This window comes from Sus scrofa, chromosome X (genome assembly GCF_054392235.1).
Source record: "Sus scrofa isolate SSC_HxYL_T2T_F1_AM1 chromosome X, Sscrofa_HxYL_maternal_Yorkshire_Landrace_v2.0, whole genome shotgun sequence".
In the NCBI taxonomy this organism is placed as follows: domain Eukaryota; kingdom Metazoa; phylum Chordata; class Mammalia; order Artiodactyla; family Suidae; genus Sus; species Sus scrofa.
Genome location: NC_139401.1, coordinates 27,469,704 through 27,758,061, shown reverse-complemented (window position 1 = coordinate 27,758,061; position 288,358 = coordinate 27,469,704). Strand labels below are relative to the sequence as shown.

Here is a 288,358-nt window from a genome sequence, read left to right as displayed (position 1 = left end):
TTTGAGGACACATAAGCTTTATCATTTTAAAAAATTCATTTTAAACTCGTGTCACTTGTCATTCAGTTTGGATGGTGGCCTTGGCTCATTATCAGACATAGATTAATAAAACTGCTGTTAGACTTGGGGAGCTATAGAAATAGTACAGCTTGTAACAGACAAGTGGCTTCTGCATTTCAGGGAAAATTAAAGCCAAATTGAACAGCTTTCACAGGTTTAGAATAAAAGGGTATATATCATTCCTGCAGGGTCTAAGTCCTGGGCTGGAAGGAGGATATACATAATACTTTATAGTTCAGTTATAATCCAGACATAGTTGATCATGCTTAGGCTAAATATACCTCTGCATATTTACTACTTACATGATTCAAAACCAGTCTGTTAACCTGCCTCAGCCTTTGTTTTCCCATGTGTGAAATGAGGATAGATTGCTCCAATCTCAGTGCTTATTGAGAGGATTACATATATACCTAAAAATAACCACTTTCATTCAGTTACTAAATGGATATTTGGGGAGTGCTTGATGGAGATTTAATAATAAGCAAAAATAAACATGGCCTCAGTCATCAAGGATAAGACTGTGAGATAGATGAGTAGGTAAATGTAAATTGACAGATGAGGGGATTAAGAAAATGTGGTATACACCTACAATGGAATATTATTCAGCCTTTAAAAGGATGGAAATTTTGTCATATGTGACAAATAGGGCATGCTTCCACGAATATGTTCTATCTATAATAGTCAAACTCATAGAACAGAGAGTAAAATGGTAATTTCCAGGGGCTGTGGGGAAGAAGGGCTAGGAAGTCACCATTCAATGGGTGTAAAGTTTCAGTTACACAAGATGAATAAGTTCTGGAGATTTCCTTACATCATAGTACCTATAGTTAATAGTATATTGTGTATGTCAAAATCATAAAATTGCATACATTAAATATGTGCAGTTCTTACATATCAATACACTTGTTAAAAAATAAAGAAAAGGCTAGATGAAGAAGTTTGCTAGAGGAGTTCCCGTCGTGGCGCAGTGGTTAACGAATCCGACTAGGAACCATGAGGTTGCGGGTTCGGTCCCTGCCCTTGCTCAGTGGGTTAACGATCCGGCGTTGCCATGAGCTGTGGTGTAGGTTGCAGACGTGGCTCGGATCCCATGTTGCTGTGGCTCTGGCGTAGGCCGGTGGCTACAGCTCCGATTCAACCCCTAGCCTGGGAACCTCCATATGCCGCGGGAGCGGCCCAAGAAATAGCAACAACAACAACAACAACAACAAAAAGACAAAAGACCAAAAAAAAAAAAAAAATTAAAAAAAAAAAAAAAAAAAAAGAAGTTTGCTAGATAGAATGAGGAAATAGAAGAAGGGAATTGTTAAGGACATCTAAGTATGTAATTGCAGGTGCTCACAGAGGCTGAGAGAGACATAGATTACTTCCATATTCATTAACAGCATTATCAGAATATAATACCATAAAATTCATCTATTTTAACTATACAACTGATTGAATTTTAGTGTATTCACAGAGTTGTGTAACCACCACCATAGTCTAATTTCAGAACATTTCTCTCCATCCTCAAAAGAAACTTTGTGTCCATTTACATTCACTCCCATCCTTACCCCCAGTTCCAGGCAACCACTGATATACTTTGTCTCTATAGATTCTAATCTTATGGATATTTCATATAAGTGGAATTATATACTGTATGGTCTTTGTGTCTGACTTTCACTTAGCATGTTTCTGAGGTTTATCAATGTTGTAGTATATATCAATACTTTACTCCTCTTTATCGCCAAATCGTATTCCATTGGATGGGTCTCCATTTTTAATATATCTTGGAAAATTTTTAAATGAAGAAATATTGAAAAGTGACTACAGAAACTTTAATTTAAATTCTTAATAGCAAATTAATATCTTAACATAGAAGGATGAAAATATATGCCCATGTGAATCAATGTAGTTTGTTTTCTCTCAGATGTCTAGATATGAAGCCCAACTCTCCCATCCCTGGCACATGAATACTATTATACTTGATTAGTTAGTTAACACTTAGTCCTTATTACTGGATGCCTGTAATGGGTATGAATGTTTTATAGAGTTCATATTATTTAATCTTCACAGCAACATTGTAGGGTAGGTTAAGTTAACTCTGAAATCAGACTGTCTCAGTCTCAGTGCACACCCCTAAACTGTGTGTGAGGCACTTGAGTACCAAAACTTCAGTATCTGCTATTAAAAGATGAAAGTAAAGTAGTTCCTGCTGTATTGTAGCAGCTTAAGGAGGTTAAGGATCCAGCATTGCCTTGCAGCGGCTTGGGTCAGTGCAGAAGAGTAGGTTCAATCCCCAGCCTGGCACAGTGGGTTAAGGATCCGCTAATGTCCCGCCTATGGCATAGGTCGCAGCTATGGCTCAGATTCAGTCCCTGGCCTGAGGACAACTATGTGCCACAAGTATGGCAAAGAGAGAGAGCAAGTGAGAGAGAGTGGGCAAGAATAAAAATAGGATAAAATAATGAATTTATTGCAAAGGTCAAATTACAAATACATAAGAATACTTGGCACATAGAACAATTTTAGTGCCAGCTGCTATTAATAGAACAGGAAATTGAAGCCAGAGGGTAACTTTTTCCTGGGTAACACTGCAAGTAAATACTGTGGCCAGGGTCCAAATATAAGCAACAAGACTCCAGACATTAACAACATCCTATATGATAGAAAAAACCTAGAGTCCATATCATGGACATAGATTTTGAGTCCATGACTTTTTCCTTAGTCTTGAAAATAAGCCTCTTTTAAAATATAGAATATACACAGTACAATGGATGATGAGTCTAAGGGCTTACTGCCAAAATAAATATAACCACATGTGCTTAAATTTGATGGAGCCCAGATTAACAATATTGGATTTTGGTTATAAAGATTATTTAAAGTTGCTATATACTAAGAAAACCTGAATCTGTGGAAATAAGGTACAGATTTTTACTTAAGAAGTAATAAATACTGAAATACCTAATGGCCCTGAATACTTCTGCGCTATATTTTTATCTACAGTTTTTTTTTTTATTTTCCCACTGTACAGAAAGGGGTCAGGTTATCCTTAGATGTATACATTGCAGTTGCAGTATTTTCCCCCACCCTTTCTTCTGTTGCAACATGAGTATCTAGACAAAGTTCTCAATGCTATTCAGCAGGATCTCCTTGTAAATCTATTCTAAGTTGTGTCTCATAAGCACAAGCTCCCGATCCCTCCCACTCCCTCCCCCTCCCATCAGGCAACCACAAGTCTCTTCTCCAAGTCCATGATTTTCTTTTCTGAGGAGATGTTCATTTGTGCTGGATATTAGATTCCAGTTATAAGTGATATCATATGGTATTTGCCTTTGTCCTTCTGGCTCATTTCACTCAGGATGAGATTCTCTAGTTCCACCCATGTTGCTGCAAATGGCATTATGTCATCCTTTTTTATGGCTGAGTAGTATTCCATTGTGTATATATACCACCTCTTCCAAATCCAATCATCTGTGGATGGACATTTGGGTTGTTTCCATGTCCTGGCTATTGTGAATAGTGCTGCAATGAACATGCGGGTGCATGTGTCTCTTTTAAGTAGAGTTTTGTCCGGATAGATGCCCAAGAGTGGGATTGTGGGGTCATGTGGAAGTTCTATGTATGGATTTCTAAGGTATCTCCAAACTGTTCTCCATAGTGGCTGTACCAGTTGACATTCCCACCAGCAGTGCAGGAGGGTTCCCTTTTCTCCACAGCCCCTCCAGCACTTGTTATTTGTGGATTTATTAATGATGGCCATTCTGACTGGTGTGAGGTGGTATCTCATGGTAGTTTTGATGTGCATTTCTCTTATAATCGGCGATGTTGACCATTTTTTCATGTGTTTGTTGGCCATCTGTATATCTTCTTTGGAGAAATGTCTATTCAGGTCTTTTGCCCATTTTTCCACTGATTGATTGGCTTTTTTGCTGTTGAGTTGTATAAGTTGCTTATATATTCTAGAGATTAAGCCCTTGTCAGTTGCATCATTTGAAACTATTTTCTCCCATTCTGTAAGTTGTCTTTTTGTTTTCTTTTGGGTTTCCTTTGCTGTGCGAAAGGTTTTCAGTTTGATTAGGTCCCATGGGTTTATTTTTGCTCTAATTTCTATTGCTTTGGGAGACTGACCTGAGAAAATATTCATGATGTTGTCAGAGTGTTTTGCCTATGTTTTCTTCTAGGAGTTTGATGGTGTCCTGTCGTATATTTAAGTCTTTCAGCCATTTGGAGTTTATTTTTGTGCATGGTGTGAGGGTGTGTTCTAGTTTCATTGCTTTGCATGCAGCTGTCCAGGTTTCCCAGCAATGCTTGCTGAATAGACTTTCCTTTTCCCATTTTATGTTCTTGCATCCCTTGTCAAAGATTAATTGACCCTAGGTGTCAGGGTTTATTTCTGGGTTCCCTATTCTGTTCCATTGGTCTGTCTGTCTGTTTTGATACCAGTACCACACTGTTTTGATGACTGTGGCTTTGTAGTATTTCTTGAGGTCTGGGAGAGTTATGCCTCCTGCTTGGGTTTTGTTTCTCAGGATTGCTTTGGTGATTCTGGGTCTTTTGTGGTTCCATATAAATGTTTGGATTGTTTGTTCTAGTTCTGTGAAAAATGTCATGGGTCATTTGATAGGGATTGCATTGAATCTGTAGATTGCTTTGGGTAGGATGGCCATTTTTACAATATTGATTTTCCCAATCCAGGAACATGGAATATCTTTCCATTTCTTTACATCTTCTTTGATTTCTTTGATTGGAGTTTTATAGTTCTCGGCATATAGGTCCTTTACCTCCTTGGTCAGGTGTATTCCGAGGTATTTGATTTTGTGAGGTGCAATTTTAAAAGGTATCGTATTTTTGTATTCCTTTTCCAATGTTTCATTGCTGGTATACAGAAATGCCACTGACTTCTGAATGTTAATCTTATATCCTGCCACTTTGCTGAATTTATTAATCAGTTCAAGGAGTTTTGGGGTTGAGTCCTTAGGGTTTTCTGTGTATGGTATCATGTCATCTACGTACAGTGACAGTTTGATCTCTTCTCTTCCTATATGGATGCCTTTTATTTCTTTTGTTTGTCTAATTGCTGTGGCTAGGACTTCCAAAACTATGTTGAAGAGCATTGGTGAGAGTGGGCATCCCTGTCTTGTTCCAGATTTGAGTGAGAAGGCCTTCAGTTTTTCCCCATTGAGGATTATATTTGCTGTGGGTTTATCATAAATGGCTTTGATTATGTTCAGGAATGTTCCTTCTATACCCACTTTGGTGAGGGTCTTGATCATGAATGGATGTTGAACTTTGTCAAATGCTTTTTCTGCATCTATTAAGATGATCATATGATTTTGACTTTTCTTTTGTCAATGTGGTGTATGATGTTGATTGATTTGCATATGTTGAACCATCCTTGTGAACCTGGGATGAACCCAACCTGGTCATGATGTATGATTTTTTTGGTATGTTGTTGGATTCGGTTGGCTAAGATTTTGTTGAGAATTTTTGCATCTATATTCATCAATGATATTGGGCGATAGTTTTCTTTTTTGGTGGTATCTCTGTCTGGTTTTGGAATGAGGGTGATGGTGGCCTCATAGAATATCTTTGGGAGTATTCCTTCTTCTTCAACCCTTTGAAAGAGTTTAAGGAGGATGGGCACCAGTTCCTCTTTATATGTTTGATAGAATTCGCCTGTGAAGCCACCTGGTCCTGGACTTTTATTTGTAGGGAGTGATTTTATGACCTCTTCAATTTCATTTCTAGTGATCGGTCTGTTCAGTTGGTCTGTTTCTGCTTGATTCAGTTTTGGCAGGCTGTAAGATTCTAGAAAATTGTCCATTTCTTCCAGATTGTCAAACTTGTTGGCATATAGTTGTTCATAGTATTCTCTTATGGTTTTTTGTATTTCTGCTGTATCCGTTGTGATTTCTCCTTTTTCATTTCTAATTTTGGTGATTTGGGTTCTTTCTCTCCTCTTTTTAGTGAGTCTGGCCAGGGGTTTGTCAATTTTGTTCACCTTTTCAAAGAACCAGCTCTTGGTTTTATTAATTTTCTCTATTGTTTTTTGAGCTCTATTTTATTGATTTCTTCTTTGATCTTTGTAATTTCCTTCCTTCTGCTGACTTTAGGTCTTGTTTGTTCTTCTTTTTCTAATTCGTTTAGGTGGATGGTTAAGTTGTCAATTTGGGATCTTTCTTCTTTTTTGAGAAAGGTCTGTATTGCTATAAATTTCCCTCTGAGCACTGCTTTCGCAGCCTCCCATAGATTTTGAGAGGTTGTGTCTTCATTATCATTTGTTTCAAGGTAGTTTTTAATTTCCTTCTTGATTTCCTCATTGACCCCTTGGTTTTTTAGTAGCATGTTGTTTAGTCTCCATGTAGTAGGTTTTTTCTCTTTCCTTTTCCCATGGTTGATTTCTAATTTCATGGCATTGTGGTCAGAGAAGATACTTGAGATAATTTCTATGCTCCTAAATTTATTGAGATTCGCTTTGTGTCCCAATATGTGGTCGATTCTTGAGAATGGTCCATGAGCATTTGAGAAGAATGTGTATTCTGATTTTTTTGGATGTAGTGTCCTGAAGATATCAATGAAGTCTAACTTTTCTATTGTTTCCTTTAGGATCTCTGATGCTTTATTGGTTTTCTGTCTAGAGGATCTGTCCATTGATGTGAGGGGGGTATTAAGGTCTCCTACTATGATTGTATTCTCATCAATATCTCCCTTTATGTCTGTTAATATTTGTTGTATGTATCTGGGTGCTCCTGTATTTGGGGCATATATGTTGACGATAGTAACATCCTCTCCTTGGATGGATCTCTTAATCATTAAATAGTGTCCTTCTTTGTGTTTCTTTATGTCTTTTGTTTTAAAGTCTATATTGTCTGATATGAGTGTTGAGACTCCTGCTTTACAGTCATGTCTATTGGTGTGAAATATTTTTCCCCACCCTTTCACTTTCAATGTATATGTATCTTTTGTCCTAAGGTGAGTTTCTTGTAGGCAGCATATTGAAGGTTTTTGCCTTTTTATCCACTCAGCCACTCTGTGTCTTTTGATTGGGGCATTCAGTCCATTGACATTTAAGGTGATAATTGATAGATGATTATTTATTGCCATTTTGAACCTCATGTTCCAGTTGATTCTATGGTTCTCCATTCTTCCTTTCTTTTCTTTTTTTTTTTTTGGTTGGATGGTCTCCTGTTATTATCTGCTTGAGTGTATTTTTTTTTTTATTTTTTGCAGATGCAATATTTGGTTTTGGCTTGTGGTTGCCCTGTTTTTTAAGTATGCTAACCCCTTCCTATGATTGTGTGTTTTAGCCTGATGGTCCTGTAAGTTCAAAAACTTCATTACTATATTAAAATTAAGAAGAGAGACATACATATAAACAAAAAGGGTTATTTACCTCCTGACATCCCTTGCCCACATTTTATGGTTTTGATGACTCTTTTTTATTTTTTTCTTTTTAATTTTATTTTGTTTGAAGCATGTTCATGATTAAATCTGTATGCTGGCTTGAGTGACTGCTCTCTGATTGTGGTTTCCTCAGTCCTAGTACTTCCTCTTCTTCTTCTTTTTTTTTTTTGTCGTCTTTTTTCCTCCCTTTCCTTCCTTTCTTTTTGGTTTAGAGAAGACCTTTCAGTATTTCTTTTAGCCTGGGTTTTGTGTTGCTGTATTCTTTTAGTTTTGTTTGTTGGAAAAAATTTTTATTTCCCCTTCTATTTTAAATGATATTCTTGCTGGATAGAGTATTCTAGGTTGCATATTTTTTCCTTTTAGCACTTTAAATATCTCTTGCCATTCCCTCCTGGCCTGTAGTGTTTCTGTAGAGAAATCAGCTGATATTCTTATGGGGGTTCCCTTGTAGGTAACATTCTGCTTTTCTCTTGCTGCCTTTAGGATCCTCTCTTTATCACTAACTTTTGCCATTTTTATTATGATGTGTCTTGGTGTGGGTCTGTTTGGGTTCAGTTTGTTTGGGGCCCTCTGTGCTTCTTGTATCTTGAGCCCAGTATCCTTTAGATTTGGGAAGTTTCCAGCGATAATTTCTTCAAATATATTTTCCATTCCCTTATCTTTTTCTACTCCTTCTGGAATTCCTATTATGCCTAGATTGGCCCGCTTTATATTATCCCATAGGTCTCTTATATTGCTTTCCAGTTTTTTGATTCGGTTTTCTGTCTGCTGACCTGATTGGGTGATTTCCATTATTCTATCTTCCATATCACTGATTCGTTCTTCTGCATTATTCATTCTGGTTTTTACTGCCCCTAGTTCAGTTTGCATCTCTGCAAATGAATGTCCTAGTTTTTCTTGGATCCTCCTTATATTTTCTAGTTCCTTTCTGAGGGTGTCTGCATTGCTGTTCATATCTTCTCTTAATTCCTTCAGTATTTTTCACTATTTCTCTTTTGAACTCCAGGTCTGTCAGACTGCAGAGATCTGTTTCATTGTTGACTGCTTTAGGTGAGTTCTCCTGTTGGTTTGACTGGGGGTGGTTTCTCAGCTTCTTCATCTTGCTTGTTGTTTTCTTTTTCCTGAGGGAGTTGTAGTCTCCGTGACCGGGCAGTGTTTGCCTTGTCACTGCCGTGGAATGTTTCCTGAGGGCTGGCGTTGTTGGTCAGTCTTTTTTGAGGTGGTGTGGCTTTTCTGGAGTGTTGATGGGGCTAACAGGGTCTCTCTGAAGCAAAAGAGGACTTCCTGAGGGCAGACAGGACTGGGAGGTCCACACCACGATGGTAGCAGATTTCACTTGGTCATGCAGAGCTTGCTCTGGTGTTTTTAGGCTGTGGGGTTCTTGCAGGGGGTTGGCGGTGTTGGGCAGCTGCTCTTCAGGGGTGCATCACCCCCTGGGGGCTGGAGCAGCTATCTAGGTCACTGAGAACCTAAGAGGCTCTTCCCTAGGGTAGCCCAACTCAGAAGGACGGCCTGAGAATGTAGGCGGATCTTTTCACAGTCTGGCCGAGATTGTTGCAGCTTTTCTGGGCTGCAGGCCTTTTCTTGGGGGCTGGTGGTGTTTGGTGCTGCTCTGTGGAAGTGTAGCCCCACCAAAGTGCAAGCAGGCCTGTGCAGGGACAGCCCCTGCGGTGGTAGGCTTCAGGCAATTGTTGAGGCCAGCCCTCCTGGATGGCAGGCAGCCCCAGGTCCGTGAGAGCGTAGGGCGTGGCGGGGGTGGGGGGAGGGGATGCACTGGGAAGCACAGTTTTCAGCTAGCTAGTGGGCCTGTAAGCTTGCTGTGGCGTGGGGGGTATTCTATGGGGACCCACCCCTTCTTTTCTCCCCTCCCCAGCCCGGGCGCAGACCAGGCTCTTCTCCCAGGTTCCCTCTGAGGCGGCTTTCCACTTCCCCGCCCCTGGAGTATTGCTCCCTTTCTCTGCGACAGCTTTGTTTTCTAGCCTCCCAGGCAGTCTCTGCCCCGTCAAATGGTTTAGAGACCTCCCAAGCAGTTTCTGCTCTGCCCCACCCCCCTAGCCCGGGGACTAATCTCTGGAGCCGAGGTCTCGGTGCCCAGCCCCCACCCAGACGTCCCCCGGCCCTTTCCCGGGGACTAACCTCTAGAGCCGAGGATTCGGTGTCCAGCCCCCACCCAGGCGTCTCAATTTTTGGTGACTGTGCCCGTAGTTCAGATGGTCCGTTGGGTTCTTGATCGGCTTTTCCGTACTCCAACTTACTGCTACACTCTTCTCTGCATCTGGAGATTCCTCCGGTTCGTTTGATCTTTCGCCTGGTAGGTGACTTTCCAGGGTGCGGGATCCCTTTCTCCTCCGCAGTTCCCATTCGGGAGCGCCCGTCCCGCTCGGATTCACCTTCTCTCACTCTCCTCTTTTCTCCCGTTCTTCCCAATAATGTCACGAATTTCTTGCCGTTATTGGAGTTTAGGTTCCTCTGCCAGCGATTGGTTGCTGTTCTGTGCGAGTCATTTATTCTGTAGATGTGCTTTGTTTGTTGTGTTTGTGGGAGAGGGCGAGCGTGTCCTCCTACTCCTCCGCCATCTTGTCCTCCTCCCTCCTATCTACAGTTTTAAGTGATTACATATATATAATATTATATATTAAAATATATACATTTTATTAAGGTAACATTGATTTGTAACACAACATGCTTTATGTGTACAACATTGTAATTCAACTTCTGTGTATATTACAGCATGCTCACCACCAAAATTTTAGTTTCCATCCATTACAATATAGTTGATCTTCTTTATTCATTTTGCCCTTTGCCTGCCTCTTCCTTCTGGTAACGCCAATGTGTCCTCTATATCTATGTGATTGCTTGTTTTTTTTTTGTTTGTTTGTTTCTTTACTTTTTTATTTCATTTATGGATAAAATCATATGGTATTTCTGTTTCTCTGACTTATTTCATTAGCATAATACTTCAAGTTCCCATGATAAAATGGGAAGATTTCATCTTGTTTATGGCTGAATAGTATTCCTGCTTATATATATTCCACGTCTTTATCTATTCACCTGTTAGTTGGCACTTAGATTGTTTCCTTATCCTAGTTAAGTAATGCTGCAGTGGACGGAGGGGTGCAGATATCTTTGCAAATTAGTGATTTATTAATTGCAAATATCTTTTATGACCATTGTAGTTTGCTTAAAAACCTACACAGTAATTTAGTATAATTATTATGAAATACCTTATGAATGAGCATATCTTCATTAATCTGTGTTTACCTGACAAAGGAAGACTTACTTCTATAACAGTAATCCCTGTTTTAAGGAAAAGTACTCTGGTATGTATAGATCAGTGAAGGAGTATTTAAATTGCTCTGCTCTATTGCTTTTCTTGCAAAGTAGATAATGTGATAATTTTAAAGATATTTCTAGTAATAATTTTAGTGGGGATGTTTGGCATGATGAGGCCAGTCACTGATTTATTTTTTAATTAATAAACTTTATTTTTTAAAGTAATTTTAAGTTCACAAAAAATTGAGTAGAAAGAGTTCTCATATACCCTCTATCCCTACTGATATATATTTTATTAGATAATTTTGTTTCTGAAACTGATAAAAATTGGTATATTCTAAATTATTGTTTTTAATAAATTTTATTATAATATAGTTGACTTATAATGTTGTGTTAGTTTCAGGTGTATGGCAAAGTGAATCAGCCATGTGTATAATATATATATATATATGTGTGTGTGTGTGTGTGTGTGTGTACTTTTTTTTCAGGTTCTTTCCCCATATAGGCTATCAGAGAACATTGGATAGATTTCCCCATGCTATATAGTAGGTCCTTGTTACCCATCAATTTTGTATATAGTAGTGTGTATATGCCAATCCTAACCTCCCAGTCCATCCCTCCTTCCAACATTTCGCCTTTGGTAACCATAAATTTGGTTTCAAAATCTTTGAGTCTGTTTCTGTTTTGTAAATAAATTCTTTTGTATCATTCTTACTAGATTACATATATTGGCTATCTCATATGATATTTGTATTTCTCTTCTGACTTAGGTCACTTAGTATGATAATTGCTAGTTCTTTTTTATGACACAGTAATATTCCGTTGTATATATGTACCACCTTTTCTTTACCCAGTCCTCTGTTAATGGAAATTTAGGTTGCTTGCATGTCTTGGCTATTGGAAATAGTGCTGCAATGAACACTGGGATGCATATATCCTTTCAAATTATAGTTTTCTCTGGATATATGCCCAGGAGTGGGATTGCTGGATCATATGGTAGTTCCATATTTAGTTTTTCAAAGAACCTCCACACTGCTCTCCACAGTGGTTGTACCAACCTATATTCCCACCAACAGTGTAGGAGGGCTCCCTTTTCTCCACATCCTCTCCAGAATTTAATGTTTGTAGACTTTTTTTGGGGGGGGCTGCACCCACAGCATATAGAAGTTCCCAAGCTAGGGGTTGAATTGGAGCTGCAGCTGCCAGCCACAGCCACAGCCACAGCCACAGCAACACAGGATCTGAGCCGCATCTGTGACCTACACAGCAGTTCATGGAGATGCCAGATCTCTGACCCACTGAGAGAGTCCAGGAATCAAATCCACATCCTCATGGATACTAGTCAGGTTCATTTCCACTGCAGCACAATGGGAACTCTTATTTATAGACTTTTTGATGATGGCTATTCTGACTGGTGTGAGGCCATACATCGCTGTAGTTTCAATTTGCATTTCTCTAATAATTTGTGATGTTGAACATCTTCTCATGTATTTTTTTTTTTTTTGCCATCTGTCTGTCTTCTTTGGAGAAAGGTCTATTTAGATCTACCTGTTTTTTATTAGGCTGCTTGTTTGTTTTTTATTTAAAGCAGTATGAGATGTTTGTATACTTTGAAGATAAATTCCTTGTTTGCTTCATTTGCAAATATTTTCTCCCATTCTGTGGGTTGTCTTTTTGTTCGTTGATGGTTTCTTTTGCTGTGCAAAAGCTTTTAAGTTTAATTATGTCCCATTTCAAAAAGTTTGTATTTATTTTCATTACTCTGGGAGGTGGATCCAAAAAGATATTGCTGCAATTTACATCAGAGTGTGTTCTGCCTATATTTTCCTCTAAGAGTTTTACAGTATCCATCCTTATATTTAGGTCTGCAATCCATTTTGAGTTTATTTTTGTGCATAGTATAAGAGAATGTTCTACTTTCTTTTACATGTAGCTTTCCAGTTTTCTTATTAATACATTGAAGAGGCTGTTTTTTCTCCACTGTATATTCTTGCCTCCTTTGTAGTAGATTAACTGACCATAGGTGCATGGTTTTATTTCTGGACTTTCTATGCTGTTCCACTGATCTATTTTTCTGCTTTTGTGCCAATCTCATATTGTTTTTATGATTGTAGCTTTGTAGTGTAGTATGAATTCAGGGAACATGATTCCTCCAGCTCATTTTTTTTTCCTCAAATTACTTTGTCTATTCAGCATTTTTTTTTTTTTTTTTTTTGGCCATTTCTAGGGCTGCACTTGTGGCATATGGAGGTTCCCAGGCTAGGGGTCGAATCGGAGCTGTAGCCACCAGCCTACTCCAGAGCCACAGCAATTCAGGATTCAAGCCATGTCTGCGATCTACACCACAGCTCCCAGCAATACCGGATCCTTAACCCACTGAGCAAGGCCAGGGATCGAACCTGCAACCTCGTGGTTCCTAGTCAGATTCGTTAACCACTGAGCCACAACAGGAACTCCTATTCAGCATCTTTTTTGCTTCCATACAAATTAAGAAAAAAATTTTCTAGTTCTGCAAAAAATGCATTTGGTAATTCATAAAAATTAGTATATTTGTTCTGTTATTTTTTAAATGTGTAATTACATCAGTTAACTTCTTGTAATTTTGCTATATCCCTATAAATTTATGAATTTTAATGTAAGCTTGATTATTTTTGGAACAACATTATTATTTTAGAATCCTGAATTGGTAATTCTTATATTCTTAGTCAACCACTTCTTCAGTTTACCCATTTCAGTTCAAAACCAGAATTAAACTATAGTGTGTCACATCTTTATATTGAAGTTAGAGTTTGGGTACATAGTTCACTGAAATGCTACCATCATAGTAAATAGAAGTTTCTTTGGATTTGTTTTTAATTTTCTAAAATTATCTAGACTTCACCTCTTGAAAAGGAAAGAGTGAAATTTATGACTTTTAGAAGAGAGAGTTTAATCTTTTATTTACTATGTAAAAATGCCCCCTTCCTTTGTATAGTAAGAAATACTAGAAACAAAAGAAAAAGTATTTTTAAAATTATTTTGGCTTTTGTACCATTTTTTCTTTTTGCTTGAAAAGATATTTTCTTTTAGGACTTTTTGACCAAACTGTCATGTACATTATGAGTGAAATGCACAAATCAATATTTAGATGCTTTGTCATAATTCAAGAAACAAATTCAGGACATGACAAATATATGTTCATCATGAGTAAACCAATATTTGCTAAAAATATGTTGTATCTATATGAAAAATTCCAGAACAATTTAAAGAAAGTTTTGGACATGGTTATTACATTAAGGTGGGGAACCAAAGAGAATGAATGTGTGCTAATATACTTGGCTTTTTATGGGGACAATATAGATACTCTCATGGTTTAAAATATCAATGGAGCTAAACAAATGTATGGATGTATCTTAATTTAAGGGCAAATAATATAAAGCCACAATATATTAAAATTTTGTCTTTTAATTTTTAGATTTAATACATTTGAAAGGTTGCTTTGATAAATATATATTGTCTTAGATGACATTGGCAACTGTATGACATTAAGTATAGTATTGTATTGTTATTTATATTAACTGTATCTGACTTATCTCACTTAGCTTAACACCCTCCAGGACCATCTGTGCTATTGCAAATAGCAGGATAACCTCCTTTCTCGTAGCTGAATACTCTTCCATTGTGTGTGTGTGTGTGTGTGTGTGTGTGTGTGTGTGTATCACATCTTCTTTATCCATTCATCCATTAGGTTGTTTCAGTATCTTGATTATTATGAATAATACTGTGGTAAACATAGAGTTCATATATATCTCCAAAATAGAATGCTAAAATTTCAAACCAAGAAAAGAAAGCTTGATCTAGCTAACTGAAAGCCAGAAAGAGAGTAAAAGTAAATGACAAAGAAGTTCAAAGAAAAAATATGAAATAAGGCAAATAAATGTCTTAGCAAATACAATGTAAATATAAATCCTTTAAAATCATTGACTCAAAGGTAGAATCTATAGAAAAAATATGTAATGCAAAAAGTCATGGAAAACTTGCACTTTTTTTAAATGGGAAAAGGTACATATCAATCAAAAGAGACTTGAGTAATCATTCCAGTTATGAACAAAATAGAATTAAAGCAAATACATCATGAGAGCCTAAGAAGTTTTATACTTCTAAGAGGAAAAAAATAACAGTAAGATATATTATCCTAAACATTATCTATGCCTTATACACAGCTTCAAAATATGTCAACATCTGAAATAAATTTTTTCATTAAAATATGAAATCATCAAATGGATCTGAAGATTGGTAACACATTTTTCTGAAAAAATAACATCAAGGAAATAGGAAATCAGCAGAGATTTTTGAAGGCTTGAATATTATATTTCGATTTTTGGGTATACATAAAACTCTTCCTGGTAATACCGGAAAATTTATAAAAAAATAGACCAAAGTTTAGAAAGCCTTAATGAAGTCCAAAGACTCAATGTGAATACTTCATTCCCTGATTACAGTTATTCTAACAAAACAAAAATTAGTAATGAAAAATTAGCTTAAATATACCATTTTGGGGAGAAACTACTTAAGTGTATTCCAAAAGTAATATTTTGAACAAAATGAAATTGTAAAAGAATATGAGAAACATTCAGAAGTGATGATTGAAATAGGAGAGGACAAGATGGCGGAGGAGTAGGGGGACACGCTCGCCCTCTCCCACAAACACAACAAAAAAAAGCACATCTACAGAAGAAATGACTCGCACAGAACAGCAACCAATCGCTGGCAGAGGAACCTAAACTCCAATAATGGCAAGAAGTTCGTGACATTATTGGGCAGAACGGGAGAAAAGAGGAGAGTGAGAGAAGGTGAATCCGAGCGGGACGGGCGCTCCCGAAAGGGAACTGCGGAGGAGAAAGAGATCCTGCACCCTGGAAAGTCTCCTACCGGGCGAAAGATCAAATGAACCGGAGGAATCCCCAGATGCAGAGAAGAGTGTAGCAGTAAGTCGGAGTACGGAAAAACGGATCAAGAACCCAACGGACCATCTGAACTACGGGCACAGTCACCAAAAATTGAGACGCCTGGGTGGGGGCTGGGCACCGAATCCTCGGCTCCAGAGGTTAGTCCCTGGGAAAGGGCCGGGGGACGCCTGGGTGGGGGCTGGGCACCGAGACCTCGCCTCTGAAGGTTGGTCCCCGAGAGGGGGCCGGGGGACGCCTGGGTGGGGGCTGGGCACCGAGACCTCGCCTCCGAAGGTTAGTCCCCAAGAAAGGGCCGGGGGACGCCTGGGTGGGGGCTGGGCACCGAGACCTCGGCTCCAGAGATTAGTCCCCGGGCTAGGGGGGCGGGGAAGAGCGGAAACTGCTTGGGAGGTCTCTAAACCATTTGACGGGCAGAGACTGCCTGGGAGACTAGAAAACAAAGCTGTCGCAGAGAAAGGGAGCAATACTCTAGGGGCGGGGAAGTGGAAAGCCGCCTCAGAGGGAACCTGGGAGAAGAGCCTGGTCTGCGCCCGTGCTGGGGAGCGGAGAAAAGAAGGGGTGGGTTCCCATAGAATACCCCCCACGCCACAGCAAGCTTACAGGCCCGCTAGCTAGCAGAAAGCTGTGCTTCCCAGTGCATTCCCTCCCCCCACCCCCGCCACCCCCTACGCTCTCGCGGAACCTGGGGCTGCCTGCCATCCAGGAGGGCTGGCCTCAACAATTGCCTGAAGCCTACCACCGCAGGGGCTCTCCCTGCACAGGCCTGCTTGCCCTTTGGAGGGGCTACACTTCCACAGAGCAGCACCAAACACCACCAGCCCCCTAGAAAAGGCCTGTAGCCCAGAAAAGCTAGAACAAGCCTAGCCAGGCCGTGAATAGATCGACCTAATTCTCCGACGGTTTTTCTGAGACGGGCTCCCCCGGGGAGGAGCCTCTTGGGTCTCCAAGGGCCTTGCTACCCGCCCAAGACCCCAGGGGGTGCTAAGACCTAGTGGACCAGCTGCATAGGACTGCCAGCTCCAGGCAGGACCCCCTGCAGCCCAGAAAAGCTGCAACAAGCCTGGCCGACTTAGGAAAAGATCTCCGACGGTCTTTCTGAGTCGGGCTGCCCTGGGGAGGAGCCTCTTGAGTCTCCAAGGGCCCTGCTACCCGCCCAAGACCCCAAGGGGTGCTGAGACCTAGTGGACCAGCTGCATAGGACTGCCAGCTCCAGGCAGGACCCCCTGCAGCCCAGAAAAGCTGCAACAAGCCTGGCCGAGTCGGGAAAAGATCTCAGACAGTCTTTCTGAGTCGGGCTGCCCTGGGGAGGAGCCTCTTGAGTCTCCAAGGGCCCTGCTACCCGCCCAAGACCCCAAGGGGTGCTGAGACCTAGTGGACCAGCTGCATAGGACTGCCAGCTCCAGGCAGGACCCCCTGCAGCCCAGAAAAGCTGCAACAAGCCTGGCCGAGTCGGGAAAAGATCTCAGACAGTCTTTCTGAGTCGGGCTGCCCTGGGGAGGAGCCTCTTGAGTCTCCAAGGGCCCTGCTACCTGCCCAAGACCCCAGGGGGTGCTGAGAACCAAGTGAAATCTGCTACCATCGTGGGGTGGACCTCCCAGTCCTGTCTGCCCTCAGGAAGTCCTCCTTTGCTTCAAAGAAACACTGTTAGTTCCATCAACACTCCAGAAAAGCCACACTGCCTCAAAAAAGATTGACCAACAACGACAGCCCTCAGGAAATATTCCACGGCAGTGACAAGGCAAACACTACCCGATAACGGAGAGTACAACTCCCTCAGGAGAAAGAAGACAACAAGCAAGATGAAGAAGCTGAGAAACCACCCCCAGTCAAACCAACAGGAGAACTCACCTAAAGCAGTCAACAATGAAACAGATCTCTGCAGTCTGACAGACCTAGAATTCAAAAGAGAAATACTGAAAATACTGAAGGAATTAAGAGAAGATATGAACAGTAATGCAGATACCCTCAGAAAGGAGCTAGAAAATATAAGGAGGAGCCAAGAAAAACTAGAACATTCATTTGCAGAGATGCAAACTGAACTAGGGGCAGTAAAAACCAGAATGAATAATTCAGAAGAACGAATCAGTGATGTGGAAGATAGAATAATGGAAATCACTCAATCTGGTCAACAGACAGAAAACCGAATCAAAAAACTGGAAAGCAATATAAGAGACCTATGGGATAATATAAAGCGGGCCAATCTAGGCATAATAGGAATTCCAGAAGGAGTAGAAAATATAAGGGAATGGAAAATATATTTGAAGAAATTATCGCTGGAAACTTCCCAAATCTAAAGGATACTGGGCTCAAGATACAAGAAGCACAGAGGGCCCCAAACAAACTGAACCCAAACAGACCCACACCAAGACACATCATAATAAAAATGGCAAAAGTTAGTGATAAAGAGAGGATCCTAAAGGCAGCAAGAGAAAAACAGAATGTTACCTACAAGGGAACCCCCATAAGAATATCAGCTGATTTCTCTACAGAAACACTACAGGCCAGGAGGGAATGGCAAGAGATATTTAAAGTGCTCAAGGGAAAAAATATGCAACCTAGAATACTTTATCCAGCAAGAATATCATTTAAAATAGAAGGGGAAATAAAAATTTTTCCCAACAAACAAAAACTTAAAGAATACAGCAACACAAAACCCAGGTTAAAGGAAATACTGAAAGGGCTTCTCTAAAGCAAAAAGAAAGGAAGGAAAGGGAAGAAAAAAGAAAAGAAAAAAAAAAAAAAAGAAGAAGAAGAAGAGGAAGAACTAGGACTGAGGAAACCGTAATCAGAGAGCAGTCACTCAAATAAGCCAGCATACAGATTTAATCATGAACATGCTTCAAACAAAATAAAATTAAAAAGAAAAAAATAAAAGAGTCATCAAAACCATAAAATGTGGGCAAGGGATGTTAGGAGGTAAATAATCCTTTTTGTTTGTATGTATGTCTCCTTAATTTTAATATAATAATGAAGTGTTTGAACTTACAGGACCATCAGGCTAAAACACACAATTATGGGAAGGAGTTAGCATACTTAAAAAACAGGGCAACCACAAGCCAAAACCAAATAATGCATTTGCAAACAATTAAAAAAAATATACACTCAAGCAGATAATAACAGGAGACCATCCAAACAAAAAAAAAAAAAAAAAAAGAAGAATGGAGAACCATAGAATCAACTGGAACACGAGGATCAAATGGCAATAAATAATCATCTATCAATTATCACCTTAAATGTCAATGGACTGAATGCCCCAATCAAAAGACACAGAGTGGCTGAGTGGATAAAAAGGCAAAAACCTTCAATATGCTGCCTACAAGAAACTCACCTTAGGACAAAAGATACATATACATTGAAAGTGAAAGGCTGGGGAAAAGTATTTCATGCCAATAGACATGACAGAAAAGCAGGAGTTGCAACGCTCATATCAGACAAAATAGACTTTAAAACAAAAGACATAAAGAAAGACAAAGAAGGACACTATTTAATGATTAAGGGATCCATTCAAGGAGAGGATGTTACTATCATCAACATATATGCCCCAAACATAGGAGCACCCAGATACATACAACAAATATTAACAGACATAAAGGGAGATATTGATGAGAATACAATCATAGTAGGAGACCTAAATACCCCCCTCACATCAATGGACAGATCCTCTAGACAGAAAACCAATAAAGCAACAGAGATCCTAAAGGAAACAATAGAAAAGTTAGACTTAATTGATATCTTCAGGACACTACATCCAAAAAAAGCAGAATACACATTCTTCTCAAATGCTCATGGAACATTCTCAAGAATCGACCACATATTGGGACACAAAGCGAATCTCAATAAATTTAGGAGCATAGAAATTATCTCAAGTATCTTCTCTGACCACAATGCCATGAAATTAGAAATCAACCATGGGAAAAGCAAAGAGAAAAAACCTACTCCATGGAGACTAAACAACATGCTACTAAAAAACCAATGGGTCAATGAGGAAATCAAGAAGGAAATTAAAAACTACCTTGAAACAAATGATAATGAAGACACAACCTCTCAAAATCTATGGGATGCTGCGAAAACAGTGCTCAGAGGGAAATTTATAGCAATCCAGGCCTTTCTCAAAAAAGAAGAAAGATCCCAAATTGACAACTTAACCATCCACCTAAATGAATTAGAAAAAGAAGAACAAAAAAGTCCTAAAGTCAGCAGAAGGAAGGAAATTATAAAGATCAAAGAAGAAATCAATAAAATAGAGACTCAAAAAACAATAGAGAAAATTAATAAAACCAAGAGCTGGTTCTTTGAAAAGGTGAACAAAATTGACAAACCCCTGGCCAGACTCACTAAAAAGAGGAGAGAAAGAACCCAAATCACCAAAATTAGAAATGAAAAAGGAGAAATCACAACGGATACAGCAGAAATACAAAAAACCATAAGAGAATACTATGAACAACTATATGGCAACAAGTTTGACAATCTGGAAGAAATGGACAATTTTCTAGAATCTTACAGCCTGCCAAAACTGAATCAAGCAGAAACAGACCAACTGAACAGACCGATCACTAGAAATGAAATTGAAGAGGTCATAAAATCACTCCCTACAAATAAAAGTCCAGGACCAGGTGGCTTCACAGGTGAATTCTATCAAACATATAAAGAGGAATTGGTGCCCATCCTCCTTAAACTCTTTCAAAAGGTTGAAGAAGAAGGAATACTCCCAAAGACATTCTATGAGGCCACCATCACCCTCATTCCAAAACCAGGCAGAGATACCACCAAAAAAGAAAACTATCGCCCAATATCATTGATGAATATAGATGCAAAACTTCTCAACAAAATCTTAGCCAACCGAATCCAACAACATATCAAAAAAATTATACACCATGACCAGGTTGGGTTCATCCCAGGTTCACAAGGATGGTTCAACATACGCAAATCAATCAACATCATACACCACATTAACAAAAAAAAAAGTCAAAAATCATATGATCATTTCAATAGATGCAGAAAAAGCATTTGACAAAGTTCAACATCCATTCATGATCAAGACCCTCGCCAAAGTGGGTATAGAGGGAACATTCCTGAATATAATCAAAGCCATTTATGATAAACCCACAGCAAATATAATCCTCAATGGGAAAAAACTGAAGGCCTTCTCACTCAAATCTGGAACAAGACAGGGATGCCCACTCTCACCAATGCTCTTCAACATAGTTTTGGAAGTCCTAGCCACACAATTAGACAAACAAAAGAAATAAAAGGCATCCATATAGGAAGAGAAGAGATCAAACTGTCACTGTACGTAGATGACATGATACCATACACAGAAAACCCTAAGGACTCAACCCCAAAACTCCTTGAACTGATTAATAAATTCAGCAAAGTGGCAGGATATAAGATTAACATTCAGACGTCAGTGGCATTTCTGTATACCAGCAATGAAACATTAGAAAAGGAATACAAAAATACGATACCTTTTAAAATTGCACCTCACAAAATCAAATACCTCGGAATACACCTGACCAAGGAGGTAAAGGACCTATATGCCGAGAACTATAAAACTTCAATCAAAGAAATCAAAGAAGATGTAAAGAAATGGAAAGATATTCCATGTTCCTGGATTGGGAAAATCAATATTGTAAAAATGGCCATCCTACCCAAAGCAATCTACAGATTCAATGCAATCCCTATCAAATGACCCAGGACATTTTTCACAGAACTAGAACAAACAATCCAAACATTTATATGGAACCACAAAAGACCCAGAATCACCAAAGCAATCCTGAGAAACAAAACCCAAGCAGGAGGCATAACTCTCCCAGACCTCAAGAAATACTACAAAGCCACAGTCATCAAAACAGTGTGGTACTGGTATCAAAACAGACAGACCAATGGAACAGAATAGGGAACCCAGAAATAAACCCTGACACCTAGGGTCAATTAATCTTTGACAAGGGAGGCAAGAACCTTAAATGGGAAAAAGAACGTCTATTCAGCAAGCATTGCTGGGAAACCTGGACAGCTGCATGCAAAGCAATGAAACTAGAACACACCCTCACACCATGCACAAAAATAAACTCCAAATGGCTGAAAGACTTAAATATACGACAGGACACCATCAAACTCCTAGAAGAAAACATAGGCAAAACACTCTGACAACATCATGAATATTTTCTCAGGTCAGTTTTCCAAAGCAATAGAAATAAGAGTAAAAATAAACCCATGGGACCTAATCAAACTGAAAACCTTTCGCACAGCAAAGGAAACCCAAAAGAAAACAAAAAGACAACTTACAGAATGGGAGAAAACAGTTTCAAATGATGCAACCGACAAGGGCTTAATCTCTAGAATATATAAACCACTTATACAACCCAACAGCAAAAAAGCCAATCAATCAATGGAAAAATGGGCAAAAGACCTGAATAGACATTTCTCCAAAGAAGATATACAGATGGCCAACAAACACATGAAAAAATGGTCAACATCGCTGATTATAAGAGAAATGCAAATCAAAACTACCATGGGATACCACCTCACACCAGTCAGAATGGCCATCATTAAGAAGTCCACAAATAACAAGTGCTGGAGGGGCTGTGGAGAAAAGGGAACCCTCCTGCACTCTTGGTGGGAATGTAAACTGGTACAGCCACTATGGAGAACAGTTTGGAGATACCTTAGACATCTATCCATAGAACTGGCATATGACCCCACAATCCCACTCTTGGGCATCTATCCGGACAAAACTCTACTTAAAAGAGACACATGCACCCGCATGTTCATTACAGCACTATTCACAATAGCCAGGACATGGAAACAACCCAAATGTCCATCCACAGATGATTGGATTTGGAAGAGGTGGTGTATATACACAATGGAATACTACTCAGCCATAAAAATGAATGACAGAATGCCATTTGCAGCAACATGGATGGAACTAGAGACTCTCATCCTGAGTGAAATGAGCCAGAAAGACAAATACCATATGATATCACTTATAACTGGAATCTAATATCCAGCACAAATGAACATCTCCTCAGAAAAGAAAATCATGGACTTGGAGAAAAGACTTGTGGCTGCCTGATGGGAAGGGGAGGGAGTGGGAGGGATCAGGAGCTTGTGCTTATGAGACACAACTTAGAATAGATTTACAAGGAGATCCTGCTGAATAGCATTGAGAACTTTGTCTAGATACTCATGTTGCAACAGAACAAAGGGTGGGGAAAAAATGTAATTGTAATGTATACATGTAAGGATAACTTGATCCCCTTGCTATACAGTGGGAAAATAAAAAAAAAATAATCAAAAAATAAAATAATGTAAAATAAAATATGACTCATTAATACAGAAAATAAATGTAATCAAATTGAAAAGATTACTAAAAATAGGCAGACTCTTTGTAATGTAGTCAACAGGGGATAAGAGAGAATATAAATAAAATGCATAATGAGAAAAATAAATAAGTTAGAAAGTATCCACATGTGTAAATATATGGTAATATAGCTGAAAGTATGGTTTGACTGTGTTATCTTAGAAAAATATAAAATGCCCAGTTGGTACAAGAAGAAATAAGAGAATTTAATTGGCCAGTAAGAATCAAAACAATAGAAATGGTTGTTAAACACTCTTCTCTCAAAAAACTGGCATTGTATTTTTACATGTGAGTTCTACCAATCTATTTGAAGATCAGTTTTTTCTCCTCCTGTCTCATGCACCAGAATACAAAAACTGGAGCACTTAGGCGCAGGTAACTTTATGAGGTTTAATGCAATCTTGATTCCAAAACCAGGTAAGAACTATTTCCCTTTTTCTTATATAGATAGTAATAACTCAGATAAAATATTAAATCTAATAGTATATTAAAATAACATAATCAAGTAAATTTATCCCAGAAATGCAAGAATGTCTGGACATCAGGAAATCTATTAATATTGTTTTCCACATTAGTAGATTAATGGAGGACTCATAAAATTATCTCAACCAATACAGAATAAATATTTTATGTAGTTCTTCATCAGTTGAAAATTGAAATGCCTATCAAGCCAAGAATATAAAGGAACTTCCTTATCTTGGTAAATTTGTATCCCAACACCCTAGAGCAAATATTATACTTAATGAAGTAACTTTAATTCATTCTCTTTTGCTTTGGTACAAAGCAAGAATGTCTCTCATCACTGCTACATTTTTATCTAGGACAGGAAGCCAATATTAAAGAAAAAAAAACAGATATAAGGACTGGAATATAGGACAATAAGACTGACATTATTGGTGGATGAAATGATGATTTACCTTAGAAGAACTGACAGACTCCAGACAGACTGTCAGAACTAGTAATTTTTAAAAGTTAAGCTGCTGTGTTGCTGATGACAAGATCATTCCACATAAATTATCAGAAATAGCTAATTAGGACATATAATAAAAGAACAACTTGCTATTAATAATATAGGAATTAGTTTTTAAAAGAACAAATAGATCTTTATAAAGAAACTTAAAAACTAATAAAGGACACAGAATTTTCCATGCTCTTGATTGAGATGACATATAATAAATAAAAACATCCATTCTCTTCAAATTCATAAATTCCATATACCATTCAAAATTAAAAGTATGTGATTTGAGGAATGTGATAAACTCGTTTTCTACTCTAAAAAGTGAATGGGTAAATGCAATTCCAGAAATAACTAGGTCAGTTTTTTAAAAGAGTAAGAATGGAGGACTAACCTACCAGATATCAAGACATAAAAGTCCCAGAAAAAATAGAGTGTGCTGTCAAGGCAAGAAAAGCTCAGCAAATGAAGTACCAAAGTGTGTTCAGAGACAAAGATGGGAATTTGCTGTAGGTGTGACACATACATCAGTGGGGAAAGTGGATTGTTTAATAGATGGCATTGGGCAAACCAGATGACTCTATTGAGTAAAATAAAACTGATTATCTCCTACCACATGGAAAGGTGGATTGTAACTAGAATAAAGGCCACAATTTGAATAGTAAAACAATAATAGAAGAAAAGATAGGTGGGCATGATTCAGAAGCAAGTAAGGATTCCTTAAAACTTCAGAAATACCACCTCTAAAACAAAAATTTTATGAATTTGATTATATATAATTAAGGATTTATATTTAGGAAAGAACCCTTGACAAACTTAACTCACATTTGAAAAAATGGAAAAAATATATTTGTAATATCTAAGTTCAAAATAGGTTTTATCTTTTATATAAAGTAATCTGCAAATAAAGAAGGAAAAGATAATGCTGGTTACAAAAAATAATGGACCAAAAATTTAAGCAATTTACTGAAGAGAACACCCCCAAAAGTAATAAGCATGTGATAATATTCTCTAAATTATGGTTAGTTACCAAAATAGAAATAAAAAAGAAACAGGATCACTCTACACCTATTAGACTGGCCCTAATTGGAAAGCTGGATTATGCCAAGTGCAGTCAGAGATTTGAGGACATAGAAATCCTCATCATTGCTTTTGAAACTATAGACCAGTGCAGCAATTCAGGAGAGCATCCCGCACTACTCAGTAAAATTAAATATATGCATACCTAAGCTCTAGCAATTTTGCAACTGCGTTTGTATTCCAGGGGAATTTTCATAAAAGTACATAAGGGTACATGTGTAGGATGTTTATTGAAGTGTTGACTGCATCTCTACCCCTGGAAGATTGTTCAGGTAAAATGTGGAATATGCACAATTTAAAATACTTTGAGCAGGTAGAAGCAACAGTTGAATGGACAAAGAGCAACTTGGGTAGATCTAAAATCATCAGTGGAGGTGAGTGACAAAGATTTATAAATAGAAAGAGAACTAACATTTACTACCTTTCCATGCATTAAATTAGTGTGTATGAAAGAGTGTATATTTTGCAAGAACATATATAAAGGTATAATTTAAATGGAGACCTGAGGCAAATGGAGAAAAGCAAGAGAAGGATATGGAGAAAAGTTGGTATTGTTCAAATATTCACTTAATGAATAAAGACAAAACTGCGTCCTTATATTGGATGATATATCATAAACTGAGTAAAATGATTAACTCAACTCCCTGTACTTGAGGTATCTCCCCCTTTGTTTCTGTTTCTCTCTGTGTCTCTCCCTATGTATCTATTGTAACTGTAATTGGCACTTTTTAGTATATGTGCTGCTGGAGTGAGCACTATAATTGGCACTTTTAAGCAACAACAGAAATAATCAGATTAGTTGTATGATTTGTATGATTTCAGCATTAGTAAAACAATCTGAGTCTCTTTTAAAGAGCAAGTAGAGTGCTACCTAAATTACTAAATTAATTACCATCTAAATTACTATTCCTGGGGTTTTTCCTGGCATCCTCCAGTGCCCTTTTCCTTAAGGATTCTGGAGAGACTTTTACATTATGACAGAAACAGAGCATGAACAAGCTTTGTTCTGACTGCAATGATATGAGACAGGATTCTTATACATAGTCCTTGTGCCAGCTGTCTGCCTATTTCCTCCTAGATCCATTCTCAGCCCTTCCTTCCTCTGTTTCTCAGGGGCCTTACCTTGGCAACGTACATTTCCCAGGCAACTTTGCTTCTGATTAGGTTTAACCGATGGGTAGCTGATGGGATACTGGATTTCAGGACTAGGGGAGAAAACAGACTATCTCTTTCCTCTTTAAGTGCTTAGAGTGGCAATTCCAGCAGAGCCTGCACATCTCCTGTTTAAGCTTCTGCTGGACATTTGCTTTCTCTGGTTCTGGCTCTACCTGGGCCCTTCCCTCCATGGTAGCTCCCTTCCTCAGGTTTCCAGTTCTTGCTTGGATAGCCTCTCAGACATCACCTATTCCAAGTTTCCAAGTTCTCTTCCAACCCTGTCTTCTGAGATTAATCGGTGAAAATAATTTCTTCTTTTTACTCCTCTAGCTTTAGAATTGGCAGGAGCTTCCTGTAGTTTTTATTCTCTGGTTGCCTCACCTTATCCTTTGGTCAACCTCTCTCATACCTCTGTGCCTATCTCCGTGTATTAAATTACCTCTACTGAAATACTTGTTTTCCTGCAGTTCCCACTGTGGCACAGTGGGTTAAGCATCTGATTGCAGTGGCTTTGGTTGCTACGGAGGTATGGGATCAATCCCCAACCCAGCACAGTAGGTTAAAGGGTCCCATGTTGCTGCATTTGTAGAATAGGTCACAGTTGCGGCTCAGAGCTTCCATATGCCATGAGTGCGGACACAAAAAAAAATTCAAAAGAAATATTTATTTTCCTAACTAGACTTTGATTGATAAAACCTGGCTGTAAGAGATTTTGTTATGGAGATTAAATGATATATAGTAATAATGATATTCATAATACAAATAATAAGAATGTTATATTGTTAGAGATCTATGCTTACTATGCGCCAAGTCATAGGCTGAGCACTTGGCATGCATCTCATTACTTTTTTCTATTACAACCCATTAAGAGCCCTATTTTTTAATTAAAATATAGTTGTTTTTTGGAGTTCCCATCGTGGCGCAGTGGTTAACGAATCCGACTAGGAACCATGAGGTTGTGGGTTTGGTCCCTGCCCTTGCTCAGTGGGTTAACGATCCGGTGTTGCCGTGAGCTGTGGTGTAGGTTGCAGACACGACTCAGATCCAGCGTTGCTGTGGCTCTGGCGTAGGCCAGTGGCTACAGCTCTGATTCGACCCCTAGGCTGGGAACCTCCATATGCTGCGGGAGCAGCCCAAAGAAATAGCAAAAAGACAAAAAATATATATATATATATATGTGTATATATAGTTGTTTTACAATGTTTCTTCAACTTCTCTTGTAGAGCAAAGTGAAGAGCCCTATTATATTGCCATTTTACTGGTGAGGAAACTGAAGTCCAAAGGATGACTTGTCCAATATCATGCAGATATCCAAGAATTCTTATTAATGCACCACATAAAGAATGTGGAACTTAGTGGCCACTTTCATGATTCCCAAAATTATCTGTGGCAATCAAAATGGAATCCCCAAATTGAGGTTCTTAAGGCAAACAGTGAAAGATGACACACCATGATTACCACTTTTAAGGGGTGCTACTTTTGCTCTTACCTTTTTTTTTCTACTTTGAAGGAAGTATGACCACTTTTAGAATAAAGCATGTAAAAATTTACTCAAAATAGATCATAGTCTTAAATATAAGATATAGAACTATAAAACTCTTAGAAGAAAACATAGGGGTAAATCTTCATGAGCTAGGATTAGGTAATAGTTTCTCAGACAGGATATCAAAAGCACAAATAACAAAAAAATAGGCAAATTAGACTATATTAAAATCAAAACCTTTGCTTCAAAGGATATCATCAAGGAAGTGAAAATCCACTGAATGGGATAAAATATTGGTAAACTACATATCTAATAAGGGTCAGGAATCTGAAATGTATAAACAACTCTTACAACTCATCAGAGATAGAAATAACCCAATTAAAAATGACAAAAGGGGAGTTCCCGTCATGGCGCAGTGGTTAACGAATCCGACAAGGAACCATGAGGTTGCGGGTTCGATCCCTGCCCTTGCTCAGTGGGTTGGTGATCCGGCGTTGCCGTGAGTTGTGGTGTAGGTCGCAGACGCGGCTCGGATCCTGTGTTGCTGTGCCTCTGGCGTAGGCCGGTGGCTACAGCTCCAATTGGACCCCTAGCCTGGGAACCTCCATATGCCACAGGAGCGGCCCTAGAAGTGGCAAAAAGACAAAAAAAAAAAAAATGACAAAAGGATTTCAGTAGATATTTGTCCAAAGAAGATGTACACATGGCCAATAAAAACATGAAAAGATGCTTAACATCCTTAGCTGTTAGGAAAACAAAAGTCAAAACCACAATGAGATTCCACTTTACCCCTATGTGATCACCATAAGAAAAAAGACAGTGACAAGATTTGTCGTGGATATATACAAATTGGCATCCTCATACATTGCTAGTGGGAATATAAATCGTGCCACTACTTCAGAAAATTTTTTGGCAGTTTCTTAAATAGTTAAACATAGAGTTATCATTTGACTCAGCAATATACCCTGGGTGTATACTCAGGAGAAGTGAAGACTTATGTCCACACCTAAACTTGTGCATAAAAGTTCATAGCAGCATTATCTAGAAGAGCCAAAAGTGGAAACAACCCAAAGTCCATCAGTTAATTAATGGATAAAAAAGTGTGATATATCCATATAGTAGAATATTATTTAGTTATAAAAAGGAATGAAGTAACAGTACATGTTACAGTATGGATGAATATTGAAGCTGTTATGCTTTAAGTAAAAGAACACAGCCGCAAGAGACCACATATTATAGGATCACATTTATATTAGATGTCCATAATAGACAAAATTTTGCATTTTTTAAATTGAATTATAGTAACTTTACAATTTTGTGTTAGTTTCAAGTGTAGAGCAAAGTGATTAAGTTGTACATACATATATATATATACTTTTTCAGATATTTTTCCATTATAGATTATTATACGATACTGAGTATAGTCTCCTGTGCTATACAGTAGGTCCTTATTTACCTGTTTTATATATAGCAGTATATATATGTCAATCCCCAAATCCTAACTTATCTCTCCACTGGCTACTTGCCCCCCCACACACACTATCCTTTTGGTAACCATAAATTTGTTTTCTATGTTAGTGAGTCTGTTTTGTAAATAAGTTCATTTCTGTCATTTTTTTTAAGACTCCACATATAAGTTCATATCATATGATACCTTTCTCTGTCTGACTTCACTTAATATGATCATCTCTAGGTCTATCCATGTTGCTGCAAATGGCACTATTTCATTCTTCTTAATGGCTGAGTAATATTCCAGTGTGTGTGTGTGTGTGTGTGTGTGTGTGTGTGTGTGTACACATCTCTTTATCCCACAATAGGTAAATTTATAGAGACAGGAAGTATATTAGCATTGCTTGCTTAAAGCTAAGATTAGGAAGGAAAGATTTGGATTGACTGCTTATGGGTACAAGATCATTTTTAGGGTTGAATTGCATGCTTTAAATGAATTGTATGGTATGTGACTTAAACTTCAATAAAGCTATTTAAAAATAGCTGTGCGAGTTAAATATAAAGCTGTTTCAGGATGTCAACCCACTGAGTCCACTTGTTCAGTAATGTCAGATTTAGAAGTTTTGACTTTGCAGGTGCCAGAAAAGTGACACAATATGAGATTTATTTGGAGATGTAAGTGGATAAATTTAAAGGGGGAAATTGGATAGTGGTTTTTTTATGCATCTAATGAAAACAAGAATGAGGTAGATGTTACATGAAATGGAAACAAACAGCTCTAAAATTATTAGGACAATGGAGATAGTAGCACTGAAAAAGCAAATGCTGGAAGGAGGATTTTTTAATTCATTTACTTGTTGGTTGATTCATTATTCTACATTCTAATTAGGTTTTCAAGAGTCCATGACAACAAATGATGAGGCTGTCTACTGTAGACTTGACTGGCTTAGATGGATTCAGATGACATTGTGGGAAGATATTTCTGGCAGATGAAATTGGGTTACATATGGCTGCCTCAATTTATTGATTCATCCAGCATTAATTTAGCTCATTTGGCTGGCCAGGTGGGTGGCCCTTTCCTATATTTACCACTCCTCTTGTTTTCTTTCTGACATTTCATGCTTCATTTAAGAAGATGGCTTCCTTAAATGGTTTTGATAAGCATATAGCTAAATTTGATTTCCAGGTATAACTTCCAAAAACTTCTGAAGGTCACTTTAGAGGAGCATTTAAGCTGTCCTAAGTCATTAATAATGAAGACTTCTTTATTTCCTCCAGAATGGGATTACTAGCTAAATCTCAATGAGTCTAACATTTTAAGCTTCAAATACCAAGTATTTTATACACAATCTGAAAGTTAGGGGAAAGGACTATAGCTCACAGGGCTCTGATTTTGCAAAAGGCTGTAATAATCTTCAAAGCATCATCAATAACCGAGGTTCTCTAGTAAAAGTACCAACATAAATCAAATTTTACAAATGCTTAATGAATGCACTCTTTTTGTTTTAACTATTTCTTCTTTGAGAAAACACAAGCTATAACAATGAAGAGTGATAGAATCAGTGTACCTGAATCTTGTTCAATGTTTATGAAAAAAAATGAGGGAAATCAGGTCCTTGAATTTTTAAACAAGTTAACTTCCTTAAAGTTGTAAGAAATGGTGCTGCACACTGTGATAAGTCCATAATTTGGAAAAAATGAAACATTTCATTGCAGAGATGGAATGACTGTACTGCATTTCTAACCTTGAGGACATGAATATGGATTAGGCACATCCATCAGGATAGATTCTAAGTTAGTATTTCTCAACTCAGTTGAACCTTACAATCTCTTAATAATAAATATTTTAATGCCTCATTTAATATCCTGAAATAAAATTTATAGATAATAGAACCTACTGACAAACATAAAATTTTAAAAGCACTATAATACTCAAATATAAAGGAGATCTAAATGGCAAGCACTTTCTTTACTTAAAAAAGGTATTTCAGTATATAAATGCTTAGTCATGACCATCCTAGAAGACCTAATGAAATAGTCAGATGCTCCCACCTCTCCATAGAATCACTGGATTTGTGATAGATGCAAATACTGACAGACATAGCTGGGCAGGGTGGGCTACCCATATACCATGAGCAGCACTGACGTCACTGTCATGATTTTCTGAAATAGTAAGCAGCTCTTGGTAACATTCTGAAGAGAACAAAGCACAACTATCTTCAGTCTAAATGGAAGCTGCATTTCTAGAAAATTCAGGCTATTTTAAAACTGTACAAACATGCTTTGTGTTTCTGTGTAAAATAGAATGAGGCTGTTTATCCTCAGAGGGGGTTTTTCATGTTCATGAACATTCATTGGGGACGTTGGAAAGTCATGGGGATGGACAGGATAGTTCTTTTCATTTGGGACAGTGGACTATTTCTGGCCCTCTACCTACTTTATTCTGGTAGCACTCCACCCCCATCACTCCTGGAGTCATTGATACCACCACACTTAGTAAATCAAACAACTATGTTGGCACGAGATCTCCTGGAGGCTTCTTGAGTTTATTGTTCATATCTATTTTTAAAATAACCTAGAGTTATGTGAATGAGTGATTTTTAGTTTGGGAGATCACTTGAATTGACTGAAGAGAGATATGTGAAGAGCATCATAAAACCATTCTGCTTTAAATGAAGTAAATTATCATTCATCAATGGGTATTTGCATTTCTTTAATTTTGTCCCTGGAATTCATAGTCAGCAATATGTAGAACCATGCAGTACTACTCTGAAAGATGGTATTCTTAGTGGGGTGTGCTAAAATCAATTTAGTCTTGAGAAGTTAAATGATTTTTGAAGAGTATCAGCCTGAGGCCATAAACCAGAATCTTCAATGATTTGTTTGGAAAGCAAAGTGTTTTTGTTTTTTTGGTTTGTTCATTTTGGTTTTAGTTTTTACTTGGTTGCCATCATTTAAAAGTTGTTGTATTTCAAACAAAAAAAAATCTTACATATTTTTAAAAACTTTTATGCTGTGGCCCACTGGACCCACAGCCACTGCCATTCATCAAAGAGGTACGCATTCTCTAGTTCACCATAGTTTTTACAATTTCCTTTTGAACTTCCAATATGGCAGGGCTTTTTTACCTTATATTTAACATAAGTAATAAATTCTTTGTAGAATTCTTTGAACCTAGAGACTAATGCAAAGAAAAAAGTGAGACTCTTACCCTTAGCTAACAGTTCTTAGCATTTTAGTGTATGTGCAGCCAATTTAACAAAAGAGCTCTTTGTGTTTTTTTGTATCTAAATTCAAGTGGAATCATAATTACAGAAAAATTTAAAGAAACAGAAAGATACAAGTCAAAATCAAACATTCCAGTACCCTCTACTACGTTAATCAGGATTCTCCAGAGAAACAGAAGCAATAGGATCTGTTTATCCATATCTATCTATTTATTTATCTTTCTGTCTAGAATGATTTTTAAGGAATTGGCTTATACAATTATAAGAGGTTGGCAAGTCCTAAATTCCAGATTTAGGCCAGCAGGCAAGAGGCCCAAAGAAGAGTTGATGTTGAAATTCAAGTCTAAAGGCACTCTGCTGGTAGCATTCCCTCTTCTTAGGGAGAGGTCAGTCCTTTTTCTATTAAGGCCTTCACCTGATTAGATGAGACTCACCCACACTGTGGTGGATATCTGCTTTATTCAACTCCACTGGTTTAAGTCTTTCAACCATTTTTAGTTTATTTTTGTGCATGGTGTAAGGGTGCGTTCTAGTTTAATTGCTTTGCATGCAGCCGTCCAGGTTTCCCAGCAATGCCTGCTGAATAGACTTTCTTTTTCCCATTTTATGCTCTTGCCTCCTTCGTCAAAGATTAATTGACCCTAGGTGTCAGGGTTTATTTCCGGGTTCTCTATTCTGTTCCAATGGTCTGTATGTCTGTTTTGGTACCAGTACCACACTGTTTTGATGACTGCGGCTTTGTAATATTGCCTGAAGTCTGGAAGAGTTATGCCTCCTGCTTGGTTTTTGTTTCTCAGGATTGCTTTGGCAATTCTGGATCTTTTATGGTTCCATATAAATTTTTGCGTTGTTTGTTCTAGTTCTGTGAAAAATGTCCTGGGTAATTTGATAGGGATTGCATTGAATCTGTAGATTGCTTTGGGTAGGATGGCCATTTTTACAATATTAATTTTCCCAATCCAGGAACATGGAATATCTTTCCATTTCTTTACATCTTCTTTGATTTCTTTGATTGAAGTTTTATAGTTCTCGGCATATAGGTCCTTTACCTCCTTGGTCAGGTGTATTCCGAGGTATTTGATTTTGTGAGGTGCAATTTTAAAAGGTATCGTATTTTTGTATTCCTTTTCTAATGTTTCATTGCTGGTATACAGAAATGCCACTGACTTCTGAATGTTAATCTTATATCCTGCCACTTTGCTGAATTTATTAATCAGTTCAAGGAGTTTTGGGGTTGAGTCCTTAGGGTTTTCTGTGTATGGTATCATGTCATCTGCACACAGTGAGAGTTTTACCTCTTCCTATATGGATGCCTTTTATTTCTTTTGTTTGTCTAATTGCTGTGGCTAGGACTTCCAAAATTATGTTGAAGAGCATTGGTGAGAGTTGTCATCCCTGTCTTGTTCCAGATTTTAGTGAGAAGGCTTTCAATTTTTCTCCATTGAATATTATATTTGCTGTGGGTTTGTCATAAATGGCTTTGATTATTTTAAGGAATTTTCCCTTTATACCCACTCAAAATGGCTGAAAGACTTAGATATAAGACTCCTGGAAAAGAACATAGGCAAAACATTCTCTGACATCAACCTCATGAATATTTTCTCAGGTCAGTCCCCCAAAGCAATAGAAATAAAAGCAAAAATAAACCAACGGGACCTAATCAAAATGACAAGCTTTTGCACAGCAAAGGAAATGAAAAAGAAAAGAAAAAGACAACTTACACAATGGGGGAAAATAGTTTCAAATGGATGCAATGGACAAGGGCTCAGTCTCTAAAATATACAAACAACTTATACAACTCAACAGCAAAAAAGCCAACAACCCAATGGGAAAATGGGCAAAGGACCTGAATAGACATTTCTCCAAAGAAGATATACAGATGGCCAACAAGCACATCAAATAATGCTCAACATCCCTGATTACTAGAGAAATGCAAATCAAAACTACCATGGGATACCACCTCACACCAGTCAGAATGGCCATCATTCAGAAGTCCACAAGTAACAAATGCTGGAGAGGGTGTGGAGAAAAGGGAACCCTTCTACACTGTTGGTAGGAATGTAAGCTGGTACAACCACTATAGAGACCAGTATGGAGGTACCTTAGAAAACCATACATAGAACTACCATATGACCCTGCAGTCCCACTCTTGGGCATATATCTGGACAAAACTTTCCTTAAAAAAGACACATGCACCCACATGTTCATTGCAGCTCTTTTCACAGTAGCCAAGACATGGAAACAACTGTCAACAGATGAACATCGACAGAGGATTGGATTAGGAAGATGTGGTATATATATACACAATGGAATACTACTTGGTCATCAAAAAGAACAAAATAATGCCATTTGCAGCAACATGGATGGAACTAGAGACTCTCATCCTGAGTGAAATAAGCTAGAAAGAGAAAGACAAATACCATATGATATCACTTATAACTGGAATCTAATATCCAGCACAAATGAACATCTCCTCAGAAAAGAAAATCATGGACTTGGAGAATACACTTGTGGTTGCTCAGGGGGAGGTGGAGGGAGTGGGAGGGATCAGAAGCTTGGAGTTAATGGATGCAAAGTATTGCTCTTGGAATGGATTTATAATAAGATCCTACTGTTCAGCACTGAGGACTATGTCTAGATATTTACATCGCAACATGACAATGGGAGGAAAAATTACGTATACATGTGTATGTAACTTGCTCCCCATGGTGTATAGTGGAAAAAATAAATAAATAAATAAAATAAAAAAAAAACAAAAACAAAATCTGCTGGTTTAGACGTTAATCTCATATAAAGCTACCTTCACAGGAACATTTAGAATAATGTTTGCTCAAATACGTAGGTAACATGGCCTAGCCAAATTGATGCATAGAATTAACCATCACTCCCACCCCATATTAGTAAACACCATGTGAGATGTCCATCCTATAGCTGGTATATGTGAAAGTGCTTTGGGATGCCCATAAGACAACATTTAATTTTGCCTTGGGTTTCAGTGTAATGAGTGAGAAGCTGATATTGTATTTGATGCTGAAGGATCTGTTAGAAACCAGGAAATAAGGAGGTTGTGGTTGATGAAAGTATTATAAAATGAATGAGGGGTAAGTAAGCAAGATTTACTAGCTGTGAAAATACGTAAGATGTAAGATGCTTAGAAACTATAATGGAACAAAAATAAGGGTGTACTGGTGTTGGGATTGAAATGGTCCTGGGGTTGAGGTCATCTTCTGATTGGTGTTTTAGAAAAAGCATTGGTAAAAACTTTCTCTTTTTTTTTTTCCTGCCGCTTTTTATTTTTTATCTTTTTGCCATTTCTTGGGCTGCTCCCGTAGCACATGGAGGTTCCCAGGCTAGGGGTCCAATTGGATCTGTAGTTGCCAGCCCACACCAGAGCCACAGCAACGTGGGATCTGAGCCTACACCACAGCTCAAGGCAACACCAGATCGTTAACCCACTGAGCAAGGGCAGGGATGGAACCCGCAACCTCATGGTTCCTTGTCGGATTCGTTAACCACTGCGCCACGACGGGAACTCCGGTAAAAACTTTTACAAACAGTAAAGTTTTATACTAAAATAAGAAATTACTATGTATTTGGTGTGTTTCAACAAAACTTGTCTGTTTTTAGATGTTTATTGTTTGCTTTAGTTGGTAGTCTTTTTCTTTTTTCCCCAGGGCTACACCTGCAGAATATGGAAGTTCCCAGGCTAGAGGTGGAATCGAAACTGTAGCTGCTGGCCTATACCACAGTCACAGGAATGCGGGATCTGAGCCATGTCTGTGACCTACACCACAGCTCATGGCAATGCCAGATCCTTAACCCACTGAGAGAGGCCAGGGATTGAACCCGCATCCTCATGGATACTAGTCAGGTTTGTTAACCTCTGAGCCACAGCAGGAACTCTAGTTGGTAGTCTTTTGATGGTCCTTATCAACCAATGGTTAAGATAATTATATCTCTTCTTCAAAGTGAGTAGAGTTAAGGTTTTTTGTACTGTCTAGCATATTGTAAAATGGAATATTTTCTCCAAGAGACAAGGCATGGAAGTATTTAAAATTTTCTGTATCTATAATCAGATTATTTGAGGAAGTAAATTCATAGTGAACAGATCCAAGAGTCACTTTAAGAAAAGATTTTCATCCCCAAGGGAGAATCAGTGAAGAAGATCCATTTATTTTTATTACATGTGATAAGTATAAGCATGTTGTTTATTAGTACTTTCTTTTCATATTATGATTGAATGATAATTTGACCAAATATTCTATATTTCTTTCTTTTTTTTTTTTTTTTGTCTTTTTAGGGCCACACCTGCATTCTAAGGCTAGGGGTCTAATAGGAACTGCATATGCCAGCCTACACCCCAGCCACAACACCATCTGATCCAAGCCACAACTGTGACCTATACCACAGCTCATAGCAACACCGGCTCCTTAACCCACTGTGCCAGGCCAGGGATCAACCTCATGTTTCCTAGTCAGATTTGTTTCCATTGAGCCATGATGGGAACTCCCTATACTTCTTTCAAAAAGTTATCTCTCAGAAACTGTCAGAACACAGGGCTTAAGTCAGTAGAGTAAAAAATCGGGGATTTTAAATTTTTATTATTTTAATATTAGACAAGGGTTTGGAGGGCTGGGAGCAAGAGTGTGTCTCTCTTAATCCGAGGGTCCATGCCTTCCTGGACACAGTATATCATGGATTTCTTTGAGGTCATATTCGGAGTTTTCAAGAATTTGAGACTTAAAATGAGGTAGAAGATGCCTCAAGATAAGTATATTGACAGAGTCTAAATTATCAGGGATCAGAGTCCAATACCTCATGGGCTTTCCAGGATATGCAGGGCTGACTAAGAAATGACCACTGAAGCTGGGAGTTAAAAGTTGACAAGAATGATAGCCAGAGGCATAATATATTGACTGGATATCATCAGACCCTACCTTTCTCATATTGGAAAAGCCAAGTCAACTTGTAAGATATAATATGGTTTTGGACTATAGATATTGCTTATGGAGATATAATCAACCAAAGCCAGATTTTTCACAAACTGAATATAGGAAATGTCATTGCCAATATTGTATTCATGTTTCTCAAATACTAATGCATGTCCAAATGCTTTAAAAATGAACAGATTGGCTCTTGACATCTAATGAATCCATGTATAATTTAATAGGGGGTTAAAGCATGCAAAATTGATTTCATAAAAACAGTGGTTTAGGGAGTTCCTGTTGTGGCTAAGTGGTATCAAACCTGACTAGTATCCATGAGGACACGTGTTCCATCCCTGGCCCCACTCAGTTGCCATGAGCCATGGTGTAGGTCACAGAAGTGGCTTGGCTCCTGCATTGCTGTGGCTATGGTGCTGCAGCTCTGATTTGACACCTCGCCTGGAAACTTCCACATGCCATGGGTATGGCCCTAAAAAACAAACAAAGAACAGTAGCTTAGGATATATTTTTTTTCTGACATATTTGAGAGTTGCAAAAATATTATCTCTTTACCTTAATAAGTTCCTTAAAACAAGGACGTTCTCTTACATTACCATGGTACAATTATTTAAATCAAGAAGTTAACCCTGATATAATACTAGCAGCTAATTCACAGATCTGGTTAAATTTTTGCCTAATGTCCCAACAATATCTTCTTCAGAAAAAAGAGAAATTCTCCCTGGTTCACTACCCAATCCAGAATCACAGGCATTAAGTTGTCATATTTCTTTAGTGTTCTTTAACCTGAAACAGTTGCTTAGATTTTTTTGCCTTTATGACTGTGACATTTTGGAAGAGTCCTGGGCAGTTCCTCTGTAGAATGCCTCTCAGTTTTAGTCTGATGTTTCCTCATGATTAGTTTCAGGTTATGCATTTTTGTCAGGAATACCACAGAGTGATTTTGTGTGATAGACATTTTAGAAGAAGCTATTATGAGATACACAGTGTTTGAGGTTTTCAAGAAATGTTGCCAGATGATAGCCCCTCCTTGTTTTTGAAGAAGTGATATAAGGATAAATAATATTATGAAAATGAATTTCTGCAACTTACTTGTCTTTTAGGTCTCTAAGTAGTTGGATGATTTTTCCTTTAAACATAGGAGGTTTTTTCCTCAGGTCATATTTTACAGCACAGAGTTTTCTATCTATAAGAGCATTGTGCTCACACTTTGAGAGAATTTAGGTCTACCTAACCCAACATGATGCTCAAGTGGGTAGATGTTCTTAAAATTCTTAATGTGTGTCACGTTCCTAAGAAAGTAACTTGATACAGATGAAAAAGAGAATAAAGTTTGAAGAATTGGAAGGATTTATGTTTCTGCATTGTGATCAAAGATAGGATGATCATAGCATTTCTCTGCACAAGTCATTTTAAGTACCTCTTTTACTTTGCAAAAGCAGTAGAATGCCGGAATTAAACCCATTAGCTTTGGAGACGGACTGCCTAGGGAGAATCTTGGGTTTCTGATATCCTATTGGGGAGATTTTGGATCTCAGTAATACAAGTTTGCCCGTCTGGAAGGAGGATCATAATAGTCTGAATTAATAGGGTTATAAACAATTAAATAAAATACGGTAAGCAAATTCCTTACCAAATTTCCTGCCATGCTGCCATCTGCAGCTGTGATCTAATGCTGAATGAATTACTTCAGATCCAGGCTTCTCAAGCTCTTATTTTGAAATGGAGATAATGATAGTACCTACTTTATAGAGTTCTTATGAGGATTAGTAATTGTATAATATATTGTTACTATCTTTCTTATGAATATCTTTGTTAATATTATTGATATAGTACCATCTTTCTTAGAAATGTTTTTCCAGCTGCTCAATGGAAAATGCAGTGCTTTTATGCCAATTTGTAAGAGGTTTTTTTTTTTTTTTTTTTGCCACCTGGTGACACATGGAGTCCTCAGGCCAGGAATCGAATCTGAGCTGGAGTTTCGATTTCTGCCACAGCTATGGCAACACCGGATGCTTAACTCACTGCACTGAGCCAGGGATCAAACCCATGTCCCTGCTGCTAGAGACACCATTGATCCTATTGTGCCATAGCAGGAACTCCCCAGTTTGTAAGTTTTAAGGTGCTCTTTAAAAGTGGAGAAAATACTGAGACCTATACTTCTAGGGGATATTTGCTTTTCTTCCAAACATAATTGCTGAAAAATTAGTTCTTCATTGAACATGAGTGTCTTACAGGTAACCTCAGGTGTGTTTCATTGTTTGGATTATGCACAGATATAGAAATGTAAATTTTATTATTAGTTACAGGCATACACATGGACACTGAAATATATATAATTTAATGTCTTAAATATGGTAGGATAGGAATCATTACTACTTTGGCAAAATATCAAGGTCGTGTGTTTGTTATGTTGACCTTAAGTCTTCAAGTAGTGCATCTAACCAGGATTTTTACCAGGCTTGGTTAATGTTCCAGAGCAGTGGCTACTTACTTCATCTTCTTAAACTGGAAACCAGAATGTTTACTTCCATTCTCCACTGGGAGAGATACTGCTCACATATCACATCCAAAGGATTGGTGCAATACATTTTTTTTTTACCATTCCATAGAAAAATCCAGTTCTTGTGAGCCTCCCTCCCTGTCTACCACAGTTTGCTCAAGTCTTGCCTTTGCCTGCACATCAGGGTCAAGTCCACTATGTAGGAAAATCATTGGGCCCTAGGGTTCTGTAGCATTTTTTGTGACATGGACCCATTTGTCAGCCTAAGTTTCATTTAATATTCATGTCTATCTTTCCCTTCAACACAGGAATCATTCTTCTTATAATATCTACACAAGTAGAACTCTTTAGAAGACATATTATTCCATTTTCTGGGCAGTTCACATTGCTGGGAACAGTCTTTTTTACACAGAAGATAGGTTGATGACTGTGTTATGAATTAGGTTTTTAACTTGGGCAACCCCTTTTTCAGTATCTTTTTTAGAAAACCAGGAGTATTTTCCTTATATAATTCACAGGGCAGTTTCAATCAAAAAATGATAAGGGAGTTCCCGTTGTGGCGCAGTGGTTAACGAATCCGACTAGGAACCATGAGGTTGCGGGTTCGGTCCCTGCCCTTGCTCAGTGGGTTAACGATCCGGCATTGCCGTGAGCTGTGGTGTAGGTTGCAGACGCGGCTTGGATCCTGCGTTGCTGTGGCTCTGGCGTAGGCCGGTGGCTACAGCTCCGATTCCACCCCTAGCCTGGGAACCTCCATATGCCGCGGGAGCGGCCCAAGAAATAGCAACAATAACAACAACAACAACAACAAAAAGACAAAAAAAAATGATAAGTAATAAAAATAATAAGAATAATAAATGATAAAACATATCTCAGGGAGTTCTTTCTGTGGCATAGCAGGTTACGAATCTGACTTCAGGGGCTTGGTTGCTGTGGTGGTATAGGTTCAATTCTCAGCCCCATTCAGTGGGTTTAAGTATCTGGCGTTGCTGCAGCTGAGGTTTGGACTCAGTCCCTGGCCCAGGAACTTCCATATGCCATGGGTGTGGCTATATACATATATATGTGTGTGTGTATATAAAATATAGCATTATGAGCTTTAAAACTAGAATAATTCATAAATAACTTTTCCCTAGTTATTGCTATTTCCACCTTATTTTCTACTTATTGTTATCAAATGTTTTACATAATTTATATAATTTGGTAGACCTAAAATATTTCTGAGATAGGCAGGGCAGGAATGACTTCCTCTGTGTATAAATAAGGAAATTGAGCCATGAGATGCTGAGTAACTTTTCAGGGCTCCCATAACTGTTACTTCCATAACAAAGACCTATCTCCTGACTCCTGGACCATTATTCTTCTCAGCACACTACCCTGTTGTTTTGTGTGACTTCAAACCTTATAGCATGCCAAGTCAGTTCCATGAGTCAATTAGGATATGTATTTCACTGTTGAGAACAGTCAGTTCTCTAGCTAGAAAATGACTTGGCCATAGTTAACTTGAGTTTCGCTTTTCCCAGGAGACTGCTGTGGACTTTTTGGTAGTTCTTTAGGATGGGCAGAGCACCTGGATACAAAATAATAGTTCTCGGATGTATCAAAATTGTAACAAGAACAATCAAGAACCTAAACAAAGATGGAATTTATAGAAATATATAGCTTTAAAACTGCACAATTCCTTAATTAGTCTCTATAGGATCATTTGAAATTCTTTTGTTTATTTGCTTTACCTCCTCTGTATTTCTATTTGCTTTAGCAGCTGCTAAAATGTATTTGAACAATTTATCCTGCATCGTTGAAGGTATATGATAATATCTTTTATCTGCCATCTGTTACCTAGCATTGAAACAGATTTTCTTCATCTCCCTCTAGATCTACCTACCAATGTAGAAATTTTAAAGTAAACATTCTTTTTAAAATGTTTAATGGAACTTTGAAGAAAGAATTGTTTTGTTTTTGGACCCACCAAAATTCCCATTGAGTTGTTGTGAGATCTTTATTTCATTCAGTAATTCATGAACTTCTGTAAAATACCTGCTTACCGATAATTATTTAAAACCCTAGAATTTCAGTTTTATAAGAGACTTGATAATTGTAACAGACATATTTTACACCACTCATGAATACCATCAAAAGTATTACCCATGAGTTGGCAAATAGTTTAACAATTTTCAGTGATGGAAAACTTACCAAAATCTAGACCTCTAATAATGCTCAAGAATTAAAAATTTTCTAGTCCCAATTCCTTATCACATATCTGAAGAAAATAAAAGTCCATAAAGGAAAAAGGTGGATAGTGAGTAGAATTCAGGCTTGAGTTATTAATTCACCCTATTTTTTTTTCAGGAGTTATGTCATTAGTAGTAGCCACTTATTAACTCAAAAGAATATTTTTAATTCTGAAATCTACTTTTTCTGATATCAATATAGTTGCTATGGCCTTTAAATTAGTGTTAGTGTGGCATATCTTTCCTCACTCTTTTACTTTTAACCTATATTTGTCTTCATATTCAAAGTGAGTTTCTTGGTTTGGTCTTCCTTTTTATGTTATTCATTAATTTTTACCTTTTTTGGGGGGTATTTAGACCACTTAAATTTAATGTGATTATCAATGTGGTTGGGTTAAATCTACCATCTGGCTACTTGTGTCTAATGAATACATCAGTTACTTCTTTTTTTCCCTCCTATTGTGCCTTTTTTTAAAAATGAGTATTTTTATGATTTAATTTTATTTCCTTTTTTGGCTAATTAGGTATAATTCTTCTTCTTGATTCATTGCTTTAGGGTTTAGAGAACACTTATTTAACTTAAGTGTCTTTAAGTTAACATTATACTATTTCTACTATGGTAAATGTAATGTAGAAACATTTATTTCCCGCATTTTAGCTGCTGTGCTGTGGTCATCATGCATTTTACTTTTATATATGCTTTAAACCACACATTGCATTATTATTATTATTTTTTTTATTTTAAACTAATAAATATTATTATTTTGATTTTAAATTGATAAATACATACACACACACTCACACACACACACACACACACATACATACAGATATTTGTCCACAGCATGAAACAGCTTGATGTAGGATCTCAGTTCCCAGACCAGGGATTCAGCATGGGCTGCAGTGGTAAAAACACCAAATCCTAGGGAAATCCCCTATTATATTTTTAAAGAGACTTAAAGATAACTTTAAAAGTCTCTGTATTTACCATTTCTAGTGCTCTTCATTCCTTTATGAAAACCCAGGTTTTCATCTACTACCATTTTCATCCTACTTGAATAATTTAATTTTTTCGTTGTTGTTTTTCCATAGGAGAGTTCTTCTAATATTTTTTTGTAACGCAAGTCTTGTTGAGGAATTGTTTCAGCTTTTTAAATATGAAAAAGTCTTTTTTTATCTTTGTCTTTGGAAGATATTTTCCTAGCTATATAATTCAAGGTATATAATTTTTTTAACCATTGCTTTAAAGATGCTGCTCCAGGTCCTCTCACTTACATTGAATGCAGTGCAGAGTCCACTGTAATTCTTATATGTGTTCCCCTGTATGTGTGTCTTATTGTCTCTGGCTCCTTTTAAGGTTTTTCTCTTTATCATTGGTTTTAAATAATTCAAATGTGATGTGCCATTGTTTATTTTTCTTCATGCTTTTCATGCTTATGGCTTGTTCAGCTTTATGGATTTTGGGTTTGAGTTTTACATCAAATTTAGAAAAATTTTGGTCATTGTTTCTTCAAATACTGTTTGTGTTCATACCACCCCTCCTTACTTTTTAGGATCCCAGTTACATATATATAAGACAACTTGATATTGTTCCACAGCTTAATGATATTCTGTTCATTTTTTTTCCAGCCTTTTTCTCCTTTTTATTTTGGATAGTTCCTATTGATGTCCTAATTTACTTATCTATTTTTTTATTTTCCCACTGTACAGCAAGGGGATCAAGTTATCCTTACATGTATACAACAAATACGTTTTTTTCCCCACCCTTTGTTCTGTTGCAACATGAGTATCTAGACAAAGTTCTCAATGCTATTCAGCAGGATCTCCTTATAAATCTATTCTAAGTTGTGTCTGATAAGCACAAGCTCCCGATCCCTCCCACTCCCTCCCCCTCCCATCAGGCAGCCACAAGTCTTTTCTCCAAGTCCATGATTTTCTTTTCTGAGGAGATGTTCATTTGTGCTGGATATTAGATTCCAGTTATAAGTGATATCATATGGTATTTGTCTTTCTGGCTCATTTCACTCAGGATGAGAGTCTCTAGTTCCATCCATGTTGCTGCAAATGGCATTCTGTCATTCATTTTTATGGCTGAGTAGTATTCCATTGTGTATATACACCACCTCTTCCAAATCCAATCATCTGTGGATGGACATTTGGGTTGTTTCCATGTCCTGGCTATTGTGAATAGTGCTGTAATGAACATGCGGGTGCATGTGTCTCTTTTAAGTAGAGTTTTGTCCGGATAGATGCCCAAGAGTGGGATTGTGGGGTCATATGCCAGTTCTATGGATAGATGTCTAAGGTATCTCCAAACTGTTCTCCATAGTGGCTGTACCAGTTGACATTCCCACCAAGAGTGCAGGAGGGTTCCCTTTTCTCCACAGCCCCTCCAGCACTTGTTATTTGTGGACTTCTTAATGATGGCCATTCTGACTGGTGTGAGGTGGTATCCCATGGTAGTTTTGATGTGCATTTCTCTTATAATCAGCGATGTTGAGCATTTTTTCATGTGTTTGTTGGCCATCTGTATATCTTCTTTGGAGAAATGTCTATTCAGGTCTTTTGCCCATTTTTCCATTGATTGATTGGCTTTTTTGCTGTTGGGTTGTATAAGTGGTTTATATATTCTAGAGATTAAGCCCTTGTCGGTTGCATCATTTGAAACTGTTTTCTCCCATTCTGTAAGTTGTCTTTTTGTTTTCTTTTGGGTTTCCTTTGCTGTGCAAAAGGTTTTCAGTTTGATTAGGTCCCATGGGTTTATTTTTACTCATTTCTATTGCTTTGGGGGACTGACCTGAGAAAATATTCATGATGTTGTCAGAGTGTTTTGCCTATGTTTTCTTCTAGGAGTTTGATGGTGTCCTGTCGTATATTTAAGTCTTTCAGCCATTTGGAGTTTATTTTTGTGCATGGTGTGAGGGTGTGTTCTAGTTTCATTGCTTTGCATGCAGCTGTCCAGGTTTCCCAGCAATGCTTGCTGAATAGACGTTCTTTTTCCCATTTAAGGTTCTTGCCTCCCTTGTCAAAGATTAATTGACCCTAGGTGTCAGGGTTTATTTCTGGGTTCCCTATTCTGTTCCATTGGTCTGTCTGTTTTGATACCAGTACCACACTGTTTTGATGACTGTGGCTTTGTAGTATTTCTTGAGGTCTGGGAGAGTTATGCCTCCTGCTTGGGTTTTGTTTCTCAGGATTGCTTTGGTGATTCTGGGTCTTTTGTGGTTCCATATAAATGTTTGGATTGTTTGTTCTAGTTCTGTGAAAAATGTCCTGGGTCATTTGATAGGGATTGCATTGAATCTGTAGATTGCTTTGGGTAGGATGGCCATTTTTACAATATTGATTTTCCCAATCCAGGAACATGGAATATCTTTCCATTTCTTTACATCTTCTTTGATTTCTTTGATTGGAGTTTTATAGTTCTCGGCATATAGGTCCTTTACCTCCTTGGTCAGGTGTATTCCGAGGTATTTGATTTTGTGAGGTGCAATTTTAAAAGGTATCGTATTTTTGTATTCCTTTTCTAATGTTTCATTGCTGGTATACAGAAATGCCACTGACGTCTGAATGTTAATCTTATATCCTGCCACTTTGCTGAATTTATTAATCAGTTCAAGGAGTTTTGGGGTTGAGTCCTTAGGGTTTTCTGTGTATGGTATCATGTCATCTACGTACAGTGACAGTTTGATCTCTTCTCTTCCTATATGGATGCCTTTTATTTCTTTTGTTTGTCTAATTGTGTGGCTAGGACTTCCAAAACTATGTTGAAGAGCATTGGTGAGAGTGGGCATCCCTGTCTTGTTCCAGATTTGAGTGAGAAGGCCTTCAGTTTTTTCCCATTGAGGATTATATTTGCTGTGGGTTTATCATAAATGGCTTTGATTATGTTCAGGAATGTTCCTTCTATACCCACTTTGGCGAGGGTCTTGATCATGAATGGATGTTGGACTTTGTCAAATGCTTTTTCTGCGTCTATTAAGATGATCATATGATTTTGACTTTTCTTTTGTCAATGTGGTGTATGATGTTGATTGATTTGCGTATGTTGAACCATCCTTGTGAACCTGGGATGAACCCAACCTGGTCATGATGTATGATTTTTTTGGTATGTTGTTGGATTCGGTTGGCTAAGATTTTGTTGAGAAGTTTTGCATCTATATTCATCAATGATATTGGGCGATAGTTTTCTTTTTTGGTGGTATCTCTGTCTGGTTTTGGAATGAGGGTGATGGTGGCCTCATAGAATATCTTTGGGAGTATTCCTTCTTCTTCAACCCTTTGAAAGAGTTTAAGGAGGATGGGCACCAATTCCTCTTTATATGTTTGATAGAATTCGCCTGTGAAGCCACCTGGTCCTGGACTTTTATTTGTAGGGAGTGATTTTATGACCTCTTCAATTTCATTTCTAGTGATCGGTTTGTTCAGTTGGTCTGTTTCTGCTTGATTCAGTTTTGGCAGGCTGTAAGATTCTAGAAAATTGTCCATTTCTTCCAGATTGTCAAACTTGTTGGCATATAGTTGTTCATAGTATTCTCTTATGGTTTTTTGTATTTCTGCTGTATCCGTTGTGATTTCTCCTTTTTCATTTCTAATTTTGGTGATTTGGGTTCTTTCTCTCCTCTTTTTAGTGAGTCTGGCCAGGGGTTTGTCAATTTTGTTCACCTTTTCAAAGAACCAGCTCTTGGTTTTATTAATTTTCTCTATTGTTTTTTGAGCTCTATTTTATTGATTTCTTCTTTGATCTTTGTAATTTCCTTCCTTCTGCTGACTTTAGGACTTTTTTGTTCTTCTTTTTCTAATTCGTTTAGGTGGATGGTTAAGTTGTCAATTTGGGATCTTTCTTCTTTTTTGAGAAAGGTCTGTATTGCTATAAATTTCCCTCTGAGCACTGCTTTCGCAGCATCCCATAGATTTTGAGAGGTTGTGTCTTCATTATCATTTGTTTCAAGGTAGTTTTTAATTTCCTTCTTGATTTCCTCATTGACCCATTGGTTTTTTAGTAGCATGTTGTTTAGTCTCCATGTAGTAGGTTTTTTTTTCTTTCCTTTTCCCATGGTTGATTTCTAATTTCATGGCATTGTGGTCAGAGAAGATACTTGAGATAATTTCTATGCTCCTAAATTTATTGAGATTCGCTTTGTGTCCCAATATGTGGTCGATTCTTGAGAATGGTCCATGAGCATTTGAGAAGAATGTGTATTCTGATTTTTTTGGATGTAGTGTCCTGAAGATATCAATGAAGTCTAACTTTTCTATTGTTTCCTTTAGGATCTCTGATGCTTTATTGGTTTTCTGTCTAGAGGATCTGTCCATTGATGTGAGGGGGGTATTAAGGTCTCCTACTATGATTGTATTCTCATCAATATCTCCCTTTATGTCTGTTAATATTTGTTGTATGTATCTGGGTGCTCCTGTATTTGGGGCATATATGTTGATGATAGTAACATCCTCTCCTTGGATGGATCCCTTAATCATTAAATAGTGTCCTTCTTTGTCTTTCTTTATATCTTTTGTTTTAAAGTCTATTTTGTCTGATATGAGCGTTGCGACTCCTGCTTTTCTGTCATGTCTATTGGTGTGAAATATTTTTCCCCACCCTTTCACTTTCAATCTATATGTATCTTTTGTCCTAAGGTGAGTTTCTTGTAGGCAGCATATTGAAGGTTTTTGCCTTTTTATCCACGTAGCCACTTTGTGTCTTTTGATTGGGGGCATTCAGTCCATTGACATTTAAGGTGATAATTGATAGATGATTATTTATTGCCATTTTGAACCTCATGTTCCAGTTGATTCTATGGTTCTCCATTCTTCCATTTTTTTTTTTTTTGGTTGGATGGTCTTCCCTGGTTATTATCTGCTTGAGTATTTTTTTTTTCATTTTTTGCAAATGCAATATTTGGTTTTGGCTTGTGGTTGCCCTGTTTTTTAAGTATGCTAACCCCTTCCCATAATTGCGTGTTTTAGCCTGATGGTCCTGTAAGTTCAAACACTTCATTGCTATATTAAAATTAAGAAGAGAAACATACAAACAAACAAAAAGGGTTATTTATTTCCTAACATCCCTTGCCCACATTTTATGATTTTGATGGCTCTTTTTTGTTTTTTTCTTTTTAATTTTATTTTGTTTGAAGCATGTTCATGATTAAATCTGTATGCTGGCTTGAGTGACTGCTCTCTGATTGTGGTTTCCTCAGTCCTAGTTCTTCCTCTTCTTCTTCTTTTTTTTTTTGTCTTCTTTTTTCTTCCCTTTCCTTCCTTTCTTTTTGGTTTAGAGAAGACCTTTCAATATTTCCTTTAACCTGGGTTTTGTGTTGCTGTATTCTTTAAGTTTTTGTTTGTTGGGAAAAATTTTTATTTCCCCTTCTATTTTAAATGATATTCTTGCTGGATAGAGTATTCTAGGTTGCATATTTTTTCCTTTTAGCACTTTAAATATCTCTTGCCATTCCCTCCTGGCCTGTAGTATTTCTGTAGAGAAATCAGCTGATATTCTTATGGGGGTTCCCTTGTAGATAACATTCTGTTTTTCTCTTGCTGCCTTTAGGATCCTCTCTTTATCACTAACTTTTGCCATTTTTATTATGATGTGTCTTGGTGTGGGTCTGTTTGGGTTCAGTTTGTTTGGGGCCCTCTGTGCTTCTTGTATCTTGAGCCCAGTATCCTTTAGATTTGGGAAGTTTCCAGCGATAATTTCTTCAAATATATTTTCCATTCCCTTATCTTTTTCTACTCCTTCTGGAATTCCTATTATGCCTAGATTGGCCCGCTTTATATTATCCCATAGGTCTCTTATATTGCTTTCCAGTTTTTTGATTCGGTTTTCTGTCTGCTGACCTGATTGGGTGATTTCCATTATTCTATCTTCCATATCACTGATTCGTTCTTCTGCATTATTCATTCTGGTTTTTACTGCCCCTAGTTCAGTTTGCATCTCTGCAAATGAATGTCCTAGTTTTTCTTGGATCCTCCTTATATTTTCTAGTTCCTTTCTGAGGGTGTCTGCATTGCTGTTCATATCTTCTCTTAATTCCTTCAGTATTTTTCACTATTTCTCTTTTGAACTCCAGGTCTGTCAGACTGCAGAGATCTGTTTCATTGTTGACTGCTTTAGGTGAGTTCTCCTGTTGGTTTGACTGGGGGTGGTTTCTCAGCTTCTTCATCTTGCTTGTTGTTTTCTTTTTCCTGAGGGAGTTGTAGTCTCCGTGACCGGGCAGTGTTTGCCTTGTCACTGCCGTGGAATGTTTCCTGAGGGCTGGCGTTGTTGGTCAGTCTTTTTTGAGGTGGTGTGGCTTTTCTGGAGTGTTGATGGGGCTAACAGGGTCTCTCTGAAGCAAAAGAGGACTTCCTGAGGGCAGACAGGACTGGGAGGTCCACACCACGATGGTAGCAGATTTCACTTGGTCATGCAGAGCTTGCTCTGGTGTTTTTAGGCTGTGGGGTTCTTGCAGGGGGTTGGCGGTGTTGGGTAGCTGTTCCTCAGGAGTGCAGCACCCCCTGAAGGCTGGAGCAGCTATCTGGGTCACTGAGAACCCAAGAGGCTCTTCCCTAGGGCAGCCCAACTCAGAAGGATGGCGTGAGAATGTAGGCAGATCTTTTCACAGTCTGGCCAATCTTGTTGTAGCTTTTCTGGGCTGCAGGGGGTCCTGAAGAGAGCTGGCAGTCCTATGCAGCTGATCGTGAGAGCTCAGCACCCCCTGATGGCTTGGGCGGCTAGCTTGGCCACTGAAAACCCAAGAGGCTCTTCCCCAGGGCAGCCCAACTCAGAAAGACCATCCGAGAATTAGGCAGATCTTTTCACAGCCTGGCCTGTTTTAGCTTTTCTGTGCTGCAGGCCTTTTCTCAGGGGCTGGTGGTGTTTGCTGCTGCTCTGCAGGGGTGTAGCCCCTCCAGAGTGCAAGCAGGCCTGTGCAGGGACAGCCCCTGCGGTGGTAGGCTTCAGGCAATTGTTGAGGCCAGCCCTCCCGGATGACAGGCAGCCCCAGGTCTGGCGAGTGCGTAGGGGGTGGTGGGGGTGGGGGGAGGGGATGCACTGGGAAGCACAGCTTTCAGCTAGCTAGCAGGCCTGTAAGCTTGCTGTGGTGTGGGGAGTATTCTATGGAGACCCAACCCTTCTTCTCTCCCCTCCCCAGCATGGGCGCAGACCAGGCTCTTCTCCCAGGTTCCTTCTTCCCCGCCCCTAGAGTATTGCTCCCTTCCTCTGCAACAGACTTGTGTTCTAGTCTCCCAGGCAGTCTCTGCCCCGTCAAACTTGACAGACGGGTTTCTAGACCTCCCAAGCAGTCTCCGCTCCGCCCCACCCCCCCAGCCCTTTCCTGGGGACTAACCTTCGGAGCTGAGGACTCGTTGCCCAGCCCCCACCCAGGCATCTCAATTTTTGGTGATTGTGTCTGTAGTTCAGATAGTCCATTCGGTTCTCGATCTGCTTTTCAGAACTCCAACTTACTGCTACACTCTTCTCTGCATCTGGATATTCCTCTGGTTCGTTTGATCTTTCCCCCCGAGTAGGTGACTTTCCAGGGTGTGGGATACCTTTCTCCTCCTCTGTTCCCTTTTGGGAGTGCCCATCCAGCTTGGATTCACCTTCTCTCACTCTCCTCTTTTCTCTTGTTTTACCTAGTAATGTCACGAATTTCTTGCCGTTATTGGAGTTTGGGTTCTTCTGCCAGCGATTGGTTGCTGTTCTGTGTGAGTCATTTATCCTGTAGATGTGCTTTTTTTGTTGTGTTTGTGGGAGAGGGTGAGTGTGTCCCCCTACTCTTCCACCATCTTGTCTCCTCTCTGATGTGTTTAAATACACTTTTTTTTTTCTGCAGTGGCTAATAGTATGTTAACATTATGCAACATACTTTTTTATGTCTCAGGCATTGTATTTTTAATTTCTGAGTTTGCCTCTGCTTAATATGTTCAATCTTTCTTCTACCTACTTGAACATATAGTTTTTAAGTCCTTATTTACTAATTCTAACATGTATGTAATTTCTGGATATCTTCCCATGTATTTTTTCCTTATTACGGGTCACATTTTTCTGCTTATTTTCAAGCCTTGTCATTTTGCTTAATTGAATGTCAGATATACCTAACATTACCTTGTTAGACCCTGGATATTCTTGAACTTTCTTCTGAGTTGCAGTTAAGTTACTTTGAAATACTTATTTTTTTAATTAAAAAAATTTTTTTTGTCTTTATAGGCCCACGCCTGCAGCATATGGAAGTTCCCAGGCTAGGTGTTGAATCAAAACTGCAGCTGCCAGCCTACACCACAGCCATAGCAACACCAGATCTAAACCATGTCTGCGACCTACAACTCAGCTCATGGCAATGCCAGATCCTTAACCTACTGAACAAGGCCAGGGATTGAACCTGCCTCCTCATGGATGCTAGTCGGATTTGTTACCACTAAGCCATGACAGGATATCCAAAATACATTTTTAAAATACATATTTTTGGAGTTCCCGTCGTGGCGCAGTGGTTAACGAATCTGACTAGGAACCATGAGGTTGCGGGTTCGGTCCCTGCCCTTGCTCAGTGGGTTAACGATCTGGCGTTGCCGTGAGCTGTGGTGTAGGTTGCAGACGCAGCTCGGATCCCGCGTTGCTGTGGCTCTGGCGTAGGCCGGTGGCTACAGCTCCGATTCGACTCCTAGCCTGGGAACCTCCATATGCCATGGGAGCGGCCCAAGAAATAGCAACAAACAACAACAACAAAAAAAAAGACAAAAGACAAAAAATAAATAAATAAAAATAAAAAATAAATAAAAATAAAATACATATTTTTATTAAAGTATAGTTGATTTACAATGTAGTGCCCATTTTCTTCTGTATAGCAAAGTGACCCAATCATACACACAGACACATTCTTACATTATCTTCCATTGTGGTCAATCCTGAGAGCTTGGATATAGTTCCCTGTGCTATACAGTAGGGTCTCATTGCTTATCCATTCTAAAAGTAATCATCTGCATCAACTAACCCCATTTGAAATACTTTGATCCTTCAAAGGTTTGGTTTTAAGCTTTGCTAGATAGGATCAGAGCAGCCCTTAATCTAGAGCTAAATTTTCTCCATTACTATAGCGATGTCATTCTGAGCCCTCTCTCCTATATCCTGTGACTTAGAAGTTTTCCCATTTTGATTGGTTGGACCATCAACTATTGGTTGTCCTGTGGGAGATATGGTGATGTTTCTTATTCTTTTGGGTGATACTTTAGAAAATCTATTAAGGGTCTGAACATTTGCTCTACTTGCATGCGAACAACTTAGCTGCCATGGTGTTATGAATGCTGCTAGGAGACAGAAAGTCCCTGAACAGAGTTCACTCATCCTCTGAGTCCTAATTCTCACAGGATAATATGAAGAGGACCAGGTGACTCCTGCATAAACAGTAGCTTACATTATAGAAAGGAAACCCTAACCTTAGTGAATCTAGATCTTTTTTACTGCACAGTAAAAAAGCAAGTTTGTTCTTTGCTTCCAAGGGAGACATTACATCTATCTTCAAAAAGAGTTAACTATAATAACATCCTTGAAAATGTAGGCTAGGTAGTTCCTGTTGTGGCTAAGTGGGTTAAGAACCCAATATAGTGTCTGCGATGATGTGGGTTCAATCCCTTCCCTCACACACTGGGTTAAGGATCTGGCATAGCCACATTTGTGGTGTAGGTCACAGATGGAAGCTTGGAGCTGGTGTTGCCATGGCTGTGGTATAGGCCTCAGCTGCAGCTCTGATCAACCCCTACCCTGACAACTTCCATATGCCACAGGTACAGCCGTAAAAAGAAAAAAAGAAAAGATATTCTAGAACAAAGGCAGTGAGTGATTCTGCTCATAAGACATGTAAAAATCAAAGAGACTATTTTGGACTGAATTAAGACCACCACCACCCCCAAATTAGTATGTTGAGGCCTTGATCCCCAAGGTAAATTTATTTAGAGATGGGGCCTTTGAAGAAGTAATAAAGATTAAATGAGGTCATAACGGTGGTGTCTAATTCAATAAATACTCATGTCCTTATAAGAATAGGAAGAGACAACAAGGATATATACTTGTAGCAAAAAGACCTTGGGAGGACACAGTGAGAAGGTCTAAACGTCAAGAGAGAGGCTTCAGAAGAAACCAATCCTGCTAGCACCTTGATCTTGGTCTTCCAGGTGCCAGAGCTGTGAGGAAATAAATATCTGTTGTTTAAGTCACCTAGTCGGTGATACTTTGTTATGGAACCCCCGGTGGACTAATACCAAGGCACATGGAGAATTGCCTCTGAGTAGTTTTCTCTGACATCTGGTAATTCCTTCACATTTATGCATTGATCTATACATAGATGAAGCCTTGGGGACCTTCTGTAAATCTCTGGAGTTCTCTCTTTGTGCTTTCCTCCCTGCTATACTGTTCTGAAAACTCTCGCTGCCTTGGTATACCCAGATTCTAGCTCCATCTCCTCAACTCAGGGTGACTTATAGGTTCTACCTGGGCCATCCCAAGCTGAATTGATGATTTGGAATGCCTTATCAGACTTACGAATGCACTTGAGATATCATGTTTTCATTTGGTAGTATTGGGATAAAATAAATAAGCCTTCCAAATAGAATATTGTCATGGTTAGAGGAAGAGTTATAAAGGCGGTTTGAACTCTCCAAAAGGAAGTTTACATACAAATATGAGATTTCTGCATCATCATTATCATCATCATCATCATTATTATTATTATTATTTGCTTTTTAGGGCTGTACCTGTGGCATATGGAGGTTCCCAGGCTAGGAGTCTAATCCAAGCTACAGCTGCTGGCCTGCACCACAGCCACAGCAATGCAGGATGCAAGCCACGTCTGCAACCTATACCACAGCTCAGGGCAACACCAGATCCTTAACCTACTGAGTAGTGAAGCCAGGGATTGAACCCGCAACCTCATGGTTCCTAGTCGGATTCATTTCTGCTGCACCACAACAAGAGCTCCCTATTTCTGCATTATTAACAAGGCCTGGGAAATTCAACCTACATTATACAGTGTAGTGAACTATCCCCCTTCCAAAAATCTATGAATATGACACCCCTCTTCTGCTACTGTGGGTGCTGAAGTAAAACTCCAGGGCACTGTTTATTTTCTTTCTTTTTAATTGTTGAGCACTTAATGCAACTCCATTTTTAATCTTTATATCTCTTCTTACAACCATGAAAATTTGAGCTTTTTTGTTTGTTTCTTTTGCTAAAAAGAAAAGAAAATCAGGCAGAAATGTTTGGGTTAACTAAAACATGTACTGGAAATTAAACACAGACAAAAATTGAGCCCTGTTACCTAGAACATTTTGCTTTATAACTTCAAAATGAATGGCAACATAGAATTAAATACTTCATTTGGTCCAGGCCACTTAATAAAATGTTGCAGAATCATATCAGTAGTGCTGAAGTACTTGAAAAATAATGGAGGGTGAAGAAGGGCAAAAGGCTGAAAAGACATTAGAGTGAGGTAACTTTGCCTTGGGGAGAGCAACTATTTAAAAACTACTTTTTAAAAAAGTCGCTCCTCTGCATCAAAGGAAGGATGTCATCTAAGAGAGTACATTGTGAACTGTTTTTAAATGCTTTTTAAAATCTGTAGCTAGAAAAATTTATTTAGAAGTCTTTTAGTAAAACAGCTTCTCTTCCCACACACTCACATTGGCAAAAGATATGCTAAGGAAGAAATTGATTTTTAAGGGACCTAGTTGCTTTTAAAATAAAACTTTTTACTTTCTTAAAGTCTTTATCTTGCAGAGAAGTTTTAAGTTTACAATAAAATGGGGGAAAAAGAGATTTCCCATATATTCCTTGATTATACACATATATAACCTCTCCCATTATCAACAGCACTCACCAGAATGGGACATTTTTTTTAAAACCAAGGATGGGCATACATTGATACATCATAATCACTCAAAGTCCATAATTTGCCTTAGGGTTCACTCTCGGTTTTGTATATTCTGAGTTTGGATGAATATAATGACATATATCCATTACTTAACATCATATGGAATATTTTCACTGCCCTAAAAAAAATCCTCTGTGCTCTTCACCTGCTCTCCACCCCCTGGCAAACACTGACATTGTTATTGTCTTAATAGTTTGGCCTTTCCCAGAATGCCATATAGTTGGAATCATACAGTATGTATTTTCTCAGATTGGCTTCTTTCATTTGGTAATATGAATATAACATTTCTCTATGTCCTTTCATAACTGGAAAGCTCACTTATTTTTAATACTGAAAAGATTCCATTATCTGGATGCATCTCAGCTTATTAATCCATTCAGCTACTGAAGGACACCTTGGCTGTTTCCAAGTTTTGGCAATTATGAATAATGCTCCTATTCATGTCCATGTGCAAATGTTTCTGTGGATGTAAGTTCTCAATTCCTTTGGTAAATACTAAGGAGTGCAACTGCTAGATCCTATGGTAAGAGGATGTTTGACTTTGTAAGAAACTGCCTAACTATCTTCCAAAATGGCTGAACCATTCTGCATTCCCACCAGCAATGTATGAGAGTTCCTTATGCTCCACATCCTTGCTAGAATTTGGCATTGTTTCAGATTTTGGCCATTCTAATAGGTACTTAATGACAGAAAACTCATTGTTTTATATTGTATTGCCCTCATGATGTACGATGTGGGAGCATTTTTTCATGTGTATATTTTCCATCTGTTTATCCTCTTTGGTGATGTGTCCATTAAAGTTTTTGTCCCATTTTTCACCTGAGTTGTTTCTTTTCTTATTGTTGAGTTATAAATGTTCTTTGTATATTTTGGATAATGATCCTTTATCAGATATGTCTTTTGAAATATTTTCTCCCAATCTGTGGCTTGTTTACCTCTTCTTTCGATGCTGTCTTTCATGGGGCATAATTTTTAAATTTTAATGAATTCCAGCTTATCAGTTATTTGTTCATGGATTACGTCTTTGGCGTTAATATCTAAAAAGGTATCTATATACCCAAGGTCATCTAGGTTTTCTCCTATATTATCTTCTAGGAGTTTAATACTTTTACATGTTGCATTTAAGTCTATGATCCATTTTGAGTTAATTATTGTGAAGTATGTAAGGTTTGTGTCTAGATTCTTTGTGTGTGTGTGGAGGGGGACTTGTGCATATCCAGTTGTTACAGAAACATTTGTTGAAGAGATTATCTTTGCTCCATTGTACTGCTTTTGCTCCTTTGCCATATATTTAAGTGGGTCTACCTCTGGGTTATCTATTCTATTCCACTGATCTGTTTGTCCATTCTTAGCACCAATACCACATTGTTTGGTTCCTGTGGCTTTATAGTAAGTCTTCATATCAAGTAACCCCAATCTTCCAACTTTATTCTTCTTCAATATTATATTGGCTTTTAAGGGGGTTGCTTATCCATATAAACTTTAGAATCAATTTGTCATTATCCATTAAAATAACTTGCTGGAATTTCGATTGATGTCACATTGAACCTATAGATAAAATCTGGAAAAACTAACATCTTGACAAATATGAGTCCTCCTATCTATGAACATGGAATAGATCTTCTTTTACTCTTTGATTTTATTTTCCAGGGTTTTGTGGTTTTCCTAATACAGATATTATACATATTTTTAAGATTTATACCTAAGTGTTTCATTTAGGGGGTACTAATAATAATCCTGGATAATCTCACTATTTAAACTAAACTGATTAACAACTTTAACTCTATCTACCACCTTAACTTCCTTTTGCCATGTAACATAACATTTTTGAAGTTTCTAGAGATGAGGACATGGACATTTTGGGGGGCCGTTAATCTGCCTAGTTTAGCACAGTACCTAACACATGTAAGGCTTTCAAATAATACTGGTTGGATGAATCAGTGAATGGGTGAATGACTGAATAAATAAGCATTAAGTGAAAGGTGTGGTAATGTTGGACAGACTTGGGATGATGTCCAGGAAATAGACCTATTTACCAGCCTCAAGTAAAAGCAAAGTAAACAAAACCCTGAATAAACTTAATAGACACAGTGTTTAAAGTTCAAGGTTGTCTTTGGGGACCCACAGGACCCAGTTTCTAAGAGGAACAGTGTCTAAAGCTAGACCAAAGATATGATCTTTTTCTTTCCACTAGGGGAGAAAAGGAATACAGCATAGTTCAGTGATTCTCAAAGTTTAGCATGATTTACAAATAGCTGAAAGGCTTAAAATATAGATATCTGGGCCTAATTCTGGAAGAATCTAGGTAATTTTGTCTGGAATGGTATAAGAATTTGTACTTTGAACAAGTTCTGAGGTGATGCTGATGCTGCCAGTCCAAGGCCATACTCTCAGAACAACTGGCATCATAGGAAGACACCATTTTTTTCTAAGGTCAGTCTTTGTGTTCAAATACCTGTCCAGTCACTTAATATTTGTGAAACTTGGCTGGCAAGTTATTTAGCTTCTCTTAACTTGAGTTTCTTTGGGTATAGAGTGAGAATAAATATTAGATAGGGTTATTTTAAAAGATCATGGACGTGAAAATTTACTACTTCATTACACCTGAAACTAATACAGTGTTGTAAGTCAACTACACTATATTAAAAAAAGACATAAAATATGTAAATTTCCTACTTCCTAAAAGATACTCAGCAAATATTGATACTCTCCATTTTTCCCTTGCAGTGAAATTACTACTGTTTTCAATAATGAGTGGAAGTGAGAACAGTGGAGTGGAGCAGTATTTAGTAGGGCAGGAGGAAGGCAAAGTTGCTAAGAGTAAAGACTTTGAATCGACACTGAGTAGAAGCTCAGCCTTATCTGCAGTTTAAGATCTTAACTGGCTTTATGCTAATGGTGCCAATTATAATAATTATTAAAATTACGTCTGATTTGGGATGGGTGATAAATGTTGATTTTAGAATTTTATTGAGAGAAAAACTGGGTGTTTCTGTTGAGAGATCTCTGGGGAAACATCTCCTTTTATAAAGTTTTCCCTTTTGGGGACCAGATAAATGTGATTTACTTTTATTTTGTAAATATAATATTTCAAAGATCATATGAAAGCCTTGAAATGCCCCAAAATCCTCATTACTGTGTCGTGTATTTCAAAATGTTGCAATTTGTATTGGTATAGTTTCTTCCAGTTGACAATCATCAGTGATTCAGTTTATAAGTATTATTGCTCAGTGAAATCATATTAGTAGTTATGCCCTCAAAGTGTGGATCCTGTCTTATTTTAAACTGAAGTTATTCTGAAAAAAAGTATCCTTTGTTCTAGCAAATTGAAATATGCTTGTGAAGTATCAAGCAATATATTGTACAGAATTCAAACTCGGCAACTTTTATTATACCAATTCCATGGTCCAATAAGCAATGAAAGTACTTCTAGAAAATTTCTTTCTGCTTCTTTTAGACTTTCTTGGCACCATACCAAGATCCTCTTTACCTGGCTATTGCTCCCATCCTTCAGCTGCTGAGTTTTGGCTGCTAACATTCATAGCTGTCCCCTCTCCGGAGAATGGGCTTCATATTGCCTGTGAAATAACCTGCCTCCCCTTCCCCCTTCCCCTTGCCCCCATAATACTCATGCCACTGCAGCCAATAATATACTGATATGGGCGTATAAAAGGCAGTACCTACTCTGTGGTACAATTCTCTGGTGCAATTGCTCCAGAATTCCCTGCAGGATCTGACTCAATCTAGACTCCAAGTTGGAACACTTTCTTGCTTGACTTTTTACCTGTCGTATCTGCTTCCTTTACTTCCTTTCTTCTGAGGGCACTTCCTCAATAAATCACTTGTTAAAGAATCCCCATCTTGAACAAGTTTCTGAAATGGTTTTAAGGAAACAAACTCAACACTCCTGAAAGCAGATATTAAATTATTTTGACTTAAATTTGGCTTTAAACTTCTAGTATTTTATTGCAAAACGGAAATGCTGAATTACCATGCATTTACTACTTACCTAGTATAAGGATAACAGTAAATTATAACTGATACATCACAATGTTTGGTGAAGGATTTGGAATCATTTGATCCGGCCATCATCAATTTACAAAATGGTCCAGACCTCTTTGATATGGATCCAAGAATGAAAAGGAGAATGAAGAAGGTAGAGAAACCAACTTCTGTCAGAGTGATGAGCGGCAAAGATGGTTGTTTATGCAGAGAAATAAAAGTATTGCCTGGTAATTCACCAGCCAGCAGCCAAGACACAGAATTTGGAATTCCCTAGGGTCTCCTAGTAGACAGAATCAAATACCTGAATGTCCACTTGATGATTTTTCATTAAAAATAAGTCATAGAGGAGGAAGCAGATACTCTACTGCAATGATCCATGGTTCAAATGTTTAAATATAACCTCCATATTGCTATGTCATTTTAGTGACTTCTCTTCTGCTACTGATTATGATCAATTTCTCAAAAATGGAGAAGAGGAAATTAATTTTCAATGTGTAAAGCTAGTGAAAAATTCATCTCCTTTCCACCCCAGCCTCTCAAATGGATTTGGTGGATTTTATTTTGAATGAGCCCTTTAAGTGTTAAGTCCAATGTTATTCTGCCAATATAAAGAAACACTCCTATCAGAAATAGCACAACACTACTCAGACTTTGAGTCTCCTTTCCAGTTTTGTTTTGTTTTGTTTTGTTTTTTTGCCATAAACATATACTGTGTTTGCAGCTTACCTTCTTCAGATGTTATTCATCAACCATCCCTCTCTGCTCTTGGCACTTTTGTTCTGTTCAGCTTTGGACTTAGGTGCTCCTGACTAGGCATTTCCTTAACTTGCTTTCCTCTTTTTCAGTAAAATCTTGTGACTAGTCACATTTTTTTCAGCCCATCTTGGCTAATAGTTCTTACTGGGCATAACCTTGCACCATAGACTCTTTCCTCCTTCTACATAAAAAAAGATCCAATTAATCAAAAAAAAGTTAAATGAAAAATTACATTAATGAAATTACCTATTGCATACTGTATCTGAAATTATCCATTACTAAATAACCTGATTTTTTCAGTATTGATAATTTGTTCTTAGAGGTTATTTTTTTTTACCAATTTTCTTGAAAGGGATAGTACAAATTCCTCTTCTGGGGAAAGTTCTAATTTTATAGACAGGGAATCTGAGGTCCAGAAATGTTAGTGTTTTGTATTCACACTCATCATTTGTAACTATGATTTATCAGTTTTTATTTTATTATTGTTATTATTTTGCTTTTTAGGGCTGCACCTGTGGCATATGGAAGTTCCCAGGCTAGGGGTCAAATTGGAGCTGCAGCTGCCAGCCTAGGCCACAGCCGTAGGTAGCCACAGCCACACAGGATCATCTGAGCTGCATCTGTGACCTACACCACAGTTCACAGCAATGCCAGATCCTTAATTCACTGAGTGGGGCCCGCATCAAACCTGCATCTTCAGGGATACTAGTCAGGTTCATTACTGCTCAGCCACAGTGGGAACTCCCTCATGCATCATTTTTTATAGTATTTGTATATTTTATAGTATTAATATCATATTGTGATTTATGTATTATTCCATTTATCTGTCTTACGGTTGATGTGCATTTGAATTGTTTTCAGGTTTTTCTCTAAAAACAATGTTTATGTGAGTATATAAACAGTTGATTAGTTAAGCAAGAGTTTCTCTAGGTTATTTACCTAAGAGTGGAACATGTGGAACATAGAATATGCGCATTTCTAATTGTACTTTATAAAGCCAATTTGTTTTCCAAAGTGGTTGTACTAAATCACATTCTTACCATAGAATATAATCATTCTAGTTACTTTACATACCCATATATCTTTGATATTTAAAATTTTTTTCCCAATATGTTAGAAATGAAATGGCATTTCATTGTGGCTTTAATTTGTATATTCTTGATTAGTAATGAGATTAATTATCTGATTATTTATATGTTTATTCATTACTTGGATTTCTTCTGCAAAGTCTCTATTCAAGTGTATTGCCCATTTTTTCTGTAGAATTATTTGTCTTATTGACATCATGACAAAAGAGGTAAAACATGAAAGAATGTGTTGAGTATGATTATATTTATGTAAAGATGAAAATCAAGCAGATTAATTTATATTGTCTATGCATGCCTACAGATATGTTTAAACTAGGAGTGAAAGAAAGGGGATTACTAACTCCCAAACCAGGATAGTATTGACATCTTATTGAAATCTAGAGAGAAGGAAATGATTAAGAAAGAACGGGAGTGGAGTTCCCGTCATGGCTCAGTGGTTAACAAACCCGACAATTATCCATGAGGACGTGGGTTTGAGCCCTGACCTCGCTCAGTGGGTTAAGGATCCAGCATTGCCATGAGCTGTGGTGCAGGCAGCAGACATGGCTTGGATCTGGCATTGCTGTGGCTGTGGTGTCAGCCAATGGCTACAGCTTCCATTCAACCCCTAGCTTGGGAACCTCCATATACCGTGGATGTGCCCCCCCCCACCACCAAAAAAAAGAATAGGAGTTTCCTGATGGTTCAGTGGGTTAACTAGTTGTCACTGCTGTGGCTCAGGTTGCTGCTGTGGTGTGGGTTCTATCCCTGATCCCGGAACTTCTGCATTCCATGGGCATGGCCAAAACCAACAAAAAAAGGAGGAACATGTAGGGGATTGCTGAAGTGCTGACAGTATTCTAGTGGTAACTAGAAGTTGATTACATGATTCTTTACTCCATTAATACTGCTTTGTGAATATGTGTATACTCTACTCTGAATATAAACTTGAAAATTGAAAAGGTTACACTTTTCATCTGCTTGCTACTATTGATTAGAAATGCAATTGATTTTAATATATTGACTTTTTTATTAAGCAACTTTAAAATTTTTTCTTATGTGTAATAAATCTGTAGGTGGTGATTTTTTTTGAAACATTGATTTTATCTGAGAAAAATGAAAACCTTGTTTCTCCCTTTCTAATCACTTGATTTATTTTTCTTTCATTATTCTGGCTTTTAACTTCAATATAATGTTAAATAGAAGTCACATTATGCCCCTGTAGTTAAAGGGAACATTCTTAATGTTTTATCATTATTTGTGATTTTTTAGTAGAATTTATGTAGTCATCTTCTATCAAATTAGGAAGTTCTCTTTTATTGCTCTTTTCAAAATCTTTTCAAAAGAACGGATATATATATATAACTGTTTCACTTTGCTGTACACCTGAAACTAATATAATGTAGGTCAACTATGCTCCAATAAAAATTTTTAAAAATTCATGTTAAATTTTATCAAACATGTTTTCCTCACTGAGCTCTTAATATCCAATATTATATTTTTAATTCTTCAAGTTTAATATGGATGGTTTAAAGATCTGTTTGCTCCTTTTTTTTTTTTTTTTGCCACACCCACAGCATGTGGAAATTCCCAGGCCAGGGATCATGCTATAGCAGTGACCTGAGCTGCTGCAGTGACAACACAGGGTCCTTAACCCACTGTGCCACCAGGTAACTCCTGCTCCTTTTTATATTTCCTTATTTTTCTCATATTAGTCACTTTTATTTTTTAAATCTATCATTATACTTATTTTTATTTTCTCTTTTGTAATAATTCAAATATATGGAATATCTGCATGTCTGACTCCACTGTCTGATGCTTTTGCTGGTTTTCACATGTGATACCTTATTTTGTGTTTTATAATTTTTGAATTTGACTTCATAATTCTGGAAACTTTACCTCTGGGGATCCTCTGAATCCTGTGTTTTAGGTGAGTTTATCCAGAGAGTATTTTCGTTTTCTTCTGCAGGCTACCAGAAAGTTTTACCATCAGCTCTGGACGCTTTAAATTATTGGCTAGAAAATTTCAGACTACTCTTGAAGTGGGAATTCAGGTTGTAAATGCATATAAGGCCTGGGATTTGACTACAAGTTTTCAAAGAAAATTTATTTTTCTTCCCCTGAATTCAGTGCCACAGTTCAATAAGACATTTTTCTTTGCATTATTCTGGAGGCAGGGAGAGAGGAAAGAGGCAGACTTGCTTCTGGTATATTCTTATTTTGAGGGTATAGTTCCTGGAGACCCCAGCTCTCAGTGTTGGGGAAAATACCTATAAAATCTAGTAGGAAATAGCTATTAGATACCTCAACTCGGCTGACTGCTGGACTTTGCCTATTCTCCTCAGTCTCAAGAGGGCCTAAAAACCAAAATTCAAGTTCACCTTTTTGTCAAATATTATCAAGTTGAAAGCCATCTCTCAATTTAACTTTCCCTCTGGGTTCCAGCTTACATTTATTTCATTGGCCTCTGAATGTTTCTTTACCCAATTTCAACTCTTAGATGCAGTTAAAATACTTTAAAATATCTTATCCAGAATTTTTGCTTTTTGTTTTGTTTTGTTTTTCCATTGAAAAGGTTGTTTGGGTTTTTTAGTCTGTTCAGATGCCAGAAGCATTAACTTAAACTTAAACATTAACTTAAACTTTAAGCATTAACTTAAACTTTAAGCATTAACTTAAACTTTCTGACCTCTCTTTCAACTTTTTGGTTGATGCTATGTTCACTGTTTTAAAGATTTGTGGTTGGTAAATGCTATATTTCTAAAAAGAAATAACTTGAGAGAGCAAGCAATATAATTGTCCACTTATGAAAGGTTTTTGGGCCACATGTTCACATAGTTTATGCATCAGCGTCCTTGTCTCAACTTGTTCCATTTAACACATAGGGGATTTTCAGTTAAATGGTAAATTCAGTTTAACTAGAACCCCACTTTCTAACCATTTCCTAGAATGCAATAATGATGGCTTGATAATTGTTGAAACTTTCTTTTAATAAGAAAAGCCTTCTAAAATAATGTCATAATTAATATGGTTTAAGATTAAACTTTTAACTATACAAACCTCTTTTAGAAATTAAATACTTCTTTTTCTGTTAAATATACATTATTTTCCTGACAAGAGGATGGTGTTAATTTCACGTGTATATTCTTAAATCATATTCTTTGTTATATGTAGTTATTACTTTTTTACAATTTTGTTTTTTTATATGAAGAATAGTTGATTTATAATACTGTATTTGTTTCATGTGTACAGCAAAGTGATTCAGTTAAATATGGTTTTTAAGATTACATTCAATTATAGGTTATTACAGGATATTGAATATAATTCCCTGTTCTATAAAGGAAATCCTTGTTGCTTATCTATTTTATGTATAGTATTTTGTATAGGTTAAATCCCACTCCTAATTTGTCCCTCTCCTGCTCCTTCTTTTCTTTGGTAACCATAATTTTGTTTTCTATGTCTGTGAGTCTGTTTATCTTTGGTATATAGATTCATTTTATTAATTTTTGGATTCTACATATGTAATATCATATGCTATTTGTCTGAATTACTTAGTATGATAATCTCTAGGTCCATCCACATTATTGCAGATTTCATTCTTTTATAGCTAATACTTCACTGTGTGTATATATACATATATGTATGTGCATGCATATATCATATCTTATCGCACATCTTAAGTTTGTTGATGGGCACTTGGGTGCTTCCATGTCTTGGCTGTTATAAACAGTGCTGCTCTGAACACTGGGGTGCATGTCCCTTTTGGAATTAGAGCTTTCATATTTTCCAGATATATGCCCATGAGTGGGATTGCTGGATCATATGGTAGCTTTGTGTTTAGTTTTTTAAGTTTTTAACTGGCTGCACCAACTTACATTCCTACCAATAGTATAGGTTGGTTCCCTTTTCTTCACACTCTCTCCGGCATTTATTATGTATAGGCTTTTTTTTTTTTTTTTTTTTTTGGTCTTTTCTATGGCCGCACCCATGGCATATGGAGATTCCCAGGCTAGAGATCAAATCAGAGCTGTAGCTGCTGGCCTATGCCAGAGCCACAGCAACGCGAGATCCAAGCTGCATCTGCGACCTATACCACAGCTCACGGCAACGCAGAATCCTTAATCCACTGAGCGAGGCCAGGGATTGAACCTGCAACCTCATGGATGCTGGTCAGGTTCGCTAACCACTGAGCCACGACAGGAACTCCTGTTTTTAGACTTTTTGATGATGGCCATTCTAATCAATGTGGGGTGATTCTTCATTTTATTTTTGATTTGCATTTCTCTAATAATTAGTGATGTTGAACATCTTTTTTTATGTGCCTATTGGTCATCTGTATGTAATCATTACTCTTGTGAAAATAATAACCTCATCAAATTAAGAGACTTTAATGAGTATATGTATATGAACATTTTTGCACATCAAAAAGGAATACAAGGTTAACAAATATATTTCAAGAAATCAAATGTTATATCATCTAAATTCTCGTAGCACTTTAAAAAAATCATAGGAGGATACAAGTTTATTTTTCTTTCTAAATGATGAGCTTATTGATGGAAGGAATTTTGACTTAGTCTCTCTAGAATTGAGCACCATGCCCTGCATATAGTAAACATTCAATCACAAATAATGTTTATTTAATTGGCAATATGAGAAATATTTTAAGAAAATGGCTTTCAATAAGTCTTATGTCATATAAACATTCATTTTCAAAAGGCTATTTAGACTAGAGATTTCTCATGTCTTTTTCTTTTTTTCTTCCATATATGGTATATGCTAAAGAATGTGTGTAACAGCTTTAAAATAATGGGCATTTGTGGAAAAAGGGAGATGTTATAAGGATTTTCCCATGTGTCAAATGGGGGAGTTTGATTGAACAAAATGTCTTCCCCAGATGTAAGGGTAAGGTTTGATAGTAAATGAAGTGTAGACTTCATTTCTACACTGTAGTGCTAACATGGTCACCTTTTACCCTAGAAGATGCATATCAGAAGGCATAAAGGCAAATGTATGCAAGTGTATGCAAAATTTGCAAACATGTGCAAATTTTATTTTCCAGTATTTGTCTAATCCACTTTTTTTCCAGTATTTGTCTAATCCACTTTTCAAGACAGAACCGAACAAGCCCTTACCGTTGTAACATACTTGGGTTGCTTTTCAAAGGTACAACCCATTGCTTTATCCTTTCTCTTACCATCAAAAGTTATTTGTCTTGAGCATTAACTGAGGCCATTTTCTCTAATTTCCAAGGTCACAACTGGATAGCCCAGTAAAATAATCCATGATACTGTGTTAATGCATTTATAGAGGAGGAATTATGGGCAGGCTCAATCTATTATGTTACTCTGAATTATTTAAATATAATGAAATACAGTAGCTTTGTAATTGTTTTGGCAGAAATAGTCTATTTTTAGAAATTTCAAGCTTGATTGCCATAAAGGTAGTACCTAAGACCTCATATTGGGCAGATGTTTGAGCTCAGCAGATTATAAACATGTTCACATTATAAGTTTCCATCAGGTTTATAGGTATGTGGAGGATGTTTAGGTGAGTGCCAGTTATAAATACAGTTAGTGTTTACATTGTTTATATAAAGCTGTAATTTCTTTAAATGTCTACTATCTAGATTAGTACTATGAACTATTTATTATTTATTTTAATAAATACTACCTGATTTAGAATTCATATTACTTGGATATTGTATAGTATAATATTTTGCTTGAGGAAATGAAAGAATAGTAGTCTCATTTAATCCTTCCATTACAAATATTTCTTCACTTAGAAGGCATATCATTTTAATATTTAGTTCAAATTCATGAATGTTGTCAAATGCCCTTCCATTCACTTTTTTTGATAGCTAAAATCACTGCTTTTTAATATTTTCTCCATTTTCTATAGTTACACATTAAAAGCAAGAAAGAAAAGCAAATGTTAAATATAAGGACACATTTTAAATATTCCTGAAGAGATAACATTTTATTGTCGGCGTAGATTGTGAAGTGAACAGATAGAAATCAAAATGTACTTGCAAGTGGTAGTCTTTTGAGACTTCTATTGATGTCCATATTACCCATAAGGAGTGCAGAGGTTATCTGTGTGAACTATTGTGTGGCTGTGGATCCAGGGATTTTACTCTTTTGCTATAAAACTCTCTTTAGACAGTGAATCAAGGGAGAATAAACTGAAAAACCTACATACAAGGGATTTTGAGTACTTATAAATAATTCACTCATCCCTTAGGGCATTTAAATGACTAAAAAATTTGCTGATCTATGGGCATATCATGCCTTTCTTTTTATGTCATTTTCTTGGTTTCTACTTGGTTTCATTTTCCTACTTTAACTTTGAAAATGAAGAAGATAAGAAATTAGTAGTTTAATATATGTTGTTTTCACAAACCATTGCTTGGTAACAAATAGAATTTTTGATGTATTTATAGAGCTAAATAACATAAGAACACAAATTACTCCAGCACAATTTGATTATAAACCATGCATTTTATGCATGTTTTACAATATAAGCAGAGTTTAAACATTAGGAAAATTTAGCCATATTTTTTATCAAAAATTCTTAGCTGTACCTCTTTCTTCTCTACTGTCCCTTGCATTTGGCTGCAATGAAAACACAGACATGACATGAAAGAAATTGATATCGCAAATTTGGGAAAATAAATAAGACTAGGGATGACAAATTGATAGCACAAATACAACTACCAACCTCTTCCTAACAGTAGCACTCATCACTGATTAAACAGACCACTTTTTTTTTTACCTTCTCCTCATGAAAATGTGGTACCCTTAAGCAGCACTCTTAAGAGATGCTTGCTGTCCAACAGAAGTTAAAAAAAAACAAAACTAACATCATTTTCCATCACTGATTGAAAAAAAAAATGTTCAGGAAATAAAGTTTCGGTATAATTAATTCCACATTATACACATATAATTGTATTAAGAGATGGATATTCAAAATGATGACTGAGGCAATGTACAGATTATTAATTAATTATTGAGTCTTGAAGATACGTCAAACATTGAACTGTACTCTGAATACACAAAGATAAAATAAGACCCTTGCTCTTAGTCTTTTCAAAATATCATGTAAATAAACAGCTTCAATATCAAATAACTAACCATAGAAATAATATAGAAAAGGCTATAAGAGCACACAGAAAAAGGGAAGCACTATCTGTTAATGCCTAGAGAACCTAAAGAAGACTTTTGCACTTCCCACTATGGTGCAGTGGGTTAGGGATCCAGCGTTGTCTCTGTGGTTGGTAACTTGGGTCACTGCTCAGGTCTAGGTTTGATCCCAAGCCCAGCACAGTGGTTTAAGGATCTGGCATTGCTACAGCTGTGGCGTAGTTTGCAGCTGTGACTTGGATTCGATCTCTGGCCTGGGAAATTCCATATGCCGTGGGTGGAGCCAAAAAGAAAAGAAAAAAGAAGAGTTTTACTGAGAAAGTAATAACCTTTGAATAGATCTTGAAAGATGAGTAGGAATATGGGGTGAGGAGAGAGGCAATAGCAAGACCACTCTAGGAAGAAATAATGATGGGGCAAAAGTAAGATGATGAGGTACCTCTTGATTAGAGAAATATGAGTCCTTTGATGAGGCTAGATGGAAGGAAAAGAGAAAAATTTGATGATTCCAAGTTATAAATGGCCTTTAATAACATTTTAAAGAGTTTGAGTTTTTTCCTTTAGGCAGTGAGGAAAAACTAAAGATTTTAAGCAAATGGAAGTATGCAGTAATTTATTTAACAGTATGAAAGATGAAATATAAAATAGAGATCTTTGTGGCAGAAATATCACAGTGATCTCCCAAATGGAATGATCATATCCTAGGGAACATTAAATGATCCATTGGAATATGAGAAGATAAACTTAGAATATTTACTTTTATTTTAAAATGAGAAAGAGAGTAAGTTTTACTCATTTAATATGCAGATCAACAGATACATTTAATCATTTATTATTTAAATACACTTATAATTGGGTTGTATACTCAAAACATTTTTCTTTACTGATATAGCTGTGCTTTTTTAAAGCTATTCTCCACCCTTACACTTCCTATCCTTTCTGACTTTCAGTTCCATTCAGCCAACAGAAAGTAATGACAGGAGACTGAAATGTGAGGAGAGAGAGAATTTGGGGAATTTATCCCCTTGGCCTCCACCTTGCTAATATGAAAGGTTTGGTTGTGATTGATCTGCTCTACTATGACAGTAGTTTTTTGCTGGGGAGAAGAAAAGAGGGTAGGAGATAAGAGAAGAAAAAACTGAGATGGAGGATGTGTTAAAGTTGTACAGCTCTCCAATTTGAGAACAATTTAGCCACATGAGTCATATATGTGACTGAGAAAGTGAATTTTAAATTTAATTTTGGTAAATTTATATTAAAACTTAAAACTGGTACTTGATTCACTTATTGGAAGACTTTGCTGGAAACTATTTTGGAATAACTTGGGTAAATTTTGTGAAATATACATACAGATCAAGTATTTCTGATGAATAGTGAACATCTAAATTGAGACCTGTAGTAAGAGAAAGGCCAAATTTTGAAATTTTATATGAGAAAAGGTAACCAATTTACATCCCCACCAACAGTGAAGGAGGATTCCCTTTTCTCCACACCTTCTCTAGCATTTGTTATTTGCAGATTTGTTAATGATAGCGCTTCTGATTTGTGTGAGGTAGTATCTCATTGTAGTTTTGATTTGCATTTCTCTAATAATTAGTGATGTTGAGCATCTTTTCATGTTCCTACGGGCCATCTGTATGTCTTCTTTGGAAAAATGTCTATTTAGGTCTTCTGCCCATTTTTTGATTGGCTTGTTTGTTTTGTTCTTGTTATGAGTTGTTTGTATATTTTGGAGATTAAGCTCTTGTTGGTTGCATTGTTTGAGAAGTTTTTCTCCCATGAGTTGTCTTTTTTTATGGTTTCCTTTGCTGTGAAATAGATTTTTAAGGGAATTTAAACTGGTACAAATACTATAGAAGACAGTATGGTGGTTCCTTAGAAAACTAAATATAGAACTACCGTATGATCCAGCAATCCCACTCCTGGGCATATATCCAGACAAAACTTTCATTCAAAAAGATACATGCACCCATATATCCATAGCAGCACTATTCACAATAGCCAAGACATGGAAACAACCTAAATGTTCACTGATAGATGAATGGATTAATATGTGGTACATATACTCAATGGAATACTACTCAGCCATAAAAAGAATGAAATAATGCCATTTGCAGCCACGTGGATGCAACTAGAGATTCTTATACTAATTGAAGTAAGTCAGAAAGACAAATACCATATGATATCACTTATATGTGGAATCTAAAATATGGCACAAATGAACCTATTCAAAAAATAAAAACAGACTCACAGACATAGGGAACAGACTTGTGGTTGCCAAGGGGAAGTGGAGGAAGTGGGATGGACTGGGAGTTTGTGTGAGCACATGTAAACTATTACATTTAGAATGGATAAACAGTGATACCCTACTGTTTAGCACAGGGAACTATATCTAATCTCTTGAGATAGAACATGATGGATGATAAAATGTGTATATATGTATGCCTGGGTCACTTAGTTGTATAGCAGAAATTGGCACAACATTGTAAATCAACTATACTTCAATAAAAAATAAACAAGGTAAAATAGCCCCTTAATAATTTTTATACTTATTTCTTGCTGAAATGACAATAGAATACATTAGGTTCAATGAAATGTATAATTAAAAATAATTTCACTTCTTTCTACATTTTTGTGGCTGTTAGAAAATTTTTAATTACATATGTACCTTACATTATATTTATATTGGATGTCGCTGGATTAAGGAGCTCCAATATATTCCCACTGAGGACAAAACAGAAAAATTTAAGTAAAAAAATCAGAGATGAATTTCTGGTCCAGACAAAATGGCAGAGATTCATTTACCCCTGTTATTTCTGCTAAGTGTAACTAAAAACAAAGGGGAAATACAAGAGACAACCAAAGGGGAACCCTGACATATGGGAAGAGGAAGTAACATTGGTTAGGGAATGGAGGAACAACATGTTGACCAGGTATCTTAGGACCCTTGACAGCATATGATGGCAACCAAGGTCCATCATTTCTTAACCCCCAATCTAGTAACAAAAGGTGGCTCCGGGAGGCTCATCCCTTCCACTTCTAATGGGGACATCACCAAAAATGCTAGGCAAGCCCAGAAGAACCTATATTTCCCAGCTCACAATAAGTGGCCAGTGGAAGAAATCTCATCTTTCTCTGCTGGGACTGATACCCTTCTGCCCACCACCAGCCATTGAGTAGGGGTGGGGAAGGCATAGAAACAAGAATCCCACCACAAAAACTACCTAGACAGGAATGCCTCATTGTCTCCACAGACCTGAGACTCCTCTCCTATCCTCAGAGGTAACACATACATATAGGACATCCTGATAAGAGTGGTCATGCTACAATAAGCAGCCTTAGTCAAAGAAGCAAACTATTCCAAAAAGTGGAAGAGAAGGAAATCCTTCCCAACTCACTTTATGATGGCAATATTACCATAATACCAAAACAAGCAAGAGACAATTTAAAAAAGAAAATTACAGACCAATATCTTTCAGAAATCTAAATGCAAAAATCCTAAATGAAATATTATGCAACAAAATATAACAAAGCGTAAAAAGAAATATATATCTTGACCAAGTGAAATTTATTCTAGGTATGGAAGACTGGCTCAATGCTTGAAAATCAATGCATTCCTCATAAAAATAGGCCACAAAGACAAGTTGTATGATCACACCGATTGAGGGAAAAAAACACCCTAAAACTTATCCTTGATAAAAACTCACAGTAAGTTGGGAATAGAGGGGAACTTCTTCAACCTGATAAGGAGTATCTGCAAAATCCTGTAGCTGACAATAAATTTAATGATGAAAGACTCAATGTTTTCCCTCTAATAATAGGTACCAGACAAGGATGTCTGCTCTCACCACTCTCATTCCACATAGTACTGGGAGTTCTATTCAGGGAAATAAGACAAGAAAAAGAAAAAGAAATAAAAGTTTACAGTTTAGGAAGAATAAAAACTGTCCCAGTTGACAGGTGTCATGATTCTTTACATAGGCAAAACTAAAGAATCCACAAAGAATCTCCTGGTATGAATAAATGAAATTAGGAAATGTCACAGGATACTAGATAAACACACAAAGAATGCATCATATATGTTAACAATCAATGTGAATATGAAAACTGAAAAACATACCATTTACAGTCACCCTAAGAACATGAAATATATAAGTATCAACCTAATAGAACACATACAGGAACTCTATATTGAAAATAACAAAATCCTTTTGAAAGGAATCAAAGAAGAGATAAATAAATGGAGAGGTTTACCATGTTTGTGGATTAGAAGGCTCAACATAAGAAAGATATTAATCCCCTGTGAACTGATCTATAGGTTTAATGCAATTCTTATCAAAAAAGCAAAATTCTTCTTGTACGTGTAACTGGGTCACCATGCTGTAGAGTAGAAAAAAAATAATGTATTGGGGAGATTAAAAAAAAAGGAAACAAACAGAAAAAGAAGTACAAAAAAAAATTTTGGAAACACAGCCATGCTTAACCTAAGATTTATATGGAAACAAGCTTTAGAACAGTTAAAACAATCTTGAAAAATAATAAAATGGGAGAAAATTTTCTGCTTGATATTATAGCTTGCTTATTTTTGACACGAATGCAAAAAGAATTTTAATGGAGGAAGGATAGCATTTTCAACGAATGATACTGGAGCAATTGGACACCTGTAGGCTAAATAGATAAATAACATTGATTCAGTCTCACATGTTATATAAAAATTAACTCAAATGGGTCAAATAGATGAATGTAAAACACAAAACTATTAAATTATTAGAAAATCAATGTGAAAATCTTATGGCTCTTGGGCTAGGCGGCAGGTTCTTTGATAGCAAAAGCACTATCAATAAAAGTAAATTGATAAATTGGCCGTTAGCAAAATTAAAACATTTTTTCCTGTGAAAGACTCTGTTAAAATAAAAATGTAAGCTATAAGATGGGAAGAAAATATGTAGTAACCACATAGCTAATAAAGAACTAGTATCTAGAATATATGAAGAACTCTCAACACTTAGTTAAAAATAGCCAGTTAGACACAGAAGAAGACATGGAGACATTTATCTGAAGAGGAAGACAATATACAAATGGCAAATAGTTGTTCAACATCATGTATCATTAAGGAAATGCAAATTAAAACTACATTATTTCACTACACACCTATCAGAATGGTTAAAGTGACAACAGCAAATATTGAAGAGTAAGCAGAGAAACTGGATCATTTATACATAGCTAATGGAAATGTTAAATGGCACAGTCACTCTAGAAAACAATTTGGTAATTTTCTCTTTCTTTTATCTTTTTTAAGGGCCTCACCCATGGCATATGGAGGTTCCCAGGCTAGGGGCTGAATCCAAGCTGTAGTCACTGGCCTATGCCCCAGCCACAGCAACACAGTGATCCAAGCCACTACACCACAGTGATCTGCAACCTACACCACAGTGATCTGCATCCTACACCACAGCTCACGACAATGCCAATCCTTAACCCACTGAGCGAGGCCAGGAATGGAACCTGCATCCTCATGGGTACTAGTAAGAGCCATGATGGGAACTCCCCAGTTTGGTAAATTAAACATGCAACAATAATTTGTCTCAGCAGTTGCACTGTGGGCATTTATCCCAGAGAAGTGAAAACTTACATTTACAAAAAATCCATACACAGGTGGCTATAGAAGCTTTATTTATAATAGCCAAAAACTTGAAATAACTTAGATATCCTTCAGTTAGTGAACAGATAGATTATAGTATGTCTATACTGTGGATTAACCTCCAGCAATTAAAAAGAACAAACCATCGATATACGAAAATTTTGCACAGATTTCCATGGAATTGGCTTAGTAATAAAAGTCAATAAAGGTTATATATTATAATAGTTAATTTATATAACATTCTTGAAATGATAAAATTATTGAAATGGAGAACAGACCAGCTGTTGCCAGTGGGTAGAGATGGGTGCAGATGTCAGGGAGGGAAGTATGTGTGGGAACACAAGGACAGCATAAGGGATCCCTGTGATGATGGAAATACTTTGTATCTTGATTGTACCAATGTTAATATCCTGTTAGTGATATTGTACTATAGATTTGCAAGATGTCATCATTGGGGGAAACTGGTACAGGGGACATCTCTATAGTCTCACAATTGCATGTGAATCTACAATTATCTCAAAATAAAACATTTAATTTAAAAAAAGCCAAAGAGGAAATTCCCATTGTTGTTCAGCAGTAATGAATCCGAATAGCATCCATGAGGATGTGGGTTTGATCCCTGGCTTCAATGCGTTAAGTATCCGGCATTGCTGTGAGCTGGGGTATAGGTTGCAAATGCAGCTCCAATCCTGTGTTGCTGTGGCTGTGACTGTAGGTCAGCAGCTGCAGCGCCAATTCAACCCCTAGCCTAGCCTGGGCCACGTGCTGCATGTGTGGCCTGAAAAAAAAAAAAAAAAAAAAAAAAGCCAAGGAATTATCCTGATGAAAATTTTGTCCTATAAAGATGATTTTAAAATCATAAAAAACATTCAAGGAAGGGAAAGGATTTTTTTTCCACAAAAAGATAGAAAACAAACCTGAAAGAGACTTCACATCTGCAAAATAATTTGTAAGAAATAATGGTGCTAGTAATAAATGCATTAAGCAAAATATAATTGTCATGGCTAATGTCAACATACCTCTCTGAGAATTGGATAAATCTTATAGAAAAAGGTAAATGGTGCTATTGAGGAATTAATATTTCAGTCAAATTCTTGATTTCAAATAAAAACAGGCACACACCCAGAGCCTTACATATATGTTAGTTGAGGTATGTACAATTTCTTTAAAAAATTATTTTTCTCAGAATCACTTAAAAATTCATCTTGTTATTTTCCTCAAGGGATATCTCAAATACATTTTAATAAATCAATAAAAATAATTATATAAAAGTTTACCAAAATTCTTATCAACTTCAAAGTGAAGACACATACTACTAGATAATTATTTTAAAATCAAAAGGGAACTTATTACCTATAAAACAATATAATAGAGAATACTTCATACCAAAATATATGGAAAACAGCAGGAGTTGTACTTACATGTTAAATGCCATTATTATGTTATTTTTACCCATTGATAAAAATGTGAATAGTATTTTTATTAGATATTGCATTCAATCTCTTAGGCCATTTGTGAATATTCTCAGTCACAACTGGTCCTGCTGTCTTTTGATTTGAGCAAGGAGAAGGAGGTTAAAAAAGGCTTTTTTTTTTCTGTGTTTGCAATTCTTAGTTCATGTACACTATGAAGATAGTCATAGCTTACATAGTAGAATTTTTTTTAAAAAAATTGTTAATTTATCTTTTTTTGTTGAGGTAACACTGGTTTGTAACATTATATAAGTTTCATGTGTACAACATCATATCTCTACTTCTATATATACTACCATTAAATGCTTCCTTATTAAAGAAGAATGCTCAGAAATAAAGAAATGTTAAGAAATTAAAAATCATATGAAATTAGAAAAACGGTATATAGTAAACACAGTATTGATGAAGGTTTTATCAGTGGTAAGGGAGAATTTTAAATGAAGAAATTTTATTAAATAAAAAAAAAAGTAGAAGAAAAGATAATTGTGGGAATGTCTGTTAGTTTTTCTCCAATGCCCATTGATTTTTTTTTCCTTTTTATGGCTGCACCTGCAACATATAGAAGTTCCCGCAGCCAGGGGTCAAATTGGAGCTGCAGCTGCGGCCTATGCCACAGCCTTGGAAACACTGGATAGAGCCACATCTGCGAGCCCTGCAGCTTATGGCAACACCAGATCCTTAACCCACTGAGTAAGGACGGGGATCAAACCTATTCCCAAGAGAACAAATTCCACTGTACCATAGACTTATTAAATCTCAAAACCTGAGCTCTTTGGGTGCTAATCATATCCTCTCCCTCAGATTCATTCATGGTATTTGTTTTCATGCATGTTTTATGACCTCAGGTTTTTAATTTTAAATGTTGGAGTATTAATACAACAACCAAAATGAAGTTCCCATTCAAAAAGAGAAAATAGGAAACACATGCTGATTTTTTGCCATTATCAAATACTGCAGGGCAGGGACTGCAAAAATTCCTTATCAGCAGTGCAGTGATTTTTTTAAAGCCCCTCTGGTTATGTCTTCTGAGAGGACTTTTGTTTGTTTGTTTGTTTGTTAATTTCCTTTTGTGGTGCCTGTCTTTGCCCCTTGGGAAGTTCTTTACTTTTCCATTATTTTCCATGGCCATATTTGAAGTACAATAACTAGTTTCATGCTTATGCAGTTTCAAAACCGTGGGTATTGCTTTATGGGTGAAACAGATTACAAGATTTTGCAGTCCTAACTTGTATTTTGTGTTTGGTTGAGGATGGGGCTTAATGGTAAAAAAATTTTACTTCAAAAATGTAATTGACTTCTGGCCTAGTTGCTGTAGGCCAGTTCCACACCTAGATGTGTATTTAAGCCTTAAGACTTTTATTTACTGGCCTCTAAGTCTTATTCAACCTCTGTCTCTTGATTTAGTAACAGCTGGCCATCGAATAGTTCTCTTGTCCTAAAGATCCCCTGTGCTCCACCTGTTCATCCTTTCTTTTCTAACAAATGGTGTTATCTTCCTAAAGGGATGATTTAAACTTCTTCTAGCAAGAAGGTAGATATGGGCACATTACCATGATCCAGTGGGTCTGAGATTATTTGAGGCTGTATTTCATACTTTGAGAGCATTACTGTTCCTTGTTGTTACTTCTAGAATGTAGAGAAGTCATCTAAAAGCCTGGGGTATTTGTTTACCCAGGTACTTCTGTTTTAGCAAAATAAATTCAAGTTTGTATCTTTACCACATAGAGTAGATAAACACCCCAGAACCTAATTAAGAAAAAAAAAGACAAAAAAAATATATATGTGTGTATGTGTGTGTGTGTGTACTTGAAATATATCAGCTGTACTGGAGAGAGAAAAATAATTACAGAAAAATGTTCTATGAAACTGACAAATTTGACAGTCAAAACATGGTGGCTTATTTTTTAGCAGAACATAAATTATCAAAATTTCTCAAGCCAATTGTCATGGAAGATATTGAAAAATTTATTAGAAATGTGTTGAGAGACCACTGGGCATCAGATCTGTTTAATACCTCCCTTTGACAAAACAGATTATCCAGATGTCATTTAAAAATTAAGGACCATAGTTTAGTTGGAAATACCCTGGCTATCTGAAGGGTAATTTTTATACAAAAAGCTAATAAAATAGTAGCAAAAATCATGATAGACTAGTTTCATTTACACATTTGAATGCAAGCATTTAAAATTTAGAAGATAATGGAAAGCTATTTTAGTAATTCTGCAGGAAAATATCTTAAAATTAAAACTTGATACCTAGAAAAATAAAATTTAAACAGAAAAATTTTAAAGTATTCGACATGGGGGGAGACATCAAGTTTACCACTTATAATAATTTTTCATTGAAAATATATTACCACAATGACCAAAAATAAAATTACTGGAATTTATCATGTAAAGAAACTGTATGGTGAATCATTATATGACTCACTAAAAGGTAAATGTAAACAGCCACCTTTTAATATAGAGATAATTATATTTTGTCATTTGGGGTTTTCTAAGAGTGAAGAAGCTATTTGTTTGCTTCCGCACTCTGAGAAAAGTTGATGATCTTAATTTAGAGATTCAGAAGCTCATGGTCTTGGCTTAACTCCAGTTAATCTGTCTTGTGAGCACTGATTCGGCAGTTGAAATAACTGTGGTATTTAAGTTCATAATAATTTGACCCTCAATATCAGGTGTTTCTCATGAAGTGTTTCCATTTATAGAATTCATTTTTCCCCCTGAATTGATGAAAGCCTGATCTATTTTAAAGTGTGTAGCCTCCAAATCCATCCTATTACTCAAAGATGTAAGTGTGTGATGGATCAGATTGTTAAAGACTACTGTTTTATAATTTAAAGTTGGTCGATGCAGTAGGCTGAATAATGGCTCCTAAAGATATCAAAGCTTAATCTTTGGAACCTGTAAATATGGAAGGAATTTTTGTATATGTGATTAAGTTATGCATGTTACAATGGGGTGAGTATCCTGGATTATCCAGGTGGAACCTAAGTGTAATCAAATGTACCCTTAGAAAGAAAAGCAAAGGGATTTGATTCAGAAAGCAGAATTGTGGCTATGGAGGCAGAGATTGGAGCAATGTAGGTGCAAGCCCAAAACTACCCAAGGAATTCTAGCAGCCATGAGAAGCTGGAGAGTCAAGGAATGGATTCTCCCCAGAGCCTCCAGAGATAGTGTGACCCCCATCTACACCTGGATTTCTTCCTAGTGACAGTGATTTCAGACTTCTATCCTCCAGAGCTCCAAAAGTATAAATTTCTGTTGTTTTAAGCCACCAGGTTTGTGGTAATTTATTATGGCAGCCATAGAAAATTAATACAGTTGATGTTATAAATTTTCATGCATACACACAAGAGCTCAGCAGGTGTACTTATTCTAGAAAATTGATGACAATTTCTGAAAATAAAAAAAAAAAAACAGAATAAAAGCATGTTTAGTACAGGTTGTTTTGTTGGAAATGGCAGTAAGCTTTTTAGGATTTATTTGTAATAAACATTATATATATGTGTGTGTGTATGTGTGTGTGTGTATATATATATATACATATATATGTATATATATATATATTTGTCTTTTTGCCATTTCTTGGGCTGCTCCTGCCACATATTGAGGTTCCCAGGCTAGGGATCGAATCAGAGCTGTAGCCACCAGCCTACACCAGAGCCACAGCAACGAGGGAAACGAGCCGCGTCTGCAACCTACACCACAGCTCACGGCAACACCAGATCCTTAACCCACTGAGCAAGGCCAGGGATCGAACCCACAACCTCATGGTTCCTAGTCGGATTCGTTAACCACTGCGCCATGATGGGAACTCCCACATTTTATATTTTTAAGGTGTGCAATGAACTTATGATATACATGGCAAAATGATTAAACAAATTAACAAATTAACAGATCGTCTCTTCACAGTTACCTTTTTTTTGGTGATTAGAGCACCTGAAATCTATTCTTAACAAAATTCCAGTTAGTACAATATTATATTTTATTAACTATAGTCATCATGCTATACATTAGATCTCTAGACTTATTTATCCTACATAACTACAACTTGGTACTCTTTGACCAACACCTCCTCAATTCCCCCTCATTCCCACCACTGGTAACGATCGTTCTACTCTCTACTTCTATGTATTTGATTTTTTTTTTTTTGATTCTACACATAAGTGAGGTCATACAGTTTTTTCCTTTCTATGTTTGGCTTATTTCACTTAGCACAAAGTCTTCCAAGTCCATTTATGTTGTTGCAAATGAAACACGCCCTTCTATTTAAAGGCCGAATAATATTCCTGTGTGTGTGTGTGTGTATATATATCTCACAATTTCTTTATTCATTCACCCATTGATGTACATAGTTTGTTTCCTTATCTTGGTTTGTCTATTGTGAATAATGCTGCAATGGTGAGTTGGAGAAACTGCAGTCCATTACTAATGACTCCTCCAACCTTGGGCATGAGGGAGAAAGGATGACAAGGAGCTAGTACTTGGCTGAAAGTAGCAGTAGGATTTTCTGTGGTTTGGAAGATATCACAGGCAGGAAAGAGAAGACAATAATGGATACAGAGGATGGATGGATCACTAAAGAATGGCAAACCTCATGCTTATCTTACTGGAGAGATTTTATACATTTTGTGTAAAGGCCCAATTTGCAATCTTATCTTTCAAAAATATAAAATACTGGGCCCTCTTTGTATATTAAAGTAACCCACATTACTATAGCTTGTCATTGTCAGTTTCGTGGTCTATGTCGGAGCAAATGTTCCCAAGTCTGCTATCTACATAGTCTTTAGCATATATACACTATTCTCTCATTACTGTTTCCTCTATTTATCATCATCACAATATTATTTCAGTGCATGTTTGTTTTGAAATGACTGAATTTTCATGATTATTTAGAATATATTGACAATTCTGTTATAAAATGTTACTATTATTTTTGTTGTTGTTTTAGAGTCCTATGGCTTTTTTTACCTTTTTTTTTCTGCTGTACACAATTGTGACACAGTTACACATACATATATACATTCTTTTTTTCTCACATTATCATGTTCCTTCATAAGTAACCAGACATAGTTCCCAGTGCTATACAGCAGGATCTCATTGCTAATCCCTTCTAAAGGCAAGAGTCTGCATCCATTAACCCCAAGCTCCCAGGCCATCCCACTCCCTCCCCTTATCCCTTGGCAACCACAAGTCTATTCTCCAAGTCCATGATTTCCTTTACTGTGGAAAGGTTCATTTGTGCCTTATATTAGATTCCAGATATAAGTGATATCATATCGTATTTGTCTTTCTCCTTCTGACTTACTTCACTCAGGATGAGAGGCTCTAGTTCCATCCATGTTTCTGCAAATGGCATTATGTTGTTCTTTTTGATGGCTGAGTAGTATTCCATTGTGTATATGAACCACATCTTCCTAATCCAATTGTCTGTCGATGGATATTTGGGTTGATTCCATCTCTTGGCTATTGTAAATAGTGCTGCAATGAACATGTGGGTGCATGTTTCTTTTGTAAGGAAAGTTTTGTCCAGATATATGCTCAGGAGTGGGGTTGTTGGGTCATATGGTAGTTCTATGTATGGTTTTCTAAGGTACCTCCATACTATTCTCCATAGGGGTTGTACCAGCTTACATTCCCACAAACAGTTTAGAAGGGTTCCCTTTTCTCCACACCCCCTCCAGCATTTGTTATTTGTGGACTTCTGAATGATGGCCATTCTGACGAGTGTGAGGTGGTATCTCATGGTAGTTTTGATTTGCATTTCTCTAATAATCAGGGATGTTGAGCACTATTTGATGTACTTGTTGGCCATCTATATATCTTCCTTGGAGAAATGTCTATTCAGATCCTTTGCCCATTTTTTCATTGGGTTGTTTGCTTTTTTGCTGTTGAGTTGTATAAATTGTTTGTATATTTTAGAGATTAAGCCCTTGTCCTTTGCATCGTTTGAAACTATTTTCTCCCATTATGTAAGTTGTCTTTTTGTTTTCTTTTTGATTTCCTTTGCTGTGCAAAAGCTTGTCAGTTTGATTCGGTCCCATTGGTTTATTTTTGCTCTTATTTCTGTTGCTTTGGGAGACTGACCTGAGAAAACATTTGTAAGGTTGATGTCAGAGAATGTTTTGCCTATGTTCTCTTCCAAGAGTTTGATGGTGTCTTGTCTTATATTTAAGTCTTTCAGCCATTTTGAGTTTATTTTGGTGCATGGTGTGAGGGTGTGTTCTAGTTTCACTGAATTGCAGGCAGCTGACTAGATTTCTCAGCACCTCTTGCTGAAAAGGCTGCCTTTTTCCCATCTTATGTTCTTTCCACCTTTGTCAAAGATTAATTGACCATAGGTGTCAGGGTTTCTTTCTGGCTTCTCTATTCTGTTCCATTGGTCTGTATGTCTGTTTTGATACCAGTACCACACTGTCTTGATGACTGTGGCTTTGTAATATTGCCTGAAGTCTGGGAGAGTTATGCCTCCTGCTTGGGTTTTGTTCCTCAGGATTTCTTTGGCAATTCTGGGTCTTTTGTGGTTCCATATACATTTTTGGATTGTTTGTTCTAGTTCTGTGAAAAATGTGATGGGTAATTTGATAGGGATTGCATTGAAAGTTTAGATTGCTTTGGGTAGGATGGCCATTGTTACAATATTAATTTTTTCCAACCCAGGAGCATGGAATAGCTTTCCATTTCTTTACATCTTCTTTGATTTATTTGATTAAAGTTTTATAGTTCTCAGCATATGTCTTTCACCTCCTTGGTCAGGTGTATTCCGAGGTATTTAATTTTGTGAGGTGCAATTTTAAAGGTATTGTATTTTTGTATTCCTTTTCTAATATTTCATTGCTGGTATACAGAAATGCCACTGATTTCTGAATGATAATCTTATATCCTGCTATTTTGCTGAATTTGTTAATCAGTTCAAGTAGTTTTTGGGTTGAGTCCTTAGGATCTTCTATATATAGTATCATGTCATCTGCATACAGTGACAGTTTTATCTCTTCTCTTCCTATATGGATGCCTTTTATTTCTTTTGTTTGTCTGATGGCTGTAGCTAGTGAGCATCCTTCTCTTGTTCCAGATTTTAGTGGGAAGGCTTTCAGCTTTTCTCCATTGAGTATTATATTTGCTGTGGGTTTGTCATAAATGGCTTTAATTATGTTAAGGTATGTTCCCTCTATACCCAATTCGGGCAGAGCGTTTAGCATGAAGGGATGTTGGACTTTGTCAAATGCTTTCTCTGTATCTTCGAGATGATCATGTGGTTTTTGACTTTTCTTTTGTTAATGTGGTGTATGATGTTGATTGATTTGCATGTGTTGAACCATCCTTGTGAACCTGGGATGGATCACACCTGGTTGTGATGTATGATCTTTTTTGTATGTTGTTTGATTTGATTAGCTAAAATTTTGTTGAGAATTTTTGCATCTGTATTCATCAAAGATATTGGCCTACAGTTTTCTTTTTTGGTGGTATCTTTGTCTGTTTTGGAATTTGGGTGATGGTGGCATCATAGAATGTCTTTGGGAGTGTTCCTTCTTCTTCAACCATTTGAAAAAATTTAAGGAGGATGTGTATAAATTCCTCTTTGTATGTTTGGTAGAATTCACCTGTGAAGCCATCTGGTCTTGGACTTGTATTTGTAGGGAATGTTTTTATGACATACTCAATTTCATTTCTAGTGCTTGGTCTGTTCAGTAGATCTCTTCTTCTTGATTCAGTTTTGGCAGGCTGTAGGTCTCTAGAAAGTTGTCCATTTCTTCTAGGTTGTCAATTTTGTTAGCATACAATTGTTGACAGTGTTCCCTCAATTTTTTTGCCTTTTTTATTGTATTTCTGTAGTATCCATTGTGACTTCTCCTTTTTCATTTCTAATTTTGTTTATTTGGATTTTTTCTCTCCTCTTCTTGGTGAGTCTAGCCAGGGGTTTGTCAATTTTGTTTACCTTTTCAAAGAACCAGCTCCCGGTTTTATTGATTTTTTTTATTGTTTTTTGAATCTATATTTTATTGATTTCCTCTTTGATCTTTATGATTTCCTTCCACTTATGACTTTAGGTTTTTTCTTCTTTTTCTAATTCATTTAGGTGGTGGGTTGAGTTGTCGATTTGAGATTCTTCTTCTTTTTTGAGGAAGGCCTGTATTGCTATGAATTTCCCTCTGAGTACTGCTTTTGTGGCATCCCATAGATTCAGAGTGGTTGTGTCTTCATTATCATTTGTCTTGAGGTATTTTTTAATTTCCTTCTTGATTTCCTCATTGAGCCATTGGTTTATTAGTAGCATGTTGTTTAGTCTCCATGTTATTAGATTTTTCTGATTTCTTTTCCTGTGTTGATTTCTAGTTTCATGACATTGTGGTCAGAGAAGATACTTGAAATAATTTCTACACTCTTAAATTTGTTTAGGTTAGCTTTGTGCCCCAGGATGTGATCAATTCTTGAGAATATTCCATGTGCACTTGAGAAGAATGTATATTCTGACTTTTTTGGATGTAATATCCTGAAGATGTCAATTAAGTCTACCTTTTCTATTTTGTCCTTTAGGATCTCTGTTGCCTTATTGATTTTCTGTCTAGAGGACCTGTCCATTGATGTGAATATAGTGTTAAAGTCTCCTACTATGATAGTATTCCCATCAATTTCTCTTTTATATATATTAGTATTTGTCATATGTATCTGGGTGCTCCTATATTAGGGGCATATATATTGAGGATTGTAATATCTTCTTCTTGAATGGATCCTTTAACCATTAAATAGTGTTCTTTGTCTTTCTTTATGGGCTTCATTTTAAAGTCAACTTTGTCTGATATGAGTATTGCTAGTCCTGCTTTCCTGTCTTGTCCATTGGCATGAAATGTCTTTTCCCATCCCCTCACTTTCAATCTATATGTATCCTTTGCTCTAAGGTGAGTCTCTTATAGACAGCAGATGGTAGGTTTTTGTTTTTTATTGATTCTGCCCCTCTGTATCTTTTGATTGGAGCATTCAGTCCATTGACATTTAAGGTGATTATTGATAGATATGTATTTATTGCCATTTTAAACCTTGTTTTCCAGTTGATCCTATGCTTCTCTTTTCTTCTTTTCTTTTTTTTGGTTGGATGGTTTCCATTTATTTTATGCTTGAGTACTTTTCAGTTTTTGTGAATGTAATGTTCGGTTTTGATGTGTGGTTACCCTGTTTGTTAAGTATGTTAACCCCTTCCTGTATCTATTTGCTTTAGCCTGATAGTCATATAGGCTCAAACACATCATTAAAATAAAATAATAATCTATAGTTTCTTACTTTCCTTCCCCACGTTGTATGATTTTGATGTCTTTTTTTTTTTCCCCAACATCTTCATGTTTAGATCTGTATGCTGGCTTATTTAAGCGATTGCTTTCCAAGTGTAGTTTTTTTAACTTATAGAAGCCCTTTCAGATTTCTTTTAGAATGGGTTTAGTATTGCTATACTCTTTTAGCTTTTGTTTGTTGGAGAAAATCTTTATTTCTCCTTCTATTTTAAATGACATTCTTGCTGGATAGAGTATTCTAGGTTGCAGATTTTTTTCCTTTCAGCAATTTAAATACATCTTGCCACATCCTTCTGGCTTGTAGTGTTTTCTGTAGCAAAATCAGCTGATAGCCTTATTGGGGTTCCCTTATAATTAACACTTTGCTTTTCTCTTGCTGCTTTTAGAATCCTCTCTTTGTGTTTAACTTTCACCATTTTTATTATACTATGTCTTGGTGTGGGCCTGTTTGGGTTCAACTTGTTTGGGGCCCTCTGTGCTTCCTGTATCTTGATATCAGTATCCTTTAGATTTGGAAAGTTTTCAGCCATAATTTCTTCAAATATATTTTCAATCCCCTTTTCTTTTTCGTCTCCTTCTGGAATTCCTATTATGCATAGATTGGCCCACTTTATATTATCCCATAGGTCTCTTATATTGCTTTAATGTTTTTACATTTTGTTTTCTGTCTGCTGTCCTGTTTGGGTGATTTCCATTATTCTATCTTAATCATGTTTCTCTTCACATTGTATAAATCTTTTGCTTCTTACTATTATTTTTGACTTTACAAAATGAAAATCTTCTACCAGTTTGTCTTTTCCCATGCTAGTTTTCCCTTTTTTACTGAATTAGTAGTAAGCATTTACTAAAAACTGGGGAAAAAATTTTGATTCAATATTTTAAACTTTCTGTTAATCTGACTGTTAATCTTCTGTTAATTTCCAGTCTTGACTGGATAATTTAGTGGGAGTTACAGGCTCTATCTAGCAACTCTTTGACACACTGAAATGTTAGCCAGGCATAACTTCTTTTGAACCAATGATCTTTTGGATACTTTTGATAGTCAGGACAACTACCAAATTAAATTTCCAGGTGTGAGAAAATAGATATTGCCTTAGAAAACTCATAGAATAGTAATGTCTTAGTTATCTATTGGTGTCTAACAAATGACCCCCAACTCATACTGTAAAACTTCACATGACTTTAAGACTTTAAAATGACATTTATTAGCTCCTCATTGCATGGGTAGGAATCTAGATGTGGTTTAGGTGGGTCTTTCAGCTCAGATTCGCACGGAACTGCAATCAAGGTGTTAGCTGGGGTTTTGGTTGTCTCAGGGTACAACAGGGGCATTAATTATCCACCTCCAAGCTGACTCACTGTTGTTGGCAGGATTCATTGCTTTCCTTTCAGGCTGTTGAGCTGAGGGCCTCAGTTCCTTGCTGGATTTTAGATGGAGGCTATCCTCAGTTCCTTGCTGCATAGGCCTTTCCATAGGATAGCTTATAACATGGCAGTCTGCTTTATCAAAGTGAGCAAGTGAAAATAAGAGAGTGCCAGCAAGACAGGAGTCACAGACTTGTAACCTAATCTTGAAAGTGACATCCCATCATTTCTTATGTATTCTGTTTGATAGAAGTGAATCACTATTTCATCCCACACTCAAGGGAAAGAGATTACATGGTGCATAAATATTAGGAGAACAGAGTTCACATTGTGGCTCAGCAGTACCAAACCTGACTAGTATCCATGAGGATGCAAGTTCAATCCCTGGCCTTTATCAGTGGGTTAAGGATCCAGCATTGCTGTGGTGTAGGTTGGTGAGCTACAGTGTAGGATTGCAGATGTGGCTCAGATACTGCATTGCTGTAGCTGTGGTGTAGGCCAGCAGCTGAGCTGTAGCTCTGATTTGACCCCTAGTCTGGGAATATCCATATGTCATGAGTGTGACCCTAAAAAAAAGCAGCAAAAATATATTAGGAGATGGGAGAGGGGCATTAGGCACGACTTTAGAAGTCAGACTAACATAGACACGTGCTTCCTCTTTTTCAGTTGAGTAACAGTGTAGGTGGGTCCATTTATTGGAATTTGATCTGAATTAAATTACTTTTTTTCTAAATGGTGCAGTTGCAATGTAGCTATTTGAAGATATATTTATAGATACTGCTCTGAATTACAGAGAGATGCACTTATATCATTGCCGTTTACATCAACACCACCACCGTCAACAAAAAGCAGTGATTGGACCTAGCTCTGTAATAATACTTCTATACCTCCTTTCCAATAAATCTATTTATTTAACTTTATTCTCATTTTACAGATTCTACTGGTGAATCATATTATACCAAACTTCATCTAACCCTTGATACAAACTAAAATATAATTTCAAGTGCATTTAAAACTGAGATTATAAATATTGTTTTTGATAATGTTCCTAAGGAGGTAGATACATATGCATCAGCATAACTAAGTCTATCTCGACATTATTTAAAAATGTAAAACATCACCATGTCCCTGAACCTCTTTTTTGCTTTATTTTTCTAGATAACACTTTGTACCATCTGACATGTAGAATGTTTGACTCATGGAGTTATTCAGTGACTGTTTCCCCTTATCGAATGTAAATTCCATGAAGAAAAATCTTTTTGAGTCTTTATGCTAGAGAAAAGTTGGGCATACAATAGGAACTAAAATACCTGACTAAATGAACTGATGAATATCCACACATGCCTTGACTCCTTTACATTAATTCCCAAGAAAATTCTTTCTAGGCTTCTGCCAGTTTTATACTAGCCTTTGAGAGCATGGTAGAAAATGCTACAGTTCAAAACAAATAATGTAATGTTCTTTCCAGGAATTTTAATGTTTCTTATTAAAGGATCATATGTCTCAGTTTCCCCACTTTCAACGTAAAAACTGAATTTTTCCCTTTGCAATTGTTTTAGCTGACTGCTAAACTTTCTAGAACAAAGCTAGATAGAAATATTAAAAAACACAAACAAAATAACATGTAACTATTTTTATAAAGCTTAAAGGAAAGATACTCTTAATATTCACACCTTTCCATGTTTTATATATATGTAAACTGAAATATAATTGATTTACGATATTGTGTTTGAAGTGTACAGTAAAGTGATTCAATTATATATATATATTTTCAGATTGTTTTAGGTTATTATAGGTTATAATAAGGTTATTATAGGTTATTTCAAGTTATTGAACATTGTTCCTTGTGCTATATAGTGAATCCTCATTGATTATCTTTTTTATATACGGTAGTATATATCTGTTAATCCCATACTCCTAATTTATCCCTTCCCCAATTCCCTTTCCCCTTTGGTAACCATATGTTTGTGAGTATGTTTCTGTTTTGTATATAGATCAATTTGTGTTATTTTTTAGATTCACATTTGAATGATACATAATATTTTTCTGTGTATATATTTTTAAAACAAATGTGTCATTCTGTGAATAGAAAGCAAAGAGCGATTGTTAGCAGCATAAAACAAATTACAAAATTAAAAGAGATCTGGATCATATGTACTTTGATTTTTAGTTTTTTGAGGAACCTCCATACTGTTTTCTATAATGATTTATGTAATATTATAAATCAATATGAATTAATAAAAAATTAAGAGAGATAACAAAGAATATATTCACAAAGAATATTTTCAGACTATTTACAAAGTTATTTTTCATTTAGGCACAAAGTACCCTTTGAAATTATTTCTCACTTTTGTCTCTTAATTTTTTTTAAAAATATGGAAGTATAATTGACATACAGCTTTATATTAGTTTCAAGTGTGCAGTATAATGATTTGATATATGTATATACTTATAGAAATTTTTTTCTTCTGACGAGAACTAAGATCTATTCTCTTAACAACTTTCAAATATGAAATACTATATTATTAACTGTAATCATCATACTATACATCTCCTTGACTTATTTATTTTATAACTAGAATTTGTATCTTTAGATGTTCTTTATCCATTTCACTTACCCCCCTCACCTCTGGCAGCCACCAATCTTCTGATCTTCTCTTCTGTGTATTTTTTAACTTGTTTTCTTTCTATTTTTTAGATTCTCCAGACAAGTGAGATCATATAGTATTTGCTTTTCTGACTTATTTCACTTAGCATAATACACTCACGGTCCATCCATGTTGTCACAAATGGCAAGATTTCATTATTTTTATAGGTAAATATTATCCCATTGTGTATATAAATGGATATACACAATGGATACATCTTTATCCATTCATCAGTGGACACTTAAGTTGTTTGCATACCTTGGCTACTGTAAATAATGCAGCTATGAATATGGGAGTGCAGATACCTTCAAGTTAGTGGTTTTGATTTCTTCAGTTAAATACCAAGAAGTGAAATTGCTGGATCATATGGTAATTTTATCTTTAGTTTTTGAGGAACCCCTATTCTGTTTTCCATAGTGGTTGCACATATTTACATTCCCACCAAGTGGTCTAGGGTTTCCTTTTCTCTATGTCCTCGCCAACACTTGTTATCTCTTGCTTGTCTATTTTTGTTAATACCCCTTCTAATGAGGTGATATCTCACTGTGGTTAATATCTGCATTTCTCAGGAGTTCCCATCGTGGCTCAGTGGTTAACTAATCTGACTAGGAACCATGAGATTGCAGGTTCAATCCCTGGCCTTGCTTAGTGGGTTAAGGACCCGGCATTGCTGTGAGCTATGGCGTAGGTCGCAGAGGTGGTACGGACCTGGTGTTGCTGTGGCTCTGGTGTAGGCCAGCAGCTACAGCTCCAATGAGACCCCTAACCTGGGAACCTTCACATGCTGTGGGTGTGGTCCTAGAAAAGACAAAAAAAAAATCTACATTTCTCTAATTAGTGATGTTGAGCATTTTTTCATGTACCTTTTGGGCATCTGTACATCACTTTTGGAAAAATTTATTGCCTTACTTACCCTGGCTGTAGACTGCCTTCCCATTGACTTTACTGGACAAAGGAATAATGTATTTTCACACACAATTACTTTCTTTAATCCTAAATTAAATCTTTTATTTAAAGAGTAAAAAGAAAAATATTAGAAAACATCTTTGATATCAATCTAAATAATCACTAATGGGCTGACTCCTGTTTCTACTTCTCATTTATTCATATATTTTAAAAATATGGCTTTATACCTCAATATATTTTATGAAATGAAAGGATATTTTGAGAGAGTATTTTTAGTTTCAGAACCACTTAGCATCAAGCAAAGTTTTAATTATGTATAGCTCTGGCTTTTTAACTTTAGGGAACTGTCCCAGGGGTTTTCAAGACCACCCTCATACTCAGTGATTCATTAGAAGGATTCACAGGATGCAGAAGTTACTATAGTCACAATTATGGTTTACTATAGCAAAAGTAGTACAGATGATAATAAGCAAAGGGAAAAGGCTCAATAGTTGAAGTCCAGCAGAAAGCAGGTGCAAACTGCCAAGTCTCTCCCCATCTCATTCCCATGCTGGAGTTGCATGTGATGTGCTTAATTCTCCCAATGACTTGTATCAACACATGCAAAGTGGTACGAACCAGGGAAGCTTACCTGAAGCTTGGTATTTAGGGTTTTATTTGGGGTCAGTGACATAGGCATCTGCACATCTGACTTCAGCTTCTCAGACTCCATTCTCCTAGAGTGGGAACAGGAGTTTACTATAAATCATATTGTTACCATTACTATAGGGTCAGAATGGTACAGGTAGGACATTACAAGAGGTTAGAGCTCAGATCCCAAGAGCTGGCCACAGGCCAATCTTGAAAACAAGCCTTTCTTGGGAATGTGCAGAGTTTGAACAATTCAGACCTATTGAGTTCTTTCCCTACACAGGAACACATCCTATGACCACTGCTTTTGGAAACAGCTTCATAAAGAATCCCCTAAATATTTATCTCATTTCTTCTTAATAGTTCTGTTTGTATCTTTCTCTAAATATCAAAAAGCAAGAATAGGAGTTCCCTGGTGGTTTAGCAGATTAAGGATCCAGTGGCTCAGGTTGCTGCTATTGTGCGGGTTCTTTTCCTGGCCTGGGAACTTCTGTATACCACAGGTATGGCAAAAGAAAAGAGAAAAAAAAAAGAAAAAAGAAAGAGAAAAGCAAGAACAAAAAGAGGAAGGACATGATTATTCAACTCTATGAATACCTATCACTATCATTATTCTATAAATGGGGATAGTTAACTAACTTTCTTTAAAACAAGAGAAGAGAAATACCTCCTCTTTCTGAAAACAGTAACCATTTGACAACTAAGTTGTCTAATTACTACTGTAACTACATTCGACCTTTTAGCAATCATTCTATTATGAGATGCCATATTAAATTGTTTCTATTATCCATCCATATAAATACTGGAAACAATTTTGTGGACAAAATAGTTTTTAAGCCAGGGCTTGAGACAGCTATGTATAAAACTGACTTTAATTGCATTTTAAAATCAGTTTGCTTTATGTTTATGTGCATCATTTCTTTGATTACAGAATTCAAACATTACAAAAGGGTAAAAATTTTAAAAATTAAAAATGCTACCTCTGCCTCTCATCCCACTCTTGAAAGTTAATACTTGTATCAAGGATGAGTTGCCTAATTTAAAAAAAAATAATGGTAATAATAATAACCACCACCACCACCACTGAAAAACCTGTATATGGTGGCTTAAATGTCCAGTGTTTTAATTATCTTTCTAAGCAAAAAAATTAAAAACACACAGAAATAGGTATCACCGTTCTAGTGCTGTTGCCATAGGATGCCACAAGAGACTCAAGCCTGTTTTTTTTTTTTTTTCTCACTCGTTGTGATGGTTCTCTTCTTCATGTTTGCTATCTCATGGCAAATGCACTAAATGGCTGCTGCATCTCCAAAATTCACAGTGGCATTCCATGCAGGGTAAAAGAAGAGGAGAACAGCAGTCATACGTTTCTGATTATAGCTCATTAGCCATAACTGTGTCACATGCTCAACCTTAGTGGCAGGGGAATCTGGGAAATCAAGTTATATCTTTTAAGGCCTCTACAGGAAAGGCAAGTAGGAGAGAAGAGTGAAAATGAGGTCAGATGAGCCACCATATGACAACTATACAGTTTCTGTATATAGCTTTTATATGCATATACACACAGAAATACATGTAGATGCATGCATTTAAATCTACAACTTTTGCAAATGGTATCATACAATATATAATTTTATAAATTGGATGGACCCTTAAACATTTATTACACATCTTTCCTAATGAGTCACCTGCAAATCTTCTCCATACTTTGAAAAGCACAGATTATATGGATTTCCCATCGTGGCTCAGTGGTTAACGAATCCAACTAGAAACCATGAGGTTGCAGGTTCAATCCCTGGCCTTGCTCAGTGGGTTAAGGATCTGGCATTGCCGTGAGCTGTGGTGTAGGTCACAGACGCGGCTCGGATCCTGCGTTGGTGTGGCTCTGGCATAGGCCAGCAGCTGCATCTCCGATTCAACCCCTAGTCTGGGAACCTCCATATGTGCAAGAGCAGCGCAATAAATGGCAAAAAGACAAAAAAAAACAAAACAAAACAAAAACACAGATTACATGGATATATCATAATTATTTTAATCAGTTCCTGATTGATGGGTATTTGTATATTTCAATGTCAGTACTATTATCAGTGTGCTACAGTGAACATCACTTGTGTGAATATATCTTCAGGATAAATTTCTTGAAGTTTAATTGCTGGATTAAAAGGTGTAAACATTTTAAATCTTCTTAATGGAGATTTAAAGAGAGATAAAACGTGGTTTCACAATTATAATTAGAAGTAATATGTCCAATTTTATTTAGCTACAAGAGCAGTTTCTAGTGAAAAATTCAGTAGATTCTAGTATAAACTTGCAGAGTGAAAAATGAAATGTACATTGTTTCAGAACATTGTTTGTAAAATTCTGGAAGATATAAGGATGATCTAAAGCAGTAGGGGGACTATAGGTTTCAGGAGGAGCTTCCATATTTATAACAGATTTAGAGGATACCAATATATCTCTCAGGTATTGGTTCTTTAGCCCAGATTTTAAGATGCATATGAATGATCCATTAAAATTCAGGTTCTGGAGTTCCCGTCATGGCTCAGTGGGTTAAGAACCCAATTAGTATCCATGAGGATGCTGATTCAATCCCTGGCCTTGCTCAATAGTTAAGGATCTGGCGTTACCTTAAGCTGCAGCGTAGGTTGCAGATGCGGCTCAGATCAGTGTTGCTGTGGCTGTGGCATAGGCTAGAAGCTGCAGCTGTGAATCATCCCCTAGCCTGGGAATTTCCACATGCTACAGATGTGACCCCAAAAAGAAGAAACTAAAAATTCGGATTCTGAGCCTACAGGTCCAGGATACGGCCTGAGATTCTGTATTCCTAACGAGTTCCCAGGTGATGCTGATGTTACTGGTGACAGGGCTTTAGACAACCTTCATGGATCGGAGGTTGAGTTCTAAGGCAAGAGAAATACCAAGCACTAACTGTGGTTTGCACAAGGTAGCAACCTTTGGGAAGCATCATGTCAGGGCCCCAAGCTACACACACCTCATTTTGTCACCAACACAGTGCTAATTCCAGATCACATTGATTGGTATCAGCACCAGCATTTGGAAATGACGATGGTAACAGTGGCCTCTATGTGTTCATATAACATAATAGGCTTCTTAGGCTTAGGGTGAGTTGTCGTTGAAGCAAGAGGGGAAGGACTTGGAAGATACTCTGTGGTTGCTGATAGGGCATTTGCATGATATCACATAGAACAGCCATGTGGAACTCCCATATATAATTTGGGGTGGGGGGAGATGAAATTTGTAACAGGCCCAATATCTATAATAGCATCTTGTGGCAAGATCTGAGTAGTTACTGTTATTCTGATACCATTTAAACCCCCAGAAAATGTGACTTGAAGAAACCTAGGCTAATCTTTCCTTGCAAACTGTTGTCTGAAGTCCATTAATTTGGGGTTCCATTTAGTGTCAAATTTTATTGGAAAAGGTGAGTCAAGGTATTTACCATCACTTTCTGGAACTGAATTAGGAGTACTTAAGGATGTACCTTACCTTTATTCTCATTTCTCCTACTAATTCTCTCTCAAGTACCTTCATTTACCGTTACCAAAATATTAGATTGAGGATGGACAAAGTTTTGTTAGATATAGACTCTCTTTATCCAGTGGAAATAGAACATATGGGAATAACAGAGGGCAGAAGATATTGAATCCCTCATTATATTTGGACAAGCCCATGTAGACTTTCTCTGCCTCATTGACAATGTTCATTACTGATGATCTAAGGAAATTAGAGATGTATGCTCCATTATTCTGGCTTATAAGTAATTAATTTTAATTCAGGTCACAAATTGGCAATCAGATATGGCCTATAGTCCTGTCTTATTTGGCCAATATAGTTTAAATTTTTTTAAAACTTGCAGTTGTAATCACTTTTTAGAAATATGGAGATACCACATGAGCATCTAAATTTTTACATACTTTTTGAAAAATAGTGTATCTGACAACACTATGTTTATATAACTACATGAGAATTATCTGCCAAGGGCAGAATGATGGTTACATCTTTGGACTGGGACATTTTTAACAGTCTTCACCACTTCTCATCTTTTACTCTATGATTAGACTCACTTAAGTGAAATATATAGCTTGGGTGGGCGATTAAATTTGTGGCACACTTTATGTGTTCTAAATTCAGCTTTTTCATTATTTATGTTACATCCTCTTATTTTTTGTATAACTTTATATACATTCGTGTATACCTGTGTTGAAAATAGGCTATTTTCACTCCATCAGTGTGTATCTGTTAAGTAATTACAACATGTTCAGCATATTCTTATGTTTTTATGCCACATATGTTGTTGAAAAGGGTGCTTAATATGTACCTTTAATATTCATTTGTACATCATATATGTGTATATTACATATTTTGGTTAATACTTTAATCAGTAAAGATACACATTTTTTTTCTTTTTAGGGCTACACCTGCAGCATATGGAAGTTCCCAGGCTAGGGTCAAATTGGAACTGCAGCTGCCATCCTATGACACAGCCATAGCAACGCAGGATCTGAGCCATGTCTGTGACCTACACCACAGCTCACAGCAATGCCGGATTCCTAACCCACTGAGTGGAGCCAGGGATCGAACCTGCGTCCTCATGGTTCCCAGTCAGGTTCGTTACCACTAAGCCACAAGGGGAATTCCCAGTGAGAATATTTTGAACTAATTTGAACCCAGGAAAGAATAAGAAATTGATCAAAAGTTTCTCTGTACACACAAAACGAATGGCACATAGCATATATGTATTACTTATCTTTTGCTGAATGCATTACCATAACCTTAGCACCTTAAACAAACACCCATTTGCTATTTCACAGCTTCGGTGGGACAGAAGTCTGGGAAAGGTTTAGCTGTGTCCTCTGCTCTGGGTCTCACAAAGCTGTGATTGAGGTGTTGAGTAGGGCTTTGGTTTCATCACAAGGTTGCCTGAGGAAAGACCTGCCTCTAAGCCCCTTATGGGTTGCTGGGAAAAACCTCATTTTTTTTCACAGCTGTAAGACTAACAGCCATAGCGTTTTTGCTGGCTTTGAGCTACTCTTGGGCCCTAGGGTCTGCCTATAGTTCCTTGCCACATGGTCCTTATCATAGGCCCTCTCACAATAAAGCAGCTTGATTCTTCAAAGCCAGCATTGGAAAGAGAGCTTCTAACTTCAGGGAGGGCTAAGTCCCTCTCAAAAGGGATTTCACTTGATTAAGTCAGGCTCATTCAGGGTAATCTCCCTTTCGATAACTCAGAATCAACTGATTATCACTCTTAGTTAAATCTACAAAATCCCTTCACAGGGCTATTAATGTAACCTAGTCAAGAGAGTGGCTTCCTCTCATCTTTGCCACAATCTATTGTTTAGAAGTAAGTCACACATTCTGCTCACACTCAAGAGGAAGGGAATACACAGAGGCTTAGACACCAACGTGCAGGGATCACGAGTGCCACTTCAGAATCTGTCCACCATAGCATGAGTTTAGGTTTATATATTTCATTTTTGAGAAACTCTCACTCAAAGGCACCTTTTAGATACCTTTGCAGTGAATTTGGTTATCTAATTTCTAAAGTCATATAAGATTAGAAGCACAGTTTCAGCTAGCGGTAGGCACAGTGGCAGGATCAAGATTATGATACTAAGAAATAAGAGGGGAAAATCTACAGGAAAAAAAATATACAAAGCCCTAAAGGTAAACATCCTGAGGGAGTTCTCTTGGGGCACAATGGGTTAAGGATCCAGTGTTGTCACTGCAGCGGCTTGGGTTGCTACTGTGGTGTGGGTTCAATCCCTGGCCACAGGAATAGCCAAGAAAAAAAAAAGATAAAACATTCTGGAAATATGCAGTATAGGGACAATTTTTTTTTCTCCTAACTCCCACAAACCTTGAAGTTATCAACATATGGGAACACTATAAAATAATATCTTTTAATAATGGTGGTAACCTACAGTGATGGAGCAAAATATAAATTATGTTCAGAATAAGATGCTGAATTTATATTTAATATAACAATATTTCCTTAAAATTAATATATATATATATAATTTTGATTATAAGTTACTCTAGGACACTAAACATTTGAAATGTTAATGCACATGATTTTGTTGGTATAAATATACTTACTAGAGGATATATTAGTATATAGAGGAAAGAAATCATCCTTTGATGCACAAGGGGACACCAAAGGGTAGAAGTTATAGGAACACTAATTTCTGCTAAGTGTAAGTTAATATCTTCTAGTAACTGAAGGTATGCACCAGTGAAATGAGGATCTGAACTTGTCCCCTCTGGCAAAGTACAGTCACTGGTGGGTTTATCACATTCCTGGGATCTGTAAATATAGATGCTAGTTTTGGGTGGTTAGACTAGATGATCTCTTATAACATTTTTGACACTCATCTCTTTGTTGAAACGTTTACCTTGTCAATCCTTATAGATTGAAAAATTCCTTGGGACAGAGGCCTGATTCTCTTTGACACTTTAGGCTACCTTTCTAATACTTAATGGAGTTTTGGATACCACAGGTGATAAGAACTACAGCTATACTTGGGAATGTCCAAGGTACTACAAAATGATTTTACATGGTCCAAGACAGAATAAAAAATTAGAAAAGAATTCTATTAGTAGAGAAAGAATATTAGTCTTTCAGTTGCTTTCAGAGTACCAGAAGACAAGGCAATGGGCAGAAAACAGAACCGAGTTGAATAGCCATTTTTAACCAAATTTCTATGCCTACTTCCTTTTCTCTTGAGCTGCTAAGAGGGCAGCCTGAGCATATGGAAATGCAATATAGTATCTCCAACAAATCTTGTTAATTTGGAGCAATCTGGGTACATCTTAAAATATTTTTGGCAAGAGTTTGGAATCCAGTTTCCAACCTGTGTAATTTATCTATATTGTAATGAATGAGCCTGGCCTTTCAATTTATTTATTGTCAACATGCAAAATTCACACATATAAGCTTCCTCTGCACTGTGCTTTGCCTTCTTTCTCTTTGTCATGGATGGCACACAAATGTCACACATGTGGGTGTTTTTGGAAACATATTTGAAAACAGTACATGCTGACAAACTTTCCGTTTGTAGTATTCTACACTATATATGTATCTCAGAGTTGAGAATATTAACTCTGTGAATTTTTAAGTTTTATGTTTTTACTCCTGTTTTGGACTATGTGAAGTAAATAGCTCAATAGAGAGTGAGCTTAATCTCATTTAACAGTGTACTTATGAACTCATATATTTTCATGCATATACTGTTTATATTACCATGTACTGAAAGCCCATCATTGCTACTGCTTTACCAGGGTTGTTGCTATGAAATAAGTTAAACTCTTTGTGCTTTTTGCCTTAAAAACTAAAAGGACAATGAAGTTCAATACCTCAGATATTCTTGCTTTTATTTATTTATTCCTTTATTATTTCTTTATATATATTTTTTTTTCTACTGCACAGCATGGTGACCCACTTACACATACACATATACATTTTTTTCTCACATTACATGTTCCATTATAATTGACTAGACAGGGTTCCCAGTGCTCTACAGCAGGATCCCATTGCTAATCCATCCCTAAGGCAACATTCTGCATCTATTTATCCCAAGCTCCCAGTCCATCCCACTCCCTCCCCTTACCCCTTGGCAATCACAAGTTGATTCTCCAAGTCCAAGATTTTCTTTTCTGTGGAAAGGTTCATTTGTGTCATATATTAGATTCCAGATGTAAGTGATATTATATGGTATTTGTCTTTCTCTTTCTGACTTACTTCACTCAGGATTAGAGGCTCTAGTTCCATCCATGTTGCTGCAAATGGCATTATTTTGTTATTTTTGATGGCTGAGTAGTATTCCATTGTGTATATAAACCACATCTTCCTAATCCAATCATCTATCAGTGGACATTTGGGTTGATTCCATGTCTTGGCTATTGTGAATAGTGCTGCAATGAACATGAGGGAGCATGTGTCTTTTTTAAGTAGAGTTTTGTCCAGATATATGCCCAAGAGTGGGATTGCTGGGTCATCTGTGTATAGGTTTCTAAGATACCTCCATGCTGTTCTCCATAGTGGTTGTACCAGCTTACATTCCCACCAAAGGTGCAGGAGGGTTCCCTTTTCTCCACACCCCCTCCAGCATTTGTTATTTGTGGACTTCTGAATGATGGCCATTCTGACTGGGGTGAGGTGGTATCTCATGGTAGTTTTGATTTGCATTTCTCTAATAATCAGGGATGTTGAGCATTTTGTCATGTGGTTGTTGGCCATCTGTGTATCTTTCTTGGAAAAATGTCTCTTCAGGTCCTTTGCTATTGGGTTGTTTGCTTTTTTGCTGTTGAGTTGTATAAGTTGTTTGTATATTTTATAGATTAGGCCTTTATCAGTTGCATCATTTGAAACTATTTTCCCCCATTCTGTAAGTTGTCTTTTTGGTTTCTTTTTGGTTTCCTTTGCTGTGCAAAAGCTTGTCAGTTTAATATTTAATATTAAAGTTGCTTTTAATATTAAGATGAATAAAACTGAAACTGGACAGTTATGATACTATCAACATTTGGAAAATACTCAACTATATTTGTTTTCAGTGCTAAACAAGTTTAAAAAATAAACAAAACAATTCTCCAAAGACAGAGAGTTATCTGTATCTAAAAAGGATTTGTTTCTAATGTATTTTTATCATTCCTTAGTGTCTGGAACAGTGCTAGTAGATAAAGTTCATTTTCATAAATTCCTTTTGGGGACTTTCTAAATATTTATATCTGAATTTCCCAGGCCATGATTGCCTACTTGAATGAAAGAAAAGTGAGTCAGCTCATGGATTCCAACATAAATTTTATTACAGGGGGAAGAATATGTAAAGGTAAAGATAGAACGATTGTAGCTGGTTGGTGTAAGTTTATTAAGAATACATTAAAGAGTAGGTAATTATAAGCAAAGGATGGATTGTTGAGGAGGACTAGTGGTGCAGAAACCAATTGGAAGGCTATTGCAAACCAAGATGGGTATGTATAGCAATTTATGCATTACAGATTTTAGGCCTGGCTCTATGCTATATATTTTACATATATTATATGCCTCCATAAAACATTTCAAGTAATCATTATTATCTCAAGTTTTCAGAAAAACAAATGAAGAAATAAATAAATGCATGCTGAGACTTAAGGGGATGATGTAACCTTCCCAAGGTCACATAGCTCCTGTAAGTGACAGATGAGATTCTAACACCTGTCCATGAAACTGTTTAGCCTGTGCTTCTCCCACGTCACTCTGCTCCCTCCTATGAACTGTGAGTTTGCAGAGATGCAGGGGAGAAACTCTGTGAACTGATAATTATAGTAGTTTGGAAGAACTTTTTTTGCTTTTCATTTTTCTTGATTAAATTCATTATTTTTAGATACATAGTAGTGTCTTCTTTTTGTACAGAAAGTTAACATTTGACCCTTTCTAGGGTCAGAGCCATTTTGAAAGCCTGCAAGTATAATGAGGAAGCAATAAGAGAAAGTTATTAATTGTATTTGAAAGTTTTAATAAAATATATAATATGAAAAAATTGTGATTTTAGTGACCCAATAAATAAGGCAGAAATATGATTTCTTTATCACTACCTACTATTTTAGGAACATAAATTCTGTGTTAATAATACTAAATTTATCTAGATGTTCTGTAATGACAGAGTACTTGGTAATGATAATTCAAGTAGAGAAGATGCTTATAGAGGTATTTATGATATACAAGTATTGGGAATCTTCGAATCAACTAGGGAGAATATCTGTGATCACCAAATTGGATTCTACTCTACAACTCCTGTTTAAAGTATAAAATCTGGTATTAGAGACAAAAAACTAAATAAATGAGAGGTTCTAAGAAACATTCAACTTATTTTTCCTAACACATGGAAGCAACTGGAAAAAGAAAAATCTGAAAATGTACTAATTTACTTTCTTATTCATGACAAGATTTTTAATTGAAGTATAGTTAATTTACAATGTTGTGTTAGTTTCTGGTATACAGCAAAGTGATTCTCACATATAGTGGTATATATCTGTTAATCCCATATTCCTAATTCACCCTCTCTCCACCTTTTCCCCTTTGGTAACCATAAGGTGGTTTATTTATTTATTTATTTATTTTGATATCTGTGAGTCTGTTTCTGTTTTGCAAATAATTTCATTTGTATCATTTTTTTTTAGATTCCACATAAAAGTGATACCATATGACATTTGTCTTTTTCTGACTTACTTCACTTGTATGATAATCTCTAAGTCTATCCATATTGCTGCAAATGGCATTATTTCATTCTTTTTTATGGCTGATATTCCTTGCCATATTTTCTTTATTCCATCCTCTGTTCATAGACATTTAGGTTGCTTCCATGTCTTGGCTATTGTAAATATTGCTGCTATGAATATTGGGGTGCATGTATCTTTTCGAATTAGTTTTTGCCTTTTCCAGATATATGCCTAGGAGTGGGATTTCTGGATTATATGATAGTTCTATTTTTAGTTTTTTAAGGAACCTCCATACTATTCTCCATAGTGGATGTGCCAGTTCACATTCCCACCAACAGTGTAGGGGCAGTTAAAGGGTGCTTCTTTAATTGGGGAAAATGAGCAAAACTGTCTTAGCAATAACTTACTAAGTGATTATTTTATACACACATGAACATCTATATATATAAATATAGATAGTATTTATAATATACAGTAATATATAAATATGTAATGTATAACACATGCTATATCAACTTATTATCTTGTGATAATAAAAATATAAATTACAGTATATGGTATATAGTAATAAACAATTATGTACCACATAGTGGATAATATGTTAATGAATATTACACAATATATAATGTATCTTTAGTATATAAAATTATAGTCTATAATACATTATATGGAATGTGTCACATGATATATATATGATATATAGAATGTAATATATAAAGTAGTACCTTTTATAAGATGTATTCTACTTTTATGTTCATAATTTTTTCATAATCAGATCATATTTGATATATATTTTTCTCTATAAACGTCATTTGAGGTTTATGCTCTCTCATTCTCTCACTTTAACTGACATTATATGAAAGAATCCTAATCACATTTTCACTTCAAAGTATTCAGACTGCCTCTGAATTTCCAAAAATAGTCTTAAATTCTAAATTGTCATGGCTTTTAAATAGCCATACACATTACTCCTTTCAAACAATCCACAGTATTACTGATGAGACTGAAAGAGAACAAGATATTTGAGCACAAATTACCTGCTTGGTGATTTATGTCAGTAATCTTATAATCCCATCATCAATCCTGTGAGAGACATACCATTATGACCCTTTACAAAAGGGTTATGATTATGTGGATAATTACGTTTTCTAAAATCTTCCCAGGATTTGAACTCACATGTGTTTACTTCAAATTTGAGTCTCCTTGCAATGCTATCTTAGCATGGTTTATGTTACATTTACTTACTTACTTACTTAATTTATTTAGTCGTTTTAGGGCCATACCTATGTCATATGGAAGTTCCCAGGCTAGGGGTCAGATCAGAGATGCAATTTCCAGACTACGCCACAGCCATAGCAATGCCAGATCCCAGCCATGTCTGCAACCTACACCACAGCTCATGGCAATGCCCAGTCTTTAGCCCTCCAAGTGAGGCCAGGAATTGAACCAGCATCCTTATGGATTTTAGTTGGGTTCGTTCCTGCTGAGCCACATCAGGAACTCCAGGTTACATTTACTTATATGTGAGGAATAACTCATAGCATACCTTTTCCATAATTACAAAATAAATAATTTCCCAGATAGGATAAAATAAACCACAGTATCAAATAAAAATTTGAAGAAATATAGTATCTGAGGCAAGCTTACCTATACCCCCAGCACAGTAATTAGGCTGAGTTGTATGCTTTTTGTCCACAAAGACTGTGCGTAATTTGTGAGTTTTATATTTTATCTGTAGTTTGAAGAAATCAATAGCAAGCTATAGATTATCCCATTACCAGAGTCATTATCATCCATGTTATTACGAAGAATCTCCGAGATTCATATTAAACCTAAACTTTCTAACCTTGTGTTTTCATCATTTCATAAGATTGATATTGAAGGCAGTTTTGAGAACTATCCAACCTTGTAATAGAAAGTTATTTTAGGAAGGTACGCTATATTAATCCCAGCATGGGTTATTGATGTTAACATCAGGGAATGGGAAAATTTAGGTAGGCATGACCTTAAGATAAAATGACCCTTCTGTTGCAAAGGGAATACCCTAGTGGAGCTTTGCTTTAGGGATAATTACTGTGTGAGATGAATGATCTTGGTTTGTCTATAACTTATATTCAGCTTCCACGGACTGTATTGCCCTTTACCTAGAAAACCATAATAATAATAAATACACAATTTAGGGCCTGGAAATCATTTCAACACTTTCAATGACCTCTGTAGAAATGACAACATCTTTTCATCACATTTATATTGATGAAAAGAAGGGCTTTTAGAAACTTTGCTACATTTCATTGTTTCCTTTTTGATGTCTCAGTGTTTTACTGAGTCAGCTTTACATTATATTCCAGCAATTTAATACCAATAATAAACTGAATTTTACTATCATTAACAGATTTTTATAACTTTAAATCTATGTAATTACACTGACAAATTAATAAATGTTCACTAGATATTTCTATGTATTCCTTTAGAAGTTAAAGACTAGAAACTCAGTTTTACAGGTTATTTATAAAGTAAATCCATTTTTTCAAGGGCATTTCTTTTTTGCTCCTTATACTGATATTTTGAGCTCAGATTCTTTTTATCACTATCTGCTTTCATTTGTTCTGGTGGACATGTATGAAGTTTCAATGAATAGAGGCAGATGGTAGATAGATTTGTAGAGTCATCAAACACTGGCATTTTTAAGATAGAGCTTAGGAGTTCCTGCTGTGGTACAGTGGGTTAATGATCTGGCTTGTCTCTGTGTAGGCACCAGTTTGATCTCTGGCCTGGTGCAGTGGGTCAGGGATTCAGTGTTGCTGCAGCTGTGGCGTAGGTCACAGCTCTGGCTCAGATTTGATCCCTGGCCCAGGAACTTCCATATGCTGTGGGGGCAGCTGAAAAATTAAAAAACAAAAGAGCTTAATTCTGTGAAATTATCTTAGAAATATGATTCTTTTTATCGAGGTGTAATTGACATACAACATAATGATTCAATGTTTGTATATACTGCATAAAAGATTACCACAATAAGTCTAGTTAACATCTGTCACTGTATGTAGATAAAATTCTTGTGATCAGAACATTGAAGATTTACTCAGCAACTTTCAAATATGGAATATAGTACTATTAATTATAGTTGCCATGTGGTATAGTACATCCCCATAATTTATTTTATAACTCCAAGTTTATACCTTTTGTCCCATTTCACCCATTTTGCCAAACCTACCTGAAAACCCCACATCTGGGAAACACCAGTCTGTTCTATCTATGCTACTGGTTTATTTTTTTCTTGATTATACATATAGAAGATATCATATGGTATTTGTCTCTCTCTGACTTACTTGCTTTTGATTTCAAATTCAAAAAACCATCACCAGACTGATGCCAAGGAACTTACCACCTATGTTTTCTTCTAGGTGTTTTATGTTCAGCTTTTACATTCAAGCCTCAATCCATTTTGAGTTTTTGTTTGTTTGTTTGTTTGTATAAGATAATGGTCTAGTTTCATTCTTTTGCATGTGGCTGTCCTGTTGTCCCAGCACCATCCACTGAAGAAACTGTCCTTTCTCCATTGTATATTCTTGACTCCTTTGTCATAAATTAATTGACCATATCTGAGTGGCTTTAATTTTGGGCTATTCTGTTTCATTAATCTATGTATTTGTTTTTATTCAAATGCTATACTGTTTTTAATACCATATCTTTGTAATATCATTTTAAATCAGGAAACATGGTACCTCCATGTTTGTTTTTCATTCTCAAGATTTTTTTGGCTATTCGGGGCCTTTTTGTGGTTCCATACAAATTTTAGGATTATTCTATTTCTGTGAAAAATACCATTGGAATTTTGATAGGGATTGCACTGATCTGCAGATTGCTTTGAGCAGGATGAAAATTTTAACAATATTAATTTTTCCAGTCTATGAGCATGGAGTATCTTTCCATTTATTTGTGTCTTCCTGAATTTGTTTCATCAATATCTCATAGTTTTCAGTGTACAGGTCTTTCATCTCCATGGTTAAATTTATTCCTGAGTATTTTTTGTTTTTGATGCAATTGCGAATGGAATTGTTTCCTTGATATCTCTGACACTATGTTTTTAGTATATAGAAATGCAATATATTTCACCATATTAATTTTGTGTCCTGCAACTTTACTGAATTCATTTATTCAATAGGTGTTTTTATTTTTTGGTGGAGCCTTTAGGATTTTCTATATATAATATGTCATCTGTAAACAGTGACTGCTTTACTTCTTCCTTTCTAATTTGGATGTCTTTTATTTCTTTCTCTTGCCTAACTGCTCTGGCTAAGACTTCCAGCACTAAGCTGAATAGAAGTGGCAAGAGTGGGCATTCTTTTCTTGTTCTGATTTACAGGCAAGCCTTTCACCTTTTCACCATTGAGTATGCTGTTAGCTGTGTGCTTATAATATATGGGGTTTATATTTTATGGAGCTTATATAACTAAATAATGTTAAGTGATTTAGTCAGAAGTAAATATGAATACTGGAAAGTATACATGAATTAGTATGGACTTTGTTAAATACAAATTATTAGACATTAAATGTATAGAAAGACGATAAAAATACTGATAATGTGAAAAATTTTCCAACTTACATCAAGGAGTGTATGATTTCAAGTATGGACTTTAGATAATAAGAGGAAAAGTTATTTAATTAATTAATTTATTTAGGCTGCATCTGCAGCATGTGGAAGTTCCCGGACTGAACCCACGCCACAGCAGCAACTTGAGCTGCTGCAGTGACAATGCCAAATATTTAACCTGCTGTGCCACAAAGGAACTCCTATTTATTTTAAAAAAGCATTTTTTTTTCTAGATAAAACTGGAAAGTCAAAGAAAAAATGAAGACTACACTGATAACATGTGCATACTTGGAACATTGCTTTCAGAATCAGTTCTCAAGACTTGAGACAGATACATACTTTTGCTTGTTTTAATTGATCATTAGTTTTACTGGATTAGAATAGATTCTAAATAAAAGTGTTGGATTAAAAATTAATTTTACACTTAATAACATAAGGATATTTTTGTTATGAGAAGATTCTGAGGCAAACTATATCATTGAAAGACTTAGCTTCATATTAAGTCAAAAGTGATTAATTTATTTCAAAATTGATTCATTCCCTGAAGAATTAGAAATGACTAATATCTAGATCATATAATCTGACTATAATTTACACATCAATTCAGTGGAAATAAATTTTTTTCTCTTGATAGTCATCCATATATGTCTATTTTGATTTAAGGACTACTTTTCCTAAAAGTATAAAATGAATATAAATTCTTATTTTCTACTAATACAGTTCTCCCTGGGTCTAAATCTGTGAAGGACTACTATTTCTTCTCCACAGATGGCTAGTGATCTAAGAGGAACGTCCAGCAGTCAGGTAGAATTAGATGCTGAACTTCAAAACACTGAGTCTGGAGCTCCCATCTTGGCTCAGCGGAAATGAATCTGACTAGTATCCATGAGGATGCAGGTTTGATCCCTGGCCTCACTCAGTGGGTTAAGGATCTGGCATTGCCATGAGCTGTGGTGCAGGTGGCAGATGTGGCTCAGAACTAGTGTTGCTGTGGCTGTGGCGCAGGCCAGTGGCTACAGCTCCAATTCAATCCCTAGCCTGGGAACCTCCATATGCCATGCATGTGGCCCTAAAAATACAAAAATTAAAAAAAAAATACAAACACCGTGTGTGCAATGATCACCCATCATGATTAAAATCAGAAATCTTTAAAGTGTCACTAATTAAAAATAGGTCTTTTATAAAATTTTATAAAATCCAATGGGCCATTCAGAATTGATAAATCAACTTTTTTCCTCTTACCACTGCACCAGTGGTGTAATTCAGTCATAATAAATTAACTCTTTCCATCTGCCTATAGCCTAAGCAAAACTGAGTTAAAATATAGGAGAAAAAAATGGATATTTTTGGTAGAAACTAGAAAAGATATTTTTTTTCCATTACTTTTGCCAAAAAAACAATTGTCCTTCATCATGTTGAACTATGTTCCCTCTATACCCACAGTGTGGTGTATTACATTGATTTGTGGATGTTGAACCATCCTTCCATCCTTGGGATAAATCCCACTGCATGATGGTATATAATCATTTTTTTTTTTGTCTTTTTGTCTTTGTTGGTGTTGTTGTTGTTGTTGTTGTTGTTGTTGTTGTTGTTGTTGTTGTTGTTGCTATTTCTTGGGCCGCTCCCGCGGCATATGGAGGTTCCCAGGCTAGGGGTTGAATCGGAGCTGTAGCCACCGGCCTGCGCCAGAGCCACAGCAACGCAGGATCCGAGCCGCGTCTGCAACCTACACCACAGCTCACCGCAACGCCGGATCGTTAACCCACTTAGCAAGGGCAGGGACCGAACCCGCAACCTCATGGTTCCTAGTCGGATTCGTTAGCCACTGCGCCACGAAGGGAACTCCTATAATCATTTTAATATACTGTTCAGCTGCTTTTGCTGGTATTTTGTTCAGGATTTTCTAACTGTTCATTAGGGATATTGAGCTATAATTTTCTGGCCTTGTGGCATCCTTGTCTGGTTTTATTATCAGGGCAATGTTGGCCTCCTAAAATGAGTTTCGAAGTGTTCCTCCCTCTTCCTCTTTTTATTAGAATTTGAGAAGGATTGGTATTAATTCTTCGAATGGTAGAATTCACCAGTGAGGCCACTGGTCCTAGACTTTTGTTTTGGCAGGTTTTTGATTACTAACTCAATCTCCTAACTAGTAATCATCCTGTTCAGATTTTCTGTTTCTTCAAAATTCAGTCTTGGTAGATTGTATGTTGTTAGAATTTTATCCATTTCTTCTAGTTTTTTTCAATTTGGTGACAGTTATTTGTGGTAGTTTCTTTTGATCCATTGTATTCCTGTGGTTTCAGTAGTAACTTCTCCCCTTTAATTTCTGACTTTATTTAAGTCCTCTTTTTCTTGGTGAGTCTAGCTGAAAACTTCTCACTTGTGTTTATCTTTAAAGAACCAGCTCTTAATTTCATCACCCTTATCTATTGCCTTTTTAGTGTCTATGTAATTTATTTCTTCTCTAATTTTTATTTCCTTCCTTGTACCAACTTGGGAGTTCATTTGTTCTTCTTTTCCTAGTTCTTTAAGGTATACAGTTAGGTTGTTTATTTGAGACTTTTCTTGTTTCATGAGGTAAGCATGTATCACTGTGAACCCCCCTTTTAGAATTGTTTTTTATGCATCCCCCCAATTTTGTTATGTTGTAGTTTCCTTTGTCTCAAGAATTTAATTTCCATTTGGATCTCCTCTTTGACCCATGGTTGGCCCAATGGCCTCCATTTCCTAAGAGCAGCTCCATGCGCCCCTACAGATGTGCCAAAACAGAAGCCTGCCCCTATGGACAGTATGATGGTACACAGGAATGCAAGTCTCCAGGCCTCAGAGCCACTTGATTAAGGGTGGGCCCTGGGAGACACAAGCAAAAATCAGGTTAATCAGATGTAAAAACCAGGGTACGAGACATGTGTAGAAGCTCCTCTCCAAGAGATACTGGTGCTCTAAAGCATGGCAGAGGGAGAACGTGAAGATAACATCCAATGGCTGCAGCAAGGCACAGGGGGAGTGTAAAGATGACACCTGTAGAAAAAAGAAAAACAAAAAAAAAAGGAAAGTAAAAAAAAAAAAGAAAAAGATGGTGTCTGCAGCGTTAGCAAGGTGGAGAGCAAGAAAATCGTGCCCAACAGCTTCCATTCCCAGAGTATCCCAGCAGGCCTTTCCTCTCAGACCAATGCTTTAAAATTAGCAAAGGAGTGTTTTTTCCACATAAAATCTGGGTGCATTTCACAGCTGTTTCTGTACTATGCCCTGGTGTAGGAAAGTGTGAATTCAGGCCTTTAAAAGAGCCTTTCCTCTCTTTGCCACAGCCCTGTGGGTTTCCTGGGTGTGACCCCATTGGTATTCAAAGCCAGATGTTTTGAAGGCTCAACTTAAAACATGTGCTGATGATAAAAGTTAGGGTACCTAATGCGAGGTACAAAGCCTTAGCTCCTTAGGGAGATGCTTTGGGTTTTGAGTTCCCTCCCAATTGTGGGTTGCTGCACTAGGGGTGAGATTTACGGCAAGACTGTCTCAACATTTTTACCTACCTCAATGTGGTTTCCTTCTCCCTTGCCCAAAGTGAAGAGTCCATGGAAGAATGTGAGTTCAAGCTCTTCCTATGTTGCCATCTTGAACAGGAACCCACAAAATGTTATTTTACAGGTCTATTTCAGATTGTTTTTAAGTAAAATCTGACTGTAAAGCAATTTTAATATTTTCTCAAGAAACGTTTAAAAATCACATTTTAAACAAAACTTTTTTTTTTTTTTTTTTGTCTTTTCAGGGCCGCACCTGCAGCATATGGAGTTTCCCAGGCTAGGGTCTAATCGGAGCTGTTGCCACCGGCCTACACCAGAGCCACAGCAATGCCAGATCTGAGCCACATCTGTGACCTACGCCACAGCTCATGGCAATGCTGGATCCTTAACCCACTGGGCGAGGTTAGGGATTGAACCCACAAGCTCATGGTTCCTAGTTAGATTCGTTTCCACTGTGCCATGAGGGGAACTCCAAAACTCACTTTGGAAGAGGCCAAAGAACCTGAAAAAGAAGCCAAATTCATGTTAATTTTTTAAATTAAAAATTGTCATTTTATACAGAAATTGATGTATCACTATATATATATGTATATATATGTGTGTGTGTATATATATGTATATATATATATGTACATATACATATATATATATATAAAACAGTGAGCTGTTTAAGGTGTACGTCCTGGTGGTTTTATTTATGTATATTGTGAAATTACCATGATTGGTTTAAATTAACATTCATGGAGTTCCCGTCGTGGCGCAGTGGTTAACGAATCCGACTAGGAACCATGAGGTTGCGGGTTCGGTCCCTGTCCTTGCTCAGTGGGTTAACGATCCGGCGTTGCGGTGAGCTGTGGTGTAGGTTGCAGACGCGGCTCGGATCCTGCGTTGCTGTGGCTCTGGCGCAGGCCGGTGGCTACAGCTCCGATTCAACCCCTAGCCTGGGAACCTCCATATGCCGCGGGAGCGGCCCAAGAAATAGCAACAACAACAACAACAACAAAAGACAAAAGACAAAAAATAAAAAAAAATAAAAAAAATAAATTAACATTCATCACCTCATATAGACTCAAATCAAGAAAAATTTTTTCTGTGATAAGAACTCTTAAGATCTACACCCTTAAGAACTTTCAAATATATTATACAGCTTCACTTTTTATGGCAAAATAATATTCTATTATATATATATGAGAATTCCTTTAAAAAAATTTTTTTTGGGGTCTTTTTGCCATTTCTTTGGGCCACTCCCACGGCATATGGAGGTTCCCAGGCTAGGGGTCGAATCGGAGCTGTAGCCACTGGCCTATGCCAGAGCCACAGCAACGCAGGATCCGAGCCGCATCTGCAACCTACACCACAGCTCAAGGCAACGCCGGATCGTTAACCCACTGAGCAAGAGCAGGGACTGAACCCGCAACCTCATGGTTCCTAGTCGGATTCGTTAACCACTGCGCCACGACGGTAACTCCCTTTTTAAAATTTTTATATTTTATATTGGAGTATAGTTAATTTACAACATTGTGTTACTTTCAAGTGTACAACAGACTGAATCAGGAATATATAAATATATATATATATATAATCTCCAGTCTTTTTGACATTCTTTTCCCATATAAGTGAATCAGTTATACATATATACAAACCCATTTTTGCTCAGATTCTTTTACCACATAGGTTATTAGAGAATATTGAGTAGAGTTCCCTGCGTTATAGAGTAGGTCCTTATTGAGTATTTTGTATATAGTAGTATGTATACGTTAATCCCAAACTCCCAAACTCCTAATTTATCTCCCCCTCCCCCATTTTTCTTTGCTAACTGTAAATTTGCTTTCGAAGTCTCAAAGTCTGTTTCTTTTTTATAAATAAGTTTATTGGTGTGGTTTTTTTTGAGTTTTTACATATAAGTGATATCATATGATATGTCTCTGTCTTACTTAGTATGATAATCTCTAGGTCCATCCATGTTGCTGCAAATGGCAATTAATTCATAAATTTTAATGGCTCAGTAATTGTACACATGTACCACATCTTCTTTATACCTTACTCTGTCGATGGACATTTAGGTTGCTTCCATGTCTTGGAAGAGTACTGCCGTGAACACTGGAATGCATGTATCTTTTTGAATTAAGATTTCCTTCAGATATATTCCTAGGAATGGGATTCCTGGACCATATAGTAGTTCTATTTTTAGTCTTTTAAGGAACCATCTTACTATTTTCCATAATGGTTGTACCAATTTATACTTACTGATAGTGTAGGAGGGTTCCCTTTTCTCTGTACCCTCTCCAGCATTTTTTTTTTTTTTTTGGAGACTTTTTGACGATGGCCATACTGACTGGTTTGAGGTGATAACTCCATTGTAGTTTTTATTTGCATTTTTCTAATAGTGATATTGAGCATATTTTCATGTACTTATTATCCATCTATCCATCTGTCTTTGGATAAATGTCTATTTAGATCTTCTGCCCATTTTTTTAATTGGGTTGTTTGTCTTTTTGATATAGAGCTGCATAAACTGTTTGTGTATTTTGGACTTAACCCCTGTTGGTTACTTCTTTTGCAAATATTTTTTCCTATTCTGTGGGTTTCCATTTTGTTTTGTTCATGGTTTCCTTTGCTCTACAAAGGCTATTAATTTTAATTAGGTCATGTTTGTTTATTTTTGTTTTAATTTTCATTACTCTTAGGATGTGGGTCAAAAAAGATCTTGCTGCAATTTAAATCAGAGTGTGTGCTGCTAAGTTTTTTTGTAGGAGTTTTATAGTATTGGACCTTACATTTAGGACTTTAATCCATTTTGGGTTTATTTTTGTGTATGATGTCAGAGAGTGTTCTAATTTTATTTTTTTACATACAGATGTCCACTTTGCCTAACACCACTTATTGAGGAGACTTTCTTTATCCCATTGTATATATCCTGGCCCCCTTTGTCATAGATTAGTTGGCCATAGGTGCATGGATTTATTTCTGGGCTTTCTGTCCTGTTCTACTGATCTTTCTTCTTTTTGTATCAGTCTGATACTGTTTTGGTGACTGCAGCCTTGTGGTATAGTCTGAAGTCAGGGAGCCTAATTCCTCTAGCTCTGACTTTCTTTCTCAAGATTGCTTTGGCTCTTCAGGGTCTTTTGTGTTTCCATACAAATTTAAAAAAAATTTTTGTTCTAGTTCTGTGAAAAATGTCATTGGTAATTTGATAATGACTGCACTGAATGTGTAGATTGTCTTGGGGAGTACAGTCATTTTGACAATATTGATCATTCCAATCCAAGAGCATGATGTATCTTTCCAACTGTTTGTGTCATCTTCAATTTCCTTCACCAGTGTCTAAGACTGTTTGGAGTACACGTGTTTTGCCTCTTTAGGTAGATTTAGTGCTAGGTATTTTATTCTCTTTCATGCAGTGGTAAACGGTATTGTTTCCATAATTTCTGATCTTTTTTTTTTGTTAGTGTATAGGAATGCAATCAATTTCTATGTATTGATTTTGTATCCTGCAACTTTACCAAATTCATTGATGAGCTCTAGTAGTTTTCTGGTAGCATCTTTAGGAGTCTTTTAGGAGTATCATGTCATCTGCAAAGTGATATTTTTACTTCTTCTTTTCCAATTTGTATTCCTTTTATTTCTTTTTCTTCCCTTATTGCCTTGGCTAGGACTTCCAAAACTGTGTTGAATAGAAGTGGTGAGGGTGGACATCCTTGTCTTGTTCCTGATCTTAGCAGAAATGCTTTCAGCTTTTCACCATTGAGAGTGATGTTAGCTCTGGGTTTGTTATGTATGGCCTTTATTATGTTGAGGTAGGCTCCCTCTATGCCCAATTTCTGGAAAGGTTTTTTTTTTCTTTATCATAAATAAATGTTGAATTTTGTGAAAAGCTGTTTCTGCATCTATTGAGATGATCATGTGGCTTTTATTCTTCAGCTTGTTGATGTGGTACATCACATTGATCTGTATATACTGAAGAATCCTTTCATGGATGGAATAAATCCCATTTGATCATAGTGTATGATCCTCTTAATATTGGATTTGGTTTGCTAATAATTTGTTGAGGATTTTTGCATCCATGTTCATCAGTGATACTGGCCTGTAACATTCTTTTTTTGTGTTGTCTTTGTTGGGTTTTGGTATCAGGGTGATGGTAGCCTCATAGGACGAGTTTGGGAGTGTTCCTTCCTCTGCAATTTTTTGGAATATTTTTTAAAGTATAGGTAGTAACTCTTCTCTAAATGTTTGATAGAATTTTCCTATGTAGCCATCTGGCCCTGGACATTTGTTTTTTTAAAGTTTTTTAATCATAGTTTCAATTCTTTTGATTATATTTCCTATTTCCAATCATATTTCCCATTTCTTGCTGGTTCAGTCTTGGGAGGTTGCACTTTCTAAGACTTTCCCAGGGTGCAGGAACCTTTGTTCCCTCACAGCTCCCTCCCTGGGCACAGATCATATCCTGATTGATTCCTTTCTCTCTATGTATATATTTTTTTTCTTTGTCCTACCTGGTTACATGGAAGTTTTCTTGCCCTTTCAGAAGTCTGAGGTTTTTTGTGCATGTTCAGTAGATGTTCCATGTTTACCACTGCATGACAGATGTATTTTGACGTATTTTTGGTAGGGGGTTAGCTCCACATTATACTCCTGCACCATCTTGATTGCCTTCCTATACCACAACTCATTTATTCATTTATCCATCAGTGGACACTTAGTACTTTTCATGTCTTAGGTATTGTAAACAATGCTGCTATGAAAATGGGGATACGGATAGCTTTTCAAGGTAGTGTTTTTGATTCCTTCAGATATATTCCCAGAAATTTAAATGCTGGATCATGTGGTAGTTCTATTCTTAATTCCTTGAGGAACCAGCATACTGTTTTCCATGGTAGCCATACCAATTTATAACTCCAGAAACAGTGCACAAGAGTTCCTTTTTCTTTTCATCCATGCAAGCATTTGTTACTTATTGCCTTTTCAATAACATCCACTCTAACAGGTTGGAAGTGATATCTCATTGTAGTATTTTTTTTTCTTTTTAGGGACACACCTATGGCATATGGAAGTTCCAAGGCTAGGGGTCGAATCAGAGTTGCAGCTGCCCTCCTACGCCACAGCCACAGCAATGTGAAATTCAAGCAGCATCTGTGACCTATGCTGCAGCTTGCAGTAATGCTGTATAACCCACAGAACAAGGCCAGGGATCAAACCCACAACCTCATGGACACTGTGTTGGATTCTTAAGCCACTAAGCCAAAATGGTAACTTCTCATTGTAGTTTTAATTTGCATTTCTCTAATGAGTAGTGATCTCAAATATCTTTTCATGTGGCCATTTGTGTATCTCCTTTGGAAAAATGTCTATTCCAGTCCTTCACCCATGTTTAAATGGATTATTTGTTTTTTTGCTATTGAATAATATGAATTTTTAAAAATATACTTTAGATATTAACCTCTTTTCATATATTGTTTGCAAACATTTTTTCTCATTTTTTAGGATGCCTTTTTATTTTGTTGATGGTTTCTCTTGCTGTTCAGAAACTTTTTACTTTGATGTACTTCCACTTGTTTTCGATTTTCTTGCTTGTGCTTTAGAAGTGATTTCCAAAAATCATTACGAAGACCAATCAGAAGCTTTTTTCCGTTTTTTTCCAGGAGTCTTGTGGTTTTAGGTGTTACATTTAAGCCTTTAATCCATTTTGAGTTAATTTTTTTGCATGTGGTGTAAAAGGATCTAATTTCTTTCTTTTGCATGTGGATATTCAGTTTTTCCAATGCTATTTATTGAAGATACTATCCTTTCCTCATGGAGTACTCTTGCCTTCCTTGTCAAATTTTCTGGGCTCTGGATTTTGTTCCATTGTCTCTGTAACTGTTTTTATGCAAATACCACATGTTTTGATTACTACAGATTTGTAATCTAATATTAAATTAGGGTGATGCCTCCTACTTTGTTTTTCTTTCTCAAGATTTATTTGGCTACTTGCAGTCTTCTGTGGTTCCATTCAAATTTTAGGATTCTTTTTCTATTTCTGTGAAAAATTCCACTGGGATTTTGATAGTGATTACATTAAATCTGTAGATAGATTTGGGTAGCATGAACATTTTAATGCTTATATTAGTACTTTGAATCCATGAGCACAAGATCCCTTTCCATTTATTTGTGTAGTCTTCAATTTTTTCCTCAAAATTTTATAGTAGTCAGTGTACAGGTCTTTCATGTCCCTGGTTGAACTTACTTTTATGTATCTTTAGTCCTTTTGATGCTATTATAAAATGGGATCATAGATTTTGATAATTTTTGATACAGCAAGTTGACAAAAAGCAATAATATGAAATACATGGGAAAGTGCTAACAACAAGCTTGACCTATTTAATAAAGAATTCTCCATCCAAAAATATGAGAAAGCACATCCTTTTTTAGAATCCTTGGAACATATTATAAATTCATTTTTTTAATTGTATTCATTCTTTTTTTTTTCTTTTAGGGCCACAGGGGTTGAACTGGAGCTGCAGCTGCCAGCCTACACCATAGCTCATGGCAATGCCAGGTCCTTAGCCCACTGAGTGGGGCAAGGATTGAACCTACATCCTCATGGATACTAGTTGGGTTCATTTCCACTGAGCCACAATTGGAACTCTTCTCTGTGCATTTTGATCCCAGTATGACTTACAAGTTAATAACAAAATCACAAAATCCTCCAAAATCAGAAATTTAGCATAATGCTAAATAATCAAAAGCATAATGGGAATTTTAAATAAAAGAGAGATAAGTGGCACTGAAAAGCCTACATAGCAAAACTATATAAGGCAGTAAGAAGTACTGTACTGAAGGAAATTTAAGGACTTCAAAACTCCTAAGAGAATACTGGCTAAAAACTAATAAGGTAAGCATCCAAATTAAGGTAGAAGATGGCATTATGCTAAGTGAAGTAAATCAAACTGAGTAAAATACATACTGTATGATATCACTTACATGTACAATTTAAAAAATACAACAAACTAGTAAATATATCAAAAAAAGATGCAGACTAAAAGATACAAAGAACAAACTAGTGGTTACCAGTGGGGATAAGCAACAAAGGGGTGGGGGGTGGGGGAGTTACATGGGAGTTACAAATTACTGGATGTAAGATAGGCTACAAGGATATATTGTACAACATGGGGAATATAGCCAACATTTTATAATAACTGTTGGATAGAATGGATATCTATCCAATGGATAGATATAAATGGATAGAACCTTTAAAAATTGTATAAACATTTTTTAAATAAATGAATAAAAAGAAGGTAGATGAAAAGATAGAATATCCTCAAAAACAGAAGGAAGCAGTTATTTATAATAAGAGAATAATTAAATGAAATATTAAAATAAACAGAAATTAACTTTTAAAACATGAAGTTCTTTGAAAGAAATAACTTGAGATTGAGGGGGGACATATAAAGACAATATAATGATTAAAAGAAGACATAATTATAGATAATATAGAAACTAAAGTGATAGTAAGATAATTCTTTCCACTTTAATATGTCAACAATTATGGAAGTATAGACAAACTGGAAAAATTCTCACAAATTATTACTTCTATAATAATTCAATCATGAAAGAGTATTTCAGGAAAAAAATTATCAAACATTTAAATTCCTATCAATCTTAAGCAAAATCTTCTTCTAAGAATAAGACAGTAATACGCCTTACCTAATTTTACAGAACCAGGATAATCTTGATACCAAAACCAAACAATGGTATTACAAGTAAGCATAGTTGTTAGGCCTTTTTACACTCTTGCAAAATCCTAAAAAAAATCCATTAACAAATCAATTCCAACAGTTCATTAAAATATATACATATTGTGTGTTCAACCTCACTTTATTCCATATATAATGGTGATTTAATTTTTTTTTGTCTTTTGTCTTTTTAGGGCCACACCCACAGCATATGGAGATTCCCAGGCTAGGTGTCCAGTCAGAGCTGTAGCCACTGGCCTATGCCACAGCCACAGCCACAGCCACACCAGATCCAAGCCATGTCTGCAACCTACACTACAGATCACAGCAACACCAGATCCTTAACCCACTGAGTGAGGCCAGGGATCGAACCCACAATCTCATGGTTCCTAGTTGGATTCGTTTCTGCTGTGCCACCCTGGGAACTCCTTGTGATTTAATTTTGAACAACCAATTTATTGATGGATTGGAAATACCAAAATTACTGTTGAAATAGATGGAGAAAAATATACTTGATAAAAATCAACATAAAATTTTAATAAAAACTTAGTAAATTAGGAATAGAAAGTAATTTTTCATAGAAATTAATTTTATTTATTTGTATTTTTATTTCTTTTTGTCTTTTTGCCATTTCTTGGGCTGCTCCTGTGGCATATGGAGGTTCCCAGGCTAGGGGTTGAATTGGAGCTGTAGCCACCAGCCTATGCCAGAGCCACAGCAACGTGGGATCCGAGCCACATCTGTGACCTACACCACAGCTCACAGCAATGCCGGATCGTTAACCCACTGAGCAAGGGCAGGGATCAAACCTGAAACCTCATGGTTCCTAGTCGGATTCATTAACCACTGCACCACGACGCAAACTCCAATTTTATTTTAATTTTTAAAAATTTTTTATTGTTAATTCCCCAATACAATTTTTTTCTACTGAACAGCATGGTGACCCAGTAAATAATTTCTTTAACTTGATAAAGAATATGTTTTTTTAAATGAGGCAATAGTTACTTTAAGTGGGCTACTTTTAGAAGCACTCCTTTTCAAACTAGAAACAAGAGTACTCACTTTTATAACTTCAATTCAATATTGTGCCATAGTTTGTAGTTAGCAAAACACATCAGTCAAGAGATGTTGGTAACAAAAGGCTTAGAGTGGAAGAAATAAAACTGCCATATTTAGAGTTGATATAATAATTTATACAGAAAAAACTCAAAAAAGTCTTCAGACAACTTAGAAATAATAGGTGAACTTATCAGTTTGATATAAGATTAATTTACATAAATAAATCACATTGCATATATAAAACACAAGGGACTAAAATGTATTTTTAAAAATGCATATTCAAAAATAAGTGCTACTTATACCAACATATATCACATATCTAAGATTTTAAAAAGACATGCAAAACTTTTTCAGGAAAGAACTATAAAATTATTGTTAAGTGACATTAAATTAGACTGAAATACATGGAGAAATATGCTATATTCATGGATAGGAAGACATTATTATTAAAAAAAAAGTTGTTCTTTAATTCACTCCCTAGACTCAGGGGAATTTCCACCATCCCAAGAGCAATTTCAAATAAATTCTTTTCAGAGATTTTCACAGATGTAACAACCTAATTATAGTATTTATAGAAAAGAAAAAAGGAAAAAAGGAACTTTCTGAAACATCCTATTAGCTATTACAAACCTATATTAACTAAGTATATTACTGGCATGGGGTAGACACGTTCACCAGTGAAGTCAAACAGAAAGTATAGTAAACGAAAACATTTATACGCAAATTTGCTGTATCAGAGGTATTGTGTTTGTTAGATTATAAATGAGTGACTACTCACTTGGTAGACTTAAAAAATGTATCCACATATGATAAATCCTTGCCATATACACACAAAAAAATCAACTCCATATATATATATGAAGGACTTAAATGTCCAAAATAAAAAAATATAAAGCCCTTAGTAAAATATAGTGGTAACAATTTGTTAGATCTTGGAAAAGAAAATGACTTCTTTGCAAACAGTAAATCACCCACAAAAACAAAAGATTTTTTCACTCAGGGTAAACTAGGCCTTAAACAACATACTATATGCCCACTGTAGCAAAAGAACTGCACTCATTACTCAAGGGCCCAGTCTGACCAAAGCTTCATCTTAATTAGAGGGGCAGGGAAGAGAAAACAAGTTTAATTTTATGCTGCCACTTAAATATTTTGCCTAGAGTGACAAATGCCACTTTTTTCCCCAATTGACTAAAATAAATCACATGACAATGAGTAAATTCACTAAGATAGCAATGTATTCCTCTCACTTGAAGGGTATTATGTGTGAAAATAATGTAGTTTTCCACAAACACTAACTATATATTTGACTATATTTAAGTTAATATATATTGTTAAAATTATGCAAAAGTAAAACAATTTTAAGGGATTGCTATAACACATATTAAACTGTAAGTCTAAATCACCAAAAGGGATGGTACCAGTAGAAGAATACATAGATTAATGGGGAAAAAATACTCCAGAAATGTATGAGCAACACACCCCCAATTAGCAAAGAGCACAATTAATATCCCTATCTTGATTTCTAAATGTCATTCTTAATGACAAGGAATCAGATGTTTTTGGGGAAATTCATGATTATAGGTCTTAGGCAGGGAAGTGTAAGGTAAGCCTCACATTCCTTTTTAGCCACAAAGCAAAGAAATGCACAAAGTCTAATATACTCATGTCAAAAGACAGAGATGGTGATTGGGATGAGCTTCTACTGACATAATTTGGAAAAATTTGAAAATTGAAAGATACAGTGAACTAGTAACAACATCAAACTGCACAGACAAAAACTAATAGAATTGCAGGGAAAAAATAGATGAATCTGCTATCAAAGCTGGAGACTTCAATACCCCTTTCTTAGAAATATATCCAGCAGGAAGAAAATCAGTAAGGATAAAGTTTAGCTCAACAACACTGTCAACCAACTGGATATGACTGACATCTATAGACTACTTCATCAAACAACAGCAGAATTCACATTTTTCTTAAGCTCACTAGGAACATTCACCAAGAAAGACAACAATCTGGACTATGAAACACACTTTTACAAATTTAAATGAACTGAAATTATACAATGTCTGCCCTTGTACCATGATAGATTAAATTAGAAATCAATAACAGGATACAAAATTAATACACAGAAATCAATTGCATTTCTATATACTGCTTTTCACAATAGCACTGACAATGAAAGATCAGAAAGAAAATTAGGGAAACCATCCTATTTACCAACACATCATAAAATACCTAGGAATAAACCTACCAAAAGGGACAGAATATCTATACTCTGAAAACTATAAGGCACTGATGAAAGAAATCAAAGAGAACACAAACAGATGTAAAGATAGACCATGTTCTTGGATTGGAACAATCAATCTTGTTAAAACGACTATACTACCCAAGGCTATCTACAGATTCAATGTAATCCCTATCAAATTACCAAGCACATTCTTGACAGAACTAGAACAATATATTTTAAAATCTGTATAGAAACGCAAAAGACTCTGAATAGCCAAAGCAATATTGAAACGAAAAAAAATGGAAATGGAGGAATCAGGCTCCCTGACTTCAGTCTATACTACAAAGCTACAGTCATCAAAATAGTATGGTACTGGGACAAAAACAGAAATATAGATTAATGGAACAGGATAGAAAGCCCAGAAATAAACCAAAGCACCTCTGGTCAACTAATCTATGACAAAGGAGGCAAAAAACATACAGTGAAGGAAAGATTGTCTCTTCAATAAGTGGTGCTGGGAAAAGTGGACAGCTACATGTAAAAGAATGAAAATAGAACAATCCCTAACACCATAAACAAAAATAAACTCAAAATGGATTAAAAACATAAATATAAGGCCAGATACTATAAAACACCTAGAGGAAAACATAGGCAGGTATGCTCTTTGGCATAAATCACAGCAACTTCTTGTTGGATCTGCCTCCTAGAATAAGGTCAATAAAAACAAAAATAAACCAATGGGACCTAATTAAACTCAAAAACTCTTGCACAGCAAAGGAGTCCATTAAAAAAAGACAACCCTGAGAACGTGAGAAAATCTTCTCAAATGATGCAAGAGACAAGGGCCTAATCTCCAAAATATACAAAGAATTCATACAACTCAACAACAAAAAAACCCAAATAACCCAATTAAAAAATGGGCAGAAGACCTAAATAGACATTTCTCCAAAGAAGACATACAGTATGGAGGTACCTCAGAAAATTAAATATAGAACTACTGTATGATCCAGCAATCTCACTCCTGGGCATATATCTGGACAAAACTTTCACTGAAAAAGATACATGCACCCATGTGTTCATCACGGTGCTTTTCACAATAGCCAAGACATGGAAACAACCTAAATGTCCATCAACAAATGAATGCATTAAGATGATGTGGTGCAATGGAATACAGAGAAACTCATATACTCACATAGACATATGTAAGAACATCCATGGTGACACCATTTTTAAAGAGCAAAAACCTGGAAACAAACCAGTATGCATCAAGAGGAGAATGGATGAATAAATTGTGTATGCTCACAAAAAGGAATATTGTATAGGAGTTAAAATGAATAAATTATAACAAGATACAACTATATATATACACATACATATATATACACACCAGAATTTTTAAGTTAAAAAATCCCAAAAGATAACATACAGCTCATATATCTATATTTATAATATGTATATAAATATCTACAAAAATCTATATATCTTTCCATACACTTTTTAGGAATACATATTGAGAAAGTCCTTTTTTCTCCAAGTACAACTCCTAAACTAAGAAGGAGTCAAATGCTTCATCCTCCCTCCCATTTTCCTGGGTGATGAGGCATATTTAAAGGGTGTGTCTCGGGAGTTCCCATCATGGCTAAATGGTTAACAAATCCGACTAGGAACCATGAGGTTTCGGGTTTGATCCCTGGCCTCATTCAGTGGGTTAAGGATCCCGCATTGCTGTGGCTGTGACGTAGGCCGACGGCTACAGCTCTAATTGGACCCCTGGCCTGGGAACCTCCATATGCCACGGGTGCAGACCTAGAAAAGAAAAGAAAAAAAGGGTATCTCGAAATAAGACTTTTTCTTTTAAAAGTTTATGTAATTCTCTAATGCAAAGGTAGATTGTTACTATAGAATACTCAGCAACATTCCTAAAACTATTTGTGACATAAGTGTAGCTGGCAATTAGGTGATTTTATTCTGGAAAATTTTCACATTTTAAAACCCAGCGACATAAATAAATGTTTTTATTCATACCATTCCTTCAATCTTTTTGTTGGATTATTATTCATCTTTTTTAGTGTAATGCTCATGTGTGCAGGGTCAACTGAGGGCTGGCTAGATGGCTGTATTGAACTTGCCTGTGTTTAGTCACATGTCTGGAGTCAGCTGACTATTCACTGGGGTGACTACTCTCATCTGCATTTTTCATGTTGCAACAGGTTGGCTAGGGCATTCCCATGGTGACAACAGAGGCCTAAGAAGCAAGCAGAAATATGGAAGACTCAGAGATGGCATACCAACAGCTCTTAAGTCACATGGCCAAATGCAGCATTAAAGGATAACAGCATTACAATGTGCAGATACAGTAGGAAGAAATAATATGGGACTAATTTTGCAATCTACTAGTGGCACTTATGTCTTTATTCCCAAATCACTGGTCTTTGAATTATAAGGCCATTTTTTTGTCACCTTACATCATCCCTTCCCACTTCATCACAGTAGTTTAGGTTGGGGCTAATCTTACCTAATTCCTGTGTGGGTTGTTTTATCTCCAAGGTCTGAGGGAAAAGAATTTCAACAGTGTGTTACCTAGCTAGGTTGGTAAATATTGGTCTGTATTTCTAATTTGCGAAGCATCACTTAATTTTTGTATTACAGGTAATTCTTTCAGACAAATATAACTTCTTCAGAAATTACATGTCTTGAGGTTAATAACATCTTTTAAATACTTTTTCTTATAGAGTTTAACCTGCTCATAGTAGGTGCTCAATAAATATCAGCAGTTTTTTTAATGGATACATCATTTTAGAGGCAAACAAAAAAATCTGTTATTTTAAGGATAAAAAGTCCAGGCTAAAGAGAGTATTCAAATATGGATTTTCTATAAGCAGTAGAGAAATGTATTTTTATTTTTTAAAAAAAAACTAAAACACTCAATTAAATATTAATTACTTTTTTCTTGATGGAATACTTTAATTGACCTAGCAGAAGCTTGTTATGAAGCATAGAAAAAACAACTGCTATTATTATAAACCAGTGGTATTCTACCCTGGCTTCAAACTATAATCCCTTGGGGAGCCTTTTAAACAATACCAATGCCACCTTAGATCAATTAACTCCATATCTCTGGAGGTGGAGCCTAAGTATCAATAGACTTGAAAGCTCCCTAGATAACTCTACTGTGAAAACAAGGTTGAGGATAGATGCTTTAAACTCTTCTAAAAATAACCAACAAGAGAGTCTGGATATTAGCAATATACTTGGAAGCAACACATGGCTGTTAACTTGGCTTTGCTAAACAATCCTGACAGATGAAACAGTATCCTAATTAATTGGTCTTCCTAAGTCCATTTGGGCCTTTACCTGGCAGCATTTTCAAAACACAGTTTTTGGAAATGCTGAATTTCATTTATTATAAAGTAGTTCATAGATGCTGGCCCTGCAAAGTTACAATTTGACTTATATTGTGATATAAAATCAATTTGATATCACTGGGATGTAGATCTCCTGATGAGAGATGACAAAGACCAGCTGAGGCTTTAGCTAAATGATGTGTGAGAACACTGAGGAGCAGACAATTGGAAACTAATGAGATGATAAAGGCTTTCAGGTAGGTGAGTTGATCAGCTACCTGCTGAGACCCTCTCACTGTAGAAGAGCTCAGGCCCCTCTTTTCCATCTTAGGTGCAATCAAGGTTAGTGCTATTTGGTTAAGAACTGTCTCTGCTCATTTTTGGAGGTAAAGTTGGAAAGAGAAGTGGGAACTGGTAGGTATATCTTCCATCTCACATTTACATACACTCCAGTCTAAGATGCATTCTTATTAGCACTAGCATATAGTGTCACAGGGATGATTGGTGGTGGCACCTATGAAGGAAATTTGGGCCATAGATTCAAACATTATGGCCACTTCAGGGTGTACTTGCTGCTCCATAAACTGCTGACCTTGACTGAAATTCCCTGACCCCATCATCCCTGACCAAAGATGGCCAAATTCTACCTTTTACCCAGAGCAGAGTGGCTGTGGTTGGAAAAACAAGGTATGAGGGTATACTTTAAAGTCAAGGCAAAATCAGGTTTTAAATTCTAACAAATTCAGTTTGATTTGGAAGTTCCAACTTTAAGGAATTTAAAATACCTCATGATGAGATGATATCAAATTGTAATGGAATATATTGGCAAAATACAAATATGTAAACAAAATAATTAAGGGTTATTGAGGTATTAAAAATGTGAACTAAAAAGATCATTAAGACTGGACTAGGGAAGTGATTGTCCATAGCAGCCTTAAGACATGCTCTGGACAATAAGTGTGCCAATGTCAAAAAAAGTATAGAAAATGCTGCAAACGACATCCCCTTCTTAGAGTGTCACTGTATCGATGATCAGAGTAAAGGCCCAGAGAAATAATATAGTAAATAATAAGGTTTGAGCTTGCTTATTCTGAGTTTCAAAATATTCTTAGAGCACTTTCTGTCATGATGCAGATTATATCTTGGGGAACACTGAACTGGTATTGTTCATATAGTTAATCATAAAGGGATATATCAATTACATGAAATATAAAGCCACAAACTGAATAATCTTGGATAATTTACCTTTTCTTGAAGTCCACCAACAAATGTTAGGTGTGGAGATTATTTCATCATTTTGGTTTTCACCATCCACAAGAATACAGCTACTGAACTATACTATTAGATTTAAATCTAGTACAGTTCTAAGGTAATCCAGGGAAGAAATTTAAAAGTGTGATATTCAGGTCACTCACTTTTGAATGTAGTCTAGGTTTTCAATGTCTCTTGGCAAATATGGCACTTAGAATTTTACAATACTCTTGGTGCAGTCAAGCCAGAACAGGTCATCTATAATACAACTACAGTCATCTGGTATCTGCAGAGGATTATTTTCAGGACCCATGGTGGATATTAAATATCCACATATACTCAGATCCTACAGTCAGTCGACCCTCCATCTGTGGGTTTAGCATCTACAAATTCAGCCAACTGCAGATTGTATATTAAGTTTGCGATCTGTGGCTAGTTGAACCTATGAATGTGAAACTATGGATATGGATGGCTGACTGTATATTTATTGAAAAAAACCCACATATAAGTGGACCCATGCAGTTCAAACCAATGCTGTTTAAGTGTCAACTGAATTTCTTCCTATTAAATACTTTTCTCTCCTTTCTACTCCTTCCTCTTTTCCTTCTTTCATTTTTCTATACTTTCCTTGTCTTCTTTCTTTCTAAAAATAACCCATTTTACAAACATCCTAATTCAAATGCTTTAGGCTCATGTCCTTTAGAAATAGGTTTATTTAGATTTTGTTTTACTCAAAACCCATTATTTCAAAATATAACTATTGATACTGCATTGAATAATTATAATGTTCTTGCAAAACTTAGCTTACTCCAAGTGTTACCACTAGAAAGAATTACTTAATATTGATGTTTCATTAATAGCATTCGAATATGAATGTGTAGTAAATTCTTCTATCTTGCAGATAAAGAATGAGGAATGAGGTTTCAGCTCAAAATGGTGATGTAGGAAGATTCTGAACTCACCTCCACCCATGGACAAATTGGATCTACAGCTACATATGGAACAATTTCCTCTTTAAAAAACCCAAAGGCTGGCTGAATGATGACTACACACAAAGCAGAGAAGAAAAACAAATCACAGTAGGTAGGAGAGGCTGGAACCCAATCTCACCATAAACCCCACCCTTGGAATGGTGACCCACACCAGGAGGGAGCTCAAAACCCAGAGCCTCTCCCCAAGAAGTAAAGGGTTTGAACCTCACATTGGGCACCTCAACTTTTTTTTTTTTTTAATTTTATTTTTTTATTTTCCCACTGTACAGCAAGGGGGTCAGGTTATCCTTACATGTATACATTACAATTACAGTTTTTCCCCCACCATTTCTTATGTTGCAACATGAGTATCTAGACATAGTTCTCAATGCTATTCAGCGGGATCTCCTTGTAAATCTATTCCAGGTTGTGACTGATAAGCCCAAGCTCCCGATCCCTCCCACTCCCTCCCCCTCCCATCAGGCAACCACAAGTCTCTTCTCCAAGTCCAAGATTTTCTTTTCTGCGGAGATGTTCATTTGTGCTGGATATTAGATTCCAGTTATAAGTGATATCATATGGTATTTGTCTTTGTCTTTCTGGCTCATTTCACTCAGTATGAGATTCTGTAGTTCCATCCATGTTGCTGCAAATGGCATGATGTCATCCTTTTTTATGGCTGAGTAGTATTCCATCGTGTATATATACCACATCTTCCGAATCCAATCCTCTGTCGATGGACATTTGGATTGTTTCCATGTCCTGGCTATTGTGAATAGTGCTGCAATGAACATGCGGGTGCATGTGTCTCCTTTAAGTAGAGCTTTGTCCGGATAGATGCCCAGGAGTGGGATTGCAGGGTCATATGGAAGGTCTATGTATAGATTTCTAAGGTATCTCCAAACTGTTCTCCATAGTGGCTGTACCAGTTTACATTCCCACCAACAGTGCAGGAGGGTTCCCTTTTCTCCACAGCCCCTCCAGCACTTGTTATTTGTGGATTTATTAATGATGGCCATTCTGACTGGTGTGAGGTGGTATCTCATGGTAGTTTTGATTTGCATTTCTCTTATAATCAGCGATGTGGAGCATTTTTTCATGTGTTTGTTGGCCATCTGTATATCTTCTTTGGAGAAATGTCTATTCAGGTCTTTTGCCCATTTTTCCATTGATTGATTGGTTTTTTTGCTGTTGAGTTGTATAAGTTGCTTATATATTCTAGAGATTAAGCCCTTGTCAGTTGCATCATTTGATACTATTTTCTCCCATTCTGTAAATTGTCTTTTTGTTTTCTTTTGGGTTTCCTTTGCTGTGCAAAAGCTTTTCAGTTTGATGAGGTCCCATGGGTTTATTTTTGCTCTAATTTCTATTGCTTTGGGAGACTGACCTGAGAAAATATTCATGATGTTGATGTCAGAGAGTGTTTTGCCTATGTTTTCATCTAGGAGTTTGATGGTGTCCTGTTGTATATTTAAGTCTTTCAGCCATTTGGAGTTTATTTTTGTGCATGGTGTGAGGGTGTGTTCTAGTTTCATTGCTTTGCATGCAGCTGTCCAGGTTTCCCAGCAATGCTTGCTGAATAGACTTTCTTTTTCCCATTTTATGTTCTTGCCTCCCTTGTCAAAGATTAATTGACCATAGGTGTCAGGGTTAATTTCCGGATTCTCTATTCTGTTCCATTGGTCTGTCTGTCTGTTTTGATACCAGTACCACACTGTTTTGATGACTGTGGCTTTGTAGTATTTCTTGAAGTCTGGGAGAGTTATGCCTCCTGCTTGGTTTTTGTTTCTCAGGATTGCTTTGGCGATTCTGGGTCTTTTGTTGTTCCATATAAATGTTTGGATTGTTTGTTCTAGTTCTGTGAACAATGTCATGGGTAATTTGATAGGGATTGCATTGAATCTGTAGATTGCTTTGGGTAGAATGGCCATTTTCACAATATTGATTTTTCCAATCCAGGAACATGGAATATCTTTCCATTTCTTTACATCTTCTTTGATTTCTTTGATTAAGGTTTTATAGTTCTCGGCATATAGGTCCTTTACCTCTTTGGTCAGGTGTATTCCGAGGTATTTGATTTTGTGTGGTACAATTTTAAAAGGTATCGTATTTTTGTATTCCTTTTCTAATGTTTCATTGCTGGTATACAGAAATGCAACTGACTTCTGAATGTTAATCTTATATCCTGCCACTTTGCTGAATTTATTAATCAGTTCAAGGAGTTTTGGGGTTGAGTCCTTAGGGTTTTCTAGGTATAGAATCATGTCAACTTTTAAAACCAGCATCTGAGAGACAAGCCCAAAAGCATCTGACTTTGAAAACCAATGGAGGTTCCCAGGCTAGGGGTCGAATCTGAGCTGTAGCCACCGGCCTACGCCAGAGCGACAGCAACGCGGGATCCAAGCCACGTCGGCAACCTACACCACAGCTCACGGCACCGCCGGATCGTTAACCCACTGAGCAAGGGCAGGGACTGAACCTGCAACCTCATGGTTCCCAGTCGGATTCGTTAACCACTGCGCCACGACGGGAACTCCCCAAGAAATAGCAAAAAGACAAAATAAATAAATAAATAAATGAAATTTAAAAAAAAAATTTAAAATGAAAACCAATGGGACTTATGTCCCAAGACATACAAGACTCTAGTCACGAGAAACTGCCCTTAAAAGGCTAGTATGCTCAGACTCATTTGCCCCAGGGCCCAGCTCAGAAGCAGCTGATCATGCCCAGACTTAAAGTGAAGGAGGTTTATCTGCTTATATTAAAGTGTTGGCCTCAGGGGCACACATCTCATTAAACACATCTAGGAGCCTGCTGGAACACTCTCCAGGGCAGACACTGGCAGGTGCAGTTTTTATACTCACCATGTCCTGTGCTTCAGAGCACCAGTATTTCCTGGTATAGGGAGCTTTCAACATCTGATGGACTTATTTTTGTGCCTGCAACCCAGGGGATGCCTCTTGACCATCTGATTCTGGAAGCCAGGGAGCTTGCACTCCTTGTCCCATGGTACTATAATAATTGGTATCACATAGAAAGGAGTTCATACCCCTGTCTGGTGCTCCAATTTTTACAGCTGCTGCAAGGGAACACCTCTCCATTGCCTGGCTCTGGTGGGGCTTACACTCATGGGACTTACACTTGTGGGTCCAGTAGGACTGCAACCAATGGAGAAAGAGTTCTTAAAACAGCTACTGCCCTCAGGGCACAAGAGGAAAAAGATACAAGAGCTGTCCTTCCCTGAAAAAGGCCTATTAGCTAATCTAGGCTGCAGCCTGAGCATCAGGCTTCAGTTTTGGCACCCACTGGTGAAGCTGCTGTGGAAAACAGTATGGAGGTTCCTCACAGAAAAATAGCACTACCATATGATCCAGCAATTCCACTTTGGAGTATTTATTCCAAAGAAATAAAAACACTAACTCTAAAAGATCGCTATGCCCTCATATTCATTGTAGCATTGTTCATAATAGCCAAGATATAGAAACAATCTGAGTGACCGATGGGTGAACGGATAAAGAAATTATGAGATTTTACACACACGCGCACACACACACACACAATGGAAAATTATTCAGCCATAAAAAAGAATGAAACTTGCCATTTGTGACAACATAGATGGACATTGAGGGGATTATGCTAAGTAACTCAGGCAGAAAAAAGATAAATACCATTATGTTTTATATGTGGAATTTATGGGAAAAAAAAACCCAAGCTCAAAGATACTAATGGGTGCTTGCCAACAGCAGGGGGTGGTGGGTGGGAGAAAAACAAAAGAATTATCTAAATCTCATTTATTTCATTTCCAGCACTCCATCCTAAGGGGAAAAAATGAGAAATGTTTTTACACTAGAATATCTGCACATCTACATATCACCTCAGTAGGGCAGTTTTGATAGTCAACCATTATTTGGATATTATTTAGAGGAAGGAATATTATAAAAGGCCATGAAATGACTTTCTAATGTCAGAGTAGCCTTAGTCAACAGGCAGAGCAGAAATCAATCTAAATGAATAAAAGCAAAAGTAAAAATATGAAATATGTGTATATAACATTATAATAGTGTAAACACACAAACTGTTGATAAAAGTGATTTTTGATTTGTTTCTAATAAACAATATTCCACTGGTGAAAAGTATACAATAACATTGTATACTTAATGTATACAAATGTTAATATATTTATATAAACTACAAGCCTGTGTTTCAAATAATTAGTTTAACATCCCAAATGCTTTTATGAATTATGAAGAATATCAGTTCCCTGGTCTCACATGACTAGTCTAAGTGAGTAGTGGTAGCAAATATTTTTGGTTTGATCCTTCTCCCCCCAGTGGGACCAGAACTCAGACAGTATGAATCCACAGACCATATACTCATGCACTACACTATACTATCTTTTGCTCTGAAAATATCATACAAAGAATACATTAAACACCCTGGCCATTGTTTCCATTAACGACACTGGTACTTGTCTCAAATTCTGTTTGCAAAATATGACAGTGTGCCAAGAAATGTTGCTCTGCATGCAGCTTTTACTGAAAGCTATATTTACACTGGTGCTTAGTATTGGTGGCACTGCAACCAACAATTCCATAGAGGTACAAAACACTGAAATATATTTCAAATATATTTGAAATCTCAAGAAATATGGGACTTAAATTACTTGAATGGAAGATACTGTTACATTTTATGACCAAACCCAGAAATGTTACATATACAAATTTTATATGTATATGTTTTTAGGAATAGAGACTTTTTGACTTCCATAAATATCTAGAAACTTATCAAACTATGGGTTGTAAAACTGCCATTTTATGAAACAAATGTGAGTTTGTTAAATGTGATTTAATTCACGGACACAAAACAATGGGAAAATTCATTTTAGTTGCTTGTAAATGTGGTAATTGAGAGAAATTTTGGCAAAAAGATTCTCTTTGGACTTTTTAGGCTCTTTAATTGGAAGGCAGGTAGTATAATACAACTAATGAAAAATACTTTGGTAGGAAAATGTATTTTAATCGAAATTAAAGGAGTTGACTGAAACATTTTACCTAGGAAAGGAGAATTAACTAGTGAGCTTGACAATGTATACATTAAAGGATATGTTGCTTATACTTTAATAATTCTATAATTCTATGCTTAAATGGGAACATTAAAAAAAATATCTGTGTGGTAATAAAGTTTCAAAAAATCCAAAACACTCTTTCCTACTGATAACAAGAGTTATTTAAAGAATTCATGGGGGTTCCCGTCGTGGCGCAGTGGTTAACGAATCCGACTAGGAACCATGAGGTTGCGGGTTCGGTCCCTGCCCTTGCTAAGTGGGTTAACGATCCGGCGTTGCCGTGAGCTGTGGTGTAGGTTGCAGACGCAGCTCGGATCCTGCATTGCTGTGGCTCTGGCGTAGGCCAGTGGCTACAGCTCCAATTCAACCCCTAGCCTGGGAACCTCCATATGCCGCGGGAGCGGCCCAAGAAATAGCAACAATAACAACAACAACAACAACAACAAAAAGACAAAAGACAAAAAAAAAAAAAAAGAATTCATGGAAATAAATTTGTCCAACATAAAATTAAACTCAGAATCATTAATGCACAGATCATTTATAAACAAATGCCTGTAGATTTTGAAAAACCCTAATCTTCTGATTATAATGATTCTTTATTCTGCAATGACTTGATGAATTCCACTACTAAATTAGTGAAACATGCAAATAATTTAGAGTTTTTGTCTCTGTATATTTTCTTATCTGTCACAATTTCCAAATTCTCTATAGCGTCAATGCTGAAAGACTTTCCTCCAGACTATACCTTTTTAATTTCAGTGAAGGTGTTTTGACTTATAAATAAAAACATACATTTATACAGTAAACCTACTTTTTATAAAATTTCCTAAATAGTATGGTTTTAAAAATTATAAAATGATAAATGCCAGCCTTCATTGTTTCTAAAAAAATGTGAGAAATAGAAAACCAAAGTAGTCAATAAAATATTGACCATCATTTTTCAAATTGACCAAATTGATGAAATAATTTTAGGAAGACTGAATCATTTTATTAAATGATATATCCTTTCATAATTTAAGAAAAGACTACTAGCATGAGAAATGAATCCTGATAGAAATCCTCTCAATGTAGTTCCAAACAACCATAGTTTGTATTTACAAAATAGAAAATAATGCAATTACCTTTAAAAACTTATCATGGAGGGATAAAGATTGAATTTTCCAAAAAAAAAATGGCATGGTCCCAAAATTTTCTAAGGTCCCTAACCTGTCAGAAAGTGACCTTTCTTACCACCTGTGAGATTGGGACCTTATAAGCCAGGTCAGTGTTCTTGGGATGGTTTTGTAGTCATTTGGACAACATATAAAGTCAATACTTTAAGACTGGGTTTATTACCCCTGATTTGATGAGATTCATTTGCAAATATGATGTATCTAGGTATGGCCATGATTGCAAGAACAATTTTTCCAGTTATATATCTGGATATAAAGGAGGATAGATTCTTACTGAAACCATGTCAATAAATAAAACTACCATGAAAGGTAAGAGCACTCAAGTAAAAAGTACTATTTGTTTCTAAACTGTGAGAGGCCAGTGAGAATCAAATAACATTAAAACATTTCATTTTACTTTACAGAAGCATAGTCTACTAAATTGAGTGTTAGAAGTAGCTTAAGAAAAAAAGCATGGGACTTCCTTACCTAACATTAAAAACAAAATATTAAAAAAATTCCAGGGAGTTCCCATCATGGCTCAGTGGAAACAAATCTGACTGCTATCCATGAGGATGCAGGTTTGATCTCTGGCCTTGCTCAGTGGGTTAATGATCTGGCGTTGGCATGAGCTGTGGTATAGCTTGCAGACACAGCTCGGATCCTGTGTTGCTGTGGCTGTGGTGTAAGCTCTGATTCGACCCCTAGCCTGGGAACCTCCATTTGCCGTGGGTGATGCTATAAAAAGACAAAAAAAATTCCAATATTTCAAAAAAAATACAATAAGATGTATTTCTTCAGTCCTAAATGATGAATTTTGTTCCATCGTCTCAAGCCAGCAATCTACTTTTGCAGTCTATTTGCTTCTGGACGAAAAAGGTTCCTAAAAATCCTGACTTATTCCATAGTATAAATTCAAAGTTGTCTAGGCAAAATGGGAAGCCTAGAGCCAAAAGTCTATCCTTTGAAGTATCAATAGTTGAGAGTACCTGTTAAAATCCTTTCTAAGAGGCTGGAAGACTGTCCTTTGTTGAAGGCACAGATTTTAGCTTCTAGCTTATACCAGAGACTTGAGACAAATGCCTAGGAGCAGAAAAATGTTTGATGAGATGAGAGGCTGTAGTTAATTTATCACAGTGCTAATAATATCATGGTTTTCTATTGGGGTATAATAAGTAACTATTTTATAAAGATTTAGTCAATAGTTCCTCTAAGGATAAGAATGCATTATTGCAATACATGCACTGACAAATCTCTAAGTCTTCCCATAAAATGTATAGTCTCTGTAATATTTACATTAATAACATGTTAACTATAAAAATTTTACCTTAGGAAGACCAAGCATTTCTTCTGATTTGAAGATTTTGTTCACACAATTCTTACAATAGTGTTAATTAACATGGACCTATTCAACCTATTTATAGTATATTTTTGCTTTATGAAGTAAATAATCTTTTTGATTTTCCAAGGGCCTTCCAGAGAATCTACAAGATCTCTTTTAATGTGAATATTAAGCTTGAAGTTTTATTTTTTTCTTCTCAACTTAGTTTCTATCTTAGGAAAGTAAAATCAAAGGAATTGTCAGGGATTCGATCAATTGTTTTAGATGTTCAACATGCCTGAGAAACAATATATGGTTACCTGCTTAATTAAAGTGACAATAAAATATTTTAAAATAATTACTTGAAAAGGTAACACAGTTGTAAGTAACTTTATCTTTTTTGACAAATGAAGAATCTATGCTGTTTTGTTAATAATAATCAAAACAGAAAAATATTTTGGTAAGATAGGAATTTCCAGAAGGTAAACAATAACCTTTGTACCTCCTGTTAAGATCACTAAGACACCTTAATCATTTTAATAAAGGGAAAAGTCATAGTACACTTTTTTCTTTTTTAATTTTTTATATAATGATTATTTTTTCCATTATACCTGGTTTACAGTGTTGTCAATTTTCTACTGTACAGCATGATGACCCAGTCATACATACATGTATATATTCTTTTTTCTCACATTATCATGTTCCTTCATAAGTGACCAGACATAGTTCCCAGTGCTACACAGAAGGATCTCACTGCTAATCCATTCCTAATGCAATAGTCTGCATCTCTTAACCCCAAGCATCCCATCCAGCCCACTCCCTCCCCCCCTCCCCCTTGGCTACCATAAATCTGTTCTCCAAGTCCATGATTTTCTTTTCTGTGGAAAGGTTCATTTGTGCAATGTATTAGATTCCACATAGAAGCTGGAATATGGCATTTGTCTTTCTCTTTCTGACTTACTTCACTCAGGATGAAAGTCTATAGCTCCAACCATGTTGCTGCCAATGGCATTGTTCTTTTTTATGACTGAGTAGTATTCCATTGTGTATATATACCACATCTTCCAAATCCAATCATCTGTCGATGGACATTTGGGTTGTTTCTATGTCTTGGCTATTATGAATAGTGCTGCAATGAATATGCAGGTGCATGTGTCTTTTTTAAGGAATGTTTTGTCCGGATATATGCCCAAGAGAGGGATTGCAGGGTCATATGGTAGTTCTATATATAGTTTTCTAAGGTATCTCCATACTGTTTTCCATAGTGGTTGTACCAGCTCATATTCCCACTAACAGTGCAAGAGGATTCCCTTTTCTCTACACCCCCTCCAGTATTTGTTATTTGTGGATTTAGGAATGATGGCCATTCTTACTGGGGTGAGGTGGTATCTCATGGTAGTTTTGATATGCATTTCTTTAATAATTAGGGATGTTGAGCATTTTTTCATGTGTTTGCTGGCCATCTGTATATCTTTGGAGAAATGTCCGTTCAGGTCTTTTGCCCATTTTTCCATTGGGTTGTTGGCTTTTTTGCTGTTGAGTTGTATAAGTTGTGTTTGGCATTTATATATCTGGCAGTAAAAGTTTCAGTGCTCTTCTTTTTGTATAAGTAACCTCATCTAAAAGGAGCCAACTTTTGCAAAATTTTAATATATTTAATTGTTTCTTTTCATGCTCAATTATTAAAAACTAAGTTGAATAAAAACTACCTTTCTTTAAATCTTCTACAATTTTTCATATCCATTATGATTTTGTCATTCACTAAACTATTTGACATTCTGAAACAACTAAACCTTTAAAACAAAATGACCCTCTTTTTCTCCTGATTAAAAAAACCCCACTTCCCATTACCTTATATACTCAAGTGTATTTATCTTGGTAGTATTGCTCCTAATGTAGTCTCAATGAACCACAATAATTATAAGTTTTAATAAAAAAAATTTCTATTTCATAGAAAAATACTGAGAGGTCTATTATTTGAGAGCTCTCTATCAAATATTTTAGCAGACTAAGAAGACTCATTCTCTGTAGCCACACAAAGCACTTTTAAACCTTTGTAAAATGGCTTAAATGCACGTTACCCAAATGAACATTACCCAAAGATATAGCCACCATAAGGCATATAAAAATAATGAGTAAAAGCATATAAACTTAAAATTACGTTGAGTAATCATTGTTTGAGTATTCAATTCTACTGAAGAATTATCTAAGCATCTAATCATTATCTATTAATTTAATGATAATCCAAATCTACAAATTATATTTAAAATAAAACACTATAAAACATAATCACTTTTGATATAAAAATGTATCAGACTAATGATTCAATTTAGCCAAACACCAATTTTTATGTTTCATAATTGTAAATGTTTTTTAGGAGTAATAATAACTTATTTGCTCAGTAAACCAATGTAAGAAGCCTAGAAATTCATATCAATTTGTTACTTTAAAAGAAAGCAAACCCAAATCTAAAATCCAAAATGAAAACCAAAATGCCTAGATTATCAACCACACTGACTGATTCATGGAAAAGATAGTTACTATTTATTATTTTAGCCCAAACTAGTAACCCAGTCTAATTTGTCCAAGGATTCATCTTAATTTTGTAAACTTAGATTTCAAATGTTCTTAAGTCAGCAATTTCTGTATTTTTTAATGTATTGCACATTTAGAGCTATTAAGTTAGTCCCTTTTTTCCTATGACTTTAAGGAAGGATATTACATTTATATAAGAGCTCATTTATCTCTATAAACATATCAGAATAGAATTCCTTTAAGTTTAAGGGACATAATAATCAAATTTATTAATTCTCCACAGAAGTAGGGAAATATTTCACACTGAAATCATGAAAGATAAAGTCTTTTCATCAAGTACAGGTGCATAGAGAGCCATATATAGCTTCTTTTCCATAACTTCAGCCACAGGGCAACATTAAACACCAAAACTCCCCAGTTAAAATCTCAAAGAGATTTTTTTCCTTCTGATTGGTACAAAATTCTTAATTGACTTAACAAACAAAAAACAAAACAAGAAAACACAAACAAAAAAGATTAACAATCTGTATTCTCTGTCATCTCTCTCACATCAGAGAATAGATCTCTGTCATTCATCTAATTATCACCAAATGGTCAGACCATAAGACCAAATCTCTGATTACTGCTGTCAGCAAGAGAAAATAACTTATCAGCTGAACACAAAACAGAAACAAATATAAAAACACAAAAATGAAAGAAAGGAAAAAGAAAGCAACTTAGGAAAAATTGAGACAGCAAAGTGGAAGTTCTATTGCCATTTGAAATTCACTCCAGGAGCCAGGAGAAGACAGGCCTGGAACTAACCAGCCGACAAAGTTTAGTTTACTTGGCTCTGCCAGGTGAGTTTATTGGGGCATCTCAATGAAATCTCCAAAATGGTTTCAGGTATAATTTTCAAAAAGATAAAATCATAAATCTAAGGCAAATAGCCCAAAGATCTTTTGAAAAATTAGGTATATTGTCAATTTACCAAATAAACGGCAGACAGATTCTTGGCTTAGAACCAAACCTAGTTAATGTGTAACAGGGCCATAAACCATTAGGGATTGTCTGTTCCAACAGACAGAAGTATTTGACTTGGATTTCTATCAGGTAAGAAATTTACAATTTAACCTTTGCCCTACAGAACTGCAGAATAGCCCAGACAACAGAAAGGTAAGCCCTAAAATATCTTTTCCCATTTCCAAATTTCAGAGAATTTTCCTGACAGATTTCACCTATGTTTACCTCCAATGGCTGAGAAGAGTTAATATAATTTCAGGAGAGAAGCCAATTAAGCATGGGGCATGAGAATTTAGGGAAACTAAGTAATTAGGTAATGCTATCTAAAGCAAAGTTACCAAAGCTCCACTAGATTTGAAGGAACAATTTAAAGCATTGAAGAATACCCTCTTACAACAGTTCTTAGAGCTAAAAATTGGCTGAACTAATTAAAAGAAGACCAAGACATTTTACAAATTAATTTACTCTTTTGAGTTAAAGAAAGTTAAAGAAAAAAATAAAATATATCTATAGAAGTTCTAGAATATCAAGTCTCCCTTCCTTGGACCTAATAATACAAAAAAAAATACAAAAAATAATACAACTCCATAAATTCTGTTTCTTCAGAAATTGTATGCATTGAAATATTACCTTCCCTGCACCCCCTCAATACCACCACTACCCATACCAATTCACAGAAGATTATGTCCTCCTTTCTCTGGCCACCGCCAGTTCTAAAAGTATTAATATTCTGCTTAGTATATCATTCTTATATAGAAACTCTGAGACAAGCAGGCCTCAGATATACTGGGAAACAAAGATCAATAATATACCTTAAACTAGAGCAAAGAGAGGGAGTTTCCATTGTGGCTCATGGGTAATGATCAGATCAGTATCCATGAGGATGCAGATTCGATCCCTGGCGTCACTCAGTGGGTTAAGAATCCGGTGTTGCTGTGAGCCGTGGTGTAGGTCAGATGTGGCTTGGATCCTGGTTGATGTGCCTGTGGTGTAGGCCATCAGCTGTAGCTCTGATTGGACCCCTAGCGTGGGAACTTCCATATGCTTCAGGTGTGGCCCTAAAAAGCAAAAAATAAATAAATAAATAAGAGCAAACAGATGCTGTTCATGGAACTTCCCACTGTACTGTGGATAAAGTGAAATGAAATATTAGGATAAATTTGCAAAAATTAAAGTAATACCGGAGCATAATTTGAAAAGGGGGGGAAGACAGAAGAAAAATTATGACATAACCAATCAACCAACCCAAGAAAATCCTGAAAATAAATTATTTGCACTACAGAAGAATTTTTCCAGCTTTATTGAGGTATAATTAACAAAAAATTAATAAAGTGTACAACATGATTTAATATATACAGACCTTGTGAACATTTGCTACAATCAATCAACACATATATTACCTCACAGTTCCAATTTTTATGTGTGTGCTTAGAACACTTAGGGTCTACTCTTAGAAAGTTTCAAGTATACACTACACTATTATTAACTGTAGTTACCATGTTGTATATTACATCCTCCTAACTTATTCATAATCTAGTTTTAAGTTTCTACCGTTTGATCATATCTCACAAGTTCTCCTAACCACCTGGAAACCACCATCCACTCTTCTACTCTCTTGAAAAAGAGATGAGATTTGTGGTCATAAGTGGTGGAGAGTTAAAAGAGGAAATGCAGTAGGTGGTCAAAAAGTACAAACTCCCAGTTACATGATAAAGAAGTAGTAAGGATATAATGTACAACACAACTATAGCTAACATTGCTGTATGATATATAGCAAAATTAAGTATTCATGATGTTGATGTCAGAGAGTCTTTTGCCTATGTTCTCTTCTAGGAGTTTGATGGTGTCCTGTCGTATATTTAAGTCTTTCAGCCATTTGGAGTTTATTTTTGTGCATGGTGTGAGGGTGTGTTCTAGTTTCATTGCTTTGCATGCAGCCGTCCAGGTTTCCCAGCAATGCTTGCTGAATAGACGTTCTTTTTCCCATTTAAGGTTCTTGCCTCCCTTGTCAAAGATTAATTGACCCTAGGTGTCAGGGTTTATTTCTGGGTTCCCTATTCTGTTCCATTGGTCTGTCTGTCTGTTTTGATACCAGTACCACACTCTTTTGATGACTGTGGCTTTGCAGTATTTCTTGAAGTCTGGGAGAGTTATGCCTCCTGCTTGGGTTTTGTTTCTCAGGATTGCTTTGGTGATTCTGGGTCTTTTGTGGTTCCATATAAATGTTTGGATTGTTTGTTCTAGTTCTGTGAAAAATGTCCTGGGTCATTTGATAGGGATTGCATTGAATCTGTAGATTGCTTTGGGTAGGATGGCCATTTTTACAATATTGATTTTTCCAACCCAGGAACATGGAATATCTTTCCATTTCTTTACATCTTCTTTGATTTCTTTGATTGAAGTTTTATAGTTCTCGGCATATAAGTCTTTCACCTCCTTGGTCAGGTGTATTCCGAGGTATTTGATTTTGTGAGGTGCAATTTTAAAAGGTATCGTATTTTTGTATTCCTTTTCTAATGTTTCATTGCTGGTATACAGAAATGCCACTGACTTCTGAATGTTAATCTTATATCCTGCTCCTTTGCTGAATTTATTAATCAGTTCAAGTAGTTTTGGGGTTGAGTCCTTAGGGTTTTCTATGTATAGTATCATGTCATCTGCGTACAATGACAGTTTGATCTCTTCTCTTCCTATATGGATGCCTTTTATTTCTTTTGTTTGTCTAATTGCTGTGGCTAGGACTTCCAAAACTATGTTGAAGAGCAGTGGTAAGAGTGGGCATCCCTGTCTTGTTCCAGATTTGAGTGAGAAGGCTTTCGGTTTTTCCCCATTGAGTATTATATTTGCTGTGGGTTTACCATAAATGGCTTTGATTATGTTCAGGAATGTTCCCTCTATACCCATTTTGGTGAGGGTCTTGATCATGAATGGATGTTGGACTTTGTCAAATGCTTTTTCTGAGTCTATTGAGATGATCATATGATTTTTGACTTTTCTTTTGTTAATGTGGTGTTTTCTCAGGTCAGTCTCCCAAAGCAATAGAAATAAGAGCGAAAATAAACCCATGGGACCTAATCAAACTGAAAACCTTTTGCACAGCAAAGGAAACCAAAAAGAAAACAAAAAGACAACGTACAGAATGGGAGAAAATAGTGTCAAATGATGCAACCGACAAGGGCTTAATCTCTAGAATATATAAACCACTTATACAACCCAACAGCAAAAAAGCCAATCAATCAATGGAAAAATGGGCAAAAGACCTGAATAGACTGTTCTCCAAGGAAGATATACAGATGGCCAATGAAAAAATGGTCAACACCCCTGATTATAAGAGAAATGCACATCAAAACTACCATGAGATACCACCTCACACCAGTCAGAATGGCCATCATTAATAAATCCACAAATAACAAATGCTGGAGGAGCTGTGGAGAAAAGGGAACCCTCCTGCACTGTTGGTGGGAATGTAAACTGGTACAGCCACTATGGAGAACAGTTTGGAGATACCTTAGAAATCCATACATAGAACTTCCACATGACCCCACAATCCCACTCTTGGGCATATATCCGGACAAAACTCTACTTAAAAGAGACACATGCACCCACATGTTCATTGCAGCACTATTCACAATAGCCAGGACATGGAAACAACCCAAATGTCCATCGACAGATGATTGGATTTGGAAGAGGTGGTATATATACACAATGGAATACTACTCAGCCATAAAAATGAACGACATAATGCCATTTGCAGCAACATGGATGGAACTAGAGACTCTCATCCTGAGTGAAATGAGCCAGAAAGACAAAGACAAATACCATATGATATCACTTATAACTGGAATCTAATATCCAGCACAAATGAACATCTCCTCAGAAAAGAAAATCATGGACTTGGAGAAAAGACTTGTGGCTGCCTGATGGGAGGGGGAGGGAGTGGGAGGGATCGGGAGCTTGGGCTTTTCAGACACAACTTAGAATAGATATACAAGGAGATCCTGCTGAATAGCATTGAGAACTTTGTCTAGATACTCATGTTGCAACACAACACGGGTGGGGAAAAAATGTATACATGTAAGAGTAACTTGATCCCCAGTGGGAAGATAAAAAATAAAAAAAGTTAAGAGAGTAGGTCCCAAAAGGTCGCATCATAAGGAGAATTTTTTTTTCTTTTTACTGTATCTATATGAGATGATGCATGTTAACTAAACATGTTGTGATGATCATTTCACAATATATGTAAATCAAAATATCATGCTATATACCTTAAACTTATACAGTGATATATGTGTATTATTTTTTTCAATACAAATAAAAAGAAAATTAAAATATTTTAAAAATCAAGATCACAGTACAGAGTTTAACAAATGCTTAGTGAAGGGTGAAGATAAAATGAGGGACCAGGAGGTTAAGACCTAAGGATAATATAAAGAATAAAGAGAGAGAAACTTCCGGAGTTCCCGTCGTGGCTCAGTGGCTAACGAATCTGACTAGGAACCATGAGCTTGCAGGTTCGATCCCTGGTCTTGCTCAGTGGGTTAAGGATTTGGCATTGCAGTGAGCTGTGGTGTAGGTTGCAGACATGGCTCCGATCCCGAGTTGCTGTGGCTCTGGCCTAGGCTGGCAGCTACAGCTCCCATTAGACCCCTAGCCTGGGAACCTCCATAGGCCGCGGGAGTGGCCCAAGAAACGGCAAAAAGACACACACACACACACACACACACACAAAGATAAACATCTCAGAAGCAATAACACACAATTACAGTTGCGCTTATTGACATTTTGGGCAAAGAATAAGTCCCAGTTTCTCCTCAATATCTACATAACTTACTTAAAATTGTAGAAACAATTTTCTACGTGATATCTCAAGTCCCTAAATTAACTAGTGTTTGAAGTCACTCATATTACAATCATTTAATTTTTATTTGATTTGAATATCAATTTCTGATTTCCATTACTACCAATTATTGAACCTGTGAATGGTTTAAAATAATTAAAACTTAGCACATTTTATTTTGTCACTTAATATGTGTATAAATTTTTTTGAAATTTATTTTTATAATCTTGTTTTGCTGTTTTACAAAAAATTTTTAACTTTTAAACATGTATCAATGTTTCATTTGCCTCAGCTTACAGTAAAACTTAATAATGTCATGTATATCTTTTGCACACCAAAAGCAAAGCTAGACAATTAATGCATCTGCCACCTCAATCATTCAACACTATCAAATCATCACACTTTAAATATATACATCTGTCATGTATTTCTCAATAAAGAAAAAAGTAGGAAAAAGTAAATTAGTGTACTATACTAAAAAAAAAAAATCCACACACACAAAAGCTAATTAAAAATAACAATGAGTTCCCGTGGTGGCGCAGTGGCAATGAATCTGACTAGGAACCATGAGGTTGTGGGTTCAATCCCTGGCCTCGCTCAGTGGGTTAAGGATCTGGCACTGCCGTGAGCTGTGGTGTAGATCACAGACATGGCTCAGATCCTGCGTTGCTGTGGCTCTGGTGTAGGCTGGCAGCTACAGCTCTGATTAGACCTCTAGCCTGGGAACCTCCATGTGCTGTGGCGGCAGGGAGGTGGTGCTAAAAAGGACAAAAGACAAAAAAAAAAAAAAAAACCTCTGGTACTATAACCTACCAAACATTATATCTTACTATGTAGTGTTTTTTCCAAATTTGGTACCTTGGGTTTCATTTAAATTCTGAGCCAACAGGGGACTCCCAGATGTTCTTTTAATGGCAGAATCAAATGTATAGCAATACTATTTTTACTTTTTAACTTCATCTCTTAAATAGCATCTGTAACTATATCTACATCCTGTTTGGAAAGAAATCCTCAGTGGGAGTTCCCACTGTGATGCAGTGGGTTAAGAATCTGACTTCAGTGGCTTGGGTCTCTGCTGAGGTGCAGGTTTGATATCCAGTCACACGCAGTAGGTTAAAGGATCCTGGGTTGCCGCAGGTGAGATTCAATCCTTGGCCTGGGATTCCTTATGACATGGGTGCAGCCATGGGAAAAAAAATCCCAAATGGTTCAGTGGATATTTGATATTATCTTACACAAAATTTATACTCCAATTTCTCTCAGTTCAGATCAAAGTGATTTAGAAGCACCTCGAGAAAAATGAGTCTGTACAGGAATATCAACTGGTTTCAACTTTATTTCAGTGGAAAGTTAAATAGATCTCAACAAGGAAGCAGGGATGCTATTATGAAGGCTCTGACCACAACATTGCTCCTTGGTGACCACTGGGACATCTTGTATTTCACTAAGATACTCATTTTTCCACATTGTGATAGTTCAGAACTAGGAAATTATCTTCCAATAAATACCACTTTACCATTTCCATATTTACTTTCCTTTTAAATATTTCTGAAATTGATGATGCTATAGATTCAGTAAAGTATGGTACATTTGGAATTTCCTGGGTACTACCTTATTACCATACTCCATTAGAGTTTTTATCATCGAGGAGCCAGGGAAATTTGCTAGAGGGAAAGAATGATAATTTTGTAATGCCCTACCAGCACTTTACATATTACGGGCTGTAAAAAAAAAAAAAAACCCTGTGTTTTGTTATATTTGTTTGCTTACTTTTAGGTACATTAGAGGAAAACTGAAGTGTTAGCTGTTTTCCACACAGAAATAAGACTTATCTAGTGGAGTTTTATCTAAGCTTATACGAATTTGGTTCTGAGTTCTGGGGTCTTTGTTCCTTTTTGGGCCATCCAGATGATCAGGTATATCTTAATATTAGTATAAGTTTATGCTATTAAACCTCAAAGCTCCAGGTTTTGTGTCTATCTAAATATCCCCTAGGTATATACAAAGTTATAGTCCTCTGTACTTTTCAAAGCTTTTGACAGCTTTGAGGACTAAGAACTTACTTCTCATTTGAGCCTCCTAATTCCATCAAGGTCTGGATTGTCAAATGAATGAAAGAGACTTCATTTTATCAACTCCTTCATTGAGTCATCTCTTAAAATAGCATCCAAAGTATTTTTATCAGTTCTTTAATATTTATACAGGTTAAAAAGGACAGAAGGGTAGCCTATTAAAGTTTTGGAGATGGTGATTTCTGGGAAACAATGAACAGACTTGTTTGACTTCTGTGTTGGAGAAACAGATACTGGCTAATTTTATGGATCTATTAAATGCAAGTTTCCTTGTATTTTATTACTTGGGGGAAAATGTTGAGCGATTACAAGTTTTTGGGCACAGTAAAGATTAGGGAATGGCAGAGTGTATGGAGTAAAAGGGAATTATTTCATATGGATACAAAATTTTAAAAAGTAGAAATTGTCTTTAGATTTCAATTTTGAGATGGTGATATGAGTCCAAGTATTTACTTTCCCTTCTAAAACCTATTAAATGAAAAATAAAAACACTATACTAACTTGGAAAATGAGTAATGCCAAAAGTGAGAATGAAAATCTTTAGTAATTAAAAAAAAATGGGGAGTTCCCGTCGTGGCGCAGTAGTTAACGAATCCGACTGGGAACCATGGGGTTGCGGGTTCGGTCCCTGCCCTTGCTCAGTGGGTTAATGATCCAGCATTGCCGTGAGCTGTGGTGTAGGTTGCAGACGCGGCTCGGATCCCGCGTTGCTGTGGCTCTGGCGTAGGCCAGTAGCTACAGCTCCGATTAGACCCCTAGCCTGAGAACCTCCATATGCTGCAGGAGCGGCCCAAGAAATAGCAAAAAAAAAGACAAAAAAAAAATAAGAATCTAATGGGATATTAATGTGTGAATAATCAATGTCAATCAGCCCTCAATTCAATAACAGAACAATAATGGAAACCTTCTAGCAAGTATATGCCAAGATGTTCTGGGAAATCCCTAACCCATGGGCAGAGGAAATTAGATAGAGGTAGGCCAGGCTATGCATCCAGCAGGGCTAAAACAAGCTTTTAGGAGATCCATCCAGGGACTGGATTCCAGCTAAGTATAGTGTAAATAAACTAAAGGGAATTACTCCATTACCAAAAGAGAAGACTATCAAAGGATGGGCTGAATAGAGACAAAGAAAGAATATGCTTCACACCCTTACAGACAAACATAATTTTACACCATGAACTGACCTTTAAAACTGGTCCCAGGGAAGATGAGGAAGATGGCAGAAGAGTAGAACATGAGGCTCACCTACTCCCACGAATACATTGAGAATGCATCTAGATGTGGAACTATTTACACAGAAAATTTGTTAAAAACTGACAAAAGACCTCAGGATTATGACAGAGGAAGTAGGACAAAAGAAGAAAAAAGAAAAAGAGAGAAACAAAAGGAAGCAAGATGGGAATTGTACCATTAGGAGGGAGCTGGAAAGAGGAGAAGCTCCTCTCCTCTGTTAAGTTCCCCCACCAGTGAGGAGATCAGCCAAGAATGAGGAGGAACTCTTAGATAATGGGTGTAAAGCAGTTAAAATGGGAACAATATTCTACAAATGGTCAGTGCTACAGGCAACTGTATGCAGGTGCACAGCAGGTGTCAGGAACTGAAACTCTGGCCTTAGAGATCAGACTCAAAGAGAGAGCTGAGGCTGGCTACATGGGAAAAAAATGAGGTTTGCTGTATGGAAACAGCCTGAAGGGACTAGAATATAGGGCAACCCCATTTCAGGGCATAAGTGGAGGCAACCCAGTCGGGCCTAGAGGCTAGGCATTTTTGGGGGGTGCTGGAAGGAAGGGGCAAGATCCACCACTACAGCCTTCTTTCCCAGGTAGAGAAAAGCACAAGCCAGTAGCACTTATTCCATGCCAAGGGAGCTGTGGAAGGCCCACTGGTCCACATTTCCATCAACAGCAGCTATATGGAGCACTCCTTCCAGTAGCCAGGTGGGGGCATGGACCACCAGAAGTGCACGTCTTACAGCTACAGAGAGAGTCTTTTAGCCACAGTTAGGGAGCAGCCCCCTGCCCTTGGGGCTAGAGAGAGACATCCCTAGGGTGGCCATGCAAAAGGAGTGACCACAGAATGGTAGCACCTACCCCTACAGCTACAGAAAATAGTCCCTAGAGCCCTCGTGGCAAAAGGAGGGGGCTGTGGGAGCAACTGCTGGCACTGCAATATACAGGAAATATTCCCGAGAGGTAACTGGTAGCAGGAGGGGTCGCACTGCTGCCCTTGAATGTTCCAAAGTAATCCTGTGAACTATGAATCCCTGCCACCTGGCCCACAGACCCCCATCCCTAGTAGCCACCAAGCTCCATGAAAGGTAGTATGATACCGCTGCTCTCAACATGTGCTCTGGGTATAGATGAACCACTACCATGCCTGAGAACTCAAGGACTGGGCACCTGCTGCTGCATCTACATAGCTGCCATCAAGGGGATGATAAACAGAAAGGTAGACATTATGAAACAACAAAGAAGTAGCTTTCAGACAAAGGAACAAGACAAAGACAAACAAAAACCACGAAATGATGAGGAGATAGGCAATCTACCTGAAAAAGAATTCAGAGTGATGATAGTAAAGATGATCCAAGATCTTGGAAAAAGAATGGAGACACAAATTGAGAACTTCAAAGAAACGTTTAACAAAGAGCCAGGGGATTTAGAAAGCAAGACGAATAGCACAATATCTGAAATGAAAAATACACTAGAAGGAATCAATAGCAGGATAACAGAGGCAGAAGAATGAGAGGCAGAAGACAGAGTGGTTGAAATCACTGCCACAGAAAAGAATAAAGAGAAAAGACTGAAAAGAACTGAAGAGAACCTAAGAACTCTGAGACAATATTAAAAGTACCAACATTCATATAATAGGAGTTCAGAGGAGAAGAGAGAGAGAAAGGATCAGAGAAAATTTGTGAAGAGATTATAGCAAAAATGTTCCCTAATTTGGGAAAGGAAACACTCACTCAAGTTGAGGAAGCACAGAGAATTCCATGAAAGATAAACCCAAGGAGAAACACAGTGAGACACATACTAATCAAACTGACAAAAATTACATACAAAGAAAAATATTAAAAGCCACAAGAGAAAAGCAACAAATTACATACAAGGTGACCCCCACAAGGATAACAACTGATTTTCAGCAGAACCTCTACAATCCAGAAGGGAGTGGCAAGATATATTTGAGGTGATGAAGAGAAGGAATCTAGAACCAAGAATACTCTACACAGCAAAGCTCTCATTCTGATTTGATGGAGAGATCAAAAGCTTTTTAGACAAGTAAAATATAAGAGAATTCATCACCTCCAAACCAGCTCTCCATCAACTACTAAAGGAACTTCTCTGAGCAGGAACGGAAAAGCCATAATTAGAAACAAGAATATTGCAAAAAAAAAAAAAAAAAAAAAAAAAAAAAAGCTCACTGGTAAAGGCAAAGATAACCTAAAAGTAGGAAATCACCCACTGACAAATATGATATCAAAACTAGCAAGCATGAAGAAAGGACAAATGCAGAATATTGAAAATGCATTTGAAATTAAGAGACCAGCAACCAGAAACAATTCTGCACACATATAGGTGGTTATATCAAAATATAATGGGAACCACAAATTAAATAACTATAATGGACAAGCACATAAAACAGAAAAAGCAAGCCAAACATAGCACAAAAGATGGTCAGCAAATCACAAGAGAAAACAAAAAAAGAGGAAGTGAAGAAAAAAGACCATAAATAATCCAAAAAAATTAAGAAAATGACAATAAGTACATACTTACACATAATTACATTGAATATAAATGGATTAAATGGTCCATCTAAAAGACACAGACTGGCTGAATGGATACAAAAACAAGACCTATATATGTGCTGTTTACAAGAGACCCACTTCAGATTTAAGAATACATACAGACTTAAATTGAGGGGATAGAAGAAAATATTACATGCAAATGGAAATCATAGAAAAATAGGAGTAGCAATACTCATAACAGACAAAATAGATTTTAAAATAAAGAAGGTCACAAGAGACAAAGAAGGACATTACATAATGCTTAAAGGATCAATCCAAGAAGAATATATAACAATTATAAATATATATGCACCCAACATAGGAGCAGCACAATATATTAGGCAACTACTAACAGCCAAAAAAGGAGAAGTTGACAGTAACACAATAATAGTGAGGGACTTTAACACCCCACTTACAGCAATGTACATATCATCCATACAGAAAATCAACAAGGGAATACAGGCCTTAAACAATACACTAGACCAAACAGACTTAACTGATATCTATAGAACTCTTCACCCCAAAGCAGCAGAATACACTTTCTTCTCAAGTGGACATGGAAAATTCTCCAGGATAGACCACATCTTGGGCCACAGATCAAGCCTTGGTAAATTTTTAAAAACTGAAATTATTTCAAGCATTTTCTCTGACCACAATGCTATGACCCTAGAAACTGACTACAAGGAAAAAAACAGCAAAAAAAAAAAAAAAAACAAAAAAAAAACAAAAAAAACAATCCACAAACTCCTGGAAGCAAAACAATATGCTACTAAATAACCAATGGATCACTGAAGAAGTCAAAGAGAAAATTAAAAGATACTTAGAGACAAATGACAATGAAGATACAATAATCCAAAACTTATGGAACACAGAAAAAGCAGTTCTGAGAGGGAAGTTTATAGAAATACAATCTTACCTCAGGAAAGAAGACAAAACTCAAATAAACAATCTAACTTTACACCTTAAACATCTAGAGAAGGAAGAACAGACAAGTCCCAAAATTAATAGAAGGAAAGAAATCATAAGTATTAGTGCAGAAATTAATAGCACAGAGACAAAAAAAGTAATAGAGAAGATCAATGAAACCAAAAGCTGGTTATCTGAAAATATCAACAACATTGAAAAGCTGAAAGCATTTCCATTAAGACCAGGAATCAAGACAAGGATGTCTACTTTCACCAATGTTATTTAACACAGTTTTGCAAGTCCTAGCCATGGCAATCAGAAAAGAAATAAAAGGAATCCAAACTGGAAAATAAGTAAAACTATCACTGTTTGCAGATGACATGATACTATACCTAGAAAATCCTAAAGACACTACCAGAAAACTGTTAGTTTGTCAATGAATGAGGTAAAGTTGCAGGATACAAAATTAAAATATAGTATTTCACTGCATTTCTATATACTAACAATGAAAGATTAGAAAGAGAAATCAGGGAAACCATCCCATTTACCATTGCATCAAAGATAATTAAATACCTAGGAATAAATCCATCTAAAGAGACTAAAAACCTATACTCTGAAAACTATAAGATGCTGATGAAAGAAATCAAAGTTGACATAAATAGATGGAAAGATATACCATGCTCTTGGATTGGAAGAATCAATATAGTCAAAATGACAATACTACCTAAGGCAATCTACATATTCAATGCAATCCCCATTATATTATCAATGACATTCTTGATCAAACTAGAACAAAATATTTTAAAATTTGTATAGAAACACAAAAGATCTCAAATAGCCAAAGCAATATTGAAAAGAAAAAACAGAACTGGAGGAATTGGGCTCCCTGGTTTAAGACTATACTACAAAGCTACAGCCAGTATGGTACTGGCACAAAAATAGACATATAGATCAATTCAACAGGATAGAAAGCCCAGAAATAAACCAACTAATGGTCAACTAATCTATGACAAAGGAGGCAAGAATATACAGTGCAGGAAAGATAGTCCCTTCAATAAGTGGTGCCTGAAAAACTGGACAGCTTAATGTAAAAGAATGAAATTAGAACATTCTAATTTTTAGGCCAGATACTACAAAACCATAAGAAATCATAAGCAGAATGCTCTTTAACATAAATTACAGCAATATCTTGTTTGACCCACCTCCTAGAATAATGACAGTAAAGACAAAAATAAACCAATGCGACCCAATAAAACTTAAAAGCTTTTGCACAGAAAATGAAACCATTAGGAGTTCCCGTCGTGGCGCAGTGGTTAACGAATCCGACTAGGAACCATGAGGTTGCGGGTTCGGTCCCTGCCCTTGCTAAGTGGGTTAACGATCCGGCGTTGCCGTGAGCTGTGGTGTAGGTTGCAGACGTGGCTTGGATCCCGCGTTGCTGTGGCTCTGGCGTAGGCCGGTGGCTACAGCTCCGATTCAACCCCTAGCCTGGGAACCTCCATATGCCGTGGGAGCGGCCCAAGAAAAATGGCAAAAAAAGACAAAAAAAATAAAAATAAAAATAAAAAAAATAGAAAATGAAACCATTAAGATAACAAAAGACATCCCACTGAATGGAAGAAAATTTTTGCAAATGATGCAACTGACAAAGGATTAATCTCAAAAATATACAAACAACTCACAACTCAACAACAAAAAATCTAATTAAAAAAATGGGCAGAAGACCTAAATAGACATTTCTCCAAAGAAGACATACAGATAGCCAGCAGGCACAAGAAAAAATGCTCAACATTACTAATTATTAGAGAAATGCAAATCAAAACTACAATAAGGTACCACTTAGAGGGTCGGCCCATCATTAACAAGTCAACAAACAACAAATGCTGGAGAGGATGCGGAGAAAAGGCAACCCTCCTTCACTGTTGGTGGGAATGTAAATTGGTACAAACACTATGGGAAACAGTATGGAGGCACCTCAGAAAACTAAATATAGAACTACCATATGATCCAGCAATCCCACTCCTGAGCACATATCCAGAAAAAACTTTCACTGAAAAAGATACATGCACCCCTGTTTTCACTGCAGCATTATCCACAATAGCCAAGACATGGAAACAACCTAAATGCCCATCCACAAGATGAATAGATTAAGATGTGGTACAGATATATAATGGAATAATATAAAAAAAGATAAAATAATTCCATTTGCAGTAACATGGATGGAACTAGAGATTCTCATACTAAGTGAAGTAAGTCAGAAAGAGAAAGACAAATACCATATGATATCACTTACATGTGGAGTAAATGATGGCACAAATGATCTGCCTACATAACAGAAACAGATCATGGACATGGAGGGCAGACATGTGTTTGCCAAGGGGGAAGAGGGAGAGAGGGGGACAGATGGGGAGTTTGAGGTTGGTAGATACAGACTGTTACATTTAGAATGAATGGGTGATAGGGTCCTGCTGTACAGCACAGGGAACTGTGTCCAGTCTCTTGGGTTAGAACATGATGGAAAATGGAAAAAAAAATAATGTGTATGGGTGGCTGGGTCACTTTGTTGTACAGCAAGCAGAAACTGAAGGGGCACTTTAAATCAACTACACTTTAATTTTAAAAAGTTTTTAAAAAGATTTTTAAAAATTGGTCCTATGTTTCCCTTTGAATATTTGGCATAATTTTTTTTTTCTTAGAAAATGGGTAATGTTACAAAAATAGCACAATTCTTAGATATGTAGTTGTGCCAGATAGAGAGTGTGTATGTATATTGTTTCAGTTAAATTCAGCCTGCTACAAGAACATGAAAAAAAAACATTTTTAAAGGAAAACAAAATAAGACAAAATGCCCCATCTGGCTTGAGCAGAGAACTACCTTAACAGCTCCAATGTTTGTTTTCAAATGATTGTGGTAAAGGGTAATATAGTTAAATATAATGCAAAAAGATGAGATATTGGAGCAAGAGAAAGAGGAATTCATCATATGTGTTAGAAAAATCTCAGAAGAAAACAAAGATGGTAGGGAAATGCACTATTTAAAGAATATGAAAAAAAAAATCCCAGAGTTTACACAAATCTTCAGACTAAAAGAACTCTTCAAGTATGTGGCAGAGTTAATGGTAAAAAGAGAAGCATATAGACATTCTAGGGTAAAATTTCTGAAATTTAAATATTCAATAAAATTCCTATAAGCTATTAGGCAAGGGGAAAAAAATAGGTGGAAAGGGAAAATGGGAAAAAAATAGGTGGACAATATTAAATATAAAAACTGGTAAATGTCTATAAACTTTTGGAGAAATGTGCATCTTTGACAATTTGATTATGAACACTTTCTCTGGAAAAATGCATATATATTCATTCACACAAAGAGTTGGCTCACAAACTTTCTGAAGCCCATTCACATATCCTCGATGGTCTAGTGGAGTTCAAAGCACACAGAATTCTAAGGGAGAGATTGTCTATGAATTTACCTTGTAGTAAAGTTATGATGCATTTATTTATCAGGGCAATAGAGAAACCATTTTAGGAATTAAAAATTAACCCATTGATGTACTCCTACCTGCCTGAGGGGGAGAAAAAAACAACTTATGGAAAGTACCTCAGCCAGTTGAGTAATGGCTACAGCTAAATATCTCAAGCATGAGGTAGAATAAATTCACTTGTTAAAATTAAAACATGAATGTCTAAAGAAAGGCTCTAATATCAGGGTTAAAAATTTGATTAAAACACCTTTATAAGGAACAAATTAACAAATTGAAATGATTTTTTAAAATATCCTTTTCAAAAATAAGATAACTTCAATCCTATAAAGGGGTTACAGGTAGTAAAAATATGCTTTGCCTTATCTTACTGAGGGTAGGATACTGATAAATTATAGATGTTGGAACAAAAATACAAATATTAGCAGAATAAAAATAATTATTATTTCCACAATCTCATAGCAAGGAACATTTGGTCAACATATATTTTTAAATATTAGAAGAAAAGTTAGAGAAATAAATATCCAAAAAAGCTTGCAATCATGAAGCATGACATAGGCTGAAAATATAAAATTCTAATTAATCTTGCCAGTCTTGCTGCATGTCCTCATTCTCTAAAAGTGGCACCAAACTGACAGTGAATTATTATTTTTTAAAAGGTATTATTAACAAACAAGATCACTGAGAACATGGCACAGAGGCTATTTTAAAAATGTTGAAAGGCAGAAGATGGAAGAAGGGTAGCTGAAAAGCAGAGCAAGTAAATGATGATGGAAGTGCCTTCATGAAGGAAAGGAGACCATAGTTTCCTGTGTTATCCCAAGAGTGGTTTAGCAATGGGAAGTATCATATACCTTGTCAGGTGGGGCCAAGGAACATAACTGACATTATAAGGATATTTTTAAATCCTGAATTCAGAGATGTTTGATTCCTTTCCCATGTCCATTCCCCATGTGGCAAAGTCAGTTGACTATTATTATTCCCTTTTGCCAACTAGGGGAAAGGAAGCATTAGTCTGTGGAGAAACTGAACCAGAGAGGATCTGGTTGGGGATACTAGTCTCAGTGAAGAATATGGTTCATGGTTGAGATGCAGGGCTGAAAATAATGTAATTAAGTATAAGTCTACAAACTGAACTGTGAGTATTCTCAGCCCGCTTCTTCCTTCATGTTCTCAGAACATAAGCACCTAGGCATATATTTACTAGGCAGGAGAGTAATTATTTTCTTAATTTCCTCAGAGAAGAAAAATGTCCTAAAACTGACATTTGGAATATATATTAATAAAACCTGGATTTGACATCTGAAAACCCTAAAGTTAGGACAACCAAAAGAGAGGCTTTTGCAGCATTTCACTCAATTTAAAAACAGCCCCAAATTAGTAGGCTTTTTCTTTTCTTTCTTTCTTTCTTTTTTTTGGTTTGTTTTATTTTATAGGGCCACACCCATGGCTTAAGGAGGTTCTCAGGCTAGGGGTCCAATCGGAGATACAGCTGGGGCCTACCATGCAGCCACAACAATACAGGATCCAAGCCATGTCTTCAACCTACACCACAGCAACGAAGGATCCAAGCCATGTCTGCGACCTACACCAAAACTCACAGCAACGCCAGATTCTTAACCCACCGAGTAAGGCCAGGGATTGAACCTGCAACCTCATGGTTCCTAGACAGATTCATTTATGCTGTGACATGATGGGAACTCCCAGTAGGCATTTGATGAATCTCAAACTTGTAAAAAAAAATAAAGAAAAGAAATAAGAAAGAAAATAAAATTGGAGGAAACAAAGATAACATACACAGTAAAAAAATTTTTGAAAATATCTACAGAGCACAAGAGAATATACTTTACCTAAAAAATAAAAATGTAGGGGAGGAGACAAGATGGTGGAAGAGTAGGGGGACACGCTCGCCCTCTCCCACAAACACAACAAAAAAAGCACCATCTACAGAACAAATAACTCGCACAGAACAGCAACCAATCGCTGGCAGAAGAACCTAAACTCCAACAACAGCAAGAAGTTCACTCAAATCTGGAACAAGACAGGGATGCCCACTCTTACCACTGCTCTTCAACATAGTTTTGGAAGTCCTAGCCACAGCAATTAGACAAACAAAAGAAATAAAAGGCATCCATACAGGAAGAGAAGAGATCAAACTGTCACTGTACGCAGATGACATGATACTATACATAGAAAACCCTAAGGACTCAACCCCAAAACTACTTGAACTGATTAATAAATTCAGCAAAGGAGCAGGATATAAGATTAACATTCAGAAGTCAGTGGCATTTCTGTATACCAGCAATGAAACATTAGAAAAGGAATACAAAAATACGATACCTTTTAAAATTGCACCTCACAAAATCAAATACCTCGGAATACACCTGACCAAGGAGGTGAAAGACTTATATGCCGAGAACTATAAAACTTCAATCAAAGAAATCAAAGAAGATGTAAAGAAATGGAAAGATATTCCATGTTCCTGGGTTGGAAAAATCAATATTGTAAAAATGGCCATCCTACCCAAAGCAATCTACAGATTCAATGCAATCCCTATCAAATGACCCAGGACATTTTTCACAGAACTAGAACAAACAATCCAAACATTTATATGGAACCACAAAAGACCCAGAATCACCAAAGCAATCCTGAGAAACAAAACCCAAGCAGGAGGCATAACTCTCCCAGACTTCAAGAAATACTGCAAAGCCACAGTCATCAAAAGAGTGTGGTACTGGTATCAAAACAGACAGACAGACCAATGGAACAGAATAGGGAACCCAGAAATAAACCCTGACACCTAGGGTCAATTAATCTTTGACAAGGGAGGCAAGAACCTAAAATGGGAAAAAGAACGTCTATTCAGCAAGCATTGCTGGGAAACCTGGACGGCTGCATGCAAAGCAATGAAACTAGAACACACCCTCACACCATGCACAAAAATAAACTCCAAATGGCTGAAAGACTTAAATATACGACAGGGCACCATCAAACTCCTAGAAGAGAACATAGGCAAAACACTCTCTGACATCAACATCATGAATATTTTCTCAGGTCAGTCTCCCAAAGCAATAGAAATCAGAGCGAAAATAAACCCATGGGACCTAATCAAACTGAAAACCTTTTGCACAGCAAAGGAAACCAAAAAGAAAACAAAAAGACAACGTACAGAATGGGAGAAAATAGTTTCAAATGATGCAACCGACAAGGGCTTAATCTCTAGAATATATAAACCACTTATACAACCCAACAGCAAAAAAGCCAATCAATCAATGGAAAAATGGGCAAAAGACCTGAATAGACTGTTCTCCAAGGAAGATATACAGATGGCCAATGAAAAAATGGTCAACACCCCTGATTATAAGAGAAATGCACATCAAAACTACCATGAGATACCACCTCACACCAGTCAGAATGGCCATCATTAATAAATCCACAAATAACAAATGCTGGAGGAGCTGTGGAGAAAAGGGAACCCTCCTGCACTGTTGGTGGGAATGTAAACTGGTACAGCCACTATGGAGAACAGTTTGGAGATACCTTAGAAATCCATACATAGAACTTCCACATGACCCCACAATCCCACTCTTGGGCATATATCCGGACAAAACTCTACTTAAAAGAGACACATGCACCCACATGTTCATTGCAGCACTATTCACAATAGCCAGGACATGGAAACAACCCAAATGTCCATCGACAGATGATTGGATTTGGAAGAGGTGGTATATATACACAATGGAATACTACTCAGCCATAAAAATGAACGACATAATGCCATTTGCAGCAACATGGATGGAACTAGAGACTCTCATCCTGAGTGAAATGAGCCAGAAAGACAAAGACAAATACCATATGATATCACTTATAACTGGAATCTAATATCCAGCACAAATGAACATCTCCTCAGAAAAGAAAAGCATGGACTTGGAGAAAAGACTTGTGGCTGCCTGATGGGAGGGGGAGGGAGTGGGAGGGATCGGGAGCTTGGGCTTATCAGACACAACTTAGAATAGATTTACAAGGAGATCCTGCTGAGTAGCATTGAGAACTATGTCTAGATACTCATGTTGCAACAGAACAAAGGGTGGGGAAAAAATGTAATTGTAATGTATACATGTAAGGATAACCTGACCCCCTTGCTGTACAGTGGGAAAATAAAAAAATTAAAAATAAAAAATAAAATAAAAAAATAAAAATAGAATTCTATTAATATAAGAAAAAGTTTAGAGAATTTAATAGTAAAGAGTTCTTTATAATAATAAGACATTAAGAATTAAAAACTGAACAGAAGGGATGAAAGATAAAGTTGAGAAAATTTTCACACAAGTAGCACAATAAGACAGAGATGGAAAATAAGATACTAAAAATTAGAAAATAGGTAAGCAATTGATTAGTTCCAACATCTGACTAATTATAGTACTAAAGAGATCAGAGAAAATAGATGGAAATAAATTATCAAAGAATAAAATTTCCACAACTGAATAATAAATCTCCAGATTTAAATGGCTCACCAAAAGCCTAGAAGATGAATGAAAGGGACCTATATAGTATCAAATCATTGGGAATGTTTAGAATCCCAGGAGGAAAACCCTGAAAGGTTGTAGAAAGAGTTCACATATAAATTAATTTTAAGTAAGTAAAGACATTAACAATATGAGGAGTTCCCATTGTGGCGTAGCAAAAACGAATCCAACTAGGAACCATGAGGTTGTGGGTTCGATCCCTGGCCTTGCTCAGTGGGGTAAGGATCTGGCGTTGCTGAGCTGTGGTGTAGTTTGCAGATGTGGCTCAGATCTGATGTTGCTGTGGCTGTGGCATAGGCTGAACCCCTAGGTGGGAACCTCTATATGCTGTAGGTGCAGCCCTAAAAAAAAAAAGGCAAAAAAAAAAGATATTAACAATATAAAACAAGAATAATCATGAATTCAGTAGGATTATTAGGGTATAAAATCTATGATCACTGAAATAAGTTCATGAGCTAAAACAACAAATACAATTACCTTTGTGAAAGCTGAAAGAATAGGGAGCATATGTAAAAGAAAAGTTTAAAAATACAGAATACAGAAGAATAGCAACACATACTAAGAGAAACAGAGGAAAATTTTAGAGAGAAGAGAGAGGAGGGGAGGAGAAGGGCAGAGAAGTCAGGGAGAAAGGTAGGAAGAGAGAGATTTGAAGAAATAATAAAGATTAGATTGCAAATTAAAGGTGATTATAAATAATGTGCTTAGATTGTAAAGGTACCTAAAAGACCAAAGAAAAAATATAAATTCCATGTAGATGAACTTCAAAGAACTAAGAGCCAGACTGACATCTTACTATCTCTGGATGTAAGAAAACAAGGGAATGTGAGTTCCTGTTGTGGCCTGAAGGGTTACAAACCTGAGTAGTATCCTTGGATTTGGGTTTGATCCCTGGCCTTGCTCAGTAAGTTCAGGATCCAGCATTGCTGCAAGCTGTGGCCCACGTGGCTCAGATCCTGCTTTGCTGTGGCTGTGACTGTGGCATAGGCTGGCAGCTGCAGCTCTGATTTGACCTCTAGCCTGGGAACTTCCATATGTCACAAATGTGGCCCTAAAAAGAAAAAAAAGAAAGAAAGGGAATGAAGTTTTTAAGGTATGGAAGGAAAAGATTTCCTTATCTCTCTTTCTCTCACTCTGTGTGTGTGTGTGTGTATAAAACCAGTCAAGTGGACATTCATATGCAAGAGAATAATAAATATATCATTAGGCATTTTTTTAAAGCTATAGAGGTTTGACATAAAAAAACTCACATTAGAGGGGGAAATAAAGCCTGAGAGATGCTAAAAGCAACATAGGGCTTGTCATAGTCCCTGACATATAGTAGGTTCTCTTTAAATATTTGCTTAACTAATGTAAAGCAACACACTTACACTGAGGTAGCGTTAATGGAGTCCTGAGAAACTGGAAAACCCTGGAATTGAAAGCATAGAGACAAAATAAAAAGTATAGTTTAAAGGATTGAATTTTTGTAGATTCTTCAGTGTCTTCCTGTCCCATAGTCCCATATAACTTTCTTTATTGATGTATACAATGGTTTAGATTCCAGCAAGGGAAAATGTCTGTAAGACTTAGAGAGAGGAATTAAAGCATATCAAATGCCCAAGACACCAAAATTTCCTTTGTATCAAGCACACAAAAACTGCCAATATATCAAAGGCACGTGATTCTATTAGTTCATAGGTGGAAAACTATTCATAGAAAGGAAATTTGCTTTTGAAAGGGACTGATAAAGGTCTGCATACATTCTCAAAGAAATAATCACTTGTGTAACAGCTACTACTCCAATGAATACAAAGATAAATCCCCAAGCACAAGATAAAGGGCCTAATTATCTCATCTGCCTGCAGCTTATATTCATTCCTTCATATGACAACACTGTGTTTTCAGCTTTCTGAGGCCTAGAATCAATTAAGATAATTCTGGACTCTTTTTATAATCATTTCTAGGGAATAATAGCTTATTTCCTTTCTTCCAAATGATGAATATATGAATAAACTTAAATTTCTCCAGCCATCTTAATGAGCAATCTTTTTATTATTTTGTTTTTATAAACCTTAAAGATATAGTATTCATTGATCAGATTCATTTGATTTTTTATGCATAAATTCAAGTCTAATTAACTTGAGCAAAAAGGCTAATGCACAGGTTCAATTATCCACTATGATAAAAATTAAAAATAGAACCACCATATAATGCAACAATTCCACTTCTGGGAATATATCCAAAGGAAACAAAAAAATTAACTTGATAAGATATCTGCACCCCCATGTTCATGCTAGCATTATTTACAACAGCCAAGACATGGAAATGAGCTAAGTGTCTATCAGTGGATGAATATGAAGTTGTGATATATATGGAGTATCATACAGACATAAAAATGAGTAAATGCTACCATATGCAACAACACAGATGGACTTTGAAGGCATTATGGTAAATTAAGTAAGTCAAAGACAAATACTGAATGATCTCAACTTACATGTGGCATCTAAAAAAGGAAACAACCAAAGGCACAAAGAAAAGGTCAGACTTCTGGTTACTAGAGGTGGAAGCAGGGGAGAGAAGGACAGATTAGAGGCAAGTAGTCAAAAGGTACAAACTTCCAGCTATAAGATAAATAATGACCAGGGATATAATGTAAAACATGATGGCTATAGTTAACACTGTTGTACAATATATAGGATGTTAGCCAGACCTACTGTGGTAATCATTTCACAATAATGTAAATCAAAGCATCATGTTGTAAGGCTCAAACTTATAAAGTGATGTACATCAATTATTTCTCCATAAAACTGGAAAAATATTTTATAAAAGTAAAGTTGCAGTTCCCTGGTAGTCTTGTGGTTAGGACTCTGTACTTTCACTGCTACAGCCCAGCTTCAGTCCCTGGTCTGGGAACTGAGATCCCACATTAAGCTGCTGCATGCCATGACAAAAAAAGTTGCATTTATTTAAAATAAGGTTTATCTAAATTAAAGAATATAAGAATTCCAAAATTCCAAGACCATAATAACAGAGAATTAAACCAAGTATGGGGCCCTTCTAAGTGAAGTGCCCTGTGCAACTGTACAAGCTGTACACCCAAGAAGCTGGCCCTGCTTCTCAGTTTTGCCTCAAGGAGATGTGATATAACCGAAATCTACTGTCCATATTGGGCTTCTCTGGATCCATGGAAGAGAGGAATTACTACAACCTTTTCCCCTTCCTTTAAAGGCATCATTATTTAGAAAAATTTACAGGCAATCAAGTTCAATTTTGTGCTTGAATGAGTATGTTCTAAAAAGGCCAGATCCAGGATTTCTGACTCTTAAATTTTCAAAGGCCACTGTCTTCTAAACCAGTCTTCTACTTTTGCACAATTGTACTCTTGCCTCCTGGAACATTTTTACCAAATTTACTAAGTATGCTCTGTTTTAAATGCCTATTACCCTGTTCTAACACTTATGTTCAATAACTTACAGTTCCTACAGCATTGTTTGTTTTCCATTAATTGAAAATATTTGGATGTCACAGGTAATTGCTATTTGGCACCATCAATTATATTGTTTCAAACAAAATTTAAATGTGTCTTCTTCTGGAGAAAGGGATTTATAATCAGTAAAAAAAAAAAATCTTTAAATTTTCAAGGGTCATCATTTCCATCACCGACAAAATAGATCTATATTCCGGTTTACCATTTTTAGCTCATGTCTTGGTTTATTAAGGTTGTTTTGATGTCCTAGTACCATTATGGTAGTATTGTTCACCCTGTGACTCTCCAACTCTAAAAAGAGGCCTTATCTTTTTTGGTTTCATTTTTTATTAGTTTGAAATAGGTATCTTAAGTTTCATGATCCAGGTGCCTCCATATCAAGGTTATCCTCTGGGAATCATGGAGAAATGGGTCTCTTCAGCACATTCAAAAAAAGTTTCATTTGTCCTCTCTCTCTTCCTTCTGACAACCACATTATATATTATCAAGGGTTGTATGAATATTTATTCTTTTAAACTTATTCTTGTCAAAGTCTACTTTATCCTATAAATTTGAAAGTACTTCTACGTGTACGTTAAAAAAAATCTTATCATGATTGTTGTCTCAAAACGAATGACTGCCAATATTAGGAAATTGGTTCATGAAGCATAAAAGCACAGTGTAAGAACACTGAATAAGCCTGAATGAGGTCCTCATGTATAATGTTCAAGAGTCTCTAACCCACAAACTCAGGAGCATCAAAAATAGAAAATTCCTTAATATCTTTTGTAGCACCAAAATTTTAATTCCTATTTCAGTTTAAATCACATCACTATTGAGAGAAATACTCAGTGTCCGTCATTATTACTCTCCTCCTTCTAACAGAAATGTTCAATAGCCATGTGGTTTTACATAGCAACAAGGCACAGTCAGCCTCCTCTTTTCATATAGCTTACATTCAGGATGCTCATGACCCAAATCCATAAAATGCCTCAGGTCCAAAAGTTCTGCAACCTTCTTGCCATATTAGGTATACATCTATCCGCAAGATGATATATGAGATTTAGAGAGCATGGTTCAACTTCCTCAACAAACATCAGAAAACCCTATCAGTATGATTGGGAAAAATACATTAGTGTTACTTTACCTTCAACAGCATTACTCTTTCCCCGACTCTTCATAGGAGAATCTAACTAAAATAAGTCACTGCACAGTAACTCTTGTAACAACCTTTTCACAACAACTCTGACCCCACTCTTACTATTTCCCCATTTTCTTGATACTCTAAATATACTACTTTTATTTGCTAAAATAGAACACTTTGACACCATCAGAAATGTTAAGAGCCCACAGAAGGAACATCAACTGGACTGCAGGAGAGAATACCTCACTAGGAAATGTATTCCATGCACACCTACCTCCATTCATGGCTGAGGTGAGACAGATCTTTGACATTATGGCCTATGACTCCTGCTGTCCATTTTCCATTACTCCATTTTTTCCATAGGCCAACTTTGGTCATTGGTTCATATGGATGAGAACCGTATGAAAGGTCAGAGGGCCATACACTAGGGAAATCTGAAAAAACAATTTAGCTCAAAAGGGAGGATAAGCCTTTCTAATCGATTGCTTCTTTGACTGTGAGATTCCTTATTGAGATAGGTCTACATGAGAAAAGACTTAATCTTTTATTTTTATTAAGGTTTTATATATATGTATTTATATTTTATTAAAGTAGATTTACAATGTTGAGTCAATTTCTGCTGTACAGCAGTGACTCAGTCATATATATATATACAAACCCAAACACAGTCTTTTTTTAAATATTATTTTCTATCAAGGTCTATCCTAGGAGATTGGATACATTTCCCTGTGCTATATAGTAGGACCTTATTGTCTATCGATTCTAAATGTAATACTTTGCAACTATTAACCCCAAATTCCCTCTACCCCAATGGCAACAAGTCTGTTCTCTGTGTCTGTGAGTCTGCTTCTGGTTGATTCATTTGTGTCATATTTTACATTCCACATATCAGTGATATCGTGTGGTATTTGTCCTTATTCTTCTGATTTACTTCAGTTGGTATGATAATCACTAGTTACATTCATGCTGCTGCCAGAGGCATTACTTTGTTCTCTTTTATGGCTGAGTAGTATTTCATTGTGTGTATGTACACATACCACATCTTCTGAACCCATTCATCTGTCAATGGACATTTAAGTTGTTTGCATGTCTTGGCTACTGTGAATAGTGCTGCAATGAATATGAGGGTGCCTATCTTTTTTTTCTTTTTTAATATTTGATTTCTTTTAAAAATTAATTCAATGGATTTTATTATGTTTATAGTTATACAATCATCTTCACAACCTAATTTTAGAACATTTCCATCCCCAAACCCCAGTTTGTCCCTCCCCCGCCGCCCCCACCTGTCCCCTTTGGTAACCATAAGTTTTTCAGTCTGTGAGTCTGTTTCTGTGCTGCAAATAAGTTCATTTATATCTTTTTTTTTTTTAGATTCCACATGTAAGTGATAGCATATGATGCATGTATGTTTTTGAATTAGTTTTGTCCAGATATATGCCAAAAACTGGGTCTGATGAATCATATAATAGTTTTATATTCAGTTTTCTGAGGAACCACCATAATGTTTTCCATAGCAGTTGTACCAATTTATATTCCCACCAACAGCATAAGAAGGTTCCCTTTTCTCCACACCCTCTCCAGCATTTGTCATTTGCAGATTTTTTAATGAGGGGCATTCTGACCAGTGTGAGGTGGTACCTCTTTGTAGATTTGATTTGCATTTCTCTAATAATTAGTGATGTTGAGCATCTTTTCATGTGACTACTGGCTGCCTGTATGTCTTCTTTGGTGAAATTTCTATTTAGGTCTTCTGGCCATTTTTTGATTGGGTTGTTTCATTTTTGTGGTTGAATTGTATGAGTTGTTTGTATACTTTGGAGATTAAGACCTTGTCCGTTGCATTGTTTGAAACTATTTTCTCCCATTCTGTAGGATGTCCTTTCATTTTGTTTATGGTTTCCTTTGCTGCACAAAAGCTTATAAGTATATGTTATTTTTGTTTTTATTTCTATTGCCTTGGGAGATTGTCCTAAGAAAACATTTGTATGGTTTAGAATGTTTTGCCTATGTTCTCTTCTCGGTATTTGATGGTTTCATGTATGATGTTTAAGTCTTTAAGCCATTTTGAATTTATTTTTGTGCATGATGTGAGATTTGTGTTCTAGTTTCAGTGATTTACATGCAGCTATCCAACTTTCCCAGCACCACTGACTAAAGAGATTATCTTTTGCCCATTTATATTCTTGCCTCCTTTGTTTATTAATTGGTGGTAGGTGTCTGGGTTTAGTTCTGGGCTCTCTTTTCTGTTCCATTGATTCATATGTCTGGATTTGTACCAATACCACACTATCTTGATGACTGTAACTTTGTAATATTTTCTGAAGTCTGGGAGAACTATGCCTCCTGCTTTGCTTTTTGTTTTTTGTTTTTTGTTTTTGTTTTTCCCACAGGATTGCTTTGGCAATTCTGGGTCTTTTATGTTTCCATATAAATTTTTAAATCATAAATCTGAGTACACATATACATGCTTATTGTAAAAAATTCAAGCAATATACCAAAGAGTGAAATAGGTAAAAATTCTCTCAACTTTGAAGTCCAACAGAAAACTGCTAGCACTAGGATGAACATCATTATTGATGTTTTCATGCACATATATAATATAGAAATAATTATCTAAAATATATTTGTATAATTCATATATATATATACATATGTATTGCCATCAACATCATGATATCAAACTTAGATAGTTTTGCCAGCTCCCTTTTTACTTTTAATACATGTAGCTGCACAGTATTTCAGTGTATGAATATAATTCTTGCCATAATGCATTATAATTTTATAACTTATGTGCCCCACTCACAAGACTAAGTATTTATTGAGAATAGAGAATTCTATAGGTATTTTTTTGTTTTTAATAGAGCCTTAGTAATTAACACAGAACCTAGTAGATGGAAAAATATTTGAATGGACGGATGAATGAATGGATAGAAAGAAATAAAGAGGCAGCAGTATGGTGGATGTCTGCAGAAAAAAAAAGAACTATTAGCTTACTGTCTACATAGTTCATGTGAGAAGAGTAATAAGAGCCTAAACTAGGGTATAAAACATAGTAATGGAAGGAGGTGAAGCGTCTAGAGAGTTATTTTGAATAGCTGGGATTTTTTTTTTTTTGCTTTTAAAAACATTTATCTCAAATTTTTAATAATACAGCTTTAAATAGTACACTGGTTTCCTGTGGGTTATTGACTTTTACATTTTATCTTCAAAATGTGACTTACTATTGCATTTTGTCTGAGTTTCATTTGTATACCAAATAATTGTATTATGTATTCCTTTGACTTCCTTTCCCACCATGATTCTTAATTTAATTGTGTGGTGACTCACCAACATTGATTCCTGCAGGAGTTTCTGTTCATCATTCAGAACAATGTCCTTCATAGGTTCCAGAAGTAATTGTTAGAGAAAAAAAAAATGTCTTTGAGCAAAACCTTACTTCATTTCTTGTTCCAATAAGATATCCTATAATTGAAGAATAAAAACAATAATAATTTGGTCTACAATGTCATACATAGCAGTAAGTGATATAGGCAAGTATTACTTTAAAAATATGTAATCCTTACAACTATGAGGATGCTAATAAAGTGACAACATGGCCAGGCCATGGTATAAAACTAGTTTAATATGACCTCAAAGTTTATTCCTTCCTTCCCTGGAATGAAACACTACTATATAGCCTCTATTTATGATCATCTTCCTCAAATCTGTAAGTTTCTGACCGTCATTTAATATTTTAGCTTAGTTTTGTTATCCTAGTCAGGGAATTTGCAGAGTGTCAATGATGAGACAAAACATAAAGTCTTTCTTCTACTTCAGTATACTTCATTGTGTCTTCTCTCCTCTCCTGCTTGCCCATAAAGGAGGCCTAATCCCATCCATTTCTTGAACAAGTATATGCTTACTGGCCTGACTGTTGAGTTTCTATATATCCCTCACTCTTTCCCTCAGGCTGTCCTTGGGTTGATTGTGGGTTGAGTCCACAGTGTTTGGTAAGTGAGCCTGCAAAGATGTCCCTAATTCCCTTACTTTTTATTTAATTATTTATTTCTTTGCTGCACCTGCTGTGGCATATGGAAGTTCCCAGGCCAGGGATTGAACCCACACCTCGGCAGCAACTCGAGCCCCTGTAGAGGAAATGCCAGATCCTTAACCCACTGCACCACCATGGGAATTCATCCTTTAACAAACATATGGAAAGCAAATCTGATTTTATCTTCCATCATATATATCAGTATTGTGTCCACTTTCTGTGGGGTAATCTGAAGGGACCACTAAAATATGGTCACTACTAACCTCTCATGATTTTTTCTTCTACTACAGTCCTCCTGCTTCATAGCTGAACTTCCCAATCAGACCACACCCTTTCTGGACTCTGAGTTGCATATATGGTTCCCCCACCTTGATTTTCTTTTACCTACAATGTGTATCCTTGGTAAATAGTGAGTCATTTCAAAATATTTTATCCTGGAGCTCCTGTTGGGCTCAACAGGTTAAAAATCCAACACAGTGTCCATGAGGATGTGGGTTCCATCCATGGCCTCTCTCAGTGGGTTAAGAATCTGGCGTTGCCACAAGCTGCAGCACAGGTTGCAGATGCAGCTTATTATCTGGTGTTGCAGTGGCTGTGGGCATAGGCCTTCAGGTACCACTCCTATTCAACCCCTAGCCCAGGAACTTACATATGCAGCAGGTGGCCCTAAAAAGAAAAAAAAATGTATCATTTAGGAATGTTGTCTGACTTGTTTAGGTAAAATTGAACATCTGAGGGAACAACCCTCTGCTTGACATTAGACTTCAGTCTACATGAACTGCATTTGAAGATTATTACATCACCCCTTTGAATAAATTTCCTAGCAGTCATACCTGATTCCTACCATACAGTGATGACTTTGTGTCAGCACTATCTCTTTAAAAGAGTGATTGTTAAACCGTACCCAAAATACTGGAAATCGAGGCCAGGAGACAGTGGGATTACATATTTAAAATGCTAAAAGAGTAAGTTCCCCTGTGGTGCAACAGGTTAAGGATCTGGCATTGCCACAGCTGTGGCTCAGGTTGCAGTTGTGGGGTGGGTTCGATCCCTGGCCCAGGAACTTCCACATGCTGTGGGGGTGGCCAAAAACCAAGACAAAAACAAAAACAAAGTGCTGAAAGAAGAGAGTCCTGTATTTGGCAAAACTATTCTTCAGAAATGAATAAATTGCATATCTAGATAAACAAAAACTAAGAAAATTTGTCACTAGTAGACCTACCCTATGAGAAATACTAAAGAAAGCCCTTCAGGCTGAAATGAAAGAACACTAAACAGAAACTCAGTTCCACATGACATGTTGATAAAAGGATACATAGTTTTACTTATGCTCATAATGAAAAAAAACAGAGGGATAAAAACTTCAGAAGTGATGGCTCAGTTTATGGTGATGGCTTCACAGGTATGTGCTTATCTTCAAACTAATTATATGTTGAATATATTCAGGCTTTTTGTATGTCAATCATACCTCAATAAAAAAAATAAAAAGCGAGTAAGAGTAAGTACATAAGTAAATATAAAAGACAGTCTATTTTTCTGAGTAACTTTTCTTCTATATGGTTTAACAAACAACATCATAAATCAATAATTATAAACTTGTGTTGATAACTTTATAAGGTATAGTAAATAAAATGTATAATATATACATAATAAAATATAATGCATAATAAAGGTGTACTTTGTATGACAATAACAGCATGAGGGAACAGGAGGGAAAGGAGCTATGATGGAGCAAAGTATACTATTGAAATTAAGTTATTTTTAATCCAAATTAGGTTGTTTTAAATTATGATGCTAATTTTAATCCCAAGGGCAACCATCAAGAAAATAACTCAAAACAATATTGTACTGCTAAAGGCTAGACTGTACCGTCTGGAGAATAAAAAAGATTATTGACTACAACTGAAAACAGAAAGGGAATTATTCTCTCTATATATGTAATTTCTCAATTTGTAAAATACTGTGGCTTTAACTTTGTATATGAATTAGGTAGCATTTACAAAGTAGAAAAAAACTAGGTGAAAAATTGTTAATTTAGTCAAATAACACTTAAAAACTATGATATAATGCTCCTGAATAATGGAGTCATTTTATTTCACAGACCTATTCTGTTTGTTAAGCATATACAGTTGACCCTTGAACGACATGGACTGGAACTGTGTGGGTCTATTATATGCAAATGTTTTGCAGTAAATACACTCAGCCCTCCATATCTGTGGGTTCTGCATCTGGGCAGATGCAGAATCTGTGGATACAGAGGACTATGAAACTTGAACATCAAGGGATATTGGTATCCATAGTGGGTCCTAGAACCAATACCCTGTGGATACTAATGGATGATTATAGTCACATTCTAGATCAACTATTTTCCTAATAATTTATCTTGATTAGCATTTCCAATGGCTTCAAATTACATTTTGGCCTAGAATACATATTGGTATTATAGAAAGACAGAACTTACTCTGATGATATAATCTCTTTCTAAAGTGTTTTATAAGATTAATAAAAGAGAAACTGAGCCATATGCGGGCTACATTGATAATGCTCATGCACAAATGAAATAATGTTAAGGCAAAAAATTGAAAAGCTGGACACAAAGAGTGGCTATAATCAAAAAGTCTACAGATAATAAATGCTAGAGAGGGCATAGAGAAAAGGGAACCCACCTAAGCTGTTAGAAATGTAACCTGGTGAGATCACTATGGAAAACAGTATAGAAGTTCCTAAAAAAACTAAAAACAGAGCTACCATATGATCCAGCAATCCCACTCCTGAGCATGTATCTGGAAGAGTTGAAAACCCTAATTCGAAAAGATACATGCGGAGTTCCCGTCGTGGCGCAGTGGTTAATGAATCCGACTAGGAACCATGAGGTTGCGGGTTCGGTCCCTGCCCTTGCTCAGTGGGTTAACGATCCGGCGTTGCTGTGAGCTGTGGTGTAGGTTGCAGACGCGGCTCGGATCCCGCGTTGCTGTGGCTCTGGCGTAGGCCGGTGGCTACAGCTCCGATTCAACCCCTAGCCTGGGAACCTCCATATGCCGCGGGAGCGGCCCAAGAAATAGCAACAACAACAACAAAAGACAAAAAGACAAAAGACAAAAAAAAAAAGAAAAGAAAAGATACATGCACTTCAATGTTCATGACACTATTTACAATAGCCAAGGCATGGAAGCAACTTAAATGTCTAGGAATGGATAAAGGAGAAGTGGTACACACACATACACACACAGGAATATTATTCAGAAATTTAAAAGAATGAAATATTGCCATTTGCAGCACATGGACAGACCTAGAGATTATTATACTAAGTGAAGTAAACCAGACATAGATATTATATGATGTCACTTATATGTGGAATCTAAAAAAATACAAATAAACCTATACAGAAGACAGAAATAGACTAAACTAACAGACATAGAAAACAAGCACATGATAACCAAAGGGAAAAGGGATGGAACTGAGAGATAAATTAGAAGTGTGGGATTAACAGATATATACTACCATATATAAAATAGATAAGTAAAAAGGATTTACTGTGTAGCACAGGAAACAATACTGAATATTTTTTTTTTGTCTTTTTAGAGCTGCACCTGCAGTATATGAAAGTTCCCAGGCTAGGAGTTGAATCAGAGCTGCAGCCGCTGGCCTATGCCACAGCCACACCAATGTTTGATCTGAACTGTGTCTGTGACCTACACTGTACCTCGTGGCAATGTCAGATCCTTTAACCCACTGAGCCAGGCCAGGGATCGAACCTGCATCCTCATGGATACTAGCTGGATTTTTAACCCACTTAGCCACAATGGGAACTCCCTACATTCAATAGTTTGTAACAACCTATAATTGAAAATAATCTGAAAAATATATATAACTAAATCACTTTGCTGTACACCTGAAAATAACACAATGTAAATAAAGTATAATTCAATTTTAAAAAGCAGAATATGGAGTTCCTGTTGTGGTTCAGCAATAATGAACCTGACTAGTAACCATGAGGATGTGGGTTTGATCCCTGGCCTCACTCAGTGGGTTAAGGATCTGGCATTGCTGTGAGCTGTGGTGTAGGTCACAGACACAGCTCAGATCCTATGTTGCTGTAGTTGTGGCCAGCAGCTATAGCTCCAATTCAACCCCTAGTTAGAGAACTTCCATATGTCACAGGTGTGACCCTAAAAAGAAAAGAAAAAGCTGAATACAAAATGAAATGTGCACATTAATTACAATTATGTAAAATTCTTGTACATATTAGTGAAAAATAAATGAACTCAGATTAAAAATATACTAAAATATACTAGAGCCACACAATTACCAAAAAAACTGTGATTGAGAGTTTGATTGTTATAGAGGAAGGACAGAGCCATGTTGACAGAAGGAAAAATGATGAAAAAAATGGGGATAGAAATAAAAGAAAAACAAGAAACAAAAATTTCAAATGAACAGCCTAACCTACAATACTTTTTAAAATTTCACCCCAAAAAATCAAATGCCTGGGAATACACCTGACTATGGAGGTAAAAGACTTATATGCTGAGAACTATAAGACATTAATCAAGGAAATTAAAGAAGATGTAAAGAAACAGAAAGATATTCCATGCTCCTGGGTTGGAAAAATTAATACTGTAAAAATGGCCATCCTACCCAAAGCAATCTACAGATTCAATGCGATCCATATCTAAAGGAACTAGAAAAAGAACAAAGAAGCAAAAGGAAGGAAATGATAAAGATTAAAGGGGAAATAAAACAGATACCAAAAAAAAAATCAATGAAACCAAGAGCTGAATCTTTGAGAAGACAAACAAAACTGAAAAACCTTTAGCCAGACTCATCAGGAAGAAAAAAGGGGACCCAAATAAATAAAATTCAGAAATGAAAGAAGCAAAATAATAACCAATACCACAGAGATGTGAAAAATCATAAGAGAATACCATGAACATACATGCCAACACAAAGCACATCACAAAAGGAATGGATAACTTTCCAGAAAAATGGAACTTTCCCAAACTGAATCAGGTATACACAATCTGAATAGACTGATCACTAGCAGTGAAATTGAATTTGTAAAAAAAAAAAAAAAAAAAAAAAAAAAAAAAAACCTCCCAGCAAACAAAAGTCCAAGACTGGATGGCTTCAGAGAGGAACTCTACTAAATACAGAATAGGTAATACCTACCCTTCTCAAACTACTGAGAAAAATGAAGTGGATGGGACACTTCCAAATTCATTCAATGCTACCACTGCCCTGAGATCAAACTTAGACAAAGATACTACAAAAAAAAAAAAAGAAAATTATAAGCCAACATCTTTGATGAATGTAGAATGCAAAAACACTCAAGACAGTAGCAAACAAAATCCAACAATATATAAAAAAGGATCATACACCATGATTATGTGGGATTTATTCCAGGGAAACAAGGAATATTTGAATATTCATAAATCAATCACTGTGACACACCACATTAAAAGAAGAAGTGATAAAAATCACATGGTCATTTAAATAGATGAAGAAAAAAGCATTCAATAAAATTCACATCTATTCATGTTAAAAAAAAATCTCACCAAAGTAGGTAGAGAGGGAACATATCTTAACATAATAAAGACCACTCACAACAAGCCCACAGCTACGCCATACTCAACAGTGAAAAGTTGAAAGCTTTTCCTCTAAAGTCAGGAACAGCAAGGATAGAAAGCCAAGAATTAAACCCATGCACCTACAGCCAACTTATCTACGACAAAGGAGGCAAGAATATACAATGGAGAAAAGACAGCCTGTTCAATAAGTGGTGCTGGGAAAACTGGACAGCCACATGGAAAAGAAGGAAATTAGAACACTCCCTAACAACATACACAAAAATAAACTCCAAATGGATTAAAGGCCTAGATATAAGACCAGACACTACAAAACTCTTAGAGGAAAACATACGCCAAACACTCTCTGACATAAACCACAGCAACATCTTCCCAGATCCACCTCTTCAGAGTAATGACAGTAAAAACAAAAATAAACAAATGGGACCTACTAAAACTTCAAAGTTTCTGCACAGCAATGGAAACCCTAAACAAAACGAAAAGACAATCCACAGAATGGGAGAAAATCTTTGCAAATGAGTCGACTGACAAGGGATTCATCTCCAGAATTTATAAACACCTTCTGCAGCTCCATACCAAAAAACAAACAACCCCATCAAAAAATGGGCAGAAGATCTAAAGAGACAGTTCTCCAAAGAAGACATACAGATGGCTGAGAACCACATGAAAAGATGTTCAACATCACTCATCATTAGAGAAATGCAAATCAAAACCACTCTGAGGTACCACCTTACACCAGCCAGAATGGCCATCATCAAAAAGTCTACAAACAATAAGTGCCAGAGAGGGGGTGGAGAAAAAGGAACCCTAGTACACTGTTGGTGGGATTGTAAATTGGTGCAACCACTGTGGAAAGCAGTATAGAGATTCCTCAGAAAACTATAAATAGAACTACCATTTGATTCAGCAATTCCACTCCTGGGCATCTACCCAGAGAAAACCATGACTCACAAAGACACATGTACTCCAATGTTCATTGCGGCACTATTTGCAGTAGCCAAGACATGGAACCAACCTAAATGTCCATCGACGGAGGAGTGGATCCAGAAGAGGTGGTACATATACACAATGGAATGTTACTCAGCCATTAAAAGGAACAAAATACCAGCATTTTTAGCAACCATGGATAGACCTAGAAATTATCATGCTAAGTGAAGTCAGCCAGACAATGAGACACCAACATCAAATGCTTTCACTGACATGTAGAATCCCAAAAAAGGACAGACTGAACTTCTTTGCAGAACAGATGCTGACTCACAGACATTGAAAAACTTATGGTCTCCAAAGGAGACAGTTCGGGGGATGGAGGGATGTGCTGGTGTTGTGGGGTGGAAATCTTGATAAATTGGATTGTTATGATCATTATACAACTACAGATGTGATAAATTCATTTGAGTAATTAAAAAATAATACAAAGAAAGTCAATTAATCTGCAATAAATGAGGCAAGAATATTAAATGGAGAAAAGACAGTATATATATATATATATAAATGAATGAGATCAGAACATTTCCTTATGTCATAAACAAAAATAAACTCAGTAGGGATTAAAGACCTAAATATAAGGCCTGAAACTATAAACTCATAGAAGAGAACAAAGGCAGAACACTCTTTGACATAAATCACAGAAACATTTTCTGGATCTGTCTTCTAAGGTAAAATAAATGAAAACAAAAATAAACAAATGGGACCTAATCAAACTTACTAGCCTTGTACAGCAAAGTCAACTATTGACAGAACCAAAGATGTACTGAAAGGCAGAAAATATTTTTAAATGATATGATCAATAAAGGATTAATATTAAAAAATATAAAGAGTCCACATTATAAGTGATATCATATGGTATTTGTCTTTCTTTCTGATTTATTTCACTTAATATAGAATCTGTATTTGCATCCAGGTTGCTGCAAATGTCATAAATGAACCTATCTACAAACAGAAATAGACTCACAGACATAGAGAACAGACTTGTGGTTGCCAAAAGGGAGGGGGGATGGATCAATATGAACAGCGAGTTTGGGGTGGGTAAATGCAAACCATCACATAGATAATAAACAATGAGGTCCTACTCTACAGCACAGGGAACTATGTCTCATATCTTGGGATAGAATATGATGGAAGATCAAGTGAAAAAAGAATGTCTCTATATTTGTGTGTGTGTGTGTGTATGTCTGGGTCACCATGCTGTATAGCATAAATTGATACAACAATGTAAATCAACTATACTTCAATAAAAAAATGAAAAATATAAAGAAATCATACAACTCAATATAAACAAACCAAAATAATTAAAATTTGGCATAAGACATGAACAGATATTTTTCCAAAGAAGATATTCACATATACATGTTCAACATCGTTAATCATCAGAGAAATGCAGATCAAAACCCCAATGAAATACTACCTCACACCTATCAAAATAGCTATCATTAAGTCTACAAGCAAAAAACATTGGCAATGATGTGGAGAAAAGAAAACTATTATACACTGTTAATGGGATTGTAAACTAATTCAGCCACTACAGAAAACATTATTTAGATTCCCTCAAAAAATCTAAAAATAGAGTTACCATATGATCTAGCAATTCCACTTCTGCGTATACATCCAAAGAAAACAAAAACACTTATTTCAAAAGATACGTGAACCCCAGTGTTCATAGCAACATTATTTATAATAGCTGATTATGGGAGCAATCCAAATGCCTATAAACAGATGAATGAATGAAGATGTGATACACACACAATGGAATGTAACTTAGCCATCAAAAAGAATGAAATCCTGCCATCTGCAACATTGTGGATGGACTTAGAGGGTATTATGTTTAGTGAAATAAGTCAGAGAAAGACAAATACTTTGTTTTTTTCACTTACATGCGGAATCTAAAAAAATAAAACAAATGAACTTACGTAACAAAACAGAAACAGACTCACAGATATAGAGAAGTAGTGGTTACCAGTGGAAAAAGGGAAAGGTGAGGGGTGAGGTTAGGGTAGGAGATTAACAGACACAAACTAGTGTGTATAAAATATATAAGCAACAGGATATATTATACAGCACAACAGACTATAACCATTATTTTATAATAACTTTAAATGGTGTATAATCTATAAAAAACGTAATCATTATGTTGTACAACTGAAAATAATATAGTAAATCAACTATACTTCAATTTAAGAAAAGATAGAAAAAATGCTAATTCACGGGGACAGGAGGGAAAAATGAATGTGAACGCAGGTGAGAACTTTGGCTTTGGTGAGGACAATGATAATAGTTTCAAGAACAAATGCAAACAGGTGAGAGTGAGGATTTTTAATAGATACGTTTCATAGCAGAGCAGATAAATGTGAAAGAGTCAGTAAAATGATGTCCTATATTTTCTTTCTAATGTAGCAAACTATTCCCTTAAGGAAAGGAGGCCTGAGAGAGGTAGCAAAAGAATGCCAGAGTCAACACAAGCAAAGTGGAAAGCAATCATTTAGGGTTAAGTGAAATTATTGTTAAGTGGTGTTGAAGAGCCAAAAAAGACAGGAAATCGTGAGCTTAATGGTTCTGATTAGCAATTATATGAGTTTTTTTTTCTTAGTAAAGCTGGCAGCCCTGTGGCAAGAGTAAAGAAAGAGAGTATTTAGAGTTATGACTGATGCAGTGGTGAACTTTAGAAGGGCACGTAGAAAGAAATACAGTGACTGAAATGAGAATGCTGGTCAAAGGGGTTTTAGGATTGATGCAAGACGCAGAATAAAGAATCACTTACCAACAGTATTGTGGTGGGAGCCAGGTTAAAGAGAAAGAGATCAAGAGGCTAAAAGTTTCCATGGTGTTGGAGAATATTTTTTTAAAAAAGTTGTTTAAGAGTGCTTTTAAAATTATAACAATAATATAAACATATTAACTATGTAAAAATTATAAAAAATAAAATCATGAATAAACATTTCCTCAATCATCATACTACAGTGGTTAAGAGCAGATATTCTGGAGTTAAAATCTGAGACTCTTTCACTCACTAGCTGTGTGACTTTGTAATTTCCCTGATCCATGTGCCCACTCAGTAAACATTCATTTAGATATTGTTTTTTAATTGAATATTAAAAAGGAATGGAAACAAGAGATTATTTAATTTGATGTTTCCATTTTATGAAGCAGGAAGTCAAGTGCTGAAGGTGATACAGGTGGTTATTTCTGTGTTTTTTTAAAAAATGTAATCAAATAACTTATTTCTTAATTTTTTTCAGTTCTTAAAATTCTGCTTTTCTTTTCCATATGAGATTCTTACTGCTGTTCAAGTTCTGAAAGAGAGATTTCATTGTGGTCAGTTTTGCATAGATGAACACATGCTCTGAAGTAAAAAATCTTTCTTGAGTCATGAATACAAAATCAGAGGCAAACTCAGTCTATTGAATTCAGGACTAAGACGTTTTGCCCTGGATGAATATTTAGTAAGACTTAACAGAGTGGGCAATTTAGCCAGTTTGACATATTTTATTTCAACTTATTTTTGTTATTAGTTGCTAATTTCCAGTGTAGTCCTTGAATTCCATAACATTAAAAATGAGCACTAATGTTATATTATCTGACATATTCCATTAAATTTTCTGAACTTTGACAATATATCTGCACATTCACATACATTATATATTATTCTACTGAAATATTATGATTTAGTATTCTCATTTTTGGATAATAAAATGAGGATCAAATCATTTTTTTGTTGAAGATTATGTAGCTAGTGAGTCATTTGAATCTAAACTTCTTGGTTCAATTATAGGACTATATAACTTGGTCATTGTCAAAAAACCATACTGCCTTGAAAAATCTAAGAAAATATTTGCAGAATGTCTAAAAAATGGCACCAGACTAATCTACAACTTTCTTTTAGGTTAAATTCTCTCATAAAATTTAACTTTCCCTTCTAGAATAGACACAGGATGTCAGATTTCTACAGCACTGGGACACGTGCATTTCCTTTAGTGTTTTTTTGTTTGTTTGTTTTTACCAAGAATCCAGACTAAATATCCAACCAGAGAAGTTGCTCTAAAGAGAAAGGCAAAAGTGAGACTACATTTTAAAACATTTTCAGGTCAAAGGAAAGTAAAGAAGCGATCATTATTTGGGGAAAGAAAAATCAGGTGCAAGTGCTAGTGCAAATTGTGGTCAGCTGTCAGTAAGAAAATACACATTCAATTTTGAAGACTTATGAGAACTCGACTGTCATTCAAATTGGTGTTCCCCTATACATAATGTTATTTTTCTCTGCCTTTCTTTCATGATTTTTTTCCTTTAGTTTTCAGAAGTCTGATTCCAATGTGCCTTGAAGTGGATTTCTTTGGATTTATCTTATTGGGATTTTTCTCAATTTCTAAAATCTGTTAAATTTGTCTTTTCTAAACAGGGGAAATTTTCAGCCATTATTTCTTTGAGTACTTTTGCACAGTCAGTCTGTTTGGGTCTGTCTCTATCTCTTATCTCCTCTGGGATTCTTATCATACAAATGTTAGTTCTTTTGTTATTGTCCCACAGGTCAGTTCAATTCTGTTCTGTTTTGTTATTTTAAGTCTACTTTGCTATTCACATTAGGTAAATTCTATTGATCTAGCTTTTATTTCAATTATACTTTTCAGTCTATAATTTCCATTTGGTTTTTCTTTGTAATTTCTCTTTCTTTGCTGAGATGTTCTATTTTCTAATTTCTATAAAGGGAATTTATAACTGCTTGTTGAAGCAATTTTGTTTCCCAGTTTTACTGATGTATGACAGACATGTAAAAACTGTATATGCTCAAGGGGTACAATGTGATGTTTTGATATACACATACATTGTGAGATTATTACCACTATCAAACTAATTAACATATCATCATTTCACATAATTATGATCTTTTTTGTTGGGTGGTGAGAATACTTTAGATCAACTGTCTTACCAAGTTTCAAGTATACGATATTATTAACTTTAGTCACCATGCTATACATTGGACCTCCAGAACTTATTTACCCTGTATAACTGAAAGTTTGTACCTTGGAAATATATTATCTCTTCCCACGGGTTGCCTTTCACTCTGTTGCTGTGCAGAAGCTTTTTAGCTTGATACAATACCACTTGTCTGTATGCTTTTAGTGTCATAAAACAAACAAACAAAATCACTTCCTAGCCCAGTGTCAAGAAGCGTTTTTCCTGTTTGCTTCTAATAATTTTATGTTTTCAGGTCTTATGTCTGTAATCCATTTTGAGTTGATTTTTGTATATGGTGTAAGATAATGGTCCAATTTCAATCTTCTGCTGTGGATATCCAGTGTTCCCAATATCATCTATTGAAGAGAGAGTCCTCTCCCCATTGTGTGGTCTCGGCACCCTTGTGGACGATCAGTTGACCATAGATGTGTAGATTTAATTCGGGGCTCTCTATTCTGGTCCATGGTCTATATTTGTTTTTCTGTCATACCATACTGTATCTCGAAATCAGAGTTATTCCTTTAGTCTTGTTCCTCTTGAGATTTCTTTGGTTATTTATCATCTTTTTTAGTTCCATATGAATTTTAGGATTAGAACACATTCTTTAAAGAATGCCACTGGATTTTTGATAGAGACTACATTTTATCTATAGATCATTTTAGGTAGTACAGACATTTCAACAATATTAGTTCTGTCAATCCATGAACATGGGATATCTTTGCATTTATCTATGTCTTGAATTTCCTTCATCAGTGTTTTATATTTTACTGTTTATTTGCCACTGTGTATATTTTACTACTTTGACTATATTTATAACTATTTTATTATTTTTGTTTATATTGTGAATTGTATTAATCTTTTTGAATAGTCTGTTATTTACGTATAGAAATGTGACTGATTTTTATGTTGATTTCATACGCTGTAACTTTACTATATTACTTTATTAGTTTTAAGTTTTTTTTTGTAGTTGTTGAATCTACATGTATGATCATGTCATCTGCAGAGGTAATTTTACTACTTCTTTTCTCATGTGAATGACTTCTTTTTCTTGTCTAATTTCTCTGGTTATGACTTTCAATACTGTACTGAATAGAAGTAGTAAAGAATGGGCATCCTTGCTTTGGATTGGATCTTAGAAGGAAAGCTTCCAGTTTTCAATCATTAACTGTGATTTTCATTTATGGCCTTTATTCTCGTGAGATAAAATTCCTTATAGACAGTGAATGTTGTCAAGTGTTTTCTCTATTGAGGTGATCATATGTTATTCTCAATGACACAGTTTTATGATGACTGTTTTAAAGACCTCGTCAGATAATTTCAACATCTGATTCATCTGTGTTGGCATTTATTGATTGTTTTTTCCCAGTCAAGTTGGGACTTTCATGTTTCTGTGTAAAATAAATGATATTTTTATTGTATCCTGGACATATGAGATACTATATTATGAGACTTTAGACTATTCAATTTTTTTTTAAGTAGGCAGTCTCCAATTGATGTGCAGCATAAGGGCTGGGTGGACATGTATGTTGTTTCTCACTGGATCCCACTGACATCACTCTGACAAAAGTGGGGAACTGACTCACACTGCCTCATGATAGATGGCTGTAGTACAAGTTCAGTTTCCTCCTTGAATTCTAATGACCCCTTCCTGGCTAAAATTGGGCACTGAGATTTTGAAGTTGTTGTCTTATTATAGACTAATCTAATTTTATTATCTTATTACAAGCCAATTTCCTAAGCAGAAAAACAAACAAACAAAAAACAATGGATATGATTTCCAATTAGGAAAAGAAAAAAAAAACTAAAAGGATAAATTTACTTTCAACTTTCAAGAAACATTTTACCTAATAAATCTTTATTAATTTACCCATTATACACAATGCAGTTTTCATTAACTGGCTTTACTCAATTTATGAGTTTATTTTTCATCAAATACACAGTGTATAACTGGCACTAACCAGTGAAGATGAAATTAATTTCCTATCATCACATGGGTCCACCTTATTTGTTAGAATAAAAATTTATTAACAGAATAATATGAGTAAAAAAGGAGATATTTTATCATTTCAAATGTATTACTTACCAAATATGTGATAGAGATTATTGTTTTTTTCTAGTTTTCTAGCTACTCATTCATTGAATAGCCAGAATATTACTATACAGATACTTTTAAAATGAATAGTTATTTATAAGAACTAATTTTTTTTTGTTATATGGTATACCATTGAGCCTGACTATTTTTATTTATTTTTTTTACTTAGGGGAGAAATAATATCTCTCCAACCTTAGAAAAGACGATCATTCTTTTATAAACTTCCTAATCCTAAGCAATTTGCTTTTGCAGAACTGGTTAGTAGAAAAGATATTTGAACAATTGCTCCTATCTTATTCTAGGTTCATAGCTTTTTGGATGGGAATGATGTGAGTGCAGATTTCCCCAGCCCTGACATAAAAGACTTTTTCCTATTGCTAAACTTTAGCCAAAGAGTAACACTGACTTGGGGTGCTCACCGACCTACATATTTAATGTTGATTTAATTAAATCCAATCCTGCTAATGACTCTGTTATGTGTATCAACCCTAGAACAGTAATTGCATGGGATTAGCATATTTTTTTTCTCTACTCTTCTTCTCCTTTCTACTCCTTTCCAGTACCTCTTCATTCTCACCCAAAGGGACTACCATTCTCAATGTTTTATGATAGTATAATGGAAAAAGCACTGGACCAGAGTCAGGAGTCTTAGGGATTAGTTGTGGATTTGTGCTTAACTAGGTGTATGAGCCTTTACTGAACCTCAATTTTATTATCTGTAAAATGAAGTGTTTGGACTAGATTATGTTTTATTTTCCTTCTAATCCTAAATTTCCTTCTAACATTAAATTTCTAGAACTGTAATTTACTTAAGAGGGAAAATAAGTTAGATAAAACTAAATCATACTAAGTAGTTGTTGCTTTAATTTATCACTCTTTCTAAAATAATATGCATTAAAATAGCTTGGAAAAGGCCATGTTTATAATAAATAAACATTTCATCACAGAATTTTAGGCAGTGCTATTTAGGATGACATTTTGGGGTGACAGGGGCTCTCATACTTCATGTAGACTACGTCCATCATCTAAATGAAAGGGCAAGATTATTCAGGCCAAATGTTAGAAACACATGGAATGGAAACACATAGGAATCTTGCCAGTACAGAATAGTATTGCACCTGTTTGTGCTAGTTTGAGAAAAATGGGTCTCATCATGCCTTACATTAGCCACATGTCTGTCTCCTTTCTGTCACAGTCTTCTAAGCATGAGCAGGGTCAACACATGAGCCCTTGAACAATCTTTTCCCTATGAAGAATTCAGACAAATCATTTTCTAACACTTTACCTTAGAATCCTCCACTAAGTTCCAGTAATAGAATCACGGACCTTTCTATCCTTGACAAAAAAAAAAAAAAAAAAAAACAGTAAGAGAAAAGATGCCAAAGACTGTATTTTCCACTCAACATAAAGCTTACTTTCCACAATACTAACCCTGCACTGATAATAAAATAGATTTAAGAGCAGGGAAACCCAAATAAATGTGCCTCTTAAGGAATTCCATAAAAAAAATCAGGACAGTTGTGACAATGAGACTTCGTAGAGAAGTTTATAACTAATGTACATGATTCCAAGTATTATTATTGGAGAAGCGAGTATATCTGAATTCATTTAATTCAAATTTTAATTATGCATTCCAGGATATAGATATATTTTTAAATAAAACTTAATTCAAAATCAAGTTTTCTGACATACATTTGTCTGCTATCTAGAACTAACATTATTTCATCTGGGAACTATCCCACAGACTATTTATTTTTTATTTATTTGGCCATGCCCATAGCATGTGGAAGTTCCAGGCCAGGGATGGAACCCATGCCACAGCAGCAACTCAGGCCACTGCAGTGACAACATCAGATTACCCATTGTGCCACAAGGGAACTCTAGATTCACCTTATTTAAATGGGGGTCATCAGTGCTTAAATTCATATCTTTTTAAAAGTAAATATAAAATGCTAATCACAATATATAAGCAATTACTACTGTCTGCTGCAGTTACTTTTTTTTAACTGCACTGCATTTTGCAGATGGTGAGAGCTCTACTAACACATCTATTGTTAGCATGAAAGTCAAGCGATCATCTGTGTAGGTGGTTGTGTGGGAGCAATGCTAAGATTTATAAGGATTTTCTCCCACATTGGCAATCCACGCTGAACAGAGAGCCATATGAAACCATCTTCTGTTCCCTGGCGTTTTTAATCATTCACTTAATTTGTAATAATATAAAAATTCTCAATTAAGGCTTGTCATTTTTCAACTCAGATATTTTCTTCAGTTTTTAAAAATATATTTCTGTAATTTTCAACTGGGTATCTATCTACTAAGGAAAAAAAAGGTTTTGTAAGTTTATCAAAAGTAGAAATTCTGGGAAGAAATTAGTAATTATGTTCAGCCTGTCAGTTATAAGATTAAAAAAATCTTACTAGTTTACATCAATAATTATATACTTGGACTTAAAACTTGAAGGGGAATATTTTAAAAAGACACTTCTTGTCTGCTTCACAATCTTTCTAAATAAATCTGCAGAGGTTAAGAAATGCAGGGTATTTCTAACATATTTTTTCATTATTAATATATTTGTCCCAATGTAGATATTATCTCAAGGGAAAACAGTCATCTATTAAGGCCCCACATTAGGAGTTCCTATTGTGGCTCAGTGGTAACAAACCAGACAAGGATCCATGAGGATGTGGATTTGATCCCTGGCCTCGCTCAGTGGGTTGAGGATGCCATGAGCTGTGGTGTCGGCTGCAGACCCAGCTCGGATCCTGGGTTGCAGTGGCTGTGATGTAGGCTTACAGCTGCAGCTCCAATTTGACCCCTAGCCTGGGAACTTCAATATGGCACAGGTGTGGCCCTAGAAAGAAAAAAAGAAAGCCCCATATCAAAAAAACATTCTATTATAGGAATTCTACAGTATCCATAGTTAATAAACCATAGTAAACAGAAGAGGATTGCCTCTCTCCCATTGGGTCAACTTGCCCTTTCTTCTTTGTGAGTCTCCTCCCCTGTTTTTTTCTCTCACTGCTTTGTTGTCACCAGTATTTGGAAACAGGATAAAACCTTGGCCAATTTGACTCTCAGAAATAGAATGTTTGTGACACAAAGTTTAAAGGAATCTTTAGGATTTATTGACTCCAATGGTGAAGGATACCACACAAACATGAACAAGGGCTTCTAAAGCTTCCAGGTTTCAGACTGGACCATACTTGGTTCTTTGCCTTTTCCCTTCAAGACTTTAAATTCTTCAGTTATCTTTCCAATTCATTATACTTAGGTGACCTCCCTTTTTAAACCTCTTCTAGCCAAAATATCCATGACTGGTAAATAGTATTAAATAAAGGCAATCTATTTGATCTAGGGGAAGGGCCTTTAGAAATGTATCAAATCTCTTTTATTAGAGTGAAAAATATGCAAACCTAGACTTAACATGACTCAGCCAATGAAACTAGCCATACATGGGATTGGAATTTTGCCTTAAAAATCCAGTCTTTCAACACAAAATTCACTGACGAGCAAATTGATTTATTTCAGGTCCCTGAAAATTAGATTAAGTTTTTTTCCTGACAACTCAATATTTTTCAAATTTCCACTCCTGTATTCCTCAAGTAGCTGTACTTAATATTCCTGAATTTTTAAGAAACTCTTCTGCTTCATTTTGACGTTTGCATTTTTCCTTTGTGACTTTTCCACTGTGACTTTTGTCAAATTTCTTAACCTCTTCTTTGACTCCATTTTCCCCACTGTTGTGAGGATTCCATGAATTAGTATACATGATACACTTATAACAGCATAGAGCTCACAACAAATGCTATAGATGGCACCAAATAATACTATTATTGTTCTTGCAGCTGTTGTTGTAACCATATAAATTATTCTTCCTCTTTTGGTGTTATTCTCCTGTTACCATTTTTTTTTAAATCCAGATTATTTTTATTTTATTTCTGAAAATATTCTCTACTTTCAAAAATGGAAAAAACTATTTGTAGACAGTAAGGTATATAATTCAGTTCATACACATAATTTGGAATAGGAGATGATAAACAATCAGCATAGCAAGCAAAAAAACCTATAACCAAAAAAATTAATTACAATTGAAGGGTGACAAAAGCAAAATTGCAAGATTTTAAGAATGGTTTATATGTAGACACCATTCATATTATGTTTTAACTCAAATACACTACTTCATTGAGAAATAGGAATTTAAGATTTTAGGTCAGTCTCCCAAAGCAACAGAAATAAAAGCAAAAATAAACCAATGGAACCTAATCAAACTGACAAGCTTTTGCACAGCAAAGGAAACCAAAAAGAAAACAAAAAGACAACTTACAGAATGGGAGAAAATAGTGTCAAATGATGCAATGGACAAGGGCTTAATCTCTAAAATATATAAGCAACTTATACAACTCAACAGCAAAAAAGCCAACAACCCAATGGAAAAATGGGCAAAGGACCTGATTAGACATTTCTCCAAGGAAGATATACAGATGGCCAACAAGCACATCAAACAATGCTCAACATCCCTGATTATTAGAGAAATGCAAATCAAAACTACCATGAGATACCACCTCACCCCAGTCAGAATGGCCATCATTCAGAAGTCCACAAATAACAAATGCTGGAGGGGGTGTGGTGAAAAGTGAACCCTCCTGCACTCTTGCTAGGAATGTAAGCTGGTTAAACTACTTAGAAAATTATACATAGAACTACCATATGACCCAGCAATCCCACTCTTGGGCATACACCCAGACAAAACTTTCCTTAAAAGAGACACATGCACCCAAATGTTCATTGCAGCACTATTCACAATAGCCAAGAAATGGAATCAACCCAAATGTCCATCAACTGATGATTGGATTAGAAAGATGTGGTATGTTTACACAATGGAATACTACTCAGCCATCAAAAAGAATAAAATAATGCCATTTGCAGCAACATGGATGGAACTAGAGCCTCTCATCCTGAGTGAAGTCAGTCAGAAAGAGAAAGACAAATACCATATGATATCACTTATATCTAGAATCTAATAGATGGCACAAATGAGTCTTTCTACAGAAAAGAAAATCATGGACTTGGAGAACAGACTTGTGGTTGCCAAGAGGGAGGGGAAGGGAGTGGGATGGATTGGGAGATTGGGGTTAACAGATGCAAACTCGTGCTTTTGGAATGGATTAGCAATGGGATCCTGCTGTGTAGCACTGAGAACTATGTCTAGTCACTTATGATGGAGCATGATAATGTGGGAAAAAAAGAATGTATACATGAATGTGTACCTGGGTCACCATGCTGCACAGTAGAAAAAAAATCATATTGGGGAAATAAAAATTTTTTTAAAAAATAAAATAAAATAGTAATATAACCAGTAGAAAAAAAGAATTTAATAAAGAAAAACTAAAGTCAATTTAAAAATCAAATTATTATCATCCTTTTTGTTGGACTGACTCAGGGTTGACACAGACAATAAAGCTATCAGTTTGGGATTTCACTGAAAGATATATACAATTTCAATTGATTTAGAAGGGTTTGATTTTATCACAAAAAAACCTATGAAAGAACCTTACCTTAATTTTGTGACTTAAATCCTAAATTCATTTAGTTTTACATTTGAGAAAGTCGAAATAACATCTCAATATTTATTAATAAACAATTAAAATGGATTATGTTAAAATAAAAATATATAAAATACATAAATCACATTTCCTTCTTTATTTGGGCATTTAAATTACTGAAGGGGTGAAAACTTTGTGATTCATGGCTCCAAAATATATGACTAAACAGATCTTAAAATAGTCAAGGTACTCCATATTAAAGTAATGGAAGCAGCCATAGCTGTGTCTCCTTTCCAGGTCAATTCGGAAGTGATCCCTCAATTCAAGAGCCTAGTTTATAATAGCTAAAAATAATAGCATAACATTCTCTCCCTAAAGTCGATTTAGGGAACAAATGTACTGTAATAATTATAGCCATTATTTGTGGCAATTTTCCTGAGTCCTGAAATGAATGCAAATATTTAGGAACAAGTATCATCAAGTCATCCTGAAGAACTGACACTTTGACTTTGGAATGCAGTATGCTTTTTTTTCACTTTAGTTGGGATTATGTTAGAATGGAGGGCAATATAAGTAAGAATCATCTAAAATTTGCAATTTTAAGAAAAGGAGAGGAAAAGCTATCAAATATGGAAAAAACTATCCATTATCTCAGCTGAAATCATATAGTAGTGTTCATCAATGCCAACAAAAACAGGTATTTGTTTGCTAACTGTAGAAACAGTCAAAATCCCTCGAAAACATTATTATAAAAATACCACCTGGAAATCATTCCAGAAATCCTGGGATGCAGTTCCCCTCATGGCTCAGTGGTTAAACGAATCCAACTAGGAACCTTGGGGTTTCGGGTTCAATCCCTGGCCTAGCTCAGTGGGTTAAGGCTCTGGTGTTGCCATGAGCTGTGGTGTAGATTGTAGACGTGGCTCGTGGATCTCGCATTGCTGTGGCTCTGGAGTAGGCCTGTGGTTACAGCTCCGATTAGACCCCTAGCCTGGGAACCTCCATATGCCGCAGGAGTGGTCCTAGAAAAGGCAGAAAAAAAAAAAAAGACAAAAAACAAAACCCCAAAAAAACAGAAATCCTGGGATGTAATAAAACCTGTGTAAATATTTAAACTATATGCACAAAAGTTAAAAATGTTATCAACTTACTAGCTTGAGATGGAAGAAGAAAATCACAATGGATATGAGTTGTTCGATATTTGCTTTAGCATAGAAAGGTACTTAATGTTTTTAAACAAATCAAAGCATATATCATGAATAAATCTTAAGATGAATAAAAGACTTTTGGAAAACCTCTATACCTTCGTATGGAAGTTTACAGGTCTCTCATAATAAATACCAAGGCTTTTATAGCACTTTTTTTCCCCCTGAAAAGCTAAAGAGCCTAGAGAATCTGTCAGCAAGATTATTTGACATTCTTTAAATATGGATTAGTGTGGACCTTTTAATCACTTCTCTTGAGTTCCTTTTCAGGCCACAGACTTTTCTCCCTTTTATCGTTTACAGATACCACAGCATGTAGGGATTTGGATTATATCTATGGAAAATTAGTTTTTACAGAATCATTTTCCAAAATCTAGGAAGTGGCTAAGAGGGTATTTACTCAAAGTCACAAACTTCAGAAGCAAAATCTCCTTGATCTAAGGGAAATTTATAATGCAAAAGGTGCACAAGAAAGAAATTGGAATTAATAATTTGCTCTTCCTATAGCAGGTGCTCAACCAATATTTTGGCATTAGGCTCAAAAATATCTTTTTTACTGTTAAGGGAGGACATCAGCTATTACATAGAATACTGGCTAAATTCTGACCTTGCCCTTGTATCTAAAGCAAGTTAAGTTTTTCAGAGAATCAAGTGAGATATAATAGTTGGGAAAGCTATTTTTAAAAAGATATATTAATACCTACTGACCAGGATTATCATGCAATCAAAGTGCTCATATTAGAATAAAATATCTGTCTGTTCAGAGTGTCTTGAGAAAGGGTTTGTATTTTTCTCTCTTGTTGCTTAACGTGAGCACACTATTAGATTTCTCACTCTTTTTGGACAAGAATATTTAAATTGTATTAGAAATTTATTTCATCTTGAGGCACAAAAAATCTTTCTATGTGCCATTTCATTTTGAAGTATATGTTACTTCCTACACTCTCTCAATGTGGGTAGACTTTGTCCAGTTTTAGTACTCTTCCTAGTTAAAAAAAATGGGGGAATAATATATGTAGTCTGATACTGAGATAAATGTTTTTTGAATAACTGAAACTGTAATTAAAACTATAAACAAAACAAAGTGAAATAAGTCAGTCCTTTACTTTAAATTTTACTCTATTTTGCCTAAGCTAAAACATTTAGTCTGCAGGTTGTCAATAGAGGAGGATGGCAAAAAGGGAAGGGACTTGCAAAAAAATTTTGAAACTTATCAAAAACTGAAATCAAGGAGTGATTAAGATTTATGTATCTCTAAGATAAAAGTGCTAAAACTTTGGATAAAAGGTAGACTACTGAACACATGCAATAATTTTCCTCTCCAATTCCAAATACACAGGAAAATACTGGGATTCTCAGAGTGTTGGAAATAACAAGGTAACACAAAACAGACACTGGAAGCTATGACATTAATGCCTGCTTCATGAGAGAAATGGAGACCACAAGACTCAGTGCTGCTAGAAGTCAGGATAGATCTTCCTGCAGGAAGAACAAGAAAAAGGAGGAATTATACCAGACACCACAGAAATACAAATGGTCATATTAGATTACTACAAGCAATTATAGACCAATAAAATGGACAACCTAAAAGAAATGGACAAATTCTTACAAAGGTACAATCTTCTAAACTGAACCAGGAAGAAATAGAAAATATGAATAGACCAATCACAAGTACTGAAATTGAAACTGTGATTTAAAAAACTTCCAAAAAGACAAAAGTCCAGGACCAGATGACTTCACAGGAAAATTACATCAAACATTAAGAGTTAATACCTATGTTTCTGTAAATATTCCAAAAAACTGAAGAGAAAGGAACACTCCCAAACTCATTCTATGAGGCCACCATCACCTTGATACCTAAGTCAGACAAACACACCATTAAAAAGGAAATTGTAGGCCAGTATCATTGATAAACATATACAGCAAAATCTTCAACAAATTATTAGCAAAATGAATACAATAGTACATTAAAATGATCATATACCATGATCGAGTGATATTTATCCCTGGGGTGCAAGGATTCTTCAATATCTGCAAATAGATGTGATGTACCACATTAACAAACTGAAGAATAAAAACCATATTATCATCTCAATAGATGCAGAAAAGCTTTTTGCAAAATTCAACACCCACTTATGATTAAAACTCTCCATAAAGAAGGCATAGAGGGGAACTGCTTCAGCATAATAAAGGCCATGTATGACAAATCCACAGTTAACATCATTCTCAATGGTGAAAAGCTAAAAGCATTTCTGCTAAGATCAGGAAGAAGACAAGGATGTCCACCCTCACCACTTTTATTCAACGTGGTTTTGGAAGTCCTAGCCAAGGCAATTAGAGAAGAAAAAGAAATAAAAGGAATCCAAATTGGAAAAGAAGAAGTAAAAATATCACTGTTTGCAGATGACATGATACTCCTAAAAGACTCCTAAAGATGGTACCAGTAAAATACTAGAGATCAATAATGAATGTGGTACAATTGCAGGATATAAAATTAATACATAGAAATTGACTGCATTACTATATACTAACAACAAAAGATCAGAAATTGTCAAAACAATCCCATTTACCATTGCATCACGGAGAATAAAATACTTAGAAATAAATCTACCTAAAGAGGCAAAAGACCTGTCTGGATTCTGAACACTATTAGGCACTGGTGAAGGAAATCAAAGATGACACAAATGGTTGGAAAGATATACCATGCTCTTAGATTAGAACAATCAATACTGTCAAAGTGACTATACCGCCCAAGGCAATCTATAGATTCAATACAAACTCTATCACATTACCAATGGCATTTTTCACAGAAGTAGAAGTAAAGCAAAAATGTTTTAAAATTAGTATGGAAACACAAAAGATCCATGAAGAGCCAAAACAATCTTGAGAAAGAAAAACAAAGCTGGAGGAATAAAGACCCCTGACTTCAGACTATACTACAAAGTGGCAGTCATCAAAAGAGTATGAGACTGACACAAAAACAGAAAGTTAGATCAGTGGAACAAAATAGAAAGCCAAGACACAAACCCATTCACCTATGGTCAACTAAACTATGACAAAGTAGACAAGAATATACAATGGGGAAATGACAGTCTCTTCAATGTTGGGGAGTTCCCATCATGGCTCAGCAGTTAACAAACCCAACTAGCATCCATGAGGACAAAGGTTCAATCCCTGGCCTTGCTCAATGGGTTAAGGATCCATCACTGCAATGAACTGTGGTGTAGGTCTCAGACATGGCTTGGATCCCACATTGCTGTGGCTGTGGTGTATGTCAGCAGCTACAGCTCTGATTTGACCCCTAGCCTGGGAACCTCATATGCTACGAGTGCAGCCCTAAAAAGACCAAAAAAAAAAAAAAAAAAAAAAAAGTGCTGTTGGGAAATCTGGGCAGCTGCATGTAAAAGAATGAAATTAGGGGAGTTCCCTTCGTGGCGCAGTGGTTAACGAATCCGACTAGGAACCATGAGGTTGGCGGGTTCGGTCCCTGCCCCTTGCTCAGTGGGTTAACCATCCGGTGTTGCCGTAAACTGTGGTGTAGGTTGCAGACGCAGCTCGGATCCTGCGTTGCTGTGGCTCTGGCGTAGGCCGGTGGCTACAGCTCCGATTCAACCCCTAGCCTGGGAACCTCCATATGCCGCAGGAGCAGCCCAAGAAATAGCAACAACAACAACAACAAAAAGACAAAAGACAAAAAAAAAAAAAAAAAAAAAAAAAAAAAAAAAAAAAAAAAGAATGAAATTAGAACACTCCCTAACACCATACACAAAAATGAACCCCAAATGTATTAAAAATTAAATGTGATACCAGATACTATAAAACGCTAAGAGGAAAATATAGGCAGAACAATCTTTGATAAAAATTACAGCAATGTATTTTGGATTCACCTCCTAAAGTAATGAAAATTAAAAAAAAAAAACCACCCTGCTATGGCTCAGGTTTGATCTGTGGCCTGAACTGCCACATGCTACAGGCATGGCCAAAAATATATATATATAAAATAGGAGTTCCCATTGTGGCTCAGTGGTTAATGAATCCAACTAGAAACCATGAGGTTGCAGGTTCAATCCCTGGCCTTGCTCAGTGGGTTAAGGATCTGGCATTGCTGTGAGCTGTGGTGTAGGTTGCAGACATGGCTCGGATCCTGCATTGCTGTGGCTCTGGTGTAGGCTGGTGGCTACAGCTCTGATTAGACCCCTAGCCTGGGAACCTCCATATACTGTGGGAGTGGCCCTAGAAAAGGCAAATATATATATATATATATATATATACACACATATCTCAAACAAAAAACCCAAATGGGACCTAATTAAACTTAGAGGCTTTTGCACAGCACAGAAAAGTATAAAAAAAAAAGAGAAAAGACAACCCACAGAATGGGAGAAAATCTTTTCAAATAAAGCAATTGACAAGGGATTAATATCCAAAATATACAAATGTCTCAGAGAGTTTTATATAAAAAAAAATAAAAAATTCTCAGATTATATAAATAGAAATTTCTCCAAAGAAGTCAGAAAGATGGCTAAAAAGCACATGAAAAGATGCTCAACATCACTAATTATTAGAGAAGTGCAAGTCAAACTACAATGAGGTATCACCTCACACCAGTCAGAATGGCTATCATCAAATACTACAAACAATAAATGCTGAAGAGGTTGTGAAGAAAAGGGACCCTCCTACACTGCTGGGAATGTAAACTGGTGCAACCACTATGGAAAATAGGATGGAGGTTCCTTAAAATACTAAATATAAAACTACAATATGATTCAGCAATCCCCCTCCTGGGCATATATCTGGAAAAAAACAGTAATTTGAAAAGATACATGCAAGCCAATATTCATTGCAGCAGTATTTACAATAGCCAAGATATGGAAATAACCTAAATATTCATCAGTGGGGGAATGGTTAAAGAAATGTGGTACATATCTATAGTGGAATATTACTCAGCCATAAAAAAGAATTAAAGGGAATTCCTGCTGTGGCACAGTGAGTTAAGAAATGGACTGCAGTGGCTCAGGTCACTGTGGAGGTGCAGATTTGATCCCCAGCCAAGCAGAGTGTGTTCAAAGGATCTGACATCGCCACAATTGTTGTGTAGGTCACAGCTGAGGCTGGGATTCAATCCCTGGCCTAGGAACTTCCACATGCTGCAGGTGTGGCCATAAATTTTTGTTGTTGTTTTTAGGTTTTTTAAACTCAATGAATTTTATTATATTTATAGTTGTACAACCATCATCACAACACAATTTTACATTTCCATCCCAAATCCCAGCCCATCCCTTCCTCAACCTAACCTGTCTCCTTTGGTAACCATAAGTTTTTCAAAGTCTGTGGGTCAGTTTCTCTTCTGCAAAGAAATTCACTGTATCTTTTTTTTTTTTTTTTTTAGATTTGTAGCCATAACAGTTTTTTAAAAAGAATGAATTAATGCCATTTTCAGGAATATGCACAGACCTAGAGATTACCATACTAAGTGAAGTCAGACAAAGACAAATATCATGAGATCACTAATATGTGGACTCTAATAAAAATGATACTAAAGAACTTATTCACAAAACAGAAACAGACTGAAATATTTTGAAACCAAACTATGGTTACCAAAAGAGAACTGGTTGGCATGGGGAGGATAAAATGGGAGGTTGCGATGGACATATACACACTACTATATATAGAATAGTTGAGTAACAATGACCTACTGTATAGCACAGGGCAATCTACTCAATACTCTGTAAGAATTTATATCGGAAAAGAATCTGAAAAGGAATGGATATGTGTATATGGATAACTAATTCCCTTTGCTGTACATGTGAAACTAACACAACACTGTAAGTCAACTATACTCCAGTAAAGTTAAAATAACAAAACAAACAAACAAAACAAGGTAACACAAAACAGACATTGGAAACTATGTTATTAATGCCTGCATTATGATAGGAATGGAGTCCACAATGCCCAGTGCTACTGGAAATCAGAACAAAACTTCCTACAGGAAGCTAGTCGCCCAGTCTATGCTTCTTGTTCTTAAGAAGAAACCTGAAAATCTCTGCCAATTAAATGAGTAGCTTATTTGCCAATGGCAAGATGCCTGCCCCATATCATGGGTGAAAAAAGTTAACTTTGGAAGATGGGAATTTTAAGTTTGTGACAATATTGTAGGTGTGGCCCAACAAATGCTGTCCACTTTGTGTGGAAACACAGGCCTAGAAATAAAAAATTGAATTTCTTGGTATTTTAAACTACTCCTATAAAAAGGATTCCCACTTAGAGCACACAAGGGAGAAAATTTTTGCTGAATGTTAACTTGAGAGTAAGCTGAGCTCACTGACAACAGTAATAGATGTGTAGCTCAATGACACTAAAAAATTCTATAGACTCAAAAGTTGTATTAGTGTCCCTATCAATAAAAATTATGTCTAGGCAACACGATGTTCTCCAAGTAGAATTCAAAGAAGACATCTGAATATTTTACTTTCATCAATGAGTATTATATTGTGCATATTAAAGCGTGTATATTATACACTTACTAACTTTGTGACTTTGGAGAAGTTATTATCTTTTCTGTGGGTCATTTTCCTTATCTACCAAGAGGTCTTGAAGAAGAAGGAATACTCCCAAAGACATTCTATGATGCCACCATCACCCTAATTTCAAAACCAAAGATACCACCTGAAAAAGAAAACTATCGGCCAATATCTTTGATGAATATAGATGCAAAAATTCTGAACAAAATTTTAGCAAACCTAATCCAACAACATATCAAAAAGATCATACACCATGACCAGGTGGGATTCATCCCAGGTTCACAAGGATGGTTCAACATATGCAAATCAATCAACGCCACAAACCACATTAACAAAAGAAAAGTCAAAAACCATATGGTCATCTCAATAGATGCAGAGAAAGCATCTGACAAAGTCCAACATCCATTCATGATCAAAACTCTCGCCAAAGTGAGTATAGAGGGAACATTCCCGAACATAATCAAAGCCATTTATGACAAACCCACAGCAAATATAATACTCAATGGAGAAAAACTAAAAGTCTTCTCACTAAAATCTGGAACAAGACAGGGATGACAACTCTCACCACTCCTATTCAACATAGTTTTGGAAGTCCTAGCCACAGCAATTAGACAAACAAAAGAAATAAAAGGCATCCATATAGGAAGAGAAGAGGTACAACTGCCACTGTATGCAGATGACATAATACTATACATAGAAAACCCTAAGGACTCTTGAATTGATTAACAAATTCAGCAAAGTAGTAGGATACAAGATTAACATTCAGAAATCAGTCGCATTCCTGAATACTCACAATGAAATATTAGAAAAGGAATACAAATATACAATACCTTTTAAAATTGCATCCCCCAAAAATTAAATACCTGGGAATATACCAGGAGGTGAAAAACTTATATGCTGAGAACTATAAAACACTAATCAAGGAAATTAAAGAAGATGAAAAGAAATGGAAAGCCAATCCATTTAATCTTTACAAGCCAATCCATGTTCATGGATTAGAAAAATCAATATTGTAAAAATGGCTGTACTACCCAGAGCAATCTACAGATTCAATCTCTTTCAAATCACCCATGACATTTTTCACAGAACTAGAATAAACCATCCAAAAATGTATATGGAACCACAAAAGACCCGGAATTGCCAAAGCAATACTGAAGAACAAAAAACCAAGCAGGAGGCATAACTCTCCCAGACTTCAGGCAATATTACAAAGCCACAGTCATCAAGACAGTGTAGTACTGTTACCAAAACAGACATACAGATGAATGGAAGAGAATAGAGAACTCAGGAATAAACCCAGACACCTATGGTCAATTAATCTTTGACAAAGGTGGCAAGAACATAAAATGGGAAAAAGAAAGTCTATTCAGCAAGCATTGCTGGGAAACCTGGACAGCTGCATGCAAATCAATGAAACTAGAACACACCTTCACACCATGCACCAAAATAAACTCAAAATGGCTGAAAGACTTAAATATACGACAGGACACCATCAAACTCCTGGAAGAGAACATTCTCTGGCATCAATCTTAAAAAACGTTTTCTTAGGTCAGTCCCCCAAAGCAATAGAAATAAAAGCAAAAATAAACCAATGGAACCTAATCAAACTGACAAGCTTTTGCAAAGCAAAGGAAACCAAAAAGAAAACAAAAAGATAACTTACAGAATGGGAGAAAATAGTGTCAAATGATGCAATGGACAAGGGCTTAATCTCTAAAATATACAAACAGCTTATATAACTCAACAGCAAAAAAGGCAACAACTCAATGGAAAAATGGGCAAAGGACCTGATTAGACATTTCTCCAAGGAAGATATACAGATGGCCAACAAGCACATCAAATAATGCTCAACATCCCTGATTATTAGAGAAATGCAAATCAAAACTACCATGAGATACCACCTCACCCCAGTCAGAATGGCCATCATTCAGAAGTCCACAAATAACAAATGCTGGAGGGGGTGTAGAGCAAAGTGAACCCTCCTGCACTCTTGCTGGCAATGTAAGCTGGTACAACCCCTACGGAGAACAGTATGGAGGTATCAGATCATGAAATGTATCTGAAAGGAAAAATAAATAAGAGGAAAAGAGTTGATAAGTGTATTGGGAGGTATCCTCCTTTTGCAGGCAGCATAATATCCCTCCCCAAGGAAGCACATTTCCTAATTCCTAGAATCTGTGGATATGTTACCTTGCATGGCAAAAGGGACTTTGCAGGCGAGATCAAGTTAAGGACCTTAAAATGGGGGAGATTACCTTGGATTATCCAAGTAGGATTAATATAACTACTTGGGTCCTTATAAGAGGGGGGCATGAGAGTCAGAGAAGGAGATGTTAGGATAGAAGCAGAGGTTGGAGAGGGGGAGGGGGAGAGAGAGAGAAGGAGGGAGATATTTAAAGATAATTTGAAGATGAGGGAAGAGACCATAAATCAAGGAATGTAGTTGGGTTTTAGAAGCTGGAAAAAGCAAGAAAGTGGATTCGTCCCTAAAGGTTCCAGAAGGAGCAAAGCTATGCCAACATTTTGATTTTAGGACTTCTTATCACCAGAACTGTGGTATAATAAATTTATATTATGTTATGCTGGTAAATTGTGGTAACTTATAGCAGCCCAAATAGAAGACATATTTTTAGATAGCATTCTACTGCGTGTATTAAGACATATCTGCCCACCAGCTTTCTCATGGTGGGCCTCAAGGTCTTGGTTATGAAGGCGATGAGGTCAATCTGAGATTCTTATGTAACAATAATATAAAAAAGTCTCTTAATTAGGACTTTATAATAATAACAGAAGCTTAATATTGTACTAAAAAATACAGGCCTTTCGATCATGGCATAGTGGGTTAAGAATCTGACTGCAGTGGCTTGGGTCACTATGGAGGTGTGGGTTTGATCCCTGGACTGGCACAGTCAATTAAAGGATATGGCATTGCCACAGCTGTGGTGTAGGCCACAGCTGAGGCTTGGATTCAATCCAAGGCCCAGGAACTTCCATATGCTGCAGATGAGGCCATGAAATGAAAAAAAAAAAAAAAGAGATACATTCAGGAGTTAAAATAAATATCTATAGTGTGTTAAGTAATTAGCTGAAAGCTGAATCATAAATTCAGATGTATGGTAAAATGTAGATATAGAAATATAAGTGTGGTGTGGCTTTGTTTTATTTTATATGGGTACAACTGATGAAATATTTCTACCAAAAGTTTACATGAATGGGTTAAAACTAAATACAAAATTGAGACCAGACTTAAGAATTCCCTGAGCAGACAAAACCACTGAACCAACATAAGCACAACTAAATCTAGCTTATTTCATGAACATAAGTGAAAATTAGGTAATTTCTTGTAAATCACTCTGATAATCATAAAAGAAATTTAAGTCATCTTCCTAAAAATGGTATAAGAAAATCACTTTAACCAATCTGCTCCCATCTGGAAACACCTATTGTAATAACCAATCATTATAAAGGGTAACACTTTCCTCATTTCTAGTTTATAAGTCATGCTATAATTTAATGTTCTTAAGCTTCAAAATAGTCTTTAAATTTGGAAGCTCCCAGGTTCTGAAATGTTCTTATATGCACAACAAACTCTTTCTTAAATATTATTCATTGATTTGGTGATTTTAATTTTGCTATTTCTGCATTTTTGGCAGTTTCTGTCATCAGGAATGGGATCCAAAGAAGACTCTCAATGAGTCTGAGGTCAGTGAGCAAAAGCTGCTGGTACCCACAGGGCACATTGAGCTCACTGCTTTCTTGTAAACCACAGAATTTGAGAGTAAAGTCTCTCTTAGATCCAAGCTCTGCTCTCTTGCCTTTTGAGCTCTCTTACTTTATTGTGCATACCTACATTTTGTTTGCTGAAGCTTCTTATTAAGTCACCTTTCTGTCTATAATTGGAGAAATTTGGGATTACCCATGTTTTAGGCAATGATAGGATTATAAAGCTCACCAATGATTATTTGGGGTTTAGGAAATCTAAAGGCAAAGATGGAATGGGTTCTACCTGGTCTAAAACTCTACTTTCTCTCAAAAACTTCTGCTTCCTATGTGTATACTATGTACCAAGATCTTGTACCCTTTTGGAAGATGGGTGAATTTTTGTATAATTTGGAATTATAGTGGCCACTCTGGGGAAATTTTAGCTTAGATAATTGGACCTTAAGGGGCACCTTTCAAAAGAGAATCTGAGGATATCAAGATGGTGGCAGAATAGCAGGACATGGAGCTCACTTATTCCCACAGATTCACTGGGAATACATCTACAAATGGAACATTCCTTATAGGACATGAACTGAACACTGGAAGAAGAACTCAAACACCTGAAAGGACAAGAAGGATCTCCACAAAACTGGACAGGACAAAGGGAGGGAAAAAAAGAAAGAAAGGAGAAGTGAAAGCCAGCTGAGATCTCCTCCCCTGGGAGGGTGCTGAAAAGGAGGAAAGGTGCTTGCACCTGGGAAAGTCCCCTCACCAGCAAGGTGGTCAGCTGGGATGGGAAAGGAGAGTTGGAGCTCAGAGGACAATACAATAGCTGGTCTGTGGCAGGAGGGACAAAATGAGACATACACTGATGAGCCCTGCCACTGCCCTTGCACCGCAGCCTGAGACTCCTGGCCGCTGGGACTAGGTGCTAGAAGGTGAGGTTTATAGAACAGACCTGGGGGACAGAACCTCAGTTGGCTGTGCAAATGCAGTCAGGAGGTTGCTGAAGGGCAGAGCCCCTTAATCACAAATGTTCAGAGGAGGAGGCCCAAACAAAGTGCCATTGTTAGGTAGCATGCAAGGGGCATGGCTGCCATTGCAGCCCTTTTTCCCAAGCATGCCCCTGCAGGCCCCAGAAGAAGACTCTGTCAGGGTTTGCCTGCTCGCCCAGACCATTGTCCCACCCTTCCCACCACAGTGAACACACATGCCTGATTTCCTGCCCATCTCCCTTCTGGGTGGATTCAATTGCCACAACTTCTGACCTGCCCTCTCCTGCCACAGTGAGCCCCTGCACCTATTCTTCAGCCCACTGCCCTATTGAAAATAAGGTGACAAAAAAATTATGTTTCAAATGAAGAAGATGATAACCCACAAAAACAACCAAATGAAGAGGAGATAGCCAATCTAGATGAAAATGAATTCAGATTAATGATAGTAAGGATGCAAGGATTCTTCAATACCTACAAATGTATCCGTGTAATACACTACATTAACAAACTGAAGAATAAAAGCCATAAGATCATCTCAATAGGTGCAGAAAAAGCTTTTCACAACATTAAATACCCATTTATGATTAAAAACTCTCCAGAAAGTGGTCATAGAGGGGACCTAACTCAACATAATAAAGGCCATATATGAGAAACCCACAGCTAACATCATTCTCAATGGTGAAAAACTAAAAGCATTTCTGCTAAGACCAGGAACAAGACAAGGATATCCACCTCACCACTTTTATTCAACATAGTTTTGGAAGTCCTAGCCAAGGCAATCAGAGAAGAAAAAGAAAAGGAATCCAAATTGGAAAGGAAGTAAAAATATCACTGTTTGCAGATGACATGATACTATACATAGAAAATCCTAAAAAATACTACGAGAAAACTAATAGATGAATTAGGTACAGTTGCAAGATACGAAATTTTATTTACATATATATATGTTTTCTATTGCACAGCATGTTGACCCAGTTACACATACATGTATACATTCTTTTTTTCTCACGTGTTCCATCATAATTGACTAGATAGAGTTCCCAGTGGTACACAGCAGGATCCCATTGCTAATCCATCCCTAAGGCAACATTCTGCATCTATTTACCCCAAGCTCCCAGTCCCTCCCAGTCCCTCCCCCTCCCTCTCCCTCCAGGCAACCACAAGTCTGTTCTCCATGTCCATGATTTTCTTTTCTGTGGAAAGGTTCCTTTGTGCCATATATAAGATTTCAGATATAAGTGATATCACATGGTATTTGTCTTTGTCTTTCTGACTGACTTCACTCAGAATGAGAGTCTCTAGTTCCATCCATGTTGCTGCAAATGGCATTATTTTGTCCTTTTTGATGGCTGAGTAGTATTCCATTGTGTATATACATCACATCTTCTTAATCCATTCCTCTGTTCATGGACATATAATGGCATATACTATTTTTGTGAGCTGAGAGCTAAGGTAGCTATCTGCTCAAGTACTTTATAAGGAATTTAGTCACATCCAGTTGTGTGTTTTGCTTTCTGAGGTTTTATAATTCTAGAAAATCATAAGGAAGAAGACTGTATATTTTGCTGATGATACAAGAGGAAGAGGTACATTAACTCTGGTTTGGTTGACTAATGGTGGAGCTATTCATCACCATGCAAGTGTTTTTTATATTAATTTTAAATTATTTAGTAATTATTATTTAGTAATTCCCATTAGCATAAATATGTTAAAAGTGGTTGCAGACAGCCTTAGAAATCTCTATTTTTAACTTTGCAAATTGTAACTAACAGTAAGTTAATGGTTAATATATTGAAGTCACACTGTGGTTATCTTGAAACTGTGGGTTGTGTTGGGCAACTTAACCATATAGTGTTCAAGTTTTTCAAAAAAGTTGTTTTGTACATAATAACTTTCCCCTGACTGAAACAATGCAAAAACTAAAGTCATTCTAAATAATCGCAGGAACTCAATGGCAGGCTTTCCTTGTGAATCTAGGTCAAAGTGAAATAGTAGCTCTTATCTCCCTAACAAAATATGCTGCCATGACTGGGGTAACATTTATGGAATCTTTCTTCAGTAGCATTTTAGCTATTCACCTGGATGTTACACAGGTGAAATGACTATGTATCTATGTATGTACGTATCTATCTATCTATTGATATCTATATGGCACAACAATGGCAATATTATAAGCGACATAGCTGGTTAAGGCAGTGTTCCTGGAAGTCGACTAGCTTTATAACTTAGGTCAATTAGAACTAGGTATTATTTATATGTATGTGTGTGCAAGTGTGTGTGTGTGTATAAAATATGTATAATTTTATTTAGTATACATATAATGTATTTATATTTTGTATATGTTTAGATATATAAAATATATTTATATTATGTATTTACACATAAATATGTAATTTGTATATTTGTACATACATATATATCCATATGTTTATACATATATACCTATATTTTATTTAGGTTTAATCTAATATAACCTAAATTATGCTTATAGTAAAATAGAAAATATTTATTTAGTTTACTTAGATTACTTTATTTGGTTATATCTTAACCAATGAATGAAGTATATGAATTGTGTTTGCTAATGTTGAGATATATTTCTTATGGCACAGCTTTTACTGCTTTGATAAATGATATTATACACTTTCAACCACTTTTAATTATCCCTAATAACCCCAAAAGGTTTAAAAGTGTTTTCAGCCCTATTCAAAGTGGCTTGCTGGCTATTAAAGGCTGAGTGCCTCTGGCTGAGAGGCCTCTTGGCTGCTACATGGGTAATTATGGACATTCCTAAGGCTATTAAATTCATAAGGCTATTAAAACATCTAATGTTTCTTAGCTTTGATTATAAGACATCTGAAATTGCCTGGATGGATTAGGAGTGTTTTGTATTACGCATTTAGGTCATAAGATCTCTAGACCAAATCTTATCTTTGTTCTATCATATGAAACTGCATTTCTGCTACTCCATAATATTAACTAATACCTATTTTTAAAGACTTAATGTGTCTTCTCATGCTGTAGTTGAGTTCCTTATTTATGCAGCATTCCTACAGAAAATGAAGAATTTAATCTTGTACTTAAATTGCATCACTCGTGGAATTCTTTTCTAGGGATGAAACTGAATACACACACATACACAGGGTATTACTGTTTGTATATAACACTGATGTATGCAACTATAAATATATAAAGCAATAGATAATTTTAAAAATTCTTAGTGATCTTAGAGATAATCTTTGCCAAACTTTTAATGTTTTAATTGATATGCTGAGGAAGATAGTGTTTAAATGATTTACACTATCACATACCAGGTTAGTGACAATATTAAAGCTATATGGAACTATAGCTGCCAATTCTCAATAGAGAATAATAGCCCACTATGTTAATATAACCCACTCTTTGTAATATAGCAAACACAACCAGTTTTATTTTCTCCTAAGCAAATTTATTACAGTGGATGATTCACTTGTTTGTGTGAATAAACCTGATGGGGGTTATTCAAACTGATACAAATAAAAATTAGTAATAATTAGTTTCTGACAGTTCTAGCCTGTCAAAATGCTTGAATCTATTTTCAGAGCACATGTACTTTTTAAAGCATTTAAATCATTGATCCTTAAAATAATCTATACTTAGAAGTTTCAGGAGAAAATCATTTTGTATAAAATAGGGATGTATCCTCCTTCGTTAGGTAAGGGCTTGAGGATGACTAGGTCCTTAGCCTAAATATCAGTGACAGATATAATTGGCAAGAAGTCAATCAAATTCTATGTTCTGGAAAATTCTAACATCAGATGTAGCTTTTTTTTTTTTTTCAAATCCTGGCTCTCTCCATTTTAGTACTAGAGGATAACTACCTCACTGAGTCTCAGTTTCTTCATCTGTGAAATGGCAATAATGCTACATCAAGTTTCTAAGTACTCAATGAAACAGTGATTGTAAAGTATGTGTTGGAGAAAATACCCAATACATGAAGATGGTGTGACATTTATTTATTTCCCACAGGCCTTTGTAAATAATTCTCAAATCTTATAAGCATTAATCCTTGACTTTTAGAGACCCAGAGTTGACACCATATGAAAAGGACCAGCAGGAATATGGATTAGTCAAAGTTTCTGGTAAGGAAAAGAGTAGCTTAATTAAAATTAGTATCAGTTTTTGGCCATTCATGAGATAACAAGTGACACTTCTTATCGTTATACTATAATGAGTATATAACCTATCATCAGGAATTCATAAGAAATAGAGTAAGAAAATTAAAAACCATACCGATATCCATATAAGAGAAAATTATTCACTGGGTTTTACTTTAGAGAGGACCTGATTCAAAGCAAAGGACTCTAATTTCTCAAGTGTGTATCTAGTGTAACTGCAGAGCATTTGATTATTTCTGAAAAAAACTTAGTTTGAAAGGAAGTGGTTACATTTCCTACTTGTTTTTGTCACCTCTTATCCAAGGCACCTTCCATTGACTTTGGTTTTGACATCAGCGCTTTTCCATGCTTCTTTAGTGCTTCCTAGATTATTTTTGTCATTAATTTTTTACTTAATTTCTCAAGAAATTTCAGACAAGGCTGATATTCAATTATTGGTGTTAACAAAGAGTAGTTGGTAAGTACAATATACACCCAATGATATGATGTCAGGGAACAATAATGGTGGTCAGTAACTGAGGTACAGCAATCTTGAAAAGAAGGAAAGGGTGTTTATGTGAGTACTGCATTCCTTACTCCTTTCCCACTGGAGAAGTTAAAGATTCTCAATGTAGACTTTGAGATTAAACAGAAGTGTGAATTAGAACTTGTGGGAGTCTCACTGAAAATAATTAAAGCTCAGGACTACCAGAAGGTCAGAACCTGAGAGTATAAGATGCTAGAGAGGAAGAAACTGCTGAGAACTGAGCTCTGTATATTGTATGCATTTTACCCTTTTGAGGTTTTTGCCAAATTCCAAGCTGCTTAAATACCAAGGCAAGACATAGAGAAAAGGATGTTACAAATAATGTTTGTAGATTGGATGACACTCCATTGCTAAAATATCAGTTCTTCCCACATCAACCTATAAATTCAGTGCTGTTCCAATTCCAGCTAGATTTTATTTGTAGAATTGACAAAATTGTTTCTAAAATGTCTATGAAGGAGTTCCTGTTATGGATCAGTGGGTTAAGAACCTGACTGGTATTCATGAGGATGTGTCCTTGCTGCAAGTTGAGGTGTAGGTCATGAATGAGGCTTGGATCCAGTGTTGCCATGGTTATGGCATAGGATGACAGCTGCAGCTCTAATTTGACCACTAGACCAGGAACTTCCATATGCTCCAGTTGTGGCCCTAAAAAATAAATAAATAAAAAATAAAATGTGTATGAAAATATGAAGAACCAAGAAGAATTCAGGCTAACTTGAAGGAGAGCAATGTTAAATATCTTAACTGCCAGATATGGTGATTTATTATAAAGCTTCAGTGATTAGAAGTGTAATATTGGCTCAGAAATAAAGCTACAGAATAGGAGTATGCATTTGCAGTGTGCTAGTTCAATATGGGAGTCATATCCAGACATATAGAGAACATTTTCAAATCAGCAAGGATTGAACTGACAATGTGAACTGAAATTTAGGTAAAATATATAAACATGGACTTCATGAAAGAGAATATAATTAATTGAATGTTTGTATTCCCCCCTCAAAAATCATACGTTGAGACCCAAACCCTCACTGTGAGTGTGTTTGGAGGTAGAGTCTATAGGGAGATAACTGGTAACTAAGATTAAATGAAGTCATGAAGATGGAACCCCGATTCAACAGGATTAGTGTTCTCATAAGAAGAAATGCCATGTATCTCTTATTCCCCACCATGTGAGAAAGCAGGAAGAAGGTGGCCATCTACAAGCCACAAAGAGGGCCTCACCAGAAACTGACCATGCAGGCTGATACTCAGACTTCCATCTTCCAGAATTGTAAGAAAACAAAACAGTTATCTTTTGTTTAAGCCACCCAGTATGTGGTGTTTTGTTATGGCAAACCAAGCAGATAAATACAGAGAAAAATCTCAAATAAACAACCTAAGCTTCACCTACAAGAATTAGAAAAAGCAGAATGAACAAAATTGTCTAAAGTCAGGAGAATGAAGAAAATAATAAAGATCAGAGAGGAAATTTAAAAAATAATCAAAAAACAATAGAAAAAAAATGCAATCAAGAGCTGGTTCTATGAAATGGAAAGCAAAACTGGAAAACGTCTGGCCAGGTTCCACAAGAAGAAAAGAGAGAGAACCCGAATAAACAAAATAAGAAATGAAAAAGGAGAAATTTCAACTGATACTGCAGTAATATAAAAAAACCATCAGAGAATACTAAGAATAAATGCCAACAAATTTGACAACCTAGAAGAAATGTACAACTTTCTAGAAACATATAGCCCACCAAAACTGAATCATAAATAGGTAATTTCAAGAGGCTGATCAATAGAAATGAAATTGACTATATTAAAAAAAAACGCTCAAAAAACAAAAGTCTAGGACCAGATGGCTTCATGGACGAATTCTACCAAACATACAAAGAAGAACTCATACTGATCCTTTTCAAACACCTCTAAAAGACTGAAGAAGAAGGAACACTCCCAAAGATATTCTATAAATCCACCACCATCACCCTAATATCCAAACCAGGCAAAGATGCTACCAAGAAAAAAAAATTATAGGCCACTATATTTGTTGAATATGGATGAAAAAATTCCCAACAAAATTTTAGCAAACCAAATCTAAGTACACATAAAAAGATCACACATCAGTACCATGTGAGATTCATCCCAAGTTTATAAGGATGATTCAACACATGCAAATCAATGTAATACACCATGTAAACAACAGAAAAATCAAAATCATATGGTCATCCCAATAGGTGGAGAAAAAGCATTTGACAAAATTCGACGTTCATTCATGATATGCCAAAGTAGAGGGAAAGTAACTCAACGTAATAAAAGTTATTCATGATAAACCCATAGCCAATATAATACTCATTGGAGAAAAGCTGAAAGCCGTCCTACTAAAATCTGGAACAAGACAAGGATGCCCACTCTCTCCACTTTTATTCAACATAGTTTTGGAAGTCCTAGCCATAGTAATCAGACAAATAAATAAATAAATGAAAGGTATCCAAACTGGAAGAGGTAAAATTGTCACTATCTACAGATGACATGATAGTAAATATCAACAATCCTAAGGACTGAAGACAAAAGCTACTCAAATCTGATAAATTCAGCCATGTAGCAGGGTAGAAGATTAAAATTCAGAAATTGGTTGTGATTCTTCATACTGACAATGAAATATCATAAAAGGAATATACAAAAAAATACCTTTTAAAATCACAGCTAAAAAAATAAAATATGTAGGAATAAACCTGAGCAAGGAGGTGAAAGACTTATACAATAACTATAAAATATTCATCAAGGAAATTAAAGAGGATTGTAAGAAATGGAAAGATATCCCATTCTCCTGGATTGGAAGAATATTGTAAAAATGGCCATAGTACCCAAAGCAATCTACAGATTTAATGTAAGCCTATCAAATTACCCATGACATTTCTCACAGAACTAGAACAAATAATCCAAAAATTTATATGGAAGCATAAAAGATTCAGAATTCCAAAGCAGTCCTGTGTGTATGTGTTGGGGGGGAAGCAGGAGGCATAACTCTCCCAGACTTCAGAAAATACTACAAAGCTACAGTGTGGTACTGGTACAAAAACAGACATATGGATCAATGGAACAGGAGAGAGAGACAAAACTAAATAAACCCAGACACCTACCATCAATTAATCTTCAACAAAGGAGGCAAGAATATAAAATGGGGAAAAAGAGTCTCTAAAGCAAGTGATGCTAGGAAAGTTGGACAGCTGCATGTAAATCGATGAAACTAAAATGCACCTCATATGATGCAAAAAAAAAAAAAAAAAAAAAAAACTCAAAATGGCTTAAAGACTTAAGCTAAGACATGACATCATCAAACCCCTAGAGGAGAACACAGACAAGACATTCTCTGACATAAACCATACAAATGTTTTTTTAGGTCAGTCTCCTAGGCAGTAGAAATGAAAATGAAAAGAAACAAAAAGGGCCTAATCAAATTTATAAGCTTTTGCATAGCAAAGGAAACCATAAAAAAAAGAAAAATAGGAGTTCTCATCGTGTCTCAGCAGTTAATGAACCTGACTAGCATCCATGAGGACAGAGGTTCAATCCTTGGCTTTGCTCAGTGGGTTAAGGATCCAGTGATGCTGTGAGCTGTGGTGTAGGTCACAGACACAGCGTGGATGGATCCCTCATTGCTGTGGCTCTGGTGTATGCCTGCAGCTACAGCTCTGATTGGACCCCTAGCCTGGGAACCTCCATAAGCCGTGAGTACAGCCCTAAAAAGACAAAAATAAAAAAAGAGAGAGAGAAAACACAAAGACAACCTATAGAATAGGAGAAAATAGCTGCAAAAATTACAACCAACAAGGCCTTAATCTCCAATATACACAAACAGGAGTTCTCCAGTGGCACAGCAAGTTAAGGATCCATTGCTGTTATTGCAGTGGCTTGGGTTGCTACTGCAGCATGGGTTCAATTCCTGGCCCCAAAACTTCCACAGCCAGGAAAAAACATTAAAAAAAAAAAAATAGACAAACGACTTAAACAATTCAACAATGAAAAATCAACCCAACTGAAAAATTGGCAGAATACCTAAATAGACATTTCTCTAAAGAAGATATATGGAAGGCCAGTAGGCACATGAAAAGATGCTCAACTAATTACTAGAGAAATGCAAATCAAAACTCTAATGAGGTACTACCTTGTACCAGTCAGAATGGCTATCATTAAAAAGTCTACAAATAAAAAAAGCTAGAGAGGGTATGGAGGAAAAGAACCCTCCTACAGTGTTGGTGGGAATGTAAGTTGGGTGCAATCACTATGGAAAACGATATGGAGGTTCCTCAGAAAACTAAAAAGAGAATTACCATGTGATATAGCAATCCCATTCCTGGGTATGTACCCGGGAAAAACTATTATTCAAAGAGATACATGCACCTCTATTCACAGCAGCACTATTCACAACATCCAAGACATGGAATCAACCTAAATGTCCATCAACAGATGAATGGATTAAGAAGATGTGGCACATATACACAATGGAATACTACTCAGCCATAAAAAGAACAAAAATTCCCATTTGCAGTAAAATGGATGCAACCAGAGATTATCATTCTAAGTGAAATAAGTCAGAAATAGAAGAACAAATGCCATATGATATCACTTGTATGTGTAATCTAAAATATGGCAAAAATCAGCCTATCTACAAGTCAGAAACAGAGTCACAGACATAGAGGACTTGTGGTTGCCAAGGGCAGGGGGAGGGAGTGGGATGAACTGGGAGTTTGGGGTTGAGATGCAAACTGTTAACATTTAGCATGAGTAGACAATGAGACCCTGATGTTTAGTAGAGGGAACTATATCCAATCAGACAATGATGGAAAATAATATATTTAAAAGAATGTATATGTATATATATGTGTGTGTATATATATGTATATGTATATATGTATATATATATGTTATTTTTCTCTACAGCTAAAATTGGTACAACATTGTAAATCAACTATACTTTAATAAAAAAAAAGAATGTGTGATCCTGCTATGTAGCACTGGGAACTATGTCTAGTCAGTTATGAGGGAGCATGATAATATGTGAAAATAGAATGTGTACATGTATGTGTAACTGGGTCACCATGCTGTACAGTAGAAAAAAAATTGTATTGGGGAAATAACTATTAAAAAAAAGAATATGTGGTACATATATACAATAGTATACTACTAAGCCATAAAAAGAATGAAACAATGTCATTCACAGTAACATGGATGCAACTAGAGATTATCATACTGAGTGAAGTAAATTATAAAGGGGACAAATACCATACGATATCACTTATATGTGGAAATCTAAAATATGGCACAAATGAACTTATCTACAGAAAAGAAACAAATTCATGGACATGGAGAACAGACTTGTGGTTGCCAAGGGAGATGGGGAGTGAGTGGGATGTACTGAGAGTTTGGGATTAGTAGATGCAAAGTATTACATTTAGAATGGATCAACAACAGTGTCCTACTCTATAGCACAGGAACTATATTCAACCTCCTGGGATAGACCATGATGGAAAAAAAAATCTAAAAAAGAATGTGTGTGTGTATATATATATGTGTATATATATCCGAGTCACTTTGCTATACAGCAGACATCGGCACAACATTGTAAATAAACTGTACTTTAATTAAAAAATAAAGGAAAATTGTCCCCTCAATTTCACTGTGAAATATCTCATGTAAACAGAGGACTGTGATTCTGTTAATCTACTATTTACTGAGCAAAAGACAAAATGGAAGGATAGGAGTTAGGACTATAAATTAGTGAAACTGACTGCTACAAAATACCTGACATTATGTAAGTGATCTTCAAAGATTTACCTTGTGATGTTGCAAAGAATGAGACAAAGTTTCAAAGAGATTATATTTTGTTGACAATATTTATCCAACTAGTAGAGAATTACAAAATGATGCAATGCATTACTTCAGTTAGGGTGGAAACCTTTCAAATATGCTCTTTTATGAGGGTCAAATACAAGAGTTAAGTACTAGGTAATTAACCTAAGGGAAGTAACCTTGACATAGTTTAGGGATCAGTTGAGTGTGCCCCTAATTATAAACTTCTTTGGATAAAACTGGGGTCAGTACTGAAGCAAGAAATCTTTGGTATTTAGAAAAACAATCAAAACCATATAAAAGATAAAGTAGATAGTGTGTCCTCCATAATTACTTCCAGGAGAGAGGGCTGTATATTTTAGAATATTAATTAGAACATATCTTATGAATTTGGTTAAATTCTTTCTTGTTTCAAAAAAGCAAGCAAACAAACAACAACACGATGAAAAGACTAAGGTAGTGGATTCTAGGATACTTATTACTCAAATTGAAAATCATAACTATTACACTTTAGGAGTTAGAAAGTTTATACCAAGTAGAGAAGTAAGACACAAAATTCTATCTATGATAAATGGAGATAAAATTATTTCAATTTCTCCTGATCTCATTAATCCACTTATTCATAGAATAATTTTCTATTGATTGCCTAGGATTTGGGGGCACTGTGCTAGAGCACAGAGGAAGTTGGTTAGAAGAATGACAAAATTTCTGTCCTGACATTCATTTAGTCTACTGTGGAAGACATGTACAATCAAATAATAGCAATGAAATAAAACATCTAGACTCAGAACAGAGTCAAGGAGATCTTTTTCTGGGGATTTGGTGGAAATACTAAGGGAAATAATGCCATGTAGATATAGCCTGTCTTCAAGGATTTTAGAAAACAACATTATATACAAACTGAGAAACTTATGTTCAAAATTACAAAGACAAGGAAAAATAGCATTGTGGCATTATTAGGGAACATACATTCATTCTACCTCTTTGAAAAATATTTACTCAACACTTATTATGTGTCAGGAATTATTAGAGGTCCCATGGATAAAGCAGAGAGGTGTGAAGCATCCATCATTAGCCAGTCATCTGTGTGGAACTTAATGACAAAATGGAAGTGGGAGGGGAGGAGAAAGACAAATGAAGGATGAGATCAGTCACAGTAGCAAGAATAGTTTTCTGGGAAGAAGTAGAAATGGATCACAGATCTATTTAGCTTTGCTGGTAAACCTCTACATTTACTATATCAAAAAACTCAATCTTTCTGTAATTAACTCATTCCTATTAACATTTAAAAATTATAAATAGTACAGTTCTCCCATCTCAATTTTTTCTAAATATTCAGTATAAACTAAATAATATTCATTCCTTCTTGTCCATTAGCCTCTCCTGTTTCATTCATTAACTGGCTAATTTTCCTTTGGAACTTCCAAGTCCCTGACCAAAGACGTCATTCTCATCTCTTTCCATGTTCTTATTGAATCAGTAATCAAAAATCCCTCAAGGAAGAAAATCCCAGGACCAGATGGCTTCTCTAGTGAACTTGTAAACATTTAAACATTTAAAGAAGAATTAATACCAATCCTTTTTACAAACGCCTCCAAAAAACAAACAAACAAACTATGATACGAGGGAACACTCAACAAATTCATTTTGTAAGGCCAACATCATCCTGACACCAGTATCAGAAAATGGCATTACTAGAAAACTAGAGGCCAATATCCCCAATGAATATAGATGCAAAAATTCTCAATAAAATACTAGCAAACCAAATTAAGCAGCACATTAAAGGATCATTCACCATGACTAAGTGGGATTTATTCATGGAATGCAAGAATACATACACAAATCAATCAACATACACAAATCAATCAATGTGATACCTCACATTAATAGAATAAAGGAATCATACAATCATCTCAATAGGGTTGAAAAAGCATTTGATAAAATTCAATATCCATTCATGATAAAAAAAACTTTTTACCAATTTAGGCAGAGAAGGAAAATATTTCAGCATAATAATGGCCATATATGATAAGCCCTCAGCTAACATCAAACTCAATAGTGAATACCTGGAAGCTTTTCTTCGAAAATCAGGAGGAAGAAAAGAGTGCCCATTCTCACCACTCCTACTCGTTTTCACAGTATATATAAATGAAACCATCATGCTGTATGCCTTAAACAGTTATGTATGTCCATTATTTTCCTATGAAACTGGAAAAATTCTGAGGTTAAATTTCTTAGTTCTTTTATAGCATAACTGTAACAATGATGATGCTGTAAACATAAAAAAAAAACAGTGCTTAAATATGATATCCAATAGTTCCACTTAAAGTGTAGTAATCTGTGAAGTTTTTTTACTGCTCTACAATGAAGTAAGCACAGAAACTGAGACTCAAGCTTTAAACAAAATTTATAGCAATTTGATAGCGTAATTTTATGCTTGTTAAATCTAATAATTATTTTAAAAGTTTTGTAGTATTAATGTTTCTTTTTGATTATTTTTATAAATTAAGGATTACTCTATTAAATATTATCCATCTGTGAAAAATTGGCAAGGATATTTAAAATTCAAACAACCAAATTAATAAAAACTACTGGCCCTCTGCTTAGAATACATAAAAAAGGACCAGTATAGTATACTTTATTGACACTCAGAATGTGGCAATCTTTCACTACCATTCTTCTAGCATGAATTCTTATTTTCTTCTGGAATTACAAGTTGCAACAAATTATGGGAAAATGCACACTTTATATATTTAACTATACTCTTTCCCTTAATTTAGGCTGAGCCTTAGCATGTTCTCTGTGATCATTCATTTTTCGAAGATTACCTATAAACATACAAATACACTTAAATCATGACCTTGAATTACTGTTTCAGAAAAATTTTTTTTGAGGATCTGGAGCCATATTTTAGAGTGCTACTATTAATAATTATCAATAAATATATGATTGTACATTTGCTTTTGTGCTTGGTTAAGCTGTTGCAAAAAAAAAAAAAAAAAAAAAAAACCAAACAGAAATCGAGGCATGAGCATCAATGGGTACTATTTTGAAGGTACAGACTCCCTTCTATAGGCCCTATATTCTTCGTTCTGTCATGTGGAAATTAGGAAAACACTGTGAGCTTAGATTTTAAAGGGCATGCTCATCAGAGTGAAGCTGTAAAGCTTACATGGTTTCAGATGTAAATCACATGGAAAAGGTTGCCAACGGGAAGACGATGCAAAGATGATGGCAAAGTCTGCATTCAGAACCCAAACAGAAGCAGCTGTTCAGTTCTGCTGCAGCTTGCAGTGCTTGCTTGCTTGCTGGTGATACCCAGTCAACATAAGGGCAAATTGTGAAGACAAAATACTGAACTACAGATGTGAAATCCACATAAGCAACATTAGTGCCTAGTTTAAAACTCATGAACAATGCACCTCTATTTGGGTTTTTCATTTGACACAGTTCAGCCATTCCCAAGGAATATCTAACAAAGAGTAATGCATAAATATAAGTTTAACCACATTTTGTGAATTATAAATAAAAAAATTAAAAGTTGAGAAAATCATTACTTAAAGATCGTAATCACAAACAAGAAAGCATTTAACATTGATAAATATTTGATTTGATTTCCCCAATACATTATCTTTTTTTTTCTACTGTACAGGATGGTGACCCAGTTACACATTCTTTTTTTCTCACATTATCATGCTCCATCATAAGGGACTAGACAAAGTTCCCAGTGCTGCACAGCAGGATCCCTTTGCTAATCCATTCCAAAGGCAATAGTCTCCTTCTCTTAACCCCAAGTTCCCAATCCATCCCACTCCCTCCCCCTTCCCCTTGGCAACCACAAGTCTATTCTCCAAGTCCATGATTTTCTTTTCTGTGGAAAGGTTCATTTGTGCTGTCTATTAGATTCCAGATATAAGTGATATCATATGGTATTTGTCTTTCTCTTTCTTTCTGACTGACTTCACTTAGGATGAGAGGCTCTAGTTCCATCCATGCTGCTGCCAGTGGCACTATTTTGTTCTTTTTTATGGCTGAGTAGAATTCCACCATGTATATATACCACATCTTTCTAATCAATCATCAGTTGATGGACATTTGGGTTATTTCCATGTCTTGGCTATTGTGAATAGAGCTGCAATGAACATGTGGGTGCATGTGTCTTTTTTAAGGAAAGTTTTGTCCAGATATATGCCCAAGAGTGGGATTGCTGGGTCATATGGTAGTTCTATGTATCTTGCAGTAAGGAAGTTAAAGTTCTATTAGTAAAATAAAGTGAACTTTGGACTTCTGAAGATTTTTTAAAATTGTTTTTGGGTTGTATTGCAACTTTATTTATGTTTAAGTCCTATTTTTTGGTAACAATAATGTTTGATACCACATTTGTACTTATGATACATATGTTAATGACCTTCAGCCAAAGACCACCAGGAGCATAACTATGGTGGAACAAATTGTGAGTTCATTATTCACTGCAGTGAGGGAAAGTACACACCATGGGGTCCTTAGAAGAGACATATAAGATTTGGGTTTTGGCTAGGCACTTTTAGGGAAAGTCGAAGGAAGTAGAGACTTACTCTAGATTGGGTACTCTCAGTAATCAACGGCAGTTTTATGATTGGGTATCTCAAACATCTCACCTATAAGGATGGAGACTAGAGTGGAATAAAGTTGTAATCAGCAAAGAAGTAATAGTCGCTCATATTAACCAAGAGAGGGGGATGTTTGGTATTCTGTGGGTGACACAGTTTCTTTGTTTATATCACTTCTTCCTGACTTCAGAGTAATCTAGTCTGATGTTGGTGTTCTTTGAGATTATTTCCAACAAGGAACAATGTGGCATAGCATTGAGCTTCAGGCTTGCTTAAAATCCTTGGAGGTCTGGGTCACGTACTTGACTCATGGTGTTTCCTGTCCCATCTGTGGCTTTTGATGTAGAATTCCAGATCCACCCCGCAATCAGTGCATGAGAATATCCGAGTACTGATTTCCCCTGGTTTTTCTTAAATACACTAAATGTTCAAAATATCTTTGAAAATTAAAAAATAAAATCAAATATTAAGGTATGTTCCCTCTATAGCCACTTTGGTAAGAGTTTTTTTTATCATGAATGGATGTTGGACTTTGTCAAATGCTTTCTCTGCATCTATTGAGATGATCAGGTGGTTTTTGACTTTTCTTTCGTTAATGTGGGTGTATGATGTTGATTGATTTGTGTATGCTGAACCATCCTTGTGAACCTGGGATGGCTCCCACCTGGTCATGGTGAATGATCTTTTTTATATGTTATTGGATTCAGTTGGCCAAATTTTTGTTGAGAATTTTAGTGTCTATATTCATCAAAGATTTTGGCCTATAGTTTTCTTTTTTGGTAGTATCTTTGGTTTTGGAATTAGGGTGATGGTGGCATCACAGAATGTCTTTGGGAGTGTTCCTTCTTCTTTGACCTTCTGAAAAAGTTTTAAGGAGGATGAGTATAAGTTCCTCTTTGTATGTTTGGTAGAATTCACCTCTGAAGCCATTTGGTCCTAGACTTTTATTTGTAGGGAGTGTTTTTATGACATATTCAATTTCATTTCTAGTGATTGATCTGTTCAGTTGATCTCTTTCTTCTTGATTCAGTTTTGGCAGGCTGTAAGTCTCTAGAAAGTTGTCCATTTCTTCTAGGTTGTCAGATTTGTTAGCATACAATTGCTCATAGTATTCAAATGATGCAACTGTATTTATGTATGACTTTGTAGTGCAGTTTCTTTTTGACACTCTTTCACTGTCCTTTTCCCATGACCTCCACCAGCATGCCAAAACCCACTTTCCACTGTTCTATTTCTGTCCCTTGGCTTTCTTTCCGTTCCTCAGAGCTGTAGATCTCAACTATACTGATGAGATCAAGCACATTGACTTTAAAGTGGGAACAGTTTATTTAATCCTTCTAAATATTTGCAAATGAAAACATGAAACTTTTGGTGAAATTTAGGGCTGTGAGGTAACAATGAAAAAATCATCTCTAAAAGCTTGGTTGTGGCATAGAGGAGGCAATTCCCTATGCCTCTTAAAAGGCTTTATTTAAGTAATTTCTACTCCACCTACACATATGACCTGCTAATTTCTGATGAAAAGCAGGCTTAGTGTGTGATGTATGGCACTGGACAAGTAGAATCACTGATTTTGGAGGTATAGTGAAAGGAAAATTACCACTTAGGCTTGTGAGGCATTTGAAGGATGCTGGCGCTCTAAGGGTTGACCATTGATAAATCTTATCATTTGGTTAAGTATGTAAAGTTTGAGTTTTAAACTTAAATTATAATGGCATATACTTCTTTTTAAATAATTTTTATTTTTTCCCGTTATAGCTTCTTTACAATGTTGTGTCAGTTTTCTTTTGTACAGCAAGGTGACCCAGTCACACATACATGTATACATTCTTTTTTCTCACATTATCATGCTCCATCATAAGGGACTAGACAAAGTTCCCAGTGCTGCACAGCAGGATCTCATTGCTAATCCATTTCAAAGGCAATAGTCTGCATCTCTTAACCCCAAGCTCCCCATCCAGCCCACTCTCTCCCACTTCCCCTTGGCAACCACAAGTCTGTTCTCCAAGTCCATGATCTTCTTTTCTGTGGAAAGGTTCATTTGTACCATATATTAGATTTCAGATATAAGTGATATCATATGGTATTTGTTTTTTTCTTTCTGACTGGACTTGGAGAATAGACCTGTGGTTGCCAAGAGGAAGGGGGAGGGAGTGGGATGGATTGGGAGCTTGGGGTTAAGAGATGGAGACTATTGCCTTTGGAATGGATTAGCAATGAGACCCTGCTGTGTAGCACTGGGAACTAGGTCTAGTCACTTACGATGGAGCATGGTAATGTGAGAAAAAAGAATGTATACACATATGTGTAACTGGGTCACCATACTGTACAGTATAAAAAAATAAATAATTTCTTTAAATGAAACAAATGAACTTATTTACAAAACAGAAACAGACTCACAGATTTTGAAATCAAATTTATTTACCAAAGGGGAAATGCTGGGGAGAAGGATAAATTAGGAATTTGTGACTAACATATACACACTACTATATATAAAACAGATAACTAACTTTATAGTTATTTTACAGAATACTTATTTAATATTCTGTAATAACCTATATAGGAAAAGACTCTTAAAAAAGGTGGATATGTTTATATGTATAACTGATTCATTTTGCTGTACACCTGAAATGAATTTAACATTGTAAATCAATCATAACCCAATAAAATAAAAACACACACAAAAAAACAAAACCCACCGTACATCACCTTCTGACTATCTGCCTGGCCTAAGGACCAAGGGTCTAAAGAAGACTGGCCTGTCAGGAAGCTGAGGACAAAGGCCAGACCTCTTTTATCAGTAAAAGTTAGACTCTACTATACAACACCAAAATAGAATTGATTACATTTGATTTTTCTAGGAAAATACATAATTAACAATGTCTTATTTTTTCTCAAGAACGTTATTTAATCAAACAAAATGTGAATGACAATCGATTTGAGTTTTTCATTTGACACAGTTCAGCCATTCCCAAGGAATATCTAACAAAGAGTAATGCATAAATATAAGTTTAACCACATTTTGTGAATTATAAATAAAAAAATTAAAAGTTGAGAAAATCATTACTTAAAGATCGTAATCACAAACAAGAAAGCATTTAACATTGATAAATATTTGATTTGATTTCCCCAATACATTATCTTTTTTTTCTACTGTACAGGATAGTGACCCAGTTACACATACATGTATACATTCTTTTTTCTCACATTATCATGCTCCATCATAAGGGACTAAACATAGTTCCCAGTGCTACACAGCAGGATCTCATTGATAATCCATTCCAAAGGCAATAGTCTCCTTCTCTTAACCCCAAGTTCCCAATCCATCCCACTCCTTCCCCCTCCCCCTTGGCAACCACAAGTCTATTCTCCAAGTCCATGATTTTCTTTTCTGTGGAAAGGTTCATTTGTGTCATATATTATATTCCAGATATAAGTGATATCATATGGTATTTGTACTTCTGACTTACTTCACTCAGTATGAGAGTCTCTAGCTCCATCCATGTTGCTGCAAATGGCATTTTTTTGTTCTTTTTTTATGGCTGAGTAGTAACAGCAAAGGAAACCAAAAAGAAAACAAAAGACACCTTACAGAATGGGAGAAAATAGTTTCAAATGATGCAACAGACAAGGGCTAAATCTCTAAAATATACAAACAACTTATACAACTCAACAGCAAAAAAGCCAACAACCCAGTGGAAAAATGGGCAAAAGACCTGAATAGACATTTCTCCAAGGAAGATATACAGATGGCCGACAAGCACTTGAAACAATGCTCAACATCCCTGATTATTAGAGAAATGCACATCAAAACTACCATGAGATACCACCTCACCCCAGTCAGAGTGGCCATCATTCATAAGTCCACAAATAGCAAATGCTGGAGGGGGTGTGGAGAAAAGGGAACCCTCTTGATTTTTCCATTGATGTCATCACTCTGTTTTTCTCACTGCTTCCTCTTGCCATCTCCACTTCAGTATCCTCCCAAGGTCCCATCATTTACCCTTCTTTTCATTGTATACTTTGGTCTAAGCTCTTTCTTTATTCCTTGAAACTCCATTTCCAAGTAAATACTTGTATTTAATAGAAAGGTCTATGTCTTTAATTCACTCAACATATCTAAAAACAAGATAATTATTCTTTCTAAAAAAATTCCTGTCTTCTCCACTTATGTTTTAGCTTTATTTAAGGCACTACCATGCTCTGAGTAACCAATTAAAGTCTTTGAGTCATCTCTGTCACTTTCTTTCACTGTACACATCTGACAGTCTCCACGTCCTTCATTCATAGATCAGATGGCTTTTTCCCTAATCATGAAAGTTTTCTTGTCTGATGCTCCTGAAAGAAAATCTAAGATATGGAATGAAACACCTCCATTGTATTTACCAAAATGAAGATTTTCATTGACTTTAATTAGGATAATTTCATTGAAATTATAGGGATAAAAAATTACTGAAATACAAATGGTAGACAAGGAAGTAAAGTCAGCAAGCACAGAAAAGAAAAACAAAAACTATTTTACTAGCCAATAGGAAAGGGTCTAGTAAAAGTTACAAGACTATATAGAGAAAATGATAGTTAAACATAAGGACACTGAGAAAGTGAGATGTCACAGCATTAATACCATATTGGTGAATCTAAAATCACGTTCTAGAAATATTTTGCTGACATATTTCATCATATTTCGCTGTTTCTACTGATCAGCTATGTCACAATATAGAGCTCTGGTTTTAAGACAGGCTGGCAAGAGAGTGCAGCTGAGTTAGGTAAATCTGCTACAGCTCTTGGAAAGTTTAACAAAGCACATGCTGTACAAGAAGGTGAACTACTTACACCTGGCACATATCTGGTGGCAATCAGATGTCTAAAGAATGACTTAATTAAGGTAATTTGGATGAACTCATAGAAACTTGGACTTAACCCACTGAGGATTATTGTTTTTTGAGTCTGTTTGTTTCCTGCCTATATTACTGGCTAACAGTCATAGAGTTATTTCTATTTTCTTTCTGTCCTTTTCTGTATGCCAATATGACGCAGTATTTTGACACATTTACAACCTTAAATCTTCTGGCCAGAATCAATGAAAGAAGCACAGATAAAAGAAAGAACATTAAATTCATTTAGAATTCTTCATTTGAGTAATGGACCAGCCTCAACCATGGCAGTATAGTATCATGAAACTGTCTCTAAGATTTACGGAGATTCTGAAGATGGATTATCACCTCTTTAAGTTTGGCCACCAAGCCAAAAAGACTAAACCTCTGCTGTTGGAGTTGCCATTTAAGAAGGGGATCCTAGTCAAATCACTTTTGCTTTCAGAGAGCAATCAATTAACATGCTGTGCTTCTCCTCTATATTCACTTTTACGTGGCAAATCTTCAGCTGACATGCTCAAGTCTAACCTGGTTAAGAATTACCATAAAGCATTATTTAACATCCTTCGAAGTACTCTTTTGTTATTGCCACATGTATTAGACATCTCTTCATACTTGAATTAAAGCCAATACAATAATTTTATGTCTTTCATATCTTTCAGAGATGTCCAATAGTTTTAACTGTTCAATAGTTTATGTATACTTGGAAACAGAACTCTACAGGTAACTGATAGTGTTAAAGATCAGGAAGTAGAAGGCCTGAAGGTCCTTTCTAAATTTTGTTTCATTTAGTCACAATTTCTCCTTAAAATTCAGTCCCAACAATTCTCTACCTTTTTATGTTGAAAACTCAAAACCCACAAAAATTCAGAACTTGGTCTCATCTCAGAGAAGGAAAGCCATAAATATTATACAAGCTAGATACAGCTGCTGCTATGTGTCCCCAATACTCTCTTTCCAAATACACTGCGACTGGAAGATAATTTTTATTTAAAAAATAAACAAGTCACGGGCCAGCAGTTATGTTCTATAGCTTGCTGAATGAGTTTTCCTTACGAAGATAAAATACAACAATTGACTCCACCAGCTGGCAGTTGGCCATGACAACTGACAGCAGCACTGATTACTGAGAGACTTGCATGAAGTGTTGCATGAAATTTGTTGACCTGCAGAATGTAGGCAATTCTTACCACCTTCCTTCCTGCCACAGGCTGGCAACCATCTTAGGCCTTAAGGGCAATCATTTCTGTTTCTAAACTTAAAACCACAATCAAAATGCTTCTACATTATTTGTTTTTTAATCACAAAAAGCAGTAAAAAGTTTCATATCTATGAATGACATATTGGATATATATTATTTTATTAAATTTTATTAAAATTTTATTTAAAAAACTTTTTTCCAGGAGGAGGCAAGATGGTGGAAGAGTAGGGGGACATGCTCACCCTCTCCCACAAACACAACAAAAAAAACACACATCTACAGGATAAACGACTCACACAGAACAGCAACCAATCGCTGGCAGAGGAACCGAAACTCCAATAACGGCAAGAAGTTCGTGACATTACTAGGTGAAACATGAGAAAAGAGGAGAGTGAGAGAAGGGGAATCCGAGCTGGATGGAAGCTCCTGAAAGGGAACGGAGGAGGAGAAAGGGATCCCGCATCCTGGAAAGTCACCTACTTGAGGGAAAGATCAACTGGAGGAATCTCCAGATACAGAGAAGAGTGTAGCAGTAAGTTGAAGTTCTGAAAAGCAGAGTGAGAAGTGAACAGATCATCTGAACCACGGGCACAATCACCAAAAATTGAGACACTTGGGTGGGGGCTGGGCACCGAGACCTCGGCTCCAAAGGTTAGTTCCTGGGAAAGGGCTGGGTGGAGTGGGGTGGAGCGGAGACTGCTTGGGAGGTCTAGAAACCAGTCCCTCAAATTAGACAGGCAGAGACTGCCTGGGAGACTAGAAAGCAGAGCATTGCAGGGGGAGGGAGCAAAACGCTAAGGGCGGGGAAGTGGAAAGCCACATCAGAGGGAACCTGGGAGAAGAGCCGGGTCTGCGCCAGTGCTGGGGAGGGGAGAGAAGAAGGGGTGGGTCCACATAGAATACTTCCCATGCCACAGCAAGCTTACCAGCCTGCTAGCTATCAGAAAGTTATGCTTCCCAGTGCATCCCCCGCGCCCCGCCTCCCCTTATGCACATGTTGGACCTGGGGCTGCCTACCATCTGGGAGGGCAGGCCTCAACAACTGCCAGAAGCCTACCACCACAGGGGCTATCCCTGCCCTGGCCTGCTTGCCCTTTGAAGGGGCTACACCCCCGTGGAGCAGAACCAAACACCATCAGCCCCCGGGAAAAGGCCTGCAGCCCAGAAAAGCTAGAACAAGCTTGGCCAGGCCGTGAAAAGATCTGCCTAATTCTTGGAAAGTCCTTCTGAGTCGGGCTGCCTGGGGAAGAGCCTCTTGGGTTTGTGGTGGCCCAGCTAGCTGCTCCAGCCCTCGGGGGGTGCCGTACTGCCGCAGAACAGCTGTCCAGGACCGCCAGCCCCCTGGAGGAGCCCCTGCAGCCCAGAAAAAGCTAGAACAAGCTTGGCCAGGCCTTGAAAAGATCTGCCTAATTCTCGGACAGTCCTTCTGAGTTGGGCTACCGTGGGGAAGAGCTTCTTGGGTTCACAGTGGCCCAGCTAGCTGCTCCAACCCTCGGGGGATGTCGCACTCCTGCGGAACAGCTTCCCAGGACTGCCAGCCCTCTGCACGAACTCCTGCACCCCAGAAAAGGTAGAACAAGCTTGGCCGGGTGTGAAAAGATCTGCATAATTCTCAGACAACCTTCCGAGTAGGGCTGCCCTGAGGAAGAGCCTCTTGTGTTCACAGTGGCCCAGCTTGCAGCTCCAGGCCTCGGGGATGCTGCACTCCTGAGGAACAGCTGCCCAGCACCACCAGCCCCCTGCAAGAAACCCACAGCCCAAAAACACCAGAGCAAGCTCTGCCTGACCGAGTGAAATCTGCTACCATCGTGGTGTGGATCTCCCACTCTTTTCTGCCCTCAGGAAGTCCTCCTTTGCTTGAGAGAGACCCTGTTAGCCCCGCCAACACTCCAGAAAAGCCACACTGCCTGAAAAAAGACTGACCAACAATGCCAGCTCTAAGGGAACATTCCACAGCAGTGACAAGGCAAACACTGCCCGGTCACGGAGAGTACAACTCCCTCAGGAAAAAGAAAACAACAAGCAAGATGAACAAGCTGAGAAACCACCCCCAGTCAAACCAACAGGAGAACTCACCTAAAACAGTCAACAATGAAACAGATCTCTGCAGTCTGACAGACCTGGAGTTCAAAAGAGAAATAGTGAAAAATACTGAAGGAATTAAGAGAAGATATGAACAGTAATGCAGATACCCTCAGAAAGGAACTAGGAAATATAAGGAGGAGCCAAGAAAAACTAGAACATTCATTTGCAGAGACACAAACAGTAAAAACCAGAATGAATAATGCAGAAGAACAAATCAGTGATGTGGAAGATAGAATAATGGAAATCACCCAATCAGGTCAGCAGACAGAAAACTGAATCAAAAAACATGGAAGCAATATGAGACCTATGGGATAATATAAAGCGGGCCAATCTATGCATAATAGGAATTCCAGAAGGAGTAGAAAAAGATAAGGGAATGGAAAATGTATTTGAAGAAATTATCGCTGGAAACTTCCCAAATCTAAAGGATACTGGGTTCAAGATACAGGAAGCACAGAGGGCCCCAAACAAATTGAACCCAAATAGACCCACACCAAGACACATTATAATAAAAATGGCAAAAGTTAGTGATAGAGGATCCTAAAGGCAGCAAGAGAAAAGCAGAATGTTACCTACAAGGGAACTCCCATAAGATTATCAGCTGATTTCTCTAAAGAAACACTACAGGACAGGAGGGAATGGCAAGAGATATTTAAAGTGCTAAAAGGAAAAAATATGCAACCGTGAATACTCTATCCACCAAGAATATCATTTAAAATAGAAAGAGAAAGAAATATTTTTTCCAACAAACAAAAGCTAAAAGAATACAGCAACACAAAACCCAGGCTAAAAGAAATACTGAAAGGGCTTCTCTAAACCAAAAAGAAAGGAAGGAAAGAAAGGGAGGAAAAAGGAAAAAAAAAAAAAAGAAGAGGAAGAACTAGGATTGAGGAAACCACAATCAGAGAGCAATAACTCAAATAAGCCAGCATACAGATTTAATCATGAACATGTTTCAAACAAAATAAAATTAAAAAGAAAAAAAAGGGTCATCAAAATCATAAAATGTGGGCAAGGGATGTTAGGAAATAAATAACCCTTTTTGTTTGTTTGTATGTTTCTCTTCTTAATTTTAATATAGCAATGAAGTGTTTGAACTTACAGGACCATCAGGATAAAACACACAATTATAGGAAGGGTTAGCATACTTAAAAAACAGGGCAATCACAAGCCAAAACCAAATATTGCATTTGCAAAAAATGAAAAAAAAAACACTAAAACAGATAATAACCAGAGACCATCCAACCAAAAAAAAAAAAAAAAAAAAAAAGGAAGAATGGAGAACCATAGAATCAACTGGAACACGAGGTTCAAAATGGCAATAAATAATCATCTATAAAGTATCACTTTAAATGTCAATGGATTGCATGCCCCAATCAAAATACACAGAGTGGCTGAGTGGATAAAAAGGCAAAAACCTTCAATATGCTGCCTACAAGAAACTCACCTCAGGACAAAGGATACATATAGATTGAAAGTGAAGGGGTGGGAAAAAATATTTCATGCCAATAGACGTGACAGGAAAGCAGGAGTTGCAAAGCTCATATCAGACAAAATAGACTTTAAAACAAAAGACATAAAGAAACACAAAGAAGGACACTATTTAATGATTAAGGGATCCATCAAGGTGAGGATATTACTATCGTCAACATATATGCCCCAAATATAGGAGCACCCAGATACATACAACAAATATTAACAGACATAAGGGAGAAAGTGATGAGAATACAATCATAGTAGGAGACCTTAATACCCCCCTCACATCAATGGACAGATCCTCTAGACAGAAAACCAATAAAGCAACAGAAATCTTGAAGGAAACAATAGAAAAGTTAGACTTAATTGATATCTTCAGGACACTACATCCAAAAAAAAGCAGAATACACATTCTTCTCAAATGCTCATGGAACATTCTCAAGAATCGACCACATATTGGGACACAAAGCGAATCTCAATAAATTTAGGAGCGTAGAAATTATCTCAAGTATCTTCTCTGACCACAATGCCATGAAATTAGAAATCAACCATGGGAAAAGGAAAGAGAAAAAACCTACTCCATGGAGACTAAACAACATGCTACTAAAAAACAAATGGGTCAATAAGGAAATCAAGAACGAAATTAAAAACTACCTTGAAACAAATGATAATGAAGACACAACCTCTCAGAATCTATGGGATGCTGCGAAAGCAGTGCTCAGAGGGAAATTTATAGCAATACAGGCCTTTCTCAAAAAAGAAGAAAGATCCCAAATTGACAACTTAACCCTCCACCTAAATGAATTAGAAAAAGAAGAACAAACAAGACCTAAAGTCAGCAGAAGGAAGGAAAATATAAAGATCAAAGAAGAAATCAATAAAATAGAGACTCAAAAAACAATAGAGAAAATTAATAAAACCAAGAGCTGGTTCTTTGAAAAGGTGAACAAAATTGACAAACCCCTGGCCAGACTCACTAAAAAGAGGAGAGAAAGAACCCAAATCACCAAAATTATAAATGAAAAAGGAGAAATCACAATGGATACAGCAGAAATACAAAAAACCATAAGAGAATACTATGAACAAGTATACGGCAACAAGTTTGACAATCTGGAAGAAATGGACAATTTTCTAGAATCTTACAACCTGCCAAAACTGAATCAAGCAGAAACAGACCAACTGAACAAACCGATCACTAGAAATGAAATTGAAGAGGTCATAAAATCACTCCCTACAAATAAAAGTCCAGGACCAGATGGCTTCACAGGTGAATTCTATCAAACATATAAAGAGGAATTGGTGCCCATCCACCTTAAACTCTTTCAAAAGGTTGAAGAAGAAGGAATACTCCCAAAGACATTCTATGAGGCCACCATCACCCTCATTCCAAAACCAGACAGAGATACCACCAAAAAAGAAAACTATCGCCCAATACCTTTGATGAATATAGATGCAAAAATTCTCAACAAAATCTTAGCCAACCGAATCCAACAACATACCAAAAAAATCATACACCATGACCAGGTTGGGTTCATCCCAGGTTCACAAGGATGGTTCAACATACGCAAATCAATCAGCATCATACACCACATTAACCAAAAAAAAGTCAAAAATCATATGATCATCTCAAAAGATGCAGAAAAAGCATTTGACAAAGTTCAACATCCATTCATGATCAAGACCCTCACCAAAGTGGGTATAGAGGGAACATTCCTGAACATAATCAAAGCCATTTATGATAAACCTACAGCAAATATAATACTCAATGGGGAAAAACCGAAAGCCTTCTCACTCCAATCTGGAACAAGACAGGGATGCCCACTCTCACCACTGCTCTTCAACATAGTTTTGGAAGTCCTAGCCACAGCAATTAGACAAACAAAAGAAATAAAAGGCATCCATATAGGAAGAGAAGAGATCAAACTGTCACTGTACGTAGATGACATGATACTCTACCTAGAAAACCCTAAGGACTCAACCCAAAACTCCTTGAACTGATTAATAAATTCAGCAAAGGAGCAGGATATAAGATTAACATTCAGAAGTCAGTGGCATTTCTGTATACCAGCAATGAAATATTAGAAAAGGAATACAAAAATATGATACCTTTTAAAATTGCACCTCACAAAATCAAATACCTCGGAATACACATGACCAAGGAGGTAAAGGACCTATATGCTGAGAAGTATAAAACTTTAATCAAAGAAATCAAAGAAGATGTAAAGAAATGGAAAGATATTCCATGATCCTGGGTTGGAAAAATCAATATTGTAAAAATGGCCATCCTACCCAAAGCAATCTACAGATTCAATGCAACCCTTATCAAATGACCCATGATATTTTTCACAGAACTAGAACAAACAATCCAAACATTTATAAGGAACAACAAAAGACCCAGATTCACCGAAGCAATCCTGAGGAACAAAAACCAAGCAGGAGGCATAACTCTCCCAGACTTCAAGAAATAAAAAATTTAATTGTAATGTTTACATGTAAGGATAACTTGATCCCCTTGCTGTACAGTGGGAAAATTTAAAAAAAAAAAAGAAAAAAGAAAAAGAAATACTGCAAAGCCACAGTCATCAAAACAGCGTGGTACTGCTACCAAAACAGACAGACAGACCAATGGAACAGAATAGACAACCCGGAAATAAACCCTGACACCTATGGTCAATTAATCTTTGACAAGGGAGGCAAGAACATAAAATGGGAAAAGGAAAGTCTATTCAGCAAGCAGTGCTGGGAAACCTGGACAGCTGCATGCAAAGCAATGAAACTAGAACACACCCTCACACCATGCACAAAATAAACTCAAAATGGCTGAAAAACTTAAATATAAGATAGGACAGCATCAAACTCCTAGAAGAGAACATAGGCAAAACACTCTGTGACATCAACATCATGAATATTTTCTCAGGTCTGTCCCCCAAAGCAATAGAAATAAGAGCAAAAATAAACCATTGGGACCTAACAACCTGACAAGCTTTTGCACAGCAATGGAAACCAAAAAGAAAACAAAAAGACAACTTACAGAACGGGAGAAAATATTGCCAAATGATGCAATGGACAAGGGTTTAACCTCTAGAATATATAAGCAACTTATACAACCCAACAGCAAAAAAGCCAATCACCCAATGGAAAAATGGGCAAAAGACCTGAATAGACATTTCTCCAAAGAAGATATACAGATGGCCAGCAAACACATGAGAAAATGCTCAACATCGCTATTATAAGAGAAATGCACATCAGAACTTCCATGAGATACCACCTCACACCAGTCAGAATGGCCATCATTAATAAATCCACAAATAACAAGTGCTGGAGGGGCTGTGGAGAAAAGGGAACCCTCCTGCACTGTTGGTGGGAATATAAAGTGGTACAGCCACTATGGAGAACAGTTTGGAGATACCTTAGACATCTATACATAGAACTTCCATATGACCCCGCAATCCCACTCTTGGGCATATATCCAGACAAAACTCGACTTAAAAGAGACACGTGCACCCGCATGTTCATTGCAGCACTATTCACAATAGCCAGGACATGGAAACAACCCAAATGTCCATCCACAGATGATTGGATTTGGAAGATGTGGGTATATATACACAATGGAATACTACTCAGCCATAAAAAAGAACGACATAATGCCATTTGCAGCAACATGGATGGAACTAGAGACTCTCATACTGAGTGAAATGAGCCAGAAAGACAAAGACAAATACCATATGATATCACTTATAACTGGAATCTAATATCCAGCACAAATGAACATCTCCTCAGAAAAGAAAATCATGGACTTGGAGAAGAGACTTGTGGCTGCCTGATGGGAGCGGGAGGGAGTGGAGGGATAGGGAGCTTGGGGTTATCAGACACAACTTAGAATAGATTTACAAGGAGATCCTGCTGAATAGCATTGAGAACTTTGTCTAGATACTCATGTTGCAACAGAACAAAGGTTGGGGGAAAAATGTATACATGTAAGGATAACTTGATCCCCTTGCTGTACAGTGGGAAAAAAATTTTTTTTAAATTATAGAAAACTTTTTTCCAATCAGGAGATGAACAATTGAATGTGAAACTGAGGAGAAATTGTACATAAATCCTTTAAGTATATTGACTCTGTGTGTATTTTTTGCTTTAACACCAAATACTGAACTCCAGTACCAGTTATGTGTTACCCTACACAAAAATAGTGTTCTTGTAATTTTTTCCTGGCCATATTAAAAGTCCTATGAGAGATAAAAGCAAGTTTACACTAAAATAATAATTAGCCAAATCTGAAGATACAAGTTAATGAGGCAGCCAAAACCCTTAATGTGCAAATATGTTTAAAGTAGTATAATTTACTTCAAGATTATAAAAAGATATGGCACATATTTTTAGGAAAGAGAGGAATACGTGATTCCTTTCAAGAAATGAAGATTATATATATATATATAATGGTGGGAGGTGTTCTTGCTGTGGTTCAGTGGGTTAAGAACCCAAAGTTGTTTCTGTGAGGATGCGATTGATCCCTGGCCTCACTCAGTTGGCTAAGGATAAGGCATTGTCGCAACCTGTGGCATAGATTGTAGATGCGCCTCTGATCTGGTGTTGCCGTGGCTGCAGCATAGGCTACAGGTGAAGCTCCAATTCGACCCCTGACCTCCAATTTGACCGCAGGGAACTTCCATATGCTGCAGGTGTACCCGTAAAAAGAAAAAAAATGGTGGGAAATATTACTACATTTATTTTGTTGCTAATTAAAAAGGAGTTATTAACACTTTTTAAAAGTTAAAATCTTATAAGTAATAGACTATGTTCAATCTGCATAAACTGTGCTCCCACTTATGTAGATTATTACCTAAGAAAATGTAGATCTCTGTAGGAAGTAAAAAACAGAAGCTCTGTCTTCTAGAATATAATAAGACATAATACACTGACTCTTTCTCTTCACTTATATAAGATATACATATTCATATTCATATTCATATATAACTGTATATAATAATAAATATGTGTATTATATTCAAATTCATTCACTGATACCCACCCCCACATACATATTCAAATAAAACTTACTATCAATGAAATTTCGACTTTAGCATACTATTCAGCAGATTTCATTTACTGGTTCTTTCATTTAATAAATATATAAACAAGTGTCTGTTATATGCTAGGCAAGTATACTACCAGTTATTGAAAATATTCAGGTAAGGGCACAGTTTTTAGGGCATTAGCCTACTGTGGCCTCCTTTGCCTGGCAAAGCAATAAAGCTATTTTTTTCTCCTTCAAAAAAAAAATCTTCAGATAAATAAGCTATGGCTCCTACCACTGAGGTCAGAATTGACATAAGGAGTGAAATATGATGCCAAGCACTTTTATCAAGTCTTAAAAATATTCAAATGTATGTGTACCTGGGTCACCATGCTGTACAGTAGAAAAAAACTGTATTGGGGAAATAGCAATAAAAAAACAAAAAAAAAATATTCAAATGATAAAAGAAGCATTTTTGTTCAAGCATTTCAAGTCCTGGGCATCACAGAAACTACATTTCCTGATTTAGAATTGCATGCCCCTGGAGTAGTCCATTCTTTTCCTTAGATTCCAGTAATTTTTAATTATAGAAAACTAAAACTGAATAATTTTTCTAGCTCAACAGAACCCATCCCCTTACTTTTTCAAGAAAAGAGCCAGACCTCTTTCCCTTCTCATTTCCATAGCAATGAGGAAAAGGCTAAACTGGTATTTTGGGGGCACTCTTTTACAGCTATGTGCAATTGCCGTTTTGAGCACTGTCCTAACTATAATTTATAAAATTGGAGACTAATATTATATATTTTAAAAACTTCTATAAAACAAATTATCAGGGCTGGACTTTAACATTTATTGATGCTCTTGTTTACTCATCATCCCTGATAGCATGCAGAGTTCCAAAATAAACTGAACAAAATATTTTACAATGAGACAGTCTATTGCTGTGATGCTATTTTCATTCTCCTTCCTTTCTTATCAGAGTTCATCATGCAGACCTACCTATTATTTACATTCTTTATCATTTGAATTGTTACAAATTTCTGATGATTCATCCTTAATCAATTAACTAGGAGATGAAATTTGGACCTATCAATAAAAGACAAGGACTTAACACCTTTTGTTAAAGAAGGAAATAGTTATTCACAGAGACGTGTCTTACATATGCTGACTCACACAATAGAACCCCATTACGTAAATAGAATTATGAAAGCTTTTTGTTTTGCATATTTTCGAAGGAAAGAAAATGAGTGCTTTTTTAAAAAGCTAGTAGGATAATCGCCACATTTGACATGATGGAAACTTTCCTTCTGAGCTGGAAACAGCAAAATGAGGACACATATATTAGAATACTTTTGTAGTAAAATATGCTATGAACTTGGATAGAAAATCCAGAAAAAGGCATCTATGGAAGTTTAAGGGATTAGGCTTGGAAGATGTAGAAATAAATGTATATTAAAGATGATTAAATACAATATAAATCATTTTATATAAACTCCACATTAGGCTACACATTTGAACTCTGTCATACTTCTGCACTCAAACATATTATACATTCCCTTGCATATCTCCCAAATTAAATTTTTTAAAGTATGTTAAGGGACCTAAGTATGGACTTCAAGGGCTGTGGGAACCTCCCAAAATTAGTATATATGTGCTACCGAAGCGAGCACGGAACCTCCCAAAATTAACCGCACCATCTGCACAATTATATTGGATGTTGTTAGTGATGGGAATATAAGAAAATTTGAAAGTTAGACTCAAGCCAGGCTGGGGGGTTGTGAGATGGTTTGTGTGCTTTAGGAAAAGTAATTACAAAACTTTTCCAAATGATATTAGTAGCTAATATATGTGGACTGTTTGCTATTTTGCAGGCACTATTAAAAATGTTTACTTGAATTAATTCAATTGATCTTCATAACAACCACATGATGTAGGAAATAGTATTATCTCAAATTTACAGGTGAGGAACGGACAAAGGGATGTTAGGTAACTTGTTCAAGGTCACAGCAAGTAAGTGGTGGTATCTACTAGGAGATGGCAAAAAAAGCAAAGGGTATGTCAAAGCAGAGTCAGAAAAAGACAGGTTTCTTTCTGTTGTTCCCCTAGTCTGTCAAAATCAGATCACAGATTATAATCACTCTGAATTCATTTTCAAAAAATATTTGTAAGGATTTTTTTTAAATTAATAGCAATGGCCCCAGAAGACAGGGTCTTTTGGAAAAGCATAAAGAACATTTATTGATCATCTGCTATATGCCAAGCATATACAGTGTTTAGTTGAATCATCAGAACAGCACTACATATTGGGTGTTAATTCCTTTTTACAGATGAGAACACTAAAACCAAGAAAAGATCAGTAACTTGTCAAGAGCACAAGCAAATGAAGGGCATAAGCGGAATTCAAATATTGCATTAAGTGACTCTAAAACCTGTCTTTTGCAAACATATCATGCTATTGCTCAAGAAAGTACAAAGCAAATTTCCTTGGTCAAAATAATTCACAATGAAGACAAACATCTTCCAGAATTTTGAATAAAATTATAAGAAGATGAATAAATGAAAACAACTCTTTAAAATAGGTTAATAAAGTGGTCACAGGTAACAGCTATTTTCAGTATTAGAGGCTAATTACACTCAACTCTAGGCCATGCATTGTGTTCAATTCCAGCTAGTGATACCACTGAATTTTTCCAGCTGGAGAACAGAAATGATTTTAGTAATTTTAAACATTCCATTCTTGCCTATAACTAAATATATCTCCAGGAAATATATCTACCCATAGTATGAGCATTTAAAACATAGTGAATGACGATAATGCCTTTAATCTCCACAGTTTTGTATATTTGCTTAAAAAATGGACTTTACTGTTTTAAGATTTGATCAGTTATACAGAATGTGGGAGCACAGGTAAACACCAGTCACTTGAACATAAGATGCTAATGATGAGTTTTAGATTCTTTTTTTTTCTTTTCATGGCTTCACCTGTGACGTATGGAAGTTTCCAGGCCCGGGGTCAAACTGGAGCTGCAGCTGCAGCTGCAGCCTACACCACAGCCATGGCAACACAAGATCTGAGTCACATGTATGACCTATGCCACAGCTTGTGGCAATGCCAGATCCTTAATCCACTGAGTGAGGCCAGGGATCGAACCTGCATCCTTGCAGAGACTATGCTGGGTCCTTAAACTGCTGAGTCATAAAGGGAACTCCTCTTTTCACTGTTTTATACAAATTTTTTTTAATATTAAAACAGGTCCCAAAATTTGAATAATTTCTACTTTAATTAACTAGGTAATATGAAATGTAGTTGCATGAATCTTACATACATATAATACAGGCTAATCAACTTTTAAGGTACAGTACAATTCATATATGTTTTACAGTTACCATTACAGGACTTAACAATATATGTGGCCCATCGCTGTCTGCTATAAGTCAATTTGTAAGTGAATTCCAGTTTTGTATATACTTCTTTTATCAAATTAGAGAAAAATTTTTCTTGAAAAGATTTAAAACAGGATATACCATAAAACTAAATTTAAAAATTCATAACATAGAAGTCACATATTTAACAGAAAGATAATATTCAAATATTACCACTTATTGCTACTATTATTGTTACTGTATTAATTCTATGAGCAAACAATACATATTATGTTAACTGAGGAGCAATTGTTTAGATTAACAGAATCATGAGTTTTAGTGTGGTGGCTTTGAAACATAATGCAAATTTTCTGACACCCTTCCCATCAAAAGGTGGAATCTAATTCCTCTCCCCTTTAGTGTGGGATGGTTTAAGTGATCTAAAATACAGAATGTAGCAGAAGCAGTGTTCTGTGATCTCCAAATCATGAAAGGCATAGCTTTTGTGTGGCTCTCTTTCTCTTGGATGGCTCTGGGAGAAGCCAGCCTCCATCTTTTGAGAATACTCAAGCAGCACTGTGGAGAGACCCCAGTGAGGAGAAAATAAGTTCTGCTGCTGCTAGGATAGCTAGCATCAAGTTGGTAGTCAAATAAATGAGCCATAATGGAAGTGGATCTTCTAGCCCTGTTAATTCTTCAGGTGACTGAGACATCAAAGATCTGGGTACAAATATCCAGTTGGAGGAAGAACAAATGTAAAGTCTCAACAGGGCACCATATCTTGGAATGTAAGGTGTGTTCAAGAGGCTAAAAGATAGTATCACTGTAGCATAATGAAAAAGGAATGAGTGGGAAGAGCAACTGGATTGTGAGGTAGGCTGATCAGTCGAAATTCAGTTACTGTCACTTTGAGGTAACAGTGCCCATCTCATTTCTAATAACTTAGTTTCTCAAAAAAGTACTGTTTAAATCATAAAAGCTAACGAAACAGACATTTCTACTTATTTAGAACATTTCTAGAAGGCACATTCACATTGCATTCGCTTGACATTTAATCAGATTTTTAGAGTGGCAAAAATGATAGGTTGAAGTTGCTCACAGTAAGTCATAACACCTCATTTGATAGCTTGCTGAATAATAGATGAAAGTATTATATCCATTTCAATTTGTTCTTTCAATTCACGTCCATGAGTGCCAACTAAAATATGATCACTGTTACATGCAAAAAAAGTATAACTTCGGCAATACTATCAGAAATTTATTGCTATTATTTTTTCCAAGAGATGAACTGAGTAACTCCTTATGTGTCTCTTCCTCTTTCTATCACTCACATTTATGGAGAAGAAAAAATCACTAGTTAAACACTTAAAGATATATTCAGGTTCAAAATGGAAGATACATTACTGGTTTTAAATAAGTAAAAATGTTTTCCATTTGCATTCTCATTTAAAAATCAGGTATACTAGAAAATAAAAGGTGTTGATTCTATCCCACTTTATTACAGAGGTCCTGATTCTCCTTTCTTAAAATAAGGCTGAATGAGGAGAGAAAGCCCTTCACTTCCAGGTATGTTAGTAATGTCCTGAAATTTGTTCTATAAATCAGACCATAATGAATCTCAGCAGGGATATATAAAACTACTTTAAATATTAATACAACTCCTTGTTTTGATTAAATTTTTCTTCCTTCCTTCCCTCCCTCTCCTTCCTTCCTTCCTTTCTTGACTGAGGTATCAAGGTACATGTAGAACTTGATACTTGAAGGTATCAAGTTACGTGAAGAAAAAACTGGTTGAGGTTGGTCAGCAACTAAAGAAATGCAAGTAAAAGAGTTGAAGAGGAGTTCCCGTTGTGGTGCAGTAGTTAATGAATCTGACTAGGAACCATGAGGTTGCGAGTTTGATGCCTGGCCTTGCTCAGTGGGTTAAGGATCCAGTGTTGCTGTGAGCTGTGGTGTAGGTCACAGACACGGCTCGGATCCTGCTTTGCTGTGGCTGTGGCGTAGGCCGGTGGCTACAGCTCCGATTTGACCCCTAGCCTGGGAACCTCCATATGCCACGGGAAGAGGCCCTAGAAAAGGCAAAAAGACAAAAAAAAAAAAAAAAAAAAAAAAAAGTTGAAGAATGAAGTGTGTACAGAATGCACCCAAGCACTCTCTAGGTTAGGGTGGGCCTCGATATAAATATTATTATAGTTGCATTATGAGGAAGAGTTCTTAAGCTACCTTATGGTTAAAGGACGTTTTCTGATATTACCTATGTTTTCTTATCAGATTCTGTGCTTCCTCAGAAGTGTTTTGCTTATACTCTGGCTTGTCACTATAGATTTGCCTACAAGAAAATATATTAGTCTTATGGGCTCTGTTACATATGAACTGTGGTATATAGATATGGAGAGAGAGGTAGATAGGTAGATAGACATACATGTTTTTATTTTAGTGTTATAATTTTTAAAATAATTAAAAATTTTTCACACAGTTCTAAGCTTGGTGAATATAAATCTGATTTTGAATATGAATCTGTTATTGTTATGCTCTTGAGTTCTATTAGCTGAATCACAAAACCCATATACCTGGACCTGGATAATGGAAAAATAACCAAAATAATGGCCCCCAGGAACACCTTTGGATAGATGGGCTTTAATCATTTTTTACACATCTGCCTTGCTTTGTATCTCTTTTGGATTTATAAAGAATTCTTTGACAAATATTCTCAATGGCTCTCCTTGGGATTTCTTTCTTCTTGGGAGGGGGTTCTATACATACATACACACACACAGACACACACACACACACACACACACACACTCCCTTCCTACTTTTGCAATAAAGCAATTCTGGGGAACCTATTAAATGGGAAAATATTTGCAAATCATGTATCTGAGAGGGGTTAATATCCAAACTATATAGAGCACTGATAGGACTCAAGAGCAGAAGAAACAAATAATCTGTTTTAAAAAATCAGCAGATGATTTGAATAGACATTTTTCCAAAGAAGATATGTAGATGGCCAACAGGAACATGAAAAGATGCTCAACATCTCTAATTATAAGGAAAATGCAAACCAAAACCACAATGAGATTATTACCTCAGATCTGTTTAGAATGGCTATTATCAAAAAGACAAGAAAATAAAAACTGTTGGAGATGAGGTGGGGAAAAATGAACTGTTGTGTGCTGCTGGTGGGAATGTAAATAGGTGCAGCCACTATGGAAAACAGTATGGAGGTTCCTCAAAAAATTAAAAATAGAACTACCATACCAGGCAGCAATTCCACTTCTGGGTATCTATATGAAAAAAATGCAAACATTAACTTGGAAAGGTATCTGCATTCCCAAGTTTATTGCATCATTACTTATAACAGCCAAATATGTCCATTAAGGAATGAAAAGATAAGAAAAATGTAGTGTGTGTGCTATACACACACACACACACACACACACACACACACACACACAGGAATATAATTAAGCCATAAAAAAGAATGAAATCCTGCCATTTGTGACAATATAGAAGGACCTTGAGGGCAGTATGCTAAGTGAAATAACTCATAGAAAGATAAAAAATGTATTATTTCACTTATATGAGGGAAAAGAAAAAAAACCAAGACAAAAAACCACCACCACCACCACCAACAACAAAACCAGGCTCATAGGTACACAGAACAAATGGGTGGCTGCCAGAAGCAGGAGGCCAGTAGGTGGGAGAAACAGATGAAGGTACAAACTTCCAGCAAAAAAAAAAAGTAAGTCTCGGAGTTCCCGTCGTGGCGCAGTGGTTAACGAATCCCACTAGGAACCATGAGGTTGCGGGTTCGGTCCCTGCCCTTGCTCAGTGGGTTAACGATCCGGCGTTGCCGTGAGCTGCGGTGTAGGTTGCAGACGTGGCTTGGATCCCGCGTTGCTGTGGCTCTGGCGTAGGCCGGTGGCTACAGCTCCGATTCAACCCCTAGCCTGGCAACCTCCATATGCCGCGGGAGCGGCCCAAGAAATAGCAACAACAACAACAACAACAACAATAATGCCGCGGGAGCGGCCCAAGAAATAGCAACAACAACAACAATAACAACAACAACAAAAGACAAAAAAAAAAAAAAATATGTCTCAGGGATGTAATATACAACATGGTGAAGAGTTAATTACACTCTATTTCATATCTGAAAGTTTCATAATTGAATAAATCATAAAAGTTCTCTTCATAAGAAAAAATTCTGTAACTATGGCAACTCAACATTGTAGTGATCATTTTGCAGTATATTCAAATATCAAATCATTATGTTGTACACTTGAAATTAATAAAATGTTATATATCAATTATACCTCAATAAAAAATTTTAACAAAAATTAAAGCAATTATGAAAGTTGAAAAAGGTTGGGTGTTTTTCACTTGCTTTGAAAATTTTAAGATGACATGTATCTCAATATATTTTCATATTATTTGGCTAAACTAATTATACTTATGTTATACTTACAATCAAAAAAGATGTTTCCAGGGATTTTTGTTGCCATCTTTGAAGTATATTTTACCATAGGGTGTGTTAAAATAAACATTACTCATAATAAAATTCAATACCACAAGCCATGGATTTAGGTAACTGTAACCAGCTGTTTTAAAACTGTTTCTCTATTCAAGATTAAAGAACTAAATATGATAGCACAATGCAGTTTTTCCACTGTAATGGAGGTCAACATTAAATGGCAATAATCCAAAGTTTTACAGATCCATTTTCCCTTCTCTAAATAATAAAGTGATTTTCCCTTTAAATATAAATATCTCTATGAGTAATTTTTCTTGGTGTTTATAACAAGGGAAAAAGGTCTTTCTCCTCTTGCCTTAGTACATTTCCTTTAGGCAATAACAACATAAGATGCTTCAGGTGAAATTTTGAGCTTGCATGCTGTAGCTTGAATTTTCTGATATAATATTCCCATTGATCTGAAAGTGCTTTTATTTGTTGATTAGTCTTATTGTATGTTTTAATTATAATCCTCCTCAAAACACTTTCTGAATGTAGCAAACAAAATATAGTCATTCTCCTTAAGATATGATTGTTCATTTCATGACCTGCTTATTATTAAAATGTGCTATAAAATATACTCTTGTATTAACAATTGTTTTAATATCATCTTATGTTGTAAAAAACATGGTCTGTATTTTGGCTTTTAAAGGCTGTTAGTATATAAGTTCTGTATTCCTTGAATCTAAAACTGCCATAATTGAACTGTGACTTACTATTTCTTCCTCTCCAAGGGGACTTCATATTCATTAGTTGTCTCTTTTAAGATTTTCTGCAAGATCTGACATGCGTATGTTTATTAAGCTAATGAAAAGTTCCCAGATAGAACCCTGAAATGTCAAATATCTGATAAGAAAAAAAAAAAGACACCAGCAAATAGATGCCTGATAAATGCAAGGCTGGATATTTAAAGATACTTGGCAGCCAACCTAAGTGTAAAAAAGGGCTTGACTACCATGACAATGACCTGATCGCAGCTCTTTAGCAGCAGAAATAGTGTTGTATGATTAAGAAACTAAATCACCAGCCAAATCTTGGTTATCATACAAGAGCCATACCATGGAGCAAACATTTTACTAATATAAGAAGTAATACTCATCCTTCTGATGATGTACTAACCTGATATTTATTATAAGCCAAACTGAGAATGTGAGAAAGAGGCAAGGATTCTCTAACTTGTATATAAGAAGAATCATTTCCTTTCCCTGTGTACTTAAGATGAAACAGTCTGTATGCTGTAAGGATGGAATGAAATCCCATGGGATTTCAAAAAGAAAAGGTGGGATTTAGTGATCTTGGTTTAAGCTCTAGTTCCATCAGATTTTACCAGCCAACCAAAGAGAAGATTAAATGGCAACAAAAACTGATTTAGAAATCTACTGGTTAAGGCTTTGGGAATTGGCCCAACACCTACGGTTTGTACCTTGAAGATATAGAAAGATTAATCATGACCCCAGAGACTGCCTTAGTCCCTTAGTCACATCAGGATGCATGTGTTGGTAAATATTATGCTTTTGAAGTATTCTATATGGTAATATATTAAAGAAACTGTCAAAATAGATTGCCCAAATCATAGACAACTGAATCATCTCATTCAAACAAACAGCTCATCTAGGAAGGAAATAAGGAAGAGAGCTGGCATTTACTGAGCATCCACCGTATCATATCAGGCTTATGGCTATTTCTTTTCACAAACCCGATATAATTTAAAACTCAGTATATCTCTAGATGGAGGGTGCTCTTGTTCACAGAAAACAGAGGTAACTGAAATGCATGGAAATGAAGTAAATTACCCATGCTCTACTTTGTCCCACCTACACTTATTTCCAACCTAAACTTCTTCCAGAGGTTTAAAACCATGATAAACTTTCCTGTTCCTCTCTGTAGAACAAATGAAAAGACAGATATGAACTATACGAGCATATGCAGATTTGAATCGACACTGATTACATTTATAAAATGGTTTAAAATTTGCAATCTTTAACAGTCTTTTAAGTTTTCTTTTTAAACTGTTCTTTATAGAGTTCAGAAAACTGTAGTAGCAAAGGACATTATTGATTTTAATATTTTAACTTTTATTAGAAAAATTTTGGAATGCTTTCCTAATTTAAAAAATTTTTGTTTTTATCTACTGTGGAGTTTTTCGGGTATACAGTCATATCATGTATCAATTAGGTGTTTTTTGTCACCTTTTCAATATTCTTAACTCCCACTGTTTGCTTATTTTTGCTAGCATCTCAAAATGTTTGAAGTAGTATTTTTTAAGTAGAATGTTCAAAGAATTTCATTTCTGTTCTGAATATAGAAAAGCTTCTAGTCTTTTATCATTTAATATTTTTCTACTGATATGCACGAGTATGTGTGTGTAAATATAGACAACACATACATTTATTACATTAAAGATCATGGAAGTATCCTTATGTTTTTCCTTTGGTAAGAAATTTTTTATTAGAAATAAATATTGAAGCTTATCTAATGCAATATTAGTGTCTATACAAATGACCTTATGGAGTTCCCACTGTGGCTCAATAGGATCAGTGGCATCGCTGCAGCACCAGGACTCAGTTTCTATCTCTGGCCTGGCACACTAGGTTAAAGATCTTCATTGCTGCAGCTGTGCACATAGGTCACAACTGCAGCTTGGATCTGATCCCTGGCCCAGAAACTTCATATGCCGTGGGGCATCCAAGAAAGATTTAAAAAAAAAAATGCTCTTCTGATTATTTTTGGCATACTGAAGTTCTCATATCATTTTTTTTTTTTCTTTTTAGGGCTGCACCTGTGGCACATTGAATTTCCCAGGCTAAGGGTTCGAATCAGATCTATAGCTGCTGGCTTACACCACAGCCACACCCACTGCAATGTGGGATCCAAACCTCAGCTGTGAACTACCCCACAGCCCCTATAGATCCTTAACCCATGCAGCAAGCCCAGGGATCGAACCCAGATCTTCATGGACACCAGTTCAGTTTGTTTCCGCTGAGCTACAATGGGAACTCCCTCAACAATTTTTGAGCTGTAGTATGAGTACCTATTTGTCTTAAAGTATTATTCTTTTAATGAGATTCTAGATTATACTGGTTAGTATTTTACACAGAATTCATATGTGAACATAAGCAATATTTACTTGTATTGATTTGATACAACTGTTTTCTAGCTTAATAGAACTATATTATGGTTATTCTTTATGACCTGAAAAACTAATGGTATATATTCAGTCTATTCCCAATGAGTTGAAAGAAATAACATATATAATACCAGGCCAAGTTTTGAGAGAGTAGTTCCTTTGACTACAATCTCTAATTCTTCCATAGTTAATTAGTTTAGTGTGGTTTTCTAACAGTGCTTGAGTCAATTTCAGGATTTTATATAACACTAGAAAAATCTATTAAAGTCTCCTATAATCCCTTTATTTTTCCAATGCATTTGCTATTTTCCCATTTCTCACATCTAATTTTGCTTAACTAGATTATTTATTTATCATATGACTATCTCTTGGATTTTTCTATCAAGCTCTCTACTCTTTTCCTTCCACTTCCTACCTTTTAAAAAATATTCATCAATTTCAAAATATTTAAGATATTTCTAGGCTTCTCATTGTTGTCACAATGTATTAGTCAGTTCAACCAGAGAGGCAGAATCAGTGAGATATAAAGCTATTTAGATAACAGATATAGAGAGAGATAAAAAAATCTATTTCTCTATCTACCTACATACCTACCTACCCACTTACCACAGAGAAATTACAAGCAATTGGCCTATATAGTCATGGTGGCTGGTTAGTCCAATATTTGAAGGGTAGGGAGTCAAAAAGGGACAATCATGAATGGGATGGAACTCATGGGCATGGGCTGAAGCTGTAGCTGTGTTCAGAAACAATCAGGAAAGAAAGATTATGAGCATGGTGAAAGTTGTCCATGGCATGAGAGAACACTACTGTGCACAGATGGAGTATCTTCTCTCACTGAAGAAAGCCTCAGTTCTGCTTTTAGGCCTTCCAACTAAGTAAGTCAAACCTAATCTGACTGAAAGTCAATTGATTAGAGATCTTCATAATATCTGAAAAAAACCCTCGCAAGAAAACTTAGACAAGTGTTTGAATAACGGGGAATGGTAGTCTGGCCAGGTTGACATATCCTTTTCTGTATACCCTGTTTTCCTTCTTTTCTCTTTTCTAGTGGTGTCTAAAATAAACAGCCTGTGTTTCGTTTGACCTAGGATCATTACATTATAAATATAAAAATCTTATTCAAACTTATGTTTCTCAGTTAATTAGTGAAAAAAACTTTGGCAATTTATTTTTCCTCTCAATTTACATTGGAGCAACTCAGTTTTTTTACTGATTCTTCAATTAGATGTCTCTGATATTAGGGTAAAGTAAATTTTTTGGCATCTAATTCCTAGTTCAGCCCTTCCTACATACACCTGGATGTTCTGTTGTCTTTTGTTCCTCCCACTCTAAATTCTGCTTTGGGCTTGCAAAGTCAAATTCACCATAGATCTGGTTTCCTCCTGTCTTATAAATACAAGGGTTATGGGTATAACTTAGATTTCCTAATGGTTTGAAATAACATAATATAGAGGAATGTAAGCCAGCACAGGCAGAAAACATCTTAACATTACTTCTCAAAAAGTCTCTTATTTCATATAAAAAATTTTATCTTCCAGATCTAATCCTTGCCAAACTGAAATCCTTGGTGTATATAAGGTGAGTAGGTATATACATACATATATTCAAATATGTAAAATATACATAACATATACACAAATATTATGTACACATATATATTATATACATATATATGTGTATATGCATAACCTAATAAAGGAAATTTTCAATTTCATCATTCTTTATTGAACAGGGCAATTCAGCTCAATTTAGCCAAGCCATGATCTTATCTTTCTCCATCATGAGAGTGATTAATTTTTTTAAATGAAAGAATAATTTCTCATCATCAAACTCCTAGAAGAGAACATAGGCAAAACATTCTCTGACATCAACTTTACAAATGTTTTCTCAGGTCAGTCCCCCAAAGCAATAGAAATAAAAGCAAAAATAAACCAATGGGACGTAATCAAACACAAGCTTTTGCACAGCAAAGGAAACCATAAAAAAAAAAAAAAACAATGGGAGAAAATAGTTTCAAATGATGCAACTGACAGGCGCTTAATCTCTAGAACATATAAGCAACTTATACAATTCAACAGCAAAAAAAGCCAACAACCCAATGGAAAAATGGGCAAAAGACCTGAATAGACATTTTTTCAAGGAAGATGTACAGATATACCAACAAGCACATGAAACAATGCTCAACATCCCTGATTATTAGAGAAATGCAAATCAAAACTACCATGAGATACCACCTCACCCCAGTCAGAATGGCCATCATTCATAAGCACACAAACAGCAAATGCTGGAGAGGGTGTGGAGAAAAGGGAACACTCCTACACTCTTGGTGGGAATGTAAATTGGTACAACCACTGTGGGAAACAGTATGGAGGTACCTCAGGAAACTAAATATAGAACTACCATATGACCCAGCAATCCCACTCTTGGGCATATATCCAGACAAAACTTTCCTTGAAAAATATACATGCACCTGTATGTTCACTGCAGCACTGTTCGGAATGGCCAGAACATGGAAACAACATAATTGTCCATCGAGAGATGAATAGATTAAGAAAATGTGGTATATATACACAATGGAATACTACTCAGACATAAAAAGGAACAAAATAATGCCATTTGCATCAACAATGGATGGAACTAGAGGCTCTCATACTAAGTGAATAAAGTCAGAAAGAGAAAGACAAATACCATATGATATCATTTATATCTGGAATATAATATACAGCACAAATGAACATCTCCACAGAAAAGAAAATCATGGACTTGGAGAATAGACTTGTGGTTGCTGAGGGGGAGGGGGAGAGAGTGGGATGGACTGGGAATCTAGGATTAATAGATGAAAACTATTGCCTTTGGAATGGATATGCAATGAGATCCTGCTGCACAGCACTGGGAAGTGTATCTAGTCACTTGTGATGGAGTATGATTGAGGATAGTGTGAGTAAAAGAATGTATATATATATGTGTGTGACTGGGTCACTTTTCTGTGTAGCAGGACATTGACAGGACACTGTAAAACAACTATAATGGAAAAAATTAAAATCATTTAAGAAAAAAAGGATCATTTCTACTAGCAAAAACTTATGCCTGCATCTACTTCCAAAGCAGAAACACCTGAGGCCAGTTTGTGTTTCCCTCTTCTACTATAGGAATATACTAAGATTTCTGTTTCATCTACTGGAGTTAATTTTAATTTTGCATACATAGCTTTTGTTACAGGAATTATAATCTGCATATTATCTTCTATAATAGCAAAAATCAAAACTATTTAAACTTCTCCAATTGCCTCTTGTTTATTCAATAAGAGTTCTCTGAAGGATGCAAGAACAATAAATTTCCAAATCACCTGCTTTTGAAAATTTCTCATCTACATTTGTAAAAGGCAGCTTGGCTGAATTTAAAATTGTGGATGTATTTCTCCGTGGGAGAATACTAGACGTGAGTTCTAGTAACAAAGAACACCTAAGGAGCAGTCACTGAGAATTCTGGGGCTCAGGTGCCCTTCCAGCCATTATCTAACCCTCATATAATAGTAAAAAAATCAAGAACAAATGGAGATCAGCCTCGAAAATCCCCTGAGCAGGGAAAACTAGTTTAGTCATACAGGCAAATCTTTATTTAGCTTATTTTGCAAGACTAACGTAACCTGGGTCATTTCTTGTTTATGCCTCTGGAAATCATAAGCAAAGCTTAAACTCTTTCCCAAGAATGATACGAGGTAACCACTGACCAATTTCCTATCACGTAAGAAATTCTAACATTATAAACAACCACTGTGAAGAATAAAGTCACTGTCTTTTCAATATAAGTTGCTTTATAACAATATATCCCTAAGCTTCAGTCCATGTTTTGGCCTGAATGCTCCACTTTGCAAACTGTGCACAATAAAATTTTACTACTTTGGTGATTCACTGGTTTTAATTCTGCTATTTCTGACCTTTTGACACAGTGAACCCAGAAGACTACAGGCTAAAAATAGACCCCCAATTGGCACTAGTGTGCCCACACTGGGAGCCACGGGGTCCTTTCAACCACCATACAGCCTTCAGGATACAGCCCAAAAGACCCATATGGCCAACAGGCTGTCCAATAACTGGTGTCCCGAGGGTCTTTAAACTTTTAGGCTGCATACAAAAAGGAACCTAGGGCTCTATCAGCAACCACCCCACCCAGGCATGGTAATATCTCTGGGACCCTTTCCAAAACTCTGGTGCTATAAAATCCACAACTCCTACTAGGCTGCCAGCAGGGCTAGTGCTTCCTGCTTCAGTTAAACTCACCCTCTCAGACCGCAGAACTCTATTGGAAACCTACCTGCTGCCTCAGTGGTACATGGGAGCACTTCCAAACGTCTGATGCCCTGGTACTAAGGGTACTTTCTGAGACCATGATGCACACAAACTGTCTTCCAAGTTGACCTTATGGTAGCCAGTTCCCCCGCTGTGGAATATAAGGATCTACTTACTGGTAATCATCCTTCCAGGGCAGGGGGGCTTCCGGTGCCACTGATTACATCAAGCTAGTACAGCTGGAAATCTTCTGACCATCAAACTTTCTGCCAGCTAAGAATGAGATTCCTTTGACCTCAGCCAGTGTCAACGCTGAAGAACCTAGGGTTCCTCTGCAATCAGCCGGCCCTTCCGCTATGGAAAGGAGAACATTTCCAGTCATGACTTTGGCATCCAGCAGAGGAAGCAGGAATCCTTCAATTTCTCAGTTCACAAGTTAGGAAATCGTGAGCCTTCTCGGCTACCATCTCTCCCTCATACAGGTGCTCCGGAACCATCTGGCCAGAAACCCGCCCCCTTCACTCAGGTTCGGCAAATCCTTCAGGTCCTCAGGTGGTCGTTATAAGGGGGAAATCAGGCAATTCATACTAGGCAGTCAATATGCCTTTCAGTCTGGGGACGTCTTTCCCAACCAGACAGCTGCAGTCTTACCACTTTGCTGGGGTCCTGGGAGAGGGGCATGGGGCCGGTGGGGGGGGGTTCTGGACACCATCTGCCGTGGGGGCCCTTTTGGTGAGAAGACTAACTTGGCACAGTTGTGCCAGGGCTCCTGCCCAAAACCCCTGCTGTAGAATACAGCACATTAACTAAACTTCCAGCCGCCTGGAGCCCCTTTTGGCAGCACACTACAATTGTATTTAGTGTCACAAAAGCCCTTCCACCCTTAAGTGTCTCGGGGAGCTCTTTCCACCCACAGTTGATTCAGTGCACCCAGCGATTTTCACTGTCAATTTGCCCCACTTTTCATGATTCCTTTTGGCTCAGTATTCTGAGCCATTTCAGCCACCATCCTTCCCCACTCAGCGCCCACCCACTCAAGCACCCTGGAGAACCTTCCAACCACCAATTTAGCCCCTCACTAGAATTCTAGAGCTCCTTCTGGGCCAAAGTCATCAAAAAAGTACATACCCTTGAGACAATCTCCCTTCCATAAGCTGTATGACCCAGAGACCTTGAGCATTTAGGACACCTGGAACTCTTCCAGATCCATGCAGTCCAGGACACTGGCACCCTGGAACACTTCTGCTCTGCACTTCTTCTGGTGCTGGTACCCAGTGGGTCCTTTATGATACCATGCTTCCTGCATTCTGGGTTTCAGAAGATCCCTTATGGGCACTAGCTTGCTCTAGTGCTAAGGAATATGTGGCCTTACTGACAACCACCTATTTAGGACACTGGTGCAAGGGGCTCCTTTTCACCAGTGCACCGCCATGTGGGCAGTGCCCTCAGGAAACCTGGCCACCAGACTTCCCACCAGCAAGAGTTCCAGGATTCCTGCTGGCCTTCAGTCTATATGTGCTAGTGAGTCTTAGGTTCTTTAGTGACCAGATAGCCCACCTATGGTGAAAGGAAAGCACTTGGTCATATCATTAGCCACTGGCTAGGGAAGGGTAGCCCTCAACCACTCCTAGTCAGTCAGCAAACTAAATTAGGATCTATCTGAGCAACCATCTGCCCATCCAGCTGATGCCTCAGGGTAACCCTCCTGCAACTAACTTGCCTCCTCCCTAGGGTTCCATGGATTCTTCACATCCTAAGGAAGCTTTTTTTGTTTTTGTTTTTGTTTTTGTTTTAAAAAAGCTGGAAGTATGAGCTCCTCCTACCAGCACTTCAGCAGGAGGAAGGCTTTATGCCTTGGCACACCAAGCCATTGCTCCTTCTCACACCCCAGGACCCTACAATGCACATGCCTGACACCTCAATGGTGCCTTGGTGAGGTACTTCTGGACACCATTTCTCCTGACATTGTCCTGGTAACCCTTTCGGCAACTAGACTGTCAGTGCACTGGGGTCCTCCAAATTAAGAATTCTTACTATGGAACATACAGCCTTGTAGGGAACCATACTAACATCTTGTTGGTGCCTTGGGTGCCCTTTGGCCTCAGTACTCCCATTGTATTAGTATCATGAGGGCCATTCTAGCCTTAAAAGTTTTTGTGAGGTCCTTCCTGCCCATAGCCACTCAGCCAATAGTTTGACCACCTGCCAGTTGTTGAATCTGGAGGGCCATCGATGAAAATTCACTTCTCTGGGGGATATACCTTGGGCCCTTTTGGCTAAGGAATTTGAGCCCTTTAGGCCACCATCCTTCCCCCAGCTCTAGTGCACTGGAGAGCCACCCACCACCAACAGTACCTCTGCTCTAAGGTTCCAGCACTATTTCTGGCCCATTGTCATCCACATGCCCAGGAACCGAAGGTTTTATGCCACCAACCTGCTCCCATGATGCAGAATCTAGAACCCTTCAGGGTTAGGTCCAGCTGTGGTGAGCCAATAGTTCTTCCAGTCCTCATCTAGCTCATTTGCCATGGAACTTAGAACACTTTTAGTCACCAACTTACTCACGAGTATCTCTGGAGACTTTCCAATCACCAGCCTACCCAGTACTTAAGGTCCCAGTACTTATGGCCCCTGGTCTTACTGTGATGTGGGGGCACTGTGTATCCTTCTGACCATCACCTTCCTGATAGGATGCAAAACTTGGAGCCCTTTGTGCATGTCATCCATTTTAATCAGTAGGAACTTGGTGGCGGCGGTGGGGGGAGGTGTTCCTCTGGAATCATGCTTCTCTGGTCACTGGCACTCAGAAAGGACTTCTGGGCACATTCTTCCCTGGTGTTGGTGACCTCTGGGTCCTTTCTGCAAGAAGCCTATCTTTGCATAGTGTTCCAGGAGAGCCCTTATTTACACAGGCTCACACCCTTGCTTTGGAATGTATTTCTTTACTGGAAACCACACATCCAGAAATCTGATGAAAGGGTCTACATTTTAGCACCTCAACCACATCTGGGTGTTGACCCAGGAAACCTTCTTGCCATTAAACTTGATACTATCTCGGGTTCTGGGTTTTCTACAGGCCCATACTCTGTACATACTCTGAGGAACTAAGGGTTCTCTGGTGACCTACCTGCTTGTCTGAGGTGGAAAGAGTATTTTTAATCATGGCACTTCTACCCTGTAGGGGAACCATGAGCCCTCCAGGCCATCAGCCAACCCTCAAGGTCAGGAATCCTGAGCCCTCATGGCCACTATCCGTCTATTTCACAGGCAACATAGGGAATCTTTCTGCCAACAACATGACCACTGACAGGGGTTCCAGTGATTACTGAGGCCCCCATATTGTCTTTACACAATGCAGTCCTGAGTACCTCTTACTTGGCTTTCAGAAGGACATAACTCTTGGTCTGGGTCATTCTCACTTTCTCATTCCCCAGAACTCTTCCAGATGCCTACTTACCATTGGGCTGATGCCCAGGCAAGCACTTTCAGACACCATCTTTCCTGGCATTGTTGTCCTAGTAGCTCTTCTGTGACCAGACAGCCTGTGTACTGGGATACTATGGGCCGAGGTAAGAATTCGTGTTAAGGAGAATATACGCACCTACTGGAAACCACACTTGTACTCTCATGTTAGTGTCATTAAAGCACTTATGTTCCCAAATTTCCAGGAGTCCTTCTTACCCATAGTACATGGGAAAGTCAGGGCCCCAGGGATTTCTGGCCATCAATTTGCCTATCTTCTGTTGAAGTCGAATAACATTTGGTCACAGTTTAGGCCACCTCCTGAGATAATGTGGGTCTTTTGGGATCCAGAATCTGAGCCTTTTGGACACCATCTATCTTCCCCTTTCCTTACCCATTACTTCCCCTGGGTGTCCACTTGGTTACCCAAGGAAATCTTCCAAACACCAACATGGCCTCTCACTAAGGTGTCCTTCTGGCCCTGAGTCATCACATGTACCTAAGAACCAAACATTACTCTGACACCAGCCTGCCCATGTAGTGGAGAACCCAGAACCCTCTTGGGTACTGAAGTAGCCCAAAATTGGGTAACAGGTGGCCCTTTCAGTCATTAGCTACGCTGTTTACAACAGAACCTAGAATCCTTTTGGTTAAGGCCTCCCAATAGATACCTCTGAGAACCTTCCCATCACCATCCAGCCTAGCCTCTGGGGTTCCACATGTCTTTATGACCCCTAGCCAGACAACGAGGTGGGGAATCATATACCATTGGACCACCATCTGCCCTGCAGAGTTTGGAACCCAGATTCTATTGGGGATCACTGCCATCCTGGAGGGTTGTTTCCTGGCACGAGCTGTGCAGGGATGCTGAGAGAACTCCCACATGTATCTGCCCCGGTGCTTGCATCTTAGGGGTGCTAAGACCAGTCTGCTCACACACTAAATACCAGGAGATCCCATCAGGCCACTAGCCTGCGCAGTGCTGTGGAACACAAAATTCTATAAGCAACCATGCATCCAGATCCCTGGCTGAGAGAGCTTTTCTGTGTCACTGCACCTCCATCTAGCGGGTGTACATGGAAACCTTCCAGTCTCCAGACTCCCCAGCAGCTAGGGTTCCGGGATACTTACCAGTCCCCAGCCCGAATTTGTTCTGGAGAACTGAAGGTTCTTGGGCAACAAGCCTGCCCATCTGCAGTTAAAGGAGATTATTTACCCCTCACAGCACTAAAACCCACCAGAGGGTGGGATTGCAGGGTCATATGGTAGTTCTATGTATATCCATATAGAGCTATCTCCATACTGTTCTCCATAGTGGCTGTACCAGTTTACATTCCCACCAGCAGTACAGGAGGGTTACCTTTTCTCCACAGTGGCTGTACCAGTTTACATTCCCACCAGCAGTGCAGGAGGGTTCCCTTTTCTCCACAACCCCTCCAGCACTTGTTATTTCTGGACTTATTAATGATGGCCATTCTGACTGGGGTGAGGTGGTATCTCTACCATATGACCCCACAATCCCACTCTTGGGCATATATCCGGACAAAAGTTTCCTTGAAAAAGACACATACACCTGCATGTTCATTGCAGCACTATTCACAATAGCCAAGACATGGAAACAACCCAAATATCCATTGGACAGATGATTGGATTAGGAAGATGTGGTATGTATACACAATGGAATACTACTCAGCAATAAAAAAGAACAAACTAATGCCATTTGGAGCAACATGGATGGAACTAGAGACTCTCATCCTGAGTGAAGTAAGTCAGAAAGAGAAAGACAAATACCATATGATATCACTTATATCTGGAATCTAATATATGGCACAAATGAACCTTTCCACAGAAAAGAAAATCATGGACTTGGAGAATAGACTTGTGACTGCCAAGGGGGAGGGGGAGGGAGAGGGAGGGATTGGGAACTTGGGGTTATTGGATGCAACTTGGAATGGATTTACAATGAGATCCTGCTGAGTAGCATTGAGAACTATGTCTAGATACTTACATTGCAACACAACAAAGGGTGGAAAAAAAATGTATACATGTAAGTGTAACTTAGTCCCCATGCTGTATAGCAGAATAAATAAATAAATAAATAAATAAATAAATAAATAAAAATAAAAAATAAAACCCACCAGACGGAACTGTGAGCTTTTCAGGCCTTCAATTAGCAAGCAATCTTGGTATTAATGAGCCCTCTCGGCCACCATTTGTTTACTCTTTCCCGGGTGCTCCAGGAAATCTTCTTGCCACTAAATTTTCCTCTCACTAAGGTTCTTGGAATCCTTCAGGTCCACAAACCATCCTTATGTTGTGGAAACATGGGCTTCTCTAATTAGGCCATCAACCTGATGAGCCCTTTAGATCAGCATCCATGTAGATTTTCTCAGGCCCTGGGACTCCTCTGGATACTTGTCTGCTATCAAGCTGGTGCCACTGGGAGCATTTCTGGACCTCATCTGACATGTAACTGCTGCTTCCCTGGCAGGGGTGGTGTATGTGGGGGGGTCCCTTATTTAGTTAGATTGCTGGTTAACTGGCATTGCATGGGCCCTCCCCAGATCCTGTTATGTGGAGTATATAGGCTGATTGGAAACCACACTTCCAGCACTCTTGTGGCCTCAGTCCCAATTAGACATCATACTCCATATTGCATTAGGATCATGGAGGGACATCACACGTAGTGTCCAGGAGTTCTCACTGCTCAAAGTTCACTGACATGCTGGGGGACCAGGGAGATTTCTGGCTATAAGTTCTCCTGTGGGCTTTTAAAACTAGAGGGTTGTTTTTTTTCCTGTCACAATACCAGACTTGGGCTTATGTAACATGAGCCCTTACAGCTAAACAATCTCAGCCCTTTCAAACATGGTACTTACCACCAGTATGTATGAACCTATAAACTTTCAGGCTGACAATTTGTCTCCTTCCTTAGGTTTTGGTGTCCCTTAGCATCTGGAATTGTTCAGCTTCCTAGAGGACCTAAAGTTATTAGGCCACCAGCCTGACCCTCTGATGCAGAAATCAGGACCTTTACAGTCACCAGCTATGGTATTCGAAACAGATGCCTAGAACCCTTTCACACATGGAAATCTGCACAAATTAATGTGCCTGGACACCTTCTGAGTGCCATCTGGTCCAGCATGAGTTCTAGGTGACATTATGGCCCTAGTCCGTTCATCAGCTAGAGGAACTAGATAATGCTTCAGGTCACCACCCTCTTCGTAGGCTGTGAAACTCAGAGCCCATTGGGCACTGTGTCCATCTGGAGCTCTAGTTCCCTGAGGCTTTTTAAGACACATTTGATCCAAGGCACTCACACCAAAGGAATATTTCCACACATGTTCTTCCCTGGAGCAGGTACTCTGTGTGCTCTTTCTGAAGCCAAACTACTTGTGCATTGGATTCCAGGAAAGCCCATTTGGGCACTATCCTACACCTGCATTAACACACTGCCCTATCAGCAACTATTCACCCAGAGATCTAGTGCAAGTGGCCTCTTTTCCTCACTGTACTTTTCTCTATTTTTTTGGTCGCACCTGCAGCATGTGGAAGTTCCTGGCCCAGAGATCAAACCCTAGCTACGGCTGCAGCCTGCACCACAGCTGCAGCAGCACCAGATCCTTAATCCACTGTGCCTTCCTCCCCACTGCCCTTGATCTGGAGGTGCCCTAGGAACTTCTGGCCATATAGACTTCTTGTCAGCTAAAGTTTCCGGTTTCCTACTGGCCCCTACTTTGTGCACATTCTGGAGAACCGAGGGTTTTTGGCGACCTGTCTGCCCACCTGAAGTGGAGAGTATTTGGGGTCGCACCACTATTTTCCTGCAGGGGAATGGAGATCTTGCTAGCCGGGGAATCTTGAGTCCTCTCAGCCACTAGCTATCCCTCTCATGGGTGCCCCAGGGAATGTTCCTGTCAACATCCTGGCTACTCACTGGTGTTCTGATGATAATTAAAGCTCCTACACTGTCCTCATGGGGTGGAAACTTGAGCTTCTCCAAGTAAGCTGAGAGAACAAGGCCTTTTTCTCGTGGGCTACATCGCCCTCTTATGTCCAGGACATGTCCATACCCTTCACATGGGTATAACTCCCTATCTGTCTAAGTAGGGCCGCCAAGCCAGCCCTTTAGGTGAAAACAGTACCTGAATCCTAGGGTCCCATCGGCCCTAGCCAGAGCCTGTGCAGTGGAATATATAGCCCTATTGGGAATCATAATTACAAAATGCTCCAGACCAGTTTTGGCACCCAAACTCTATTGCATTAGTGTCATGAGGACTTTTCTTGCCAGACTTTTGGTGGTAGTTACAGTCCATGATTCACTGGTGTGCAGGGACCCAAAGGCTTTCCAGCTATCAGTTTGGTTGCCTATTGTTAAAACAGGAGCATTTTCAGTCACAGTATATAACGTGCACTGAGGTAAAGTGAGTACTTTCTATTCAAGTGTTACAGCCATATCGACCACCATTCTCCCTCCTTTCCACTCTCCCCCACACTGCACAGGTACCTTAATGATGCTTCTGACCACTAACGTGGCTCCTTGTTAGGATTCTGCAGTTCCTACCTGCCTGGAGTCTTCCAGCTTGTGTTGGAAGTAAAGATTCTTTGACCATCAGCCTCACCACATGATGCAAAATAAGAACTTTTCAGGCCTAACACTAGGGAACACCTGACTATTCGATTTCTCAGCTGCTATTTGCAGTGGAACCCAGAACACTTTCAGCACCCAGCCTACACACAAATTAGTGTCCTTGGGACCTGAAGCTTATCTCTAGGGTTCCCAGTGTCTTTCCATCCCCCAGAACTGCTTGCAAGTCGTGGAACCAAGTATCCTTCCCCAAATCACCTTCCCTACAGGATTTGGAACCCAGAGTACAGTGAACATCTTTTCCATCCTGACATTCAGGACCCAGGAGGTTTTCTGAACACTTGCACTCAGAGAACTTCCAGGGATATTCTGCCCTGGCACTAGTGTCATGGAGGGTAATTTCTGAGACTAGGCTGCCAGTGCACTGGGTTCTAGAAAATCTAATAACAACAATAGGCTGTGCAGTGCTGTGGAGCACAAATCCCTACAAGTAACCACTTATCTAGAACCCTGGCACAAGACGGCCCCTTTTCGTCACCGTACCTTCCCCTGGGCGGTGCCCCAGGAAACCTTCCGGCCACCAGACTTGCTGCCAACTAAGGTTCTGGGTGTGAACCCCAGTGCAAGAAGGCTCCTTTTTGTCACTGTACCTTCCTCTGGGCGGTGCCCCAGGAAACCTTCCCGCCACCATACTTGCCACCAACTAGGGTTCTGGCAGCTGGTCTGATGAGCACTCTGGAGAAAAAAGAACTCTGTCATTTTCTCTTGGGCAACCAGCCTCCTCACTGACAGCAGAAGGTGAACATTTCCACTCACAGTACTACTATAACCCCAGGGGAACTGTGGGCCTGATGTTGAAATCAGAACACCTTTGTTCACAGTATAGATTTCACTAAGAGCATCTGTGCTTCTGGCCTAGGAATCATGAACGCTGGAGGCCACCGTCCGTTCCTCCCATGGTTACCTCGAAGAAATTTCCTTCCACCAAAATGTCCATTCGCTAAGGTTCCGGGTCTCTTTTAGGCTCCCAATTGCACTTAGCCAGTGGAACTGAGGCTCCTCCTATTAGCCCGTTGAAACAGCAAGACATTTTGGTTTGAGTCCATCTTGATTTCTCAGGCCTCGGACTCTTCTGGATATGTGCCTGCCACTGCACTGGTACCATAGGAGGCAGTTCAGGACACCATCGGCCCCGGCAGCCCATTTTGCGACTCTATACTCCTTAAAACCTAGGATCCTGTGGGCCCTGGCCAGATCTTGTGCTATGAAACACACAGCCCTACTGTGAACCGTACTTCCAGTATGCCTGTGTCCCTTTTACCATTTAGGCACCTCACTCCATGTAGCACTAATGCCATGAAAGCCCTTCTAGCCCTAAATTTCTAATCAAAGTCAGTTGGTGTGCTGGGTGCCCCAGTGATTTCCAGATGCCTGCCATGGGCTATTTAAACTAGAGCTTTGGACTTGGAAAATAGACTTGTGGCTGCCTGATGGGAGAGGGAGGGAGTGGGAGGGATCGGGAGCTTGGGGTTATCAGACACAACTTGGAATAGATTTACAAGGAGATCCTGCTGAGTAGCATTGAGAACTATGTCTATGTCTAGATACTCATATTGCAACAGAACAAAGGGTGAGGGGAAAAAATGTATACATGTAAGGATAACTTGATCCCCTTGCTGTACAGTGGGAAAAAAATAAATTAAAAAAAATAAAAAAAAATTAACGAGCATTTTTGATAACAGTATGGGCCTCGCATTTGAATACACTAGGCACCTTCAGTTAAGAATCTTGACCCTTTCAGCAACCATACTTCACCCCAATGTGGGTGCACTGATGAATCTTCCAACCCCCAATGTACCCCTTCACTATGCTTCTAGTATTCCTTTTCACCTGGAGTTATCCTGCTTGCCTGGTAACCAAAAGTTCTTGGGCCATAACGCTGATCATGTAATACAGAAACTAGAAACCTTCTGGTTACTGGACAGACATGGGAAACCATGGCCCTTATAGTCCTCAGCTATCTCATTTGAAATGAAACCATGAAACCTAAATCCTTTCTGTCAGGAGCCTTTGCAGGTGTTAGTATATACAGCACATTCTGATCACTGTCTACCCTAAACCCCAGGATTCTGCCTGTCCTAAGAACTACTAGTAGGCCTGCAAGCTGGGCAACTGTGTACCCTTCTGACCATGATTCTTCTTGTAGGAGGTAGAACCCATAGCCCTTGGGCATCCTGTCCATCTTGACCTCTAGGTCCTTAAGGGCTCTTTTGGAATGTGCTGTCCAGGGTGTGGGCACCCTGGGTGTGAGCACTTCTGGACACTATTAGCCTGGATGCTGGGTCATTTCTGAGACCAAACTGCCTGCACACTGGGTTCTAGGAGAGCTCATATGGGCACAAGCTTTGTCCAATGCTGTGTAACAAAGGGCTTTAATGGCAACCATCCATCCAGAACTCTGGTGCAAGGGGGCCCTTTTCACCACTGCATCCCCATCTGGGCTATGCCACAGGGAACCTTCTGGCCATCAGACTTTCTCACAGCTATAGTTCTGGGTTTTCTATTAGACTCCAGCAAATGTATGCTCTGGGGAACTGAGGATCCTTTCTGCTACATGCCTGCCTACCTGTAACTGAAAGATCATTTCATTTATGGCACTAATATTCAGAACAGGAATGGAGAGCCCTTCAGGCCTTCAGTCAGCTTGAAAGCTCAAGGATCATGATCCCTCTCGGTCATCATGTGTCTTTCATGTGGGTGCCCCATGGACACTTCCTCCTCTCTCCTTGAGTCCTGGGGCTAGCCTCAGATTGCCAGATTGTCCTTAAATGATTAAACCATAGGTTTCTCCTACTAGGCTATCAGTAAGATGAAGCCTTTCTGCATGGTTTCAATTGCATCCTTTTCAAGTTCTGGGACTCTACCTGTCCCTTACTTGCACCTCACTGGTGCCACAGGTGAAACTTCTGGACCTTCCTTCTCTGTGGGCCCTTTTGATCACATGCACTGGAGTCCTACAGACCCTTAAAGACTCTAGCTATGTCTTATGTTAAAGATTATATGATCCTTTTGAGAATCACATGTCCAGCACACTGGTGCCCCTTTTGGCTTCTGTTACTCCCATCACATTAGTGTCAGGAGGGCCTTTCTGGCTTTCAGGAATTCCTTCCCACCCACATTCTCCTGGCATGTTCATGACCTGAAGGGTTTGTGGCCGTTATTTTGGAAGTCTGCTTTTGAACCAGAGCATATTCAGTCACAGTAGACCTCACTTGGGTTACCCTTGGTTTTTTTGGCTTAGGTATCTAAGTCCCTTTGGCTACTGTTGAGTCCTGACCTCCCTACTTGTGGGTGCCCTGAGGAAACTTCCAACCATCAGGTTTAGTCTAACCTCTAGGAACCTGAGGCTCTTTTGGACATGTGACAACCACATGCTGGTTACTCTGGACATGTGTAGACATGTTCTAAACTTGCACTGATACCCCATGAACATTTTGGAGACCACTTATGTATTTGGTTCCAGAAAGCTCTTATGGACACTCACCCACTGTAGTGCTGTGAAATATAGGGACCTATTGGCAATTGTCCTTCCAGCACAATGGCGCTTCAGGGGACCCTTTTAGCCACCATACCTCCAACATACTAGTGTACTGGGGAAGCTGGCTACCAGTCTTACCATCCTCTAGGATTTAAACACTTCCAACTAGCCCAGCCCATTCTTAGGCTAAAGAACCAAGGGTTCTTTGGCCACCAGTCTGCCCACTTGCAGCAGAAATCAGAGCATGTTAGGTCACATTATTGGCTTTCCCAAGGATACCAAAGGGATTTTTGTACCTTAGTCAACCCATAAGCTAGCCCACTATCTAGTGAATTTGTGCTTCGAGGCACATCTTGGCCATCAGATTCCCCACCAACTAGGGTCCCACCTTTCTTACTACAACCTGGTGGTATGCTGTGAATCCAAGTGGTTTCCTGCTAACAGCCTGCCATTCTGTTGTGGAAACTAGAGTATATTTAATTACATTATATACCTGGAGCTGGGGAACAGTGTTTCCTCTGGCTTTAAGTCAATCCACAAGCTCAGGAAGCTTGAGCCCTTGGCTGTCTTTGCACAGGGTTCCCTGGAGAAATCATTAGGCCACCAACATATTCACTTGCTAGGTCTCCAAGGGTCGTTCCAGCACACACTCAGCCTGAATGCTGGGGAACCAAAGGTTCTTCAGACAACCATCTGTCCTTGTGTTGTGGAAACCATAGCCTTTGAGGTTACTGAACAGGCCTTGCACTGGAGAACAGGGGGACCTTCCAGTCATAATCAAGCACATATGTGTATAATATACAACTATCTTTGGCACTGTCCATTTAGGTATATTTTTGAGGACTATGTGACCAATATCCTGTTTACATGCTATCATTTATTGAGTTCTGATAGCTTTCAGCCTTCCCTGGTGCTAGAGAACTGAGGAGGCTATCAGCCAGTCTATCTGCTATGGAATCAGAGCCCATTCAATCTTGTTCTATCCCACCCTCTAAAATCTCCATGGCCCTTCTATACACATACATGCCTGCTAACACCTTATTGTCTTGAGGGAAATTCTGGATACATGTCTTTATACTGTGGCCCTGGTGGCCCTTTGGCAATCAGACTGCCCATACAACTATTACTGTCCCCAAGAGAATTACAGCTATGAACTTGCTCCAGTGTCAATAGCCCTATTGGCAACCACCTAGCCAACATTCTGGTATTGCAGGTCCCCCTTTGCTAATCTTACCACCAATGTGTGCTGTTGCTCTAGGAAACTTCAAGCCAGCCACTTCTCTTCAGTTAGACTTCCAGGACTCCTTCCAATCCTTAGAAATTGACAATTCTTCTTCATTCATCCTGTGTATCTGTTTAGCATCAATTCAAATTAGATTGGTAAACATTCAGGATGTTAAAGAAAGGAATAAAAATGCTTCACTATAAAAATCAACTAAATTCAAAATTATATAATAATAAAGGACATGAATAACACAAAAGAAAGATATACAGAGAACAAATAGCAAAATGATAGAATTAAGTCTTTCTTTATCAGTAATTCCCTTAAATGTTAAGAGATTAAATTTTCCAATCAAAAGGCAGAGATTTGCTAAAAAAAAAAAATTAAAGTATGGCCCAACTATATGGTATCTACAAAAGACCCACTGTAGATCAAAAGAAACAAATATGTTTAAAGGGAAAAGAATGATATGGCCAAGATATTCTATGCAAACTGCAACCAAAATTGAGTGAGGTCACTATAGTGATATTTTTTAAAATAGATTTTAAGTTAAAAAATATATAACAGGAGTTCCCCTCGTGGCGCAGTGGTTAATGAATCCAACTAGGAACCATGAGGTTGCGGGTTCGATCCCTGCCCTTGCTCAGTGGGTTAACGATCCGGTGTTGCCGTGAGCTGTGGTGTAGGTTGCAGATGCAGCTCGGATCCCGCGTTGCTGTGGCTCTGGCATAGGCTGGCAGCTACAGCTCTGATTAGACCCCTAGCCTGGGAAACTCCATATGCTGCGGGAGCGGCCCAAGAAATGGCAAAAAGACAAAAAAAAAAAAAAAATATATATATATATATATATATATATATATATATATATATATATATATATATATATATATATAACAGACAAAGAAGGGCATTGTATAGTGGTAAAAGGATCAATTTATCAAGATATAGCAATTAGGAGTTTCTATTATGGCTCAGCAGCAACAAACCCAACTAGTATACATGAGTACACAGGTTCAATCTCTGGCCTCATTCAGTGGGTTAGAGGACTTGGTGTTACCATGAGATGTGGTGTAGGTCGCAGACGCATCTCAGATATCACATTGCTGTGGCTGTGATGTAGGCCTGTGGCTACAGCTCCCATTCAATCCCTAACCTGGGAATTTCCATATGCCGTGGGTGTGGCCCTAAAAAGTCAAAAGAAAAAAAGATATAATAATTACAAACATATATATGCACCAAATAGCAGAGCTCTTAAATATGTACGGCAATCATTGACGGAATTGAAAACTTTAATACGTCATTTTCAATGGAGAAGACATCTGGATCAGGGAGCAGTAAAGATATGGAGGGCTTGAACAACATTATAAACCAACTAGATAACAGGCATTTTAGAACAGTACACTCAATAACAGCAAAATACACATTTATTCCCAGTGCAAAGAGAACGTTCCCCAGGATAGACAATAAGTTGGCCACAAAACACAGTTAATAAATTTTAAAAGACTGAACTAATACATAGTATCTTCTCTGACCATAATAAAATAAATCTAGAAATCTGCAACAGAAGGAAAATTGGAATATTCACAAATATGTAGAAATGAAACAAAACACACTTAACAAATGAATAATAGAAAATCAGAAATTAGAAAACACAGACAAATGAAAATGAAAACATAACATACCAAAACACATGGGATGCAGTGAAGGCAAAGCTCATAAAAAAATTTATAGCTCTAAATGCATACATTAAAAAAGATGAAAAAGACTTCTTGTTTTTGGTACCGCATGTAAAGTACTTTGAAATCATCACTCTCATTTTCACAAGAAAAAGCTGAACAAATTGAAAGTTAACTACTCTTTTTAGATCTATCAGAGATGAAGTAATAGGGAAAACTGCTGCTCCTTAAATTTTAGTGACACAGAGGCATATAAAGAGATCTAGCAGAAGTCCAAGAGCAGAAGCAACCAGTGGAGCAAGTTTTGGTTCCTTCAATCCAGTAAACAATGGTTGGCTTTCAACAGAATAATTATAAGTCATAGCAAAAGAAAACACAACTTGAGGAAACAGAGAAAGTATGAGAACAAGATTTAGTATGGCAAAGATTGTTTTATTATCACACCAAGAATTTAAAATAAATACGATTACAGATGGGTAATGTAAGCAAAGAGAGACAAACACTCCAATAAAAAATTAAATTGGAATGCTAGAAATCAAAAACATTAAGTAAATGAAGAATGCCTTTGATGGCCTCAGCAATAGTTTAGACATACAGGAGGAATGATTAAGCTTTAAAATATGTCAAAAGAAAACATCTAGAACTGAAATGCAAAGAGTAAAAATAATGTGAGGAGAAAATGAGATATCCAAGAACTGTAAGACAATTACAAAAAGTAAAACATACGCATAATGAGAATACAGAAGAAAAAAAGAGAAAGGAACAGAAGAGATATTTGAAGTGATAATGACTAAGAATTTTCAAATATTAACAGACACTAAAACACAGATGGAGGAAGCTGGGAAAATACCAATCAAGATAAATACCAAAGCATGGAGTTCCCGTCGTGGCTCAGTGGTTAACAAATCCGACTAGGAACCATGAGGTTGTGGGTTTGATCCGTGGCCTTGCTAAGTGGGTTAAAGATCCAGGGTTGCTGTGAGCTGTGGTGTAGGTTGCAGATGTGGCTCAGATCCCATGTTGCTGTGGCTGTGGTGTAGGCTGGTGGCTACAGCTCCGATTAGACCTCTAGCCTGGGAACCTCCATTTGCCGTGGGAGCAGCCCTAGAAAAGGCAAAAAGACAAAAAAAAAAAAAGAAAAGAAAAAAAAGAAAGAAAAAGATAAATACCAAAGTCTACTACTAAGCATTGCACAGTCAAACTGCAGAAAATCAAAAACAAAGATAGAAATTCTCTAAAAGTGAGAATCAAGAGTAGGAGAAAACACTTGACTGAAGAAAAATAAGGATAAGAGGAATTATACTATAGATTTTCTCTTTAGAAATAATAGAAGCAAGAAGAGAGTGGAGTGAAATATTTACAGTGCTGGAAGAAACGAAAACCCATCAACCCAGAATTCCATACCCAGAAAAATTATCCTTCAAAGGTGAAGGAGAAATAGACTTTCTCAGACAAACAAAAATTGAGGTAACATGTGGTCAGTACACCTGCCTTGCAAGAAACATTATAAGAAATCCTTCAGATAGAAGGAAAATTATGTAGCTAAGAAACCCAGATCTATATAAAAAGGAAGGCTGTTAGAGAATGAATAATCTCTTTAGAAATCATATTCTAAATACACCAACTGTAAGACAGAGACTGGAAGTATGGATAAATAAAGAAGACTCAACTATATATACTCTACAAAAATCTCATTTTAAATATAAAACACAGATAGATTAAAGAGATAGAGATACACATTCCATGCTAAACTAATAAAAATAAAGCTGACAAAGCAGATATAAGAGCAAAGAAATTTATCAGGGATAAAGAGGGGCATTAATGATAAAGATAAAGGGGTCAATTCTCTGAGAAACTATAGCAATCTTTAATGTGTAACATTAACTACCAACTGAGCAAACTACATAAGGCATAGACTCACAGAACTTCCAGAAGAAATCCAATCTTATAGTTGGAGATTTCAACACTCCTCTATCAGTAATTAATAGATTCAATAGGTAGAAAATCTGTAAAGACAGAATTCAACTGAACAGTACCAATTAACTGGGTCTAATTGACTTTTACATAATATCTCATCCAACAGCAGAAAAATACACATTTTCAGCACACTGACACTAAACATTCACAAAGATAAACCACATTCTGGGCTAGAAAGCCCAACTCGACAAATTTAAAATAATTAAAATAATACATACGATGCTCTCAGATCGCAATAGAATTAAACAAGAAACTAATAGTTAGCTGGAAAATCCCCAAATATTTGAAGATTAAACAATATTCTTCTAGATAACACACAGGTCAAATAACAAGTCTGAAGAGACGTTAAAAAGTATTTTGAACTTAGAAATATTTGAAGTGAATATGAAAATATAACATCAAGATTGTGAGATGCAGACTAGCAGTACTTGGAGGGAAATTTATAGCACTGAATGCATATATTAAAAAAGAAATTCTAAAATGAATAAGCTAAGCTTCTACTTTAGTAAACTAAATAAAGAATAAATTAAATCTAACATAAACAGAAGAAATAACCAAAATTAGGAGAAATCAATGAAATTGAAAGGTAATCAACAGAGAAAATGAAGGAAAAAAAGATGGTTCTTTAAAAAGGTAAATAAAATTTACAAACTTCTAGACTGACTAAGTAAGAAAAAGAAAGAAGACCAAAACTGTTAATATCAGAAATGAGATAGAGGCCAATTACTAGTAATTCCATAGACACTGAGAATATTAAAGGATTATTAGGAACAGCTCTATGCCCACAAATTTGACAACCTAAATGAAATAGACCAAACCTTTGAAAGATACAATCTACCAAAATTTACAGAATAGATCATCTGAATTAATAATAACAAGAAACTTGGAAGTAAAAATAAGATATTCTAACAAAGTTGCAGAATGCAGGGTTAATACCCAAAGTCAATTCCTTTCTTACATAACACCAATGGACAAATAGAATCTGAAATTAAAAACATAATATATTTACCAAAAATATAAAATACTTAGGTTAAATCAAAGTATGTCTAAAATCTATATGAGGAACATGATAAAACTCAATGAAAGAAATAAGAAACAAAGTTAATGGAGACATATTCCATGTGCATGAATAGTAAGCCTCAATTTTGTTAAGGTGTCAGTTCTTCCCAACTTGATCTAGAGACTCAGTGCAAAGGAAATGCTGAACAATATTTTTGCTTTTTTTGGTAAAAGTGAAAATCCCTTTTTTGGTAAAAGTGAAAATCCTCTTCAGATTTCTTTCAGTTAATGAAAACAGGTACTAATGTATGTATTTCATAAAAGTGAAGTGGTATAAAGTGAACTTTTGAAAAATGGGGGATACTTGTACTAGCCAAAGTAATCTACAGATTCAATGGACTTCCAGTCAATATTCTAACAATTTTTTTTTGTTGTTGTTGTTGTTGTTGCTATTTCTTGGGCCGCTCCCGCGGCATATGGAGGTTCCCACGCTAGGGGTTGAATCGGAGCTGTAGCCACCGGCCTACGCCAGAGCCACAGCAACTCGGGATCCGAGCCGCGTCTGCAACCTACACCACAGCTCACGGCAACGCCGGATCGTTAACCCACTGAGCAAGGCCAGGGATCGAACCCGCGACCTCATGGTTCCTAGTCGGATTCGTTAACCACTGCGCCACGACGGGAACTCCTAACAATTTTTTTTTTAAACAGAAATGCAAAAGCCAAACCTCAAACTCATGTGGAAGTGCAAGGGGCCCCAGATAGCCAAAACAATTTTGAAAAAGGTAAAGTTGTAGGACTCACACATCCCAGTTTTATTTATTTATTTTTTTATTTTCCCACTGTACAGCAAGGGGGTCAGGTTATCCTTACATGTATACATTACATTTTTTCCCCCACCCTTTGTTCCGTTGCAACATGAGTATCTAGACAAAGTTCTCAATGCTATTCAGTAGGATCTCCTTGTATATCTATTCTAAGTTGTGTCTGATAAGCCCAAGCTCCCTATCCCTCCCACTCCCTCCCCCTCCCATCAGGCAGCCACAAGTCTCTTCTCCAAGTCCATGATTTTCTTTTCTGAGGAGATGTTCATTTGTGCTGGATATTAGATTCCAGTTATAAGTGATATCATATGGTATTTGTCTTTGTCTTTCTGGCTCATTTCACTCAGGATGAGATTCTCTAGTTCCATCCATGTTGCTGCAAATGGCATTATGTTGTTCTTTTTGATGGCTGAGTAGTATTCCATTGTGTATATATACCCACATCTTCCGAATCCAATCATCTGTCGATGGACATTTGGGTTGTTTCCATGTCCTGGCTATTGTGAATAGTGCTGCAATGAACATGCGGGTGCACGTGTCTCTTTTAAGTAGAGTTTTGTCCGGATATATGCCCAAGAGTGGGATTGTGGGGTCATGTGGAAGTTCTATGTATGGATTTCTAAGGTATCTCCAGACTGTTCTCTATAGTGGCTGTACCAGTTTACATTCCCACCAACAGTGCGGGAGGGTTCCCTTTTCTCCACAGCTCCTCCAGCATTTGTTATTTGTGGATTTATTAATGATGGCCATTCTGACTGGTGTGAGGTGGTATCTCCTGGTAGTTTTGATGTGCATTTCTCTTATAATCAGCGATGTTGAGCATTTTCTCATGTGTTTGCTGACCATCTGTATATCTTCTTTGGAGAAATGTCTATTCAGGTCTTTTGCCCATTTTTCCATTGATTGACTGGTTTTTTTGCTGTTGGGGTGTATAAGTTGCTTATATATTCTAGAGATTAAGCCCTTGTCAGTTGCATCATTTGAAACTATTTTCTCCCATTCTGTAAGTTGTCTTTTGGTTTCTTTTTGGTTTCCTTTGCTGTGCAAAAGCTTTTCAGTTTGATGAGGTCCCATGGGTTTATTTTTGCTCTAGTTTCTATTGCTTTGGGAGACTGACCTGAGAAAATATTCATGATGTTGATGTCAGAGAGAGTTTTGCCTATGTTTTCTTCTAGGAGTTTGATGGTGTCCTGTCGTATATTTAAGTCTTTCAGCCATTTGGAGTTTATTTTTGTGCATGGTGTGAGGGTGTGTTCTAGTTTCATTGCTTTGCATACAGCTGTCCAGGTTTCCCAGCAATGCTTGCTGAATAGACTTTCCTTTTCCCATTTTATGTTCTTGCCTCCCTTGTCAAAGATTAATTGACCATAGGTGTCAGGGTTTATTTACGGATTCTCTATTCTGTTCCATTGGTCTGTCTCTCTGTTTTGGTAGCAGTACCACACTGTTTTGATGACTGTGGCTTTGTAATATTGCTTGAAGTCTGGGAGAGTTATGCCTCCTGCTTGGGTTTTGTTTCTCAGGATTGCTTTGGCAATTCTGGGTCTTTTGTGGTTCCATATAAATGTTTGGATTGTTTGTTCTAGTTCTGTGAAAAATGTCATGGGTAATTTGATAGGGGTTGCATTGAATCTGTAGATTGCTTTGGGTAGGATGGCCATTTTCACAATATTGATTTCCCCAACCCAGGATCATGGAATATCTTTCCATTTCTTTACATCTTCTTTGATTTCTTTGATTAAAGTTTTATACTTCTCAGCATATAGGTCCTTTACCTCCTTGGTCAGGTGTATTCCGAGGTATTTGATTTTGTGAGGTGCAATTTTAAAAGGTATCGTATTTTTGTATTCCTTTTCTAATGTTTCATTGCTGGTATACAGAAATGCCACTGACTTCTGAATGTTAATCTTATATCCTGCTCCTTTGCTGAATTTATTAATCAGTTCAAGGAGTTTTGGCGTTGAGTCCTTAGGGTTTTCTAGGTAGAGTATCATGTCATCTGCGTACAGTGACAGTTTTATCTCTTCTCTTCCTATATGGATGCCTTTTATTTCTTTTGTTTGTCTAATTGCTGTGGCCAGGACTTCCAAAACTATGTTGAAGAGCAGTGGTGAGAGTGGGCATCCCTGTCTTGTTCCAGATTGGAGTGAGAAGGCCTTCAGTTTTTTCCCATTGAGGATTATATTTGCTGTGGGTTTATCATAAATGGCTTTGATTATGTTCAGGAATGTTCCTTCTATACCCACTTTGGCGAGGGTCTTGATCATGAATGGATGTTGGACTTTGTCAAATGCTTTTTCTGCGTCTATTGAAATGATCATGATTTTTGACTTTTTTTTTGGTTAATGTGGTGTATGATGCTGATTGATTTGCGTATGTTGAACCATCCTTGTGAACCTGGGATGAACCCAACCTGGTCATGGTGTATAATTTGTTTGGTATGTTGTTGGATTCGGTTGGCTAAGATTTTGTTGAGAATTTTTGCATCTATATTCATCAATGATATTGGGCGATAGTTTTCTTTTTTGGTGGTATCTCTGTCTGGTTTTGGAATGAGGGTGATGGTGGCCTCATAGAATATCTTTGGGAGTATTCCTTCTTCTTCAACCCTTTGAAAGAGTTTAAGGAGGATGGGCACCAGTTCCTCTTTATATGTTTGATAGAATTCGCCTGTGAAGCCATCTGGTCCTGGACTTTTATTTGTAGGGAGTGATTTTATGACCTCTTCAATTTCATTTCTAGTGATGGGTCTGTTCAGTTGGCCTGTTTCTGCTTGATTCAGTTTTGGCAGGTTGTAAGATTCTAGAAAATTGTCCATTTTTTCCAGATTGTCAAACTTGTTGCCGTATACTTGTTCATAGTATTCTCTTATGGTTTTTTGTATTTCTGCTGTATCCATTGTGATTTCTCTTTTTTCATTTCTAATTTTGGTGATTTGGGTTCTTTCTCTCCTCTTTTTAGTGAGTCTGGCCAGGGGTTTGTCAATTTTGTTCACCTTTTCAAAGAACCAGCTCTTGGTTTTATTAATTTTCTCTATTGATTTTTGAGTCTCTATTTTATTGGTTTCTTCTTTGATTTTTATAATTTCCTTCCTTCTGCTGACTTTAGGTCTTGTTTGTTCTTCTTTTTCTAATTCATTTAGGTGGAGGGTTAAGTTGTCAATTTGGGATCTTTCTTCTTTTTTGAGAAAGGCCTGTATTGCTATAAATTTCCCTCTGAGCACTGCTTTCGCAGCATCCCATAGATTCTGAGAGGTTGTGTCTTCATTATCATTTGTTTCAAGGTAGTTTTTAATTTCCTTCTTGATTTCCTCATTGACCCATTGGTGTTTTAGTAGCATGTTGTTTAGTCTCCATGTAGTAGGTTTTTTCTCTTTCCTTTTCCCATGGTTGATTTCTAATTTCATGGCATTGTGGTCAGAGAAGATACTTGAGATAATTTCTATGCTCCTAAGTTTATTGAGATTCGCTTTGTGTCCCAATATGTGGTCGATTCTTGAGAATGTTCCATGAGCATTTGAGAAGAATGTGTATTCTGCTTTTTTTGGATGTAGTGTCCTGAAGATATCAATTAAGTCTAACTTTTCTATTGTTTCCTTCAAGATCTCTGTTGCTTTATTGGTTTTCTGTCTAGAGGATCTGTCCATTGATGTGAGGGGGTATTAAGGTCTCCTACTATGATTGTATTCTCATCAATATCTCCCTTTATGTCTGTTAATATTTGTTGTATGTATCTGGGTGCTCCTGTATTTGGGGCATATATGTTGATGATAGTAACATCCTCTCCTTGATGGATCCCTTAATCATTAAATACTGTCCTTCTTTGTGTTTCTTTATGTCTTTTGTTTTAAAGTCTATTTTGTCTGATATGAGTGTTGCGACTCCTGCTTTTGTCTTGTCTATTGGCGTGAAATATTTTTTCCCACCCCTTCACTTTCAATCTATATGTATCTTTTGTCCTAAGGTGAGTTTCTTGTAGGCAGCATATTGAAGGTTTTTGCCTTTTTATCCACTCAGCCACTCTGTGTCTTTTGATTGGGGCATTCAGTCCATTGACATTTAAGCTGATAATTGAATCTTACTGCAGGCCGCATGGCCAAAAAACACATGAAAAGATGTTCAACATCACTAATTATTGGAGAAATGCAAACCAAAACTACTATGAGGTATCACCTAACAGCAGGCAGAATGGCCAAAAGTCTACAAACAATAAAATATTGGGAGTTCCCATTGTGGCTCAGTGGAAACGAATCTGACTAGGAACCATGAGGTTGAGGGTTCGATCCCTGGCCTTGCTCAGTGGGTTAAGGAACCAGCGTTGCCTTGAACTGTGGTGTGGATCACAGACGTGGCTCGGATCTGGAAATGGATAGTACTGATAACTGCACAACATTGTGAATGTACTTAATACAATGGAAGGTACACTTAAAAATGGTTAAAAAGAAAAATTATATTTGCATCTGAGACAATAAAATACCGTATTTTTAAAAAAAAGTGGTTAAAGGGAAAATTTTGATATATATATATGTATTTTAACACAATTTAAAAAAATTACCAATGTACTATATCAAAAACCACTCAATTGCACACTTAAGGGTATGAATCATATGGTATGGGAATTATATCTCAATAAAAATGTTTTTAAAGAGGTAGTTTTGAGGATATTTAGGTAATTGAAAACCGATTTATGCTGAAGTATGTTAAATCATAGAGATTGAGTAAATACCTAGATTATTATGAGATACAACACTGAAATATAAATTACTAGGCATAATTTTAAGGGTATATATATTGGTGTTTATTAATGGACATGTGATTTTTTTTCCAATTTCAGATATTTTACTACAAGGATGTAGTACTATATCCTACATGTGCATGACCATAAAAAGTTGTGAAATATATATCTATAAGCTTTACTAGTTTGTTATAAAATGCTAGTGTATGACAGACAGCTCATAATTGTCCACTTCCAAGTTGTTTTTGTATAATAGAAGTCAGCAATTGTTAAAATTTATAATTGATATATTGTATGCAAGGTATAGAAAGTACATTTGGTATTGTTTTTTTTTTTTTTTGGCTACACCTGCAGCATGCATAAGATCCCAGGCCAGGGATCAAATCTGTGTCACAGTGGCAACCCAAGCCACAAAAGTGACAAAGCCAGATCCTTAACCCACTGAGACACCAGGGAACTCTGAGAATGTTTTTATTAAGGAAAAGTTTCATCCTAAAGTAAAAGAACTGGTTGTTCCAGAATTTTCAAAATCTGAAAAAAACCTGAAAGGATACAAAAAGTTGTAAAAGGTTCATAGATGGGGAATTTTATTGTACTCCAAGCTAGGTTGATTAAGTTTAAGATTTTAAAAACAGTTTAGTATCAAATATTTTATTGATTGAAAAACTAGAATTTGGTTTTCTCTCTGTTAAAATGACACATTTTTCTTAGATTATTGGTCTGCTCTTAAGAGACTATAAAAGGCTTCTCTTTTCTTCTGTTGATCTGCTTTGAAAGCAAATAGGCTACGTCTTATTAAAATAATTTCCTTTGCCTTATGTTGACTTCGCCATACCCTTGATTATTTAAGAAAACAGAATCTTCACTTCTAAAAGATGTAAGATTTTTTTACAATCATGTTAATTCCAATATTTACTTTTAAAATATTTCATTAGCACTTGCATAAAATAGGTAGCCAAGTATTGCTTCTCACTGACCCATTATCCCATTGAGTTAAATGTTCAAACCTCCTGACAAATTCTGACATTTTTGCCTTCCTAGAACTGAATTCTAAATATTACCTTTTGCACCTAAAACTGTCTTTGAATTCCCAGAAGGCCCCTGGAAAGCCACAAAAGGTTTATCTTTAAAAAAGAGTTGCAAGAAATTATTTTGTTTGATATGTTTTGAGTTACAAGGGAAGTGTTGTCAAATCTGAAGAGCTACTTAGCCTTCTTTAGGCTAAATATGTATGGGTAAAATGTCATCAATATAAATATTTAAGAAATTACATGAAGTTCCTAGAGATTTATCAATGCCCTTGCTGTCAATGATGTTTCCATTTATCAGAGTCCCGGAATTGTTTCTCTTGATATTAGACAACAGTATAATGTTATTAGTGATAACTTCAATTGGTTTTTAAACTATTTACTTCGTCAAAATTTTACTTCTTAATATTGAATCTAGCATGTTCTAGGCCAGTGGTTTCCAACTGAGAATTCACATCACTTACCTATGGAGTTTTACTAATATAAAGATGTTCAGGACCTACTCCAGACTTGATATTCTTTACTTAATATTCTTGATATATTCTTGGTATATTCTAAATAAAAGCTTGGTATATTCTTGGCATATTATGTCTCAAGATTACTACATGTTCCATATGAAGGTTGTTTTCCTCTCTAAAAACTATGTTCACCCTTTTTCATAAATTAGATATCCACTGTTCTTTGAAAATAGGGCTAATTGTTATACTTATGGATATTTTGACTAAAACTCTTTTGGAATGATATTATTTTATTTTGCATGATACAAAACCAAATTTCCTAGTTAATCACATTACTTTTATAATAAACTCTCATCAGATCAGTCATTCTGAAAATTATCAGTAATAAGTTAACCACAGCCATTTTGTCTTTTGTCAACCACAGATAATTTTCTTTTCTTTACTCTGATGCTTCCCTGAAAGTGCTTGCCATCAGCTGCAAGTCAGAATGCTTGTCTTAAACAAAGGACTGCTTCAGAGACCCATGGAAAAGGACTAGGCCAGCTGTGTATTCTTGGGCACAAGCTTCTGATGGCATCACTCAAACAACTTTGAAACCATACCAGTGGCCAGAATCTGGATTTCCAGAACTCTAGTGGAAAAACAGATGGGTTCATGAAACTGGTAATCCAAAGTCAAGTGGAACAAGAATTAATTACATAGGACTGAATGAAGAGATGAAGGATGATTATGGGTTTTGTTAGGAATACTGCTGGTACTTTAATGTTCTATTTTCTGCATATAAGTTATCTGTAACTCATAACAATTTAGTAGACTATACTTTTGTAAAAATAAATTAAACATTTATCTTTTTCTCCCTGCCTAATCCCTCTATAATTCAGAAACTCTTATTGAATATTTTTATTTTCATGGCGATAATAGTTATTTGCATAGATTCAATGAGTCTATCCTCCTCATTAATAAAATGTAACTGGAAACATTGATTATACAGCCAAGGCCTTTTCTGGAATGTTATATTTAAGAATGATATTCATTTAACAAGGTACGACTAGATACTTTTGAGGAGCAAAAGTTGACTTCACACAGCAAACACTTAGAAAGCCCTCTTAAGAAAACTGGCCTAATACCTTACATACAGGTTTCTAGCTTTACAAATGAGGAAGGAAAATCATTCTATGACAGGTAAGGAATCTCAGGATATTTTATTGACCTCAAGAAAAGAGGGATTCACTTAAATCTATAGGTACTGAAGGTAAAATGTGATGACAAATTCTTGGCTTGGCTTCCTATCCTCAAGAGGCTTTTACATTCCAGCCTAAGATTCCTTGTGAAAACTTGCAGCAAACTTTAAAAGGCTTATATACAAAATCATTATCAGTGCTTTTATGTAAATAATCAGGCCAACTGTAATGAGATCAGCCTTATTTTGTGATCCAGAATTATTTCTTTGATATTATTATTGCTCAAAAGGGGAGGGCAATTATAGAAAAAAAATGTTTCTGAAATGATGTGTTTCACAAATCATTAGGGAGATGCAAATCAAAACCACAGTTAGGAGTTCCTTCTATAGCACAGTGGGTTAAAAATCAGATTGCAGCTGCTTAGGTCACTACAGAGGTGCAGGTTTGATAGATCCCTGCCCTGGGAATTTCCATATGCTGCAGGTATGGCCATTAAAACAAACAAACAAACAAACAAACAAAAACACACAGTGAGATATCACCTCATACTTATTAGAATGGCTATCATCAAAAAGACAAGAGATTAATGCTCATGAGATTTGGAGAAAAGTAAACCCTTGTGCAGTGTTCATAAGACTGTAAATTGTTACAGTCACTATAGAAAGTATAGAGGTTTCCTCGAAAAATTACAAATAGAACTACACAATCTAGCAGTTTTACTTCTGGGAATATATCTGAAGGAAACCAAATCCCTATGTGAAGACATACCCCCAGGTTCACTGCAGCAATATTTACATAGCCAAGACAAGGAAACATGCTAAGTGACCAACAACAGACAAATGGATAAAGTGTGGTATGTACATACAATAGAATTATATTCATCCACAAAAAAGAAGGAAATTTGCAATAACATGGATGGTCCTTACTGGCACTACGCTAAGTGAAATAAGTTAGATGGAGAAAGATAAATCCTATATAATCTCACTTATATGTGGAAGCTTCAAATCAAACAAACAAAAATGACAGAAAAATCAATCAGATTTGTGGTTATCAAATAAATCATATTTGTGGTGAGGTTGGGAGAATTGTATGAAGGTGGTCAAAAGGCACAAATTTTCAGTTATAAGGTAAATAAATAGTGGGAATGTAATATACAACATAATGACTATAGTTAACACTGATGTATGGTATATTTTAAAGTGGCTAAGAGAAGAGATTGTAAGAGCTCTAATAACAGAAACAATTGTTTTTATTGTATCTATATGAGATGATGGATAAATAAATTTAATTGTGGTAATAATTTCACAATATATGTCAAGTCTTTATGCTGTACATCTTAAACTTATACAGTGCTATATGTCAATAATATCTCAATAAAAATGAAAGAAAAAATAAATGAGATTTTTAAAAAAGTTTTTTGATTATGTTTCAATGATAAACTATAGCACATCCTTCTGGGTAATCAGATACTGGTCCTGGCAGTTGTCTTTGAGCTATTTCCTACCTCTTTGTAAATTGCAGGTAACTGATGGATATGCAAATTCTGTCTTGCAGATAGAAATTTAATAGACTTTCTCTCCCACTATTTTTTTTTTTTAATCTTTTTACCTTTCCTAGGGCCACACCTGTGGCATATGGAGGTTCCCAGGCTAGGGGTCCAATTAGAGCTATAGCCACCAGCATACACCACAGCCACAGCAACGCGGGATCAGAGCCGCGTCTGTGACCTACACCACAGCTCACAGCAACACCAGATCCTTAACCCACTGAGAAAGGCCAGGGATCGAACCCGCAACCACATGGTTCCTAGTCGGATTTGTTAACCACTGAGCCACGACAGGAACTCCTCTCTCCCACTATTGAAAAACCATTTTTGGCATCTACCTGTAAAATGGAATGAATAGTATTACTTTGCCCAAACTGTCAACCTGAACCAAATTTTCCAGTCTTTCAATTTCTTTTTAGCTACATCTACCCAAACTAACATTTCCAGATTTTACCTCTCCTTCTTACTTTGGCATCAATGAGAACTAAAACCTGACTACCATATCCTTACAGGGTCTCCAGGTGGCCTCATAGCTGGTAATGAATGCCCGTGTAAGAAGGTAACAAAGAACGGAAATGTTCTAAAATTAGGTTGTGATGGTTGTTGTACAACTATAAATATAATAAAACTCATTGAATTAAAAAAATAGACTCTTTTGAACACAGAGAAAATCTGTATACACAATCAAAAAGTTGCACCTGAGCAGAAATACCATTAAAGACTATATTTGGAAAAGCAGCAAAATGTTAAAGATCAGTGGTTTAATAATGCCAGGATATGTGATTCCTATTTCTCTGGAGAAATATTCTGATGATTCATTGTCTTTCCATTTAGCAATTAAAGCTTAATATATTTTGTAGTTTAATATATTTTAATAATAAAAGAAGTTAACAAATACTGTTAGCAAATACTGTTGACAATATCACCAAGAGCATCAAAAATTTAATGACTAATCATTTTCTGGAGCCAAGGTGGCAGAGTACGAAGACTCTGAGCTTACCTCCTCTTAGGGGCAGACCAAAATTACAACTATTTACAGGAAAGATATTTATGAGAAAGATAAGAATTTAGCAGAAAAGATCTTCTACAACTAAAAATAGAAAGAAGGAACTGCAACATGATGGATAGGTGGGGGCAGAGTTGCAGTATTCTCAAAATGCATTTTCCTGGGGATATGTACGATTGCAGAGGCTCTCCTCAAGAACCAACGGGTATGAGCTCCATGTTGGGACCCCTAGCCTGGGGGTCCTGCATCTGGAAGATGAGCCCCCAGAATATTTGGCTTTGCTGGCCAGTGGGGCTTATTATCAGGAGACCTAGTGGCCTGTGGGAAATAAAGACTCCACTCCTAAAGGGTGCACATAAAATCTCACATGCTTCATAATTCAGGGCAGAAGCAGTAATTTGGAAGTAGCCTGGGTGAGACCCACCTGCTAAATTTGTAGAATCTCCTGGAGAGGCAAGAAACTAGAGCTCACCCTGGGTACATAAACACTTTGACAGCCTGTTTCACATGGACACTGGTGCTGGCAAACATCATTTGGAATCCTCCATCTAGCTTATGAGTATCAGGACCCAGCCCCACCCACCAGCTTGTCTGTACCAGTAATTGGATGCCTCAAACCAAGCAGCTATCCAGGGGGAGACAGAGGCCCACCTACCAGCAAGAAGGCTACCTTAAGAACTCCTGAGCCCATGGTGGCCCCAGGACACGGCCCCACATATCAGTGCTTAGGCACTATTCCTGGGTCCCCCCAGGGCCTTGCATCCAGAGATCCCAGGACCCAGTTCCTCACACCAGTCTGCAGATACCTGCCCCAGGATCCCATGAGCCCCAGCCCCACTCACCTGAGGAACGACACACCACCTCTGGGAATTCTGCAGCCAGAGACCCTGGGACCTGGTTCTCCATGCCAGTGAGGTGGCACTAGCTGCAAGGTCCCCTATGCCTCTGCCTCACCCAGCAGAGGGCTAGTACTCACACTATGACCAGCCTCATACACCACTGGGCAGGTACTAGCCCCAGGACTTCCTAGGCATCAGCCAGAAATTCTGAGACACCTTGGGTTCCTCAGTCAAGCATCCAGGGATCCAGTCCCATCCACCAACAGGCCAATATCAGCTCCAGAAGCCCCTGGGCCTCAGCCCAACCCTCCCAGCTAGCCTACTAGCCTTAGGGCATGGTGGCACCTATAGTGGATGTGTACTAGCCCTAGGATCATCTGGGACACAACCCACCCACCAGCATGCAGACACTAGCCTCAGAACCACCTCAGCCCCACAACCTACATTTTTAAGACCCAGCCAGTACACTACTAAGTTGGCACCAGCCCATGGACCCCCTGGGCCCTGGACCTGCCTCCCACCCCCTGGAATGCTAATGCCAGCTCTAGGACTCTTTAGGTTCCTCAGTCAGAAGCCCTGGGATCCAGCTCTACCCACCAGTGGGCTGATACCAGGTTTAGGACTTCCAGGGCCCTGTAAGCTGAGACCTCAGGATCCAAGTCCACCCACCAGTGAGCTGGCCCTAGGCTCAGGACACCCTGGGACCTGGTCCTAACATCAGCCCTGGGATGACCCAGGCTCCAATCTCACCCACCAGTAAGTGAACACCGCTCCAAAATACCTTGTACTCCTCAGTCAGCATCCCTGGGATCCAGCCTCACTCACCAGTGGGCCAGTATTAGCTTTGAGACACACTAGAATTTGAAGCCAGCCATGTCAGGAACCAGTCACACCTACTGGAAGGTCAACACTAGATATAGGAACCCTGTCTCCACACCACCCACTCTAGAACCCAGCTCTGCCCACCAGTGAGCCAGGACTAGCTCATGGTTCCACAGTTAGTCACCTTGTGACTTGGCCACACCAATCAGTGGCTGGCAGCCTTCACACAAGGGAGGGCTTGGCAAACAACCAGACAGTGGTCCAGGAACACCTATCAGACCACCCATAGTAATCAGACCACAGCAAGAGAATGACCCATGCAGCCCACATAGGGGGCACCCCTCGAACATATAGCTCTGGTGACCAGAGGGGAGTACACTGCTGGGATGCACAGAATGTCTACTAAAAAATGCTACTGCTCTAAGGCTGCAAAACATAACTAACTTACCAGATACTTAGAAATAAAAACAGCAAATTAGGCAAAATGAGGCAACAGAGGAACATGTTCCAAATGAAGGAACAACATAAAACCCCAGAAGAACTAAGTGAAGCAGAGATAGGCAAGTTACCTAGAAAGAGTTGAAAGTAATGAAATAAAGATGATCAAAGAACTGAAGAGAAGAATGGATGAGCAGAGGGAGAAGTTAAAAGTTTTTAACAGAGTTATATAAAGAGCAACTAGATATAAGAATAAAATAGGAGTTCCTGTTGTGGCTCAGCAGAAAAGAATCTGACTAGTATCCATGAGGATGCAGGTTTGATCCCTGGCCTTGCTCAGTGGGTTAAGGATCTGGCATTGCTGTGAGCTGTGGTGTAGTTCACAGACATGGCTCAGATCTGGTATTGCTGTGGCTGTGGCACAGGCTGGCAACTATAGCTCCGATTCGACCCCTAGCCTAGGAACCTCCATATGCTGTGGTCATGGCCCTAAAAAAATAAAAGAATAAAATAATTGAAATGAAAAAAAAACGCTAGAAGGAATCAAAAGTAGATTAAATAAAACAGAAATGGATCAGCAAGCTGGAAGACAAAGCAGTGGAAATCACTGAAGCTGAACAGAAAAAAATGAAAAAGATAAAAAGAAATGAAGACAGTTTAAGAGACCTCTGGTACAGCATCACACATAATTACTCTTGATGTACAGGTATCACAGAAGGAGAAGAGAATGAGAAAGGCACTGAGAACATATATGAAGACATAATAACTGAAAGTTTCCCTAACTTGGGAAAAGAAACAGAGAATGAGGTCCTGGGAGCACAGAGAGCTACAAACAAGATTAACTCAAAGTGGGCCACAGCAAGACACATTGCAATAAAATAGAAAAAAAATTAGAGATAAAGAGAAAATATTAAAAGTGAAAAGCAGCAAGTTGTATACAAGGGGACTACCATAAGGCTATCAGCTGACATATCAGCAGAAATTCTGCAAGCCAGAAGGGAGTAGCACATTATATTTAAAGTGGAAAAAGGGAAAACCTACATCTATACCTGGCAAGGTTTTCATTCAGATTTGATGGAGAGATCAAATTTTTACAGTTAAGCAATAGCTAAAAGAGCTCATACCACCAAATCACCTTTATAAGAACTGTTAAAGGGACTTCTCTAAGTGAAAAAGAAAAGACAAAAATGGAAACATGAAAATTACAAAAGGAAAAAGCTCATTGGTAAAATAAAATTAACAGTAAAGGTAGTAAATCAACCATATACAAACCTAGTAGGAAGACTAAAAGACAAAAGTAGCAAAAATTCAGGGTTGTTAAAATGTGTTTAACATAGGAAAACCTGCGGAAAAGTTTAAGTGTCACAACTGTCAGAATGGCTATCCTCAAAAAGCTCACGAATACCAAATGTTGGTGAGAACATGGAGACAAGGGAACCCTTGTACACTGTTGGTGGGAATGTGAATTGATGCACCCACTGTGGAAAACAGTATGGAAATTCATCAAAAAACTAAAAATAGAACTACCAGATGATCTAGCAATTCCAGTCCTGGGTATATACCTGAAGAAAAAGAAAATACTAATTTGAAATGCTACATGCACCGTGATGTTCACAGCAGCATTATTTATATTAGCCAAGATATAGAAGTAACATAAGTGTCCATCAACAAATGAATAAAGAAGATGTGGTATATACTTATACAATGGAATATTACTCAGCTATAAAAAAGAATGAGATTGTGCCATTTGCAACGTGAATAGACCTGGAAGGTATAATGCTAAGTGAAGTAAGTCAGACAGAGAAAGACAAATAGCACATGATATCATTTAGATGTGGAATCTGAAAAGTAAAACAAACAGAAACAGACTGAATATATATTATGACAATATCTTTTATGAACATAAAAAAACCCCAAAATAGACCCACACACATAGAGAACAAACTAATGGTTACCACTGGGGAGAGGGAAGAGGGGAAGGAGCAAAATAGGGGTAGGGAATTAAGAGATACAAACTACTATGAATAAAATAAATAAGCAACAAGGATATATTGAACAGCACAGGAAATGTAGCCAGTATTTCATAATAACTGCAAATGTAGTATAATCTACTTAATGTTGATTCACTGTGTTGTACACTTGAAATTAATATAATTTTGTAAGTCAACTATATCAAAATTAAAAAAAAACTTAATAACCAATTTGCATAATCAAAAGATTTTCATCTACTGACCTCCTGGAATTCACTAGTCTGGATACCCTTAGTGCTTGACTCATGGCTCTTTAACATGACCTTTTATAATAATATTTATGTTTTGAATTTTGGGCATCAGTCATTTCAGATATATCATCTTTCAGACCATTAAAAAAACTGATCTCTGGCAGAAGGTCCAACAGATGGTTCTACTGGTCCTCCAAGGACAAAAACACCAAGAAAACACTGACTCTGAAGAATATTTCACCTACTTCAGATTCATCTTATCTCTGAGTTGCTTGAGGACAATAACAATGAGCCTTTCTTCAACAAGAGAAGGGAATGACTTAGCTTTAGACTGGCTTGCCTAGGACAGCTAGGCTCTAAACTTTATGTTAACTTCCTAACCACAACTTGCTTGCTCCCCTTAGGCCCAAACCTCCGACTCAGGTGCTTAAGCACAAGTGAACATTTGCAGCCTCAATCTTCCCTTCAGAATTTGAAACAGCTGTTAAGTTGCAGGCCCTCCAGCTTGCAGTTTTTAGCATACTCTTTTCCTCCTTTCACAGCCACCTATTCCATGGTCTCTGAATACAAACCCTTTGCTTGCCCATCCCTTTCCTATATTGTTTCTGGTTTAGGCTTTAAAGTTATTTCTGGTTTTGGCTTTAAAGTTGTTTCTGGTTTTAGGCACTGTCTCCCAGTGCAGCTGTCCCTCTCCCCTTACTTCAGTAGTCACTCAGTAAAGTCTTTCTTTACTGATTTCCAGACATGCATTTTTTTTTTTTTTTTCCTGTACAAGCCTTTCCAGTCACCAACCTGCTGGCGTTGTATGGAACCTAGCGCCCTATCAGCAACCATCCTTGTTGTACAGTAATGCCCTGAGGTCTTTTCTGTCACCAGCCAGGTCCTGAGCCAGGACCCGTTACACTTTCAGAGACCGTATGGCTCATGAAGTGAGGACCTTGGGGACCCTTCAGGCTACCACTAAGCCTGCCTGCTGCGGCACCCAGACCCTTCCAGCCATTTACCTGCTCCAGGGCTGTGGAAATAAGGCACTTTCCAGTCACGGTTCAGATCTCGCGCGATTGACCCGGGTTTCTTTCCGGCCACTTCCGTCCTTTGAGCTGTTGCCCCCGCAGGCTCTTGCGATCACACCCGTTCCCACTCACCAGGGTTCTGAAAGCCCTGCAGCCACCAGCCTGCTTGCGCTCTGGCAAATGGGGAGTCTTGGACTGGTCTCCTCATGCACGGGGTACCCAGGCAGGCCCGGAGGCAGAGGTGGACTCTCCCGGTGACTTTATTGCAAAGCTGTCAGTCTCCTAGATCCTGGCGGTCCTGCGTGCTCACTGGGCGTTTGCCTCCTGCAGTGGAGCGGGAACAGCTGGAGGATGCCAGAACCCCCAAAGGCACAAGAGCTGCCTCCCTGGAAGTAAGCCCGGCCTCTTGGACACTTGCATGTACTGGGCCCTCCCTGCCTCAGCCTCTCTGTCCCAAGTGAGGTAGATGCCACCTCGTGCCGACCACGACCGAGCGATGCCTTGCTGGCCGAGCAGGTGAGTGGAGCCCCGGACAAGGCCAAGGGACAAGTCAGCAGGCAGCAGGTGGGTGGCAGGCCTGCTATCCAGTCTGGAGGGTTGGTGAGAGAAAAGGTAAAGCAACGTGCTGCTTTGGGGCAGCAGAGAGAGCCCATTGTTTTAAAAAGATGTACTGGCCGTTTATAAAAGGCTTCATTCGTATAGTATAAAAAAACTCCTCTCAATTTTTCCCTCAACTCCTTAAGAAGAGGACTTAAAATTCCGTTTGTGTTATATCGAGGCTCTTAGACCTAAAGAGGTTGCTGACACTGGATAAAAAAATAGAAAGCAGCAGTCTTATTAAGTGACCTTTTTGTTAAAAAAAAAACTAAACAAACAAACAAAAAAACCCTTAAAAACCAAATGTCTTCTGGGATGACTTTCAGAAATGGAATTTTTAGGCCACTAATAAAATGAACACCAGGAACAACACAGGACCACATTTGTTTGGTGGGTTAGAGGAGGGATGGCGGAGGTGAAAAGCCTTGGAAAGAAGGAAAGGAAAGAGTTCGTATTTAAATAGTATCTTCTTGTTATATGCATTGTTCTGCAAATTCATTTTATTCCCCTTATGAATGCACACTTGATAGGATCATGCCCTTCCTGAAATATCCAATTTTTCTTCATGTTCCAAATTTTCTGAGATGCACAAACTATGTTAAAAGTAGAAGTAGTAACTTTTGAGCACTAGGTTGAAGGACATTGGAAGAAAGAATTGCAAAGGCAAGATATTACTCTTAACTGTTGTGTGTATAGTTAACTATGTTATGCCCTTTTTGAAATATCTAGTCTTTCTACAAGTTCTGAGATGCACAAAGTATGTTAACAGTAGAAATAATAAAGTGACACATTTTGTTAAGATTTGTTTTTTTAAGTTTGAAATCATACGAAATCTCATGTTAGGGAAAGGGAATGGCCAAACTTTCTCTTTGAGCAGTACCCATTTTACTTAGGTACTTGGTATTTAGGCAAAGAGGGAGGAAAAGACTGAGGTATGTGTGCATACTTTTTGCCATACTGTATGAATACATTGTATAACAAATCAATAGAAACCCCTTCTATGTATAATGTTAATAGTATAGACCTGATAATTCATTCTTTTACAAGTGTTATACTTATTGTACTCCATTGCTTTGCATTTTAAATTAAACATTAAGGGAATGCATTATTTTAATTATAACTCTGCCAATATTTATTTTATCCAGAGGTTTGTCATTTTTGTCATTTAAGTAAGTTTGACCTTCAGAAAGGCAAGATTGTATGTCTATCCTGATTAGGGTTGATGTATTATATTCTTGATTATTAAAATAGTCATGGCCTTTGGTCTTTAAATTGGTATGTATCTTCAGGAGTAAAAAAGGATTATGCATACTATAGGATCTCAACCACAAAACTGTCACTGTGTAAATGTACACACACACACAGAGGACTAGAAGTTTAAGTCAAACCATAAACTTGTAATTATGGATGTTTTTTATGTCCTTTGCTTGTTGGGTTCTATAATGTGCTATTAACTTTTAAAAGTTTGGGGGAAATGTTATTTTTTTTTAATCTAATGGATATCGCTGTTGTTATTTCTGAAATCGAATATACTTGAATAGAATAGTCGATCTTTACATTTTTCACTAACCTAATGGCCTTATTTCTCTGACTAAATGCTTGTAGGACTGTTTGTGATTTAGTCATTTTATTAGGATCTGTACTTGTGTTAATACTTCTTATGAATTGTCTTGGCACACAGTAAACACTTTCAGATTGAATATCTCATCTTTTTGATTATCGATAAGCTTCCTGGCAACATATTCTTAAATATTTATTTTCTATTCTTTGTATTCATTTTTTTTTTTTTTTTTTTTTTGTCAAACCAACCACTATCCTTTCTTTACTTGTCCTGTGACTTTTTACCAATTCTTCCTTTTAGTCACTTGTTCACTTCTTGGCAGCTTTGTTTTTGCTCTTCACTACTTTGACATGCATTTAAAATTTCTGTCTCTTCTCCTATATTTAATTCCTTAATTTTGTAAGTACTTTTTTTCTCATTCTTTTTTTACATCATTTTATAACCCATAATCTCATTTTCATAGAGGTAGGTTTCTGTTTCATTTCCTTGAAACAATGAAGAGTTGTTTAAACTTTTCCCTTTTCTTTTCCTTTTTTTCTTTTTTAAAAGAATACTTCTATGGTGAGACACTTCTCCAGATCTCTTTTGCTTGATTTCTTCTGCCTTCCTGCCTTCTCCCTTCCTCCTCTCTCTGGAGCTTCCTCCACTTCTCCCCTTCTTGTGCTGCTTCTTCATCCTCTCTTCTCCTTTTACAATTTCACATAGTTCCCAGTTTTGTTTATTTCCCCTGTTTATCTATGAATCAGCATATGGATGATATCTTTTTGAGGAATACCTGTATACAGACTTTTTTTTTATAAATGCTAAATGTGGGAGTTTTCTATGGACCTGCTCCTAGCACCAAAATGGTGTAATAGGACTCATTTTGGCTGTCTTAACTGTCTATCTGAGTACTGGATGAATTTTCCTGTTAGACCATGAACTTAAGGGCTGGAAATAGATGGTTATGAAAACATGCTATGGCTTGGTTAACTTCTAGTGCAGGCTTAGAATTTCTCTTTCAGTCATTTCGTATATTTGATCTTTTTTGTTGCACCAGGTTCTGTGGGGAAACTTCCTGCTTAAGTTCTATGAGGAGGCATCTTCATGCCAAAAATATGCCTTTAAAATTTGGATATATTAGTAAGGTTTTTTTTTTTTTCTTTTTTGCCTACTCATTTATTCACTCCTCTATACCTTCCTTTCTAAAAATGGAGTCTTAGAATTTCATTGCCAACATAACCCAAATTATTAAATTACATTCTCTAAGCTCAGAACCTAAGTTTTAAACTCCTTCCGTAGTTTTAGAGCTGATTATATACTCTCTCATTTTAACTTCTTGTCATTCTCTTCAGTTGTTTTTTTGGGAAAAAGTTGTCTTGTGCTTTCATTTACCCCATTTCCTCCAGTTATGTATTTGTCAGCAAATATTAGTATATGCATTGTAATAAGACCTACATTTAAAGAATACCTGCAATATGTCAGGCACAGATCTTTGCATAATCCTGTTTTAGGAGACAAATGACTTTTTCCATTTTTCAGAAGAAGCAGGCTCAGAGAGATTAAAAAAATTATCCTACTTGTAGATCTGCTACCCAAGATTTTATCTGAGGTTTGTCTGTTTAAAGCTGGTGGGTTTTTTTATCTGTGTGTTTTTGTTTAGTTTGGTGATTATTTTTATGATACACTACCTGCAGCCAGAAACAGAGATCAAAAGTGTAATGTTTGCTTGACTTCAGGGTTATGGTCCAAAGGACATGTATAATGTCATCAATAATACTGGTTCTCTGTTTTGTTCTCATAAGATTGCTAGTACATTTGGATTTTATATCTCTTCACCATGTATGCTCTTTACTTCAAATGATCATTAGATTTTTGTAGGCAGACGCATCTTTCTGTGGAACCTAGTACAGTGCTCCACATCTGAGTCCTTCAAAGAGTAATGTTGCCTAATTGACATGAAGACTCCAGAATGAATCCTTAATAATGCACTGAAGGCAACCTAAATGGGCTTTTATCCAATGTAAATGTTTAAGCCTATCCTTCAAGAGGTATGGAGCAAAAATCCATTTTAGCCCTCCTTAATTCACTCTATATCTGTATCAAATGGAGATAGTCACAAAAATATGGGGAAATTATTACTTCTGTGACTTAATTTTATATCTATAAGTAACTCTATAGTTTTAATTAATTAAAAATGTTAAAATATAGGTGAAGTATGGTGTTCCCCTTGTGGCTCAGCGGAAACAAATCCAACTTGCATCCGTGAGGACACGGGTTCAGTTCCTGGCCTCGCTCAGTGGGTTAAGGATCTGGCGTTGGGGTGAGCCGTGGTGTAGGTAACAGACAGATCAGATCCTGCATTGCCATGACTGCAGTGTAGGCCGGCAGCTGCAGCTGAAATTTGACCTAGCCTGGGAACTTCCATATGCCACTGGTGAGGCCCTAAAAAGAATACATATATATATATGCATATAATAAAATATATATATAATAAAATGCATAATACAAAATATGCAGTTTGGTCTAGAGTGTACTAATTAATCATTTCTCTTCTTCCCAGTGGAATACCTTAGAATAATCTATTTATATATTAGTAAGACTTGCCTTTATTTTTGGCCCGAATTATGGAATGACAGTATGAGCACAGATTCTCTATTATTTAGGCAATAGCAACATATTTTTCATTCTAAATGAAAATGTTTAAGGGATATCCTATTGAAACAAAAATATTTTAGTGGCTGTAATATCTTTTTCAATGATTTATATTTCTATAGCTAATATTATTTTGAATATTTGCTAAATATATTTTTTGCTAACTTTTATTTATCACCATTTGGTACTCAATAATGGTGTTTTAAATTTTGTAAAACTAATATTTTTAAGTTAAATTGTCATATCTCTTTAGATTTATTATGAGGAAACTGTTTCCTTACCCTTTTACAATTCTGAAATGCTAGCCATCATTTAGGAGTAAAATAAATAAAATATTTGCAAATCTCTCATTAGTTTGTCTATTAAGATAGCTCTGGTTTGATGGATGAGAAAAATAGTACATCTAAAAAGCTTTCTTGCAGTGGGTGTGTATCTGAAAGGAAACTACATTGTTATCAACATGAGTAGCTCTCCATGATGTGCAGTTCAACAAAATTATCCTTGGTATGAAAGTTGTAGGTTTGAGAATTAATAATGTAAAAATGAGTTTCAAAAACCAATGATTGACACATTAAAAATTAAGTGCCAACTAATCTTTTTTCTTTTTAACTTTTCCCATTACACTCTCCTGTTCTTATCACAGCACTCTCCACACATTCAATAGCTATGGCATTTAAAAAATAATGTATCTGATAATTCAATTATAATTTTTCCCAGTGTATATTTACTTAACTGCTTTGACTTTTCTGTGAATAACCCATTAATAATATGAAGAATGTGAAAGTAGGATGGTTAATGGAATTATTTTAGTCCCATTTGTGTCTGAGGCTACAGGATTTAAGTAGCAATAACCTCTTATTCCCAAATTAGGAGACCATCTCTGCAGGGCATATAAAGGGGGTGCACAGATAGCAGTTTGTTCACCAGCTTCAGTAGAGGTTACTGAAGTATTAGAGAATTTCATAGGGGAATTAATAAGGCTTTTTTTTATTCTTCTCCCTAATGGTAGGACTGAAGCTCTGAAACTCAGATTATCAGTGGGAAGTTAGATAGTGGTGGAGAAGCAGGCTGTAATGTGGAGTGAATCTGGAAAAGCAAGTTCTTGTCTTCTTCCTTTAAAGAAATTCTCATAGATTTTTGCCAATGGCTGTTTCCCACTATTCATGGAACTGAAATTTGAGCCATCTTATACTATTTTTAGGGCTGCACCCAAGGCATCTGGAGATTCCCAGGTTAGGGGTCCAGTCAGAACTGTAACCACCAGTTTATGCCACAGCCACAGCAAGGCGAGCTACATCTGCTGCCTACACCACAGCTCACAGCAACGCTGGATCCTTAACCCACTGAATGAGGCCAGGGATGGAATCCGAATCCTCATGGATGCTAGTTGGGTTCGTTAACTGCTGAGCCACAGTAGGAACTCCATCTTATACTGTCTTAAAGAAAAGGATGCAGTTCCCATCATGGCTCAGTGAAAACGAACCTGACAGGCATCCATGAGGATGCGGATTCCATCCCTGGCCTCGTTCAGTGGGTTAAGGATCCATCATTGCCGTGAGCTGTGGTGTAGGTAGCAGATGCGGCTTGGGCTTGCTGTGGCTGTGGTGTACAGCTCCGATTGTACCCCTAGCCTGGGAACCTCCATATGCGTTAGGTGTGGTCCTAAAAAGACGAAAGACAAAAAAAAAAAAAAAAAAGAAAGAAAGAAAGAAAAGGCTAACATCTAAAAACAAGGTATTCTATAGGAGTGTGTGTGTGTGTGTGTGTGTGTGTGTGTGTCTGTGTGTGTGTGTAAAATCGAAGGGATTGGAGATAAGACGGTGAATCTCTTAATTGGCTGCCAGAAGTGATGAAACATTCAAGATAAAAGATTTGTCATTGCCTTTCTCACCAAGACACTGGTAGGTCTTTAGAACCCAAAACTGCTTTGGTATACTTGACCAAGTGTTCACAATTGGTCATTTCTTACCCTCTGATTTGTCTTGACAAATCTTTAGTTAGATTTCTCTCTTTCTTACACCCCCCTGAGCACTGCTTGCTCCAAAGCTTTAACAAGAACTAAAAAAAAAAAAAAAAAAAAAAAAAAAGAACCTGCCCTCCACCCTCCTTATCAACTTCTCCTGGGAATCAGCTAACCAGAATTAGACCCTTTTCCTATTAAATAACACTGGTTATTTTCCCTTGCTTATCCAGGGTCCCCTTAAAAGATTAAGCTTGTCTCTGTTCTCCCCTCCTTTACACTATGGAAGAAAAACTTGCTCTATCTGGTTTTGAGACCCAAACTTTTGAGATTAGAGAGTTCTCACAGTTGGAATTGTCATTCTTTCAAAGTCAAGTCACTATTTAAGTTAGGATTTGTTTGTATTTGACATACTTCATGTACTTTAATTGTTCTTTTTGGAGGTAACAGAAACCCAAGCAAAAAAATAATTGAAACAAAGGGTAATTTATCAGTACAAAGAATTTCAGAGGTGCTTTTGATTTTAAATAGAGTAAGAGAGTCACAAAATCAAATGATATCCTGATACACTTTTTGTTCATATTTTGGCTCTGCATTCCTCTTTGTTTACTTCTTAAGAAAGCTCTTCCAATATAGAGACAAAAACAGCCACCAGCACCTTCTCAAAAGGATCCTGAAATAAATACCCACAAAGGGGAGCAACAAGAAAACTTTTATTGGTTATGTGGGGAGTAAAAATAATTTTTCCTCTACCCTTCTAGGTTCTTGCCTGAGCACCCCCCCACTTCATAATTAAAAACACAAATTAACAAGAGAAAAACAAACAGAGATTTAATAACATGTATACCTTCTGTATACATGAGAGAGACCCAGGAAAACAGAGTAACTCCCCCAGATGGCCCAAGCTACCAGTTAAAATACATCTCTCCCTAAAGACAAGAGATGTTGTGTTGAGGGAGATGCCATTTATGAGAGGTTAACAGGCAAAGCATAATCAACAAGTGTAAGGTTGTTATACAGATTTAAGTCTTTGCCTTCTCCATTGATAAATTTTATAGAGTTTTAGAGTCATCCTTTTTTTCCTGGTACAGAGAGGGAGGCACCCTTCCAAGTGGAGATTTCTATTACAAATGTAAATATAAAAGGGTGACTTCTATGTCTGCTGTTTTTAAATAACAATCAGCCTAAAGTAATCCTTTTGACAAAGGGGTGCATTTTGATGTGACAAATTCTGCTCCCCATCAGCTATTAGTGTTGCCAATATATCACCTGCCTCTCTACATAGATGCCAAATAGAAATGCAAAGTCAGAATTGGAGGAAACAGAAAAATTAGCTTTAATTGCCAGGTAGAGAGGGGAACACAGCAGGCTCATGACTCAAGGACTGTGCCCCCTTGTAGGGAGGGGGTAGTGTGGAGTCTTATAGTTTTCAAGGAGCAGGGTGTGATCAGCTCCTGGACATTTTTCTGATTGGTTGGTGGTGAGGTAATTGTGAATCAGTATTATCAACCTTCTGTTTCCAACTGGTCTGGGGTCTCTGTGCTTGTGGGCAGCATACAGATGACTTCTTCCACCCAGTGGGAGCTTCAGCACCTGCAAAACAGCTCCAAGGACATGGCTTAAAATATTATCTATAGTCCTTGGAGTTCCTTTCATGGCTCAGTGGTTAACAAACCCAACTAGTATCCATGAGGATTCGGGTTTGATCCCTGGCCTGGCTCAGTGGGTTGATGATCTGGCGTTCCCGTGTGCTGTGGTGTAGGTCGCAGATGTGGTTCAGATCCTGCATTGCGGTGGCCAGCAGCTACAGCTCCGATTGGACCCTTAGCCTGAGAACCTCCATATGCCACTTGTATGGCCCTAAACAGACAAAAAAAAAAAAAAAAAAAAAAAAAAAAGAAAAGAAAAAGAGTATTATCTATAGTCCTTGAAGAACTAAAGGTCCTTAATTTTGTTGAGTGGCTAAACTATTATTATACTGTCCTGCTTGACCGTTTTCATTTTTTCTCTGTATTTTCTCACTTCTCTGATTAAATTGATTCTTTGACTAAAATTTTTCTGTAGATAAAAAGGCAGGTGGTGAACATGAGTGGGAGTCCATTCTGGAAAGGCCTCACAGGGTCCTGCCAAATTTCACTAGTAAGAGGGTTTGTCTGTCTTTTGGGTTCCTGAGCCCAGTTTCCAATGCATTGGGTATAGGAGGGGTTTCCCCACACCACCAACAAGCAATTCTTTGGACACCCACTGAGTGTTGTACAATTCAACTTAATTCTGACAGTATCTACCTAGAGATAGTATCAGATCCCACAGGTTAAGAGTTCAGTTTAAAACACTGCCAACCTCCTCCCTTCCACTTCAGAGGTCAGTTGTCAGCTCAGATTGTCACTTGTGTTTCTGACTAACTCGCTATAAATCAGAGGTTCCTGCAATCCCCTCCTTGGGTTCAATTAATTTGCTAGAGTGGCTCAGAGGACCCAGAAACATTTTACTTACTAGATTACTGGTTTATTTTAAAAGGATGTAACTCAGGAATAGCCAGATGGAAGGGATGCTCAGGACAGTGTATGGGGAAAGAGTGTGGAGCTTCCATTCTCTCTCTAATTGTGCCATTCTCTCCAAATCCCCAAGTGTTCACCAACCCAGAAGCTCTCCAAACCCCATCCTTTTGGATTATTGTGGAGACTTCATTACATAGGCACAGATGATTAAATCATTGACCATTGACAATTGAACTCAATCTCCAGCTCGAGTTCCAACCCTCTAATCACTGGGTTGGTTCCCCTAGCAACCAGCCCCCATCCTTGGGTTCCCTGAGGGCTTTCCAAATGTCATCCATTAACATAACAAAAAACACCTTTGTTGTTCTTATCACAGGAAATGTCAAGGGTTTTAGGAGCTGTGAGCCAGGAACTGTGGAGGAAGAACACATTTCTCACTTCTGTGGAAATAGTCTTTGGTTATCTGGATGATCAAAGATACATTTCTTACAGATCACAGTAGTCTCACAATCTGAAATGAGATTGTTGTGCCTTCTGGCAGTTAGCTGAGATTTTATGTGTTACACAGGCACTCCGGTGGTTAAGGAAAAAAGAATAGGAAAACAAAAATGTGATATATGAGGCAAAGCAAGTAGATAGTTGTCAGTTTTCTGAAGTAGATGTTCTATGGATAAGTAATTTTGGGAAAGTACATACTCTAGTTTAAACTTAAACAGAAAAATGGACTGTTTAAGAAAGCATAGTTTCTTGTTTGGCAGGAAGACTAATTGCTTTAAGCTAGGGGCTTGCAACTCTGGATGTAGAGGTAGCAAAAACACCCTAACCCTTTATAACCTTTGGGACGAAATGGTCTCATTAAAATGATACCCCTCAGAGTTCCCGTCATGGCTCAGCAGAAACGAATCAGACTAGGAACCATGAGGTTGCAGGTTTGATCCCTTAGCTCAGTGGGTTAAGGATCTGGTGTTGATGTGAGCTGTGATGTAGGTCACAGACACGGCTTGGATCTGGCATTGCTCTGGTTGTGGTGTAGGCCAGAAGCTATAGCTCTGATTCGACCCCTAGCCTGGGAACCCCCACATGCTGCGGGTGCAGCCCTGAAAAAACAAACAAACAAACAAAAAGGAATAAAACGATACACCTCTTTTCAGGTAGCTTCAGCAAAAGTTCTGTGGATGTTGGCTGTTATTGGCCCACTTTGAATCAAGTGCTCATCTCTGAAACATTTGCTATGTATTGAGAGATACAGAAGTTTCACTTGGCCAGACCTAGGTCTTGTGCCAATCTTTAGGGAGAGGGACACAGTTAGCCTCACCTGAACCACATAATCTGAGAATAAGGGAGCGGTGGTTCTTGGTTCATAACCTAAATGTCCATTGAGAATGAATAAAGCATCCTTCAGAGCTGTAATCTGATGGGGATCTCCTGCTGAACGAAAACAAAAAATACACATAGGTGAACATCGCATGAACTCAGCTTGTTTCTGTGATGGAGTGTGGCAAAAACATGGTCACTCTATAATAATTTCTGAGCTCAGACAAAAACAAGAACCCTGTGAAAACCATAAAACTGCCCAAAGTTGCCCCTTTCCCAGCTTCCAAGATGGATGCTATGTCTTTACCAATTACAGCCCTGCTTCATTTCTCACACCTCCTCTGTAAAAATTATTAAGATATCCAGTCACCAGTTTGCCTCTGCTTTCTAACAGCACCCAATCCAGACCAAATCTCTACTTTCTTGAAAATTCGCCAAAAGCACCACAAGCTGAAACCCTAAAATTACCTCTTGTTGACATTTTACCATGATGTGCAAGCATCTTTACTGCAGCAGGTAATAGACCCAGATATCTTTCCTGGTGGTCTTTGGCTGGTAAGCATCAACACTGCTAAACTGCTTAGGAAATTTTGGCTTCTTCTCAGTGACCACAACTTTTGTACATGGGAAAAATTAGAGAAGCATATAGCATATATTTATGCTGAACAGTAATGAGAAGCCCTAGGGTGACAGAACACAGATGGCTTCATCTTCATGATAGCATGAAGATGTTACTGATATTCATTCAGTTGCTATTTCCTTAAACATCTAATGGTGTAGTGTCTAAAGCAGAGACAGGGACTTAACTGATAGCTGTTGCTTGAGATTATATCAGAATACAATAGAGGAGGTGTTAGTAAGCAAAATTATTTCTCAAAGCTTTTGGAAATTCATTTTTAAAAAAGGCAGTTATTGATTTGCATTTTCAAAGGCTATGCTAGAAAAATAGCTAGTTTTCCTTTAAAGCCTTAACATTTCCTTTACCAACTCTTCTTCTTTTGTCAGAAGGCAGTTCTACCTAGAGGCATCCATTGAGATTCTGCTGTTTCTCAGATATTCAAGGCATTCCGTAGGCTGAACAGCTCTCCATACCCATGATAATTCCTTTCCTCTTGCCTTGCACCTCTTGCTTCTGGGTTCTCTGCTAAGGAGAGATACAAACTTGAGCAAAAAGGTTAATGGTTGTTAATAGCTAAGTGTGTTTCCTTTTTAGGGGTAAAATGCTATTATAGAAAATAACTCTTGGCCTCTATTGCAAATGGTCTGAGTTTTAATTCTTGTACTTTTTTGTACAGGCTTTGCTGGACAAGTCATTTATTCTCTCTGAACTAAAATTTTTTTATCTGAAAAAGTAATCTTCATTCATTTTAGCACTTCCTGAGGGCCTTTGATGTTTTCAGGCCCAAGGATCACTACCGGGTTCACAACTATGCCCCTGAATTTGATAAGCTCACAGTTCTTTTGTTCCCACAACACAAAATTGTTATGAAACTCAAATTAAACCATTCATATGAAAAGATTTGGACATTTACATGTTATCATTAGGATGGTAGCATGCAAAATACTTCTTTCATTGCATTCAGCCATAGGAAAATTTAAGAGTGGGCATTTCATGTAAAGAAATTGGTTGAAGATGGAGAAATCTTTTGTTAGAGATAACTTTTTAAGTTTTAAGTTAATTGCACAGAAATTACTGCCCAATGTGAAGGTTTTCTATCACCATAGCTTTATTCATTAACAAGTAACCCCAAAAGCTATTCTTTCCTTTCTGTTCAAATTAAAGTGTCTTATTCTTTCCTTCTAGCCTGTAACACCAATATGTTGTAGAGAGGGACAAATGAAATAAAACATAGCTCCATATCAGTTTTCCATGCTGTGTAACCAATTATTACCAACTGAGCAATTTAAAACAACATATGCTTATTAATCTCACAATTTCAGTGGGCCAGGAGTCCAGGTCTGGTTTAGTTAGGTACTCCGCTCAAGGATTTCAATCATGGACTGTGTTCTAATTTGGAGGCCTTGTTGGAGAAGAATCTATTTCCAAGTTCATTAAAGTTTTGGGAGAATTAATTTTCTTGTACCTGTGTGACTGAAGGTCCTGGCTTTTTGCTAGCTGTCAACTATGGAAACCACTCTTAGGTCCCAGAGGCTACCTACATTTCTGTGACACATGTGTTTCCCCAGCATGGCCACTTATTTCATCAAGCCATTCTGGATCTATTTCCTTTTCAAAGGATGTTCACCTGATTAACTCAGGCCCACCTTAAATAATCTCTTTTTCGATTAATTCTATATGGGCTGATTTGGAATCTTAATTCTATCTGTGAAGTCCCTTTGTCTTTGCCATATTCAATGGCTAAGAAGCAAGTCACAGGTCTTGTCCACATTCAAAGGGAGGGTATTTTACAGGGCATGAAATTCAAGTTAGTGGGAATCATGGAGCTACTATAGTGCTTAAAAAGAATAAAGAGAAGGTTGTTTCTTAAAAATCTGTAAATTTCCTTAACTTCTATATTACAGTTTTTTTTTTTTGTTTGGTAAGCTGCTTTAGGAAATAGACTTGTATCCCTCCAGGGGAGATAGGAAGCACATATACACAGTGGATGGAGAGAGTATGAGAGCTATATTGGTGATATTATCAATAATAATGCTTAACAATTAACTGTGTGCCATGAATTATTCTATATATTCTGTATGAATTACTTAATTTAATTCTCACAACCCTATGAGATAAGTGCTATTATTATGTAAAGGAAGAATGTGATTATTTGGGAGAGCTAGATAGGAATGGCTAATAATATTTGTGCCCTTTGTCCTTATTGTGATGTGTATGTAGTTACTTAATCCCAGTTTGTTGAACTAATATGGTTAACATTTAGAGTCTATAATACCTATGTAGATGTTAAACCAAAGGTTCTTAGTAAGTTCTAAAAACAAACTGCATGCCAGTTACTAGGTGCTCTGGGTTTCCAAACTCAACCCTGATTTTTCACTTATTGAGAACTCAAGATAATCACTTTAACTACCTACATCCCCCAAATCTTTCTCTTAAAGATTTGAATCTAGAACATCTGTAAGAGTCTAGCTGTACTTAAGTAAAACATATTCAAAATACATGGAGAATTTTTTCACACAGGGTCCACTTAATGACCAAAACACATTTTTTACTTTTTTTTGTGTTTTGCTTTTTGGCTGCACCCATGGCATGTGGAATTTCCCCGGTGTCCAGGGATCAAACCCATGCCACAGTTGCGACCTGTACCATTGCTGGGGCAATGCTGGATCCTTAACCTGATTCGCAGCAAGGGAACTTCCTCAAAGCACATTTCTAAGCAATTTAACTACGTATACTTATAGTAAGAATAGTGCTAGGCCAATGAAGTTCATATTTGGACAAGGGTTTTGTGACAAGACAGACGTAGGTTTGTGTTCCAGCCTTAAATCTTATTAGGTGCAAGTGAGCCTATTTGAGCATCAATGTCCCTTCCCTGTGAAACTTCAAAAAGAGAAC

At 36.9% G+C, this 288,358-nt stretch overlaps 1 protein-coding gene across 2 annotated transcripts; it reads right to left on the bottom strand.

The window, feature by feature from the left end:
* Positions 1–114,659: 114,659 nt before the first annotated feature.
* On the bottom strand, positions 114,660–274,315 carry LOC146394521 (uncharacterized). 2 transcript variants are annotated; one of them, XM_085008496.1, is made up of 13 exons: positions 274,272–274,315; positions 253,531–253,648; positions 252,790–252,958; positions 249,302–249,493; positions 163,366–163,500; positions 160,313–160,472; positions 157,923–157,982; positions 156,817–156,857; positions 131,977–132,070; positions 121,721–121,754; positions 121,335–121,450; positions 120,398–120,449; positions 114,660–115,984 (listed from the first exon to the last, which is right to left on the bottom strand). In XM_085008496.1, the coding sequence occupies exons 6-9, from the start codon at positions 160,414–160,416 to the stop codon at positions 132,045–132,047; spliced, it is 231 nt and encodes a 76-aa protein (XP_084864622.1). In that variant the 5' UTR covers positions 160,417–160,472; positions 163,366–163,500; positions 249,302–249,493; positions 252,790–252,958; positions 253,531–253,648; positions 274,272–274,315; the 3' UTR covers positions 114,660–115,984; positions 120,398–120,449; positions 121,335–121,450; positions 121,721–121,754; positions 131,977–132,044. The 2 variants fall into 2 exon arrangements, with proteins under 2 accessions (XP_084864622.1, XP_084864621.1); XM_085008495.1 differs by lacking the exons at positions 121,721–121,754; positions 131,977–132,070; positions 249,302–249,493; positions 252,790–252,958 and adding exons at positions 124,763–124,845; positions 178,977–179,026; positions 240,885–241,062 and having other exon boundaries at positions 274,272–274,289.
* Between the last annotated feature and the right edge of the window lie 14,043 nt (positions 274,316–288,358).

Bases quoted from the DNA above. Each gene is read 5' to 3' on its own strand.
- LOC146394521 (XM_085008495.1), bottom strand. From the start codon at position 160,416: ATGACCAAAGTTGGCCTATGGAAAAAATGGAGTAATGGAAAATGGACA. The intron at 157,983-160,312 runs GTAGGTGTGCAT...TTCCACCTCTAG, and splicing joins CACCTCAGCCATGAATGGAG to TAACCAGAAGTCTGACCTTT. The intron at 124,846-156,816 runs GTAAGTGTGTTG...CTTTGTGTGTAG, and splicing joins TCCATTAACGCTACCTCAGT to TCATCATTCAGCCAGCCTTT.